Here is a 288,358-nt window from a genome sequence, read left to right as displayed (position 1 = left end):
CTCCCCCCCTAAAGTCAAACATTTTCACAAGAAAATGTTTGTCTTTTTTTTTTTTTTTTCAACATCTTGACAGAGCATCTGCATATTACACTAGGGGTGTGACACCGACACCCTGACTTTCAGGGTGATATGCACTAGACGTGCGGTGTGTGACTTTGAGCTCCGCTATGACCTGAGCGAAAACTTTCGACATGAAGTTAGAACCTTGATCACTCTGAATATGTTTAGGCAGGCCAAATGTGGAGAAAAATTTTACTAGTGCCTTGACTATGGCACGAGCTTTTAAGGATCGAAGTGGCACTGCCTCGGGGTATCGAGTGGCAGCACACATTATCGTGAGGATGTATTGATTTCCGGATTTAGTTTTTGGCAACGGACCAACACAGTCAATAATGACGTGTTCAAATGGTTCCCCAATTACAGGAATTGGTTTCAATGGGGCAACAGGAATTAACTGGTTGGGCTTACCGGAGACTTGACACGTATGACAGGAACGACAGAATTTTACTACATCGGACTTAAGTCCTGGCCAGAAGAAGTAACGAAGAATACGATTGTATGTCTTTCGTATTCCCAAATGTCCTGCCATACTGTGATCATGTGCTAGGGTCAAAATTTGGAAACGAAGGTGTTGGGGTATTACTACCTGGCAAACAGAGTCATGTACATTACCAGAGCTCGGAGTCCAACGTCGCATCAACACACCATCATTCACAAGGTACGACACACCTCGATTACATTGTTGACTTTGTAACAATGACATACAGGAAGACAAAGTATCATCATTTTGTTGTGCCTTAATTAGCTGTTCTCTGTCCACCGACAGAGACAGGGTTTTGTCATCAGGTCGTAGTTCAACACACACAGATTTTTCTTCCTCACATTTTGTAGGTAGACTTGGCGGATCAGAAGTGCTCATAAAAGAATCACTGAGATCCACCAAGTTTCCAAACTTTCGTGCTTGAGCACGGGTTACAGCACACATTGGAAATACTACAGGTGAGTTTAACACAGAGTCATCAGAAACAGTTACGGAAGCGGTCGGACATTCGATCACTTCCGGTGACGGAAATACCTGTCCGCCGGCTAAATCATTCCCCATGATAAGGTCTATCCCTTCTATTGGCAACTTAGCTCTAATGGCAACTTTACATTTGCCTGACAGAAATTGGGATGACAACTGAACAAAGTGTAATGGGGCACGTACAACATTCATCTCAACTCCCCACATCAAAATGTCGGACCCGCAGTAAGACTGGGCCGAAAAATGTAGTACGTCATTACGTAACAACGACTGCTTGGCACCAGTATCTCTCAGAATAGTAATGGGAATTTTGGTGGACTCATTTTCCAATGACACAAACCCTCGCGTAACAAACGGCCTAAATGCCTGGTCCACTTTGTTATCTCCCACCATGCCCACAGGTGGCAGGGTAGGTGGCGGGGTTTGTACAAGAGCCACTGGAGATGATGACTTAGCAGATTTAAGATTTTTATTCTGCTCTTTCTTTTTCAGAACGGGACACACAGCAATGAGGTGACCCTGCTCATGGCAGTAAAAACACTCGCGTCTTTCAGCGGTAACCGGGAATGTACGTCGGAAAACTTTTTGAGAGGGATTTTTCCTCTCAACGAAACTCAAGTCATGCCTGACGGGTGGAACGAAGACGGTTTTATGCGTTAGCGCAAACTCGTCAGCCATAACAGCAGCATTGTCCAGAGATGTAACTTTTTGCTCATTCAAATAAAACACTATTTTCTCTGGCAACCGATTTTTGAATTCTTCCATTAGAATTAACTCACGCAAATTGTCTAAGGTTGTAATCTTACTAGCCTGACACCATTTGTCAAATAGAACACCCTTTTCTCGTGCAAACTCTACATAAGTCTGTGTAGCAGTTTTTTCACAGTTTCTAAATTTTTGTCTATAAGCCTCTGGCACTAACTCATAAGCACGGAGGACTGTGGTTTTAACTGTATCATAATCTAAACTGTCTTCAATAGACAGTGACGCACACACCTCTTGGGCTTTCCCAACAAATTTGCACTGAAGCAAAAGAGACCATACGTTCCGTGGCCAATTTAAGGTGGCAGCTATACGCTCAAATGCACTGAAGTAAGAGTCTACTTCAGACTCTCTAAATGGTGGTACTAAAGCTATGTGCCTACTAACATCAAAGCCTTCGTGGGGTCGTGAAATAGGTGACTGAAAGGAGGGACTGGCAGCGATAGCAGCTCCCTGCTCCAACTCCAGAACCCTTACCTTTAGGTGCATGGCTTCCACCTCCAACCTTTTGTTCTCCAGTTCGACCTCCCGAATCCTCAGAGTGAGTTCTAGCTCCTCTGTTGTACGTCCAGCTTGGACTGGGAGGTCTTTAGGTGGGGTAGGAATACCAGCCAGATCACCCGGCCCGACTCCATTTGTAGGAGTTGGCCCACCAACTGACCCTCTTTCCGTCAGCTTTGATATGAGGAGTTGCTTAATCTCCTCCTTCTTTGCATTTAATGGCACATGCACGTCAAAAAAATTGGCGATTAACACCAAATCAGCCTTGCGGCACCTATCCAACTTATCTAAAGTTGGACTCAAAGTGAAGTCCTCCAATTTGAACTCCTTACTCATGCTGCCACCACCACAAAAAGAAAAAACTGCGAAACAGACAAAAGAGTTTACACTTACCGAACACGCTAGGAAAAGCACTACACAAAAGGGACGAGCCCCCAAATCTATGTTAAGATTTGAGGACAGCACGCAAAAACTCGACGGACGAGCCCCCAAATCTATGTTACGCCCCAGCCTAGGGGTTGCCGGAGCGTAACACGATTGTGGAGTTTTCCTCCAAACCTCTTCCACTCTCAACAAACACGAACTAGACGAACTACAATTACCAAGAATATTTATTCTGTCTAAATACAGAATACAATACAGAATGTACAAAACAAACAAAACGCTCCGTGAGCCCTACGATAGTACGAATAATGGAAAACAAACACAAACGCTAAATATAGCCCTACGATCTCAAACAAACAAAAGATCAAATAACAAAAACGCTAAACAGCCCTATAATATCAAACAAACGAAAAGTCAATAACAGAAACGCTACAATAGCCCTACGATCTCAATCAAAAGAAACAACACAAAATCACAGGTCGCTAGCCTGGAAACTCCTAAAACAAACAGGAGAACACAAAACACAAACGTAGCCTAAATCTCTAAGTATTTCCTAATCTAAATAACGAAAATCCTATCAATACTAAATCCTTTAATCGAAACAAAAATCTAATCACTAACTAATTCACTCGAAGTCGAAATCTCTAACAAATAGCTGGGAATGGCAAAGGTGGGAGAATAGCTCTCCTGAACAGCAGTTCGTGGGCCTCTTATCGTTCTTCCGGGAAGTGTTGGGCCAATCCCGGAAGTCCAATCTACGTCCTCGAGTCCACGCCCACTTCAGCATCCGTCACACACACACATGAAATGGGGAGGGGAGAGCCAACAACACACAACCACACACACAATGACCCCTAGGGTCATAACATATATGTATTACCCCAGACCTCAACACAGTAACTGAGGTATGGTAATATAAGTGTGCAGTATACGGTACATAGTGTTTTACAGTCTAATATATGCCTTATTTTAGCCATTATTGCAATGCTCTTTGCAATTTTTGATTTGATACTGGTTATTTGTGATCTCCAGCTTAGTTTATGGTCGACTACAACTTCCACAAAATTAATGTTATTTAATAATGTTAATTTAGTGTTTATCCATCCATCCATCATCTATACCTGCTTATTCCTATTTAGGATCCCAGGGATCAGCTGGAGCCTATTCCAGCTCTCTTTGGGTGGAAGGCAGGGGTACACCCTGGACAGGTCACCAGTCCATCACATTAATATCATCAAAAGATTCAGAGAATATGGCAAAATCAAAATCTGGCAAAATCGCAAGGGACAAGGCCGGAACACAATATTAGATGCTCGTGATCTTCACACCCTTTGGGTCTGTGAGCAGTGGGATGTGTTGCTGCCATCAATTTCAAAATGACCTCATTTATTTTCTTAAAATGGTACATTTTCTCAGTTTAAACATTTGACGTGATTTCTATGTTGTGTTGTGAATAAAATATCGGTTTATGAGATTTGCAAATCATTTTATTTTCATGTAGATTTGACATAAGCATCCCAACGTTTTTGGAATTGGGGTTGTAAATATGTTGTCCACATGTCATTTCAAAGGGCGTCTGCACAGATTGCAAGGAGAATAAGTAGAGTATGTAACAAAATCACAAAAGCACAGTTTTGCAATAGAATATGCCTGACACTTTGATGTGGAGCTTTTGTTGCCTTTTCCCACCGTCTCTGACTCAACTAGTGGATCATTGTATATACCCCACAGCGCTTTTATTTTCTCTGACAAATGAGTAAACTGGTCCATTCATCTTCACAGTCATTAAAACTTAGGTCCCAATGGCCTACAGTAGCTTCTTCGGTATTGGTAAGGGGATTACATTTACTGTATCATGTTACACACCTTGTGCTGCTGTTCTTCACCATAAGGCACAGAACTACACACACACATACAGACAAGCAGCTTTCACATGAACTGAATTTAACTGACAGTTTTAAAATATTAATTTCTGTTTAACATGATATGACATCAACCTGTCCAGGGTGGACCCCTGCCTTTCACCCAAAGAGAGCTGGGATAGGCTCCAGCAGATCCCTGGGACCCTGGTTAAGGAATAAGTGGGTATAGATAATGGATTGATTTTGTTTTTTGTAAAGTGTAGTGATTATATTGTGATTTGGTGGTACACAAAATTTAATTGAATAAATAATTTTTATTATGGATAATCATATCAGATAATTGCTGCAGAGGACTGATGTCAACTCTTGCCGAACATATGAAATGTGACTAGCATATCATACAAAAACTGAAAGAGAACTGATTTGTTCTCTTCAAAATTGTATTCCACTGACCAAAATGCAGTAGCAGTGCTCATTAAGCTACATCAACAGGGAATTCAGCATCTGTAAGCAGCTCAGGAGCATGTGCCAATCTTGTATCTTCCATGCACCATGTACCATGTGCCTCTGATCTACATAAATCAGTCACACACATGGCTACTTGAATAAAAGTTGTCTATTCAAATTGCAGCATCATGTTTAAATATAGACTGGTGACCTGTCCAGGGTGTACCCCTGCCTTTCACCCAAAGAGAGCTGGGATAGGCTCCAGCAGATCCCTGTGACCCTGGTTAGGAATAAGCGGGTATAGAAAATGGATGGATGGTGTTTAAATATAAACTGCACCCCTGCTGTTCATTAAATCTGGATTGGTGTTAGTGTAACAGACTGCATGATAATCTGAGGTACCATGGCCACATATTACTGATGATGATCATTCTGATTACACAAGTAAATAAAAAAGTAAAAGCAATTATGTCAGTACATTTAATTATACCATAAGTTACTGTAGTTTCTGCATGCAGGTTCTTGCCACAGCAGAAGCGTTTCAGTGTTTCCTTGTCATGAGGTGGCAATATCACCCTCCTGCCACAAGGGGCAATGCCGCCTCTCCCTCTTTCTTCCCTCGTGTGTCTATTTCGATCTCCTTCCGTGTTTGTGTGTCTTGTTAATCGATTACAGGTGCAGTAGGAGGGAGAGAGTGAGAATCCCAGTATTCACCTCACCAATAAAAGCTCAGGTTTCTTTCAGCCACATCGCCAGTTCATCTAGTCTGCCTCCCCAGTAGTACTTAACCGCTAGCTCTCTAATCCTATGAGAAAGACAAACACTTACCTTCTTCATAATCTGCAGGTGGCATCCACTCTGGCCTCCTCACGGCATCTCTCCTACATCTCCTGCTAACCTGTTATCGGCGTCCAATGTTCTCCAGTAATCATCGGACTGCCATCAATCATCCTTCACGTTAACGGCGATCATTCTCGGTTCCAAATGGGTCATCACCGGCACGGAATCTCCACTTCGGAGCAAGCCTCATCTCATTTATTGCTTAGAAGCATTGTGAATAAAGCCTTGTCAAATCTGATCTGCATTTGGGCTACTCCAGCCTCTGCTCGTACCCTCCAGGCCCTGGTCGCACATCGCTCTGGACTTTGTCACAGGACTTCCTCCATCCAATGGGAAGTCAGTCATAGTCGATCGCTTCGCCAAGGCAGTCCACTTTGTAACTCTGGCATAGCTGCCCATGGCTGCGGAGACGGCTCGACTCCTCACAGAACACGTCTTCCACCTCCATGGGATTCCGCAGGACGTGGTGTCCGACCGAGGGTCCCAATTTACATCGCAGGTCTGGAGAGCGTTCTGCAAGGGTCTAGGGTCTAGCAACAGTAAGTCTGTCCTCCGGCTTCCACCCGCAGTCCAATGGTCAATGTGAGCGGGAAAACCAAGACCTGGAAGCTTTGCTAAAGTGCCTCACCGCCTCAAATCCGACCTCGTGGAGTACACAGCTTCCCTGGGCCGAATATGCACATAACTCACAAATGTTGACACTTTTTGAGGTCTCTCTGGGGTATCTGCTGCCTCTGTTCCCAGCCCAAGAACAGGAGGTGGCAGTACCTTCCATTAACCATCATCTGCGCCGTTGCGACGAATCTGGGTGCAGACCAGAGTGGCTTTCAACCGCACCGCGGCCCAGAACAAGCACTTGGCAGATTGTCACCGGACTGCGGCCCCAACTTACCAGGTGGGTCAAACGGTGTGGCTTTCCACAAGGAACATTCCCCTTCGGACTGAGACCAGGAAGTTGTCACCCCGCTTCATTGGTCCATTCAAGATCTCCCAATTAATCAATCCCGTAGCAGTTCGGCTCACCTTACCTACCACAATGAAGATCCATCCGGTCGTCAATGTGTCTCAGGTCAAGCCTGTGGTCTTGTCTCCTTTACCAAATACAGAACACAAAGAGTTTAATTTTCCACCTGGATCTTCCAGGGCTCAGGCACAAACACAATAACTCCTGTCTGGGAACAAAACACCGCTTCAGCGGGGACAGGCAGGCAAACATATAACTCACCACTGGATGAATAATCACCTACATTAGTAAAAGCTCCAACAAAAAACAAAGAAAGACAGGTGGTTTATATAGACAGAATCAAAGACTAATTAAACACAGGTGAAAACTATGAACTAACAAGAAATAAAGCCACCAATAACACATAAGCCTGACACAGGAAACCAGAAACCAAAATAAAAGTCTAACCGGATACTCAGGAACATCCACATCATGACACTTTATTAATAATTCTGTAAAAATTGTGTATAGGAAAATCTGACCAATAAATATAGATACGAGAATCCCTGTACAGCAGCTTTTTTTTAGTGACCACCGACACACTTAGATGCCTAAAGTGAACAAGGCTCAAATAGCTCAAATATTAAATTTCAAAGACACTATACAAAGTAAGTAACTTACAAAGAGTATGGCTCAGATTACAAAGGACTTTGAAGATTAGCACCAGAATACCTGTATGTAAAGCGATGTTTTATGTTTTATGTTTTATGTCAGAACAGCACTTTAATCTTAACAGAAAAATACAGTTTATTAAATCTTGGGTTATATTCTTATAGCTCTGATTATTGGTTCTATTGGTTACTGTACACAACAAAGTAATAGCTGAGATTTCAAAACACAGCAACAATACTACCAACATTACAGATTTACTTACATTTTATCCATTTTTTCTCGCATGTTTCACACTGTGGAGGTAAGCTGGAAATAGGTGAAAGAGAGGGACTTATAAGTAACAAAAAGAGGACATTGTGGTTATACACTATGCTGTACACCTTAAACTATCAGAGCACCCACAGTTTTGCTCCTGATGATACTATATTTACAGTTTACAAGCATTAACATTATGATACAAATGAAGAAAAATTACAGTTTATGTTTGGCACAGAGCTGCTCATGTGAGGGTTAAACAGTGCAGATGGGCGACAAATGACAGGAAAAGCCTAAACACTTGAGTCCTACTGTGGAAGGTGTTTTGTAGGAATGGTTTGTGGCTACTTGTCACCTCAGAGTGAAGGGTCAGTGCAAATCAAAGTTGTTTGTAATGACCACCATTACTACGTGATGAATCATTTCGACCCTGATGGGAAGGCTCTCTTCCAGGATGACAGTGTCCCCATCAACAGGACACGAACAGTCAGTGAATGGTTTGATGAGTATGAAAAGCATGTGACTCATACAATCACCACATCTCATTCCAGCTGAACACCTATGTGATGTTTTGGACCACTATCATATCTTTGAGAAGAATGGTGTTCATCTTTCCATGTCATGATTCCCGTTTGTGACCTTCTGCCGGGGACCTTTACTGTGTAAAGACTTTCTTTTTCCCCTGGTAGCTTTGTGTTAATTACCTCAAGTGTTTTCACCTGTGTTCTATTACCCTTTGTTTCTTCCCCTATTTATGTGCCCTGCTTCCCATTGTGTGCTGCGGAAGCATTGCAGATGTTTGAGCTTTGTGTTATGCTAGAAGTACTACAGTTACATTCGGATATAATTTGTTTTTCTTTTCCTGAACCCAGGTGTGCCCAGGAGGAAATAAAGCATTGTTTTTGTCCTGCATTTCGGTCCTACGCCTCTCCTTCTCTCCAACCGACCACTAACACGTAACAGAATGCTTCCGCCAGATAAGGACCCAGCGGACTCAACCAAGGAGGACCAACTGATCTCCGGGTTGCTGAAAACCCTGGCGGACGTTATCCAGAACGCCGGTGGGTACCTGGAGATATTTGACTTTTGCTCAGTGCTGACAAGGAGCTTCATGTACCCGCCCAGCTACGTGACAAGGGAGAAGGCTGACCAAATGCTAGTCCTCGTGGCCACCATTCGATCTGTGATGGAGGAGGGCCTGTACCAGCGTGTTCCCATTGACGTAGCCTGGGAGCTGTGCCGCCCTCTCGCCATTTTCCAGGCTTCCCCGCCGGCTTTCCCAGCCTGGCCACCAGCTCCCCAGGCTCCTACTCCAGCTCCTCAATCACTGACGTCGGCAGAAGCACGCAGAAGCACGTGCCATCTGACAGGAGCTGAAATGGGACCTCGCTCCTGTCCCCGCTAACGGCACACCCACTACGTGTCGTTGTTTTTTTTCTCCCTCAGCCTGAGTTTTCATTTCCTCAGTTTGAGTATATTCCCTCTCAGCCTGAGCTCACTCTTTCTCAGTCGGGGGCCTCACTCTCTCAGCCTGGGTTTCCTTCCCCCCAGCCTGAGTGTACTCTGTCTCTGAGTATTCATTCCCTCAGTCTGAGTACTCTCCTCCTCAGTATGAGGTTTCTTCCCCTCAGTCTGAGGTCTCTCTCCCTCAGCCTGGGTTTTCATTTTTTCAGCCTGAGGCTCTCTCCTTCAGCCTGGGTTTTCATTTTTTCAGCCTGAGGCTCAGTCCGAGGCTCTCTCAACTCAAGCTCACTTCCACTCAGCCTGAGTTCTCCTCCAGAATTACAGCATCGCCACCGCCGGCAGTGTCACCGGAGAAGAAGAGCTGCCTGAGCCTCCTGTCCAGCCACCTCGACGACAATGACGCTGTCCGAAGAAGCAGGTTCATCTTCAGCATCTCAATCCCCAGTGGACCAAAGCAGACGTAGTGGACGAGCCCCTGCCTCCCGAGCTACAACCGGACGAGCCTCTGCCTCCTGAGCCACAGCCAGATGAGCACCTGCCAGAGTCTCCAGTGCTGCCCACTCGGCCAGAGTCTCCAGTACTGCTGCCTCAGCTGAAGCCGCAGCAGCCAGGATCCCCAGCGCCTCCTACTCGGCTAGGGTCCTCAGCACTGCTACACCCAGGAATTCAGAGTTTCAGTGAGCCGATGACAGCAGCCCCGCTGAGATTCCCTTTCAGTTTCCGGCAGGCCTTTCACCCAAATGTCCAGCCAGCTTTTTGCCTCAGTCTCCAGCCCGCCTTTTGTCTCCTGTTTATGGCTAGCTCCTCACCTCAGTCTCCGGCCAGCTCTTCATCTCAGTTTCCGGCAGGCCCCTTACCTGATCTCCCAGCTAGTCCTTCGACTCAGATCCTGGCAAGCCTGTCCTCTGAGCTCCAGGCAAGCTCCACCTCTCAATTCCCGGCCTGCCTGTCTTCTCAGCCTCCGGCCAGCCACTCACCTGAACTCCCAGCTAACCCTTCAACTCAGCCTCTGGCCAGCCCTTTGCCTGAGTTTCTGGCCGGTCTCTGTACTGAGTCTACGGTCAGCCTCTCACCCGAGTTTATTGGTTAGGGCTTTGTAACCTATGAACAAAAGAAAATCAAACACAAGCTTCCAGCCACCACAACCAGCAATTCCGTGCTCTCAGTGTGAAGGTTAGAGGTTGTGGGGTGCAACAGAAACATCAAGCTCTCTCACTCCCCTAATGGACATATTAAATTTGCTGAAAGAAATATTGCAGAATGAAACCACAATAAATGATTTTTTTATATTGCCTTTCAAATGAGATGAAATTGCACTGAAAAAAGAGCAATGCCATTTGTTGGTCAGCAATAAACTCATGGCATTTGTTGTTCATTACCAAACACTCATTGCTGTACAGAAAAGAGAAATGAGTGGTGACAGATGCTCACAGTGGAATATCATTTCAGAAGCTTATTAAAAATGAATGAGGAGAACTAGATTGGGTCAAATATTTTTATCTCTAGCCAACTGGTAATTCAAATTGATTGAGTATGTTCAAAGAATGGGAGGTTCAAAGGGAAATTATTGGCATTTTGTGTGTTTTGTGACAGACACCTCACTGCTGGCTTTACTGACAATATAAAATCATTGATTCATTCAGTAAAAATAAAATTTCTAAGCTCTCAGTTGCATTTTCTTGAAATGAAAACCCAAAAGGTCAGAATGACCTATTTGAAGACAATAATTTAAAGAACATATTCTATTTCTCAACACCCCAGAAGCTAAGCGATCAGGCATAAAGACATGATAGTGATTAGTAAAAAATGTGCACTGCATTTTTTTCTTTGTCCATATCTGTCAACCTCTACCAGATTCTTCAACTCCTCATAAATTTCTAACTGCTTTCATCCTCCCCATTAAATATGACGAATTTAATTTGAAGCTATATGCTAGAAATCAACATGCTATATACACCTCTCAAATATGCAGCACTCTGATAGAAATGTTGTTATGCGGGGGTTGATCCATTAATTAACATTGCAAAGAAAGAAAGTGAATATAGTCTAAATATAGAAAGATCGATTTTTTTTTTCTAGATTTAGGTTACTGGGACACAGAAAACTATCTTGTCTTTAGTTCTAGTCCTTTGGGGTTTGTATTCTCAACATCAAGAAGAAGAAGAAGAAGATTCTCAACATCAAAGCCCTGCTAGTAAGAGCTTTAGAGATTAGCACAATTTTTTAAAATTCACACTTTTTGCCCTTAATGTCAACCTACTAGGTTGCCAGGCAAAGAAAATGTGGATATTTCCATGTATCTAGTAGCCACTGCTATTGTTATATTTCAAAAGATATGTTAATGGTTTGGATTTTTAAATATTCATGTGTAACATGTAAATCAAAAGGGTTGCTTCTTTCCTGTAATCACTCCCCTTGTCCCTTTTCTTTACTGGCCCATACAAATGCAACAATTAGTGTAAAAGGTGGAGGACATATTCACAGCCATGCAAGAGTCTACAGCCATGCCAGTGGTTCAGAGGCTATAATTCCCCAACAATCCACCCATTTATTATCTCCTAAGGTACCTTATCCTAGTACCTCCAGGGCCAGAGTGGGGGCTGGGGCCAATCCCAGCTTATATTGGGCAAGAGGTGGGGTACACCCCGGACAGATCACCAGTCTATCACAGGGCTGACACATAGAGACAAGCACTCACACATACATTTTGGGGCGACAGTGTTTTGAGTAGAGCAGTTCATCCATGACAGTTCATGGTTTAATTGTGGCTTCTCTAGTCCACATGTTGAAGTGTCCTTGGACAAGACACTGAACTCCAAGTTGTTGTGGCTATAAGTGTGTGCCTGAATGGACAAACGATTTCAATGTGATTTGAGTGCACTTGAGTGTAGAAAACTGCTGTATAAGTTCAATTCAATTCAATTTATTCCTATAGTGCCAAATCACAATACAATCATCTCAAGGCACTCAGCGACAGTGGAGAGGAAAAACTCCCTTTAACAGAAGAAACCTCCAGCATGTGAAAAATATCTTAATGTACCAAAGCAGATTTATAGTGCAGCTTCCAGTGTATTAGGTGCAACTTAAGTGGTTTCATTTCAGTAAATTTAACATTTAAAAAGTATACTTAGTATATTTTTAGAAAACATACAAATATATATATTTCTTTCACTTGAGGGAGTGACCAACCTAACCCCAATCTGCATGGTTTGGAATGTGGGAAAACGCCGGAGTAGCCAGGGAGAACATGCAAACTAAACACAGAATATATATATATATGTATATATATATATATATATATATATATACTTAGAGGCCTGTTGATGTTGTACAGTATATATATATATATATATATATACTTAGAGGCCTGTTGATGTTGTACAGTGTGACACTGAGTTATATGCTTTTTTGTAGTCAATCCAGGTGGTGCACACCTTGGTCTTTCTGCTTAGCTCCTGTGGTGTTCCTACCAAATCCTTTTTGAGCCCTGCTCATCTATTGACCCATGTGCCTACTCTTCCGCTACAATGCCTGAACAGCAGAAAGTTTCAATACAGTGTCTACTAGAAAACAAGCATGAATGATTTTGAAATATGAGCTGTGGTTGGCGGTTAGACATAGCTACCATATGTGATTCAGACTACTCAGTCATCACATATGAGTCATGCTGCTAAGAGCTGCTGAGGTGAGTGTAACATGCAACTTTGACCAAGCAGATGGAAAATGGGAGCACTGTGCCTTACCTGTTAAAAGACCGAAAGAGGAAATGAAGCTCAAATGCATTTATCATTTTAAAAGTTTGAGCTAATTTCTGTAGGTTTTTTTATTTGGACTTGAAAAGGGATAGGTCTGTGATAGATTTTATTTTGGAAGAGAGGCTATTCCACAGTCTGGGTTGGCCATGGAAACAGTGAGGTCATCATAAATATTTGGATTTCGTTCAAGGAATCTCAAAGTGGGGTGTTAGTGGATCTGAGATATCTGCTAAACGAATGACCGGTTAAAATATCACTTGGGTACACGGGGGAATGCCCATTTGCTGATCAGTTCATTCCAACATAAGATATATTCTACATATGAGTTTATCTACTGAACAATATGTTACAATGAGAACAGGAAGAAGGTTCTGGGTATGAATCCTGTTCAAACTCTAAGTTAAAAGATGCTACACCAGTGTTAGTGTTTCTGCTTATCAAGCTGATGCAAGTGTTACACAAAGGTAGTATCAAGTTAGTAATAATTGTTCTTTTCTGTTGCTGTTCTTTTCCCTCTCTTCTATCCACTCACCCCAACCGGTCGAGGCAGGTGGCCGCCCAAACTGAGCCTGGAGAGTTTTTCCTTCTCCACTGTCACCAAGTGCTGCTCATAAGGGATTTGTTGAGTTTCTATCTAAAGTGCTTTGAGATGATTTTATTGTATTTGGCGCTATACAAATAAACTGAATTGAATGGAGCAACCATTAGCTACCTCCTCTGCATGGATGACATCAAGCTGTATGTCAGGAGTGAATCAGACATCACCTCACTGATCCATACCACTAGGATCTATAGGAACGACATTAGAATATCATTCAGACTGGATAAGTGTGGTCTGATGATGTTAAGAAGAGGTAAGGTAGTCCGAACCGAGGGGATTGTACTATCAGAAGGCAAATAGCAGATGTTGATGGCAGTACCTATGCATATGTTTGTGTCTATGTCTGTGTGATATGGTTACGATTGTCAATTTCTCTTGGACATTAATTTAAAGGACTTTCAGTCAGAGAACAATAACTGGCTATGTGTGCTGAATGAGCTGAGATTATATCGATGTGTAGACTTAACGCCAGCACCCAAGCTCAAGGAAGCCCAGGCTAGGAAACAACCATGTAAGCGGTGCGAGAGGACGCAGAAGAGAGGGGGAGTCCATGCTAGGCCTACTGCTAACTCAGACAAGCGAGCGGTTCCCACAATCATGCTAGCGAATGTATGTTCCCTCGACAGTAAAAGGGATTACATCAGAGCTTCCCAGCGGTGATAGAATTTGCCCGGTTGAGAGTTGTTCTACCACTGAAACGATTTTAGAGACTGGATAGGCTCCAGAAAAACTACATAGTGTTTGCTTTAACATCTTAGCTGACTACGTTGACGGTTTAGTTATGACATTTAGATTCTACACATTGTTTGTAGGCAGCATGGTGGATTGGTAGTTAGCACTGTTGCCTCAGAGCAAGAAGGTTTCTGGTTCAAAATCCAGCAGGGGCCTTTCTGTGGGATAGGCTCCAGCAGATCCCTGTGACCCTAAATAGGAATAAGCAGGTATAGATAATGGATGGATGGATGAATTTCTGTTTTGATGAGGAAAGACATATCATGATCATTTGTATCTTAACAATGACACTTGAAATAGAAGTGCTTCAGTAACTCAGCGCACAGATAAGAGTGTGCTGAGTTTATTTTCAGTGACAGGTTAGAGTGAGCCCAGATTGACTTGTAGCTGACGAGATCTCGGAAATAACCACTCTTGTCCAAAAAACTATTCTGCTGATGTTGCATTAACTAATTAGCATCAGCTGTTTCATTCCTGCTTCATAATAACTGGCTCACTCTTCACCTGCTTAGCTACCAACTACCTAGGAACGTATCTCACATTGTTATTAATCAAAGTGCCAGGGTCCAGTTAAAAAAACTAGACACTATGGAATATTGGCTGTCAGCAGATAAAACCTCTCCTGGCTGTAGAAAAGTTAGTTCTGGCTGCTCTGGAAATCTGCAAACATTTACAAGGTGAACTGTGATTGGCTTTCAGATCTGTTGTATCTTTTTTTTTTTTTTTTTGAGATTTCAGCAAAGCAAACAGACCTCTCTTTTCAGAAGAATGTGTCAACAGCCTTTTAATAATCTATACACACAGCAGCCAAAGATCTATAGATAACCATATAGGGTTTTAACTGCCATTTCAACTATGTACAATTAATACAGTGCATAGTTACAGTGCACTTTGAATTGCATAGTGTATGAAAGGTGCTATACAAATAAATTTGCCTTTGCCTTTAGTTAAATGAGTCAGCACTTCTCAGGGATCATGGTGTCAGTACAGTGAGGTCAGAAATGTATGGAGTATAAAAGTATAAAGCATTAAAGTATAAAGAAAAGAAACATTTTGAGTGGGGGGGTCTTTATTAAACCTAAAGCATGCTACCCAAAATTCCTAATCCTCTAAATCTCTTGATCATGGAAAAATCAACCTCACTCATTTGCACATTAAAGGCTTAAAACAAGACCACTTAATAATAACCTACTAAACATGTGGAACCCAACAACATACACATCAAACATTGTTTACAGGCCAAACTGTTATTGCTGTGAACCAATGTCTTACTCTAACTTAAGCATTGACAAAATAACCAGCACTTATGTTTTAATTGGTGAAGTCACATTGGTAAGTCACTTTAGGTCATTTATATAGTACCAGAGATCCAGTGACATGATCTGCCCGTGTTTAATGTCTGTCTTTGTACCAGATGGCTTTCTCATTCACTGCACCCATCTGCTAGAGAGCACAAAGACATGCCGCACAGGACTTCACCCATCACACCAGACCGGAAAACCTAAGGAAGAAGTACTGAGGCTTCAGGGAGGCCATCCTCCTCAGGTTACCAGGCTGAACATAACTCTCAGTTTGGATACAGCAAGGCTGATTGGAACCAGAGCAAGAGGAAGCCACAGAAGGTCAAAGAGTAAGCTGGAGGCTGGGGAACTGACAGGAAAAGAAAAAGACTCAGGTGAACATAAGGAAAACTTTCAAACAATAAAAGTAGTAGCAATGACTGAAATGTGTATCATTCTCAGTCACATGCTACTGAAACCAACAGCCAAGCCAATGCAAGATGCTTCCTCCACTTATATTCTGTAAAATAGCACAGAAAACAAAATCCATTTTAAATAGTTACCAGAAATGATCATGCTGTAAAGTAAATGTTAGACAGATTGAATGCTGTACAATGCTTTGTCTCCATCCATCCATTATCTCTACCTGCTTATTCCTATTTAGGGTCCCAGGGATCTGCTGGAGCCTATCCCAGCTCTCTTTGGGTGAAAGGCAGGGGTCCACCCTGGACAGGTCACCAGTCCATCACAGGGCCACATAGAGACAAACAACCTCACACACTCACACTCACTCCTATGGGCAATTTAGAGTCACCAATCAACCTGACATACATGTTTTTGGACTGTGGGAGGAAACCAGAGTACCTGGAGAAAACCCACACAAGCTCAGGGAGAACATACAAACTCCACACAGAAAGACCCCTGATGGGTTTTGAACTGTTTTGTCTCATATACTTTGAAAAAGTATATATAGAATACTCCATTAGGCATTATTTTCTAGGATACAGCTTTTCTAACTTGTCAGACTAACAGAGTAATTGCATGGCTGACAAAGATTAAAAAAAAAAAAAAAACAGCTCTGCTGGTACATCACTATGGCTAATGTTTAAAGTGGCCAACTTATACCAGTGAACATGGAATAAGCAGGAGAATCTACTCCTCTCTATATGAAAATATTTGATAATGAAATACGGTATCCACTCGTACTGATGACAGCATTCTCCATTTTTTATGCTTATGTTCACTCACAGGGCTTGGAGAAAAAAGGTTCACAGTGACATGAGACACAATGGGTTTGTTAATATTTAACCTAACTCTAACCATGCATGTTATGCAGACTATTTTATATAAATGATACACCTGTAAAGCAGTGTCTTCATTTGAGAAATGGACAGAGAGCCAGGGCCATAGAATGGAAACTGGTCCAGACTTCGTCATTTCTTCCTTCTCTGTCTCACCACTCCTTACGAGCAGATGACTGCATGTTTTCCTGCAGAGTGTCTGAGAAGATATAAAAAGCATCTCCATTCTGTCTGTAATCCTGGGCTTCTGTCCTTGGAGACTAGACATGTTATGACTTATGTCTCACCCCCCATCACTACTCAGCTAACGTGTGACTGTAACTAATTCATAGCCTCAGCCATTCCAAATTGAGAAAGGATGTAGGGGGCTTACTTGTACCTCACACAACTTAGTGTTGGTCTATTGTTTGATAAATGACAGAGGAGTTGTGTTTAACATCTGGCACAAGTACAAGAAACCACGTCAAACAGTAGCTGCAAATCATTGTGTTTGTTTTAATCTGCATTCACCACCAGATGGTTGGGCTTTGCTTCAGCTCTGTCAGTGGTAGGTAAGTTTTCCATATGAAGTGTAGAGATTTTCTTGTTATTAAATACATTTTTTGCAGTTACAGTATGTTACAAATGGGTTAAAACCCTACAGTATGACGTGGCTGAATAAAACATCAGTCAAATTGCTATAATAGATTGGGTGGACACTGTTTTCCAGAGGTGTGATTTTGGAATCTGATGAACTATTATCTGATGAAAGTGGAAGCCATAACCGAGGGGGCATTCTTATGGGCATTAGATACTGGCTCCACAGAAACTCTTAAGGTCTTCTCAAACACCAAGCATTTGCTGCTACTGTCTCCATTGTTTTTAGCATTAACACATGATCACATGTGCCACATGAGTAACATGTGTAACACAACTTCAAGCTACTTACTACTCTAGTAAACACTAGAATTGTAGTTGATTATTACTGGGAGTGGCAGAGATGGAGAGAAAGGTGCTGTCAGCTGGGTGTAAATGGTGTGATGTCCTTTGCTTGTCCAAGGTAAAGGTAACAGTTCTTTTAAATGGGCAGCACAGCACACCACCTGTGTGTGTCACATCACACACACATGAATATATGCTAAGCAAAATGGGTGGAGAAAGACACCTGTCAGTAAAACCCAGAACTCAATAATAGTGAAAACATTAAACTTTTGCCTTAAAATGCATATCTAATTTTAATTAGAAGGTAAAGTAATTGTTTGAGATTTTGGGAAATATGCTCATTCACTTAAAAATATTAAATTGAATATGAGTATTTTTTTAGGGACAACTGAACTTACGCTTCCTTGTAAACCAAAACAAGCCTACAAAAAATCATTAACTCTGCCTTTTACTCCGTGCTTCTGAAGGAGGCAAGGCACTGATGTAGACAGGTAAATTGAACAGAACTGAAACATATGGCTGAAAAATAATGCCAACTACAGGAATGTGTGGTGAACACAGGAAGGAAGGTGATGACAATGGCAACTATCTGACAGAGCTGTGATGGGTAAGTGTATGTTTAGTCAGTACGTGAAGGGTGCATGTTCAAATAGGTTAAGTTGTTTCACCTTTCCCTACTGAAACGTATGAGTAACATCATAAATTATGTGTATTTTGCAGCACAGTGGCTTAGTGGATAGCACTGTTGCCTCACAGCAAGAAGGTTCCTGGTTTGAAACCCATCAGGGGCCTTTCTGTGTGGAGTTTGCATGTTCTCCCTGTGCTTGTGTGGGTTTTCTCTAGGTTCTCTGGTTTCCTCCCACAGTCCAAAAACATGTATGTCAGGTTGATTGGTGACTCTAAATTGCCCATAGGAGTGAGTGTGAGTGTGTGAGGTTGTTTGTCTCTATGTGGCCCTGTGATGGACTGGGGACCTGTCCAGGGTGGACCCCTGTCTTTCACCCAGAGAGAGCTGGGATAGGCTCCAGCTGATCCTGTGACCCTTGTTTGGAATAAGCAGGTGGATGGATGGATGATGTATATCTCCTACTGTCGCTGTCTGAAAAATATTATTTTTCTTGAAATAAGTAGAAAAATAGATAATAATAGCCATATGAGATAATTGATAATAGAGATAATGTCACATGTCTGCATTGTATATATACTCAATTAGAAATTTTACAGAAACCAGTTCAACAATTTTTGCCAAGGTACTGATCTCTGTATTATCTCTCATATTTTTCACCTCCTGTTTCACAATTTAGAAGTACACTCAGAAAATAAACATACACTGTCAGAAATTAAAGCTCCATCCACTTGAAAAACTAACTACCACAAATCATTATCTATACAGTGGTAAAAAATGAAAACTTTTCACTCGATGCCAAAATAAGTATTTGACAGTCGGTTGAAAATAAACCAAATCTCAAATGTCATTTCATGCATATTTTTGTGTCTCCAAGGTTTCACTAGCTGATAACACTGGGGAATTAAGTATGATACTGTAAGTGAGTTCAACACAGACTGCCTATTCTGAAAAGCTTTATTGTAGAAACATAAGAGCACACTGGATGCCTCTTGGGAGAGCAATTTGAGTTTTCATTCTGTAGAGAAAGATGGCAAACTTCAACCTAAATGTCTCTACAGAGAGAGTATTTCAGACCACTAGATAGTGCTGCTAGTCATTAGAGGAGTACATACTGTACTGTACAACAAATTCAGCAAAAGACAAAGGCTTTTTCTTTTCTTAATATTAGGTTTTTCCATCCATTTTGTACAGTTTTCTTTGAGAGTGTGAGCCTAAGATGATATCTACATTTGCAAATATTATATGCTTGCTCTCAAAATACCTGATTCCTGAAAGTCATCTAATCCTTTAGATTGGTGAATTTCAACGCTGTGTCATTCAACTAAGCTTTCATTTAGCATTCTGATACACTGGTGAAGGGATGGATTAGTGTAACCCGATTACCAGCTGCATCTGTGAGAAAGCTTTTTTAATGCATACAAGACAAAGTTTCTTGCATTCCCTAGAGGTTATTCTGATGTTAGTATTGTCAAAGTAAAGTTTAAAGTGCACATTTGTGATTGTACTCTTACCAAAACATACTTAAAAGTAAATGATGATGATCACAATATATGATGATTTGAAAGCTATTTAGGTTGCTATTAGGCTGGCTAGTCCTGTTCGCTGCCATACCCATGAAAAAAAACAAATCCAAAGCTGAACACAAAAACTATGATGCAATGTCTCACAACTTCATCAACAAATAAAAACTAAAAACTAATTGTTTTTAAAATGTAAAATTGTTCCAGTTGCCAAAAGGAAAGAGGTATGAACTAAATTCATTGTAAATACAATGAGTTATTACTAGCAATACTTACATTTATCCTATTATATCAAAATGACAACTGTGAAAAATGTGTATAACAAATAAAAAAGAATCAGATGACTAATACTAATAATCTGATACAAATTCACATCTAAATAGGGTGCCAAAATGAACCCCAGTAAGCCTTTGCACTTTAGTGTGGTAAGCAACAATACAGTGCAGTCTATAAGACAAGATCATACCTGCACAGTTTGCTTGCCATGCTGACATTATGACGAGGTTACTATGAATAACCTATTATGGCACAAGCTCAGGATTTAAAGCTAGGGCCAGGCACAGAATAGTTATGATGAACACAGGTTGGAGAAAAAATCTACAAAGATCTACAACTTCCATCCTCATATCCTTCAAACCCACAGTTAAAAATAAAAACACATCACAGACATACTGAAACACATAAGCCATGTGGTGAGTAAAAGGAAGTCCATTTATCAAGAAAGCATGTCTGAAGGAATCTAAAAGTACTTCCATTGCTCATTAAGCTGCTCTGTTTATCTTCTTGGAAGAAAAAAAATGGGTAATACACTTTGGCTGTGAAAGCTTAGGAAGCAAACACAGTCAACTTCCTGGAATGACTGAAAGAAAGAGATTGTTGCTATGGTAACAAGCATGTGTTGCTATGGTATTTGAAACGAGCCGAAGTGGTAAAAAAGGGTTAAAGTACAAACAACTTGTAATTTCCTTTGAGATCTGATAGGCAGGTGAACATCCACCCAAAAAAAAGTGCTGAGTAAAATATGACCCACTCAGCAGGGACCCTCAAGAGAATTTCTTTAGAGGATTGAGCCTTGTGGTTTCACAGCAGTGGTATTGGAAAAACGAGGCCATCCACTTTTTGGCATTTCCTTCTAATCATCTATTGAACTTGCCCCGGGTAATGACCTAATTCTCATTGAGCTTCCCAGTGTGCCATTGAGCCTCCATGTCTAGCTGCTGCCTCCTGCTTCCCTTCACTCATCACTGCATTCACCGACTTCCAGACCTCCAAAAGATGTAAGCATGTATGCAAGCAGGAGGAAGCATTAGCTTGATAATAGTATCTAAGAGAGAAGGGTCTGTTTAGTCTGTCACGCCTGGCTTCATCACCATAGGTCTGCCCAGCTGTAAGGGATGTATTGTGAAAATCCAGTTCAGTGAGGCAGGACGTATGACCTTCATCTACTGTATATTAGAGGACACCATGTAATTGAGTGGGCTTCATTTCTGTGAGTGAGTCTTCACACACTCACACACTTTAATTATATCTATAACACTGGCCTGTCATAAGCAGTACTACTTACTGAAGAAAAGTAGTATATATAAGTGAAGTGTGTAAACTCCTTTCTTTATTTACAAGCCTCATCATTGACCACATGGCAATGTTCATGATGAAGCATTCTGTTATTCCTGTACTGAAGACTGGATGGTAATAAAGAAATAAACGGTCCACACTGCAGGCGACCCCCTGCTTGTCCAATTTTCGTCATTTGGACTAATCCCTTGTCATCATTGATAAAGTGTAATGGACAGCAATCCTCTGAAGCCTTCTACAAAGTAATATTCTCAGCAATGAGCTGAGTTGATCTTCAAAGAGAAGAATAACTGTGACACCTCAAATCCCTTTACTTTTCTCACCATTAATCATATCATGGTTCTTATACTGTAGTTGAGACTTTTTTTCCCTCAGGGGGCTCAGGGAGGCACATTATCAAATGCTGTGTCAAACTGATAAAGACTATATACTGTATGAAATGACAGTACCGTTGTAATGAAGCTAGGTCATCATAATCCTCTGATAGCTGGAAACCTATTAGTTACAGGTCTGTAACTTACAATAAAGAAAGGTGAGATTATTGTTGTGATTCAGCCTCATAAACTGTTGACACCACTGTGCTGTAGATCTTGCTGCCCTCTGCTACATTACCTGCACAAGCATGCAATCTGAAACAGATAGCTAAAAACAGGTCGCCAACAGCTATTTACTAAGAGTAGCACATCTTTTAGATATCACAGACTCATGCACTTGTAATAGTCAACAGATTATGTCAGTACATGCAGAGACAGTAGCATTTTGGCTTCATGCTTTCTATGTACATACAAAAACAGGAAAGCAAAGGCACATCATGTTGTTTTTGTGGGCTATAAAAAATAACCATTCAAATAAACAAATCTGTACACAAAAAATAAAAAAGTGGTTGTCTGAATGAATTAAATGACAAACCCAACCAGTCTCTATAGCTGCAGAGTGGGTATATGTTCAGTTGCAATTACTGTCAGTGGCTCAACTTTAACTAGTATATCATGTTGCTTTTTCTACAGGCAAATCTTTTTAGACTATTGCCATTTGACAATATTCTAATAAAATTAAAGATACATTTATAATCTAAATTGCTGCAAATAGTGCTATAGGCCTGACTTCAATAAGTTGCTAGTATGCTGACAAAATACTAATATACAACTAAAGCAGTTTTGTCATTAATTTTGAATCATGAAACCACTGTGTAGTTAATACAAAAAAATAATGCAGCACTTCTTTCTCGTAATGCTGCATTTTACCTTGTTGTATTTCTTTTTCCCAACATGTAACAATAGTCCCTCTGGAAATTGGGAACATCACCATAAACTGACACAAAGCCATAAATTGCTGCAGATTATTGAAAGATGGCAGGCATATTAATGCTTTATTTAAATTCTTATTCTAAAATTTTAACATCACTACATAAATTAATTAAAATCTGTCATCATAACATTTTCACATGAATATGAAGAAGGCATGTTTGTAAGACTGCACAGGTGGAATATTTCTTTTCTGTGATTACATTTCTAACTGCACACATTTTGCCATCAGTGCAGCGTATTGACAATTCTGTATCTGCACGTATAAAGCAAATATATAAAAATATTAAACAGATAGATGCCTGTCTCATGTGGATTTGCAGTGACATTACAGTCAATATGCTTAGAATTGGTCTTACATAACAGTGGCAACTCCCTTGACAGCTGTCCTATCCTCCACGTTTGCCTCTTCCACAGTCCAGACCTGCACAGAGGACTGTATATATGGTAGCAGGAATTGACGTCTGGAGGCAAGGCAGGAAAAATGATTTACAGCGCTCTCTTAACTCCAGAATAATATGCCAAATGCCAGAATAATAACTGGACCAGAATTCTGGCAGGACACAAGCCAGCGACGTCCCACTAGACCAGGGCCAGAGCCAGAGGGCTAGAAGCCAAGGAGTACTGATAGACAGTTCATAGATCAACAACAAGGACAGTTGGTTCACACAAATAAATCAGCTTATCAGATTGGGAGCAGTAACATTTTAAAATGTAAAAATCTAAAATGGACAGTAAATCAAATGTCAAATTAAGTCTCAAAATCGCATGAGGTTATACAGTAAATTTCTTGCAAAAATGAGCAGTGGCACCCTGCTGACTTCTCTGTGCATTATGTGCCCAGGCACCTTCAGCCCCAGCACACTGCACACATCAGCAGCTTCATCATATTTGTCTTGTAGCCCCATACAGAACTATACCAGGATTTACTTTCCCTTTTTTCATAAGTGGGTTCTGCTGTTAGTTACTTCACTTACTTCACTATACAGATTGTTGTGTGTACAGTTTGATATTGGGAAGCTGATTACACATTCATAGGCTGGAGAAAGTTTCCCTCAATTTTAAGACATGTCCACACATGGAAATCTAGAAGTGGGCACCAGGCAGAACAGAAGTGACCAGTCAGCTGCTTTCATTTCCACAGTCATTTTATAAGCAGTTCAACAGGAAACTGAGAGTGGGGCCAGCAGCTCTGAGACAGACCAGACTCAATAATCCTTCTAGCCATTGGGAGTTGAGAGAAGGTTTGGGTATAGTGGCAGGGAGACAATAGTGGCACTGTTAGGCAGACATCTGGGTTTCCACCCCCTCTATCATCCCCCACAAGCCCCCTCTGACATGGTTTTGTTCCACTAGCTTAAAGAGTGGTATAACCAGGGCTTCCCCAAAAACACTGACATCACAGCCCAGCTGATAGAAAGCAGAATGGATCCTGCAAAAAAGGATGTTTTCTATTTACAATCCATGAATGAACACTGTGATTTCACTGGCTCATTCATCTGTACAGGTCCTTCAAACCACTGTATTGCAAAACATACAGAAAGTGTGTGTGTGTGTGCGTGTGTGTGTGTGTGTGTGTGTGTGTGTGTGGCGAGGGGGGTGGGGGGTGGTAAAAAAAAGCTTTCCTGATCTCTGAAGGGAAACTGTAATATTAAAAACACCTGCAGCATGAAGGGACATTCTTTCCACAAGACATGCAGTACTCACATGTGCATTAGTGTTGAGTCCAAAGACTGCTTAAATGACTTTTCGTTGAGAGCCACAGTAAGTCAGTGTGGAATACTGCTACTCCAACATCTACTCATGGATTGTCAACAAATATTGTGCAGACATTAATGGTTCCCTCATAATTAATTTTAATGGGATCCCTAACACATGATGCAGTTATAATATTTACTGTTTAGACAATTCTGATCACTTTGAATTCAATTCAATTCAATTCAATTTTATTTGTATAGCACCAAATCACAATACAAATCATCTCAAGGCACTTTACAAAAAATCCCAACAAATCCTTTATGAGCAAGCACTTGGTGACAGTGGAGAGGAAAAACTCCCTTTAACGGAAGAAAAAATCTCCAGCAGAACCAGGCTCAGTTTGGGCGGCCATCTGCCTCGACCGGTTGGGGTGAGTGGATAGAGCAGAGAGAAAAGAACAGCAACAAACTTTGCCATGTACTTTGTTACTGCAAACATATTAATGTTCCCCTCAGGAAGAACTGGAATAATTTTAGTGCTCTCGACTAACATCAGGTCTAAATTTTGATCTAAACACATAAAAACATGCATATTTGTAGGTATATAGCTCAATCAAAGATGAAGTGCTGCCTTCACTGACTTGACTAAAATAGGTATGTGTCTGTTTCCTCAGACCTGTATGAGATGGGCAACTGAAAAATGTGGTTAAAATGCCTTTTTCGTACATCAGAAACTCAGCCTCAGTGGACCATGAGCATGAACTTTCATTTCAGTGATGTTTGCATCCATCTCAAATGGGTACAGAAAAACTTTTTTAATCAATCCAACTGTCTATATAGGCTATGTAATGGTTTGAATTTCACCGCGTGGTTTATGCTCATAAACCTGGCCTAATGTCTATTTCTTTGTTTCATGCACATAAATACAGTGATTATATATCAGGCTGCCAAAATGTAGGTGACCTACACTCCGCACCGTGCCAGAAAACATCCTTTGCCGACGCACATGGAGCACTGCGAGTCCCCATGAACAGTAATAAACAGCAATTGTAGTCCAGTGGCCAAAACGGATTACTAGAACGTCCACATTCTTCATGTGATGCACAGTGGCCCAAAAATTTATTTCCTTACACAATTACTAGAAAAGGAAAAGCTGGAAAAAGTGTCACACACCTCCCTGATATGACTTTTTATTGTCAGCTGTTCAGTCCAGTAACACCTGAAAATCTAGACAAAATACAAATAAAAATAATTTATAGATTAATGAAAACTGATGTCCATATTTATGTTCTATTAAAAATGCTGGATTTCCAGATATTTACTAATATTTTCTTAAAAATGTGATTAAAATATTTAGAAAGATCTTTTAGCTGAACAGTAACAGACCTTAAATAGGGACATATTGTTTTAAACTTTGGTGGAAATAATTTTTATTTATGTCCCTACACACATTTGCAGACTGGTTACTCCTCTGCTCCTTGGAAAAAGGCAAATATGGTTCACAGCATTTTGTGAGAGTTTGAATGAGGCTCGATAATATATTTTTGTGAAGTAAGACTTGGTAGTTTTGTGGCGAGGACAGATTACATATATCAAACTGAGCCAGCTGTAGGGCTCCAGATTTGAGATATTCATTCCTTTCCAAAATACAGTATCAGAGGGTTTTAAGTACAAGGCTGGTTGAGGAGCAAAACATGCATATCTTCAGGATATTGCATCACCATGAGGAGAGAAATGAGCAGAGTAATCAATAAACCTTATACCTTAACGCTGGGAAGAGAGAAGCACAATGAGCAGATACTCTAATGATCTATCCTGGGATTACCAAGTACCACACTCTCAGTGAGCAGTCATCCAGATTCATTTTGATATTGACAGATAAGATATCCTAATAAGCCTAATGAATGTATTTGATGAAGTCTGGTGGTCACACATGATTGCTGTTTAATTCAAGGGCTGTCCTTTGAAAGACTGACATATTGACATTCATAAGTGACAGGCACTGCAAAGAATAATTATGAATGTGAGAACATGTGGCAACAATTGCACTTTAATTTGATCAATGCCAAGGCAAGCTGGAGACTGTTTAATTATTATCAAGAATAGTTATAGTGATTATAATTTTGTAAGGCAGTAATGGAAATGAGATCTCGGATATATGGTGAACCAGGTGAAACTCAAACCTGATGTCTGATGTTTAAGAAGTCAGAAAAACTTTTTTTTTTTTCAAACTTATTTGTCAGGATAAATGTTTGAAGCCTGTATTTCTGACTAAATGCTGTGTACTGTGTAATAATTTCATTGTGAAAAGACAAAGGTCTTATGCCACTGTTCATGCAGGATGTTTAGTGTTGAACTCCAAATGTCAAGCGCCAACCTGTAGCAAACCATTTGCAAACTCAGCTGTTTCTGTCAGAGGATGCGATAATTACAGCAACTATATTAGCCAGATGTTTAAAGTAAGTCTCGATACATGGATACTTACCTTGCATTCATCAATAACAGCTTTTAGTTTTTCTTTTCTGTGCACCAGACAAGCTGTTTTCACTTGAGAAGTGGATCAGCACGGGCTAGATGACAGTAAAACTGTTTTCAACCACCCTGTCAAGGAAAACTAGAAATATAACAATAGCAAGCTTTTGTTCCTCACAACTAGTAGGCTACTATATACAATTTCAATTTTTGACAAATTATTCAAGCAGATTATTTAAAAGGTAGCGGGCCATTTTGGACCCTCCCTTGACCCAGGGCCCAGGACAACTGGCCCTCACTGGTGTTGTTCATTCATTAATTTTTGAATTTGAATTGCATTGGTTTGTTTTGTTCATGTCATTTCATTATTATAAACATAATATTGTACTTCTCTTTTCATTTTACCCACAAAATAAAAAAACACCATACAATCCAGCTTTCAATGGTCTTGAACGAAAAGAGAACAGGAAGAACAGACAGACTGGTCTTAGTGTTTGAGTTCAGTGTGTCCGAACTCTAAACATATGCATCACATAGAGCAATTCAAACACATATTTTTCATGGCGGGCTGTTTATACTGATGGGCCTTATAACCTCTGTGGTACTTTCACTTCATTAATGCACCTTTAACCTATTAGTATTAGCTGCCTGAACTTACCCAAGCCTTAGTCATTGACATGACAGATCTGAATAGTGAGTGAGAAAGGCCTGTTCAGCCTGGTTTGTTAGATATGACGATTTGTTGGAAACCAGATGGAATAGGTTATATCAGATGTCACTATTCTGCTTCATAGGAGCATAAACCTGCCTCTAACACACAGCCAGACAATAAACAACATATTTTCAACTGCTTCCAGTCTGTCACATCATTATCATTTTTCAAAAATCGATGTGTTCCTAGCTCACAAACAGCAAACCATCAATTTGGCTCAATTTCACAATATTCAATCACAGATGTGGGGTGCCAGAGGACTGGATTGCAGACCCTAGACAAGACAACCAACAGGCAGTCCCACTTTGCTTTATCTCAGTAACACACAAAATAACACACAAAATACATGACTTCATCCTTTAGATCCGCATTCAGCCACTCATATGATCATTATTAACCTCTGGTAAACCCAGTACAAACAATTATGGCAAAGTAAAAAATAACTGAGGCCTTGAGACTGTTACACAGTTGTAAGTGACCACCATCACCTTCTGGTTTCATTGAGTGGGTTGGAGGGTGTGGGGCAGTGGGGTTTGATTTAATTTTGATTAATGGTGGCAATTAAACAGATGAAAAGAAGTAGATACACAATCAATCTATCAGCATTTAGTCTAGAGTGCACAGGGAGGCTTTTAAACTGGTCCCAGTCCTGACATTCCTAGCTTGATAGCATAAATCACTGCACAGATTTCAGTCATGCTTTAGTCCTGTTAAAACCCTGTACAACACCGAATGCCACCAGACATACCCAGTAAGTACCGGGAGATACTAATTGGTCATATGTTGACTTAACTGAACCTGATGCAAAATTCATTTCTTTGCACAGAAGAATATGTTTAATAGCTGACAGCATAAGTGATATCATCTATGATATCATCTCTGTTTAACACAGTATTAGTATTAGTAGAAGCTTTATTCAAAGCTTGGCAACAGTATCCAAAGGGTAAGGCAGAGCATAGTCAATAAACAGACAAGAAGATCAAAACCAGGATTCAGTCCATACAAACAAAGGTATTCAATTCAGTAGGTATAGACAAAGCAATGGTCATACACACAAGACTTGACTTGATTTGACTAAAGGCTGGTAAGCTGACTGCATGCGAAGTAACAGGACAGATAAACTGGATAAAATGATTTTATAATTAATAACACTAATTCACAGTTTCTCTTGGTTGTAGTGTAAAGAACTGTGGGATCATTCATCAGCTATTTGTCAGTCACACACCATCCCAGGCTCTTGTATACATATACCACAGATACCAATCAGCCTCAGCAAGAAAATGCCAATCTTTAGATGTTTATAAATTTGGTTGCACTGTAAAGATCTGGCCTCAGATCTTCCTCACTTTTGTAGCTGAATTTTTTCATGTAGATGTGCAGGTTTATTCCTTTGAAAGGGGCTGAAGCCTACCTGATACTGAAGTGATGCTCCCTCTCATTACTTTATTTATTTATATTTATTGTGACAAATGTCAGCATACAGTAGCTTACTAGTTTTTTTCATATTGTATCACTTAATAGAACAAGAGTAGCCTAGAACACTGAGAAGTGAGAATCCAACGTGTGGACATTGTATTTCAGGAATTAGCTACGATACTGAAGTTTGAGTCAAGTATAATAATAACAGGGATGATACTGATATTGAGAATTATGATTTTTAACAGACTATTACAGATCAAATGTATATTTTTATATATAGTTATATAGTTCAAGCTACTGTTAGATGTGCATGGTTTAAATAGTGTCTTATCAAAAAGCCATTTGAATTATAAAAAAAGCAATAATGTTCCTGGCTGTGACTCAGTTAGACTCTCAGCTGGTTACTCTGCCAAATGTCAGCCCATTATACAGTGTCCTCCAGCTCTTTGTTCTCACGTTCAATAAAGCCACATCCACCATATCATCATTCTCATTCACATACTTTTGTCAGACAACTGAAAAAGTATGAGTTAGCTTTTAAATCACAGTCTAGAAACAATACTTAGACCACTGAAAATCTACATTTCTGATTGGTTTAAAGGTACAGATTAACTTTTAGGAATCAGACAAACATCTATATGTTTGTTAATGAATCTGATGTGGAAAGGCCGGGAAAGGAAACACGACCAAAAGCACAGACATAATAAAGAAGAAATGTGAAGAAGTAAGTGAAGGTGAGAAGAGAAGGCGTGACAGACAGGCAATATGTCTGTGTCTGTGACAGACGAAAAAAAGCAAGCCTGTGTGTGTGTGTGTGTGTGTGTGTGTGTGTGTGTGTGTGTGTGTGTGTGTGTGTGTGTGTGTGTGTGTGTGTGTGTGTGTGTGCGTGCGTGTGCGTGTGTGTGTGCATGTGTGTGTGAGTGTAAAAGAGAGAGCACTGTGTATTATTTAATAATGTTGAGCAGCAGAATGATTCTCTATTCTCTGCCTTGAAGATTGACAGTAATCATTGACATTTCTTTTTCCCAGACTTAAACCTTGTCAGTATATAACACTTTGTGAATAGCAATGCTGAGGTTCAGGAACTACATTTCATGATGCCTAAAACGGAAAAGCAATATTAAGATATGCTATATATGTAAATTAACAATTGATCTTTTCAGTTCATGAAAATGTGGCCTTTTGTTGTCAGATGGCCAGAGGGATATTACTCTCCAATAAAACTGTAGACACATCCACCTCTGTTTCTCTGTGTCTGTCAAATATACATTGACAGCTTTGGTAGGTTTTCAAAAAGTTTTATAAGTATAACATCTTGGTTTTACATTACAGTCAAAAAAAGAGAGAAAATGTTCTCCCAGTAGGTTGGGGGAGTCTGATGACTCGCCCATGCAAAACCTGTAGTCTGCCTGTTTATGCCTCCTCGACAAACTGGCATGCGTCCCCTTGGGCGACCTCCTATACATCATTTGTAACAATCACCTTTGAGTGTTGCCCTCTAGATATCAATAGGGCCATTGTATCAGGAAGCATCTCTGAGGGAAGGCTGCTCTGTGATATGTTGGTTAAAAGCTGGAGTAGCAAACATGACATCTAGAAAATGCTCTAACTGCTACCTAGGCATCTGGGAGTCAGAGACTTGGGCCTGTCAAGGACTTTCCTTGTTGACAGGATAGAAGATCTCAGAGAAAATTAGGTCATGCCACATCATTTGGTTTTGCAGTGTGCCACAGAAATGAAAGAAACCAATATTACTGGACTAATGCTGCAAACATTAAACATTTTCTGCAGTAATCGTCTGCATTCAGTAAACATTGTTTTCACCCAATTATATTTTTGTAGAGTGGAAAAGAGGCTGGAACAGCATTGAGGGATGCACATAACAATAAAAAAGTTAATTAAATTTTATGTGGACTGGGACCTCCTTTGGGCAGACTAAACCACCTAACTGCAGGGAAAGAGAGCATTTATAGAAACTGTGAGCACTGTTGTTATAATCAATATTTTTATATTAGCAATGGATTAAAGCACTGTGTGTATTATGAAAGCTATCACTCCCTAGTGATGAATCCAATATCCATTATTTTGGTTTTTAGCCTGAAAGTGTTTTGGTTCATTCTCACCACTGCCATCAGTCTAATTGCAAAAATCAACTTAAAGAGAATAGTTTACTAACTTTTTTTGAACGATAACATTTTATCTAATGGCATTTATTAGCACAAACTCAAGTAAATAATTACCCTTCCAATTTTCACATACAGTCTGGTCTCTAGTTTTTAATTATTACCCATCACTCACTTTTTAATTGTGCTCACTTTTAATAAGTTCCCCAGAAAATACTTCAAGAATATGCATCATGTGAGAAATCCAAAATGAATAAAGGTCTTAAATGAACACTTTTTAACACAAGGCCCAGAGAAATAATGCAGGTATTGCTCTAGTGCATTACCCCGCCCCTTTTTCGGCACACGGCCGAACAACACATCAACCCAAATTAAATTAGCTGTTTTTTTTCTTTACATTTTAATTGTTGTATTGACGACCTTGGTGTCGTTTAAAGGAAAAGATTTCCAGTTTATTATTGCGCGCTGTAAAATATGAAATATGACTCCCCGCCCTCTCTAGGTTCGAGCGTTGCTTGCCCACAGTTGTCAAGGCAACTTACTTTAAATCCCCCTTATGCGTCATCAGCCATACAGCGTAATACACCGTTGGAAAGGCCTCATCATTGGCTACAAGATACGTCAGTCATCATTGCCAAACAGTGCGACTGGCTGATTCTACTGTCATTAGAAGTTGGTCTATCCCCCTGACTAGGATTTGCTCAAATGGCAGGATTTGGGGGGTCTCACCCCTATAACTAGATTTCACTGATGAGGTCAAAGTCAAACATTCTTCAATTATTTAAAAAAAAAATTATCTGTAAAATTATGGCATCTTACCTGACTGACATACGTTTCTCTGCACTGGTTACTGTTGGGACAAGAACTTCACCTGTGTCCCCCCCGAGTTGGTTTATTTGAAGAGATCAGTCAGTAGCCTATTGAAGTTTCTATACTTTTATTGTTTCCACAGCAAAACAGATTACATGAGCAAATACAGTCAGATATATCTGGAGTTCTGTGACACTATTTCTAATGCAGGTAGCCACAGAACTGAGAACAAGGAAACACACAGTGGTTATATAGTCTGATTACGCCCTTCTCAACTGAAACTCTTGCTGCTCAGCTCGTTCGCATATATGGCCTTTACATCAGTGTATGCTCAATAATATTTCACCTCCCATATATGGTCTTTACACCAGTGATTACAATAATTCAATCTTCTATTTTTTGACCCCTCACATTACACTGGCAGCTTAAAGCAATTCAATTCAATTCAATTCAATTCAGTTTATTTGTATAGCGCCAAATCACAATTCAATCTCGACGCTTCTCTGCTCCATCAGGATGTTGTGAAGGGGATGGTCAGTGTATTCCAGGATGGCCTCTACCTTTTTCTGTCTGCATCTCTACACCACAGCCTCCAGTGAGTCCAGCCTCGTTCCAGTCACTGAACCAGCTTTGTCCAGCTGCCTTGCATCCTTCTGCTTCATGCTGCCTCCCCAGCAAACTGCAGCATAAAACAACCTGCTAGTTTGGAAAAACGTGCCGCATCTTCCTGCAGACGTCTAAGAACCTAAGCCGCCTTAGGAGGAAAAGTCGTCTCTGCCCTTCTGTGTTCAGTGACCAGTCCAACTTATTGTCCAGGTGCACATTTAAATATTTGTAGGATGGCACCACTTCAGTGTCCACACCACAGATGTAGACTGGATAAGGAGGAGATTCAGACCTTCAAAAATCCACTACCATCTCCTTGGTTTTAGACGTGTTCAGTAGGAGGCCGGTTTTGTGACTGCAGTCACTGAAGGATTTTATCAGGCCTCTGTTTTCCTCTTCCTGTCCATTCCTGATGCATGCAACAGTCACAGTATCATCAAAATACTTCTGAATGTGGCAACACTCAGGATTGTATGTGAAGTCTGCTGTGTACAGTGTGTACAGGAATGGAGTTTAGTCAGGTAACTAAACAGCCACAGCCACTGAAGTCCTAAATTCATTTTCTGATAGGATTTAGAAATAATTCATAAAACATGCAAAGGGTAAATACAATTCTGTAAACGGTAGTAGGTTTAAAGGCAACAGAGTCTGATACTGGTAACATCTACAGTGTGGTGTATTGCTGAATTTTCTGTGATAACTAAAATGCAAAGCAAATTAACAGCTTGGTTTTCATCACAAAATCCTCTTCACTATTTCTGTTTTTTGTAACTTAATGGCCATGTTCAGATGACCCCATTCCATGTTAACACAAACCTTTCAAACAGCAGTAAATGAAAATGATTACTATTATTATCATTTCTTCCACATAGTTACACCTTGCAAACCACTGGGAAGATCCAGGTGCTTAGGTGCACACTAGTGTTTGAACATGAATGATCAAAGCCTCTGGTGAGGGCTTGAAACACAGAAACACTGTCCTTGATAATGTAAGCAGCACCAGAACAGGCTGAACATTTGTTTCTCTACATTATTAAAGGCAGTAGCTGTGACATTTAAAGGTAACGTTTTAAAGTTTCTGAGTAGGGATGGCATGTCTAATGAATGGCTACTTAACACTAGCTATAAGGACACAGATTATCAAGGCGCCTTTACTGCAGGTGTTACTGTCGAGGCATTGATTTAGAGGCAGTGTTGAAAGTGAAGAGCCTTTTAAATTTTTATTGATTTCAACTCTATAGTTCACTTTCTCACTATGACACCCAGAATGCTAACTGTCTGCAAATTTATGCCTGGAGAACCCACCTATGTCAAGAATTCTTCTATGAAGTTCGACAATGTCCTTCTAAAGGACATCAAGAAAGTTATTAGCCTCAGGGTTGGGGGGGTGGGGTTCAGAGAAGGGTAAAGGTCATCCACTAATGACAGTGTTGGTGATGTGATCTTTAGCTCCTCCTGTCCATATGTCAGAGGCTTTGGGCAAGACACTGCAGGGCTCCAAACTGCGACTAAAATGTAATAATAAAATGTATTTATTTACTCGCTTTGATTGTAAAATTTGCATCCTACGTGCATGTTTTATAACCAGTAGCCTGTCGCTTCATTTGTTTTGTTAACGTCACGAAATGAGATGCTTTGTGTGAAAGTTTCACTGAGTGAAAGCGCCAAGATATGAAGGGGTAAAGCGAATGTCACCTTTCCGCGCCAGAAAAAATGTGAAAGTGAAAAATATCTGACTTCTTTAAGCAATCCTCATCTCTGTCGAGCACCAGCACGGATGACACACCTGCTAACAAAAAAGCAGGCTCACGAGCAAGCATAAAAATGCACGTGATCACAGACTGCACCGTTAGCACATGCAGTTTCTCGTGCATGCGAGCTGCGGGACGAAAAAGAATGGAAGGAGTTAAAGATGAAATTTAACACAGCCTGTATGATCGCACGGGAAGAGCTGCGTTCAACAACGTTTAGTTCACATAATCTAAAAAAAATATTTGGCGCCTGTTTTTTTCCCCTATAGGAGCCAATGGCTCCTTAATTGATTTTTTTTGTTTGGAGCCCTGCACTGAACCCCATAACTATTCTAATGGATAGGCCAGCACTTTGCCTGGGAGCTTACTGCTAACACTGTTGATGCACTAGCACTATTTAATCTTGATACTTTATTTGCTGTGGTTGTCACCTAGTTTGTAATAGACTTTTATTTAGAGTAGTGTCTGCATAGAGCCCCAGCATCTGGATTGTGGTGGTTGGACAATAAAATAACAATGTTGTAGAATTTTTAGTTTAAAAAAAAAATCTGGATGAAGCATTAAGTGAGTGTTAAAAATAAGGGTCCCACTGTGATTCCCAACTACACAGAGACAGGGATGAATGAATTTGGAGCCCATTTCCTGCTTCGGAGAAGAAATGCAGTTTAATTGTTAAAGTAGGTCACATACATCTGCAGGATATTAAACACACAGCCACTGGAGGGCTGCAGTTCAAAGGTCAAGTCTAAATTAGATGACTTAAGTCACCAAACATGATTTACATCCCTCTACATGCAACAGGCATTTATTTCATAAAAGAGCAACATCTGTGCAGCAGTCCCTCCCGAGCTGAGCTGGGTTCACAAATTGAAGGTTCAACGCAGAAGATGTGATAATTAGAAACATGCAGGGATTTTCTCCTTCAGTGAGGGATTTTTTTGTTTTGCTCCACAAATGTCAGTCAGTGGGGGAATCTCTTCCCCTTCTGCTATTGCAGCTCAATCAGTGAGAGTGTGAGGCCTCAAAGAAAACAGTAGACATTGACAAGGAAAACATGACCTTGGTAAGAGGTCCCAGTGCTTCAGAGCATACTGCTTCCAGCAAATGAAAACAAAGCTTCTTGTATCTGAAAGGGATGAATGTTCTGACAGTTATAAAACTATCCAAAGAATTAAGCCTTTATAAGAACATCACAGCCAGCGCACCACCAGCACTCACAGTATGCACATTGTGTGTTTATGATCACATCTGTGAATGGTACAGTGGTTCAGAATGAAGCGCCCTTGTGTTTAAAGCACACAGCAAACCTGGGCTGCATCAGTACGAATTATTGACGGTTATGTCTCTTATTTCATTTTCATCTATCAGAGCACAAGGCTTAGCTTAGACAGATTACATTAAAGCTGCACTAATCAATGTTTTACATTAACTATAAATTGAAACAGATATGTGGAATATGAGCTGTTGATTGTAGTGTAGTAATGAAAGGTCTGTTAGGCAGATTATGCAACCAGCATAGCAACTACTGTAGTAGATGAACACAGGAAAGGATCGAGCGATCCAAAGAACTATTAATTCACAGAAGCTGGTGACTAAACCATAGAAGTGGTAAATACAACACCTGTGTTTCTTGGCCGTACCCACCACGGAGGACACTGAGGTCCTGAACTTGGTATTTCTTCCAAGGCGCATATAACAGAAGTCATGACACAATTGTCCATCATAACTTTATTTGGGTGCCATAAATACATTGCGTTGAGATAACCGACTTTATTAACTGACTGCTGGTACATCTCTTGACATGAAGAGAATAATCTCAGCAGCCTCTGGATTTGTTGCTTTACGAACTAATGCTAATAAAATTCTCCTGACAGGGGAGGAAGGGGGTGCTAAGCTGCAAAATTGAACCTGTCTAAAAGCAAAACCTAAAGAAGAAGAGGGTTAAACTAATGACAGTGGGCTGGCCCTTCAAGTTCTTAGGCTGTTAGACTAACAATGAAAAGACTTTTCCACATGAGGCTAAACTTTTGGAATTGTGAAGAGGATACTGCGAGAAAAAGAAAGAGGTGATGGAGGTAGGCTAACATGGATAGTGTAAAATAATTACAGCGACCCTCCTATAGGTAAATATATAAATAAAAAAAATATATCCCAAATATAAATATGTACACTCAAACAGATGTTTAACAGTCAAACAATCAAAATATATCAAACACATTTTTTTCTTACCCATATTTGCTGTCTTCATGTAGCCTCTGTACTTCAAATCTCAAAACATGCTAACTTAAAAACAAAGATATTTACATTATTCAAAGCTTACTGCTGCTCAGGAGCTAGCTGCTCTTTGATAAGGTCAAAATCCCTGTAGACTTGCTTAATGTTGTTAAAATGGGTGTGTCGAACATAATAATCTCTTCAGGTTTTTCATAATACGCTCTATTATATAATAGTAATGTATACAATATGTTATATATTTTTAAGTGTGTTAGAGCAATTCAAATGTTTACCCTCCTGTGACCTGATCCACCTTACTTTAGTATAACTGAAACACTTCTGAATAGGGCCTATTGTGTATTGTGGAAATATAATTGTTGCTCTCAGTGAGAACAGTTTGCTCTAACCTTGACTATTTGATAAGGGCCCAGATGTCTTTCTGTGACAGATCACTTCCCTTTTGTGTTACCATGAAAACTGATGTGTTGGGCTGCAAGCAGCCAGTGACCCTAAGGTGCTGTGTGACTGTTACTCCTTGCAAGTAAAACTTCTATATAATCTTACCGAAGTTCGTCCTCTGAATCTATTTGTTAAAAGAATTAACCTAACAAAGTGTTAATTTATTAATAAGTTTCCAGTAATTTCACCAGAAACCAACATTTAAGTGGTTATTTTTCAAAAGTTTCTTCCGGAGGAGCATGTCCCCTACCTCTGTTGACCTCGGTATTTCTCAATCCCTGCGTACGGCCCTGCTGTGTTTGCTGGATGTGTAAATAAATAACAGTTGTTAACATGTTAGCTATATCAGCTTTACAACACTGTAAAAAAATAAAATCATTAAAAAATAGTCAAATTACAGGCAGCTATAGTTGTGTATGATAATAATAAAGTGTAAAATAAAAGTACAATAGCCTATTTCAGACAAAGTGCAGATTATTTATAAAAATCTCTTTTAAATATTTGTCAGAGAACCACAATTACAAAAAAAGTATGGTTCTACTTTTTACATGTCCAAACACAATTATAAAGAAGGTAATTATATTTCAATTTCAACAGTATATGGTTAATTTTGAAGTAAAATGTGTGTTTTCATGTAACATCACACTAAAATGGATAGCTACTTATAAAAGCAATTAATCTGGTCTCTAAACACGTCAGAAAACACAACAATTTGTGTATTATTATTAACAACCATGTCTATGTTTAACGTTTTAGAGACAATCAGTACTGTACATTTCCAACATAAATGGAAAAAAGAGTATGCTCTGAAGAGATCTAACTCTCAGTGCACAACAATGTTATCTCTAAAATACCTTTCATGAAAAAGTTCTGCTTTATTTGATGTAGGATATTTTCTTTTTCAGTTTTTGTTTGACTGTCTGTTGATAGTTTTTATGGTTTATAAGGTTTTTATTGTGTTTTTATGTATATTAAAAAATAATTTTACAGATTTTTTTATACCTCTTTAAAAAGTTAATGAAAAATTGTAGGTATTTACCATAAAATTAGGATTTTTACTATACAGTATGTCAAACACAGGTATCTATCTAGGATCAAATGGGGCACATTTCCCCCAACAATAATTTGAACTTTATAAAGTAATGTGATGCAGCTTGTTAGCCCAGAGTGTGCTTTAAGACAAGCATGTACATTTAGAAACATTTTTTAAGCAAGCTATTGTCAACATTTTGAACCTGTATTTTCTTTGATCAAAATTAATTTCAATTCAATTTTATTTGTATATCACCAAATCACAATACAAATCATCTCAAGGCACTTTACAGAAACAAAAAACCCAACAAATCCCTTATGAGCAGCACTTGGTGACAGTGGAGAGGAAAAACTCCCTTTAACGGAAGAAAAAACCTCCAGCAGAACCGGGCTCAGTTTGGGCGGCCATCTGCCTCGACCGGTTGGGGTGAGTGGATAGAGCAGAGAGAGAAGAACAGCAACAATAAACAACAAATAGACATTGCAGGTTGGTGGGACCAGTAACTGCACATCAGCGATATACAGCTCCAGGACCAGGGACACCTGCAGAAGGTACAGAGAGAGAGAGAGAGAGAGGGAGGGAGAGAGCACAAACTAGGGGAGAGAGAGAGTACAATTCAATTCAATTCAATTCAATTTTATTTGTATAGCGCCAAATCACAATACAAATCATCTCAAGGCACTTTACAAAAACTAAAACTAAAAACCCAACAATTCCCTTATGAGCAAGCACTTGGCGACAGTGGAGAGGAAAAAACTCCCTTTAACGGAAGAAAAAAAACCTCCAGCAGAACCGGGCTCAGTTTGGGCGGCCATCTGCCTCGACCGGTTGGGGTGAGTGGATAGAGCAGAGAGAAAAGAACAGCAAAAATAAACAACAAATAGACACTGCAAGTTGGTGGGGCCAGTAACTGCACATCAGCGATAAACAGCTCCAGGACCAGGGACACCTGCAGAAGGTACAGAGAGAGAGAGAGAGGGAGAGAGCACAAACTAGGGGAGAGAGAGAGCACAAGGTTAGTAACATTCAATGGTGGAATATACATGAGGTGGGAGAGAAGGGGGGGGGGGGGGGGTAGGGTAGGGGAGCTCAGTGCACCGATGGTCCTCGGGCAGTCTAGGCCTATAGCAGCATAACTAACTAAGGGATGGTTCAGGGTTGCCTGAAGCCAGCCCTAACTATATGCTTTGTCAAAGAGGAAGGTTTTAAGTCTAGCCTTAAAAGTACAGAGAGTGTCTGCCTCCTGAACCCAGGCTGAGAGCTGGTTCCACAGGAGAGGAGCTTGATAGCTAAAGGCTCTGCCTCCCATTCTGCTTTTGAGAACTCTGGGAACCACAAGTAGGCCTGCACTCTGAGAGCGAAGTGGTCTATTGGGATAATATGGTACTATGAGGTCTTTAAGGTATGAAGGAGCTTGATTATGAAGGGATTTGTATGTGAGAAGAAGGATTTTAAATTCTATTCTATATTTTACAGGGAGCCAATGAAGAGAAGCCAATATAGGAGAAATATGATCTCTCTTGCTAGTTCCTGTCAGGACTCTGGCTGCGGCATTCTGGATTAATTGGAGGCTTTTTATTAAGATATTAGGACATCCAGATAGTAATGAGTTACAGTAATCTAGCCTTGAGGAAACAAACGCATGGACTAGTTTTTCTGCATCATTTTGAGACAGGATGTTCCTAATTTTGGAAATGTTGCGCAGGTGAAAGAATGCAGTTCTAGAAATTTGTTTTATGTGTGAGTTAAAGGACATGTCCTGGTCAAAAATAACTCCAAGGTTTTTTACAGTAGTGCTGGAGGCCAGGGCTATGCCATCTAGAGTAGCTATAATTTTAGAAAAGTTATTTCTGAGATTTTTAGGCCCAAATATAATGACTTCTGTTTTCTCCGAGTTTAAAAGTAAAAAGTTACTGGTCATCCAAGCCTTTATGTCAGTTAGACAGGCTTGAAGTCTGGTTAACTGGTTTGTGTTAACAGGTTTAATAGATAGATATAACTGAGTGTCATCCGCATAGCAGTGGTAATTAATAGAGTGCTTCCTAATGATATATCCTAAAGGAAGCATGTACAGGGTGAACAGAATCGGTCCTAGCACAGAACCTTGTGGAACTCCATAACTAACTTTTGTTCGTGTGGAAGGTTCATCATGGACATGAACAAACTGGAATCTGTCCGATAAATAGGATTGGAACCACTTTAACGCTGTTCCTCTGATACCAATCACATGCTCCAGTCTCTGTAATAAGATGTTGTGGTCAATGGTGTCGAATGCTGCACTAAGGTCTAGGAGGACAAGTATCGAAACAAGTCCATTATCTGAGGCTAAGAGAAGATCGTTGGTAACTTTCAACAGTGCTGTTTCTGTACTATGATGTGCTCTAAATCCTGATTGGAAATCTTCAAATAGTTCATTCCTGTGTAAGTGGTCTGATAGCTGCTTAGCAACAGCTTTTTCTAGGATTTTAGAAATAAATGGCAGGTTGGATATTGGTCTATAATTAGCCAAGACACCTGGATCAAGACTAGGCTTTTTGAGTAAAGGTTTGATTACTGCAGTCTTAAAGGCCTGTGGTACGTAGCCTGATACTAGAGATAAATTTACCAAGTCCAATAAAGATGAGTTCATTAATGGCAGGGTGCCTTTAAGCAGTCTAGTCGGGATGGGGTCCAAGAGACACGTTGATGATTTCGATGAAGCAACTACTGATGTAAATTCAGAGAGATCTATAGGAGAGAAGCAGTCTAAACATAACTGAGGTCCTACAGATGATTCAAGAGCTACTGTAGTAAAAGATTCATTTATTGCAGGTATAGGAAGCATCTGCTGAATTTTATCTCTAATAGTTGTGATTTTATTTGTAAAGAAACTCATAAATTCATCACTGCTGAGAGCTAAGGGAACACTGGGCTCAACGGAGCTGTGGCTTTTTGTCAGCCTGGCTACAGTGCTGAAAAGAAACCTGGGATTGTTCTTATTTTCCTCTATTAGTGATGAATAGTATGCAGTTCTGGCTTTACGGAGAGCTTTTTTATATGTTAGTAGACTGTTTTTCCAGGCTAGAAAAATTTCCTCTAAGTTTGTGGAACGCCACTTCCTTTCCAGCCTTCGTGATGCCTGCTTTAAGGTACGAACATGTAAATTATACCATGGGGCTAGTCTTCTCTGAATCACTAACTTCTTTTTCAGAGGGGCTACAGAATCAAGCGTTTCACGCAGTGAGGTTACAGCGCTGTCAACAACATGATCAATTTGGTAGGGAGTAGGATTAAGGCAGCTGCCCTCCACTATGTTTATACTTGGCATAGATGCAAATAAAGATGGAATCATTTTCTTAAATTTATTAACAGCGTTGTCGGATAAACATCTGCTGTAGTGGAATTTTCTTCCAGACGCTGCATGATCCATCATTTTAAATTCGAAAGTTATTAAAGAATGATCTGACAAAACAGGATTTGGGGGGAAAATTATTAGATGTTCAATTTCGATGCCATAGGTCAGAACAAGATCAAGGGTGTGATTGAAACAGTGGGTGGGTTTATTAACGTTTTGAATGAAACCAATTGAATCTAATATAGAATTAAATGCAATGCTGAGGCTGTTATTTTCAACATCTACATGAATGTTAAAATCTCCCACTATAATGACTTTATCTGATCTAAGCACTAAATCAGACAGGAAGTCAGGGAATTCAGTTAAAAACTCTGAGTAAGGAACAGGTGGACGGTACAAAATGACAAGTAGAACTGGTTTTTGTGTTTTCCAGTTTGTATGTGAGAGACTAAGAGTGAGGCTCTCAAATGAGTTATAACTGTTCTGAGGATGAAAGTTTAATAATAAGTTTGACTGGAAGATTGCAGCTACTCCTCCACCTCGACCTGTGCTTCGAGGAACATGATAATTTTTATGACTGAGGGGGGTTGATTCATTCAGACTGACATATTCATCCTGCTGTAACCAGGTTTCAGTAAGATAAAGTAGGTCAATTTGGTGATCAGTTATCAAATCATTTACTAACAGAGATTTAGAAGAAAGGGACCTAATATTTAATAATCCACATTTGACAGTTCTGTTTTTCTGTTCAATAAGAGGAGTGGTCTTAATTTTTATTAAGTTTTTATGAATAACTCCTCTTCTGTTAACTTCTGATTTGTTTGATTTATATGTTCGAGGGGCAGACACAGTCTCTATGTGGTTTGAAGGGGGCGGCGGCTCTAAGGAAACTGCAGAGAAGCGTTTTAGACTGAGTCTCTGCATCCCGGTCCCCACCCTGGATTGTCAGGCTTTAGGTCGGCTAAGAAACTCGGCCAAATTCCTAGAGATGAGAGCTGCACCATTCAAAGTGGGATGGATGCCATCTCTCGCTATCAGACCGGGTTTTCCCCAGAAAGTGGCCCAATTGTCTATGAAGCCCACATCGTTTGCTGGACACCACCTAGACAGCCAGCGACGGAACGACGACATGCGGCTAAACATGTCATCGCTGGTCAGATTGGGGAGGGGTCCAGAGAAAACTACGGAGTCCGACATTAATTTAGCAAAGTTACACACCGACTCAACATTAATTTTAGTGACCTCCGATTGGCGTAATCGGGTGTCATTGCTGCCGACGTGAATAACAATTTTCCCATATTTACGATTAGTACAAGGTTAGTGACATTCAATGGTGGAATATACATGAGGTGGGAGGAGAGGAAGAGAGGGGAGGGGAAGGGAAGGGTAGGGAGGGTTAGGGTAGGGGAGCTCAGTGCACCGATGGTCCTCAGACAGTCTAGGCCTATAGCAGCATAACTAAAGGATGGTTCAGGGTTACCTGAAGCCAGCCCTAACTATATGCTTTGTCAAAGAGTATTGGGTGTCAGAATTCACTTCACATATCTGTTTGATGATGGTGGATGGAAATTTCCTTTGTCATAACCACTATCCAGATTTCTCTCGAACCAGTGCCATATTTGAAGTGAAATGAAATATGGTACAACAACAGCTCTGATGCCTTTCAGAGGAAAGTAGCTTTATGAATGCTCTATTATACTTTTATCATTGTAAAACATGCAGCTTTTGTAGCCTTTGTCAATTAAGCCTTCAGTGTATGGACATTAGCAAAATCATATCTGAACATATATGAATTATAAGTGGGTTGTTTGTTTTGTTTGTTTGTCAAAAGGAAAAGGAATAGTAGTATTTCAAAATTTACAGTTTTTCTTTTCCCTTTACTGAACATACAATTTCTGCGTTTAGCTATTTTGCACAAAGCATACATTTTCCATACTCTACTCATACATATTGCCAGATTTCACTTAAGCCCATTTGTAAGATGTTTTAATATAGCTGCCCAGATTCTGTAACTTGTTATAACTTGTTACCATTGTTGTTTGTCTAAAATTCACATTTTTCAAATGTTATTTTCTAGTTTGTCCTCTCATTTTATTTCAAGTTCATTTTTTACTAATTACTGTTTCCTGTTTTGATTTTTGCATATGTACTTTTACCTTGTCTTTTTCTTCTGTAAAGCACTTTGAATTACTCTGTGTATGAAATGTGCTTTATAAATAAACTTTCCTTGCCTTATAAATGCAGAGAATGTGTAAAATGAATACTGCATGGAGATAAAAATGAATACTTTATTTGCTATGGTTGTCACTGTTTGTCCCTTTACATGGGGGCTATTTATATGCAGATAATAACATACATATGTACTTTGATTTGACAAAGGAACATCTGCTTATTTCATCATAGCCCAATTATTTGAAAGAACTAAGTAATTTTTTTCCTTTTGATTCATTACTTTTCAAGCTGTACGCAGCAGTGTATGCCACTGAAAAATCCACTTTTACCAGTCATAATGTGTTCATGATCACAAAACCCTTTAAGATTAGACAGTCAAAGATTCATATTTGACTCATGTTTTTGCATTTCCATGTACACATTATCAGTACAAGCACGTTACTTGTTATAAATGAAAAACTGCTTCCAGCTGCTTTTTCAGTCCAACTCCCCAGAGATTCACTGCCTCTATTCAACTTATCAACTTCCATCTCTGAAACTCATCTTTTCACCATCATCTGTTGCCCACAGCAACCTGGTCTACAGAAACAATGACTGGTGGAAAGCTGCAATATCACCTGTTTTTTTTTTGCATCTGTGCAGCAATATGTTGTGGGGTGCCAAATTATAGGGCTCTCTGTGGAGTCACCAGCCCCTGGCAAAGATTTTTCATGGCTCCTCCCAATTTATGGACATGAACACTAGCATGGCCATGGCCTGTCTCCACCATCAGGTTCAACAGGCCATGTTTCCATCTTAAGGCAAACATATGCTGACACAGACCTTTTATTGAATGTGGTATTTTGGGTCTGGGTGGCCCAATCAGAATATTCTAGCAGTTGGTAGAAATATGCTGTACCACACTGAGGCACACAAGATGACATGAATGTCCACAGCCAAGAGGGAAAGATTTAAAATGCCTCAATGTCACAGAGATATGATGAAAACCTAAATAAATACAGCACGTTTATATCTGGCAGCCTGTATCCAGATGTTTCAGTAACATCTGTCTCCACAGTGTTTATGGAAAAAGTCAATCACTAAGGAAACAAGAAAGCTGTCTTGACATTGCTGATGGGGTTGCCATGGCACCAGGAAAAGACAGCAGATTTTTGCAGGGTGGAAGGAGTCTCGCTTCCCATCATCTCTAGTTTGTTCCATTCCCACCAACCACTGTCTGACTGCATGCATCTGTTTCAAAGTGTGGCTTTGTATGTATTCACAAGGACCAATAAAAGGCATGAGAAAGTGTGTGTTCACCACATCAGCAGGGGAAATGAGATGATGCCTGGAAGTGCGCTCAGGCTACTAGAATGTGAGTTACACTTTTAAAACACCACATGAAAGAGCCTCCTCAGCTTTTGTGGGAATCCATATTCGCCCTACAACTACTGGAGTTTTCCAACCAAGGGCCTCATGTTAATCATGGGTTCAGGAATGTTGCTGGGTGATACATGAATGTGGCAAATCAGCTACTGCTTGTTTCACTGTAAGCTGACATACATCTGTTGACCATACAGTTTCCATTTCGCAACATTGTCTGTGCCCCATTTCATCTGTCAGCTCGGATGAGTTTTGGCATATTAACTCGGAACTAAAATGTAAATTTCCTTAATGAGTCAGACCTGAAAATATCAAATTATATCAAGGTTGTGGTGGATACAAATGAGGACATGTTCAGATGCAGACCTGCCAGCAGAAAACTATTATAATAATAGGAAAAACAACAGGTAGCGACTCTGAGAGGCCAACAGTATCTCCTGAATGCCATTCACTATTTCTGTTGAGTAGTAAAACGGCTGGTGGCCCAAAGACAAATTGACCAGTGAATACAAAGTATGACGTGTCTTCTTGAGGGCCCACAAAAGCAATAGCAGTAAGTGATTATCTGACGCAGAGCGATGTAAGACAAACATAAGAAGTGAGCGTAGTCCAGTAAATCTCTGCCAAGACAAATACCAGAGGGAATGGGATTGTAAAATCCAATATATACTGTATAGACACTAAAAAAGAAGTCTGCTCCAAAAAAACTTCATAATACAACTTTTCAAAGAGGCAATAACAAACTCACTGAAGATAAAATTTATTGAAACATACTCCATGGTAGGTTTATTTATCATTATTTTTGGTCTCAGGATAAAGCTTTTCTTGGGTGGCAATGGCACAACTTTTTTCCTTGTGGAAGTCAGCCCATTGATTTTCTTCTTGGGTAGGGAAGAAAGAGTAACAAAATATCACACAGAGAACCCACTAATCTGATTTTGTGTCGCACGATAACATTCTCATTAAAATGGCTCACTTACAGAAGTATTGAAACCAATAGAACAAAGTCAGAGACATGCTTTAAATCAATCCACACATTCTTCTTTCTTGCCAAAGCCTGAGGTTTACATTATTCACAATGTAACTCATCAGCCAAAAGTTTGAGACCTCAGTTAGTACCTCATAGTACCTCATTGTTTCCGTATATTTGATCACTCACATTGTGCATGGTAATTCAGAGTAAATAGCTACTAGCTAACAGACTAACAAAGCTACAGAAACAATATTAATATTATTTAATGTGTCTGTGCCAAAAACAGCTGTCATATTTATATTTAAGCATGTCACAGATAGTTTACCTAACATGTAATTACTACCTAAGATTCATGTACCATGAGATTTATAGGCAGCCTTCAGTGTATTTAGTCAAATGAATGGCATACTAAACAGTCAAATAAATACTTCATTTAATCCCTTAAAAACATCTGAACCATAGCAGGGCAAAAGTATCCCACAGGCAGGATGGTGAATTTTAAAGGACTAAAACACAGTTAAACAAACATTACCTTGAGGTAAGGTACAAAATAACATCCTGCAGTGTAAATTAACAGAGCACAGAAATTCCTCTGTGGCTGCTCACTGTTTACTTGTGCATCTAACAGAAGAAACTCTCCCTGTAGACTGTTTAACTGTGAAAGGGGATTTGCAAGATGTGGACCCACAGGACAAGAGGAAGTGGTTAAAATGATCATTCAGGGAAAGAAAGATCAAGGCAGCTATTCTCAACGCCTGTTCATGCAGGGGCATGGTGTCTATGCTGAAGAGATGCTGGCATGCTGGGTGAGGGAGGAGGATGGATAGATGTCAGACAACATTAACCATTCTGCTGACCTCTCATCACTCTGCTATTTTATCTTTCCCCTTTTACAGCTCCAGTAATGCACATAGGAGTATGGTGTCACATCCTGGGTGTTTCAACCAATAAAAACACTACACTAGAAGAACAACAGTCCTGCTAAATATACATGAGGCAGGATGAGGTTTACTGGATTAAAAAAAAAAAAACAGCAACGAGAAAATAAGCTGTTTGCTATATTCATATCACTCACATTCTTATTGACGGGTCAGTGAAAATTAACACAAGCCTGCCCTCTACTGAGCCACAAATCACAGCACAGGCACATCAATTAAGATCAAGTGTTTGTTAAACTTTATAAGTAGTGAGTAAAAATGTTTATCTATTCATTGATGATTGTGTTCATTGTCTTGTCTTTAATTTTTTAAGAATCAGCGTTTCTCAGCCACTTTAAATGAACCTGTTACCACAAGAACAGTGCAGTATACTCCACGTAATGGTATAATGCCAGGTGATAATAAATAATAAATACATACCAACTAAACCTATTCACATCTATTACAAATAATTTTTCTGTCCAGTAGAATGAATTACAGAGCAACTGGAGTACACTTAAAAAAATACCCTGTTGGGTGAACTTAACAAAATTATGGAAAGAATTTCCACCTAAATCAAATGCTTTAATATAGTTATCATATTGTAACTACAACATAACCGCAATATATTGCAGTTTCGATATATTGCTGTGTGACTTGTGATGGACTGGTGACTGAATGCAGAGTTAGTGAGTTTTTTTTCCATGCCAAGTGGCGGGGGTAGTTATTTTTGCACGCTGAGTGGCGGGGTTGCCTTGATGGCAGATTTAGTGTTTGTGAATCTGAGAGTCTTCTCCATTGTGCCTGAGCCAGGTATATCCGGGGAATAAAAAGACTGTGTCCAGCATTTGGGTCCTGCTCCGATCCTTCCACCCTAACACCATCATAACACTCTGGTTCATTTCTGCAGTGAAGTCACTTGTCATGAAACAGTTTCTTCCATATTTTGTAGCAAAATATATGATGTTACCCAAAAGACTCACCACTAAAATTCCATAACCTACTCTGGTGCCAACAGTAAGGCTATGAGGCAACACTGTAAAATGCCATATTTGGGACTATTCCCATTTCAAAAAACAATAGGCAAGGCAAGCTGCACAATTTGCACATCATAGCACAATTCATACACAGAGTAATTCAAAGTCCTTTACACAAATATAAGACAAGTTAAAAGTACATAGGCAAAAATTAAAATGAAAACAAAACAACATATAGAAAATTAACTTGAAATGAAATTAAAGGAGAATCAGTGCAGACACTTTCACTTTCAGTTGTCATATGCTAAAAAGAAAAGTTCTTAGCTTGGACTTAAACGGTGCCAGAGATGAGGCCTTTTCTAACATCATCAGGAAGATTATTAAAGATTTTAGCTGCATCAAACTGAAACGCTGCTTCTCCCTGTTTAGTCCTGACTCTCAGCAGAAGGCTTGTCCCTGATGTTCTCAGAGTTCAAGATAGTTCATGAGCCACCAACATGTCAGAGATGTACTGTGGTGCTGAGCCATGAAGAGACTTATACACAAGCAGTGCTGTTTTAAAGTCTATTCTCTGAGGGACAGGAAGTCAGTGCATATCTGATGCATCTGAATATCTGATGTTATGAGCACATCTTGTCCTTGAATGGAAGACAACCTCCACTTCTTAATCACAATCTTCAGAGTATTGTCTTACTGTATATTCTGGTACACAATATTTTCTGCATCATCAACTACCTGTCAGAAAAACTGTGTACATACACAAGGTAGTTCATTTTATTCAGCCCCACCTATGCCATCCTACTGGTGGAAATACTCACTCAATTATGTGTACTGATGTGCTGAAATAGTAAAAAAGAGCCCCTAAAAAATATACTGTTTCCTTCTGGCTAAAATCTAGTGTCCAGCTCTGCTGGCTGTTATTTAGCCCTTTTAAATCAAACTGGTTTGCCTGCCTATTAAATGGATTTTTTTTTCTCTTCCAGTAAAAGAATATGGAGGGCTGAATTAGATATCACTGCCCAATTCAATTCAATTCAATTCAATTTTATTTGTATAGCGCCAAATCACAATACAAATCATCTCAAGGCACTTTACAAAAACTAAAACTAAAAACCCAACATTTCCCTTATGAGCAGCACTTGGTGACAGTGGAGAGGAAAAAACTCCCTTTAACGGAAGAAAAAAAACCTCCAGCAGAACCGGGCTCAGTTTGGGCGGCCATCTGCCTCGACCGGTTAGGGTGAGTGGATAGAGCAGAGAGAAAAGAACAGCAACAATAAACAACAAATAGACACTGCAAGTTGGTGGGACCAGTAACTGCACATCAGCGATAAACAGCTCCAGGACCAGGGACACCTGCAGAAGGTACAGAGAGAGAGAGAGAGAGAGAGAGAGCACAAACTAGGGGAGAGAGAGAGAGCACAAGGTTAGTGACATTCAGACTCTTGGTCTTAACTACAAAGCATGGACAGTATCAACGGGGGAAATTAACTAAGTACATTTACTCTAGTACTATACTGAAAGACGATTTTGAGGTATCTGTACTTTCAAGTCAATGTATAAGTATATACTATATGAAATAAATATAATCCAATAAAATAAAATGCATTGTGAGATTGGCCAGTCAGTGCTTTACTTTACTTTTAGTACTTCTAGTACATTTAGTTGCTAATACTTTTGTACTTTTACTAAAGCAACCTTTTGAATGCAGGCTTTAATAGTATTTTCACACAGTGTTTTACTTAATAAGCAATGTCACTGTGAGAAGCTATGTAAACTTTTGAATGCAGGCTTTCACCTGTCTATTTTTACACTGTAGCATTTATAAATGTATTTATATAAAGGATCTCACCTGCATTATTGTTAAAATAATAATATTTAAGATTATTCAGCACCTGCATTGTTTTAAAGTACAGACTGGCTTTTCTAACCTTTGTTTTTCTGTGACAATAAACACATGTCCTTGACAGCAATATGCTACCTGTGTCATACAGGACATGAGTTTTCCTTTTAACAAAGGTTGGCCCCAGAAGTGTTTTTATTTTGTAGGAAATGGCTGGCACAGTTGACATTCACTGACGTTCTGCTGCACAAACTTAAGGTTCTATCACACATTACAACCTTCCCCTCAAGAAGTATTATTCACTGATGTTATTCAGCAAAAATGTGTGACTTGTGATGGACTGGTGACCTGTCCAGGGTGTACCCCTGCCTTTCACCCAAAGAGAGCTGGGATAGGCTCCAGCAGATCCCTGGGACCCTAATTAGGAATAAGCGGGTATAGATGATGGCTGGCTGGATGTGTGACTTTAAAGTTTCAAATCAAACTAATTCTGTGCAGCACTGAGTCCCAGATAAATTTCTAGATGGGACAATGAAGTATGTATATTGTATTGTAATTTGTATAGAACACAATTATATAACTACAGTCAGTGAAAACCAAACTCTTCAACCCATGGAGGGCCATGTTTAACATCACACTGAAAGTCAAAGTAAAATTTTTTAATTTTACTTTGACTTTAAAAATTTAAATTACAGTCTCATCTACATTGTGTCAGTTTCATCACTGTAACTCGTAATGTGACTCAGAAGACTGTACACCCCCAGGCCTGGATCTGGGCATCAATGAGGATAGTCTATGATGGTCTGTGTTATGTAATAACCACTGGCTATGACAATGAGGCCCGTGTAACTTTCTAAGGATATGCATCCCCAGACCGTCACTGACACACCACCAAACTGGTCTTGCTTGATGACGTTACAGGCAGCATGCTGAGAAACTGCACCTGTCCTTGGGAAAGTAGTTTTGTTTGAAAGGTGTGAAAGATAGCTCCTGTTGCTCAACTACTGAATTAACCCACTATTATTTAAGATCAAACTAAAGCAGCTAAATAGAGTTCAGTCTTTTTCCAGCTGTGTACATCCTGTTGTGACAATAAAAAATGTCTTTCATAAAGTGCTGTGTTCCATTAAACCAGACAATGCAGCTGCTGTGTAGCATTTGTGTTGTGCACCCCCAGGTGGCAAAACCAAGTATAAAAGAAAATGCAGAAAATGTGTAAGTACACAACATTGCACTTCAGTAGAGAGCCTTTAATAAACAAGACTAAATACCAATACATTTTTGTAGCAGGCCACAGAGCTCACTGGTGACTTACATTACAACAACATAGCAAAGAACAAGTAAAATAGTTTACTGTCACTGCTATAAAAAATCAAAGCAATAAATCATTCATCAAATTGACCTGTTGCAGCTTGGCAGGTCTGGTGCAGTGAGAGTGACAATTAGTATCTGCCAACCCTGGTGGCACCTGTACCCAATGAAATCAGTCAGGCCAATCTGTGTTGCTATACCTCATGTGCAGTGGCCTAAATGTCTGTCTTCTCTAAGTGGCAACCTGACCTTAAGCCCTTTGGACATGTAATTGTCCCAGTCACTAAAAACAATAATGAACAATAATAATTATTTTAGGAGTGCTGAGATGAAATGTAAGTATAGAACACCCCATAAAAAGAGCGTACATTCGCCATTCAAATGTACCAGCAGATTTAAGGCGATAATGTGAATAATCCTTCATGCACACTGTCACTGTGCTGTAACTGTTAGTTACATGGATGAGGTCTTAAGCCAAGTAATTAACCATTACTGCCATGTTCCTTTGCAGGTTTGTCATCCCAACCAGTTTGGAGAACTGAGTTTAGGTAATACCACAAAACGCACTTCACTGAAAACACTCTGTGAAGACACTGCAGTGGACATATTTTTGATATAACTCTCAGTTGGGAGGTACATTATGGCCATTATTATAATATTTTCATATTCAATACCTATTTTAATATTTGGACATGGCATATGCATGTTACTCAAATACACTGAATACACTCAGTAAAAAGGTCAAACAGTGCAAATATGCAGACAAACACTGAAAAAAGTGTCATATCAAAACATATTTATTGAATTTATTAGAACTCGTAGGCAAATATATGTTTTTTTCTAATAAAATGTTTTTTTTCCAGTTGAACAAATCAGTTGGAACACCATCAACATCAAGTTTCCTGGACAACAGTCCAGACACCCTGTTAGCTACAGCGCATCTTTCACAGATCCAACATGAACGCAAGACCGCAACAAACTGCAAATATATGAAACCGTACATACACACGTACGTATACACACACACACACACACACGCACGCACACGGACGCACACACACACACACGGACACACACGCGTGGGACAACATTCACAACTGAAATACTGCACTCAGAATTCATGGAATTCAAGCAATGTCCACCACAAATGATTACCAATAAACACAGGACATAAGATTTGGAGGCACACTCTGCCACATGTTAAAAAAAAAAAAAGAAAAGAAAAATCATAAACAGGTTTAACAGTCCCAAGGACACAACAAACTGTGTGCAAAGCTAAGCAATACTCTGAAGGCTACATGGGCATCAAACCAGAACTCTGTATTTGTAAATGATAATAATAAAATGATTAGTTAAGCAGATGCCAGGCAGTATTAGCCAACAGTGAGCACAAGCGCCTAAATCGCTGTGCTTGTAGGCCCTTAAATCTACATAGCTACTGTGTCATGGGTCTAAGGCTCAGGTCTATCAGTTTTCAATAAAAAAAAAAAAAAAAAAAAAAAAAAGATCTAGATATTTACTGATGTTTGAACTTTCAAACTTTAAAAAGGCAAAAATACAAAAACTCAGGTGAATAACAAAATTACAATTTGCATCACAAGCAGTTCATAGTTTGGCAGAGTGTTTTTTAAGCTGCACTACTGATATTCTTACATTAACAGGCCAAATAACTACATGTAATGTAAAAGGAGTCACTTAAAGTGACATACCTCAAGAGAATTATGACGAGATTCTGCAGTTCCCCCTCATCCCTACTGAGCCTTAAATGTTACTGTTTTGGCCCCGTCTCACCACTCTCACCCAGCATGTTCCTACCAGACGCAGGCAGTCCTTTTCAATGAAAAAGCTGAGAGCCACTGTATATACTACCTCCATAGCACAAAACAGGAGACAAAGTTAGAGACTAGTTGGCTAACTGGTAAAAGAAATCAGCATCATTAGAGAAACTATCATCATTTTATAGGTAATTTATAGGTATAACATTCTACCTTGTAATATTCCTGTCAGTTCAAATGTGAGTCAAGAGAACCTTTCTGCAGATATGATGGAAGACGGCCAACCTGGGTAGGATGTAGTCGAGATTAGCTGAAAGTTGTTCACCTTGGCAGGTTTAGAGTTAAGTGTAAGGTTAGGCGATTGGGCTAAAGCCCACCCTATCCCAACTTCCATAAAAAGTAAATTTCCAGCCTGGGTTGACAATCTTGTTCACAACCTGTCATCTTTGTCAGCAACCAAGCCGCTCTCGTGTTAAGTGTCTTCTGCAGGGCCAGAAATGAACACCTGTCACTAGGCAAAAAACTGGCATATATAGTATATACGACATTGTGTTCATTCCTCCAGCCACTTTTGTAAGTAATCAGTGTTTTGGTCAAATGAAGTTTCATAAAACAGTTACAATGGCTTTGGGAGTTTTCAAAATCATTAGCCACTAACTAAAAAGAAGTTTCCTGCTCTGGTTTACTGTAACGCTGCAAAGAATCTAGACCCAAACAACTAGACAGACCCCCAAAGAGAAATGCCAGTTATTGGTGATACAAAAGGCAGGGTTTGATTCATGCCTTTATCTTTTGCCTAGAGCCCAGTGAGGTCCACAATGGCCTTTATGAAGATGGTGTCATCTCGGATGTAGGAGTTTTTAGAGTCCAGCTTAGAGAGTGAACAGAAGAGCGGGCAGCCACTGGCGATGTTCATATCGCTGACGGGCCTCTGGAAGGATGAGGAGGAAATGTCGGGCCGGAAGGCATCAATTATATGCTCTTTGTTATTCTGGTCAAGCAGCATTAGAGTAACCTGGATAGAGATAGTATGATTTGAACTTTACATCTGTTCTGATGGAAAAAAAACTGCAGCCCCAACTGACCCACTACTGCCATCATAGGATTAGCATGATAGCTCTTTAATATAATTCAAAATAAACAAATGATTGCACAAGGGGTAAATCAAATCATTAAAAATACTGATTCAACAACCCACTAAAAACGTAAAGCAATATACCACATCGAAATAAACCAACATGGTGCCCTTAGATTTCAAAGTGATGTATAACAAAACTAGGCAAAAAAAAAAAAATTCTAAATGTCCAATGTCCATAAGTTAGTATATGTGTTTTACATTTACTTGCTTCCTTCTTGAGACTTAGATGAGAACTATGACATTTCCATGGGTTTAAGCTTAAGCCTAATTAAGGTGCATAAAGGCTATTACCAGGGAAAATAGCTTGCCACTTGGTCTAACTTTCAAACCAAAACTGAGGTTTTGCAGTGGTACAGCAACATTATTTTTAACTAATCCTAATGGGTGTTACCTTCTGATTAAACGGCCACTTGAGGAGTGCATCGCAGTGTCCTCTCATCACCACAAAGAACAGGGATAAGTGGGTGCCACGGCCTGTCCCATCACCGTTCAGGTAGATACGCAAGCACATCTTGTAGCCATATTTACTTGTATAAAAGGCTGAAAAATACAATACACCAAAGATTGCAATGACGTTATTCACTACTAATTGGGCAGACAATGTATCATTCTCTGGATTGTAATTCAGAAATTAGTCATCTGACCAGGTGAGAACATTGCAGGGGCACGGCCGGCAACGGCATCCTGCCTCTTCTTAGTGAAATCTGAAATCTTCCAGACAAAGATTCCATCATATGTGGCTGCAGACATCTCCCTCATTTTACCCTCCATCTCCACGATGGAAAGGTCCCTCAGGCTCACAGTCCTCTCCAGCTGACGAACCTGCAGTATGATAATGCATGAACATGATTTACCTAAGGCACTTTGAGTCTACAAACCAAAACAAATGCTCATTGATAAGAAGCGTAATGTACTAGATAAACTAACACCTGATAAAGCTAACAATGATTCTCTTGAGCTAAATAGGAAGAGAAAATTCATATTTGCCTTCTTGAAACTTCAGAATCAAAAGCAGGGTATTGGAAATAGGAAAAAAGGTTCCCCAGCCTCATTTGTGATTTCTTAGAAGGGACACACTTGTCTTGATTTGGCTGAGGGGGGCCCACAGTGACAGACTTTGTAGTCCAGCCATGGTTTTCACCAGATCAGGGGTTTATAGAGGTCATTTTGTCACCTTGTTGTTGAGGATCTCAATCTTGTCCTGGTCCAGTCTATGTTGGCGGTTGTAGGCCTCCATGGTGGCACAGGAACGCTCCATCTCTCGGTTGAGGACGCAGACGATGTTCTCAAATGTGCTCACTTTGAGCTCCAGCTCCTGGCAGCGCCGGCTTAGCTCTGCCACCTTGGCCTTTTCACTCTGAAGCTGAAGTTCCAGAGCAGCACCCACTGTGCTGGGCAGTGGGGTAAAAGAGGTCGACAAGGTTGGTGCACACGCACCCTGCACAGGCACTGCACCAACCCCACTCAGCTGGCTCATCTTCATCTCCAAGTCCCTGAGGGACTGGTGCAGTTCCTGCAGCTTATGGCTGGCCACCTCCAGGCTCTGGGGCTGCAAGCTCTCCAGGCTCACCTTAATGCCCATGATGAAATGCAGGAGCAGGTTGAGGTGTTCATAGGAGCACTGCCGCTCGTGGTCATGAATCTTCTCTTTCTCCACCTTGGAGTTTGAAAAAAATAAAAAATAAAAAAAAATAAAAAATTTACAAGCAGAAAACATATTAAACACAAACAACATCTATCCTTAATTTCCCTCTAGGGATGAATAAAATTTATCTCATCTTACTGACAGACATATTTCAATAAAACTCATGAATTTGTGCCACAGCAGGTAAAAGCAGTAAAAAAAAAGTAAAAAAAAAAAAAAAAAAGAAAGTACAATATAAAACCTCTCTCTTACATATATAAAACACCCTGTATGACTTCTGACAAGTAGTATATAAGTTGAAAGGAAACCAGCTCCATGTTGTGCTCAAGTTGTGAAACTGATCTGGATTTTTTTTTTTTTTACTTTGAAGATCTGTCTGGAGAGCAATAGCCTCCCCAGCAGACATCCTCACAGCATGATGCTGTTAGCACCATGACGTGAGGATGCTTCTGTGCAACATGCCCTGGAGGACCCACAATTGAATCAGTTCATCTTTAAATCCAAGTACACTTCCAAACTTCCTGATATGTCATGTTCACAAGAATGGGATGTACAGACAGACCTACAGAGGGATGTACGTATGGACAGATAACCCTAAAAACATAATGCATCTTGCTACGGGGATACCCAAAGTTGCACAAGGAGGACATCAGAACAGTTTTAATGTCCTGTAGTGGCTCAGTCATAATGCAGACCTCCATCCAAACCAGAATTTATGACTGGACTTGAAAACATCCATCACCACATGATCTTACCAAATCTTATGTACAGTTGAATAACACATTAAATAAACAGTAAATTCATTACAGGTTTGACTGAAGGTCAGCTTACAAGCTTAATTTAATCATTTTATCTCAAAAGAACATTAATACATTACATTTTTTGAAAGTCTGCATACTGGTGTTGGTAAGTAGTTCTGTATGTTAAAAAAAAAAAAAGCTGTATACAAACGTTTGACAAGTCTGGTAATTTGCTGCAAGTGACATAACTTGAACCAGTTGGGGCTGAAGACAAGCTTGACAACTAAAAAAACACCTCTGCAGCCCACTTCTCATCTTAACGATAGTGGCTACATTAGCCACAAAGTGCCAGCTGTCAAGCAACATTGTGGATAATGTATGCACCAGGTTTTGACAGGGACGAATAAGTGGAATACATTATGATGACATCTCTGGTTTATGCTGCATCTATTTTGCTACTTTTTATAAACTCTGCGTTCAAGAGAGTCCAACAGTGTTGGAGGAGAGCAATGTTAAATCACTACTCTTAAGATTGTTATTACTGATGGAGGTGCTTCTACTAAATACTGACATGGAAATTTCATGAACACAAATTCCATTTGCAGACATGTGCAACCACTTCTGCTCAAAACTGATGAATAATGTAATACCTTGGCACCGACTGTCCAGATGTTTCAAAAAGTGAAATGAAATACTGTTTTAGAAAAGAATGTAATTGTATTTTCTCATAATATCCATCTATTATAACTCTTATCCTTCCAGGGTCACAGATGGACTGGAGCCAATCTCAGCTGACACTGGGCAAGAGGTTGGGGCACACCCTGGAAAGATCACCAGTCTATCACAGGGCTGACATATAAAGACAGCCAAACATTCACACCTCAAGACAATTTTAAAATCACTAATTAACCCAACACCAAACTGTCTTTGGACTGCTGGAGGGCATGAGAGTACCCAAAGAAAGGCACAGAGAGAACAGGTAAACTCCAGACAGAATAGAAAGGGCGCAGGGCTGAACCAGATGTGAAAACAGAACCTTCTTGCCGTGAAGAAAACTACTGCTTCACCATGTTTTATGTTTCACCATATTTGAACATTTTACATTTTGCTCTGTTTTACTTGTCTAAACACTGTATCTACCTGCCAAGGAAGATTTTGTTGAATTTTGCCAAGTTATTACATGATCCAATAGTTATTACATTAGTTAAACATATAGCAAATTATGACAGAAATGTCTACTTACAGATGTATCGCAGCCAACAACATGAAATCTGCATGGTGCTTTAAATTTACTGCAGAATTTAATATGGTCCACATACTGCAAAACAAAACAAAAATAAATAAAAGAAGCCAATGATCTATGAATATGTTGTAGCCTTTGAACCGTAATTAAATGGTTAATAATATCAGTCTAACAGAAATATAAAAATTATTGAAATAAATCTCTGAATACCTTTTCTCTAGGAATCTTTTTCTTTGCACAACCTTCACAAATCATCGGGTACTTTGGACAGATCTCATCATGCGCCTATAAAAACAAGTAAGTTAGTTCATTGTAACAAATATAGGGGCTTCAGAAAGTATTCAAACAAAGCCATTTCCAGTCTTGCTTTTTTTGCACACTTTGTGCTGTGAATTTCATAGTAAATGGACAGAACTCAGTCTGTCCAGATGCCACTGTCCTCCAGGGAACACTCAAAGCTTTAGATGTGGTTTAAATCTTTACTCCAATCTGTGCCTCACCAAAGTTTTATCACAGAGGTCTACAGAGAGTTCCTTAGACCTCATGTCTTGATTTTTGCCCTTGCATGCACTGTGGGACCTCATATGCGTATGTCTTTCCTAGTTATGTATAATCAATTCACTTTACCACACCTGTGTCAAGGGGAATCAAAGCAAATAGAATGCACCTGAACACAGTTTAGAAGCACAGCAGAGAGTCTAAAGTTTTCATTTTGACTTTTACTATAGTCACAGAAATGTCTAAAACAAAGATGCTTTTACTTTATGGGTTAGTGTAGAATGACTAATTGTTTTTTACCTGTGATAAACTGTTCTGAAATCAGGGTTAATTTATTAGATGGCCTCACCTTGATGTTCTTTAACAAGAAGGGTTCTTTGCAGTATTTGCAGTTGAGTGTCCTTTCTGGACACTCTCTCTCATTGTGGCGTTCCTGTTCATTGGCTCTCATCAGCTCTTTACAAGAAGGACACAGGATGATCATGAAGTCACAGCTGCCCTCATGGCTGGCCTACATGTGACAACAAAAGAAAAAGTTTTCATTTGTTTCTAATGGTCACCTGAACATGAGAACATGGTTCCACCTTTGGTTTAATGACCACCAGGTGGTGTATGTGCAGAGGAAAGATGTATCTGACACTTGGTTTAGTGTGATGGGAAGGTCACTAATACAGGACATTAAAGTCATTCTAATGACGTGATGATGAAATGAAACAGAAACTTCACATATAAAAGGAAAGTTTAAATTAATTAATTTGAAAGAATAAGTTCAAAATATAAAAACAAGAAGAAGCTGACAAGGTGAAAAGGGATTCTAAAACAGCGGTTCAAGGACCCCTGCCCTGCTTGCTTTCCAGCTATACCTGCTGTACCCACAGCTGATTACCTGGAGCAGGTGAGTTTAGCCAATCAGAAGCAGGAAGTGCAGGGGTAGTTGGAAAACAAGCAGGGCAGGGGTCCTTGAGGACCAGGGTTGAGAACCACTGCTCTAAATGTTATATTTTAATAACTTTCAATGCATGGTGCAAAATTAGTGCAATGTTCTGATGATAACAGTGAGAGCAGTCAGGCTATTGACAATATAGTCTAAATGAGTTGCTTGAATTTTATACAGTTTTGTTTTTATTTTGGACAGAGATGTGCACATATACTCTAGATTTAGCATGTTCATCTGCTTTACAAAGATCTGTTTATCTTTGACACCCATTACATGGTAAAATGTCAACTATTACTAGATGTTCTGTTCAGTCAAAGGTTTGGACACAGATAACTCAGACATTATTCATGATGGCAAATGAAATGGCTGTACAGAAGTGTGGAAGGGCAGAGGAACACATCACCCAACAGTCTCAGTAAGCAAAAATACCACAAATACACCAGCTCCATTCAGTAATAAGAGGACTGGCATAAGAAGGGATGTTTCAAAGCCCGATTCGCATTAGGGTTCACCTCAAATTCTTTAATAGTTCCTGTCCATGTGCATCCCTCATTGGGACAGACTGCTGCCAAGGCTTCCACTTCCCTCCGAGCTGCATTGTCTGGGAAAGCCTGAATGGAAAAGCAGAGGTTGCTGTCAGTAGTGTCTGCTTTGTGTCTTCAGTTACAGCCTGACAGGCAGGGTTACATACACTCTGCATCAGTTTACTGAGGGTCACTTTTCTCTCCGGGCTCTAATTTATCCAACACATTTGGTCTCATTTCTAGGCACACATGACTACAATTGCTCTAGCGTATACTGCCAATAATTACAGACAAGTCAAATCGTTCTAAGGCGGAGGTGGCTCACTGGATCTGTGACATTACAATACTAATGCTTATTATGAGAGACTTCATCTCCAAAATAAACTTTGGTCCTCATCAGCTACAACCAAAAAATGCCAGACCTGACTGAACTCCACTGCTATTGACACTTCATACCATAGCTGTATTTATGTTACTATGAGAATCACTCAAAAAGATGCAGTGTAAGGTCAAATGTACTTACACCACCTTGCTTGAGAATAGAGGTGGGTTCCTCAAACAAGTCTTCTTTGATGCAAGCACTGCAGTTCTGTGGCCCAGAGCTTGAAAAGATGAAAAACAAACTTTACACTAATATAGATACAATCTTAAAATACCAACCATGTGTCAGACACTAAATTCTCAACACGAGACCCAGAAACCAATGTATTATTGAATTGTTGGACTCTTGAATCAAAATTTACTGCTCACATATGCACAATGTAAGCATAACATTAGCTAACATAATTACATCTATATATCACTAGAGGGATCCTAATGAAGGAACGACTTTAGTATTGATATTTGATTTATATTCCAACTATGTAGGCTACAGACAAAGGTTTCTGTAATTGGAGTACCGATTAGAGTCTACAAAACTGAATTTAGGAGAAATAGAAATCCATTAGTCTCTGATTTTAGGCCATGAAAAATTCAGCTTATTCAGTTTATTTATTTATTGCAGTCACATATGGCACTATATTAAAAACGGAGTCACTGAATCTGATGGCTCACAGATATTAGCGTAACACCTGTTTTCATACAGGACGTGTGCTTAAAGCTTTAACACAGGTTAGGTTTTCAGTTATTCTGCAAAATTATTAAGGAAAATACAAATAAAACTGAACATTTAAAAAAAAAAAAAAAGACCACCCAGAAAAATAATGCATGGTCACAGATCCATCACACACATGCGCAGTGTAAGGAGGAAAACCCATGAATATCACTACAGCTTTACCGTCTTACTGCGCCGCTAGTGCAAAAAAGAAAAATAACTTGTCATTTAAAAATAATTTCCAAAATCTTTTATTTCTGCATCCCGACAAAAAATGAAAGAACTGCAGTCATATTCTGTAGCGGTCACCCCAGTATAGATAGAAACTACTACTTGTAGCACCACAAGTAACTCAGTACATGGACTGGATGGACGCTTACCAGGTCACCTTATCTAGTTTAACAGGTGCAGGACCTTCTAGTCAGTCCGGCACACACCGACCTGGTATTTCATACAACAGTGTCAAGCTGAATTGCTGGAAATGTGCCCTGCTTTCTCTGGCAAACCTCAAGAGGTCAGCCGGGCTGGCTATGAGGACACCTGGCCAGCCCCGCACACAGGTTGGGATTTTCCTGGGATAAAGTGATGACTGGTGAATTACTCGTACGCCGCAATTTGCAGTGGGTCATCTCAGTCTCTCTGTAACTTGTATTTTCAGCTATATGTGGCGTTATGCGGCACAACAGGAAAGCAACATTAAACTGAGCGATATTTGAAGGAGGTTTGGTGCAGCTGTGATCGCTCATAGCGGCTACACCCCCAACGTTAGCTAGCCTGCTAGCAGCCGTGACACTACTCACCTCACAATTTTGTGAAAACAGAAGGAACAAAAGCGATGTCCGCACTGGGCTTGTAAAGGCCTTCTCAGGATTTTCTGGCACGAATTGCACAAATGTTTTTCTTCGAGGTTGTTGGCCAAAATTTTCTTCGGGAAGCCCGGCTTGTTGCCTTCCAGGGAAGATGGTGGAGACGGTTCCTGTGCAGCCATTATTCCCCTTGAACAGTGTCGGGGTGTGTTCAAGGCAGCTCAACGTTAGGACCCATCGCACTAGCTACATACTGGTGGCTTTATTAGGGTGTCCCTGCTTATGCTAAGAACCCATGAGGACATTTGGGCTTCACATGCACAGACAAATAGGGCCAGGTGTTTTCTGTGGTAGAAGTGACAGCTGAGGATGCTGGGTTCAGTTGTAAGGGACTACGTCTGCCGCTAGGCGGCGCAAGACCGAAAGAAGAGCATCTGTGGGCTTTAATTTAAATGAGGTTAGATCCTTAGTTATGCATTCGTATTGCAGCCTGTATAATCAATATCTTAATCTTATTCACAGACCGCATTCATTTTGGCAGTAAATGTTAGCAAGTGTGCAGGACTTGAGCAGACCAAGATGTTGCAGGAGAGCAGTAGGCCCCAGTGCCCATGGACACTATTCCCACAGCATTATGAGGAAAAATAAAGGATCATCACAAAATACATACTCAACCACAAGTTGTGTCTATATGTGCCATGTGTTTCTATATCATCCTGATTTTCTTAAATGGAGTCATTAAGAATATGTCCACAGACTGATTGTTATCCTGATATTCAAAAATTATTTTCTTGGATAATAGTATATGTTGCTGTTAACCTTTTTTATGTAGAGAACATAATCCCACCACAATGTTGTTCATATCATGTGATATTCAGCAGCTGAAGGTTTAGCGTTTTGTAATAAAGAGATCTGGAGAGACCTTGTACAAAGTGTATTTTCTCAAAATACATTATACATATTTTTTTCAACTATATACCAAGGGGAGTTATACCACAGTGGTGGATTTACAACAGATTTGTTCATTTCCATGTTGTAAAGCTTTTTGTACAACTTTTATTTCGAAGGTTTAGCGGAAGTAGAGCACGTGACCGGTGACGGCGGCTGTAGCTGCTTTCTTTGCAAAGGAATGTCGCTGCTACATCTGTGTCGGGATGGAGGGCTGACAGATGTCTCAGGAACAACATGCTGGGACTGCAGTTTATTGTCTTGCTAAATAACCGTGAGTACTGCTAGGCCGCTCCGCCCGGAGGAAAAGACTGCTGCCAATTAATGCCATTGTGCGAAGAGGAGCAAAGCTAAGCTAATATTGGCTTGGTAGCTAGCTAGCTCCAACAGAGCAAAGGGATAACGTTACCTCTGAGCTAGGCTAGAAAACAAACCCGACTGCTTCATCACTGTCTGAAGCCGGTGTTGCCCTTGACATACTCTGTATTGTTGGCATTATTTATAGCCATTATGTTTCATAATTCTGTGACGCTACAAGAGCTTAGTAGCCTGGACAGCTAAATGTTAGCTGGGTAAAGGATTGACTCCAAAAAGACTAAATTCACCTGCCACCGCCAATTATGCACAGCTGCTCTTTGACTTTGAACTAGTTTCTCCTTAAGTGAGCAGAGGCGCTCTCTGTGTTGGCCATGCTGATCTTCATGGTGAATAATGTAGTACCTTCTGGGGCCCGGTGACAGCTCCATTAGCATTTTATAGGTCCATGGTGACAAGCTCTGATGACCACATATAAGTCCTTCTGTAGTCATCCACTAATTACTTAATGTCAAGGATTTATTTTTACCGGTTTCTGTCCTGGTAGCTTGACATATTAAAAGACAATAGTTTGGTTTATATAATGAACAATGCAAGGTTGTCCATCACTGTTTCCCAGAGTCAAATGAGGCACCACTAAATACCTTGTTTTGTCAGACCAATTGTTCAAAATCCAAAGATAGTCAATTTATTATTATTTATCAAGTCTTTCAAGTATGTGGAAATACATTTACCATTCCAACAATGGAATAAAAACAACCTTCCACTTTTTTCATCAGTCTTTGGATAATTATTCTACACAAATATGCTTAGCTCTATGAAACGAATGAAAAGATAAAACACATGAGGTGCAATCTGGCCTGCATTAAGTCTAGATAGTGTGATTTTCATCTTACACACTCCGTGTGTGTGTTTATTCATATTTATCAGCTGAAATATTTTATGTATTGGTGTATGTTTTTCTGTAATTACCAGATCTGCCTAACCATTCCTATGACGATGTGGAATGAAAGCATGATGTTGTATAGGGTTATATTTTTACATTCCTGCATATTTATTATACCTACATTTTCAAAAGAAAAGACAGTTCATTCAAAATCATAACTTATCTTTGTATCTCTGTGTTTTTTCCCATAGATGATGCTCAAAACAACATGGTAGTTACCTGCAACACTAACTGGCAAGCGAGAACATTTTGTCAGCTTTAAGAGAAGAGTCGATCAATCCAGAGTCTGTATTTTGTAATTTGGCATCATATTTGTTTCTAAGCATGGACCTTTAGCTTCCACAGCCATTAGGGTACACTGTTAGATTACCATCAGTTTTTGTGTGGTAAATTGTTAGTAGAAGGGGAGCTCAACTCTGCCACCACTGGTTTCTGTACAAACTGTGAAGCCTCATCAAGATGTTTTCAGCGCTGAAGAAGCTGGTTGGATCTGAGCCAGGGCAGCTCAGGGAGAAGAACATTCCAGCTGGCCTGCAGTCGATGAACCAAAGTTTGCAGAGACGCTTCGCCAAAGGGGTTCAATATAATAGTAAGTAATTCAACCAGCTGGGTGAAGTGACGATTATGTTTGTCCACTTATCAGTTTCTAATGTTGGTTTTTATTTAAGTCGATGGACTATTTTTTGACTAACATAATGTAATGTTTCTTCCCAACTCAAGTGAAAATAGTAATTCGGGGAGACAGAAACACAGGAAAAAGTACTTTATGGCATCGACTGCAGGGAAAGAAATTTGTGGAGGAGTACATACCCACTCAGGAGATTCAAGTAACAAGTATCCATTGGAATTACAAAAGTAAGTCTAAGTAATAGCAGCTTGTTTTTTTTTATTTTGTCAGTACTGCTTTGGCTATGTTTCTATTCTCATGTGTCATTGACACCTGGTGTTTGTACCTTGGTGATTTATTTCAGTGGCTCCTTATCAAGGTAAAAATTTGTGCTTTCAGATTGAGTATCAGCTAACCAATTAGAGTAGGTGTCCTGTGTTAGTTAGTACTTCCATACCAAGCAATACCGTTTAGCACCACCATGTCTTGTAGTGTTTTAGTTACTGGGTCCATATTAGCCACTTAAGTGTCTGCAGTCAATTCTTTTACTCTGTGGCCCAAGAACATGAATATTGAAAACATCCTTCCTGTTTTTCTCAGCTACTGATGATGTGGTCAAGGTAGAGGTGTGGGACGTGGTAGACAAAGGTGAGTGTTGACACACGGCAGTCAGACTTTGTGCTGAGGCTGACCTTGTGTTGACAAATGACACCTTTTACCTGTCAATCTGTTTCAAGTGTTTCATGACATCAGACAGAACCATGGTTGCTTGTTTGTTTTTCTGTCCTCAGTGTTGTCTTTTTTTGCACCTTTCTCGAATTCATCTTAGGCCAAAAATATCCTCTTCTTGAAGGTGTAGGTGAGCACCACTATAGTGTGTAGAAATTAAAGTCAACTGTGTGCCGTGAGTTTGCTCCGCCTCATTCCACTCTTATCTGAATGTCAATATTCTCAAAGTTTGGCTCTCCCCAGGTTTGCTGTGTGGCTGATTTTCTGCTATGTATAGACAGAGCCTGAGCATCTGCACCGTGTGAGCCATAACTTAGTGCCCGCAGCCAATATTTAAAGGATAATGTGTTGAAATTAGGCAACAAGATGCGTTTATTATGGAAACACATCTTGCTGCGATGCTGCTCTGCTTGCTTTACTTAACACTAAGCTGTAGATTGATTTTTATCATCAGCTCGTCTGAACATAACACTTTTGATTTCTTCCAGGCAAAGGCAAAAGGCGTGGAGACAATTTGAAACTGGAGAATGAGCCCCAAGAGGTGATTATCACATGACTGTCAGTTGTTCAGTAGTAAAAGACTCACTTGTAGTATGTGGGTCATGATGGAATTAGCCAAAGAGGTTGTGTGTAAATGTTAAAAAAAAATTGTTAATGACACTATTGTTTTACATTGTGTGATTAATCCTATTGTTAAATGTATGTGTTGTAGTCAGATGAGGTGGCGCTGGATGCAGAGTTCCTGGATGTGTATAAGAACTGCAATGGAGTTATTATGATGTTTGACATTACCAAGCAGTGGTAAGAGTTGTGACCTGTTGTCCTAATATTTGCTCATCATTGAACTGTAATACTACAATATGTATGAATATATTAAGTTTCAGGCAGTTTGCATGTGGCTGTGACGCAAAGGGTTTTCAGTGACGGATGTTGCTCAGTTTTAATGATCCACACTGCTCACTTTTGACATTTTCATTCATTACACTTATTGTATCCCTTTTTTTTTGGACTCATTCCTATCTGCAGTCCTGCTGCTGTAAATGCTTGTCAGAGCACCAAATGTGCATTAATCTGCAGCTGAAGATAGTCCTCAACAAATACGCTACTTTGGTTGTTTTCGGTATTTTCTTTGGATTCATGCCCTGTGCCCTTTATGCTGTAAACTATCTATGTTCTGCTGTCACAGACACTGATGTGAAACTTGGTACAGATATATACCGTCCATTATGACTCATTAAGTCATTTTAAATGAACCTTTAAATAAGCTGTATGCGACAAAAAAATCAAGCAAACTGATATGATGAATGGATGAAATAAATTCCTCCATTTTAGCCTTCACTGACCTAATTAAATTTTTTAATAGAAGCTTCTGTGTTTTATTAACCCACCAGCGGATCAATGTGATTTTCTCAATTGCAGGACATTTAATTACATCCTGAGGGAACTACCCAAAGTACCCACCCATGTACCAGTTTGTGTGTTGGGAAACCACAGGGACATGGGCGAACATCGTGTCATCCTCCCTGATGATATAAGGGACCTGATTGCTGGACTAAACAGGTAGAGATCTGCACTCAGTGTCAGGGATGGGAACAGAAACCATCACTGTGATGGTTAATGTGGAGGATCATACATGAGACCAGGTATACTAGTAGAACCTGATTTAAGGGTGAATTTGACAGTGACCGTGTTTCTGTCTTTTATTTGTACAAATATATTTAATCTTTCTTCGTGAATTAACCAGTAATTCTTTTGCTGTACAGACCAATGGGATCATCTTACATCCATTATGCTGAATCCTCAATGAAGAATGGATTTGGATTGAAATATCTGCACAGGTTTTTCAACATCCCCTTCCTGCAGCTACAGGTTTTAGTTTTTACTTCTTGTCAGTTGTATTATAATTATTTTTAATCTACTGTTTCCATGCTTCCCTGATTTGTGATGATAATTGATACAATTTTGTAATTGTGAATACAAAATTATTTAAATGGATGAAAATTATATAAAAGTAGCTGGCTCTATTGTTGACCTGCTTTGTATACATTGTGAATATGATGACTGTGACCAGTTATTCATGTCAGGTCTGTGTGTGTCTCTGTGCGTATACAGAGAGAGACCCTCCTGAGGCAGCTGGAGACCAATCAGCTGGACATGGATGCCACCCTGGAGGAGCTCTCTGTCCAGCAGGAGACTGAAGATCAGAACTATGAGATGTATTCTATCTTATTTTTTTAAACTGCTGTTCAGAGCCGCTAGATAGATATGAGCAAAAGCCTTTTCACAGCGTCTGTTCATTTAGGAGCTTCTTATTGCTGAGGCTGTGAACATGTTATAGGCTGACTTTTACACTTTTTTTTTTTTCTCTGCAGTTTCTTGGAAAACTTGGAATCTCGCAGTAAGGGCTTTGGCTCTCCAGGTGCAGCCAATGGTCAGAGTCCTTCCTCAGGCTCCCAGTCCCCCATTGTCCCTCCCAGTGGGACCTCCACAGGCAGCTCCAGCCCCAGCACCCCGCAGCCCCCAATCCCCTCCCAGGTGCTTCCACAGTCACCACCTGTGTCTGCATCCCACCCTCCACCTCCCATGGTGACAGTTGGTGGGGCAGCTTCACCTATTGTTGAGTCAAAGCCAACAGCCCAGTCTCCCGAACACCTTCAGTCCTCAGGCCCAGCTGGAGTGTCAGCCCCCCAGAAACGCAGCTTCATCTCCCGCTGGTTTGGCTCATCTATTGCTGCTGACTCTGCAGTCCCTACACCAGGTGAGTCTCCATTGTATACAGTGGGTACGGAAAGTATTCAGACCCCTTTACATTTTTCACTCTTTGTGTCATTGCAGCCATTTGCCAAAATCAAAAAAGTTCTTTTTATTTCTCATTAATGTACACTCAGCACCCCATCTTGACAGAAAAAAACAGAAATGTAGAAATTTTTGCAAATTTATTAAAAAAGAAAAACTGAAATATCACATGGTCATAAGTATTCAGACCCTTTGCAGTGACACTCATATTTAACTCACATGCTGTCCATTTCTTCTGATCCTCCTTGAGATGGTTCTGCTCCTTCATTGGAGTCCAGCTGTGTTTAATTAAACTGATTGGACTTGATTAGGAAAGGCACACACCTGTCTATATAAGACCTTACAGCTCACAGTGCATGTCAGAGCAAATGAGAATCATGAGGTCGAAGGAACTGCCCAAGGAGCTCAGAGACAGAATTGTGGCAAGGCACAGATCTGGCCAAGGTTACAAAAGAATTTCTGCAGCACTCAAGGTTCCTAAGAGCACAGTGGCCTCCATAATCCTCAAATGGAAAAAGTTTGGGACGACCAGAACTCTTCCTAGACCTGGCCGTCCAGCCAAACTGAGCAATCGTGGGAGAAGAGCCTTGGTGAGAGAGGTAAAGAAGAACCCAAAGATCACTGTGGCTGAGCTCCAGAGATGCTGTAGGGAGATGGGAGAAAGTTCCACAAAGTCAACTATCACTGCAGCCCTCCACCAGTCGGGGCTTTATGGCAGAGTGGCCGGACGGAAGCCTCTCCTCAGTGCAAGACACATGAAAGCCCACATAGAGTTTGCCAAAAAACACATGAAGGACTCCCAGACTATGAGAAATAAGATTCTTTGGTCTGATGAGACCAAGATTGAACTTTTTGGCGTTAATTCTAAGCGGTATGTGTGGAGAAAACCAGGCACTGCTCATCACCTGCCCAATACAATCCCTACAGTGAAACATGGTGGTGGGAGCATCATGTTGTGGGGGTGTTTTTCAGCTGCAGGGACAGGACGACTGGTTGCAATTGAAGGAAAGATGAATGCGGCCAAGTACAGAGATATCCTGGAAGAAAACCTCTTCCAGAGTGCTCAGGACCTCAGACTGGGCCGAAGGTTCACCTTTCAACAGGACAATGACCCTAAGCACACAGCTAAAATAACAAAGGAGTGGCTTCGGAACAACTCTGTGACCGTTCTTGACTGGCCCAGCCAGAGCCCTGACCTAAACCCAATTGAGCATCTCTGGAGAGACCTGAAAATGGCTGTCCACCAACGTTCACCATCCAACCTGACAGAACTGGAGAGGATCTGCAAGGAAGAATGGCAGAGGATCCCCAAATCCAGGTGTGAAAAACTTGTTGCATCATTCCCAAGAAGACTCATGGCTGTACTAGCTCAAAAGGGTGCTTCTACTCAATACTGAGCACAGGGTCTGAATACTTATGACCATGTGATATTTCAGTTTTTCTTTTTTAATACATTTGCAGAAATGTCTACATTTCTGTCAAGATGGGGTGCTGAGTGTACATTAATGAGAAATAAAATGAACTTTCTTGATTTTGGCAAATGGCTGCAATGACACAAAGAGTGAATGACTGACAAACGTTTAGCTCTTTTTAGTGCAAAGAAGAGTAAGATGATGTCTCCACAACATGTTTCGATTAGTATTGATTGATATTATAGATTAGTATACTCCTATATGAATTCTTAACTCCCATTATCCCATAACCATGTTATCAGAAGCTGGAGAAACTGCCATACCAGTCTTGCAAATTTACTTTCACATCTAAAATACTATTTTGGTCGAACAAAATTGAGCAGATTAATTTGGAATGAGGTAAGTGGTATTTTGGAAATGCTCTCTTTCTGATAGTAGCACCTTGACAATCTCATTTCTGAAATTTGAATTGACAACCCTTAATGCAGGTAAATCTCCTGACACTATTGACTTGTGCCACCAGAGTGTTTTAAGAGAAAAGAACCACTGTGTCCCTTATTCAAAACCTGTTTTAATCAGACTATGAAGAATGGATTCTCTTCCTGTCTTGTAGACAGGCCATTGTATACCGGGTACCGAGGGAGGTTAGATGTAATATGGACTGTGATGCATATAGGCCAATACGTATACTGAGTACACTCTTTACCATTACAGTGTATACTCGGATCAAGTTACTTGATGACTGCTCTCATACATTTCTGTGTTTTTCCTCAGAGGACCCTCCTGCACCAGTTTGTCCTGCTAAGGTTCAGAGTGTGGATGACTTTGTGCCAGATGAGAGACTAGATAAGAGCTTTTTGGAGGACAGCCTGCCTTTAAAGACCAAGATCCCTCAACCTGCGCCAGCTCCAGCTGCAGACAGCGACAGGTGGGATGTACCTTATGTCATGTACATCTTGAAATTTAGTGTAGATAGGGGGGAAAAAAAACATTAATTCCAACTAGATTTATTTACAACTTAATGTTGACGTGCTATAAAATGTTGTACATGTGTTTTTTTTTTTTTGTTTTTTTTTTTGCATTTATACATTTGATGTCACAGAACTTTTTGTTTCAGTTTATTTCACAGTAGCCCACAACAGCAGACTTTCTCTGTAAGTCAAAGTAAAAAGGACATTTTTGTGTTGTCTCCATTCTAGTGATGGTGATGACAGAGGAAACCCCATGGTATCTGGTTTCCAGGATGAGCTTGATCCTGATGACACTGTGCCCAGCATTCCCCAACCTAAGACCCTGCCCCATATTAAAGATATCACTCTGACCAGTGATGAGGAGGAGGGAGTCCCACCAGCCCCCACTGTCACACAGGACCAAGACTTGGACAGTGATCCTGAACTTAAAGCGTAAGTCTTTCGTTGGAAGAACATGGATTTCCACCCCCAGAATTTAGCAGTTCAAACAACATAATTTAATTTGTTGTGGTTGGATGAAAGAGTTAGAGGAATGGTACATGACTAAGTGCTGGTTTGCAACAGGGAGTCACCCTGGGGATTACCAGCAGCTGGCAACAGCTTGTGTCAACAGCCACAGGGAAACAGATTTTGCCCCTTTCCTTGCAGTTCATACTAATAATAATTTGTGCCCCTGTCTGTTCAGACCACAATCCCCCCCATACAAGCCAAACTCAAGACCAAGTTCAAAAAGTAAGAAGTGGGATAAAGAGTGAGAATGAAAGTGTGCCTCAGTAACCCATTCTCACATATTCTCACCTAAATTTTTTTTCTACTACCACAATCCTATTTTGGTTTTGGGTATATTTTATAATGTTAACTTAAACTTATTAAGTCATGCTTTTTTCCAAGTAGTCCATAGTAGGCCCCATTACTCATTTGGTTTATTGGTTTGATGGATAGATTAGGGCTGTTCAATTATGGAAAAAATCATAATCATGTGTAATTTACACAATTACTCATTGACTTTGGAAATATGTTGCATTTATTGAACAAAAGAAATTCTCCCTTAAAACAAATAATATAAAATATATTTAAATGTATAAATAGCGGTGCCGACACCACCGCGACTTCTGTGGCTGCTCTCTTTCCACCATCTTCACTCACGCTGATTTTTAAACACCACCAGATACCGCATGTGCGTCATTAAGAGCGTAGGCCAAAATAACTTGAAAAACAGAATAAATATATATATATATGCCATTCATATATAAATATATGAATGGCATTCAAATTATTCCCTCGCTCACCTTGCACGAGTTCCAGCTGAGCTGTTTCTTTGTCTGTCTTTTTTTGTTTTGACCAGACTGTACACAAATTATGAGGACATTCAGTCACAATTTACTGTAACTTGAGTTTCAGGTACAATTTATGCCCTGAGCTTGGAGTCATTCAGGTCTTTTACATAAAATGCACAGTATAACCCAATGTAACCATGGCATATACTGTATGCTGAATAAAATACTAGTATACTAGTAAATTGTCATTTTATTTTAGGCCTGTGATCCAAATTACAAAACCAAAGGTGGCATCTAAAGCTCCAGATCTCAGCAGCCAGACCACAGCACCCATCTCTCTAAGTTTAACTCCAGCAGCAGAGCAGCCAGCCAGACACCAGGGAAGGAAGAAGGGAAACACACCCAAAGCCGAGGACTCTGATTCTGACCCCGAGGCCCCAGTAGCTCAGCAGATGCTCTCTTTTGTCATGGACGACCCCGACTTTGAGTCTGAAGCATCAGACACACCAAAAATATCAAAGGTAAAGTAGATCTAGAGGTGTAGTGGGTTTATTTTGAGGATGACTCAGTTCACAGTTCTTTTTACTGCTGAAGCCTGAGTTTTTAAAATATGCTGGATTTGAGTCAGGGATTATTTAAGTCGTCAGCCAAATTTCCAGCATGGCATAAGACAAAATACATACTGGAGTTTATTTATAAAGAGATTTTAATTGCACATCTGTCATGCTGCTTCTGTGTTCTTGTCTTTTTTGGAAAATGGCAACTTTTCCTCTTGTTAATAGCTTCTTTTTGGCTGGCCTGCTCTTCCTAGGATACATTTCCAATCAGGGACGAGCTTCTGTCTGACCTCTCTGATGATGACATGCAGTTAGCCAAGGTGCCAGAACCTCTGAAGCCCACTGTGATTTCCTTCAAACATAAGGACGATACTGATCTGTTTGGCCTCGGCATCAAAGAAGAATCTGTTATAACCAAGGACAGCAGCGAGGACCAGGAAGGCAAGTGTCTACTTCTATCATTTTAAGTTTACACATAATTCACATTGTGATCAGGATTCACACTAGTATACATGAATAGGCTCTTGCTGTCACTATAATGTAACTATATTCAGTATCTGCTTTTTGAATTAGTAAACAGATGTTGGTAAAGTTCATTGTCTGACCAAACAGAAAGAAAAAGCAGAGTGTCAGAATAAACTTCTTTTTATTTGAAAATCTAATAAGTCCCTGCCTTGCCTCAGAATACTTACATGAATGTGTAATTTGCTAACAGTCACCACTGGCTGAGTGACTTGTGTAGAGGTTGTTGGTCTACATGTTGTGGTCTGGCACTCCCCTGTGTTGTTAACAGCATTGTGTCTGCAGCAGTGGGGAATAGCTTCTGTTGATGCACTAGTACCAGGGGAAACCATTATCTACCACACTGTATTGCTGCAGGTTTTTTGAAATAAAGTAGGCTATAGACTGAGTTATTTTCTTTACTGGTTCAAGTTTGGCTGGAAATCTTGTAGTGGCTGTCCACCTCAGCTGCTGGTGCTGGAGTTCAGTTCTCCATTTCACTGACATTAGTCTGTGGGTGACGATGAAAATTACTGACACAATGCTAAACCCATGTCTGGCAAGCCTTATTATTACATCCAAAATGCACACAAACACTTACTCACTTTGAAGATAAACTCTGGGTACACTCAGCTACAAGGTGAAAATGTCCCAGTGCATTATTGTGCCCTTAGATTCTGCCTTTTTCATTATGTCAACAAAATATCATGAACAATGCACAAATATCTACTCCGGAAATCGGTAAGCTAATTCACAATTATAGAATGTTTATCAGTATACATATAATGCATTCAGAAAGTATTCAGACCCCCTTCATGTTTTTCAACTTTATGTTGCTGCCTCATACTACAGTTAATATAAAGTAATATCAATTAATTTTTTGTCATTAATCTACACACATAATGACGAAGTGAAAACAGAATTTTAGAAACGTTTGTAAATTTATTAAAAAGGAAAAACAAAAACATGACATTACATAAGTATTCAGACCCTTTACTCAGTACTTATTTGAAGCATATTTGGCAGCAAAAGCCTTGGTCAGGTTGGATGGGGACTGTCGGTGGACAACCATTTTCAGGTCTTTCCAGAGATGTTCCACAGGGTTCAAGTCAGGGCTCTGGCTGGACCACTCAAGGACATTCACAAAGTTGTCCCCAAGCCACTCCTGTGTTGTCTTGGCTGTGTGTTTAAGGTCGTTGTCATGTTGAAGGTGAAGCTTTGGCCCAGTCTGAGGTCCTGATCGCTGGGGAATAGGTTTTCATTGAAGATGTCTTTCTGAATTTCTGAATCCACTGTATTTAAAAGTGCCAAATTTCTTATCGATTATTAGTATTATCTAGTCATACATTAACTTAGATCTGCTCATCTTTCAGAAAAAGAAAGCAAACACTCCTCCAAAGAAAAGAAGAAAAAGAAGAAGAAAAGCAAAGAGGTAATCTTTGTTACATTCTGTAAGTAGCATCGTATGAATGCCAGTCAATAAATTGTGTCATTCTGCTTTCAGGAGGACGACAAGAGCAAAAAAAAACACAAACACAAGAAAAAGGAAAAAGAGGAAGCTGCTTCCGATGACAAAAAGAAAAAGAAATCTCGGACCAAGAAGACAGAAGTGGACGAGCTGGAGGACTTTCTGGGTGGAGGAGCAGGATTGATCAAAAGAGATGACGGTGATTATGAAGAACTATAGAAGCTGTTAGTTTTATTAGAAAATGCAGCCACTGAACAGCACCATGGTGCATGGTCCTCCGGGTTCCTTGACTTGTATGTGCATAAAGCAGCATCTCCAAGCCATACACAATACGCAAGGCTACGGACAACACCCAGGTAAAATAACCAAGGACTCCTGTATGTTCCTTTTGATTGATTTTCCCCATCTGCACTATTGCTGTCACTTCCATTCCAATCAGTAAGAAATCACCAGAGAGCCAAGTGTACTGTATTGAACCATGCCACATAATTTGATCACCGGTATAGCCACAGATTGGCTCTTTGTACTTTCACATGATTGAATATGTTGGCTTACTATTTTTGTTGATTTGATACACTCTGCAAGTGATCCAGTCCCAATCATCAGCTGTAAATAAGGGTAACATTGTGTCTGAATGTTTGTGTGTTTGGTGTAATAATTGAGAGCATGCTCAAAGTGATGACTGATTCTTTAAACTCCATAGTTTTCATGTTTTTTTTTTTTTTTTTTTTTTCTCCTTCTTGGTGGCTTGAAGCAGAATGGCAGATCTTTGTCAGGTCTGAAAACTAAGATGGTGTGTTGATTACAGAATTTTACCCATCAACACTAAGGAAGGAAAGGAAGGAAATAACCTCTGCCTGATTTGCTCTTAGGGTATGTCCACTATAATCCAGAATTTTTTTTAATTAATCTATTTCTCTCTTGTTTGACCTTGTGTCCAAATTAAAGTCATACATTGTTTTTATTCAAAACTTGAGCTTTTTTGAAAACTCCATTGGATGCATGTTAAAAACAAGTCAGGTTGTCCCATTCATGGCCTTGCTTCACCTGATCTGGAACACTCCCTGTTTTTGACAGTCTGCCACCAACATCTATCTAAGTCATACTGAAATCCAGTGACAGAAACAAGAGTACGAGATAACTTATTACTGCAAAGTGTCAATCCAAAGGCCCATAGATCCAGATATGAGTGTACATACAGGTCACATGTTAGCCAGGTACAAATGTGGTCAAAGACAGAACAGATGTTCATGTCTGCTCAGATCAGACTGTGATATTAGCCCAGACATAGCCTAACCACACGCACATGCATCCTGTCTTATAGTGGAGGACAATGATGCAGCATCAGCGACTTCTTGCACCTTCCCGATAAAATGAGTGAAATGACAGAATGTTCTGCCTTTTCTCGCCTAGTTTGATGACTTCTGCAGAGTATTCAGTGATAATGGCCAGTGTGGTCACATGGCATTTAACTGTAAACATGGAGATGACAAAAAGGAGTAATCAGGGTCTCTGTGTTGTATTGGAAACCTGGGATCTTTTTAGTTTTCCAGTCCAGGAAAACATACACAATGAAAGTCATAAAACACATTTTAGGTTTTGTTTTATTTGAGTTCATCTATAATCGCACTCGGCCTCTTCCTGGAGCTTGGGAATGTGAGATAGCGCCCAACTTCACCACCCACAATCATTCCAGATTCATTCCCTTCCTAAATCTGTTTACACACATAAACATTTATTGTTGGTGCTGTTAAATGGAACAGTGAATTTATAAATAACTCTACATCATATTCTGTCACAGCAGAAGTTTATTACTCATTACCTGATCTGACAGTAACCAACTTCAAAGGCAAATACTCTGTTTTTCTGGTGTTTCACTGCAGATGGATCTTCTGCTGTGAATGTATGTCATTTTCACAGCATGTTATAAGTGACCTCGCTTAGTGTGGATGTAGTCTTCATGTCTAACTACAGCCCCTTAACTTGTTCTGGCAGTAAACACTAAATTTATGATTTCATCTACCTGTCAAAATACCTGGCCTTTTAACCTCATTTGCACAACTTAATTCGATTTCTCCCTGCCCCACCTGTCTCTGCTACACCATACAGGCTATATACAACTCTCCATGTTTTTTGCAATTGCCTTAATAGAGGTTACTTCAAGGGGAATGATGTGCCGTTATCCTCAAGAACCATTTTTAAGTGTTCTTAATGTAACTGTTACCTGTAAACTCTGGAGGGTTAAGAATGTTGTCCTAGCCTTTTACTGGTGAAACAGAATCTATATCATCCCCAAAGCCTGTTGTAAGGTTGCAGTGAATCAGTACATTTGTCTTTGGTTTCTGTTTTGTAATGCTGTGTTATGGAATTATGTTATTACTTCTCTGTAAGTGCAACATTAGCAACCTTTTCTCATTGTTTCATCTTTATTTATTCCTTGGGTTTTGTTTTCTTTCGAAACCTTTCATTTGTGTGATCTGTGCTTGAAATTGTCTATGGTGAAATGCATCACATGCAGCTTATTATGGGTTGTTGTTGTTTATATTTGTAACCCATCCTCCAGTGGTTTACTTCCGCTGCTTTTAAGGAAATGCACATGGTGATAAGAACGGCTACTCAGTTCCTGTGTTATTTCTTTTGTCTAATGGTTCAAATTGCCTGCTTCTGGAAATGATCTGCAGTATCTTTGGTAAATTGCATCACCAAAATGTTGCAAACAAGTGAAGCTCTCTTGATAATGAGACAGAAGATAATGCTATGTATTTTTAGACTTGTTTTTGACCAGCAACATTTCATACAATTTCCATCTCTCATACATGCAGTTACACTATTGGTTTACAAAGACATCTTGTTAGATTTTTCCAAAGTTGAAACTATGCAGCATTGATCCTGATTACTGTATGCTATTTTTTGTCGTTTGTCATGTGATTTAGGATAAATGCTGAGGTTTCAAGTAAATGTACAGTAAGAAAAGAATGTATAAAATATATTAATAAATATATACATTTGAGAAACTTTGTTCCAAAAGTAAATATTCCATGTGGAAACAATGTCATTCAAATCGTATGAAATTATGTTGACAGGAAACATCCAATAGGGAAATGAATGAAAACCTGCTATCAAAATTACTATTTCTGATCATGGATATGCACTTTGGAAATAATGTATTTAAGATATTTTTCCACATGGTTGCATGACATTTTGGAATGAAAACCTTCGTTTATTTTTCACCCCACATGTTCCATCCTTACACTATGTGTGTGTTTGCCTGTGTTTGGTTTGTTCAATAAAGGCAAACATTTCTTCATAAAGTGCATTTCTTATTTTATTTTTTGAATTTCACCATCAAAAGATGTTTTCGCAAAGCATTCCAGCATTATGTTCCTGCCAGCTGTTGTTTTTCAGCCAGGGGTAAGTTATATTTGGACCTCTTTGATGTTACTGTTCTGTCAGTCTTTCAGTGGTGCTTGAATTAATCCAGAAGAAGATGAAATGTGACCATTTCCCACATCATTCTAGCTCGCAAGAGGCTACATTTTCATACTGTGGATCCATCTGAGTTCTGTTTACAACAATATCGTGTGGCCCCTTTGTTTTCTGATGAATGAAAAAGATCTTAAAATTAATACAATTTAAAGTAAATGTCAATGTTTCTGTGGCATGGGAAAAATGGCGATTTTACCTCACTGAAGTCTTTTGACGCTGTGAATGAAATAGAGAACTTTGTTAATGTGTGCTCAATGTGAATTAGTCAGATTTACTGTAATATACAGTAGCTACATTGTCAGTTTAACACTTAAAAGCCAGTTTTCTGTTTTTCTAGTCTTTCTAAACAGAAAAACATGCCGCTTATTTTGTATGTATAGTATTTATATGTTTGCTTTCGATCACTAAACTGAAAATGCAATGCTGTCTTTGTGGAGAAGCATGACTTACTTCTGCAGTTAATAACGATGGTCACCATAGGCACCAAAGGCAGCACAATCCAACGAGCAAAACTCCAGATATAAGCACCAGAGGCTATACGATAATGGCAAAGAAACACAAATGTGATTTGGGTTTTACATCCATCTTTACTTTGGATTACAATATTTACTTTGTCATTCATAGTGATGAATCCACATTGAACTTGGCAGTTCCCCTCAGCTCTGCTGCTGTTTTGGCTTTGTTCAGCTAATTGTTCTGGTTTTCAAGCTTGCAAGTAGGTTTTCATCAATATATTTTTTTCTAACCACAGCAGGTTAAGTACAAAAGCTCTGATAAACCCAATTAATGCAACTTTAATTTGGAATAAAACATTTTAAAATTAATTTCATAATAGTAGCTACCACAATATGTTACAGTTTAAGGTGTCACACTTCAGGAGGCTTGGTAACATGTAAGTAGTAATAATGTGCATGTATGAATTATTTGACTAAAATGAATTAATTGAATAAACACTTAAGGAAGAAATGATGCAATGTTCAATATTTTTTTGCCAAAATGCAACACAATAATGACATTAAGGCAGGGTTTCAAGATTTTTTGGCAGATTAAAAAAAAATGCTACAAAAACCTCATCTAAAGTATGTCTGATAAAGAATGTATCAAATTAACTGCCTGTACTTCCACATCCGTCAGACAGAGCAACAGCAGCATTTATTTGGAGTTCTCTTTCTGGTCACTTGATACATTTAAGTCTAACATTCACTCTCTTTTGGCTCTGTTTTGGTCTCCACCAATTCCCTAAAAAAGCTCTGACTACGTACTCCACTATGTTCACTAGTTAGTTGAAAATAACCATCTGGAATGTGCATTTATCATATAATCATTCTAACAGAGCATCTGGATCCATAGGACTGGCTAAAAAAACAAAAAACCATTATAGACTACAAGACTCCACAGATCTGAGAGGAACGGCAGAGTGTGTGATATTTCTCTGTGGGTTCATTGCAACAAATGGTACCTTTCACCTTAGATGCAGTCATCAATTGTTAATGAGAAAATTGACAAGTGGACAGCTTTAAAGATACCTTACTAACCCTTAGTTGGTGTAATGAGGTACAATTTGGGTCTATCCTTAGTGAGCATTTGGAGATCTGAATTACCAGAAATATGGGTGTACTGGCCTGACAAAGCTTTTTACTTACATCTGTGAAAGTAGCCTTCAGCCAGCTTGATGATGGAGTTATTTCTGTTCAGCACACCACACCAGTACACTCCCTCACCATGGCTTAGCTCTGCCACTGCTATAGTGAAGGAGTCTGAGTCCTGAGTCACCCTCAGTTTGCCTCCCTCCACTAAGTGGGCATTCTGGCTGAAGGTGAGTCCAGTGCAGCACTTGGTGGAGCTCTGCCTACACCAGACCCTCGGCAGACTCTCATGCTTTCGCTCAGTTGGACACGTCAGCTTCTGCCAGTACATTGCCTCACAGGCACCTGCACACAATCACCACGGTAAATTGTATAACCTCTTACAACTGCAATACACAGGTGACCTACTGCACAAAACTCAGGTCAACACAATACAGCATAAAGTCCTTTATGATGCTTTATGCTTTTCAACATTTAAGTGAAATTCAAAGTGGAAATGTATTCCTTTAGTGTATACTTGGCATATCAGGAAATAGTTTACCTTCCCCCAGACGTAACCCTGTAAGGTTTGACTAAATAGAGCAGCTCAACAATCATCCTTTTAAACCCTACAGGAAGTATCTGAATATTTTACACTACATATTTGTAAAGTTCTACACTTACCTATGGCCAAAAGCAATACTGAAATGAGAAGATGCATAATCCAAGCACTGAAACTGGTTTAAGTCTTTTTATAGTCATTAGGAAGAGGTGCTGCTTTTTATTTAGTTTCAGGAAACACCGCCCTCTACCCACACAGATGCTGTTATCTATATTTTTAGTTTAGCAATTCATTTACCATATCATTGTATCAACTGGTTTAATAACTAGCCCTGAAAGCATTTTCAGGAGTCATCTAAGTCATCAGATGTCATATTAATTATTACTATTTTTATAAAAAAGGATTTTCAGTCACATATTGAACTCAGTATTGCTCAACATTCTCAACTAATTGAATTTCTTCCAGCCAAATCGTTGAATCTCTGGCTTTTAATTTGAAAGGCATGTCAGTGAGTATGGAGCGCTCTCATTGGCTCCTCTGTCCGCGAATGAGCGACGCTCTTGTTCGCGTCTTCCTTTCGCCATGTGAGTAGTACTCCCTGCTAGCAGAAACAGTCATGGTAAGTTAAGAATTGATAATTGATGATTAATAGAATGATTGAGGGTTATGTCTCTTCAGTAACTTGGTGTGAGATCTACAGGGCGTAAGGCAAAGTTGTATTAGCAACGGAACACTAACGCTAATTCATATTAGCCTGATAGCCTCGTTAACAGTAAACACCACCGCTTGGTAATTGTCCCTGTAGTTAGATAAATCTATTGTGTATTATCTATAAATATTATATCATTGTGTATTATCTACTAACATTATACATTTAGCGAGCCGTATTTCTCTCTGTACAATAGTAGTAATAGTAGAAGTGGTAATAGTGTTGTAATTGGCACAAAGAAAGTTATGTCATATTAGGAGCTTAGAATTTTTTTATGAGGCATTTAGAACATTTAACCTGGGTTAAGAAGTCAATGCAACCAAAAGTTATGTCCTAAAAATGTAAAATGAACAAAAAATAGATAGTTTTTGATGGTCCTTGCATAATTTTCAACCATGTACACATTTTCCCATCAAACTTATATTAGTATATTTGGAGCCTGCATCTGAGATGAGGTAAGAGAATTCAGGTAAAGTATCTGTTTGGTTGAGACAACTTAATGCAGTGGTGTTGATGTGATGTTCTCAGCTCCGTCGAGAAGTGAGACTACGGAGGGAGTACCTGTACAGGAAGGCGCAAGAGGACAGGCTCCGAACAATAGAGGAGAAAAAACAGAAGCTGAAGGGAGCACTTGATGGTACGATGACATGTTCATTAGGTCCCAGTTGTTGACTTTTGCAGGACAGGTGCTTGTCACAAAATGATCATACTCACATCTTGCTTTAACATAAGCATTTCTTCTTCTCTGCAGAAAACTGTCTTCTTCCAACCGAAGTGCGCAAAGAAGCTCTGCAGCTACAGAAACTGCTGGAGTATGATGATGAAGGGGCAGAAGGCAAGTGTTGTCATGTCTTCAGCAGTATTATATCTGATACCTCCAGGTTCACTTTTTTTTTTCTTTAATCATCAGTTTTTTTATTTTGTCTGTGCAGGTGTCAGCTCTCACATGGATGATGAGTATAAATGGGCTGGAGTGGAAGATCCCAAAGTCATGGTGACTACATCCAGAGACCCCAGCTCCAGACTGAAAATGTTTGCTAAGGTCAGGCCATTGTCTCTGTGCTGAAGTGCTCACTGTGGTTGCTAGTGTGATGATGCATAAGCCAGGGAGAATGATGCCAGATAATGTTCCCTAATAACGGTCATGATGGTACAATAATGCATAATGGTCCATGTATTACTTACAGCTCATTGTTTTAATTTGTAACTGTCTCTGTGAATTTTCCAAGTTATAGACAATAGAAAGATATTTAAAAAGTACAAAGAAGTTATACGTACACATAAAAACAAATTTGTTTATGTAATTCCTTCACAGGACCTTAAATACCTGCATATACCACTCCAGTTTCTAGTACCTGACATGAGAATTTGTTGAGGTTTTCTTTTTTCTAATTAAATATGATATAATGGCAGTTTAACAAGTAACAGCATGTTCGTAGACAGACATCATTCTCTGGTTGTAGAGAGAAATTTGCAGTTAAAAGTCAACATTTTTGATATTCAGGCACTGGTGATGTGTCATACTACACACCTATTTTTACATTCAGAAAATTATTTCAGTTTATCAGTGTTTTTTTGCAAGCGTTCATTTGAAAGGGTAATCTCCAGGAAAAGGGTTGGGCATGATGTGTAGATGTAACAAGTTGATAGCTGTCAAATTTTGGATTTTAATGTGCAAATGTATTTCTAAAGTACCTTTTAAAGGCAGTGAGAGGCATGTCTTGGCAGTCATTTTTTGACTGTCTCTCAGATCTAAGAAGTGAAAGTAAAAACAAAACTGAGTGTGTGCTGTTTGGTAATCAATGGATCTCAACTTCAACTGACAATGGTTTTGACCGTTTGACTTCTCACCTGAAGACAACCATAAGAGGGTGATGTTCAATAGCAACTTGAAATTTGCTAAGCAAATTAACTCAGTTGTGAAATCGAGCTTCTTCTAGCTGAGGTTATTAAGAAAAGTCAAGCCATTTCTCTCTCGTAAAGATTTTGAAATAGTGCTTCATGCATTTACAATCTAGAATCAATCTAGAATTCATTATGTGTTATACTTGTCCCTTTCTCGTCTCCAGATAGTTCAGAAAGCAGCTGCTCAACTTGTAACATATACAAGTAAATTTGAGCATATATCGTTGGTACTGGCTTCTTTTCACTGGCTTCCTGTTCATTTTAGGATTGTTTTTTGTTTTTAAGGCCTTAAATGGTTTGACTACCCTGAATGCCTCATTGATATTGTGCAGTGGCACGAACTGACTAGAGTACTTAGATTATCAGGTCAGTACCTTCTAGGCAACTAGGAGCGGATATAAATGCTGGGGCAACTGTGCTTTTGCCATTGCAGCCCCTAAACTTTGGAACAGTCTACCTCTTAATGTTAGAGCAGCTACAGATTTTGCTTAAAATGCTTTATTTTCCTTGGCTTCTTACATGTAGTAGAGTCTGATACTTTCTTTATAATCTAACAGCTGTATGTTATTTATACTACAATGTTGTTTTATTTCTTGTTTTGGTTATATTTAAATTTTTTTTATATTTATTGATCTCATTCTGTCTATTTAAAGTATGGATGTTGTTTTTAAAGTGCTATATAAATAATTTTGATTTGTTTTGATAAGTAACCCTATCTATAACAATTCTAAAGTGATTTAGAGGTAATCTGAGCTGTGTAGATATGGTTCTGGTGTGCCATGCTTGTGGAAAAGCATGCAACAACAGTGCAGCTTGAAAAAAAAACAAAAACTAGTGGAAACACTGTACAGTACAGTATGGTGTCGTACCTGTTACAGGAGGTGAAGTTGATGTTCCCTGGAGCCCAGCGCATGAATAGAGGAAACCACGAAATTGCTGCACTGGTGCGAGCCTGCAAAGCCAACAGTGTTACAGACCTTGTCATTGTTCATGAAACAAGAGGGCAGCCAGGTATGCTTGTTTTATATATTTATGACATTGTTCTCTGTGACTTTGACCAAAAAGCCATCATGGTGTGTTTATACAGTGGCTTCAGGAAGTCTTCACATACTTTCTTTTTTTTTCACACTTTGTGTTATACTTTTAATTTTAAATGGCTAAAATTTCAGTGTTTTCCCATAAATCAATATCAGTATCTCATAATGTCTAAATAAAACATATTAAAAGACATTTTTAGACAAAAGCATTTAAACCCTTTACCATGGCTCCAGACTGTGTTTAGGTGCATCCTGTTTGCTTTAATTGTCTTTGAGATGTGTCTAGAATCACATGTTAATTGATTAGCAAAATGGTCATTATATTCATTTAAAAGTGCAGTGTGAAAGATTGAGCAGCATCTAGTGCAGAGAATACAATATATAACCTTCTGGGCACTGCCCTCTGGTTATAAGGTGCGAAGGAGGGTATAGTGACCATCGCCTTTACAACAAAACAGGGTTCCTTGTCCATTCTGGGCTAATTTAGAAAGATGGCTGCCTCTGTGAAAGGAGACCTGCTCCCTATGTATATTGAAAAGGCTCATTTTAAGATTAGGAAAATGCAGAGGTTGGTGTTTTCTGGTGATTGCGCACTAACTACAACATTTTTATGAATACTGTATTCCATTTCTGCTAATAGATCACTGTACTTTCTTCACATTGAACCTTTAAAATTAAATCTACAACACAATAAAGTGTAAAAAATGAAGACAGTAAATGTACTAAAGGAGCCCCGTGAATCAGCAGCAACACTAAAAGTCAGACCAGACTGTCTATTATAAGCAGATTTTGTTTTGTTTTTTGTAAAGTTCCCATGTAAACACTCCTAATGAACTTCAAGATATTAGCATTGTTTCAGTCTTCACTCAAACTACCACTGTGGTTCCTACAGCCTTATAGGGCCACTAGCATCACTGTACAATTATTTTAACAAGAAGTGGAAAGGCACTTGTCTGATTTTTTTTTTTTTTTTTTTTTTTTTTTTTTTTTCTCCCTTTTTCCACTACAGATGGCCTTGTGGTGTGCCACTTACCATTTGGACCAACAGCTTATTTCACACTTTACAATGTGGTAATGAGGCACGATGTTCCAGACATAGGCACCATGTCTGAGGCCTACCCTCACCTCATCTTTCACAACTTCACCTCACAGCTTGGCAAGAGGGTGAGTGACTCTGGACCATACACATGCCACTGATATTCATTTACACTACTTGTTTTTCTGTTCAACTAATTAATTCTGCTTGCACAGGTATCGAATATCCTCAAGTATCTTTTTCCAGTGCCAAAGGAGGACAGTAGGCGTGTAATTACCTTTGCCAACCAAGAGGACTTTATTTCTTTCAGGTCAGTAAGACTGCACTCATCAACTTAAATGCCATATAAATCTCATGCTATTTCAACAGCAATAATAATAGTATTTTTTTCTTTATTACAGACATCACACCTACAAGAAAACAGACCACAAGAACATTGAGCTGACAGAAGTAGGACCCAGGTTTGAAATGAAATGTATGTATGAATGGATAAATATATAAATAAAATTATATAAATAATTACACCTAAACTTCACCAAGAATTGAAAATACATTAAGCAAATTAATAGTTTTGGGTATACAGAAGAAAATGGAATGATGGTTTGTGTTTGTCAGGTATTTTCCTATTTTAGTTTAATCCCCCTTTTTCTGTTACACTTTTCTTTTGGGATGTGTAAAATGTTTAACATTTACTGTTTTGTTTTTTTTATAGTGTACATGATCAAACTGGGCACCCTGGAGAATGAGAGCACTGCGGATGTCGAGTGGCGTCACCATGCATACACACACACGGCTAAGAAAAGGAGGTTTCTCAGTGTGCAATAGGACACAAAAGAACTGATAAAGCATCACAAAATAGTTGTCTAAACTGTGCTTTTCAGTCATGAAATGTGGAGTTTATGAAATGACAAGTCACCAACCAAATATGGGTACAGTCACTTTAAGGATTTATTATAGTTGGCAGATCTGGTCACATTTATAGTAAATGAGTAGTTGCTCAAATTTGGTCAATATCATCGTGACACTAAAGCAAACCTCGACAAAACCACTGGTAAAGCCTAATGTAACATTTTTGTAATAAAAGTTGTTTTCAATGACTTGCATCGGTTCATCTTGACTTCATATATGCAAACATAAAGCTATTATTTTTTTTAAGTGTATGAATAACACATGATGGTGTGTCCTTGCTGCAGACTAGTGTGGCTCATTCACAGGAGCAGCTCCCACCCCTTACATGTTCAGCTGGTGCTGTCAAATCAAAGCACGCAGCTGCATGAGGCGGCCAATGAAGACGGAGCTTTTCGGAGGTTTTCCGCTTTCCCTGAACTTCTTAGCAGATCCGACTTAGATTGAGAGAAGTCAAGATGGCTGCTACAGGTAAGAGTGTAATTTGTGTCCTAGCTCTGTTGAAACACTGAGACGGAAGGAGGTTTGCGATTATACTGACAAATGAGTAACGTTAGCGACGACTGTCCTTGTTCATGCAGTTTCACGCATGTCTGTCAAACGTGTCATGTCTGTATTTTGGGAGGACCGCAGGAGTTAGCCATGAAGCTGACGCGTTGGTAACCCCCCACTTAGCTCGGGTTAGCTCGGTTAGCTAACCTGCACAGTAAAGCCCCATAGACTGATAATCTCTGACTTCAGGCACAGCTGAGCACGCCAGTAGTTTCAGGTCGAGCCGACAGGACTTTTCTAAACCTTTGATAATTTGATAGCTGGCTAATATCGCAACTATGACACTTCTCGACTAGTTGAGGTACTTTGAGAAGTAGCTGCCTTGTTGAGGTTAGCTGAGTGTGAACAGAAACATGGCCTCCTCCCGCTCCTAATGCCACAGCAGGCTAATCCCGTGCTAAGCTAACCCACTTCAGCTAGCATTAGCGCCATGCGAGAAGTCAGCAGGTTTGATGTTTTGCAGCTTTGACTGTCACGGACTGGTCTCCACATTAAGGGAACCCTAAGGTCATTGAAGGTGGGCTAGTGTCTGTTCTGTCTGTTCAGCCTCACCTGTCCACTTCGCTCTTACCTGTGCCACTGAACAAGGTGCACATCAACTACCACCGGTACGTATCGCGAGACATCACCCAATGGGCAATAAGTAGATTTTGTCTTTAGTGACAAAGATGTTTCTCTGTGTGAGAGAGGCCGTGAGAAGACAGGACCCCGTCAGGACTCCTTAGATTGTTATATTGTGTGTTTTGTGTAATGTGTCCACCAAGCAACCGTAATATTTTAGTTGTAATATCAGGAAGTGAATGATTGGCTTGGTGTCCAGCAGACTTTATTTCGGACCGCGTTTGCTGACTTGTATGCATTTTCAGTAGTGTTTGCCATACATGCCTTTTTATTTAACAACCAATTAAAACCTGGCAGTAACCAGTGTCCCTGCCTTTATCATCATACCTTGTGTTTATGTTTAGCTTGGCACTTGTGTATTACTGATGTACCCTAGCTGGGCTAATGACCTTTTCTGAATTGCACATGCTGTTATCTTTTCCAATTATGTACAGCAGTGATGGGGAGATTAACTTTCATGGATATGCCATAAAAAGATTCAAAGCGGTTGGGGGGTTCAAACAAAGAAAGTAGTGACATCTGGTGGCTTGTGCATTGATAATACAAATAGCAGCCATTACAACAACTTGCGGATTTTAGTCTCATCTGTGTAATAAAAGTTCAAGAATCCTGCCTACTATTAAATCTCTAATATCTTCCTCTACCAGAAGTGCTTCTTAAAATGTTAATGTCATAATAAAATAAAAATTGTGTTATACAAAAAGCCTAGATATAAAACATTTTGGTGCCACTAAATATTAATGTGCTTTATCAGTGTAGTTAAGGCTCACCTGGCCTAAAAAGGATTCTAAGTTTCAGCATCATCTGTCCATCTCTAATGCACAGTGTCAAGAGGGTTTAACAGGCTGCAACAAGAGTTGTATTGTGTCCAAACTGAAATATATAAATGTTCTTACAGCTTTAATTTAAGGAGCAGAGTCCTCTGGATCGCACTCTGCGTGAAGCTCTGCTGAGGTTGTGGTGTCTAAGTGCTACATCCCCTAGCTCCTCCTGCTTCTCATCATGTCCTCCACCTCTTCCTCCTACTCCTCCTCGGGGGAGACTAGCCCAGAGGATGCACCCCGAGGTGGGGGAACCATCCGAGTCTACCTCCCAAACAAACAGAGGACAGTGGTGAGATTACTGGCTCTGTTCTTCTTACGGTTGATGATAATACAGGCATGCATTACATCTAGCAATGTAGTTATCAAAGATTATGACAGCTCTGTTGGTTTGCAGTGTAATTACTCACATCTTTCAGTACCCGTTACATATTTCACAACACATTAATGAGTAAGCTGGTGCACAGTTGGTCTCAAGTTTCACAGATGGCTGTTGCCACTTCTTCTGTCTATTTGATGTGTAATTCCTGTCAGCCATGCATCTTCAGAAAATATTCACTTCTTGTACACTTTTTTTCTATTTAATTTAAATGTTTCAATCTATACTAAATAATTTGTACTGACAAAAACACGTTTTTAGAAATTGTTGCAAATGTTTTAACAATCAACATCTGAAATCTCTCCTTTACCAAAGTATTCGGACCCTTAGTTCAGTACTATGTAGAAGCCCTGTTGGCAGTAGTTAGAGCTGCCAGTCTTGGGTCAGTGTCTACAAGCTGTGTACACCTGGACTTTTGCACTTTATCCCTTTTTTTTTTTTTTTCCTGCAGATCCTTGAAAGCTCCATCAGATTTAATGTGAAATGTCTTTGGAACCTCCATTTGCAGCTGATTTTCTTCAAGGCCCTTTTTGTATTCTCAGTTTTGACCAGTCTTCCTGTCCCAGCTGTTGCATGATAATGCTTCACTGTAGGGATGGTATAAGCAGGTGATGAGCAGTGTCTGGGGGGTCACCAGAGTTCTGCCCAGAAAGTTCTGTTTTTGTCTCACAAGACCAGAGGATGTTTTTCCTCTTGCTTTCAGACTCTTGTAAATACTGTTTGACAAACTCCAAGCAGCTGCAAAATGTCTTTTACTCAAAGTGGCTTCTGTCCAGCTACTCTACAATAAAGGCCAGATAGATCGAGATTGTCGTTCTTTCAACAGGGCTTGTGTGACTGCAGAGAACCTGGGAATGTTGGATTCCTGGTTGGTTTTTGATTGGTTGGTTGGTTTGAAAAAAACAAATAGTTTAGTATTGTCGTGAATTACAGGATCACGTACTGTAGAGAGGTTTGGTCTTTCTAAATTGTTTGGCTCAGGTGAACTCCCAGTCAAGTTGTAAACCCACTCAAATTATAGTAAGCAGGATGAACCTGGCCATGATTCAGAGTGCCACTTAAGAGATTTGAATTCTTTATTTTTAATCAAATTTATTAGCAAAAAAGTCTAAAAACTTGTTTTCACTTTCACAATGGACAAATATGGAAGTTGCATCACTTTGAAATCAACAACACAAAGTGCTCAAAAAGTGAAGAGAACAAGCATAAATCTCACACATTACTATTAGGGCTGCAGCTATCGATTATTTTTGGAGTCGAGTATTCCACTGAATATTTCAGCGATTACTCAAGTAATCAGACAAAATAGACGTTTGCAATTTTAAGCAATAATACTTTTATGTAATTCATGACAGAAATGACAGGTGGTTACCTTGAAATAACCGTGTTGTCATCTTTTCTGAGTTTGAAATTATCCCAATCTTTGGACATTTTCTGCCTTTTACAGACGGTTTCGCCCTCTGCCATAGTGCCAACTTTTGATACTGAAATGCATTGTGCAACAGTGATCCATAGGCAGAGCAGGTCCAATAACACAAGTGATAGTAATCAAACGAATTTGATTTTTTGTAATTGAATTCCTCGATTTGCTTGAGGATTCGTTGCAGCTCTAATTACCATAGGAGATGGGTACTTATGGTAAATTAAATCTCTGACTTAAACTTGAGTCACACTTAAGTTGCGCACAGAGTAACTTGAGACTTGACTTGGACTTCATGCTTTGGACTAGTGAACAATGTTTATATATTTATTCATTATAATTTAGCGCATTAATGTAAATCTTTGACAGAGCAGTGTGTTTACCATTTTCCTCTGCAGCTGTGACATCTCACAGTGTCATGTATGAGATATTTGCGCTCGGAGCAGGTTGGACATGTCATTATTTAGCTGAAAAGGATCTGTACAGTGGACTGGAGGGTTTGTACCAATATGGATAATCAGTAGTGTCAACAATACCTCAGTGCCACTGTCATGTTTGCTAATAAATACTCTCTGTATGCCTCCATATTTCTGAATGTCTTTTTCTTTTTTCCAAAGTCCTATTTGTTTAAGTCTGGTTTCTTGTCTTTAGGTAAATGTTCGCCAAGGACAAACTGTCCATGAGAGTTTAGACAAAGCGCTCAAAGTGCGAGGCCTAAGCCAAGACTGCTGTGCTGTGTTTCGTCTTCTGGAAGGGTAAGCTTGCATTAGTGTTTGCGGCATGTGTTCCTGCATTGTATAGAAATAATGGGCTGCATCCCTCATTGCCTTTATTTAATTAGTTTAAAAAAAACCTCCTCATTCCCCTATAAATTACACTTTAGCCTGTGAGACATACACAGTGAGTAGAAAATTTAGGTGAATTATTCTTGAATTAATTAGTGTTTTTTATATATACTGAAGTCAAACACAATGTGCTTAAGTTATACAAACAATCACGATAATTTGCACCTTATAGAAGACAACCATTAAGCTTTCACTGTGCAGGTAGAAAAATTCAGTTCAACACATGGATTTAATAACTGGTAGAACCTCCTTTAGCAGCAATAAGCTGTACCTGTCGATTGGACCTGTACAAAGTGCAGGAGGAATTTTAGCCCATTCTTCAAAGAAGTGCATATGTGAAAACATCTTAGGATGTCAGATCTATGCCTGTGTCCGAATGTCCACCCTAGTCCCTAACCCTTCAATCACTCTAGTGCAGCACCATATGGTGCACTCAATTAGCTAACGGTTTTGTACACTGACCCACAATTTTTATTTATTTTTTTTTCTGTCGTTGATGTCAAAGTGACTTTTGGGTGGCTCCGCCTTTTTTCCATCCACACAGTGCATTATTTTTTTGTTTATTCTGACCATCTAATGGCCATCGCTGCTCAGTACTTTTTCCAATGCATTGTGGGAAATTTTGAGGGAGCTACTTTTTAGTTACAAGCGATTCAGACACCATTACAAAATGGTGTACTCACAATATAGGGCCCTATATGTTGATTAAAGAGAACAATCGGACACAGCCCAGGTCAATCTGCAGCATTTCTGGGCTCTGTGTAGGATCACTGTCCTGCTGCATCACTCATCTTCTACTGAGATGTGTTCTCTAGCCTGAGAGTCAGGCATAATGACATCTTCCAGCAGCTGGTACTAAGTGGAAGTGTCAGTACGAGAGGAGCAGTAGTAGAATAAATATCCGCTTCAGTTCCACTGATGTATGGGTTTTAAAACAGATATACATAGCTTGTTTTGACATTTTTCCTCTTTCATGTCTTTGCTTCTCTAGTCGTAAGAGACTGACAGATTGGGACACAGACATCACTCCTCTGGTTGGAGAGGAACTTTTAGTCGAGGTCCTGGATGATATTCCTCTCACAATGCACAACTTTGTAAGTAACTGGCGAACATGCACACCCTGTTTTTATTTTCCCTGTGATACATATATTAAAAAAAAAAAATATGCCAACCCATCACCTTATATTGTGGCTTATTATTGTTTATTGCCTGGAGGTTTTTTAAATATTGCTGCAGTAGAAGTGAATATGGTGACCTCTTTATCTCTGCAGGTACGGAAAACCTTCTTCAAGTTAGCTTACTGTGATTTTTGCCACAAGTTTCTTTTTAATGGCTTCCGATGTCAGACATGTGGCTACAAATTTCACCAGCACTGCAGCAGCAAGGTCCCTACTGTGTGTGTGGACATGGATACTGTGAGCAAACGGTGAGTTGCAGTAGTAGTATTCAGTATCATGAAATGATTCTGAGTTTATTAGTTGCTCTGCTTGAGGAGCAAAAGTTATTACCCATTGTTTGTCAGAACTTTATTCCCCACTTGGCATAGGTGGGATGGAACGGCAAAGCTGTATGTCCATTTCAGGTATATTTGATCATATATATGTTCAAACATACTTATCACAGTTTTTGGAAAAGAAATCAACATTAACCAGTGTGCTTCTCAGATCATGACTTCTGCTTTGGTTACAGGGTCTGTTTTATCTTTGCAAGGGCATACATTTTATATAACCAGAGCCTCACCAACTTCAAGTACTTACATGATTGTTTATTTGTCCGACCCTTTGTGTCATTATGTTTCCTTAGTCTTGTCCCATCCCTTTTCCCATATGTTTTATCCAGGTGTGATCCCAATCCTTGCACAGATGAGTACCCACAGATACTATTGCCAGAAAATTCCCCATCAAAGAGCAACCTAGCCTTAACCCCGGAGCCTGCTGGGTAAGCTGCCACACTAAACAAATGATATTCAGATTAAGTGGACAACATTGTCTGATATTGTAGCACTGATACTCAGTTACAAATTGAAACCCTGTTTCTTGATCACACAGGATGGACCTCTTGTCCCCGACTTCTGCCTTCCCCTTCCCCATGCCTGGTGGAGATGGCCAGTCTTTACAGAGGCATCGCTCCACCTCCACTCCCAATGTTCATATGGTCAGCACAGTGGGTCCTGCTGGAACCTCCATCATAGAGGTCAGTGTTGGCTGCTTGGCATGTACATAGTAATTGGTTTACAACATACCAATAAAAGAAGATTGAAGCCTAGAAAACTAGCTGCTGTTCACCCACAGTGTTCATCCATGACCAGTTCCTCATTGATACAATAGTCAATGTCACACCACTGTTACTATAATTCCCTGGCCTATTATGTTGTTCTCGAAATGAACCCGGAATAGCTTCCTTCTGTGTGGGTTAGAAAACAGAAATTGGGTGTTGTAACTGACAATGTTATTCCATAGTTTTGGGCCATGTATATATTTAAGCCACATCAACCACCATGAAATGGTTTGTAAACATAAACAAGATGCTGGTCTGGCCTCTGTTGCCATGTACCAAGCAACCAAAACTACTGGGAAAATTGTGCATGAAATGTCTTTATGAAGGCATGAAAAAAACATTAGACATTAAAAAATTGATATTAACCTGTATTGATGTTGTCAAATGTGAATTAAATATGTTTTGTTTCTCCTTTTAGGAAGCTATAAAATCCAACAGTATGATGGGTGAGGTTTTTATTTTTATTTTTTTCTATTACCTTCAAAATCAGAAATTCTCTTCATTTTGTAATCCTACATCTTTTATTATACTGCTTTTGACTCGTCTCTCATTGTCCTTTCTCAATGCTGTAGGTCCTGAACCTTCACCAAAGCCCTCCACCAGTCCACCATCGTCCCTTGGCTCTCCAGGGAGGAAACCACCTAAGTCCCCTTCAGAGCACAAGGAGCGCAAACCCTCCTCATCTGATGACAAAAAGAAAGTGGTAGGTAGTCTGTAACCTTATTTACCAGCTCATTGGTTGGCTTCAGACAGGTGTATAGTCAGTATTTGCAGTAGTTACAATCGGTCCACAATCGGTTCTTTTTGCAAAAGAAAAGAGATTTATTTATGGTGTGATTTAGTAGTTCAGAACATTCAATTTATGTGTTGTTCCAGCACCGAGGCGGCTACAGAGACTCAAGTTATTACTGGGAGGTCCACTCCCGAGAAGTCACTATTCAGAAGAGAATAGGTGCTGGATCCTTTGGAACGGTCTTTAAGGGCAAGTGGCATGGAGACGTGGCAATCAAGATCCTTAAAGTCACAGAGCCAACACCTGAGCAATTACAGGCCTTCAAAAATGAAATGCAGGTCTTACGGTGAGCAATGCTATCTAAGATTTACATAACTTTTGGAAGTTCTTATTTGAAAAAAGGTACTAACAATTGCAGATTTTTCTTAAACCTAAACGTCTTCACAATCTTCATATGTTTCACAGATATTTCATTTACTAAATGACCCTAATGAAAAGGCTTTTAAAGTTTAGTGAGATATTATAATTACGTGGTCACCTCTTTGACTCATAGCTGACATCAGTTCATATGGTTATAACACTTAGGTCATTTTTTTCCTATAATTCAATAAGTATACCGTCATCTCAATCTAACCGGATTGAGCCAGTGGAATTTCTAACACTATTGCTGTTTCTGTTCTCTGCAGGAAGACCCGCCACGTCAACATCCTGCTGTTCATGGGCTACATGACTAAGCCCAACTTTGCCATCATCACTCAGTGGTGTGAAGGCAGCAGCTTGTACCGCCATCTGCATGTCACAGAAACAAAGTTTGACACTATGCGACGCATTGATGTGGCCAGACAGACAGCACAGGGCATGGAGTAAGACCTGCTGCATGCTCACTACTGACATTTTTTTTTTCTTTAGGACTAGCTAATTCTATGTGCTCTGATAGAATAATTTATGTCTCAAACCTATAATCACATTTACACTTCATAAACTTAAAATCTGTTTAAACCTCATCTAACTTGTTTCACCAGTTCTTTACGCAGAAAAGTCAGTGACTTAGATTTTCTCTTTCTCAGTTATCTTCATGCGAAAAACATAATTCATCGAGATCTGAAATCAAACAGTATCCTTTTACGAAGTGGTAGGTTTTAACTGCCAGTAAAGGGGTGGGTGTGTGCGTGTGCGTGCGTGCGTTCATGTGTGTACATTTAGGCTATATAGGTTAGGGTTGGGCATTTAGTTATGGTGGTTAAGTTGACGGTAAGGGTCGAGGGAATGTATTGTGTCCTCACAAAGATACAAGTTCAAGTGTTTGAGTGTGAGAAAGAGCGCTACAGACCTGTTTGACTTTAGACCACTGTAGACTCAAACAGTAGCCACAATACCATTTTTAAACACCACGTTCTGTAGCAAACATGAACATACGTCATAAGCTTTTAACAGATTATGAATAGAACAATTGCTATATTAGGTCAGTATGATAGAATAAAATAAATATTAGGGTGAAATATTAAATTGTGTTTAGTCCATAGTGCTAACAGTATATCCCTGTTTTTATGTAGTAGAAATTTTAAAGCCTTGAGCAAGAAGGACCCTTTTTTTTTTTTTTTGCCTAATTAAATTTTTCTCAATATGAAATAAACATGTTAAGCTGTTTTTTGAACTTTTGTTTTTTGAAAGCTGTACTTTACATTCATAGATATGGTGAACGGGTATACCAGTTGTCTTTTGCAATACGTCCTGAGCTCTGCTGTTAGATATTTTTCTCCACGAGGGCTGGACTGTGAAGATCGGTGACTTTGGCTTGGCCACAGTGAAGTCTCGGTGGAGCGGCTCTCAGCAGGTAGAACAGCCCAGTGGATCCATTCTCTGGATGGTAAGCTTTTCATTCACTGTATATGATCAGCCGGCCAGTTAGGTACCTACATTCTGATATATATTTGATTTTAGCAAGGTGCTTTTGTATTATTCCCAGATGCTGGTATGCTGCTGTTCTCTTTGGTCCACACTGAATTTGAGCTGTTTTAATCTGTTTTAAATATAGTTGTCCAGCAGTGGTTGGGCATTTGTTACTATTAGTCCTGACAAATGGCCCTGACTTTTAAGAAAATCTTTTTCAATGACAACCTTAACATCAAACAAAATATTTTAGTGTTAGCTGTGTTTCACCAACTGTAAATGATTACATCAAAAGAGCCTGAAAATAATAACTAGTTTATACCACAAGAATTGCTTTGGACTATTTACTTTTTTCTCTCCACATGCATATTTAGGCCATTACTGATTAGTACAATTTAACTCTCATATATTTAGCAATTTATTTTCCAAAAACCACTCTTGGGATCACACTGATTGATTTACTTGCAAATAACTTAAGTGATTAAAATATGTATTAGCTGATAATGTATGTAGTTTGTTACAGTACCTGTTTGACATCTAGTTCCACATGTTGTAGGGACCACACAAAATATAAAGTGATCGCACGTCCTTACCTACGGAGCCCCGGAAGGGACATGGGAGAAAAAAAATAAAATCGTAATCCCGAGAAACTTTTGCTAGATCCTGAGAAACTTTCTCGAGATCCCGAGAAACTTTTGGGAGATCCCGAGAAACTTTCTCGAGATCCCGAGAAACTTTCTCATTGTAAATCTACTTCCGGGTCAAACTGTCTCCATGGAAACAACAACAATGGAAAGAATACAAGTGTGGGAGCCGTTCATAGAGTTTCATTTTGAGCTAGGGCTAAAATACAGTGACATTAAACCAGTGCTTGGCAGTAAACATGGTTTTTACCTAAGTGAGAGACATCTGAAGAGAATACTTAACAAAAAAGGGGTTATTTTCATCGTAAAACGTACTCCGAACTGGCGGACATGGTTGATTTCGTTAGCAACAAACTGCAGTACTCCGGGCAACTTCAGGGGTACCATTGGATGTACGCAAAATGTCGAGAACACGCCGTCGTTCTCTTCAGTTGTCTCTCACTCATGTGAAAACCACGCTTACTGTCGAGCACGGATTTAACGTCTTTATATTTGAGGGCAATCTCAAAATAAAAACCTATGGACATGACATGTGCGCTGTGGTTTCCATGGAGATCGTCTGACCCGGAAGTAGATTTACAATGAGAAAGTTTCTCGGGTCCCGAGAAAGTTTCTCGGGATCTCGCGAATGTTTCTCGGGATTATGATTTTATTTTTTTTCTCCCATGTCCCTTCCGGGGCTCCGTAGAAATCAGGATAAGCAGCTACAAAAAAAACATTAAACATGCTTCAAACATAACAAACACAAAAATGATGACCTGTAAATGCAACAACACTGGTGCTAAGAATATTTCATAGACTAAAAGTTGTTGCAGCAACATTTGTGCATCACTGATTTATCTGTCCCAGTTGAGCTGGTGTTTCCTGCAGCTTAGCTACAGTGAACAACAGTCAAGTAACTCCTATCATATAGAAGCAGTATCCGCATGAGCTCACATAAAAGCAGTGGAGAAAATGAAGTAACCTGGTTTATACTTATTTGAAAATACAGCAAATTGGTGCCTGAAGGCCACAGCAGTTTTGTTGAAGGACGATGGCTCACACTTTGTTCTAATTGTTAGACATGTCTGACACATTTAGTCTGATCTGTTGTATGTTCTTCAATTAATTATTGAAGTTGTGGAGCATTGTTTGCCATGTTTAATACACATTTTAGGATAATGTATCATGTTAGTGGTTCAAATGTAGTTTTTTAGTACAAAAACACCACTATACTTCAGAGATTAATAATTAACCAATGATTTAATGTTAACATGGCTGACCAATGACTAGAAAAATTGTTTAAAATTAGTGTCCCGACACATTAGTGCAGGTAGTTAAATATGGAAAACAGTGTTTGTAATATTGTATAACTCTTCAATTATTTAGGATACCTTTTGTATGCATACATGCAAGTGAAGCTAAGAACTGTGTGTTGGCATAGATTTATTTTTTACTCTCAAGACGTAAGTGATAAATGGCAGGTTACAGATGAAGTGCCTAATAATTTGTCTTGTTTTTTTGTTTTTTTTTAGGCTCCTGAGGTGATTCGAATGCAGGACAGCAACCCATATACGTTCCAGTCTGATGTTTATGGCTATGGAGTAGTGCTGTTTGAGCTGATGTCAGGGACCTTGCCTTACTCCAATATCAATAACAGAGATCAGGTTAGAGAAAACTCTACTTTGCTTTAGATTGAGTCAGTGCTGTGTTAAGTAAGTATCTGATTATCCAATTTCTGAAACATTCAGGCCAACAATAAAGTTATCCTGCTCAGTTCCGTAGAAACCATGAATGTCTGTACCAAATGTCATGGCAATCCACTGAAAGGTTGTGCAAGTAATTCACTTAGCCTGGACCAGACTTTGACTAACCAACAGTTGCGCCGTCGTCGATCAATGATCTCAGTGATTTGCCAGCTGTATCAAATTAAGACTCTTGATCAAGTGGCAAACATTAGATTTTGTTATTTGTGGAGTTTAGGTTGTTGGCACTGGCACTCTTCTCTACAGGAGCTGTGAGATTTCTGTAACTGTCTCATCTATGTTTTCTTTCTCAGATAATCTTTATGGTCGGACGTGGTTACTTGTCTCCAGATCTCAGTAAACTGTATAGTACCTCGCCCAAGTCAATGAAAAGGCTTATTGCTGACTGCCTGAAATTCACAAGTGAAGAGAGGCCCCTGTTTCCACAGGTGAGTAGTGTATATAGTTAACTATCTCACAAAGTTAGCAAATCTTCATATGCCAGAAACTTTTATCATAATCCAGCACAGATTGAGGAAGCCCTGGAACTGATTTCTTTGTGTTTTTAATGTCAATGATAAAACAGTGGCTGTGCTGTCAGCCTTCTTTACATTTGGTTTTCCTTCATCAGATCCTGGTAGCCATAGAGCATGTGCAAGATCTGCTGCCAAAAATTGAGCGGAGTCGGTCAGAGCCATCACTCCATCGGGCCGTCCATGCCGAGGATCTGAACCCCATCCTGCTGCACACCACCAGGCTGATGCCCCTCTGAGCTCCCTGCAGCGCAGGCCGGAGAGACTGTCACCCTGTCCAAAACCACAGCATTCTCATGCCTCGGAGACCCCACATCTGGCTGTCCGACAGACTGCATCTCTGCCCATGCACCCCTTGGAGCTGCAAAACTCTTAACAGACTGCAAAAGTAACATTTACATTTTGTCTGATAGTCTGTTCTTTTCCTTTGTACGGAGGACATTGTATAAATACTACTCATTAGGTGAAAGAAAGATTTATTATGTGTGATGTACTGGAAGCACATGAAGTACTTCTCATCAGGCCAACTGAAAAAATCAGGTTGAATATTAGATACTCTGACCTGCTGGGAAGTATGTTGGGTTGTTGTGAGAAAAATGGAAAAACAAAACATTTAGCATGTACTCTGCAAAATTTAGCTGCCCATTTTCAGTCTTATTTAGATGTTTGAGGAGCACAGTCACCAAACATTTAAATCCGCCATGATGCTGGGGCTGCTAGTTTAGTTCACCTGATCAACTTTCACACCTCAGATGCTCAGAGGTCATGTTCCATTTTCTGTATAATGCAGTCTAAATGAGACTGGAGCTGTTGGTACAAAGTCAGTGATTTGAAAGCAAGTTTTTGTAAAAGATAGGGCAGTGGAAATGTCCAGTATTTAATAGATAAAATATATTGGTGCATGAGCAATGTAATTAACCATAAAAACAATCCAACAAGAGGAGGCCGAGAAAGATAATACTCAAACTTTTAGAAGCCCAGAAAAGGTTGGCAGCTTCACACTCTAAATTCTGCTTTAGGTTTAATGAACAATAGAAAGAAAACCCTACACATGCAGCAATAGCAGTGAAAAAACAGGGAGCTGTAGATCTAGACAAATGAAAATGATCTTAATGAAGCTAAAGAATAGCTTACACTACAGTCATAGTTGAACTTTTTGATGTGTAGTGTATATGGTTAGATGTCAAGAGTAGGCACTTAGTTGTGTTTGAAGTGATCATGTTCATCTTGAACCCATGTTTCAGTGGACTAATAAAAGAAAAACAACAAAAAAAAAACAAACAAAAAGAGCATTTGACTTGTGGAGGTTGAACAGATAACCCAGCAGGACCTTTTGAAAGCTGGCTGTAGATCCAAAGCAAAACATTAGCACATTACTGTCTAATTAAGAACAATATCCCAGAATTAACTGGTGTCACCAACTAAAAACAGAAAAGCAAAATGCATTATCAGCTCCTGAAACAAACTGATTTAACATAACTTGCACTGTTCTTCACCTGGCTCCACTGGATTTTCACTTTCAGACTGAACACAGGATTATATTATTGGGACCAGTATTTTTTTGCAGTGCATACAGAAGGATCATTCCAATATTCAACATCACTAAGCCAGAAATATTGCAGATTTTCCCAAACCTTTGATTTTCCACAGTGCAGGAAAACCTCCACATCCCAATAGAAAATCAAGAAACTGAGGGAGAAAAACAGGAACACTTGAGGGCTGTTGATACACAGCAGCCTTGGAGAGGTGGTTTACAGTTTGTACAACTCAGGCGGGTTGAAATGTAATCTTGTATAAAATCAGTTTGTTGGTCTACCCCAACTTTACGTAACAACCACATACTGACACACACACCTATGAGCTCTCAACAGAGCTGGGCATCAAAAAGAAAGAATATGCAGCTCTTTATTCCACAAATTATTTTTCAGTTTTAAAACCAGAATGTCATAAGGATTGCAGATGGCCTTTGCCACCTATCACTCATTCCATTGGTTTCCCCAATGTCATTTTAGCCCAATAAGGATTTGGCAGGTCTTAGTAAGAGGCAGTCTTAATGTAAACTGTGGTATTGCTGCTATATTTAGTGAGTTTTCTGTTCTGTTTATTCCTGCAACCAGCAGATGAGACGTACGTGGGCAGGAGTTCCTGCCATGGCACACAGCTTCAAGTCTTTTGCAGTCCAGTCTTAGTGTTTAACATTTCTCCAAGGATCCTCCACTCACTATATTTCACACATTTTGTCCAGACACATACATAAACTAGTCCTTGTTGTTGTTGGGGATCCTTTAGCACTGTGAGTAGTTTGGGTTATTGGTTCCTTTGGTTTGGATGCACTGTGAGACATATAAATTAGGATCTACAAATACTAAAGAGCTCAGTGGGCTTCAAGTGAGCTAGGCAGTACAGCAGGTCATTAAAGACGAGAAGAGAAGTTCTGATCCTGCTTGCTTTCACCTAGACAATCGGAGGTTTAAGTGTGTGTGATTGTCTGATTTGTTTGAGAAGATTTTTAAAAATGGTGTGAGCCACCCATCACTGTTGAAATGGGAGTTCTAGATGTTGTGGAGAATGGGACAAGCACTTGCTGGTCATACTTCATGTAGTTTACTTGGCAGGTTGATAACTTTTAATACAGCGGTGTTCAGCCTCAACTCCATTGTCTCTCTGCATTTCCCAATTGCTGGTTTTGAGATGTTTGGGCCTGTCATCATATTTCAAACACCTGTACATGATTGGAAACCTGAGGTGGCAAAATTAGTGTTTAGTGTTCTAGGGAAACAAGAAAGCAGGAAATCTAGTTTAGTGTCTTAGTTAACATAGTTAAAACAAGGTGCCTTACATAACTAACGGTTAAAAATCAGGGTTACAGCTGTGTAAATACTTTCCTGATTAATGATGGTGGATGTGCAGTGGTGTGCTGCGGTCTGTGTCTTTAATAAAACACTGCTCCCATCAGGAGCTCAATGCATCACAGGCTTCAAGTCATCACAGAGACTCAGCCAGTAGCTGTTTGGCACAGATTGAGCCCTTTTATGGATTATAGAGATAATCCCAGGAAAAAGCACTAAATGCACATTTGGAACGATCGCACGTGTACATGGTGGAGGAAGTTCGTGCTGAACACATTTGCCAGGAGCTGCTTTTTTGTTCTGTCACACTGGTGGGAAGTGTATTTGTTGAAAGCTTTTCTCTCATCAGTGCCTCTGCTGCCACTGTTAATGATTCCAGCTGGATTTCAGAAGATATCACATGGAATCTGCCTTTTGTTCTCACACATGTTGTCTGTAGATGGTGACAGGCCTGAAGAATTGTAGAAACAAATATAAGTAGTTTTTGGGTAGTGTTTAGTCTTAAACAAATCTTAGCTTCTGGTGATGGTGTCCGTAGTAACTCCAGTAAGTGCAGTGCCTCTTTCAGACACACAGACATTTTTCTCCCTGTTTTATTTCCACCACACTCTCCTGGGTCTGACCATTCCTTTTCTCAGATTTAACCCTGCGGCGATCATTCGGTTTTAACAGAAGTTGCCAGTTTTCTGCATGAATGCCAGCTGCTGAGTCCTTAGCTCTCTGGTGTAATAGGTTAACTTTGGAAGTATTAGCTTTATGATACTGATGAGTCATGCTTTTTAGTGTCACACCTGAATGTAAGTACTAGCAGCAGCTGAGCGGGTGATGTTTCTGGAGGTGTGATGTGACTGTGCTTCTCTTTATATTGTATATGATGTGACTGACCATTAAGCAGAACAGATCTTAATGTCTGTGCTGGTGTATAATGAACTGAGATCATACAGATTAGATCAAACGTTTAAAGTGTGATCTTTTGATGTTGTGAAAGTAGGGGCTGGGTACCCTTGCTATTCTTAGTCATTCCAGTTAAAAAGGTGGATGGTGTGTGGGGGTTAGGATGGGGGATTTGTGAACCAGGGTTGGGAAAGACTGTGGTCTTTCTCTTATTTATTGGTGTCTTTTGCAGATGTTCTTGTGCGATCATGGCTCGTTGAGGTGGATTACATGTGTTAGAGAGAGATTTTTCCATCCAGAGCATTCTTCTTGGCACGGTACCGTCTGTTCCTTCAAACAACTTTCATTCTGATATCATTTACTGCAGGGGCATTTCTAATGGCTTTCTCTTTTAAACATCTTGAGTACAAACTAGTTGTCAAACTTCTTAGCAACATTTTGTTCATAGGGTTTCACTACGATAGCATTTATTAATGGCAACACTTCAGAATACTGTAAAAGTAATTTGTATTGGTGGGTGGTGTGTTAAACTTGAGTGTGTCCTGTTATATTTAAGTATAGCTTTTACGTATTTGAATTGCCTAAGGCTGCTGAATGGAACAAACCCAACTTTCCTAAATGAGCTGCTTTTTATAACATTTGAGCAATAGCAAGGACGGATTGTCTTCTTAGAATTACCATAATATAAAATTAGCAGTGCTTTACAATAACGTTAGACCTGGTCTCCTGTGAACCAATGACAAATGTGTATCACCACTCAGAGGGACTCGCTATAGTGGAGGACTCTTCATTTCCCAGTTCAGAAATATAGAATCGTTTTGGCTCAGTTATATTGTGGAAAGCTGTGAAAGAACTGTTTTTTGTCTGGTATCTAAAGGAAGAGGGAATAAGTGCCTCAGGTACTGGAAATCCCTGTTAAACAGCTTCAGGACAAATAAAAGTCACTGTACTGCCTCTGGAGACTTGTGTGGTGTGCCAGAGGGGGGCACCAGACTTAACACAGCTGTATGTTTGTATGTTCAAAAGAGGGTGAGCGAGCTGTATCTTTTTTTTTTTTTTTTTTTTTTTCATATCTGTAAAGTCATTTGCAATACTTATGTTTATAGTTTCTGAGGTGTCAAGGGTGTTCAGTTTGCAATAAATGGTGTATTCTGCTGTGTACAGTTACATTTTTTTTTTAAATTACAAAAAATTGTACTTGTTTCTATTTTTTGTGTGATGGTTTCAAAACGAACAAGATTATTTTAAAGTGTAAAGGAAATCTTAGTATTTTTTTAGTTTTGTCTTAAAATATTGATGCAGGATTTATTCTTTAAATAAATACATTCATCTGTGTTACTTGGTTGTTTTCAGATTTGTGTACAGCCTTGTGTTCCTTTGAGACAAAACATGTTTACAATTGGTGTCACCTACTCCATGCAACGTATTTTCAAAGTTCACAATGAGAAGTTTTAGGGAGGAGGCACTTAACTGCCTCTTGAATAATGATGTTGAGAGAAGTGATAGAGAGGAACCAAGTGAAGGGTGTGCAGGGTCAGAAGAGGAAGCGGTTGCACTTCTGGCTTCACCACAGATCAGTAAATTGCAGGCTAAAGGCAGGAAATGCTGATATTCTGAGAATACGAACAAGTCAAAGTATGAGATGGTGTATGACATTTTATTATAAGCTTTTCAAAAGGTTGAAGAATGTTAAGTATTGTCGATAGGCAGTATTGCTTTTCACAATTTTTTTGGAAAATATATAAACTTCTGAGACTGAAATAACATTTACATCTGACTATTAAAGACCATAAAGGTACGTCTTACCAAATGTTTACCAGGATATGAAAAGGTTTAAGTTGAAAAAGGCATGCAGTGTGATCATGACACAGCAAGCTGTCAGTCTTCTTTGGCCTTCTGAATTTTTTAAAAGACAGAACTGTACAATATTAACGTTTGAAATAATGGAGGTCAAAGATACATAGTTTGAGTTCATATGGTCTATAACTTGTAGCCCAGTCCAGATCTACTAATGTGGCAGTAGAGTGTCATGGCGAAACACATTCCCAAAACCTGTCAACAAACAAGAAAAAAGTCAAATAAGACATTTGATTCAACATGGAAATATTCTAATAGATCTTGTTCCTTATAGATCATATTTTAAATTTTAAAACATTCCAAAAGTGCCAGGTTTTTCAGACATTAACGGTTGTTTCAAGAGCAACACAACAGTTTCTTGAGGAAAAGATTTTGATTATAGAAATATGCTGAAATATTATTTACTGAAAGTGAGCAAAGCTGGAAAAGCTGTGTTAAATTGTTCTTTGTTTTTGTGGATACTTGGCAACATCACAGGAAGCTTATGCACATTTGGGTCACTTGGGTCAAAATTCCCCACAGTGGAACAAAATTCCACACTCCCACAATGCCAAGTTAAAACTACGCGGTGCCACATCTGGCCCATGTATTTGAAACACAAGAACATTGTGCAGTTGCAGTACAGTTTAATTTTGTACTGCAACTCTACTGTGTATTGAATGTACCAGGTCATAGTTATACAATTCCAGACCACTTTTGTTTTTATGAAAGTACAAGGCAACAAAACTTCTATATGTACTGTTTGCTAGTCATGTAACACTCACCCCCTTGGTAGTTTATAAAAGTATACGTTAAGTGTACTTTTTTAACTTATAAGACTAGTAAACTGTGAGTAAACAACTAATTTACCTTTAATTTGTATTTTATACTGTAACTATGTTGTAGTACAATTCTGCAGTTTTAAGAACTGTCTCTTAATTAAAAGGACCATAAATGACACGAGTCATTTGTGTAGTTACACTAGTTACACAGGATGAATTAAGAAACGCGTACACTGTTACAAAAGCACACAAGAGGAACGTAACTGCTCAGTGTGAACTCAATAGTAGAGGTCAAACATCAGTCATAAACAAATCCAGTGTTTCCTTATGCTGCTAAAGGTTCAGTTCCACCAATGTACCGTTTTCTCCAAGCTATTCCACTTGACACTACAAAACAAATACTTATATTTGTGAAGAATACTAATTATACTTACCGTAAGTATATGTCAATCTCAGAATGACAGATATTTACAACTAATACAAGTATAGGACAAGTACATTAAGATGTTTCTGTATACTTGTCTGTAACCTGAAAGTATACTATTCTATTTTATTTTAAAGTACTATTGCCACACTTGAATAAACGTCTTTGTGTAAGGGCTAGTGAGTAGTGAATTGGTGAATGAGGGATTTTGGACACCTGAATAGCAAAAATGTGCATGTTCACACATGCAGCAGACTCAGAGCAGCATTAGCATTCATTTGGAATGGAGAAATGCTTTATTAGCAGCCTGGTTGTTTACCTCGATAATGCAGAGGACAATGACGGAAATCCCAGTGATAAGGAAATGTTCCTCAAATTTGTTCTTCATCACCGATAAACAGCCCTGCAATTAAAGAACACACATTTCAGATGAACTGCTACCAACAGTCCAATGCAATAGTAAGACCATGCTCCTGACTTCTACAGTACATCAAAATAAGGTGTGCATTGAGATGTTCCGAGGGTTACACTGTGTCCACCTGTTTTCTGTACACAGGGTTGGTGGTACAGTTGTTCTTGCAACAAGATTCCGGCACTTTTTCTCCCCAGTCTGTCACATTCTCGACTCCGCAGCAATCAAGCTGAAGGAAAAATAGAACAGAAAATGGACTGAGATCACGCCCAGTATTTTGCCAAGCCACATCCACAGTCATCCAGGAACTGGACCTCTTACCTGCTGCTGAACCAGATCCCACATCACAGCTGATGAATTTCCAGGCTTTTGCTTGACTTGATCCAATCCCTTTTTCAGATCTGTCTGCACCAGCTCAGAAATCTATATTGTAAGGTGAGATCACATACTGGGTTTAGTGTCTCAGCAGAAAACACGGTGTGAATGGTGACTGATGTGATCCTACCTTTGCCTCATACATGAGCAGCAAACATGCTGCAGTCAGCTCCACCAGCATCAGTAGGAACAGCAGCAGGAAGAACTGTACACAGAGACTTCACATGAGTGGAGATTCTTTGATTATGCTAAGGAATCCAATAACTGTAGTCATGTCACTCAAAACCACAGGAATATCAACCTCATGGTGGGACCAGAGGAAAATTCAGTGGTCATTAGGAGCACAGTTCACGACTCATTACACATCTTATCATATCCAACTACATTTTCCTGCTGTTCCACTTAAGACATATATTTTCTTCCTCACTTCAACAAATTGAATTTGATCAGCCACAACATTACAACCACTACGCCCCCTGTATATCACTAAAACAGCTCTGAAGGTTCCTCTGCTATCTGACACCAAGATGCCAGCAGCAGATCTTGTTTCTCCAGCACATCCTCTACATGACGTAAACTCAAACGTGACCTAAACGCTACACAGTCATGATTTCGCCTTTGCTGTTGTCCTTTGTGAAATGTTGTTGTGTTTTGTGAAATGGTGTGTTTTTGCACTATAGAGCTCCTGGATCTATAGGGCAGCAGCATGCTGCGAAGCATGTGTGAAATGTTTCTTTCACTATTACTTCATGGTGACACAGGTCTTGACAAAGTTTTTTTTAAAACACTGTGACAAATGCAGGTTTTCGTAAAAGAAGGTTTTTTTTTAGCAGTATCTAGCCCTACACGTATTATTTGAGTATTTGGTTCTATTGGTCCCAGTTTTCAGACACATGTTTTCTAGTTCAAATAATAGGAACAGATCTTCATTTGTGGTGACCACAGTGAAAGATTACATAAGAAAATCTGCTTGACTATTCATTCAATCACCTCTCAATAATCCACAGAACCTACTGTCAGCTGTTGTAAACAGGGCAACTTTCCATAGATCAAGGTCAGTGGTGGCCTGACTCATATACAATCTGCATATGGAAGTCTGTATAAGTCACACAGCAGTTTTTCCCCACCACAGTTTATAGTACATTGTATTCTGGAGCTATGTCAACTCAAAAAATCTTGTAAACTGTTGCCTCACAGCAGGAAGGTTCCTGGTTTGAAACCCATCAGGGGTCTTTCTGTGTGGAGTTTGCATGTTCTCCCTGTGCTTGTGTGGGTTTTCTCCAGGTACTCTGGTTTCCTCCCACAGTCCAAAAACATGTATGTCAGGTTGATTGGTGACTCTAAATTGCCCATAGGAGTGAGTGTGAGTGTGTGAGGTTGTTTGTCTCTATGTGGCCCTGTGATGGACTGGTGACCTGTTCAGGGTGTACCCCTGCCTTTCACCCAAAGAGAGCTGGGATAGGCTCCAGCAGATCCCTGTTACCTGAAATAGATGCAGCCTTGGACAGCTTAACTTAAGAAAATTTGTGTATGTGTGTCCTACCGTCAAAAGGAGACAGCGGTTTTCCTTCAGAGCCCCCACGAATCCCAGGAAGGACACGCAGGTGATGATGATGCCGCTGATCAGCAGTGCGTTGGCCACTTTGAAGGTGGCCAATGTAGGGGTGAGTGCTGCCATTTCAAAGTTCACCATTATGTATACGCCAAAGCCCAGCACTGCCACACCACACAGCTGACAGGAACAAATGCACAGCACAGCCAGGTTCATGTTACACACTCCCTACACCTCAGTTACCTGAGTACAGCTTCACAGATATATCGTATCAACAGTTACACTGAGCACCAACAGATTTCTGCCTGAAATATTTTACTTTTTACATCTGTAGATACTTAACAAAACATATTTACATTAAATTCCAATGAATGCCTCATAAAAACAATTCAATAAAATAACATATATACAATAATATGATGACCACTGAAATGATTGATTTTCTTCATGAGTACTTCTATTTTTGACAAAGCACAGCCAATAATATTGTTACAGACCACTGACTTCTTCCTGGTAGCTTCAATCACAATTAAATTTTTTAACACAACCATTTAAAATCTGGGCTTTTAATCTGTTATATTCAGCTATTTTAGCTCATTTAGGTTTTTCTGAGACTGCCCTAACTAGTTTCCAAACACTCAACAAATGCAAAAAGTGTTCAGGTATTGAAATGTATGGATATTCTCAGAAATTAGCTGAGCTCAAATAGTTCATCATAGCACTGGACAAGTGGAAAACCTGTTTGACTAAAATAGGTGCTACCATGTGCCATCTGACTGTGATACTGGATGATGGAAACATACGTACAAAACAAAGGAAGTTGGCAACACACATGGTGTACTTTAAACACTTGAGGCAGCCTTGAGCCATTTTTTAACACCCCTGATTGGACCTGCAACACCAAACAAACACAAGTTTGTAATTACACATTTCATCTAATATGAACAGAAGAAGCCAAAGTGAATCTAAACCATGTTCACAATACATAGGCAGATAAAACACCACAATCACACTAGTGACGTAGCTCACTTTGTGTGGTTCCCCCCAGTTTACAAACAGAAAGTGCATTTCAGATGTTTATTAAGCACAAATTTAACAGATTGCAGTTGCTGATGGCATCACAGGGACCTAGTCAGCTGTGAAACTTCCCCAATTTAAAAAAAAAGATACTTAAATAGAAAGAAAGACAAGAAAAACTCCCCTATGTTAATCACCAAAGCATGTATATAGTTTCACATCTCTGATTTATATATATATATATATATATATATATACACACACACACACAAACATATCAAAATGTCGATTATTTGTGACTGATCTTTGTTCTATAAATAAAGATAGATGTCTGAACTATCTGTAATTCTGCTAATATGTGCTGATTGTGTTGTTGAAATTACAAAACCACAGGTACCATGTTTTGGATGAATTCATTTCCAGTTAAGTCAGTATTTTTACATGGTAACAGGTAGTTGACAAACTATGTTGGATTATTTTTACTTTTTTTGTTTTGTTTTTCAGCATCTTTATTGGGTCACCCGAACATTTAATATCAACATATTTCTATACAATAAAAAAGGTCTCCTGTACTGGATTTTTACAACACTCTGAAAGTTCTTATTTAAATATCAATAAGAAACAAATAAATATGGAATCAGATTTGAGGTCTTACCGTGAGGAAGAATAATCTGTTAGTCTCTGTCTTCAGACTTGTGTTTTGTGAACTTTGCAGCTGCATACACTTCCCCTTCTCATAATGCTGTGGACTGTGCTGTTCTTTACGGGACTTTCAGCCTCCTCTCTCACTTCCTCATTGTCAATGCGGAAAATCTATGACTAAGAAAGTGTAGTGGGGAACAAAGCAAAGTAACTGCAGCAAAGATGCAAATGTCACACCCCGCCTTCTTTAGACTAGCTGTTTATTCAGACTGGGTTGTTGCTGTTTGGTTGAAAGACATCACACTTTAGTCATAAACTAATTGTTTTTATGTTAATCCAATGATGTTCAATTAAAGAAGTCATGTTCCCCCTCCTCACTTTGTGGCTCTGCTGATCTGAGACTGAGTTGACAGGCAGGACAGGTTTTCAGTACAGTAGTTCTGTTGTCTCCGATTTAAATAATACAAAGCTTAATGTCTCAAGAGCAGCTGAATGATACAGCAGTATGGATGTTGAATGTTAAATGAAATGCAGAGTCTGGTGACCAGTCTGAAATCACTCCTCCCTACCCCACTGGCCTGTGTGTCCTCTGGTTCAGACATGAGTTTAAGACCTATTTTAGGAACAGTGAGACAATCTTAATAAGCAAGATCTTTACCTACAATATAAAACAGCCACAGAAACTCATTACATGTTGATATGTATTCCTAGACACTTTTAGGGGAGAATGGCATGGGTTGAGTTAGTGGGTTAGATGAGTCACCCCTCTGGTGTCTAACCATAAATAAAAATAACCACGTGAATAGATTAAAGGTGATTAATGGTACAATGTGTAAAATGTGAATGATTTAGCAGCATCTAGTGGTAATATTGCAGAATGCAACTTTTATGATCGCCCTTCACTATTTTTCCTATTTCCAGGCACAAGGGAGAGTACAGTGACCATTGAAATAAAACAAAATTTCCCTGTCTAGAGCCAGTGTTTGGTTTGTCTGTTCTGGGCTACTGTAGAAACATGGCTGCACAACCTGGCTGCCTCTGTGAAAGGAGACCTGCTCGCTATGTATTCAATTCAATTCAATTCAATTCAATTCAATTCAATTCAATTTGTATAGCGCCAAATCACAATACAATCATCTCAAGGCACTTTACAAAAACAAAAAAACCCAACAAATCCCTTATGAGCAGCACTTGGTGACAGTGGAGAGGAAAAACTCCCTTTAACGGAAGAAAAAACCTCCAGTAGAACCAGGCTCAGTTTGGGCGGCCATCTGCCTCGACCGGTTGGGGTGAGTGGATAGAGCAGAGAGAAAAGAACAGCAACAATAAACAACAAATAGACACTGCAAGTTGGTGGGGCCAGTAACTGCACATCAGCGATATACAGCTCCAGGACCAGGGACACCTGCAGAAGGTACAGAGAGAGAGAGAGAGAGAGAGAGGGAGAGAGCACAAACTAGGGGAGAGAGAGAGCACAAGGTTAGTAACATTCAATGGTGGAATATACATGAGGTGGGAGAGAAGGGGGGGGGGGGGGTAGGGTAGGGGAGCTCAGTGCACCGATGGTCCTCGGGCAGTCTAGGCCTATAGCAGCATAACTAACTAAGGGATGGTTCAGGGTTACCTGAAGCCAGCCCTAACTATATGCTTTGTCAAAGAGGAAGGTTTTAAGTCTAGCCTTAAAAGTACAGAGAGTGTCTGCCTCCTGAACCCAGGCTGGGAGCTGGTTCCACAGGAGAGGAGCTTGATAGCTAAAGGCTCTGCCTCCAAGTCTGCTTTTGGAAACTCTGAGATCCACAAGTAGACCTGCACTCTGAGAGCGAAGTGGTCTATTGGGATAATATGGTACTATGAGGTCTTTAAGGTATGAAGGAGCTTGATCATGAAGGGATTTGTATGTGAGAAGAAGGATTTTAAATTCTATTCTATATTTTACAGGGAGCCAATGAAGAGAAGCCAATATAGGAGAAATATGATCTCTCTTGCTAGTTCCTGTCAGGACTCTGGCTGCGGCATTCTGGATTAATTGGAGGCTTTTTATTAAGATATTAGGACATCCAGATAGTAATGAGTTACAGTAATCTAGCCTTGAGGTAACAAATGCATGGACTAGTTTTTCTGCATCATTTTGAGACAGGATGTTCCTAATTTTGGAAATGTTGCACAGGTGAAAGAATGCAGTTCTAGAGATTTGTTTTATGTGTGAGTTACAGGACATGAGCCGCACTATCCAAAGTGGGATGGATACCATTCCTCACTACCAGACCAAGTTTTCCCCAAATCTCAGGATTTTAGATAAATGTGCAAGACGTTCAAGTGGCCACAAACACAATCTGAAAGAGAATGAAATAATCTTCAGAAATTTAGAAATCTGTGTTATCCCTCAATGGTGGTCTTCATTTTCAAAAACTAAAGCAGATACCCACCGCCACCTAATATGACTGAACTCTCTGGGAACATAAGTTAAAAGTTCAATGTCCTGACAACACATCCTTTCCTTGACAGGAATATGACAGTACTGTGTACTGTATGCAAATATTTCAGATAAAAGTAGATGAATATATTTATTGTATATGAAAAATATTTTTAAGAAGGAGCCAAAATCAAATATGTACAGCAAATTTATTTCAAAGATATATTTTAACATAACTTTTATATACATTTTAAGTATAAGCATAAAATGGAAGCCATTCACACACATACAGTCAAACCTACCACACAGTAACAACATCTTATTCTGATGATGCCACTAGAAGCTTAAAGGTGAGGAAGGCGCGGACATATCTGTTCTCCACTAACTATGGTCTTATTTGAGATGGGAGGGAGGCGGCAAACCTTAGTTTGGGCTGCAGACTGACAGTAGGACTTGGTGGAGATGGGCGCTAAACATGTGTGCCCTGACATGTGACAAGATTCATTCTGTTCCTTTGATTTGAGCTCTGAGTGGGACTTATTGGGAATAGGGGGCAACAGAGTGCACCTTGATTTGCATCTACACTGTAATTTATGTTTCTTCAACTCATCTTTAAGCTTCTTGTTCTCCTCTTGCAAATGCACGTAATTTTCCTTGTATGCCACAAGGAGCCCTTGTGATGCCATGGACTTTTTGTTGAGGCTTCTGTTATGCCATTGACATCGCTGGAGCTTCTCTAGTGTCTCATTGTATTTTTGCATTTGCTTCAGGTCCTTGGCCTCCCTGTCTTTCATATCCTGAAGCTTTTTTCTCCCATACAACTGGTATTGATGGAGCTGGTTGTGTATCATCTCGAGATGAGGGTGAAGATTTTTTTTTTTTTTTGTTTTATCCCTAGTTGTCTGTCGGCGTGACTTGTGCCTCACTAATGCCATGTGCCTGATATTGATCTCATAGTTAAGGTTCTTGATGTGCTGCTGGAGAGAAATAACTTCCTCCTCCTTGTTTTTCAGAGTCTTCTCTTGCATTCCTTCCTGGATGTTGAGCTTCTGTTGCAGATGTGCTACCACGTGATTATAGTGCCCAACCTCTTTGTCCAGTTTCCTATTGTCTTCTTCAAGTTTGGACAGCTTCCTCTCTACCAGGACCTGCTGTTTGTCAGCAGAGGCTAAATGCTCCTCCAGTGCTTCCTTTGTTTCTTTCAGCTTGGTCGTTGCTGCTTGTAGCTGCCTCTTTACAGAATCATATTTCTTCGTAATCTTCACCAACTCTGTGTCCTTTGCATTGAAGTCACAATGCTCGCTGTGGAGTTTAGCGTTCAGTTGTTCAATTGTTTCAGCCATCTCAGTGATTTTTGCCTGAGCCTTGAACAAATATCGAGCACAGAGTTTTCTCTCAGTAATGGCCGCTTCCTTCTGGATTTCTTGCAGTCTGTAGTTCTGTTGTGATTTACAAAGTGAATTTGTCATCTGGACTAGCTCCTGTTTTCTGATCTTTCTTTCCCTTTCCTCTAAGTCCTGACTATGTTTTACTGAACATTTTAGTGCATTGTAGTTGTTAATTTGTCTTTCCATGGCTAGCAGGAGGTCACGCTGCTTCTCAGCCTCTTTTTTTCTGGTTTTCTAATTCCTTTATTAAAGAATTAGTATATTCTTGTGTTTTGGCCAGTTTACATTCTGCTGTTGTCTGTGAAATTACTAAGTCCTCATTTTTCTTTCTTAAGGTTGCTGTCTCCTGGGTCAACTTACATATTTTGATCTTATCAGCATTCATTTGTTTTTTGCAGTTATCGTTTTCATTTGCCTGTCTCTCAGCTATTTTTTCCATGGATTTTAATTTCTGTTTACAAATGTTCAGCTGAGCCACCTCGTTTTGTAAACATTTTGCCTCTCGTTTCATTTGAATAAACTCCTGATTTTTCTGCTCATGTTGAGTATTGTTCCTTTTCAGCTGATCTTTCAGTTCCTCTATTTGTTTTAGGTAAACCTTTTTTAACCTTGCCAGTTCTTGCACGTTATGATCCAATTGCTGCACCAGCAGGGTCAGATTTTTGTTTTCCTCTTTAATTAGATTGGATGTCTTTAACACTTTCTCCTTATTCTCCCTCAGCATCTTCTCCAAGGAGTATTTTTGCTGGAGCTCCTGGCATTGCCTCTCAAGATCCAGAACTCTCTGCTCTGAAACTGACACTGAACGAGCTCTCTTTTCCTCTTCAATCCTAAGGGCAGTTCTGGCCGTATCTAGTTCTTTTTTTTAGTTTGGCAATGTGCAAATCATATTCCTTGGCTTGGTTCTTTAGTTTATGAACCTCACTCTGTTCTTTTCTTAAAGCGATTTCAGCTCCAGAAAGGTCTGAAAGCTGTCGTTGCTTCTTCCTGTTTTGGTCCATGAGCCCATTGCTCATTTTTCTTTGTCCTGCTTAGTTCACGCTTAAGTTAAAAAATATCCATTTTGTCAAATCTAGTGTCCTTTGTTGGTTCCATTGTCATTATCAGTCTGACATAAAATTTGTCAGTGTCTTTAGCTGGTGTTTCTCTGTATAGAAACTGTGTATTTGAACAGAAGTGTCAACTTACAACTAGAACTGTTTATATCTACACACTGAAGCTGTAACTTGAGTTAAGTTTACCGTACCTGTGTGTGAGTGTCTCGTATCTGCCCTTGCCTGCTTGCCCATCGTGCGGCGGAGAATTTTGGTTTCACTGCCTGAGCCTTGGAATAAAAGCTTGCCCTGTTGTCTGCACTTGGGTCCTCATCTTGTTCTCTGGTCTGCACTACACACCGACGCGTGACAGTGTCCGCTGTTACCTACTCAAAGAGTTTATTATTTTATTTAAATTCAATTTTTAGAAGACATCTTTAATGAATAATCTGAAATCTGAGTTTCCCTATCTAGGACTGTGTGTTCAGAGTTTGTTCAATAGAATCATATTAATAATAATTCTTTTCTCAGTGAGCTTCAACAGGCTTTGTCAAGGACCAGCTTACACCTCAGGACTGGCTATAAAGAACCATTTGCCTTCATGGCAGGAAAATGTGACATATGAGAAAATGTGATGGAATGAATCAATGTTTTGAAAAAGAGATCTGGTTTTAGTACCCAGGGGGGAGACAGCAATAATAGTTGTCTTATTTATTGGATAATTCAGTTGGCCTGGGGCCTTGCTCAATGGAGTTTGTACAGTGGGTACGGAAAGTATTCAGACCCCTTTACATTTTTCACTCTTTGTGTCATTGCAGCCATTTGCCAAAATCAAAAAAGTTCATTTTATTTCTCATTAATGTACACTCAGCACCCCATCTTGACAGAAAAAAACAGAAATGTAGAAATTTTTGCAAATTTATTAAAAAAGAAAAACTGAAATATCACATGGTCATAAGTATTCAGACCCTTTGCAGTGACACTCATATTTAACTCACATGCTGTCCATTTCTTCTGATCCTCCTTGAGATGGTTCTGCTCCTTCACTGGAGTCCAGCTGTGTTTAATTAAACTGATTGGACTTGATTAGGAAAGGCACACACCTGTCTATATAAGACCTTACAGCTCACAGTGCATGTCAGAGCAAATGAGAATCATGAGGTCAAAGGAACTGCCCAAGGAGCTCAGAGACAGAATTGTGGCAAGGCACAGATCTGGCCAAGGTTACAAAAGAATTTCTGCAGCACTCAAGGTTCCTAAGAGCACAGTGGCCTCCATAATCCTCAAATGGAAAAAGTTTGGGACGACCAGATCTCTTCCTAGACCTGGCCGTCCAGCCAAACTGAGCAATCGTGGGGGAAGAGCCTTGGTGAGAGAGGTAAAGAAGAACCCAAAGATCACTGTGACTGAGCTCCAGAGATGCAGTAGGGAGATGGGAGAAAGTTCCACAAAGTCAACTATCACTGCAGCCCTGAGACCAAGATTGAACTTTTTGGCGTTAATTCTAAGCGGTATGTGTGGAGAAAACCAGGCACTGCTCATCACCTGCCCAATACAATCCCTACAGTGAAACATGGTGGTGGGAGCATCATGTTGTGGGGGTGTTTTTCAGCTGCAGGGACAGGACGACTGGTTGCAATTGAAGGAAAGATGAATGCGGCCAAGTACAGAGATATCCTGGAAGAAAACCTCTTCCAGAGTGCTCAGGACCTCAGACTGGGCCGAAGGTTCACCTTTCAACAAGACAATGACCCTAAGCACACAGCTAAAATAACAAAGCAGTGGCTTCGGAACAACTCTGTGACAGTTCTTGACTGGTCCAGCCAGAGCCCAGACCTAAACCCAATTGAGCATCTCTGGAGAGACCTGAAAATGGCTGTCCACCAACGTTCACCATCCAACCTGACAGAACTGGAGAGGATCTGCAAGGAAGAATGGCAGAGGATCCCCAAATCCAGGTGTGAAAAACTTGTTGCATCATTCTCAAGAAGACTCATGGCTGTACTAGCTCAAAAGGGTGCTTCTACTCAATACTGAGCACAGGGTCTGAATACTTATGACCATGTGATATTTCAGTTTTTCTTTTTTAATAAATTTGCAAAAATTTCTACATTTCTGTTTTTTTCTGTCAAGATGGGGTGCTGAGTGTACATTAATGAGAAATAAAATGAACTTTTTTGATTTTGGCAAATGACTGCAATGACACAAAGAGTGAAAAATTTAAAGGGGTCTGAATACTTTCCGTACCCACTGTATATCCTCCCTATGTCTGTGTGGGTTTTCCTCCCACACATGCAGATTGGACTTGGGTTAATTGGTGACTCTAAATTGCCCATTGGTGTGAAAGCAAGTGTGAGTGTTTGTCTGTGTCTATGTGCCAACCCTGTGACAGACTACACACTGCCTCTTACACAATGTGAGCTGAGATTGACTCCAGTCCCCCTGCAGAAATAATGGCTAGGAATAATGGATGGATGGAATATTCAGATACCATAGAGACAAATCATTTTTTGCCCTGAGTGTTACAAGGAATAAAGAGATTTTTCTTGGGAGTTTTAACCAAACCAAAGCAAAAACGGAGCCAATATTGATCATTTTTCAGTGGGACATAAATACCACCCTTTGGATGCTGAACTTGTGTGCGACTGATAAAATTATTTACTTTGACTCATCTTCCTTCAGCATATCCCTGATGCAACTTATACTGTACATGAGCACCTGAAGCAGGAACCTAGTGTCCTTCAAAAGCATTTAAAATAACTACTGGTCACATTTTTCATTTGTTTTGTAGTTTTTTCTGTGAGCAAAATATGAATTTTCACTGCATAAATCAATAATTTTCTTCATTTCCTTTAAGCAGTGCCATAGGTGACCGATTGAATCCTGTTTTATCCTAAGCCTTTGCCCTGCTGAGTTCTGTGCTTGTGCTGTTGACAGTTCAATAGTGCAGGGCAGTCAGTGCAAAAGCGGTCAAAGTTCAAACATTTTTGAATATTCAGCACAACTCTGTGTCACCGACAGATGTACGTAAAATCTGTAAAATAGATTGTGGTGTGATTTCATGTTGTGTAAAGATATTCATATGCAGATTTAAAAGGGTCATTCTTGTCAACTTGTCAATAGACCACTGATGGAATTTCACTGTGTGTAAAGCAGCATTTGTTTTTTGCACCCCCAGGTCAAGTTTATCAACTTTCACCAGCGACAGAAACACCTCGGACCAATCAAAATGCAGCTTGTTGGAACATCAACTTTGTTTCACTTAATACAGTTCTTTATGATAAAAAGGACAAAAATTACAAACACAGTGAGTATGAGGCCAATGTATTGAGAAAGATAATTGAAGAGCTTTGTTATGACAGTGCTGTGTTTATGTCCTACTTAGTAGTTTATGAACAGTGACTGTGAATTCCTTTGCCAGTTATCTTATGGCATAACCTTTACAACATTTTATATCATCATCATTAGTATACCATGCTGAGCATTGTAAAACATAATGTTAAAGTTTCTTACTATTTATCTGAGAATCTGTTCTGTTATTATCCTGCTAAAATAGAGATACTTGGCATTATACACTGCCTGATGAGTGTGATTGGTTGCAACATAGTGACTGTTCTGGTGCATTGTATTGGGTGCACCTCACATTTTCTTATTTGATCAACACAAGGTCATCGTCGATTGATGAGGAATCCATTTTTTTGTAGCACGACTTTTTGGAACCCGTAGTCACATAATCGTATTGCATTTGTGGTGCATTTAATTTGCCTCCGAAATTTCCACGTTTTTGTGATGTTCACTCGTGTTGTTCCTGAAGTGTAAGGACTTTAGGTAGAATAGTTTCACTGGATCCATGCTAGAGAGCAACACAGGTAAAACCAGGTCTGAAAATATGGATTCTATTGTGCCAAATGAATTTATCATGGTTAAGATGTCATCAGATTTGTATCCAAAAGGAAAAAGATAAGTCTGGGACACTATTACAACCATACGTTATCTGTACCTGATTATTCCTAACCAGGGTCATAGGGATCTGCTGGAGCCTATCCCAGCTATCTTTGGGTGAAAGTCAGGGGTCCACCCTGGACAGGTCACCAGTCCATCACAGGGCCACATAGAGACAAACAACCTCACACACTCACACTCACTCCTATGGGCAATTTAGAGTCACCAATCAACCTGACATACATGTTTTTGGACTGTGGGAGGAAACCAGAGTACCTGGAGAAAACCCACACAAGCACAGGGAGAACATGCAGACTCCACACAGAAAGACCATTTTAGAGGAGAACGAGGTAAGCCGAGCAAGTTGGTAAAATGAGCCACTACTTGTACCCAGGCAACTTTTAATAAAATTAACCATTTAAATAAAGATGATAAAAGGTGCAATATGTCAAATGTGATAGAGCTGCAGAATATAACGTTCTTGATTTGATTCTCTGTAGCTATTTAGAGTTCTTGTATCTATTTCTGTTCGTTCTGCACCTTTTTGTTGTAGACCACTTGAAAACTGGATGAATATACAAACTAATATACAAACTGCTTGAACCACTGACAACTGAAAGAATCTATTTTATTTGAAACATGGCAATAAACAATTTCACATTCAACTGAACACTTGTTTCTCCACATTTTCAGCAAACAAAGTATAAATTAAAGAAAACTTACAGTTATCACCAATTTGCTCACTATTAATATTCCAAATCATTATAGGGTCTTGTTTAACTATTTAACAGGTAAGTCATAACAGCTGAAAATGAGGAATTCATTTTTACAAAGGTAAAGTTTATACTACTGTAACACGGCTGTAACGTCTTCCATATAATTCAAAAATGGTTAGCATCAGCATTTTCTGTATTTAAAAAGTCACTATACTCTTTGCCTTCCAATCATAAAATAAATAATGAACAATGAATCACAAAGAAGTCATTTAACCATTATGACTGAAAAGGACAAAAAGCAGCTCTGTAAAGCAGGATGTTGCCTTAACTGGCAGATAATTTAATTCTGGCAAGCAGAATGAGGAAGATACCCCCCCAAATCTTTTTCTATTAAGAACTCCTGATACTATCCTGCCTTTCCACTTCCATCTACTACAGCACTGCCTTTTCCCCACGTCACAATAAATCCTTTTTATTCTAGTCTTTCTCGAACGCTTACACACTATAACCAGGTCTGTTAATTAAAGATCCCAAACTATAATGCCATCTACCAAAAGACAGACTAATTTCCTACAACTTAAAACACACAGTTCCCATTTTCACATGAGATTTGTTGAACATTGTGTGAACAACTACACACAAAAGTGTTTCACATGTCAGTGTCTGCATTTAAAAAGCACTGGCATTGGTATGATTAATTCAAGTCATCACACTCAATTAATCATTAACACACAATTCCCCGTTGGAAACGCCATGAGATAGACAAAGGCCAGTGGGTCAGTTCACTTGTCGTGAAACAGTAAGCCCATAAGGAGGACACACATGGTAGAGGAAAGGCAATGAAAACAAATACTTTCTGAATAATTCATGCAACTCTAGTTGACCTTGTCCTTGCCCATTAGGGAAGTTGGGCAAAGTGTGCAGCCAAATGTGAGCTGCTTCAAAGTAACATCTATACTATATACGTCTATAATCTGGACCTTCAGAGATGAAAATAGGTAGATAGTTAACATACTGTGCACTACTGTAACTTTGAAGTGCTGTACTCTGCAATGTTACAGCACTTATGTGTCCCTATACATGCTTCCTCTCTCATACTGTACACTACATACTACTGTATGCTCTTATTTTGTGAAATGGATGGTTTACAGTAATCTCATGGCTATTTTGCCGAACAGAGCAAAGACCAGCTAATGGAGGCTGAAGACATGTCAATCAATATTCTGAGGCACTGATGCAGTCAGCATTTCAACAATTGACCACATCTTTCAGTGGAAAAGGTTGGTGATGAAACAGGTTTATTAGAAGGAATTCCGACATAGTCTGGACCAGACCAGAGATGAGAGCTTTATGTACAAACTGGGTAAATACATATTTTTGTCTTTATCTATGTCTATCTTTGTTTATGTTCTTTTCAGCTGCAGTATATGTATTTCACTCAATTTTATTTTAACTAGGAGGAATAAAAAACTGTCTTGTGTTTTTATATTGGGGTCATGTAAAGATGTTGGTCTGGGGGAAAAGTGCCATAACTTGATACAGTAAGGTTTTTGTAGTAGTGTTTTGAATCAGTCTCAGCAAGGTGCCTTGGCTGTTCTATAGTGTCTGTGTATTTAAAGGCCTTTGTGTGATGTCTGAAGCCAAAGTCTGGTTTAGATGAAGCATTACATGGTTTTAACTGGACATAGAAGTTTGAATTTAGGGTTTTGAGAAATGGAGTATTATTTTAAGAAAACATGTCTTAGGAAATATTTTGCTTCACCTGTACATTACTAGTGATCACGTTGCCTCATATATCCCAGTTATGACTCATGCTTCCATACTGTAATGCTACTAGCTCTCAGATTCCTGCTCCATCCTCAACGCCTGTGCAGCTCTCTAGGTCAGCTCACATTGAAAGACTGTCCTTCCTTTACTTTAAAAGAGATGACCCCTCGGAGTTTGCAAAGCTTAACATGGCCCTGGAAAACCTGCTACCACCAAATGAAACTGAGCAAAATAATCGCACTCTGTTGGACCATTTGAAACTGTCATTTGGCCTTAGCATATGCTCATCATCCTCAGCCTTACGCTATTAGGTCTTGTGAAGGCTCTCCAGAAGAAATGTGGCCACGCCCGATCTGTGGATATTAAGAAGAACTGCTTCCATCTAGAGCGTTCCAACTATAGTTACAGGGTACTCTTGGGGGTTCAGCCAGTTTGCTGTATTGATCAGAGCTCTGGTTGGTATGCATTAGTCTTGGGGTCATAATGAATGAGCCAAGGAGTGTGCATGTGCATTACATGTCCATCAACTGCTCAGTAAACTTTTAGGTGGACATGTGGACAACTTTTCCAGACATGCCAGAACTGCGACCCTTATAATCTCATTAATTTTGCAAATTGGCTGGAGGAAGAGATGGCGTGTCAAAGTATGGCTCTTAAAGTAAACAAATAGTCAAGCAAGAAATTCCAGGTCACAGGCCAGGAAGGTCTACAAAGTCAACTTTAACAACTACTTTATTCCAGTTTATAAAGCAAGAGGAGAACTCCAGACTTCAGAAAACTCCTATTGTCAAAAGTCAGATGAGCCTAGAACCTCTTGTGTCTTCTGTAATAATCAAGCTCAGCACCTCATCACATAGTCATTACTCTCTGACTGACAGACACAAAATTAGTCTTCCTGATTGAACTGTGGCTACAGGTCATTATTTAAATCTTAATTAAACCTATGCTGCATCCCGATTCCATACTACATATTAACTGTATATGATGTAACCATATCCATTTATAAAGTGTTTAGTATAGTATGAAAGCTAGTGTAACATTGAAACAGCTAAAATAGCTGCCATAAAGAATATTCCTGGTTCCTCCTCCTGCCCTGGTTAGCATGTTTGACAAGCTCAGTGAGAAAAGGCACAGGTTAAGGTGAAAAGAAAATACCAAAAAAACTGTACTGCAGTATTTATGTTATTATTGAAATACTTGCCTAACTAGTCAGCCTTCATGTAAGCAATACACTCAAGATATATCTCTAATGTGCATGATTTGCATGTAAGAAAAAGCTTATTAGAGTAACTGTTCACATTATCATGTTCACACATGTAGTGTTCAGATACCCCTGCTCTGAACCCAAAGAAATTCTTTCATTGTCATTCAGAATTAACTGCATGTTGGTAAGTACAGTGGGCAACGCTGTACTTGAAGTGCATTGCATGCACAAAACATATATATGCTGTTTTTCTTTTATGTAAACATTATGAAACACACAATAGTGTTTTCTGAATCTATATCAGGAAGCAACTACGAATAAAACTGTCAAACATTTCAAAGCACATTTTCCATATGAAGTGGAAAAAAAAAAACCAAAAAACACATACTCTTTAGTAGGTTTGAGTCAGTTACTGCATCTGTACCAGTTTGGTGCTCTGTTCATGTGTCCTGGATTGAGACACTGAACATGCTACCTGACTGTTCCTTAGATAAGAGTATCAGCTACATGGTTAGATAATGCAAACTCAGTGCATTGTTCAAAGGGTACATAAATACTGCAATCGTGTGTGTGTGTGTATATATATATATATATATACATATATATGTGTGTGTGTGTGTGTGTGTGTGTTGTGTTGTGGACCATGGTCAGAAGCCCTGATAAGCAGTCATGATCTTGCATTATGTGGCGCGTTCTTTGTTCGGTGCTGAATATGTACTGGAATTTCTTCATCCTGTGCAAAAGACAAAAGGTTAAAATTAGCATCTCTGTGGCTGTCAGGTTATGGGTTATGATGGTTATGATATAGCTTTACTTCCACACAGACTTCATTACATTAACTTAAAACACGTAATAACATACTGTTTCATTGTCTGCTGTCTCCTCTCCCTCAGTTTGCTCGCTGCCAGCATTGACTGCCTCAAAGTCAGACAGCGCACTTTCCACTGCCTCCTCATCATAGTCTGTCTGGTATTCATCAGACGGTTCCTCTGAAGACAGTCAAGGGACATTATCATTTTGTCCCATTTTAAATCATAATCTATTATTATTATTTATGTAACTTGTCAAAGGAGAGCATTTGAGTATTTTTGGACAAAAAGACACTTGCCAATATCATCAGGACCATCAGGTTCTTATCTTTATTAGAGATTTGATATAATTACATACAAGTCTGGGCTAGAACGGTAAATCAAAAGCATGCTTGAATATTAGCTAATAATGATAAGCGCATGCTAATTATTAGCTTATGATTTCAATGTTACTAACCATTGATTAAAGTGCTCTTCACAGGTTCGATTCTTGACACAATTTCAGCCAAGTCGGTAAAGGAGGCATTTGGACAGGTGACCACCTGAGAGATGCAACACATCATATCAGAGAAGGCCTTAATTCAGCTTCTTTGTAGTTGATTCACAGTCGACGTGATTCTAATTATACACAGTACAGTATATGCGAACAATTTCTTAGTGCAAGCTATAGCATTTTGTGTATCACATGTAACAAGATTTTTAACCATTAGATATGTCTGATGGAGATCTGAAGTGTAACAGCAATATAATTAAAGGTGCCCCGTAGGTCCCAGGTGCAGCAGACAGTATAGAGGTAAAACATCTTAGTATTGCACCAACTCGGCAATCTGACAAAACCCTGCAATGCACTCCAAGGTCCAGAGCATCTGGCTACCACAGCCAGCTGATTAGGCGCACATGTGACACCCATCTCTGATGCATGAAATTCATGCACGTAATTCGACTGTATGTCTAATTACTGACAGCCATCGTGTTTGTAACAGAGCGAGAGAGAGAGAGAGAGAGATGGCCAATATAGCCAGTAAATAAAGACATGAAAGATCATGACAGGTGTTTTATCAGCTTCTACATATTGATTTTGTTGATATTTCTGGCTTTGGTGAAGATTAGATCATATTTCATGACCATTTTATGCAGAATCCCAAGAAACTGCAGTGTCATTACTTTTCCTGACAACTGTGTAAGCATACTGTCAGAGAAAGCGTGTCGTGTTGTGTGTGTTGTATAGTTCGTCTACAGACTAGCAACAGACTAGCTATAGTTTAACACACCTAAAAACTAACTAAACTCTAAACAATTCATTAACTGCTACATTCCGGTACTAGTCAAGTACCTTTCTATTTTGACAGGTATTTATTGCTATTTCCTGACTTAGCGTTCGTTAGCCTACTGGTCAGCTTAGCTAGCTAGTTAGCTTAGCTAACATGGCCTCTCCCTCTCTCTCTCTTTCTTGCTCGGTGTGCCACATGTTTAGTTATTCCTCTGCCTCCTTTAGCGATAATGATACCTGTAATAAGTGATTGGTATCAGAGGAACAGTGTTAAAGTGGTTCCAATCCTATTTATCGGACAGATTCCAGTTTGTTCATGTCCATGATGAACCTTCCACACGAACAAAAGTTAGTTATGGAGTTCCACAAGGCTCTGTGCTAGGACCGATTCTGTTCACCCTGTACATGCTTCCTTTAGGATATGTCATTAGGAAGCACTCTATTAATTACCACTGCTATGCAGATGACACTCAGTTATATCTATCTATTAAACCTGTTAACACAAACCAGTTAACCAGACTTCAAGCCTGTCTAACTGACATAAAGGCTTGGATGACCAGTAACTTTTTACTTTTAAACTCAGAGAAAACAGAAGTCATTATATTTGGGCCAAAAAATCTCAGAAATAACTTTTCTAAAATTATAGCTACTCTAGATGGCATAGCCCTGGCCTCTAGCACTACTGTAAAAAACCTTGGAGTTATTTTTGACCAGGACATGTTCTTTAACTCACACATAAAACAAATCTCTAGAACTGCATTCTTTCACCTGCGCAACATTTCCAAAATTAGGAACATCCTGTCTCAAAATGATGCAGAAAAACTAGTCCATGCATTTGTTACCTCAAGGCTAGATTACTGTAACTCATTACTATCTGGATATCCCAATATCTCCATAAAAAGCCTCCAATTAATCCTGAATGCCGCAGCCAGAGTCCTGACAGGAACTAGCAAGAGAGATCATATTTCTCCTATATTGGCTTCTCTTCATTGGCTCCCTGTAAAATATAGAATAGAATTTAAAATCCTTCTTCTCATATACAAATCCCTTCATAATCAAGCTCCTTCATACCTTAAAGACCTCATAGTACCATGTTATCCCAATAGACCACTTCACTCTCAGAGTGCAGGTCTACTTGTGGTTCCCAGAGTTTCCAAAAGCAGACTTGGAGGCAGAGCCTTTAGTTATCAAACTCCTCTCCTGTGGAACCAGCTCCCAGCCTGGGTTCAGGAGGCAGACACTCTCTGTACTTTTAAGGCTAGACTTAAAACCTTCCTCTTTGACAAAGCATATAGTTAGGGCTGGCTTCAGGTAACCCTGAACCATCCCTTAGTTATGCTGCTATAGGCCTAGACTGCCCGAGGACCATCGGTGCACCGAGCTCCCCTACCATAACCCTCCCCCTTCCCTTCCCTTCCCCCCCCCTCCTCCCACCTCATGTATATTCCACCATTGAGTGTCACTAACCTTGTGCTCTCTCTCTCTCTCCCCTAGTTTGTGCTCTCTCCCTCTCTCTCTGTTCTCTCTGTACCTTCTGCAGGTGTCCCTGGTCCTGGATCTGTATATCACTGATGTGCAGTTACTGGTCCCACCAACCTGCAGTGTCTATCTGTTGTTTATTGTTGCTGTTCTTTTCTCTCTCCTCTATCCACTCACCCCAACCGGTCGAGGCAGATGGCCGCCCAGACTGAGCCCGGTTCTGCTGGAGGCTTTTTCTTCCGTTAAAGGGAGTTTTTCCTCTCCACTGTCACCAAGTGCTGCTCATAAGGGAATTGTTGGGTTTTTTTGTTTTTTGTAAAGTGCCTTGAGATGATTGTATTGTGATTTGGCGCTATACAAATTAAATTGAATTGAATTAAAATAAGGCTTATTGGCAGCAGCTGAGAACAGCTCAAACCTGGCATTAAGAAAGTGTTGGTAGATAAAATTTGAGGTTCTTCCTCCATTTGCTGTTGGAGGTGATCCAGTCATCTGTCTGAGATCTCTGGTCATAACATACAATATTAAAAAATAAACAATTTCACAGCCCTAGTCTGGAGTAAAATTAAACAGATTAGGGCTTTAAATTCCACCCCAAGGTCAGTAGTGTGTGATGTCACTCACATGGTTGACTTTGGTCTTGTGGAGCTCCTCCTGATGCCTGTCCTTCAGCATGCTGTCCACCACCCCACTGCGATGCCACACATCAAACAGTGTCTTCCCGTGCTGGTACCCTACATCCTACAGCCACAGTGAGCAGAGGTAGGATGACTTTCAATGCCAGCATATATATATATATAAAAGACACAGAAATACCAGGAATGACATCGAGAAACACTGAAGAAACTCACAGCGATCTCGTCGAACTTGCCAAACTCTAGCGTGCCGTATCGGTCAATGGGTGGTCTTATGTACTCACAGTATTCACTGTTTTTGACCAGTTCCAGCTGCCGCACACAGCAGACGTAAGCCAGCCGGGTTTGTATCTCTGCCATGTTCAGGACCTACAAAGAAAATGAACAGTGTTTTGATCTTCTAAGAAAATGAATGAAGAGCAACTGCAGTAGATGTTTGATGTTTCTAGTAAAGGTCAGTATAACCTTGACTTTCTCAGCCAGTGGGTTGAATCGCGTCCATAGCAGCCACCAGCCATTCAGGGTGTCACCGTAATTGGTCAGGTTGGTTTCATCCTGGCTTCCAACATCAATTGCAATCACAACTTTGGCCCCCATGGAGCGAGCCACGTCAGCTAGACACCAAAACAGCACAAATCCATTTCAATAACGTTCTAGGTCTTAAGTATGTTTTATATATATGTTACGGCCCTGAGGTGCCATTTGACACTCCCTAGGTGATCCCTAGATGTTGGCTGATGACGTATGGTGTGCGCCAGCTGAGACGCGTCAGCCAATCACTTCGTCCGGTTTATAAGGACCGGAAAAGCCTTACTCAGGCGTGAACTGGGATTTTACGTGAACGGTTCACCATTTCACCATTTCGTAAAACCTTTTGATCACTTGTCTTGTTACAAACTCAGTAGTGAGGTTCAGATCTGTTAGTCAGAGCGTACTTGTGTGTGTGAATATTGTTTGCACGTTAGTTTGTTTAGGTAATGTCTCATGTTTTGTCGTGTTAGTCTTGGTGTTCGACTGTTTGTACGTTTGCAAATGGTCTCGTTGTAATTTCATTGTCAGTGTTAAAATAAATGTCAAACATAGTCAATTCATTACGTGAGCTGTTTTATTCGCCTTCTCCCATCCACTTCCCCTTTCCTTTTATATTATGTTGGGTCCCACTCGGGCGGGGACGTAACAATATATAATAAAAAAATAAACCCAATCACATTTGCAGTAAATATGCAGTAAAAGACTGTTGGAGGCGTTTCATGGTGTGTTCACCAGTCTGTATTTATAATTTTGTATTAATTTGCTGGGGTGGCTCCTGTATCCATACCAGGATCTGACTCATCATTGCTATCAGATGTAACTTTCAACACTGAAATACCATTAACAGCACAGACAAACATAAAATAAATAAACTGCTCCTTTTGAAAGATCCCCCAAATCTGGGGGCTCTAGGTATTAAATGAAAGGTCTAAGACCCTCCCTGTGGTTCACACACTGAGTATTTAGTCTTGCTCACATGAAATGGCAAAAATAAATACACCTTTCTCTTAGCATTCCTCACCAGGCAGGTTATTGATGTAGCCTCCGTCCATTAGTAAGTGTCCATCTTTAGGATCACAGAGGGGTGGCAGATAACCAGACAGACACATACTGGCCCTCACATACCGCCACAAGGAACCTGAAGAGGAGAACGGATGTGTGGTGACAAAAATGGATCTCTTTATCTAGTAACAGACCATGGCACTGCCCAGGCTGTACATCTATTATGGATCACACAGATGTACGAGATACAAGATATGAAATACAGGTGAGCAGAACATGAATGAATCTATGACAGACCGTCAGTGTGAACTCTCATGGAGGAAGCAGTGATATCAGTTGTAATGTTGAAGTATGGTAGCCACAGGTCCTGGCAGAAGAAAGGAAGCATCATTTATCATCCGATTTGTAAACATTCATTCATGAAAGACACATGGGTCCAGTGCATTATAGAGTAGCTCTTCAGACTGTATAGAATTACATTTCAGAAGAGTTATTCTTGTATAGCCCAGGGAAATGTGTTACCATTGCACAGTGCTCCTTTCTGTGAAATGAAGATGTGCAGTAAGGCCCTGAGCAATGAACTTAGGAATTTTAGTCCTGTATTGTACAATCTCCAAATCAGACGTAATAGCTTATTTAGTACAGCTGGGAGTTAAAATAGTTGGTCTTAATGAAACCCCTCACATTACCTCTATCTGTTTGCCCCTGAAGACAGAACTAATGCTGGAGTTAAAGGCTGCTCCAGAAAACATGGAGGTGACAGGGTAGGTCAGATCCAAGAGCTTCTTAAAGTAAGAGGTCATATCCTGAGAAAGGGAGGAAGTTACAAAGGGGTATAAAGCAAAGTGCATACAGAAAGGTGAAGGTGAAACCTGTAAGATCTTTGTTGTTGTTGTCAATCACTGTGGGATTAGGAATATTTGTGTGCCAAACCAAGGTCACGTTCAAAAGACTTTCTTGTCATAAAAACAAACAAACAAAAAATGTTGCTATAAAACCATTTTATGATACATTTCTAATAGTGGCAGCAAAGATTTAACTAGAGATGTCCATCATTGTGAGAATGAGTGAGAAAACTTTTTCTCATATCTTCTATATAATGTCAACACACCATGGCCCATTCACGAGCCCGGACCCTCATTCGACTGATATTCTTCTCCTCTGCATACAGCGCTCCCATCAAGGAGCCGATGGAGGTGCCTCCCACTATGTCGATAGGTATTCCTGCCTCATTCAGTGCCCGTAGGATGCCAACTTGAGAACAACCCCTGAAAAAATTCATCACATAACACTACATAATATCCCATATTAAATTTTAATCAAATATTACTCAAATAAAAAATGTTAAATTAAACAAGCTCCAGTTGCATAGATAGGTTGTGCTAATCACACAACCAACCATAACCACACATGCAATTAATAGAGACTAGGATTAAGGGCTAAAGTTCATACAAATAGGTGCTAGCCCTGTGTGCACCAGATGTCTCAGGTCATAACTGAGAAGATTACAGTCCGTACCTTATCACAACTCCAGGCCAAGCCAGAGCAGAGAGAAACAGAAACAATTAATCAGAACAGAGAATCTGAGTACACCTGCTTACTGGAAGAAACTGTACAGGTTCTGTACTGTTTATCTGATTTGACTCAGCCAATGAAGAGTCCTAATTCACATTTCACTGAATTTCACATATATGAAACAACTCAAACTTTACACTTATTGCTTGATCCAGATTGTGATTTCAGGGTATATGATCTATCCACCATATAATCTATCTATCTGTCTTGAAAAAGTACACTTAAAAGTGCACTACTACTGCATTATATTAGCATACCTACTACAAAAAGTATACTGGGGAAATACAGTGGGTACAGAAAGTATTCAGACACCTTTAAATTTTTCACTCTTTGTGTCATTGCAGCCATTTGCCAAAATCAAAAAAGTTCATTTTATTTCTCATTAATGTACACTCAGCACCCCATCTTGACAGAAAAAAACAAAAATGTAGAGATTTTTGCAAATGTATTAAAAAAGAAAAACTGAAATATCACATGGTCATAAGTATTCAGACCCTGTCCTCAGTATTGAGTAGAAACACCCTTTTGAGCTAGTACAGCCATGAGTCTTCTTGGGAATGATGCAACAAGTTTTTCACACCTGGATTTGGGGATCCTCTGCCATTCTTCCTTGCAGATCCTCTCTAGTTCTGTCAGGTTGGATGGTGAATGTTTGTGGACAGCCATTTTCAGGTCTCTCCAGAGATGCTCAATTGGGTTTAGGTCAGGGCTCTGGCTGGACCAGTCAAGAACGGTCACAGAGTTGTTCCGAAGCCACTCCTTTGTTATTTTAGCTGTGTGCTTAGGGTCATTGTCCTGTTGAAAGGTGAACCTTCGGCCCAGTCTGAGGTCCTGAGCACTCTGGAAGAGGTTTTCTTCCAGGATATCTCTGTACTTGGTCGCATTCATCTTTCCTTCAATTGCAACCAGTCGTCCTGTCCCTGCAGCTGAAAAACACCCCCACAACATGATGCTCCCACCACCATGTTTCACTGTAGGGATTGTATTGGGCAGGTGATGAGCAGTGCCTGGTTTTCTCCACACATACCGCTTAGAATTAACGCCAAAAAGTTCAATCTTGGTCTTATCAGACCAGAGAATCTTATTTCTCATAGTCTGGGAGTCCTTCATGTGTTTTTTGGCAAACTCTATGCAGGCTTTCATGTGTCTTGCACTGAGGAGAGGCTTCCGTCGGGCCACTCTGCCATAAAGCCCCGACTGGTGGAGGGCTGCAGTGATAGTTGACTTTGTGGAACTTTCTCCCATCTCCCTACTGCATCTCTGGAGCTCAGCCACAGTGATCTTTGGGTTCTTCTTTACCTCTCTCACCAAGGCTCTTCTCCCACGATTGCTCAGTTTGGCTGGACGGCCAGGTCTAGGAAGAGTTCTGGTCGTCCCAAACTTTTTCCATTTGAGGATTATGGAGGCCACTGGGCTCTTAGGAACCTTGAGTGCTGCAGAAATTCTTTTGTAACCTTGGCCAGATCTGTGCCTTGCCACAATTCTGTCTCTGAGCTCCTTGGGCAGTTCCTTCAACCTCATGATTGTCATTTGCTCTGACATGCACTGTGAGCTGTAAGGTCTTATATAGACAGGTGTGTGCCTTTCCTAATCAAGTCCAATCAGTTTAATTAAACACAGCTGGACTCCAATGAAGGAGCAGAACCATCTCAAGGAGGATCAGAAGAAATGGACAGCATGTGAGTTAAATATGAGTGTCACTGCAAAGGGTCTGAATACTTATGACCATGTGAAATATCACATGGTCATCAGTTTTTCTTTTTTAATAAATTTGCAAAAATTTCTACATTTCTGTTTTTTTCTGTCAAGATGGGGTGCTGAGTGTACATTAATGAGAAATAAAATGAACTTTTTTGATTTTGGCAAATAGCTGCAATGACACAAAGAGTGAAAAATTTAAAGGGGTCTGAATACTTTCCGTACCCACTGTATACTAAAACTTTATTTAAGTTTACTAAACCTGAAGCATACTTCTTTTGCTAAGGGTTTGTACATAAAGCTGCAGTACCTGGCACCCCCTCCACCAAGTACAAGTGCGATGCTGTTTCCTGTCAGGATCCTGGCCAGGCGGGAGAAGTCAGAGTGACGATCTGAACATTTTTCAAACACACGCTGATACAACTCTCTCTGAAAATCATGCACACAGAAAGAAATTAAGCATTTGCTAAATTGCCCAGAATTGTCCATTAAAGACTAGGTTGGTGGTCAGTACCAGCTTCGGTAAACTCCTCCTGGAGAACACCCTGCGGGGGCAGGACAGGTGGTGGTGGCTGGAGATCCAGCTCCGCATGTTTAGCCACTCAGCCGTTCCTTTAGGTGGTGGCCCATCCTCCCTGTGCAGCAACACCAGCTGCTTCTGAGCCCGAACTGCGCTGCCCTCCAACATCCGCTCCAGCTACAGGTGGAGAAGGGGGAGAAGAAACAGAAAGCCTCCACTCAACTTATCCATGTGATCCAAAGCAGAGCTGTTTGGAAGGAACCTGGTTTTCCTGGTAGGAAAACCAGGTGAGTGAAACCGAGAAATAAAAACTGATGGCTTGGCTATAGTTTTCAATAAGGGCATTACAATTCAAAATAAAGTTGCAACTCCGAAGGAATGAGCTGAGTGAGCTTGTTAACTACTGTAGCTTAGCAATGCTATTCAAAGTGAAAATCAAGAAAAACAACATCATGTCTTCCTAGAAAAAAAAAAAACATCTTCTGTGCTTACTATTAAACACAAACTCTATAGATGTGTCTCTACACTGACCTCACCCACAGTGGGCTCCTGCTCACCCAGCCCCACAATGATGATGCAGTCAGCCTGGCGGATGCAGCGCTGGGTCCAAGGCGTGAGGCCAGAGTCAGACTGGTAGAGGACAATGCGATGAATGTCTTCCTGCTGCCCAAGCCAACTGGAGAGGCGGTACTCATGGACGCTAGAGAACAGGTACAATTTTCAGCCACTGTTACTTTTTCATGTCAACTGTGTGAAATCCATGTCTGTTTTTCATGAAGTCCAAAACATTGACATCTCTGTCAATGTCTCATAGGACTTAAAAAAAATAGAATTTTTATTCACTCACTTCACATTAACTGTCTAATTACAATATATTTATAGCCAATAATATGTCTACCTGTCCAGAGCAGCAGAGCCTAATCGCTGTTTGATGATGTCACTGGTCAGAAGTAGAGTGGGGCCTTCAGAAAACAGAAATAAATCAAGCATGCTTTTTAAGTTGGACCTATAAAACTGCTGTAAATGAGGTATATAGTATGACGATGCCAAACTGAAACTAGATGCTCCTAAGCCCCTTAACAACACAGGTCTTGACTCTGCAGTGACTGTGTCACTTGCTTGGTGATGCTCCTGTGATTGTACAGACTTTGCCTCAATGTATTTTGAGTGGAGGCTCTGGTGTATAGAACCAGCTATTACAAGAACAAAGTATTTGCAGCAATCTATAGATAGATCATCATTTCTTGAACTCCATATTATTACCGATGTCTAGAGTTTGAGTCATGGCAACTGGACTTCTAGTTTTTAGGTCGAAATGTTTCACTACTCATTCAATTCAATTTTATTTGTATAGCACCAAATCACAATACAGTCATCTCAAGGCACTTTACAAAAACAAAAAAAACCCCAACAAATCTCTTATGAGCAAGCACTTGGCAACAGTGGAGAGGAAAAACTCCCTTTAACGGAAGAAACGTCCAGCTGAACCCGACTCATCCAATTAGCTTCCTCAGTCTAAGAGAAAGCTGGTATAGAACCTCCAATTTATCTTTCAGGTTGGTTTCACTCCACCCCTAGACCCATAGGCTCATTAGGTGAGCTATGTAAATCAGGTGAGAGTCATTAGACACACACTCCTGAGTTGGTTTCACTTCACACCCTGCCTGAATAGGCTCGTAAGGTAAACGATAGAAGTGAGCTCAGGTGAGGGTCATTAGGATCTAATGGTGGACTCGTGATCCTTCTGATTCACCAAGAATGTGTCCCCCTGTAAGGCATTTGATTTCTTCCTTAATTTGCTGGGAACAGATGAAAGGGCAGCCTGGTATATTGAGGATAGATTATGTCTTAGTCCTCCACCCCTGTTGAGAGAGGGTTTCTCCACTTGGACATATATAGCTTCTCTGGCTCCTCTTTCAAACCATCTATCTTCCCTGTCCAAAATGTGTACCTCACTGTCTTCAAAAGAGTGTCCTGTTTCCTCTAAATGGAGGTGCACAGCTGACTGTGGGCCTGAGGAGCTGCTCCTTCTGTGCTGGGCCAGCCTCCTGTTAAATGGTTGTTTGGTTTCTCCAATGTAGAGTTCTGAGCACAATGGACAGCATACACTACATTGCTCTTCTTTTGTTTTGGTGTCTGGTCTTTAGGGTGAACCAGGCTCTGTCTCAGTGTGTTGGTGGGTTTGAAGTGGACTGGTATCTGATGTTTCCCAAAAATCTTTTCTATGTAGCCTCTCTGAAACATCTGCTACATAGGGAATGCCCAGGTTTTTCCTCTGTGGGTCTTGAGGCTCAGCAGTGTCTCTTGTCTTTCTGCCTGATGTGGATGTTGCCTTGTTGAAGGCCCACTTAGGGTAGCCACAGGTTTTGAGGGCTGTCTTCAAGAATGTGACCACCTTTCTCTTGGCTTCCATAGAGGTAGGGATGTTGTTTGCTCTGTGGCACTAAGTCCTGATGACTCCTAGTTTGTGTTGCAGTGGGTGATGGGAGTCAAAAAGAAGGAATTGGCCTGTGTGTGTGGGTTTCCTGTAGACTTCTATTTCTAGGTTCCCATCAGACCTGATGATGAACTTACAGTCCAAAAAGGCTACCCTGTTCTCATTGGTGAATTGTGACTGGTGAATTTGATGTTTATGTCTACTGTATTGATATGATCTGTGAATGCTTGAACGTCCTGGGTCTTGATTTTCACCCAGGTGTCATCCACATATCTGAATCAATGGGTCAGTGCCATCCCTGTGAAGGAGCTGAGAGCTTTCTTTTCCACTTCTTCCATGTACTGACTGGCAACAATGGGTGACACAGGGGAGCCCATGGGACATCCATGTTTTCACCTCTGTATGAGTACTCTGTATGAGTATGAGTATGAGTATGAGTATGAGTAAGATTCTGTGGAAAAACCCTCCCTTAACAGGGGTGGAGGGCTCAGACATAACTTGTCTTCAGTCTACCAGGCTGCCCCTTTCATCCTTTCCCAGGAAGTTAAGGAACAAATCAAATGCCTTCAAGGGAGAACACACTCTGCAGTCAGTCGGTGAATCAGAGGGGTCACATGAGTCCACCATTAAATCCTAATGACCCTCACCTGAGCTCCATACCAGCTTTCTCTTAGATGAAGCTACTTGGATGAGTAGTGAAACGTTTAAACATAAACACCAGAGAGACACTGACAAAGGCTAAATTGCTACCCCAGTCAGCTTTTAAAGGTGAGCCCTGGTATACATACTGTGCTTGAATGGCATCTTTCAGTCTCGCCTTTTTGTTATATTGCACCTGTTTTGATGACAGACTGTGAAGTCTATGGTTTGGGTGAGAGAAGTTACATCATTTAGTTTGACAACCTCAAGGACTTCTAGCAAAGCTCCTTCATTTCAACAAGCGCAGATATAATCAGACAGAATGAGTGGAAACAACTGTGTTTTCTATGTGACTCAGGACTTTAATTAAACCACTATATGTGTGTGTGTGTTTGTGTGTATACCAATGCCAATCAGTGCATGCTGCAGTTCCAGAGTGAAAGAGGTGAGCGGAACCTCCTCAGATACAGGCAGGATGGTCACAGTAGACAGGTTGGAAGCTGGATTCCCAGCATCCCACTTACTGGTGGAGGTATGGAGACCTAGACCATGAGCTGCAGGGCAGAGGAGTGCTTCTCTTATAGGATATCAGTGAAAGACAAATGCAACATAATCTCGTATACACTGTTGATTGTCTAATGATAAGCAATTTAGTACTGAGTTTCAAAACCTAACTTGATCACCACATGAAAACTGGTAATGTTTCTGTTGTTCTTGAGTATATTACATGTACTAACAAAGAGAACCAGCCAGAGGTCCATTGACTTGCTGGATGTTGCCCAGGATCTTCTGTCCCAGCAGATGAATCAGCCTGGTGACGACCTGAGGATACCTCCTCTTGATAGAGTTCAGAGCTCCTTCAGGCAGCTTGGCCAGTTCAGAGTCTCTGACAGCATGGACTGTGGTTGCTCGATTCATGTGCGTCAGGGTCTCAACCTATTCAATCCACAAAACAGGTGTATTGTGATTTGTAGCACATAAAATGTGGCTCCCAGAGTTGCTGTCTTTCCTATTGCTTTTCTTAATGGTCAATTTTAACAACTGAGCCTAATTGGGATAGGGGAGGAATGAACCCACACAAGACTTCACTTGTGAGTTTCTGACCACTCACCACACCAATTAAATCCCCACGACCATACTCCCCAGCTAATTCCTTCTTTCCATCATCCCTTGCAATGACAGAGCGCAGTCGGCCACTGAGGACAATGAAGGTGCTATCTGATTTGTCTCCTTGTCTAAAAATAAAAAACAGCCATAAGCAGAAACACTACATGACATGATTTTAATTGCTTTATGTTTTAAAATTTTTCAAATCTCTTGCATGTGGCTTTTTTTCTACACCCAAAGCATATCTACCTGTAGACAGCACGGCCAGCCTCCACAGCCATCCAATCCAGGGCAAAGTCAATTTGTCTGACAAATGGTGACACCCGCTTCACCACAGTGTGAGCTACATTCAACACCACTCTGGGCTCCTCACGCATCATCCTGCACAGATGAAAATGCAGATGTGTTTCCATACTAGTAGTGTGGTGGGAATAATCTATTTTGAGAGCCCAAAGAAATGTTTTTGGATGTTTTGTGAATGAGCTCACGCCTACTCATAGAAGTGAGCCTTGGATATGGAAAGGAAGGTGCAGTCTCTGTGAGCTCGGACAGTGAAGATGAGGGGCTCCCCAGTGAGAACAGCCAGGTGCCCCACCATCTCGCCTGGGTGGGTGACAAAGAGCAGGCTCTCCTCTTCACTGTCAATCATACGCTGGTAAACATGGAGCAAGCCTGAGATGACAAAGGCCACGCTCACATCCTGTGAGTGAAAAAATGCAGTTGTGGATGAGAAAAATTGAATGAGGAATGACAGTACACAGAATGACAGAGTTTTATTAGTGTATGAAGTTGATACATGCAAAATAAAATTATGTGCAAAAAGTAAAATCAGCATTTTCTGCAAGATGTAGCTAGTTTCTGTCTCATTGGATTTGAAAGTTCAGTTCAACTATGATGAAGAGACAAGACTGAGGTCTGTTTTGTACAGTGAACACCTGTAACCTAATAATTTGCTTTTGTGTTATACTGGGACTTTAACATACTATGTGGAAAAGATGGCCACTGTTTTCTCAAAGACAGACATTAATCTGTCTGCCCCACAAAGCACAGCACATTGAGACGGGACATTATTTCAGATCTACCTGGTCTCCCTGGTGGGCCACAACAGAGCCAGCTTTGACCTGTCGAAGAGTCACCCTCCCATCCAGCAGGCTGGGGTCCTAATGACATCCAATAAGAGATAAAGACACAAAGAGATTACTTTTAACTCTTTCCAAAGTATTCTGTTGTATCTGCCTTATCAAACTTGGTTTCATAGGTACAAGACTGGACTGTTACCTTGTAAATTACCTAAACAAACTTCATCTATTATTTGTCTTACTTGTAATAATATATGGTTTTAAACTTCACTGCTGCTGTGACACTATAAGTTCACTGTCTGAGATTAATAATATATACTAGCAAAATTAGAGGAAAAATCTTTAGTTTAACTTAACACAGCATTTGTAGATACAGGCATCAAGGTTGGGTACAATGGAAACCGAATGGCAGACCTAGGTGGAGGACCTGACATGCTAAATGTTGGTGTTATAGACAGAAATGGTGCGAGAAGTGGAGAAGTACCAACGAGATATAGTTGGGCTCACCTGAGAGAGGTTTCTAGCATTTCCCTGCTTGTCATAGATTGGCCATAATGACACCATGTTAAAACATAGGGTGGTCACAAAGAGTCTTTGGCACAGGAACAAGTTAACTTGGGGAACAATGATCAACTTGAGATCTGTGGCTACATGTCTTTGAGTTAGGTGAAGAGTGGAACAGACCTGAATACCAATCAGTGTGATCAACACACACAAACATATTATGATCATATGTGATTGTGTATTGAATCAGATGGACTCTGAATGGACTAAGTTCAGAGCCTCCATTGTTAGGTGGCTTCTTGGAGTTTGCTCATTGGTGCCTGTAGTAGTTTAACCAGGTAAGCATTTTGATTTAGTAGTTAATGTATGTTGCAACCCTCACCTATGGGTCACAAGCTTTGGGTAGTGACTAAAAGAAGCTTGATTCAGTCTTAAACATAAGACCGGAGATAAAATATCTGGATGGAGTTCAAAGTACAGTAGATGCTCTTTCAAGCTGAAAGGGACCAGTTGTGGACCTTCTGACATTTAATTAGGCAGCCAACTGGTAGGAATCCCCAGAGTAACTCAATAACATGCAGGAGAGATTATATATCTCGTTTGACCTGGGAAGGCCTCAGGGGTTCACCAAGAGGAGCTGAAAAACATTAGGGAAAGGGATGTCTGGACACCCCTACTCAGCCTAAAGCCACTGTAACCCAACTCTAGAAAAGTGTCAGAAAATGAATGGATGAATAGTATGTTAACTCTGATTGATTTGGTAGATATAGTCTGTAATGTAAGCTACCTGTATTTGAACAACCTGCAGCAGATCCTTTTTGGCTGCTTGGAAAATGGCATTGACTTTATTTTGGTAAACATTTCCTCCTCCAGCATCGCTATAGTGGTAAACAGCAGAAGGAGTGTGCTGCATTGTGATGCTCTTCTTCAAAATAGACTGAGGAAAGACAGAGAGAGACAGAAAAATGTAATCCCCATGAAGAAAACACTAAACCACAAGCTGACCACTTGCACCTTCATTTGAAGTAATCAAATGAAGTAATGCTTATGCAGCACAGTAAAACAACCTACCAAATGAATTGTGTAACATCATTTTGTAAGTAGCCATTGCTTCAATCCACCTAATTCATCCTATAAGCCAAAAACCATAGATTTTTTATATTTCTTCAGTAACACTGTACTCAAGATGAAATAGCATATTCATTTGCTTATTTTTATGAATACATTATGCCAGCACACAAAATTAATCACCCCCCAGTTACAGATGCTGCTTCACTTTACTTTAACACTTTACTGTCTGGTGTAGCTACTGATTAGGGAGAAAGGCAGGGGTTGTAAGAACTCACATGTTCCCTGTACAGTATTGTTCAAAATAATAGCAGTACAATGTGACTAACCAGAATAATCCAGGTTTTTAGTATATTTCTTTATTGCTACATGGCAAACAAGTTACCAGTAGGTGCAGTAGATTCTCAGAAAACAAACAAGACCTAGCATTCATGATATGCATGCTCTTAAGGCTGTGCAATTGGGCAATTAGTTGAAAGGGGTGTGTTCAAAAAAATAGCACTGTGGCATTCAATCAGTGAGGTCATCAATTTTGTGAAAAAACAGGTGTGAATCAGGTGGCCCCTATTTAAGGATGAAGCCAGAACTTGTTGAACATGCATTTGAAAGCCTGAGGAAAATGGGTCGTTCAAGACATTGTTCAGAAGAACAGTGTACTATGATTAAAAAGTTGATTGGAGAGGGGAAAACCTATGAAGAGGTGCAAAATATTATAGGCTGTTCAGCTAAAATGATCTCCAATGCCTTAAAATGGAGGGCAAAACCAGAGAGACGTGGAAAAAAAACGGAAGACAACCATCAAAATGGATCGAAGAATAACCAGAATGGCAAAGGCTCAGCCAATGATCAGCTCCAGGATGATCAAAGACAGTCTGGAGTTACCTGTAAGTACTGTGACAGTTAGAAGACATCTGTGTGAAGCTAATCTATTTTCAAGAATCCCCCGCAAAGTCCCTCTGTTAAAAAAAAGACAATTTGCCAAAGAACACATCAACTGGCCTAAAGAGAAATGGAGGAACATTTTGTGGACTGATGAGAGTAAAATTGTTCTTTTTGGGTCCAAGGGCCATAGACAGTTTGTGAGACGACCCCCAAACTCTGAATTCAAGCCACAGTACACAGTGAAGACATTGAAGCATGGTGGTGCAATCATCATGATATGGGCATGTTTCTCCTACTATGGTGTTGGGCCTATTTATTGCATACCAGGGATCATGGATCAGTTTGCATATGTCAAAATACTTGAAGAGGTCATATTGCCTTATGCTGAAGAGGACACTAGAAGAAGGACCTTGAAATGGTTGTTTCAGCAAGACAATGACCCCAAACACACTACTAAACGAGCAAAGTCTTGGTTCCAAACCAACAAAATTAATGTTATGGAGTGGCCAGCCCAATCCCCGGACCTTAATCCAATCAAGAACTTGTGGGCTGATATCAAAAATGCTGTTTCTGAAGCAAAACCAAGAAATGTAAATGAATTGTGGAATGTTGTTAAAGAATCATGGAGTGGAAAAACAGCTGAAAGGTGCCACAAGTTGGTTGACTCCATGCCACACAGATGTGAAGCAGTTATAAAAAACTGTGGTCATACAACTAAATATTAGTTTAGTGATTCACAGATTGCTAAATCCTAGAAACAAAAACGTTTGTACAAAATAGTTTTGAGTTTGTACAGTCAACAGCAGACACTGCTATTTTTTTGAACACACCCCTTTCAACTAATTGCCCAATTGCACAGCCTTAAGAACATATCATGAATGCTGGGTCTTGTTTTCTGAGAATCTACTGCACTTAGCATAGCTCTAAAAGTATAAGAACAAAAACTGTTATCCAGAGACCTTCAGAGGACTGTGAGGCACTGTCTCCTCTTTGGCAGTTTTAGCCCGCTCATAAACTCTGTTGAGGTCAATGGATATTTCACCTGCATAACACAAAAAGAGTCACAGACATCATGTTGATCAATAAAGTTTACTGTTTACTGGTTAAAACTGACTAACTAATCTTTTGAGCATAAAACTTGCATACTAGGTCTTGTGTATGAGAACATTAGCAGTAATATTAGGTGTAAAATACAAAATACCTCAAATTAGTTTACAGAAAAAGCTGCACAAGATTAGATTTTACTTTATTGACACTAACTTCAACATGGAAAACACTGAAAAGTTCCTGAAGGTTTGTCCTAAAATGTAATGCCCGCTTTTATGTATGTTTATTCATTTTTCTATGGGTGTGTGAGATGTTTAACTTGTGTAATGTTGCTATTCCAAACATTACACATTGTTAATTAATCTATTAATTTAAGGTAATAGCTAATGCAGAGTTGACACAGCGTATTAAATTGCATACCGCCGTATCATGTCTGGAAAAGCAGCATGTATGTATAAAAATTATGTGTGTATGTGTGTGTGTGTATACCTGTAACTGCCATGGTATTGGACAGGGATTGAAATTTCTTGTATTTTGAAGACGTGTCAGACACATTGGACTTTTCTGTGGAATTTGTGTGTCAACAAAACAGATAACTTTAAACAAACATTGACACACAACGCTGCAACCTGTCAATGAAAATGTGAATAGAATGCTGTTGTTTCTGACCTGTATCAGCTTTTTCAGAGCCCATATTATCAGAGTGAGAGGCCTGCCTGAAGAGTCCTTTGTGTGAATAAGCCTCACCCAGGACATGGGCCACAGAAACCAAGGAAATGGCTTGGCTCTCCTGTAACACAGACATAAATGTTATATATTCATGTTCCATAGTTAATGTACACTAACATTTAGATAAAACTCCACATAGCAGCATAAATACTTCTTGCCACTTTAGGCTCTGAAACATGGGATGGGTGCTTTTTTAAATTTGCCTTTACTATTTAATTTATTTTAATATTTTATAGACTAAAGAATTCATTAAGAACATAATTGGCAGATTAACTTAACTAAATAATTGGTAGTGGCAACCTTATTCCAAAACACACAGAGGCCAAACACAAAAAGTCTGGACTATCAGTGGGTATGCATTACACAGAGGATTTTAGGGCAGCTTTTAATTGTAATGATAAATAACATTACTGTTTTACGCCCTCTATAGTTATTATGTTTTGGTCTGGTACAAATGTAATGTCTCTGCTCCTCTCTCTTCACTTCTTGCTTGTGACAACCTGAGAGTTTGTAAGTCTGCTGGGTGAGGTATGTTGTATACATGTGATATATGCTATAGTCAGCTATCAGACTACTGCTGCTACTATCCCCATTATCCGTATATGTCAGATCAAAGTCTAGAGCAGAGGAGAGTAAAAGAGAGACTGTACCGGGTTAAAGAGCTCAGTAGTCAGGCCAAGGTAGTTGTGTAAGGCAAGGAAGGTCACTCTCTGAAGACGCACCATGATTATCTACAGAGGACAAGATGGCAAGAAGACAATACAAATAATGTAATGTTAATTTTCAGTAAGGGGACACATACTTAAAAAATCGTCTGTGATCTGTCTAACATGGCACTTGCTGTAGCTCACTTCTCTTTGTCAGTGGACATGTTACCTGAATGACTCGGACCAGAGTTTCTGGATATTTCTCAAAGACTGACAGGAAGGCTGTAGCTGGAAGACGCAGGACAGTGGACGGAAGTGCAGCTCTTGCAGACACTGTCTTGTAAGGTGCTGGATAGCCCTGAGATAAACAAAGTGTGAGAAAAAGGGATGCTATTAACAATGAAAACCCTGACAATACAGTTATGTTGTACTGCACATCAACATGAATACAAAGTGATAAGAGAGATGTACTAAATAACTGAAAATATGATCATTATGAAACAGAATCCTTTCCAAGTCACAATGACCAATATACTGACCACAGTTAAAGCCTATCTACACACTGGGTATGTGTAACTAGACATCTTAAAGGAATACTAAATTACTAGTGTATTATATATGAGAGATGATCCACACTGTGTACATTTAATTAGCCTGCACATAGATAAGAAACAGAAGGGGAAAAGGGTGAAGAGTATGAAACATACAGTAATGATGTCCAGGATACTGAGTAAACTGTGAACGCTGTCTCCTGGTAAAACGTCCTTCACCACAGCATCTGTGCCATCCTGCAGAAACAAAACATAACCATTTATGGGAGCTGAACAGCAATCTGAGCACAGGTGAATTGATGATTTCCATACTGACCACCAATTTGCACAAAAACTGAGTTCTGTTTTTACACTCTCATGGATGCACAGCTCCAGGCGGCCATCTTGAACCACATAAATACTGTCATCAGTGTCACCCGGTCGGAAGAGTCCCTCTCCCTGGTGCAGCGGGATCAGCACCATGTGACGACACAGCTCCAGGAACACAGGCTTCTCAAAATGTCCGAGCACCCTGGATACAGCACATCAGCACGACAGTCATATTGCTACTAACAACAACATTTCCATTAACAATCACAAAATATTTGGGCTTGCATGTCATGTGATGTGCTTGGATAGATTGTCTCGTCTTCCCAGTACGTGCATGGATATGTGGGTTTGCAGTTTGATTTGCAGGAAGCCCAGGCTCCAGCAGTAAGAATAAAAACAACAAAAAGAGACATCTTATCTTGTTCTATAATATTTATATTAAAAACTTTCCTTTTAAGTAGACTGATTACTGTTTATTCATGTTTTTATTGGAAATTCTGAATAACTGTTCACTTTAATGTTAAAGATTTGAATTTTGTACTTTACTGAAAAAGAAAGCTCAAGGCAGCCAACACATATCCTGCTTTGTGTTATTGTCTAACGCTCACAATCAAGTTTTGCCTTTTGCATTAAGTCAGATTTGTGCATCAATCAACTTTTGTCTTCCCAGTTTGTATGTGCAAGCATAGCGTTTTGTGAATTCAACATGAGTGAGTATGCACTTTAAATCACATAGAAGCCAAATGCATTACACTAAATGGCGTGTAGCTGAAAAAATGATCATGAATATGCCCAATTATATGGTTTCACATGATAATAATCTTAATAACTTTGATCCTCTTAACAGTAAGCATCTACTCACTTTTATAGCTGACTATAGAGTTGAAATTATATTATTTGACTACTCTTCTAGTTCTGTAGATCCCACTGTAACATACGGACTAGTCATTAGGGCTGTAATCTACTGTAGGACTGCGCAGAGACACTGTTCTTGCATGAGTACCAGGTGGTTTAACCTGCCTGACATTTTTCAACATGTACAGCACTTCAGAAGGCAGGTGGGAGTTCTGCACATCTATCTCTGTCAGGTCAGCCTCCAGAAGACTTGGAGGAGGCTCCTTGGGCTGAAGGGTAGGGGGCTCCCTCCTGATACGCAAAATCCTAACAAAAACACATAAAAAATGCATTATTTATTAAACAGCTGTTCCCAAGATGAAGAATTAACTTGTTAATGCTTAATGTTTTACTTTAGTCTATACCAAACGCTTAAAAAAGGCCTCACTTGTGAGCTATAGACAGAACTTTGGTTCTCTTCCTCACTCTCTGCCGGGAGGCTGAGTTTGAGTTAGAGGCAGGGGCTGATGATAAGGTCTGAACCTGCAACAGAAAAGGAAAACTTTAAAATGTTCAGCATCTTTATCTTCTGTCCCCAGGGTCACACATACATGCGTAGAAGCTGCACCACAAATTGAAAAGAAACTAGCGTTACTTCAAAATACTGCTAAGTTTCAGTTGTCAGTACACACATAAAGGTGCTAAAACTTCGATGAGCATTCCAGTAGAGCCCAGTATTTATTACATTTTTCTTTCTTTCTTCTTTCCTTCCTTCCTTCCTTCCTGTCACAATATATACTGTATGCATGTGCACTATGATAAATATCTGATTCTTGTGGGCACATAAAATTTTGAAATTGATTCAACATGTATTGGTTTTATTAATGTATTTTATGAATGCTTTAAGGCTTGCACACTGCATTACAAAGATGGTGTTGAACCTACTGCCCAAAACATGACTGTAAAATTTTTAAGGATTCTAGAAACAGCTGTAGAACAACAGGAAGTCTTGTTAAATGGCCTTATGGGTCCTTAAAGATTGCCAGATATCTATCTTTCAAAAAAGCTGAAAAAAGCTGGGAGACTCAAAAGTAAGGCCAGTGGACCCCAGTAACCCCACAAACTTTATGGGGTCATGAGAGCTCACGTAAGAGCTAAAGAAGACACTATCAGCAGACATTCAGCTTCTTCAAAGTTTAAGAGGGAAAGACTAGGATTTAATTAACTTATTATTACCAACACATATACAGACACATGGCTATAGTGATAGATAATATAATTTATAAGAATTAATCCACAGTCCAACAGCAGTGGACCTTATGTTCTTTTCCTTTCAGCTGCTCCCTTCAGGGGTCACCACAGCGAATCATCTGCCTCCATTTAACCCTATCCTCTGTATCCTCCTCACCCACACCAACTATCCTCATGTCCTCCTTCACTACATCCAAGAACCTCCTCTTTGGTCTTCCTCTAGGCCTACTTCCTGGCAGCTCTAACCTCAGCATCCTTTTACCAATGTATTCACTGTCCCTCCTCTGAACATGTCCAAACCATCTCAATCTGGCTTCCCTGGCTTTTTCTCCAAACCATCTAACATGAGCTGTCCCTCTGATGTCCTCATTCCTGATCCTATCCATCCTCGTCACTCCCAGAGAGAACCTCAACATCTTCAGCTCTGCTACCTCCAGCTCTGCCTCCTGTCTTTTTCTCAGTGCCACTGTCTCTAAACCAGACAACATTGCTGGTCTCACCACTGTCTTGTCCACCTTTCCTTTCATTCTTGCTGACACTCTTTTGTCACACATCACACCTGACACTTTCCTCCACCTGTTCCAACCTGCTTGCACACGTCTCTTCACTTCTTTTCCACACTCTCCGTTGCTCTGGACTGTTGACCCTGGGTAATTAAAATCCTCCACCTTCTTCACCTCTACTCCCTGTAACCTCAACGTTCTACTTGAGTCCCTCTCATTTACACACATGTACTCTGTTTTACTGCAGCTAACCTTGATTCCTCTCCTTTCCAGAGCAAACCTCCACCTCTCTAGATTTTCCTCCACCTGCTCCTGCTCTCACTACAGATGACAATGTCATCTGCAAACATCATGGTCCACGGAGATTCCTGTCTAACCTCATCTGTCAGCCTGTCCATCACCACAGCAAACAAGAAGGAGCTCAAAGCCGATCCTTGGTGCAGTCCCACCTCCACCTTGAACTCCTCTGTCACGTCTCCCTTGTTCTTAAAGATGGGTACCAGTACACTTCTCCTCCATTCCTCAGGCATCCTCTCACTCTCCAAGATCTTGTTAAGTAGCCCAGTCAAAAACTCTACTGCCACCTCTCCTAAACACGTCCATACTTCCACAGGTATGTCGTCAGGACCAACAGCCTTTCCACTCTTCATCCTCTTCAATGCCTTCCTCACTTCATCCTTACTGATCTTTGCTACTTCCTGCTCCAGAACAGCCACCTCTTGTACTCTGTGCTCTCTAACATTTTCCTCCTTCATCAGCTCTTCAAAGTATTCCTTCCATCTTTCCATCACACTTGTGGCACCTGTCAACACATTTCCATTCCTGTCCTTGATCACCCTAACCTGCTGGACATCCTTCCCATCTCTGTCTCTCTGCCTCACCAACCTGTACAAATCCACCTCTCCCTCCTTAGTGTCCAACCTATCATACAAATCCTCATATGCCCTTTGTTTGGCCTTTGCCACCACTACCTTCACCTTACGCTGCATCTCCCTGTACTCTTGTCTGTCATCTTCTGTCCGCTGTGTCCCACTTCTTCTTAGCTAACCTTTTCCTCTTAACACACTCCTGAACTTCCTCATTCCACCACCAAGTCTCCTTATCTGTGTTTCCTCTTTCCAGATGACACACCAAGTACCCTCCTACCTGCCTCCCTGATCACTTTAGCTGTAGCTGTCCAGTCATCTGGAAGAACCTCCTGACCTCCCAGAGCCTGTTTCAGTCCTGCATACCGAACTTACCCATCACTTCCTCATCACCTCTGTTTCCCTCACCAACATGTCTGCTGAAGTCTGCCCCAATCACCACTCTCTCACCACTAGGGATACCCTGAATCACCTCATCCATCTCCCTCCAGAATTTCTCCTTTTCTTCTAACTCACATCCTACCTGTGGGGCATAACCACTGACAACATTCAACATCACACCTTCAACTTCCAGCTTCAGACTCATCACCCTATCTGACACTCTGTTCACCTACAGAACATTCCTAGCAAAATCCTCCTTCAGGATAACTCCTACTCCGTTCCTCTTTCCATCCACACCATGATAAAACAGCTTGAACCCTGCTCCTAATCTAAAGGCCTTGCTACCTTTCCACCTGGTCTCCTGAACACACAAGATATCCACCTTTCTTCTCTCCATCATATCAGCCAACTCTCTATTTTTCCCTGACAAAGTCCCTACTCTAAGTCCTACACTCTGTGTAGGGGGTCGCCACTGCTTCCTGCTACACTCCTTATGTAAAATGTGTAAAACGATTAAGAAAAAGGGTAACTCTAACTGGGATGTTTTAAAAGGACACTGACCTTTCTCATTATCTTTCGGCCATAGAACATCACCTTGTCTCTTTTCCTGAAGCGATAGTGAGGAACACTGGCCTCCTCCTCTGAAACACACAAGATATTCACAGTAAAACCGCTGTGTAGTGTACAAATCATTCTGTGCTCTTCAAACTTTAAAGATTCAATGTGTAATAATTAGAGTGATCTTTTAGCAGAGGTAGAATACAGTATTCATAAATATCTTGTCATTAGTGTGTAATCACTGGAAAATACCATTTGCTGCATTTTCTTAATCTTAGAATGAGCCTTTTAAACCTACATAAGGAGCAGGTCTCCTTTTAAGGAGGCAGCCATGTTGTGCTGCCATATTTCTACAGTAGCCCAGAACGGACAAACCAAACACTGGTCCTAGACAGGAACCACACTTAGTTGTAAAAATGACCTGCACCTGGATATGAAGGGTTGGGGTGTGGAGAGTGCTCAGAAGGTTGCATTCTGCAATCTCACCACTAGCTGCAGCTGAATCTTTCACATTTTATACACTGCACCTTTAAAATATTATCAACTAAAAGAACTATTTCAAAATAATTATTGGCAATGGCATTAAAAAAAACAACAACCACTTTGAACTTAACTAATAAAACAGAAACCTGTTAACTACTAAACACAGACAAAAGCAATGAAAACAACCGGCATGGTAATGATCATTTCTTAAATGCGCTAACACCTGGCAATGCAGAAACAGCCGGTGTATGTCTTTATACACTGAACATTTTTCTATTTGAATGCACTGTGGAAGCACTGACTTGACAGTTTGAATCTTTTGTAAAGAAGAAACACAATGACTCCAACAACAGACACAGCTGCCACAGCTCCGATCAGCACAGCCGTCCACTGCAAGAAAAAGAGACAAAACAGTCTATACACCTGCATTAGCTGTAATCAGAACAGTTCATTCATTGAAAAAAACGACACTATCTAATATCACAATCCACTCTTCCACTGTTTACTCAGTTCTTTCTTTACTCTGGTACTTTGCCTAAAACACTACTACAAGAAATACAACAGATTTTGTGACAGACCTAAATGATAACAATATAACAGTATGAATTAACATATTAAACACATTCTATATAACAGTGCAAAAAATGCTTCAGTCACACCATTAGAGTCAAGCTGACTGACAGGGGTTACCATATTGACTTGCGTCCTTTCCTCCAGAAACTGCTGTATCGTGGTCTTGATCTTACTACTGAGTGGAACCAGGGTCTGTGGATTTAATGGCTCATAGTCAGTTTTAGAGACTGTATCACTCTGAAGCAGAGAAATAGCACATAGGGAATCAAATCAACATGGGAAAGCTATGTTAAAGAGTGTAAGAGCAATCAGACAATGGGGGAACAAGGACTGGGACATGTAGAACTGACAAGGAGCTGAGGAATGACATACCGGGTATATACTGCAACTCTCTTCTTCATTGTTTTCCTCCATGTCTTTAAAACAGAGAACCACTCAAAAAGGCAATCTTTTGGGGAGAAATGAAAACATAACCAACATTTATTTCAAAATTATAAATATAACCTTTAAACAGTCCGATAACAACAATTTCACATGAGAAAATGTGTATTTAAAACCCAAAAGATCATTAGTTGCTAACATGGCAGGGTATTTTAACAAAGCTTTTGTGGTCTATGGGTTTTCCTGACACTCTTACTGCACCCAAAAAACTAACAAGTCACAGAGGCAAATGTTTCTGAAATCTGGGTTAGAGGTCACATGAACCGCTCAGGAAAAATATCACAAGCCCATTGCTTGAAACCAAACACTGTACAGTACTTACTGTACTGCAGTCAGACAGTCAGACAGACAACTCTGAAAATGGTACAATCAATGATAGCTACATGTAATGCTGGTCAGATATATTAAAAGGGCAGAGTGCGGTTATTCCCTGTCGTAATAAAGCATAACTATATAATAATGTACACTTTTATAGTTGATTTATCTATACCTGACAACTGCGACCCCCTTCTTGGCATAGAAAGTAAGCAATGTACGTCAAAATCAGCAAACACGTTTACTGTAGTTAATTCCCACAGGCTGAGTCCACTACAGTTTAACAGGTGTGTAACAGCACAAACACTTTCCCCACGTCGCTCCGCCGTGTTTAAGTTTTTGTGTACAATTGTCAGAACGATATAAAGTCTGAAAGGTGAAAACGATCTGAACTTCCTGTCATATTTCAAAATAAAATTCTCAATGACGAAGACGGACACCCAAGTGTGAAGCCCGCGAATTGTATTCAAAGATGATGTTGGAAGAACACCAAAAGCTAAATATTTTGTTTTTTTAACTGATGCAAGGTATGTCCACGGTTTGTCTTAATATTAACTTGGATATATCTGTGGATATATCTCGGCCCATTTAAACGGAAATTGTAAGTTATTGTTATGTACTTGACCGACCCAGTCGCTGACAATCGTCAGAGTATCTGGGATTTTAATTGGTGGATGATGTTGTCTTTCGGCCAATCACTGAACATCTCATTGGACAGTCAGGCACACTACTACACGCTCAAGGTGAGAGGAGTCAGAAGGTCTGTTAACTATAAAGATGAAATGGTATTTACTGTGTTAGCAGTAAACATATATAACCTGCCAACACACGGTTACTTGTCTCGTCATTGTTACTTAGCTAGTTGACGAGTAGCTGTAGCTGTACAGGAGGAAGCACAACACTTGTATAGCGCTAACCTAAGCTGGAAATGTAAGTTGTTCCTTACACTGTATTCGTAACTTAGTCGTCTGTTCTTCTCGGTAGGTGCTCACTGTCCTGGAAGGAAGAAAGGCTTCAGCATAATGGGTGTGCTGTCCAGGCTGCTCAGGGGTCTGGTAAGAGGCGCCGACAGGATGTCTGAGTTCACCAGCAAGCGTGGGTCCAGGACTCACAATAAAGGCAGGGGTGCACGGCCTGCTGGGCACAGGCTCTCTAGCAGAAAGTTTGTGGCCGTAGGATCCATGATTCCTGAGTTTGTAGTGCCTAACTTGGAGGGATTCAAGCTCAAACCCTACGTTTCTTACCGCTCCCCCAGAGGAACAGAGCCTCCGCTCACGGCACATAGTCTGTTTACGGAGGTCGTGACCCCTCAGATCAAAAAAGACTTTGACGAGGGCACTTTCAGCAAAGAACAGCTGGAGAAATATGGATTTGAATCCACACAAGAGGGGAAGCTCTTCAAACTGTATCCAAAGAACTATGTACGTTAAAGATGCATTCATTGTGTCAGGTATTTGCAAGAGAAGGTAAAGGCTGCTGGCTAAATGGAGACTGAAAGTTGCAGAGCAACTGATGTGACACTTTAGGGTCTGAATTTCAGGTTTAAAAAAAATCATTTTCCTCTCTGTGGTTGAGTTTTCTGTTGTCTAATGATCAAACCAAATAAATCTGAAGGGACCTGCTCCCTGCAACACAATTGTCTATACAGTAGTGTAAATATAAGTTGAACTGATTGTGCTAAATGACAATATGAAAACATTTACTATAAAATCGAGGATTCTCTAATGTTTGTCCGCTATCTTACATGTTAGCTTGCAATAAGTTATAAACTAGAGCATCCACATACTTGACTTTGGAATTATTAGTTCCATTCACTCAGGATTGAGTTAATTACCTATATCCTTTATTTTGCTCAAAATAGCCCAGAAAAAGTGTTCATTTGTCTAACATGCACAGTGAACATAGAAGTTTATTGGTCATAAAGTTTAATAAGTACAACCAGCTATAAAAGTGGCACATTTTAATATACTGCTCTGATATTTCCAAAATCATCATGTGACTAGGATCCGCACCTTAGATTTTGGGAGAGCTACGTAAAGGCTGTCATAACACTTTTATAAATGCAAAATGGAGTTCATTACAAGAGGATTATTGCAACAGAGCCTTAATACCTGCCTTTAGCAGAGTCTTGATTAACAAGGTCACCGACCATAAACCTTGACAAAGTGTCACAGTCATTTAAGTGGACTAGACAAGAAGAGCAGACGGGGCAAATTGAGACCCACTAAAATAAGGTCATAAGTCTGATACACCTTCTGCATGCGTACCTAATTTTGTGTGTAAAACCTGGTGTTGGTCTTCAAACAATGTTTTTCTGTGTTCCTTTACTTGATCACAAAAGGCTTTAAAAAAAAAAAAAAAAGATAAAAAGGAAAGGGCTGTGGGTGAATGGTACTACTGATCTTGTTGCAACAGGATAGACGATATAAAGATAATGCACAGTTTTTGTTTAAATACAACTTTATAAAAAAGTCAGGGTCCATATGAAAATATAGATTGCAATTGCATATTCTGTAATAAGGTATTCTGAAGTGAATGGATATGATAAAAGTGAATAGCACAAATATATCAAGCCCAGGTCATAGGTGGGCTGTACATTCAGTTTTACTTCATTTTATGATTTGATAGATGTGTCTCTAGTGTATCGTCAGCATTGCTGTAACTCCTGTTGAGTCTCATCTCGAGTCCAGTCCCAGCGCCACACATGGAGCATGTGGTCATAGAATGAGCAGCTTGCCAGCAGACAAGACAATGAGGGGACATCGCCATCAGGGTTGAGGACAGGGCCTACAGTAGGGCTAGTAGACGCCACTGCAATACCCTCCGGGATGTATCGTCCAGCATCATCCTCCAGGGAAGTGTCAAAGCTGGCGGTGGGGGATTCATACTGAATCCTCAAGTGTCCTCCGCTCTCAGCAAGGCTTTCCTTTGGTTCTGCAACAATGGGGGAGCAGGGAGCATGTTTCTCCAGGGACAGTCGGGACCAGTCTGCTCCATACGCAAGGGAGTTGTGGAGGATGTAGGAGGCTATAACAGGACAAGCTCCTCCACTGCCCTCTGAAAAAGAACAGGAAAACAAAATTGTTACAGAGAAGCTTGATGATAACTGTTTGGGAAGAAGCATATTCTGAATGCCCACATCTGAGGTATCACATTTCAGATTCATTTTTTATTAAATTCTTGTCTTGATCAAGCATTTGACTATAATCTTATGACTACAGTGGTACAAATTTATGGAGTGAAATTTGTCTCCATCATGGGTTGCATGGTAAATACACTACTCACAAAAAGTTAGGGATATTTCACTTTTTCAGAATGTACCTAAAATGCACTATAACCTTTACAGCTGAACTTAATTTGACCTCTAAACTTTTGAATGTCCAACTGTTCAATGTTTCAGTACTTATTGCATAACATGTTCTCTAACAAGGTGATTAACCACAAAAATCACAACAAGTGTCTGATCCATGACCATCGACCACTAAATGTTCTGGTTCAATGACAGTTCGTATTTAAACAGTCCTCTTCATCATGCTGTTCACATTTTGACATCATGAGACCAAGACGACACCTAACAATTGACAAGTTATTGAGACATTGAATTTTTTTGTTGTGGTATACCCACCACTGTTGTTAGCTTTTGTTTCAATACATTTTTTGAGATGAAGAAATTACCATTGCATACTTCTACTTAAATGCCCTACTTTCATGATATAATATCACTGTAGTATGAACTTTTTACATTTTCCATAAATTTCACCTGAAAGTCGAATATCCCTAACTTTTTGTGAGTAGTGTATATGCCCATAAACCTGGTCTCACCTGCCATTATTTTTCATCTCTTCAGGGAATTATTCATTAATTCACTAAATCTGTTTCCATTGCACATCGCTGTTATTCAGACACATACTTTCCCACCTCAGGCAAGTAGAAAAACTTTTTTGCGATAGCTCAAGATTCTTAAATACTTTTTAGCAATTCCTCTCTGTTTATTAATGTACCAACTGAAAATGTGGATGAAAACAACTGGATGGCAACCCACCTTATGTTACACAAAAAGGTGCTTTCTCTCACACCTGTGAATTACTGGAATTGTTTTTAATGGTTTGTGACTAAAAGTTACACCACAAAGACCACACTAACTGTGGTTGAACCAGTCAAAGACTGACTGTTTCTGTTCTAGTCCAATTCTCCTACTTACTGACCTAAGGCTTGCTGGCAGTGAAGGATGTGGAAGTCATTGTGCATGCAAGCTGCCAGTAGCAGATGCTGATGGGTTGGATGCCATTTCAGTCTCCACACTCCACCACCCATGGCAGTCTCACTGAGAGGCTGTCGCATATTCCTGCCATCCCATAGCAAAACCTGCTCATCATAGCTGCAGCAAGCCAAATCAAAAGCACAGGACATGCCATCACATGACTGAAAAAGTACACCAGCTTACAGTTTAGGACAGGAAGGCGAAAATAGCAGAAGCAACAGTAGTAAACAGTCATAGCAGTCACCATACATATTTGATGGCACATTTACCTGCCTGTTGCCAGGATGTGTTCCTGATGTGGGCTGCTGTGAATACTGCACACACCCATGGAGTGCCTTTAAGAGAACAGACCAGAAACTGTTGCTATACTTTGACTGTATCATCTAGGCTAGATGAACAGTCCAGATGAATGCTAATGGCACTAAGTACTAACCTTTTACTGGTGAAAGTGGGACAAGAAGGACCAATCCTAAGATCCCAGCCTTTAAGTTTGCAGTCATCACCACCTAGTGAGGAAGAACAGTCTATTGATGCAGCCTTGCAGAAAGCGTTGACTACTAGTTACAACGTAGTGGTGGAAGTTGAAGAACTTGGTTTTATGTCATGCTAACAGAGCATAATGCAGGCTACAATGAGCTCTGATTGTGAACATTGTGTAGAGGTCAGTACATAAAACCACTGCTCTGACAGGAAGCTGACAGACTGGTAAGTACTGTAAAGTCAAAGTTAGTGTAGTTAGAGCAGCACACAATGAGATAAACACATTGACATACAGTAGGTCAGCCTAGATAGGCCTAACAGACAGAAAGAAAGAGATAGATCCATCTGAAAATGACACACTAATTATATTTATGGGGACTTACCAGAGTAAACCAGTTGCGTGTCCCAGTATGAGAAGGCTGATATCCAGGCCTCAAAGTCATGGGCCTTCCACTGTGTCAGAGCTGTCAGGGTGCCTTCAGCCAAAGAGAGCACACTGACACAGCCTGTAGAGTCACTGCACACCACACGCACATCACTGCTGCTGACACAAACAGGGCACAAATTTCACTCCAACTTAAATGGAAAAATACTGAAGTTGTAGGCTCTGGACCATGCTGAGTATCTTACCTGTCCATTCTTCCTGTGGACCAGTCTAATGACAGAGCCAGTCGCTCTGCTCCCACTTCCAAACTGCTCAGAGTCTGCAGACTGCGGCTGCCTTCCTACTGGATACACGCATTCATGAATGCGGACTACCACAACTGTCAAGCCAAGTCTAACTGACACACAACCCATACTTTAAGATCCACAAGGAAGACTTCAGACTTTTAAATTAGCAGGAAAGTAGCCATATATTTAACACTTCTTTGAAAACCATGATTTTATATTCATGCAGAATTTCATTTTATGTGATGTGTCACTTATGCACATTTATTTACCTCTGCAAACATACATTCATGTTCTATCTGATAAATGCAATTTTAGGTGACTCAGTATAACAGCACAGCGGAGCAGTGGTTAGCATTGTCACTCTGCTTTTTATTAGTCTGACAATGTTTTGCTTAATTGCAAATAGTACATATGGTTGTGATTTTCTGGTAAGTCTGGTAAATACATGATACAGTACATTCTCTTCAGTACAAAACTGTTACCCCCAAAAGTCACAAATTATGTAATAAAAAAAAAAAAAAAAAAGGAAATGGCTATAATGATGTATGGTGTACAGAATCAAACATCTTCATATTGAGTATAGCCATTGCTCACAGACAATGAGCAGTCAACTGAAGTCCCACTGTATCAAGTTTTTTTTTCAAATAATATTCTCTAGTTGCAAGAAAATAGCATGATGAGAAAATGTTTTTAAGCAAATGATAGTTTTGATTTTACAGACTGAGGCATATAATCACTGACTTTGTGTCTTATCAATAACTGTACATGCTGACTATGTAAGCAATCATCAGCTAAATGCCTAAAAATAAGACATCACTCACCTGACTATCTGACATTGTGTATAGCTGCAGCTCCCCTGTGGCAGCTGCCATTCCCAGCACTGCCTTCCCTGACAGCAGCACGTGGCACCTGACAACATGCAAAAAAATAAAAAGAGTAAGAGAAATGCAAACAGTGACAGCAACACTCATACTTGTTAAACCTGATTTCTTACCATTTCAAATCTAAAATGGCTGGTGTGTCCATGCGCTGCAGTTCGGTGAGGGGAGGACTCATGTAGCCCTGCTGCTGAAATTCAAAAAGATACAAACGTCCAGTTCGACTTGGGGTGGTATCCTCTTCCTTTGCCTACAGGAACAATGTAAAAGTGAGATAGAGCAGTCAATAGCACCATATGGGTTGTGATTACTTACATAATGTAATCCCATCATGTGACTGTTACTGCTGCATAAAGCCTCACAAACTTAGGCTGCACAATTAATCAAAACATAATCACCTCCCAAGGCAAATTGAATACAAAATCAGATTACAATATTGTTTCATAATACAGTTGGTGGTATACAATGAACATTACAATTCAGTATAATTTAAACATCTGAAAATATCCAACGATAATTCCCACATTAGCCTACCTAATTTAACTGAACCATATTAACAACCCCAGCAAGACTGTGCACTAAACAGAACCAAAACCATCGGCACTGCTCTGTAAAGTTTAGATTAACTGGACCACTGGCACTGCTCGCATGTAACGTTAATCTCACCCCTTTCTGTAGCTGGTATGTTCCGCAGGCCAGGATGCTGTGGTTCGATGAAACAGGACACCACTCCACCGAGTCAGCACTTAGCTCCGTGTCAAACACCTGTAGACTGCGGGTCCTCGACTTCCAAGCCATGACCACCTGCTCCGCATAACGATCCTTAGCTGGGAGAGCAGCTAAAAAAACAGTGTTATCCCGTTACGCCTCAATTGTAACACCAACAGAAAATCAAGACAGACTTTTGAGTAGTGCATTTACGGTAACCCATAGCTGAGTTGCCATTAACGCTAATTAATCTTTAAACAGTAACTAACGTTAACTACTTCTAACCTTAGCTAACTTCCAATCGGCTAAGTAGGCTAAAGCAACATAAAATCTGTTGTTTGCTAGCTAGCATGCTATAAAGAATTCACTACAGTCTAACGCAACGCAAGCTATCGAAGCGTGAATCCAAAATCCAAAGTCTTTAGTTCAATGCCAAATAGCCACAAATTTAAGAACTAGGCTAGCAACAAAACTCACATGTGTGCCAACCACACGGCCCGACTCCTCGCGGTTCTACGTCGTTACGTAACTGCCTGGCGAGACGGCGAAGCCATATGACTTTGTGACGCTGCAGCAGACGGGCCCGAAGCAAACAGCCTGGGTTAATTTAATGCATCCATGCAACACCATTTCTTCTGTTGCTAAAGAGCTGGGCCCGCGTCGTTGTCAGACTGAGAAATAAACGTTAAACGTCAATTACAAAAACAAGTCAAACACGCATAGAATATATGTTTGCCTTCAAATAAAACCTGAAAAATCTGTAACACTAAGCTGCGTCTCTGCGATAGACTGTCAGCCAGGGGAGATTTTAGACCCTTTTTAGGGGTGCTCAAGCACACCTAAATTTCATCTCAGCACCCCAAAACTTATAATAATAAGTAATAATTAGGCCTATTATTAACTAATGTCAGATTTCACAAACACATTGTTCCACCACACACAAGCAATGTAGGAGAAAAAGCGGTTGATTTTATGGGGGAGATTAAATTCGCAAGTTGAAAAGCAACTATTAGCTGCTACTTGTTCTGACTGTGAACATTGTCGTTATTACTGTGACTTAGAAAGTGTGTGGTTACAACTCCCTAGTGTGAATATTATCAAACAACTTTAGCTGACTTACCTGCACACTTTTCAGATAATGAGCTACTGTGACCGATGCACTTTATTATTTTAGTGTAAGTAGAGATAAAATACCAAACCTGTGCAGTATTATAATACGTTGTAATTATTATTCTGAAATTAAAAGAAAATTCTGTTTTATGTTTACATTGAGGTCAAATGACACCTGACTACATTGCTCATATCAACCCAGTATCTAATTAGAGTACAGTAATATAAATCTGTATGGTTCAATTTATGCCTTTTAGAAGACTATTAGATTGGATGGTTGACAGCAGAGAAGGACAGAGGAGGAAGGGGACAAGAGAAGAGAGCAGGGTTTAGTCACCAGATAGATCACTGAGCATAAGTGCCCTGTATAAATGCACATTCTCCTTAGGGACTGAGCACCCCTGAAAGTCTGATCCTAGAATTGGCCCTGCTGTAAGCTGCATGGCTCCAGCTCACCCCTCCCGGTGGTAGCTGTACCAGAATGAGAGGTAGATGATAATGGATGTTCTGTGCTTTTGCATGGATCAATAAACACGTATTTAATTAAATAAATGAAGTAGAATTTCCACTTACATTTCATCTAAATCCATGTTACCATGTGAAATTATCTAATGTTTATGTATTTTATGCATTAATATTTTATAAGTAAAATTACAATCCAATTACCTCATAAATACATTTTAATATTTGTTTTGAAGGTAATAATATGATAATTTACCTTAATTTCTATATATCGCTTACAATCGAAAATTTTATTCCACATTCCTAAGAACTGAGATCGCACCAAACTAATGGGTTGGGTCACCTTAGCTAAAAAGGTGCCTGATGGAGAGCACTTTCAGCTCGACACAAGGTACTCTTCTTGAATGAATTAAAAAAGAAATACATTGCAAATGGAAGCTTCGACAGTGTCACATTGTTTTTTCTTTGGTTGTATGTTTTCTGAAACACTTGATAAGAACCAAAATTACGACAGGCTAAGTTTTACAGTTGAATTCATGGAAACAATAAAAATTAAATGCAATACCTTGCAATGCTGCTTGTAAGACGCGTTGTTCTGCTACAGCTGCAGACCATTTTAAGGTGAGCCTAAACCCTTGGCTTTTCAATATTAAAATATTTTGTCTGAATGTTTGGCGTTAGAGTCCTGGTCACGTGATGTTTGCGTGCGCCCTAACAGCTAGCAGCTGGTGTCTGCTTCGAGACCGCCGTCACTAACGTCAGCTAACACATACAAACACGATGGATTTCAACGTGAAGAAATTAGCCTCCGGGGCCGGACTCTTCTTCACGCGAGCTGTCCAGGTGAGCCAAATATCGTTTAGCTGACATTACGTTTCATTTCCACAGCCGACGAACGTTAACGTTGCTAACTTTACGGTGTATTGAATTGCAGAGCTAGCGTAACACGATACCTGTGGAATCGTAGTCAAATGCATGATATTTTCTGATAACTTAGTCGTGATAATAGTTCAGAACTGCTTTCTAATTAAACAGCGCTGCCCAAATGCTATTATGGACGGTGCTTTTAACTGCTAACGACACTTTTAATAATGTGGCTAGCTAATGTTGTCTTCTGTGGCAAGCTAGCTAACCAGCCTCGACCATAAAGTACCGTGAAGCCAGGTGTAATGTATGTAATGCATGTAATGTATGTAATGCATGTAATGCCGCTGTGATTTTTTCAGGGTGGGAGCTGGGGCACGAGCAGGTCGTTAAACATACCCTTCGTGATGTCACGACGACGCGTTGACTCCATAGCTTTTTGTATGAACTGATGCAAACGGGACAGGAGCTGTTGTGTTTCATTAGCTAAACTGCGGACTCAGGGTGATGTGTTTGCTCTGCCTCAGTTCACAGAGGAGAAGTTGGGCCAGGCAGAGAAGACTGAGTTGGACGCTCATTTTGAGAAGCTGATGAGCCGCGCAGACTGCACCAAAAACTGGACTGAGAAAATGTACAGACAGACTGAGGTGCTGCTGCAGCCCAACCCAAGTATGACATCAATACAGCAAGCCTATAGTTAGGGTTGGAAAGAAAATTGTAGAGTACATGTCTCTGCCATTCAGATTGCCCCCTAATTATGAGTTAAATTACAGTTGTAAAAAAAGCAACATGAAGGGTTATGGCGTTTTCAATTTATTGTAATCCATGTTATTCCAACAAGAATGACACACCACAGCTTGGCATGACAGTTGCTTTTTGACCTAAAGTCTTTATGTTACTGCAATATTACAGCCACTGTCATGGCCCCATTTTGAGAATGAGAAGTGGCTTTTGTAGGATCGGGGCAATCTATAGCCCCCACTAGTAGGCCATGTAGGTAATGGTCAAGGAAGGTATTTAACGGCCTACAGAATAAAAAAAATGGTTAAAATGTTGTATATGATTATATACAATATAAATAAATTGCATGCAGGTACAATTTTGATTTTCATCGGAAGGTCGGTTAATAAACATTGACATCTAAAATTGACTTTTTGTTATCATGTTGCAGGCTTACCATTCCACCTGCAATTCACATTTTATAATAACTAAATAAATAAATAAAAGTGCCTACTCCACCTAAATGGAACTCTCTGTAAACACTGTTACACTTCAGTTAAATTTTTACTATGTAAAGTGAGGGTAAATATGTCATCATGTCCTATTTGATCTAATGCACAGTTCTTAAAGGTATGCATTTTTTATTTACAAAAAAACTTAGCTGCTGTAAACAGCCATTATCAGAGCTGCAATCTCATTTGTCTTCATGATATTTGAGGTTTTGTCCAAAGTGTATAGTGTTATTTTTAGATAAACTTAGGAAGTGAATTTTTGTAACATTTGCCAAAATCAGTAGCATTGCAGGATAACTTTAAAAGTGTCATGTGGAGTTTTAAAAGATCAAAGAAAATTTGTTTCTTACTAAACTGCAGTGTGTATCTTTGACAACTAAAAATGTGTTGTATTCCTGCTCTACCTTATACAGGTGCAAGAAACTGAAATGGCACTGTTTGCAATTTGGTCAAAAATTGGTCATGGAATGTGATCTGATCTTCACCTTAAGTCACAAGTATCAACAAACAATATTTCTAAGCTGATACACTACAGTCATGACCATTCATGTCTTTATTTAGGAACATACAAAGTGTTGGTGGGAAAAGTAATGGCAATAGTGTTTTTGTGACTGTTTAAGCCAGAATTGGCATCAGTAACCAAGCAAGCACTTCTTGTAGCTATGGATCAGACCTGCACAATGTTCAGGAGGAATTTTGGACCATTCTTCTTTACAAAAATGTTTCAGCTCAACCATATCCTTAGGAGGTCTGGGGTGAACAACTCTATTGTGGTTTTTCTGCAGCATTTGTGTTGGGTTGACTTCTGGACTTCTGGACCCAGCTTGTTATTGTCATGCTGCATCACCCAGCTTGTACAGAGCCTCAACCTACCGACAGCTACCTGGACATTATCCTACAGGATATCTTGATAAACTTGGGAATTCACTGTTTCCTCCATGGTGGCAAGTGGTCTAGTTCCAGAGGGAGTAAAGCAGCCTCAAATCATGATGCTCCCTTCGTCATTCATTGTTGATGTCTCCATGTTAGTACATGGTTCTCTTTTTACATTATACATAGTGCAGTGTGTTCTTGCCACACAATTCTACCTTCATTTCATCTGACCACACAAAATTCTTCCAGGAGTGATGTGGAGTTTCACAATGGTCTTTGGCAAACTTCGTGTGCTACAGTGTTTTTTGGGAGAGCAACGGGTTCCATGGCAGGACACCACATGCCTGTTCAGTGTTTTGCATATGGGTGATTAATGAACAGAGATGCTCACCATGATATTTTGGTTGTTGAGACTTGTGACTTTGGTGAAGAACATATGACATTTATGCAGAAATCCAGGAAATTGCAAATAGTGCCATTAATTTGTTTTGCAACAAAACATTTGAAAAAGACTTTTTTTTGAGTATATAATATTAGCCATTGCTTATGTCCATATTTTCTATCTGCCAGTCTTTTTCTTCACTGCCTCTTTTGGCACATTCCCACCAACTGGTGATCAGCACAATACCATATAAAACTGGCAGTAGGATTGTGCATGCGTGAGTTCTAATGCATAATATAAACAAATATATTACTAGCCAAAAAATCCTTGTACCTACCTTAAGTACCTTAAGAATGAGTTCAGCTTGCAAATACAACTTTGCCAAGAAATATTGGTAACATCAAAAACAAAAAGTTTCTCATTCATTAAACCTAGTCACATAACCTCATACCAAATCTTAGTCATTGACAGCTGTGAAACACTGCAGTAAGGTAATGGTAGTCTTTTTTTTTCGATGGCCCTTCCCTTCAAAGAGGCCATATAGTTGGTACATAATGTAGCTTATTAGAATTGGTAATAGGTTTAGATTGATATGAAATGCCATATTGTAGAGTAGGGAGCTCTAACATGTGACTTTTTGATTCTCCATGCTACAGTTGATCACACTGGTGAGTACTCTGCCTCCCACCTTAAGTGCTCTGCTGTGGAAACCTTTCATACCTTCAAATTAGAAGTAGCTGATGAACATTAAAAGCACGTGATTCTTTGGTACTAAGATCGTAATGGGTTGTAATATGTAAAATACAGTTTGAATGCTGAGAGACTCAAAGCAATATGACTTCAGGGGTTTGCCACTACCAGCGGGACATAGCGTTAACCTTGTTCTGGCACACAGTTGACTGTAAGTCAGCACATGCTATACACAGTTTATTAGTACTTAAAGCTGAATGGGTAAAATGGAGCCAAACTTGTGCCCCCTTTTTAATGTAATCTGTTTGACTGGCCTTGGTCAGAGTCGGTATTTTGCCTGTTAAGAGAGTTTTTTTCTTTCTTTCTTCACCTTGTTATGAGGCAAGCTACCTTGCTGAGGCAAAGTATTTCAGTATTTGTCCGAATTCAAACATAGAAGAATGTATGGCATTGGTTTGGTTTGTCAGATGTAAGTTCCTGTTGGCGTTTGTTGCTGGTATATCTAGGCTAAGAGTAGCCTGAAAATTACATGTAGTGTAGAAATTCTTTACTCTCCTCTCAAGATGACCGACTTAGATCAAATTTGAAGTTCAGAGTTTTTTAGTCAAGTCATTCTTAGAATGATCAGTGCAGACCTGGGTTGCTCTTTCAGACTAGTTTAGAGGAGCTGGGATGAGAATTGAAGCCTGTCTAGAACTAGTCAAAAACTCAAAACTAACAATCAACATAATACACGGGTCTTGGCTACAAATGTGCCACCAAAGTCTCATGTATGTTATTGTAGTTAAATGCTAATGTTATTTTTTTGTTCATGTTATAAGTTGTTCATATTTTAGCATATGGACAGAAATCCTCACTTACCTTTTCAGATAAAATGTGAAAGGACTGCAGACATTTACTGCACTATAAAAGCTAAAAGAATAGAAACCAATCCATACACAGGACAACTTAAGGACTTTGATTGCCCACATTTCTACCATTTACAACTCCCACTCTATCTGATCATGTTTCCCTCACATCATCTACTCTACCCTTATTTCATATAGAAATCTATGATAGTTGTTTGGTCATGCCTCTGTTTGTGAAGTATGATTGTTTCTTGTGGATTATTCTGAACATAGGGTTCAGACTGCAAAGTATTGTCGTGGTAGTTTTCCACAAGTACAGTATCGTTTGTTTGATTTTTAAATAATTTCTTGGTACCATTTAAAGTCGTAGTTTGGCCAAAGCAAGTCATGACCCTTATATTAGTACGTAATTACCTGTAGAGATTATTTTGAGATAAGATCTAAGATACAGTCTGCCATATTGTATGAGACGATTGTCATCACTGACAAACTTGTGCGCAATAACTAATTAAGTACAGAAAAAAAAATTTAACTTAATAGTGTACCTGTACCTGTGGAAAACATGTTTACTGAAGGTATAGCTATTCCATGGTATTCATTTCTCCTACATAACAGACATTAGACTTGGGTGGTAGCTTAATAATTCGGTATATACTGATATTCTAAGAGTACAACCAACTTTTAAAATTTTAAATTAGGATTGCTTGAACTCAAAGCAGTATTATTTTACATCTGTCCACTAGGTGGCAGGAAAATGTGTTGTAGGTAGTCCTTGGTGATGGCGCTGATGAACGTCCTTCTAGTTCAATTTTGGTTTAGAAGAAGATGTAGATAATTAACTCCCAGATTTTATTATTGACTTAAGGAATCTCCCTGTTAGTCCTATGTTATGGATAAGAAAATGAGTATGTAAAATGTTTACTTCTTTTGCATCGTGTTGTATGTGGTTATGGGTAATTTGTATGAAAACGAGCATACCACCCAAGCCTAATAGACATCACAATCATGACGTGTGTGTATCCTATGTGACATATAGAGGTTGGACGTCAAAAGAGCAACTGCACTCTTAGTAGTGCAATGTATCTCTGTGATATTTATAATGCTCAGGGGGTTTTGGTTGAAATTTGAGGCATTGGTGTCATAGCATGTAGTGTGTAGCATTAATTTACTGAATGCATTACAGGCAGTGGGCAAATGAACAGAAACTCTACATCTCTATTAAGTATTGACTTGTGGAAATTTGAGTATGTTGGCTTGTTTTTAAGCAACCTGTTATGTGTCATCTATTCATTTTGTGAAAGTTCTTGTGACCATTGTCACAGACAGTAGTTAATACATCCATATGTATTATGTTTGTCCTCCAATGTTTTTCCAAGTTACTTTATATTCACAGATGCTGCAGTTGGACAAAGTTGGTCTCATGCCCCTGATTAAATTAATACTATACCCAAAAAATGATTTCATTCTCTTATCATATCATTATCTCCAATACCTTAAATTTCCATTTTGCCTTTATACATAATGCATATTTGAAGCAAAATTAAAGCAAAAATACACAAAGTTAATATACTATGCTTATAGCTAGATACATCTTGTATTACTTTGTACACATAATACTTTAGTCCAATACAGTTCAAGCTTTTGCCTTCATTGACTTCTCAGTAACATAGGTGCTCATTTTTACTATTCACTAGCGTGTTTATCCATGTTATCTGTGGTTTGTTTCAGCTATACAGGTGTAAAAACAAAAACAATGAGTGACAAGTTTTATAGCGCAGAACTATACTAATGCAAAATTCTACTAGGGTTAACAAATAATACATTTGTTTTCATTACCAGTGAAATGTTAGTGTTTAACCCTTGTGCACTGTTCAAAAACACTACCCTTTCGTTACATTCGGGATGAAAATGTCCACTAAAATAAACTGCTGTAAAAATATATCAAATAAAATTTTTTTCTGCTTTTTTTGCATAAATCTACTAAATAGTCCATATAAACCTCCATATAAAAGCCAGAAACTAATCTTTCTATGCACAGGCCTGTGTAAAGGGTTAATGGGGCCACTTGGTTGTCAACAGTAAAAATCACAAATTTTACCTCTTCCCAACAGGGGAAACCACCAACCATCAAGAATGCATGATTATATAGCGAAGGGTAGTGTTTTTGTCATGGCTGTGCAGTCAAAAAATGTCATTATAATAGCAGCCAATGGGGCAAAAACATCCACAAACAGTAAATTAGTCAGAAAACATTAAAATCTGATGCTGCGCAAAAACTATCAATGCATCAAAATCAGTGTTGTTGCTAATCTTTGACATAAGACTTAACACAACGAAAGGATAGTGAATTTTATGGAGCCAAATTGATGTTTTTAAGTTTTGGCATTGTAAATAAAGTTTGGCATTGAAAAAAGAAGCATTGGCATTGAAACACCTTTTTTTTTGCAAATGGGTATTGAAAATATATGATTTTATTTTTGTATCTTTTTGCATTATGGGGTGTTTTTCAGTGATAATCTAGTGATAATCGTTTTTTTTTTTTTTTTTTTTCAATGACAATTCTTTTTTTCCGATGATGTTCTTTCTTGTATGCTCCTTTTTTTTTTTCTTTTTCTTTTTTTTACAATGCCAATGAATTTTTCTGTTCCAACTTTCTCACACCCTTTTGGCGTGGAAGGGGGGGTTCAAGGAGAGGGGCTATGACACTATTATTTACATATCATTTGCATACTACAGAAACACGGTCCGCCAAGTAAGCAAAGGAGAAATAAAAAAGAGAGAGAGAACTAATTGTTGCAGTACCGTAGACATAGGTTATTATTTTTAGGGTATAGTTTTGATTTAATCAGCAAGAGGAGTAAAAGAACAAAGTTTAAAATGCTTGTTGTTGTAAATTGTTTACCAGCAATGCCAGAACTGAGACTCTTCTTGACTTTGCCTGCAGGTGCTCGAATTGAGGAGTTTCTCTATGAAAAGCTGGACAGGAAGGCACCATCCAGAATTACCAATGCAGAGCTTCTAGGTCAATATATGCAAGATGCAGCAAAGGAATTTGGTCCTGGAACTCCATATGGTGTGTATGCAAGCACAAGATCAAAAATTATGTGATATTGTGACTCTCTTTACATCCTATATTAACCTGCGAAAGTGTTTATTAAGAGCTGTTGTATCAGACTGTAATAGTTTTAGCTGCGCACATGGACAAAAATTGTTGGTACCTTCCCATTAAAGAAAGAAAAACCTTAAACTTGAAAACTGACTAAAGTAATAATAAATACAAAATTACTGAAAATGAACTAATGAAAATCAGACTTTGCTTTTGAATTGTGGTTCAACAGAAGTATTTAAAAAAACAAACTAATGAAACTGGCCTAGACAAAAATGATTGTACCCCTAGAAAAGATTGAAAAGAATTTGACCATATGGACATGTTAAACTAAAGTGTAATTAGCATCACAGGTGTCTTCAGACACCTAATCAGTCAGTTTGCATATTTAAAGGGTGAAAAGTAGTCACTGTGCTGTTTGGTATCATGACAAAACATTGGACTATTCTGAGTGGCCTTCTATGAGCCCTGATCTAAATCCCATTAAACATCTGTGGAATAAGATGAAACATGCAGTCTGAAGAAGGCACCTTTCAAACCTGAGACAGCTGCAGCTGTTTGCTTAGGAGGACTGGGCCAAAATACCTGTCAACAGGTGCAGAAGTCTCATTGAGAGTTACAGAAATTGCTTGATTGCAGTGATTGCCTCAATAAATTGTGCAACAAAATATTAAGTTAAGGGTACCATCACTTTTGTCCAGACTGGTTTCATTATTTTTATTTTTTATTTATTTATTTTTTTTAAAATTCTGTTGAACCACAATTTAAACGCAATGTCTGATTTTAATTAGTTAATTTTCAGCAATTTTTTATTTATTATTACTTTTGTCAGTTTCAAGTTATTTCAGTGGCCATTGTCCACATGTGTAGGTGTGCCAACTAAAGACAAAAAGTGTGTATATGAAATAGGAAAACCCAAGACTTGATCTTATTTGGGTCAAACATTTCAACAAATTAAATATTTTAGAGGGCTACCACTAACAACTATTTTGATAATCTTTGTATTACTGAAAAGAATGATCAACTTAAAGAGAAATAAGTTTCAGCTTCTAAAATGTGATTTTTTTTTTTTTTTTTTGGCATTCATTCGTGGTAAACTGAATCTTCTTGGGTTAAAAATATGAACAGGTGTATGTGGTAAATTGAGTGTTTGCACTGATTCATTCATTTTAGATTTTTATAATATATGTGACATTTTGTAGACTAAGTGATTATTAATGAAATAATTGGCAGGGTTTTTTGGAGCACCATATACAAACAAAGATGACTACACATTTTGGCTTAATTTAAAGCATTTCAACTTCTTTGCAGTTCATGCAGGAAAAGGAGGAAACCATACAAGTGTTGTGTCATTGGGGATTGTCTCATAGCAAGGCATGAACATATATGAGAGCATCTTCAATGAATACCAAACCTTCAGCAGAAATTTTAAAGCTTGGGAAGAATATGGAATGTGAAATGAAGACCATGGGGAATGGATCTAATGTTTCTTGTAGGTAGCACGTTGGTAAAGGTGGGGGAATGTGAGAGAAGATTAGGTGCAGCAGAAAGAGAGTTCCTCCAGACATCAGCCATCAGCTTTCTCACCCCCCTCCGGAACTTTCTGGAAGGAGACTGGAGGACCATTTCAGTGAGTTTCATCCACACACACATCCACTTCTCTGTTGCTGGCAGAATGGACATTCGCTGTAGTACTGGTTCAGTTAAAGTTTAAGGAGATGTTAAAAATTTAAGATATGAGTATGAATTCTAGATGCCAAATTAATGGGAAGATGACATGAATGATGATGAATTTGAATGTGAAGTTAGATTCATATTTCTACATTATGGCAAGATTAGTTACCTGGCTATAACTCATGTTAAATTAGTACATCATAGACAGCCTTCATATTGAGTGAATGAAGGATATAAACACTGTTATTGTGGGTAGTATAAATGTGTCTTTAGATGTTGTTAGGAAACCAATAGTATGTGTCAAATTTCACAGTTAACATTTAGTAATAAGTATCCTTTTCCCTGTAATATATGTACTTAACCACCAGAGGACACTCTGTACTCTTTTGTGACACTACAGTATGCTCTACTGTTTCCTGTCTATGAACTTGGTAGAGCCTGGTTCAAATATGCCATGCTTAGCCATACCAGTCGCAACTGGCTGCTAAGCTCTATTGCGTTCTGGTTATGTTACTGTATGTATGCACATTAGAAAGAACGGCGTCTTCTGGAGAATCTTCGCCTGGACCTAGATGCCTGTAAAACTCGCTTAAAGAAGGCCAAGGTGGCTGAGGCTAAAGCTGCGGTGAGTCCTTTAGTGCCTTGCATCCCACAGCCCCATTCCCACACACATTCCTATAGCCATTCAAATGTAACACTAAGTTTGATTGTGCTGATATTAACCATGACTATCTGTATATTCACAACATTTGCAGTGCGAGGGTGAAGTGAGTATTAAAGACATTTTTAAAGCACACGTTAAGTTATATGTATATATATATAAATATATATATATATATATATATATATATATATTTTTTTTTTTTTTTTTTTTTTTTTTTGCTCACCTGCTTTGAATTTTTTTTCTGACTTTCACTTATTTTTGCCAAGACAATATAAAGCAAAACTTTTTTAAATTATTAATAAACTGAACATGAAAAATATCTTTTACCTGAAGTTGACTCTTTAAAGAGAAAGACTGAAACTTGCAGTATAGTAAATGGTATGGTGAAAAAATTACCACCAGTCATTGAATACCTTCAGAATATTATATGGCTGTGACTGGTGATTTTGGTTATTCTACCAGCCACTTCTTTAAGTAACCAGTTGTGAAAACAATTTGCTAGGAATCTAGTGGTTTATTAAATTCTACCATTACAACTAGGTTAATGTACTAGTAAAAAGCAAAAACAATAGAAGTATTAAAAATTCTATGTGCAACAGTCTGCCTCAGGGGAGCTGTGCAATAATATTTGGTAGTTGTGTTCAGATCATTCTCTGTGAAAGACTGACTTTGCTTTCTCTGAATGGGGATTGATGTACAATATCAGTATAAATTAGTCAATATAACTGACATAACTGGACATGACGACAAATTGCTAAATCTTTGTTCATACAAATTAACAGAAAAAAAATCTAAATATTCAATAATTTTCCATGCATTAGGAGTTAATATATTTATATATAATGTAATATCAATGGGTGCTCTCAATATTTTTAAGGCACTGTGAGTTTTAATCAGTGACCTTTCCCCTTTTTCTTCTCTTAAAAACTGGTAACAAATCCATTAGGACCTTTGAGTCAAGGCAAAATCCACCCTACAAGTAGATGACTGGCAGCCCTGAGTAGGCCCAAGGAGTTTGTACTTAACTGTGACTTGCTTTCACATTATTATTTCTGTACAAAAATCTGTTTTAACTGCAGACTTTATTTGTACTACACAATCCAGGCCACACATCTGACACAGAAGGTCCTAATTGATAATGTTTCTTCTTCATTATATTGAAATGAATGTTCTTTTTTGTTTCACTGTTTGACAGAACAAAAAAGTCTGGCTTTTATCAGAAACTCTCATATGATTGTGACAAAGCCATACATTTTGTCAGAATTGTGCAACCTGTATGCATGTGCATGGTCACCAACTGCTGATTAACCTTTAAGTGACTGTCCCATTTCGAGTGGTTTAGTCAGGTCACTGATTTAGACCAATTAGTAATTAGTTTCTGTGGTGCTAGAGAGGATGTTGTGTTGTATTCAATTCAATTCAATTTTATTTGTATAGCGCCAAATCACAATACAAATCATCTCAAGGCACTTTACAAAAACTAAAACTAAAAACCCAACTATCACTTCTCTATCCCAATTTATGAGATTGAGTCACACCTGCAGTAAAATTGTGCAACTTGTAATGTTTTTAAATGAAAGAGGTGAAGAAAATTCAAATAAAGGGCAACTTTTTCAGACTCACTCCGGGAACCTCTACATTAGAAGTGGACTATATGACTGATAAACTGTATATTTGATTCCAATAGAAGACACAATGTATTATATAAAATGCAATATTGATGTATAATTTAATGTATTAATATATAGGAACAACTGGATTATTTTACCACTAGTAACATCTGTGCTGTGTCTTGGTCATCCTGGTTTCATTTCCACTGTGCATTCTGATTGCTTTGTCTGCATTTCTTGCACAGTGTTTGCTGAAGTATGATTGCCATGTATATCTGAGTACATATTAATTCAGACATTAAATAATCTTGCTATTTCCATAGATGGCTCCAGATTTTCAGGAAACAAGACCCCGTAACTATGTGCTCTCTGCCAGTGCCTCTGCGGTAAGGACAGTTTTTCAGTAAGGTACATTTTTAGACTAAAGTCAGTGAACACTCTGTTTTATTGTTATGCATCTTTACAGTTATCTTGACAGTTATCTATTAGGACAGTAATACCTTGAGTTTGATACCAGACCTTTGTGTCGTGTTTCGTATTAGGTAGTATATTGAATGCTGGCATAGTGCACCACTTGCAGCAAGTGTCTTAACATTCCACAGGGGTGTTACTCAATAAATCATCCTGGTTTCTTTGTACTTTTCATTGCTTTAGCAGACTAAAGCTTGCATTTCTGCATCGTTTTGAAGTTTTTTGCCACCTTTGTTAAATGATTTTATTTTTTAAGATTGATATTTTTGGTTAAGCATACAGGGACCATGACATTAAAATGCTGGAAACAAAACAACATGCAGTACATTTACCATGAAGGAGACATGAGTATAGTATCAGGGAGTATCAATACAGTGTGAGTGTGAGTGTGTGAACATCTTCCGCTCCCTTGCAGAGTGATAGATAAATTCAGACTCATGGCAATAAAACACATCATTATGTCTATAGGGAGTTGTCACACCACACCTGCAACATAGTCCATAGTTCGTAGCTGTAAGAGATTTTTGGAGGTAATAGTGCATGTAATAGTGTTTTAGCTTTGCTGTGGAATCTGTGGATTTGTTCCAAAATCCATGTAGCCTGTGTTTGTGCTCAATTAAATTTAATTTGTCTTTGATCGCTTGTGTTTATTGGATGCTTTAAACTATAGTAAATTTCCTGTAAAATTCTTTTTCAGTTTCTAATTATCAGTAAAGACTGTGGCTGTTTTGACAAAGGACTAAATACTGTCCAGTGTCAACCAATGTTAGCAACCTTCTCCAGACAGGTTGTTTTGTGACCTGTGTGAAAATATGCTTGAAGGCCAATTTATGTTTCCACGTGAACATGTGTCTGATCGCCTCATGTCAGTTCTGGAGATTGAGATTTTTTTTTCTCAAAGTGAAGTAATGGAGAAAATTGTCATAGTTTGTCTAATTTGCTAATAGCTTGTCAATAATCTAAACTGAAGTGTTAATTGTTATCTACTGTTGTAGAAATGCCACACTTTTTTTGTGCTGATGTGTGCCTTGTGTGTTTACAGGCTCTATTTGCCCATTGCACATGTTTAACTACATATGAATAACATGTTAAACACCCAAACAACCTGTTTTGTTCATTTAAGATCTGACAGTTATCGAATTAGCTGAAAATGTTCCTTGTGCGTTGGATCCTCTGCAGTTACTGCCACTGTCTATTTAAGACACATTTTTATTTATGGTCTCAAATGCAACACTGTGTGTGTGCGCGCGTGTGCGTGTGTGCGTGCGCGCACGTGAGTGTGTGTGCGTGCGTGCGTGAGTGTGTAATAGTAATAATAATGATAATAGAAGTAATGACTATAATAATAATAAAAGTAATAATAAATTATTCATAACCTCATCTCAAGCTATGATATGTAAGCACTGCAGGTCCTGGAAGTAGCATATTGGGAATGGAGACTCATCACAAGTTGAATTCGGAGACTCCAGCTTTTCACATAGTCAAATTTTTAAAAAAAAACTGTATTAGTCAGCATACATTTTTTTCTCAAGCCCAAAACTAGAGAGCTCAAGACAACATAGATGTCAACAAGTAACAAAGTGAACCGAAGATGAATGAGTCTGATAAGAACTAAACTAAATATTTTTTAATGGAAAAATGGAAGTTGTGATTAGAGGAATGATGGGTTTTTAAAAAATGGCATTTCAGTGTGAATATGAGGAAAGAGATGGCCTTGATCCAAAACCAATGTTTTACAACTGTATGTTTACTCTGATCTTAGTCGTACATTCATCAAATTTAATACACCCACTAGTACTGACATAATGTTCCAGAAATTATACAGTGGCTTTTATAATTTATAATTGATCTTCACTTAAATCACACAAACACCTTCTGGGAAATACGTGTAATAACTTTTCTCATTTCCTTTCTTTTGTCTTTTCTGATTTCGCCTGTCAGTTGTGGAGTGAGGAAGTGGAAAAAGTGAGTAGGGCGATCTTGTGGCTATGAACTGTTTCCTAATGTTTATCTCAGGAATTAGTGTGATTAACATAAACTAGATTATAGCATGTTTTTTCAGTAAACATCAGATAGCAGATCTTTTTATACCAGCTTCAATTTGGCACGCTCAAATTTCTAACAATGAACTGTATGTGTGGAGAACAGACAACATTTACACTGTTGGTAGGTGTTCCAGAAATTGTTAGACAGTGGACTCCTAGCCTGTTCTATTGGAAATTAGTCACTTCCTTTGTTCTTGTTTCAGGCTGAACATGAACTCCGAGTGGCCCAAACAGAGTTTGATCGACAAGCAGAGGTTACACGACTGCTCTTGGAAGGCATCAGTAGTACACATGTATGTTATTTATGATTCAAACATATGATTATTTTGGATATCTTGTAAATATCTGAGGTGTTCATAATAATAGAAACATCTGGCAGCACCAAACTGGAGCTCCTAAAAGGATCAGAGTGACACAACACACTTTTCTAGTAAATTAACATTTTGTAAAATGTAGTAAATTGTAGTAAATTAACATTCAGCATAAAAATCTGTCTCTTAATAGTGACTGTCATGATGATCTTTAGGTAAATCACCTGCGCTGCTTGCATGAATTTGTGGAGGCCCAAGCAGCTTACTATAAGCAGTGTCATCTGCATATGCAAGAATTACAACAAGAGCTGGGAAGGTAAGAACTAGATGGAAAGAAATATTGAGGGATAAATTGATTCGCATGAACTTCAATGGGCTTTACAGGGTTAGGGTTCAGCTAAAGGAAAGAATTGGCAACTTACCATCGAGGTTGACAGTCCAGTATCTTAGTTGCATTCTACCATCTTGGTCACGTTCCTAATCATCTAGTCATGATGGAGACACAGCTTAAATCTTTTCCCATTCATATGATACCCTAAATATCATCTTCCAAATATTTTTAACAAACATTTATAGTTACTAAAAGAATGAACATTTTGAGTTTTATGAGTACTATATGTGTAATTACATGTAATTTTAGCCCTCCAGAAAAGCTTTGATAAGGCACAGCATTACTACTGCATGATTTCTAAACCTTTTTTTTATATATTTTTTTCAATTTTGTTATATAATAGGTATGCCAAGAGCAACACTTTAAAATTAAATCTTTCGTGTAATGATAATTGATTTACTCATTATGATAATTTTTCACTATGCTAATGATCAGTAAATTCTTGATTATCAACAAAACTGGCTTCACTTCATGATAGTGTTGATTTAAATCCTATTATTGCATCTGGTGTGTAAATATATTGATAATACTGTCCCAAAAAATACAAATGCATCAGTTATTGTATAGCTTTGCACGTCATATTTTTCTTATAATTAGAGCATTTAACATGTTTTTAGTTATGACGAGCCATTTTCACTGTGCCTTGCCTTCAGTTGTAATGAGGATGTGTGAGTATGGCCCAATAATATATTTGTTTTCTTGTCTGCTGCTACACTTTTTCTTGCTATTTGTGCACTGGTGCATGGGTGTGAGATGTATGATTTTTTTTTTTTTTTTTTTTTTGTGTGTACTTTACACTTTGTGGTGCTGCACATCCATGAACCATAATAGCAGGTGGGCTTGGTCAGTGTACCTATTTGTCAACATGCTTGTGTAATTACAGTCCTATATATGTTAGACTGTAAAGGTAATGCTGTGTTGTGAAGTTTAAAGTCCTGGGAGGGACACATGATGAGCTAATGTGCTCCATTTCATGTTGTGTGTGTTCTGTGTTTCTTTTGTGTGGTTGTATTCTGTATGTTCTGACTATCACACCTGCCTGCTTTCCTTTAGGCTTCCCAATGCTTTTGCATTGAACTCTACTCATTCCATGGCTACTGCTGCCTTTGAAGCAAAAGGAATTGGCAGCCCTGTGGAAACAGAAACACTGAAGATTGAGGAGGTTCAAGCACCAGCTACAGGAACTCGCAAGGCCAAAGTTCTTTATGATTATGATGCTGCTGATTCCAGTGAGCTCTCCCTTCTTGCTGATGAAGTAAGGTTTTGTCATCAACCTGCAACCTAGACTAATGGCTCTGAGCTGTGTAGCATTTACTGATTCAGGAAACATATCTGGCTTTTTCCCTTAAGGTTATTGTCTTATTTCCAATATCCATCCACCCATCCATCATCTATATCCACCTATTCCTACTTAGGGTCACAGGGATCTGCTGGAGCCTATCCCAGCTCTCTTTGGGTGAAAGGCAGGGGTACACCCTGGACAGGTCACCAGTCCATCACAGGGCCACATAGAGACAAACAACCTCACAAACTCACTTCCAATATACATTGTATGCATTTTTTTTCTGGTGATGATAGTCTGGCCAGTCTTTACTTAAGGTGGCCTGTCTCAAGTAAAGACTGTAAAACATTATGAACACCATGAATAAGTCAGTACTGTTGTAGTTATTGGGAACTTCAAGGACTCACAAAATTGTATATCCATAGGTTACCATAACCAGTTCTGTTTTTGATCTGGTATATGATCAGTGAAATACCTAGATTGATTAAGGTCCAACATTAACAAATATCAAATCATTTCTGTATCTGCACACTGTATTTATTAGGAAAGACAAAGATATTGGTAGTGAGCTTCTCATTTTTAACAAATTTTCTCACTGGTGCAAATGATCAACATCAATGGCACATTAGATCGATTCTAGCTAACTAATGTTAATTCAGAGGTAAGTTAATTGATTGGTGAAGGTTAAAATTGAGGAGTTTTACTTCTCTGGTTAATGTGCTCTCTGCACCTAGTGTGTGCAAATTCCCCAGCCAGGGCTGAGTGAAGCTGTCAAACTCGCCGGACACTTTTTCTCTTTTCCTTATCTCCCACTCTTTCCAGTCGACAAAGTCTGAGCCACAAAGATTTATTATGCACTTGCAACAGTTACAGATAAACCTGAGTGATTCCTGTGCATCACTAACTAATAATTCTTTGTTCTTTGTTCTGAGTCTTATATACCATATTGAAACCCTTTGAAAAAGGGGCCTCTTATGGTAAAATTATTTGGCTACTTCATTTAGTAAGTGAGAAATTAAGGTTAAAGTGAGGTTTTGGCATCAATCTGAAAGCTGGCTGTGCTGACTTTGCACCAACTGCAAAGCCTTGCCCAGCCCATTGGGAGCAACTGTGGGTCTTTGTCAGCTTTTTTCCATTCATGTCTATTGGGTGAAATTAAAACAAACCAAAATAACATAACATACATTGAAAATATATATATGAGAGTAACTATATAAAATTAAAAAGAAGGCTTTAAAAATGCCTGAGGGTACTTATTAAATTCATATATTTCAGACTTGCATTTTGACCAATACTCCACATGTCTACTTGAATATTTTTTGAGGAGAAAGATGGTCTCTAACACCATTTTATCAGCACTGGACTGTGTTTTTGTATTCCAACATGGACCAATGGAGTGGTTATTCTCCTCTAGAGATTCATTCTCTGTCATTTAAATAATCTCCCAGTTAAACCTTGATTCATATCGTATCAACCTACTGAAGGCCCTGGTTTATAATAATTTAACTGAACCTTTAGTATTTGGATTGAGAAGCTAGAGCTGGTCAGTGAGTGTCAGATGAATTTAGAAGACATTTTAATAAGGCTGGAAAATGTGTCAAGCTACAAAAAAAGTTGCTAGCATGTTGTTGCTAACCTTGAAATGTATAAGTGAGTACACTAGTGCATATGTTCGGAGCTAAGATTGGTTTCCTTTCTTATGCTCTTTGAGTGCATCACCTCAAAATCTTAATACCCCCTTGTGGACTGAGCTTGATGATCGCCACTGGTTCTCTAGAAGGTTCTCTCTTTTATTTTTACTCCGCGGGATATCTCAGGAAGTGAAAGTGCTGGATGAAGTGTAAGAGTGGCACAGGTGAAAAGGTCAGACACTTCAGTGGAAAGCTGCTTCATGTTGCACAATTAGCAACAACATAATGTTGTCTTTCAATTTCAATTTCAATTCAATTCAATTAATTTGTATAGCGCCAAATCACAATACAAATCATCTCAAGGCACTTTACAAAAACTAAAACTAAAAACCCAACAAATCCCTTATGAGCAGCACTTGGCGACAGTGGAGAGGAAAAACTCCCTTTAACGGAAGAAAAAACCTCCAGCAGAACCGGGCAATTCAATTCTTTAAACTGTTCTATTTACCATTTCTCAACAAAACACAGTGTGCACCTTTGAAGCAACAGTTTAAGTGCATTTCCTTTGTTGTAAGACATTTGCAAAGCTAATCTTAAAGGCAGGTGTTTCTTTTGTTGATATAAATGGGTACTGTAAAACTAAAGTTTTTAGCTTGGTTGTGTACAAATAAAAAAAGAACAGGCATTCTGTTTCCAGTTTACGTACATATGTATATGTAAGAGACGGAAACATTTTTTCAGTACATCAACGTGTAGTAATAGGAACTGCTCTGCAAAAAATTACATATGATTTACTCAGAAGTAATTCAGTAGTGTTGCCATATTTGTTTTATTAGTGATTAAGTATGTGACCTGTTCATTTGCTGCTTCTGAATCATCACTGTGCCTAATTGCTGACAAGTCTGTCTTTAAATTCAGTCACAGGTCAACACCCACTCAAAGGAAGTGGAACCAGAGATTTACGTAGGAGTAGTTATGATCTCCATCCCTGCGGGCAGCAGGAATGTCTTAACTGCTCACTGGCTGAGCCAAAACAAGAAACTCTTTTTGAGTTTAGTGAATCATGCTGTTCAACAGCTTTGGCAGGATATGTGTTAGCTTTAGCAGTAATCCAGTAGGTGGGTGGGCAGTGAACAGTGAGGCTACCAGTGAGGTAAAATTACATATGCTGCATAATTTCCTGTTAGCCCATCATGTGTAAGCTAGTGTTTTGAATCCAGCACTCATTAACAAGGGAAACTATTATAAAGATTAGTAGCTATTGACAGTGAATGTACTTGAAGAGTATGAAAACGGGTGACTGATTTTAGGGATTATAACTTTATAGCTACACCTTTTCCATCTCATTACCACCTACCTTGTTCATTTTGTCACTGAACATTTTGTGGCTGAAACAAAGATTATTGTTTTATGTCAGAATCTTAAATTCTTTTGTTTTGCTTTTGAGGCTCTTCTATTTTGTTAACCTTTGCTGTAGTTGTACATTTTACAAATTCAGCTTGAAAGTGTCCCTGTCCTCTCTGTTGCAGGTCATTACAGTTTACACGCTGCCAGGTATGGACTCTGACTGGCTCATTGGAGAGAGAGGAAACCAGAAGGGAAAAGTGCCTGTTACATACTTGGAGCTTCTCAGCTAAAGAACACACACACACACGCACACACACATTTAGGTATGTGTGAGTGGATACTACTAAAGCCATGATGTTTTTTTTTATTCACTTAATTTCAAGCTCCTGCCCTAACATGTAAGTTTGAAAAGCACTGTTCCACAATAACCATTAGCAAAAGGTGAACACGCTGCTTCTCAGAACCCACAGAAGTGATAATGGAGACGTAATGAGTGCAGGGAGATGAGTTAACATTCCTTTTAGAGTTTTTTGGTAACTTATGATTGTGTTTGCTTCCTATTTATTTCCTATTTATTGTTGTGCATCCCAAAGATTGCATCTACATGGTTAGATAAGATTGAATTACACTGGTGATTTGTTTAAACGGCGTGTTACTGGGTTTTTTCATGAATTCATTGCTAAACTCTGATGGGAACACAATACTTGTTGCCTCTAATATATGAATTTTGCATCAAGATTAGAAGTGTAAGGTTGTTCTTTCTCCACATGAAGAAATGTTAGAAGAGTGTCTCCTCAGAAGGCAGCAGTACCGATGAAACAAACATGCAATAACGACACTTCCTTGATGACAGCTTTTATTCTTCACTTAAGTCAGTTAGGTACAGTTCAGCTCTGTACAACAGAAGTTCCTCATTGAAGGAGTGGAACCAAATGTGGGCAAGCCGGTGGCAGATCATTGTGAACGCTTATGGACAGACTGGCTATTATTGTTGTTCTGTTTCCTGCAATTGTAATTTCCTGCAATTACCACAGATGGATGAGGAAAACCAGCTCTTGGCACTTTATGGTTTACTTTTTAGACTATAAGGAACAGAAATACGAGCTCCTTCTTCCAATATGCCTTTAACAGAATTGCATTTCTCATATGTTGTATTTTTAATAGTTTACTACAACTACTGTCAAATAGTTTGCTAATTAAGTCTTAGGAGGCAGATTTGCCTTAAAGCTGAGTGAGATTAATGTATGTATTTGTACTGTAAGTGACAATATCTGATGGACGGGTGGAAGGAATGTTACTAGCAACAGCTTTGCTTGCCATAGTATCAACATTCATTTTGTTCAGACCTTCCTCTTTTTTTTTTTTTTTTTGGTTGCTTCCCACACCTTTCAATATCAACATCACTTTGAACAGTGTGAACACCTATGAAGCAAATAATCCTGAAAACTCCTCATCCTACTGAACTGCTAAGGCTATCTGCTGCAAACCGAGAATGTGCTCTTCACAACAAAATGCCCAGAGATTTTATGTCTACCACATGGCATGCTCCTCCTTATTGTGTGTCTTTGTGTGACATTGATTTGGCCTTTAGTGTTTTCTGGATCTACAATGTTTGCGTTTGTTGCACTTTTGTCTGTTAATACTTCAAAGTGTCTTCAGTCTTAATGCTGCATGTGCTACAGCTGGTAGCCTGAACTGTATGTGTGTATATGAAGATGTGAACTAGTTTAATCTGTTTGTGTGAGATCTGGAGCATCAGAATGTTTGCCTAAATCTCATAGTATGTGTACATGGTTTTTTTTGTTTTTTGTTTTTTTTTTTTATCCTGTCCACAGAGCCTTTTGTGAAATGAGCACAGTGTTTGAAAATGATAAAATCTGTCACGAAAGACAAACCTGAATCTCATACCTGCAGTCAGTGGACCAAACAGATAAGAACTGGCAGAGGAATACAACCCACATTATGACTCCTGCTGTCTACTCTTGTGCTCATTTCACTAATGCCTTTTTTCCTTTTCCAAAATGATTATTACTTCTGATGTGTTACTGCTGTACCTCATCCCTTATTTATTTGTCAAAATATGTATTGCCTGTTCCTTAAACTTTCTGATTGAGTGAAGTGTGTGGAGTTTAATAAAAGTTTCATTCAATTGTGTTTAGTGCCTTTTTCATAGCTACTGCATATATTTGTGATTGGAAATCATATGAAGATTACCGTGGCTGCAGGCTAAAGCCAATACACATGTACATTAGGGTATGGTTACTCTGCATGACTGTAAGATGCAACTACAGAACTCTGCAGTTCATGTTTTGAAATGCATTACAAAGCAAACATTGCTCAATCATGTTATGATATGATGTAATCATTATGACTGAAATGGTGTCAGAACAATGTGGTCATACAAGCAACTTCATTATGATTGAATCAGCTGGCTGAGTAGCTATCAATCACAATCCTCTGAGCTGGATCCTCCTCCCTCCAGCCTGTTGTCACTTTGCACTGTTGCACACGCAAGACCTAAACCAAAAAGCAAGTGCACTTGGAGGTAATTGGACAGTAATTTGTTGGGCTGACATGGAAGACTCAAACATTAAGTTTCTATCAAGTTCAAGTGAATCCTGTGACAATGAGACAGCCCTCACAGACAAACTCTGGAACATGTAAACATACATTAAAGCTTAATCCTGTGAGACAATAAGGGCAGAAAAGAGAACCCCCTATCTGCAGCTGCTTTGTGAGGGTCCCCCTGTGCTCCCAGCTCATCTGTATGGGAGAAAGATCAGGAGAGTTTTTTGCCACGCTCAGTATTGTGAAACCATGCTGCATAACTTGTACCTTTATGAGTCATTTAGGGATTTTCCCTCATTGTGGCACGTGACTGTGATCTTTCTTAGTTGGCACTACTTACAATGAGAATCAACCTGTAATTCAAGTACATAGGTTCAGATGTCTTCACCTGTAGTCGCATAACAATCTTTCCCATCACAGTCCTTTCCCAAGCTAGTTTCAGCCCAACCTGAAGGTATTTAGCAGTCAACAGTTTAGACTTGCTGTGCTGGGCAGCTTCCAAGTGTGAACCTATCCTGTAGAGGGTATGCTGGACTGCTGCCAAGACACTCGGTGATAGGCGGAGTACAACCTAGACAAGATGTCATTCTAGATTAATGGGATCTTTTTTAAAAATTTGTTTTTAGATAATTTTATGTTTTCATTAAACAGCTGCACTTGTGGAGAAACAACAGGAAATAAAGATAGAACCAACAGAATCAGTGACGCTGTGCAAAAAACACAGGGACAACCCAAATAGTATTTTGGTCTGCAGATGTTGTTGGTCTCCTTCATCAGCGTTGAAAAAGTGCAGGTCAGGTTAAAAATTCAGCAAAGCCATTACAGAAACCTCAGACACTAGAGGCCATTAAATTAACTGAGCATATTTCAAAGATAAAGCTGTCAATTTGACTTCAAACCGTAAATAATGTATTGTGTGTGAATCCGAGCATGATATACTTTATTCTTCTGTTGTCCAGTAACTATTTAAAACACACTATTGCACTGGGTGACCTTGTCCCACATGCACTATCCTGCTGAAGCGACATGAAAGGAATTCAAAACAACTCATGAAAGTGACTGATGCTGCACACACCCACATTTACCAACAACATGTGCATACCTAACACTGTGTTAACCATGCAGTGTAGGTGGCATAGAAAGTAACAATCAACATGAGTGTAAATCCTCATTATTACATCAGCACTTCCACAGAACACCAAGTTTCTTTTTGGGTGTTGGTGTCTGTTTGGGTTTTGATGAGACCAACTGGCTGTTGATCCTGTATTTTATGTGGGGAATACAATGAAGACAATTGCAGCTTTACCTTTGATATATATATATATGACCGTTACCACCCAGCTTAGCTTGCTACTAAAAGTGTAGGTGGCAGGTGAAACCTAGTGATCAGGATCAGTGACTGGATTTCCATGTTAAGCTATAATGATGTAATACCAAGACTCATGTACTGGTATCAATGCACTGGTATAAGTCTTGACAGATGTGAAAAATGGAATGCCCTATTAAAGCTTTTAAGGCTAGCCAAACCTGTGATAATAAAGTCAGTGTGTTAGGACAGCAACCAGCAACACATTTTTTCTTTAACATGCCTGGAAAAAATGCTCCAGTTGTAACAGATTGCAGTTGAAACACAAACTGCAATCACAATTTATCAATGTTTATCTTTAAAAATGTGTTTGCTTGAGTCTGTATACTACTACTACTAATAATAATAATAATAACAAAAACAATAATAATGAAATCATAATTAAGAATAAAGCTCAGATTTCTGATCTGTGCAGTACTGTCAAGGCACCAGGACTCTAAGTGAGAATTAATTTCTTTGTGCTGAACTTTAGCACCAAAGCCATTAATACCATGCTTTTCCAGGCTAAGATGCAGGAAGATGTGACAAAGTCATGTGGAAATGGAAAGATTATCTCTGGCTATGCTAATTATCATGATATACATTGACTTCAAAGTTGGTGAGTCAAGAGTTGCATCACACATAATGAATGATGCAGAGGAGGCGTAGGTTGACCAGAGTTTCACAATCCAATGAAAGAATGGACAATAAGTCCAAAACTACCACGTGCCCACGTCCCGCAGCTACTCGAGGAAAAGATGTAGACATGCATGCAGACAAAGGAAATGTTTTATCTACACTGCTACACTTCTGCTTGCTTTTTTAACACATTCCCCGAAACTGTCCCTGTCTGTTTATGAAAGAACAGGAACTGGACAAAAGCTGAAAGTGAGATAGTCAACAAAGTCCTAGCTGGTCAGCCACTTCATAGAGCCAGAGTAGCAGGTTGATACCAGTCTCTAAGAAGTTTGAATTAAGGTGGATGAAAGTCGAATGTCAATTTTTTTCCTCAGTTGCTTATACTAACAATTGTCAAAACATTAAAGCAACTAACAGTGAGTGAGTATGGCTTGAGTATTTTACAGTGCAGATTGGAAGACAAGCTGCAGTGTCAAGACGTTTAAGACTGAGGCTGTTACTACTGCGAGTACATCATACCAGCACTGTGCCATACTACGTCCCATTACTTTTCTTATCAGACATCAAGACAAGTTTCAGCAAAAGCAGAAAAGTAGGCGGTAACAGAAGAATAGGTGTGAAGGTAGAAATATGTGCAGTTATTACTGTGTTTGTTTCAAAGTGAATATTTTAAAGAAAAGAGGATACTTCTAAAGACATACCTTTAGGCTTAGTTATCAAAAAATCAGATTGCCTTTCCATTTGGCCCAAATGATTCTTAGACACTTAACAGTATCAGTGCGGGGGAGTTCAGAGCAGAACTGAGGCATAGAGGTTTCCTATGTGCATCCAGCTGGAAGGAGACCATGAGGTAGACCCTGAAAGACTACATATCTCATAGCATTCCACATTGTTGGAGAGCGAGGCCTCTGGATTACCTTGCTGAACCTGCTGCCAGGTGTTGCAGTGGAAAATGGAATGCAAGATTTTTTTTTTTCCTTTTTGATTTGAATGTTATTCTGTTTCTTTGCCTATGTACATTTTGAGTTGCCTCTGTGTTTGAAATGTGCTATATAAAAAATCTTCACCTTGCTGTGCCTGAAAATATCAACAGAAAAATGGCTTGTGTGCATGTTATTCAATTACACCTTTGGATTGTTATCACCGATGCATCAATGTGTAAGTAGCCTTTTACTGTTGCAGAGCTCAACTTCACCAGTTTATTGTTGCAGTAGCATGAAATGACTTTTATTGCTATGTCCTACACTGTGGTGTGTTACAAGACAGTAAGGGTCTAATGCAGGGGTGGGCATGGTCCTTGAGGGCCACTGCTATCTTAGATGAGAGTAAAGTGGGGGAAGACAGAGTGAATAGTATCTTCCAGGTTCTAGTTGACAGGACACACCTGAGCCAGGTAATCAGCAGCAGGTAGGGCAGGTACAGTTGGAATACAAGCAGGACAGTGGCCCTCGGGCACTGGAATTGCTCACCCCTGTCTAATTCAACAGTAATCTGCTCCGGGTGTGTGTTCACGCTGTGTGTGTGCAGTTTGGGTGGTAATGGAATTTCCCCATTGTCGGACTAATAAGGGTAACTTAATAAAATGCATTCTGGGAAATGTAGTATTTTGGAGCTTGTCCCATATTTGATCTAAATTCAGGATGTGGGCTTAGCCTTGTTTTGTCTCTATAATGTAACTTTTATGATTTATGTAACTGTAATATAAACTAAATTACACTAAACTATTGGAGTTACTTTAATGTCGTCCAAGCAGAAAACACGCATTTGCAGCAACTATTTCTTCTTCCTGTACAGAAACAGCTACATGACATGACATTCAGATTCAACATTTTTTAAACCTATTTTCCAGACAGCATCTCCATAAAGTACCATTACTCATTATCCCATCAATTTATCCTTTCTATCTTATTCATTGCATCACACTGATGTTCAGGTACAAATTCTAACAACAAATGTTATAAACATGAATACTTATATAATTCTCTCAAACCAATTCTTTATTTAACCTTTCATAAACTTTAGCTTTATTAAAACAATAAAATGGCAGCAACGGTACATATTAGTCACTCCACTTCCTGAATAGGCCTTTGGGAAGAATAAACATCCTGAGGACCCTGAGAACAATTCTGTGAATGTCAGTACAGCCAGGACATGTGGAGCATAAAGATACAATATCCTGAATGTGATTCATGTTGCTAACTGAGTCAGTTGACCACAACTGATGTGAAGGAGGAAAACATTATACCACAATATTGACTGTAACAAAGTTATCTGCGTCTAATAATTACCACAATGATTATCTTGGAGGATGTGTTAGAATAAATCTACATTCCGTAATTCATAAATGGAGGGGAGATAACAAACGTTAAAATACAGATCACCTTTACTGTAACCATGCCCTGTTCCTCTGAAGGACTTTCTTCCAATTCAACTGTGGAACAGTCTAGCTTCTGGAACCAAAACCAAAAAAACAGCATTTCCTTAATGACAGGAGGAATTAAGTGAGTGTTTTGATATTGAAGCCCTTTTTATTCACTTTATAACAACAACACAAACATATGCTGTATAAAAAAAAATCAGACATTTTATGATCATTTTTTTAAAGAAGAAAAAATTCTGTTTGCATAGCAGCAACTCAGAGTACAAAGTGCCCAGCAAGCAATGAATAAAAATGAATCATTAAATAACAAACACATTTAGCGTTGGTCAATAGGTCTATATAGAAAAAAAAACGTTTCTTTTCACATATTTTCAAAAACCCAATGGTAAAATTCATTCTCAAACAACTTTGTAGTGTATAATGATTTTTTTTCTAATCCATCATGATATTTACAGAAGAGTACAGACCTCAGAGTACAGATCTTAGTACAGACTTTAAGTCATCATCCCTCAGGCAAAGCTGATGATTCAGTGCTGTATTTTCAGCACATTCTGGTTTAATAGGGTTATTTCACATCAGCTGTAATACTATGCCTGTAAGTGTACAAGTCATTCTGTTTGAAACATGCATCTATTTAACTGACACCCTGAAGGGGAAACTGCACACTGCATATACACTGTCTTAAACATTTCATTACATGACATGAAGTGACACATTATATTGAATAGATGATGAATTACAACACTTTCCAACATTTCTTCAAAGCATATCTTTGGTGGCACCAGAAAGGCCAAGCCAAATTCCAATAACTAAACTTAAATAATACAAAACAATGTTTGTTAATGGTGATTGGCCGTGGTAAATATGGTTGTGCATTTTCAGGAAACAATGTTATCATATGTGCAGTCCCGTGCACTGTGTGGGTGTGGGCTGGGTTTATAGTTGATGGTCTGCCAGTAACTGCATTTACTATTCTTCAAAGCTTCCTTATCAGACTCACTATGTTGCCTGTAGCAATGGATTTTAAGGCATGCACAAATAATAACACCAGGCCATTAAATAGTTTATAGTATTGCCATCCAAGGAGACTTAAACACACTTGATCTGAACTGTTTAGTGTAAGGATGTGTGCTAAAATGACAAATGCATTTTAACTCATGTTTATAAAAAATGCAGTGTCCAAATGTTTTTCTCTGTTGCTAACTGCTTTGAATGAACAGGTCCCTGTTGAAGTGACAGAAACTGATATTGTCCATAGGGACAATAGGGACAATATCTGTCCCAAACAGGTTTGGCCAGTCACAAACAGCTACAATTTCAGTAACAGTTAAAAAAATACGACATCCTTTCAAAACATGAAACTTTTGTAGCAACAAAACATCCAAAATTTAACAATAAATTAATCAAGTAATTGTTTCTGCGCTGAAGAAGAAATGACAAAATTCTAAATAAGTTATATATTTTTATATAATGAAGCAACTAACTAATGTTAGGAATGTTCTCCGAAAAACATACTGTCTTACATACATGTCTGTTTGGACAGTGTATCACAGTTAAATCATAGTTCAATTATTGTTTAGGCAGCAATGTGTCTTTGAGTTTTTATTGTGTTGAACACAACACAGCTTAAAATGTCAACATGATAAAGCCAACCTGCTGTCAGATACTTATAACCTCTTGCTTTTGCAAATTCAGTAAAGTACTTTACTTTTCAGTAAAGTAAAGTAAATCAGTAAAGTGATTTAGATTTTTTGTAAGCTCTAACAGTAAAAGGAAATCATATAACTGTCTGACCAAATTACTGATGCAGAAATTCAGCACCAAAGAACACCAAGTATTCATTGGTGACAATTAAGTCAGGGTATGATGACTGCACACATAGTGTGCTGTTAGCATACAGTTTAAACAGGGCGTTTGTATAGAGGGATTTACTCCATTTTCCCATATTGCAGCTTACTGTGTCGACTGATGACAGGAGAGGCATATTGGCATTGTATTGATTTGATTTTTCAAACACCTTGATAGTGAGTGCCAGATGATCATCATCACAGTGAAAGTCATCCTTTCCCTCAAAGGTGATTTGCAGGAAGACTCTGTACATGCCCTCTGTTGGCACCACTAGGTACCCATTTGTGTAGTTGAAACCTCCATGACAGTAGGCCTTTCCCTTCTCACTCTCCCATTCCAGGTATTTCCCATTTGTCTTTCTGCCATATGGAGCTTAGAATAAGAGCAGAAAAGTCACTAGTAATTAATGTCTTTGTAACCTGTGATGATCAAACAATCGTCATTCCTGCTGAATGTCTCCTGTGACAATGTTACAAATGCTACTGAGAGGACAGCTGCTGCTTCCTGCTGTCTGACATGTGGCATTACTGATAATCACTGAACCACTGTAAGATGATTCACAACATGTACATGTTGTTGCAGGGTCTTGTTGCTTTGTCTTGGGGCAAGTCTTTTTTGTGATGACAGAAAGAATGCAAGCTGTCTGTATATATGTTGAAACAGGTTGCATTTGTTTTTTCTTAAAGCGTTTTTGTGAAAGCAGTCAAAATTAGCATGTCTATTTATAGCTCGTGCACTCCCAGTGGGAAGCAGATATCAATGCCTTTCTAAGTACAATACAAGCCTAGTGCACTGTGTTTTACCTGTTAGCAGGGCGTGTGGAACACCTAAAGGAGAGATGAACAAAATGTTGTTTTACACATGGATTTCTCTTTCTTAGCCAAAACTGAACACAACCTGTAATTTCTGTAAACCTGTAATTTCTGTAAACTTTGGCATTAGTTACTTATTTACCTGATGAAGAGTTGTTAGGCTGCGTCATGGGCTGTAAGGAAACAAACACAATCTTAGCAACATTTGTTACAGCTTAAAGCAATGAGCCAAAAAATTAAAATCCCACCAATTTTGCCCACACATATAAATATTTATAGTTAAAGGTAATTGATTATTTATGCAGTAAATGTAGAACAGAGGTAAAACTCCTCCTCCATAAACACAAGCTGTGACTTGAGCATCACCACAGTTTGGTTACCACAGTTTGGTTACAACACTTTGACAACCACAGTTTGGTTATCACAGTCTGACAACCACAGTTTGGTTATCACAGTCTGACAACCACAGTTTGGTTATCACAGTCTGATAACCACAGTTTGAAAACCACAGTTTGACAACCACAGTTTGACAACCACAGTTTGGTTATAACGGTTTGGTTACCACAGTTTGACAACCACAGTTTGGTTATAACGGTTTGGTTACCACAGTTTGACAATCACAGTTTGACAACCACAGTTTGGTTATCACAGTCTGACAACCACAGTTTGACAACCACAGTTTGGTTATCACAGTCTGACAACCACAGTTTGGTTACAACACTTTGACAACCACAGTTTGGTTATCACAGTTTGACAACCACAATTTGACAAACGCAATTTGACAAACGCAGTTTGACAACCACAGTCTGACAACCACAGTTTGGTTGTCACAGTCTGACAACCACAGTTTGGTTATCACAGTTTGACAACCACAGTTTGGTTATCACAGTTTGATAACCACAGTTTGACAACCACAGTTTGACAATCACAGTTTGGTTATCACAGTTTGACAACCACAGTTTGACAATCACAGTTTGACAACCACAGTTTGGTTATCACAGTTCGACAACGACAATTTGGTTATCACAGTCTGACAACCACAGTTTGGTTATCACAGTCTGACAACCACAGTTTGGTTATCAGTTTGACAACCACAGTTTGACAACCACAGTTTGACAACCACAGTTTGACAACCACAATTTGACAACCACAGTTTGACAACCACAGTTTGGTTATCACAGTCTGACAACCACAGTTTGGTTGTCACAGTCTGACAACCACAGTTTGGTTACAACACTTTGACAACCACAGTTTGGTTATCACAGTTTGACAACCACAGTTTGACAACCACAATTTGACAACCACAGTTTGACAACCACAGTTTGGTTATCACAGTCTGACAACCACAGTTTGGTTATCACAGTCTGACAACCACAGTTTGGTTATCACAGTTTGACAACCACAGTTTGGTTATCACAGTTTGACAACCACAGTTTGACAACCATAGTTTGGTTATCACAGTTTGGTTATCACAGTCTGACAACCACAGTTTGGTTATCACAGTTTGACAACCACAATTTGGTTATCACAGTTTGACAAACACAGTTTGGTTATCACAGTTTGACAACCACAGTTTGACAACCACGGTTTGGTTATCACAGTTTGACAACCACAGTTTGACAATCACAGTTTAACAACCACAGTTTGGTTATCACAGTTTGACAACCGCAGTTTGACAACCACAATTTGACAACCACAGTTTGACAACCACAGTTTGGTTATCACAGTTTGACAACCACAGTTTGACAATCAGAGTTTAACAACCACAGTTTGGTTATCACAGTTTGACAACCACAGTTTGGTTATCACAGTTTGACAACCACAGTTTGACAACCACAGTTTGGTTATCACAGTTTGACAACCACAGTTTGACAACCACAGTTTGGTTATCACAGTTTGACAACCACAGTTTGACAACCACAGTTTGGTTATCAGTTTGACAACCACAGTTTGGTTATCACAGTTTGACAACCACAGTTTGGTTATCACAGTTTGACAACCACAGTTTGGTTATCACAGTTTGACAAACACAGTTTGGTTATCACAGTTTGACAACCACAGTTTGACAACCATGGTTTGGTTATCACAGTTTGACAACCACAGTTTGACAACCACAGTTTGACAACCACAGTTTGACAATCACAGTTTGACAATCACAGTTTGACAACCACAGTTTGGTTATGACAGTTTGACAACCACAGTTTGACAATCACAGTTTGACAACCACAGTTTGGTTATCACAGTTTGACAACAACAGTTTGACAATCAGAGTTTAACAACCACAGTTTGGTTATCACAGTTTGACAACCACAATTTGACAACCGCAGTTTGACAACCACAATTTGACAACCACAGTTTGACAACCACAGTTTGGTTATCACAGTTTGACAACCACAGTTTGACAATCAGAGTTTAACAACCACAGTTTGGTTATCACAGTTTGACAACCGCAGTTTGACAACCACAATTTGACAACCACAGTTTGACAACCACAGTTTGGTTATCACAGTTTGACAACCACAGTTTGACAATCAGAGTTTAACAACCACAGTTTGGTTATCACAGTTTGACAACCACAGTTTGGTTATCACAGTTTGACAACCACAGTTTGACAACCACAATTTGACAACCACAGTTTGACAACCACAGTTTGGTTATCACAGTTTGACAACCACAGTTTGACAATCACAGTTTAACAACCACAGTTTGGTTATCACAGTTTGACAACCGCAGTTTGACAACCACAATTTGACAACCACAGTTTGACAACCACAGTTTGGTTATCACAGTTTGACAACCACAGTTTGACAATCAGAGTTTAACAACCACAGTTTGGTTATCACAGTTTGACAACCACAGTTTGGTTATCACAGTTTGACAACCACAGTTTGGTTATCACAGTTTGACAACCACAGTTTGACAACCACAGTTTGGTTATCACAGTTTGACAACCACAGTTTGACAACCACAGTTTGGTTATCACAGTTTGACAACCACAGTTTGACAACCACAGTTTGGTTATCAGTTTGACAACCACAGTTTGGTTATCACAGTTTGACAACCACAGTTTGGTTATCACAGTTTGACAAGCACAGTTTGGTTATCACAGTTTGACAACCACAGTTTGGTTATCACAGTTTGACAACCACAGTTTGACAACCACAGTTTGACAACCACAGTTTGGTTATCACAGTTTGACAACCACAGTTTGGTTATCACAGTTTGACAACCACAGTTTGGTTATCACAGTCTGACAACCACAGTTTGGTTAACACAGTTTAACAACCACAGTTTGGATACCACAGTTTGACAACCACAGTTTGGTTATCACAGTTTGACAACCACAGTTTGGTTATCACAGTCTGACAACCACAGTTTGGTTAACACAGTTTGACAACCACAGTCTGACAACCACAGTTTGGTTATCACAGTTTGATAACCACAGTTTGACAACCACAGTTTGGTTATCACAGTTTGACAACCACAGCTTGACAACCACAGTTTGGTTATCACAGTTTGACAACCACAGTTTGGTTATCACAGTTTGACAACCACAGTTTGACAACCACAGTTTGGTTATCACAGTTTGACAACCACAGTTTGACAACCACAGTTTGGTTATCACAGTTTGACAACCACAATTTGACAACCACAGTTTGACAACCACAGTTTGGTTATCACAGTTTGACAACCACAGTTTGGTTATCACAGTTTGACAACCACAGCTTGACAACCACAGTTTGGTTATCACAGTTTGACAACCACAGTTTGACAACCACAGTTTGACAACCACAGTTTGGTTATCACAGTTTGACAACCACAGTTTGGTTATCACAGTTTGACAACCACAATTTGACAACCACAGTTTGACAACCACAGTTTGGTTATCACAGTTTGACAACCACAGTTTGACAACCACAGTTTGGTTATCACAGTTTGACAACCACAGTTTGGTTATCACAGTTTGACAACCACAGTTTGACAACCACAGTTTGGTTATCACAGTTTGACAACCACAGTTTGGTTATCACAGTTTGACAAGCACAGTTTGGTTATCACAGTTTGACAACCACAGTTTGGTTATCACAGTTTGACAACCACAGTTTGACAACCACAGTTTGGTTATCACAGTTTGACAACCACAGTTTGGTTATCACAGTCTGACAACCACAGTTTGGTTAACACAGTTTAACAACCACAGTTTGGATACCACAGTTTGACAACCACAGTTTGACAACCACAGTTTGGTTATCACAGTTTGACAACCACAGTTTGGTTATCACAGTCTGACAACCACAGTTTGGTTAACACAGTTTGACAACCACAGTCTGACAACCACAGTTTGGTTATCACAGTTTGATAACCACAGTTTGACAACCACAGTTTGGTTATCACAGTTTGACAACCACAGCTTGACAACCACAGTTTGGTTATCACAGTTTGACAACCACAGTTTGGTTATCACAGTTTGACAACCACAGTTTGGTTATCACAGTTTGACAACCACAGTTTGACAACCACAGTTTGGTTATCACAGTTTGACAACCACAGTTTGACAACCACAGTTTGGTTATCACAGTTTGACAACCACAGTTTGACAACCACAGTTTGACAACCACAGTTTGGTTATTACAGTTTGACAACCACAGTTTGACAACCACAGTTTGGTTATCACAGTTTGACAACCACAGTTTGACAACCACAGTTTGGTTATCACAGTTTGACAACCACAGTTTGACAATCACAGTTTAACAACCACAGTTTGGTTATCACAGTTTGACAACCGCAGTTTGACAACCACAATTTGACAACCACAGTTTGACAACCACAGTTTGGTTATCACAGTTTGACAACCACAGTTTGACAATCAGAGTTTAACAACCACAGTTTGGTTATCACAGTTTGACAACCACAGTTTGGTTATCACAGTTTGACAACCACAGTTTGGTTATCACAGCTTGACAACCACAGTTTGACAACCACAGTTTGGTTATCACAGTTTGACAACCACAGTTTGACAACCACAGTTTGGTTATCACAGTTTGACAACCACAGTTTGACAACCACAGTTTGGTTATCAGTTTGACAACCACAGTTTGGTTATCACAGTTTGACAACCACAGTTTGGTTATCACAGTTTGACAAGCACAGTTTGGTTATCACAGTTTGACAACCACAGTTTGGTTATCACAGTTTGACAACCACAGTTTGACAACCACAGTTTGACAACCACAGTTTGGTTATCACAGTTTGACAACCACAGTTTGGTTATCACAGTTTGACAACCACAGTTTGGTTATCACAGTCTGACAACCACAGTTTGGTTAACACAGTTTAACAACCACAGTTTGGATACCACAGTTTGACAACCACAGTTTGGTTATCACAGTTTGACAACCACAGTTTGGTTATCACAGTCTGACAACCACAGTTTGGTTAACACAGTTTGACAACCACAGTCTGACAACCACAGTTTGGTTATCACAGTTTGATAACCACAGTTTGACAACCACAGTTTGGTTATCACAGTTTGACAACCACAGCTTGACAACCACAGTTTGGTTATCACAGTTTGACAACCACAGTTTGGTTATCACAGTTTGACAACCACAGTTTGACAACCACAGTTTGGTTATCACAGTTTGACAACCACAGTTTGACAACCACAGTTTGGTTATCACAGTTTGACAACCACAATTTGACAACCACAGTTTGACAACCACAGTTTGGTTATCACAGTTTGACAACCACAGTTTGGTTATCACAGTTTGACAACCACAGCTTGACAACCACAGTTTGGTTATCACAGTTTGACAACCACAGTTTGACAACCACAGCTTGACAACCACAGTTTGGTTATCACAGTTTGACAACCACAGTTTGGTTATCACAGTTTGACAACCACAATTTGACAACCACAGTTTGACAACCACAGTTTGGTTATCACAGTTTGACAACCACAGTTTGACAACCACAGTTTGGTTATCACAGTTTGACAACCACAGTTTGGTTATCACAGTTTGACAACCACAGTTTGACAACCACAGTTTGGTTATCACAGTTTGACAACCACAGTTTGGTTATCACAGTTTGACAAGCACAGTTTGGTTATCACAGTTTGACAACCACAGTTTGGTTATCACAGTTTGACAACCACAGTTTGACAACCACAGTTTGGTTATCACAGTTTGACAACCACAGTTTGGTTATCACAGTCTGACAACCACAGTTTGGTTAACACAGTTTAACAACCACAGTTTGGATACCACAGTTTGACAACCACAGTTTGACAACCACAGTTTGGTTATCACAGTTTGACAACCACAGTTTGGTTATCACAGTCTGACAACCACAGTTTGGTTAACACAGTTTGACAACCACAGTCTGACAACCACAGTTTGGTTATCACAGTTTGATAACCACAGTTTGACAACCACAGTTTGGTTATCACAGTTTGACAACCACAGTTTGGTTATCACAGTTTGACAACCACAGTTTGACAACCACAGTTTGGTTATCACAGTTTGACAACCACAGTTTGACAACCACAGTTTGGTTATCACAGTTTGACAACCACAATTTGACAACCACAGTTTGACAACCACAGTTTGGTTATCACAGTTTGACAACCACAGTTTGGTTATCACAGTTTGACAACCACAGCTTGACAACCACAGTTTGGTTATCACAGTTTGACAACCACAGTTTGACAACCACAGTTTGGTTATCACAGTTTGACAACCACAGTTTGGTTATCACAGTTTGACAACCACAATTTGACAACCACAGTTTGACAACCACAGTTTGGTTATCACAGTTTGACAACCACAGTTTGACAACCACAGTTTGGTTATCACAGTTTGACAACCACAGTTTGGTTATCACAGTTTGACAACCACAGTTTGGTTATCACAGTTTGACAACCACAGTTTGACAACCACAGTTTGGTTATCACAGTTTGACAACCACAGTTTGGTTATCACAGTTTGACAACCACAGTTTGGTTATCACAGTTTGACAACCACAGTTTGGTTATCACAGTTTGACAACCACAGTTTGACAACCACAGTTTGACAACCACAGTTTGACAACCACAGTTTGGTTATCACAGTTTGACAACCACAGTTTGGTTATCACAGTCTGACAACCACAGTTTGGTTAACACAGTTTAACAACCACAGTTTGGATACCACAGTTTGACAACCACAGTTTGACAACCACAGTTTGGTTATCACAGTTTGACAACCACAGTTTGGTTATCACAGTCTGACAACCACAGTTTGGTTAACACAGTTTGACAACCACAGTCTGACAACCACAGTTTGGTTATCACAGTTTGATAACCACAGTTTGACAACCACAGTTTGGTTATCACAGTTTGACAACCACAGCTTGACAACCACAGTTTGGTTATCACAGTTTGACAACCACAGTTTGGTTATCACAGTTTGACAACCACAATTTGACAACCACAGTTTGACAACCACAGTTTGGTTATCACAGTTTGACAACCACAGTTTGACAACCACAGTTTGGTTATCACAGTTTGACAACCACAGTTTGGTTATCACAGTTTGACAACCACAGTTTGACAACCACAGTTTGGTTATCACAGTTTGACAACCACAATTTGACAACCACAGTTTGGTTATCACAGTTTGACAACCACAGTTTGACAACCACAGTTTGACAACCTAAATTTGACAACCACAGTTTGGTTATCACAGTTTGACAACCACAATTTGACAACCACAGTTTGACAACCACAGTTTGACAACCACAGTTTGGTTATCACAGTTTGACAACCACAGTTTGGTTATCACAGTTTGACAACCACAGTTTGGTTATCACAGTTTGACAACCACAGTTTGGTTATCACAGTTTGACAACCACAATTTGACAACCACAGTTTGACAACCACAGTTTGGTTATTACAGTTTGACAACCACAGTTTGACAACCACAGTTTGGTTATCACAGTTTGACAACCACAGTTTGACAACCACAGTTTGGTTATCACAGTTTGACAACCACAGTTTGACAACCACAGTTTGACAACCACAGTTTGACAACCACAGTTTGACAACCACAGTTTGACAACCACAGTTTGGTTATCGCAGTTTGACAACCACAATTTGACAACCACAGTTTGACAACCACAGTTTGACAACCACAGTTTGGTTATCACAGTTTGACAATCACAGTTTGACAACCACAGTTTGACAACCACAGTTTGGTTATCACAGTTTGACAACCACAGTTTGACAACCACAGTTTGGTTATCACAGTTTGACAACCACAGTTTGACAACCACAGTTTGGTTATCACAGTTTGACAACCACAGTTTGACAACCACAGTTTGACAACCACAGTTTGGTTATCACAGTTTGACAACCACAGTTTGGTTATCACAGTTTGACAACCACAGTTTGACAACCACAGTTTGGTTATCACAGTCTGACAACCACAGTTTGACAACCACAGTTTGGTTATCACAGTTTGACAACCACAGTTTGGTTATCACAGTTTGACAACCACAGTTTGGTTATCACAGTTTGACAACCACAGTTTGACAACCACAGTTTGGTTATCAGTTTGACAACCACAGTTTGGTTATCAGTTTGACAACCAGAGTTTGGTTATCACAGTTTGACAACCACAGTTTGACAACCACAGTTTGGTTATCACAGTCTGACAACCACAGTTTGACAACCACAGTTTGGTTATCACAGTTTGACAACCACAGTTTGGTTATCACAGTTTGACAACCACAGTTTGACAACCACAGTTTGGTTATCACAGTTTGACAACCACAGTTTGACAACCACAGTTTGACAACCACAGTTTGGTTATCACAGTTTGACAACCACAGTTTGGTTATCACAGTTTGACAACCACAGTTTGACAACCACAGTTTGGTTATCACAGTTTGACAACCACAGTTTGACAACCACAGTTTGGTTATCACAGTTTGACAACCACAGTTTGGTTATCACAGTTTGACAACCACAGTTTGGTTATCACAGTTTGACAACCACAGTTTGACAACCACAGTTTGGTTATCACAGTTTGACAACCACAGTTTGACAACCACAGTTTGACAACCACAGTTTGGTTATCACAGTTTGACAACCACAGTTTGGTTATCACAGTTTGACAACCACAGTTTGACAACCACAGTTTGGTTATCACAGTCTGACAACCACAGTTTGACAACCACAGTTTGGTTATCACAGTTTGACAACCACAGTTTGACAACCAGAGTTTGGTTATCACAGTTTGACAACCACAGTTTGACAACCACAGTTTGGTTATCACAGTCTGACAACCACAGTTTGACAACCACAGTTTGGTTATCACAGTTTGACAACCACAGTTTGGTTATCACAGTTTGACAACCACAGTTTGACAACCACAGTTTGGTTATCACAGTCTGACAACCACAGTTTGACAACCACAGTTTGGTTATCACAGTTTGACAACCACAGTTTGGTTATCACAGTTTGACAACCACAGTTTGACAACCACAGTTTGACAACCACAGTTTGGTTATCACAGTTTGACAACCACAGTTTGGTTACCTGTGTTGTAGGAAAGAAAAGCTACACCCGTCAAAGTTCTTACTCTAATTGAAGCATAGCTTCCTAAGTTTCCAAAACCTTCAACAAACTCTCTGAGCTTTAGTGTAACCAGTTTACCTGTTCTAACTTTCACTTTTCCAGTCATGGTGTTACTTTGTTTAATCTCTTACTTATGGCTGCTTTTTTATCTGTGACACTGGTCAACAGCAGCCGACACGCGATCATTTGATATGAATGCATTCCTTAAAATACTTGCATGAACAGAAACATGTTGTCGACCTGACGTAGGGACATAGTTCAGCTGCTGAGGGGCAATGCCCCCGCTGCTTCCCCGCAAACTCCGCCTATGACAGTATATTCAGGGAGTCATATTACAGAAAACCATGCGTATTTTAAAAACATTCAGTCAAAACCGCTGCACTTCAGCTATGTCAAAACTAATATGTGTGGCCAAGCATCAGCAAAAGCAGTGCGGACAGTGCGGACAGTGCGGACAGGAGGCTATAGAAACGTTACCTGGCTGTCCGGTGGCCGGTGACTTCGCGCTCCGAGTGCCACCGTGATCACTAAAGCCAGAGCTGCTAAAAGCAGCAGAAGAGAGGCCACGGCCAGAAGCTGAGCTGTTCGCTGTAGTCGTGCCGCTTTCTGGCGGAGAAGTTGAATCCCAGCGTTTCCTTCGTCCCCTCCGCAAAGGCGGCAGTTGTGTTCCTCCATGTCTCTGCCTTCCCATTCACAGATCAGTCCCCGGTGCCTCCCCAGCATCTCAATTTATCAGCGGCGCGTCGCCCACGTTAAAATGCAGCTCTACAAAGGAGTCTCGGTTTAATTTGAGTTTCACTGAGTTTCGGGACTCAACCACGAACTTCCTCTTTCTGAGAACAATGTTGAATGGGCTACAACCGTTTCATCTTCAGCATGAGACAGTGTGGCACGCAGTACTCCCACTCCAAATGGTTTCCATCAGTTTGAGCAGTAGCAGCAGATGCACGCCCAAAGTCTGCAGCAGATCCCCTTATAAACGTCCCTTACCACTGTTGTTACGGACCATCCCATCAATAGCATACACCAGGAACCCTCAGCTGCTCAGTGATGGAAGGGCACAACTAGACCTGGTAACACCACCAAAGATACACAGGGTGTATCCCTACGTCAGGGTTTTGTGATTAATGAAGTTTGTAGTCAGTCAAAATCACATCAAACTGGCTGCAAATCAACTTCCCAATAATGAAGACTGAAGACTGCCTGTTGCTGAAGGAAGTCCGTAGAAACTTTACTTTCTGTTCAACTTTAGCACAGCATAAAACCATGGTCACAGCTCCATGGACCAGTCATCTTAATAGATGCACAGTAACAGCATATTATAGCTTTAAGCAGCATGACACATTTTCAAATGACAGATATTTCCAAAGAATATTATGCAATATTATGGTCAAATAGTGTCAATAAGCAAATGTAAAAGCATCAAATTATACAGTGTAGCAACAGTCTAAAAGTCGTCAAGCATCTTGTGTAACAAAATGTCATGGACATCATCAAAAACTGGGAAAAACAATCATCCTGTGTCAGATCTTTCAAAACTCCATCAAGATGACTAACCATGACAGTGGGCATCACACGGGATAAATGTAAACTCCATCCAAAGCCATTCCAGACAGCAGACATATATTCATCTGTTTATTAAGACTGGAAGTTAAAAGGCATCTTTTCTATGCCTTCATGCTTGATAAAGCTAAACACGTCACCTCTGAGATTATTAGTTTAAGATAGTTTTCATATTCTCATTTCTATATAATCCCTTTGCATTATGCAAATAAGCGTCCACTTCTATAAACCCATCCTCCGTCGTCTTAAAGGCAACATGTGGGTCTCCCATCCCTAAAAGCAAAACTAAAAAATGTATGGTAAGAAAATATTCCTCCTCTATTAGAAGCAAAGTGGCTGGATAATTTTGACAACTTATGAAACAAATACTGTTTTGATGTTAATAAGAAAAACATGCAAGAGCCCACCTTCCATGGCAACATTAACAGTAGGTAACAACAACAAGAAGAACTGCTTATGTGATCTAGGCAGGCATCCAACACTGAATGAATCATTGTTTAGTTTGGGACAGGATGTAAGCAGGAAGAGGGGTATCTTTTGAAAAAAGTGACGAGCCTGTGGCTGCGGCTTAAAATGGAGGATTATGGAGAATGATGCTCAGGAGCAATGGCCAGGCTGTGGTAGAACATTTAAGCATTCAACTTGCAGCAGCAACCCTTATTTTGAGGAGGGAACTGAAATGTGGCAGTGGCTTAAATTGAAGAAATTTGAGAAAAGCACACTAAACAGTTAAACCCATTTTATTCAAGAGTTGAGTTCTGACTTTGGGGTATTATTTACAGCATTTTATTCTTTGTTCCAAGTTCTGGATGGTGCTTTTTAGTCCTGCAGCTGCATAATATGGCAAAGTCCACAGATACTAGGAAATAAAATTAAAAATACAAAAAGTTGTGGGCTAACTGCAACATCACACCCTGCAGGGTGAAATGTGGGAGCTTGTCAAGTGACCATGTACACACAGTATTCTACCTGTACAATAATAGTGCTACTATTCACATTCATCTGTACAATAATCATATTTACAGTGATCACATTAGGGAAAGAGCCAGTACCTGAGGAGTTGGTTCCATAATTAGCTTTACTCATTCACTGTTGTAAAAAGAAGCTCACCCAACCAATAGTAGCCTAAACAACACAGAAAGCATGGGATCCACATCCACTATCAGCTGTCAAGCTTTGAAGTGCATTAGTTTTACTGTAACCTACTGTTTTTACTTTACTATTACACTTATCAGTTGGTTTCACTCATTAACAGTATCAATACTAGAATATTGTTCATGTTTTAGACATCAGAGGGCCATGTTATGTGAGACTGAGTCATAGAACCCAACCTCTACATGTCAAACATTTTTCAGATAGTTGCAAAGAGCAGATTATATTACAAATAGATTATAGTGGATTACGCAAGCCTAGTGTGAGTCAGTGCCGTGCAATAGTCAGACAGTGAGCTTTATTGATGGTATTGGTAGTGTCTTTAAAAGAAACACTCCTCTTAGATACTTTAGGCAAGCTGGCACACTTTAATAAAAGACAGGAAGCTATAAACAAAAGGTGAGGTCATTAAGAAAAACCTGTGCCAGCACCTTTCACCTTACCCTATGACTCTCTCCAAACCACATAACTATACATGAAAATATAATGGCCAATTCAAATTACCATCCACCAACACATTAGATAAAACACCATGATTAAACACATCATACATGTGCAGCATTTCTCCCAAGAATGAAACTTCAACAAATAAATAACTGAATAAAAATTCATTAAATAACAATCATTGTCTCACTGTTCAAGTGATTCAGTTATAACTTAGTCAAAAGTCCATTTTAAAAATATCTGAATGTTAGTCTCCTGTAAGTCCTCTAACCAAAATCAGTGTTTCAGGAAACTTTGCATCTGTCTCACATCATGCCAATTACCTAGTCTGAACAGCAGTGCCCTCTGCAGGCACAACTGAAACAAGACACTTTTTTCTTTGGACCCCTTTCACTGATCGCCATAATCGCCATAATCCACCATAATCATAACATAACAGGCAAAGGTTTCCATTGGAAACTCTGTATCTCTTTTCCATATCTTTGATCGCATATGCTTGATGTCACTGTCAGCTTGCCAAGTGTTGTGAAGTGTCACACACAAGCAGAGTAACAACAAGCAGTCATACATGTAGGACCTTTGGATTTGGTGCTTTCCAGCAGCTTTGTGTCATCTGTAAATCTAGCTGTCCAGTTTGGGAATGGATGTAGTGCTAAGCTTTGTAGCAGTTGCCCTGGGTGGTGAGTGCCAGCTGGCCATTGGGTGCCACTTCGTTGGCCTCATCCTCCAGCAGGCCTGACACGTCAGCATTGGGGATGCTGTCATGGTAGCTGCTAAAGCTGATGTTGTCCTCTTTCAGTTCGATGGTCCAGAAAGGTGCGTTGAGCTTGCGGTTCTGGTACTCCCGATAGGTGTACACACCTCCGACAAAGCCCAGCAGCAGCAGCACCACCAGAATGATGACGGCCAGGATGATGATGTTGAACTGCGTCCAGGAGACTTCTGTCAGGGCTGCTGTGGTGTTGTCAGTAGGGCTGTTCAGGCTGGTCAGCAGAGCCTGGGTGGTGGCAGTGGTGATCAGCGTTGTCCTTGTGTTGTTATCGGATGTGGAGGCTGGTGCATGTCTTGCTGAGTTCAAAGTGGTGCTGATGGCAAATATGAAAGGGGTTAATGTATTCAACATGGGGGCCTCTGTTGCAGTTGTAGCTGCTGGTGTGGGAATAAGCCGCAGTTCTGAGGAGAGAATAGCCCCGAAAATATTAGTGAATGATTAAAGATTTTATCTCACAGCTTTACTAAATTCACAGTCTCTTTTTTGACTTAACTTGTGATTCGTTGTGGCAAAAAAGAAGTTCCTACTTCTTACACTACAGTAAGAGGTAGGAACCTCTAATCACAACTTAGTTGTAGACTGGCCTGTTTTTACAAACATGTATTTAGTGTTTTGTTCCAAAAGTAAACAAATGTCCCATAATCAAATGACTAAATCTAAAATCATTTGAAAAGAATTAACATTATAAATGTAATATTTGTATATTTCCTAGAGCTAATAATAAATGCATTTGAGCTGCTCTAAGAGATTACAAGCTATTACAAGGTAGGATTCAGCTAACTATACTACTCAACAACTGTTAAAATCTGTACATGGTATGCAGCTGGGACACGTCTGTCCATGACGTCCATGGTTTATTCTTACTTGGACGAGTGCAGTTATGTGTTCGGCCATCCCCTGTGAACCCAGGAGCACAGAGCTGACACTGGGGCCCGGTGGTGTTGTTAATGCAGCGTAAGCAGTGGCCGGTGTCTGGATGGCATATCTGGGCAGGGCCCTGAGGGTCGGCATTCCCACTGCAGTCACATGGAACACAAGCTCCAGATGTTTTGTAGAAGCCAGCAGTGCACTTGTCACACTGTGGGCCACTGTATGGGTGAAGGCACTGGTCACATACTGGGGAGCCACTGGCATCTGCACAAGGATAGACAAAGACACACATCAGTTGCCAGGCTAGGAAAATAGTGTAGGTTTCTAGGTCTTGAAATTGTATTTTAGGCACACCACACCATACCATACCAAGGTATCACAATACAGTTTAAAAAAAAAAATCTATTTTGTTCAATAGATTTTAAATGTTTAATTATAGCATTTTGTTTCTGTTCTAAGGAAAACCATCCAAAGATGCATGCTCTTCTCTTGAGGCAATCCCAAGTGAAACAGCAAACGCTGTGCCACTAGGTGGCCCATGATGACAGTATGCAGATCCATGTGCTATGAGTCACAACTCAGGGTAGTGTTCTTCCCTGTGGAAAGTCATCGCTGTTATGTTTGTTATACCCTGACCTAAGATTGTGCATGTTGGCTTAATGACATATTTCAGTGGACACCTTGGATGTATTGCAATGAAAATCTGTATCTGTACAGACATTCCAGGTCCCCACTTGTCCAAAACTAATGTTTTTGATACAATAACCTTATGTCTTTTGCCAAAGCCACATTCCTTAGGCCTTCCTGGGGAATCTCAAGGTAGTCCCAGGCCATATAGGATTTACAATCCCTCCATCACGTTCTAGGTCTGATTGGGGTTTCCTCCCAGTTGGGTGGACCCCAATGTATGGGATGCCTGAAACACCTCAGCTGGGTTAGACTGAGAGCTGGATACAGGCTCTTTTCATATCTTAAGGCAATTTCCTAGAGATAGATAAATAGTTCTGACATCTATATGTCTATCCACTCACCCCAACTGGCTGAGGCAGATGGCCGCCCAAACTGAGCCTGGTTCTGCTGGAGATTTCTTCTGTAAAAGGTAGCGTTTCCTCTCCACTGTCACCAAGTGCATGTTCATAAGGGATTTGTTGGTTTTTTGTGAAGTACCTTGAGATGACTGTATTGTAATTTGGCACTATACAAATAAACTGTATTGAGTTGAATTATATAGTGATGTAATATGACAATAAAACAAATGTATCTTAACTAGCCTCCTCTGCAGCTCTATGGACCAACTGATGGCCTGCTTTTAGACTCCAGTCCTCCACACAGCAGAACCCATTAGTGCTGAATGATTTAGACACAGACAACTGCCTTCCAATGGCCTAGATGTTGATCTCGATCTAGTGTGTTCATGTGACTGTGTTGTATTCCAGCATGTAGCAGACTGCTCCTGATAAGCTTGATTTAACCTCTGCTGGGGGTTCAAAGACAGCTGACCTGCTGGGTTATGTAACCAGGAGAAAATATGCACTGCTCTGCACAGGGGAAGAGGACTTGTTTTGTTTACCCATCACCCTCCATGTTGCTATGACTCACTTACAGAGGCCTGGTAACTGCTAGCCAGGTACATGCTGCCTGACACACACATACACACAGACTTGAGAAATGTAAAAATGAATAAAAATATTTGATTAACCTCAGGATAAGACAGCCCAGCTGTCCCATACCACAGAATAAAGATGCCATCATACATGGATGATTTAATATGTATGACCCACATTCTGAACTAAATGGTGCAATGCACCGTTTCACCTCTGTGTCTGTCAAGATGGAAGGATGTTCATTCACTGCATCAGGCCTCATCAGCACATTTAGAAAGCAACTATCAGTGTAGTGCGTTCGTTTGGCATTGTGGCTTCTTCTCTTTTTTTTTTTATTGTTGCCAGGGCAACATCTACTTAGAGGCTGCTTTTCATTAGTCAGCTCCAGCATGCTGTATCTAAAACATGCTCCACAGCCATACACACTTTTACACACTTTTACCATAAGAGCGCTATTGCACACTATCCTGAGCAATTTCTCTCTAACACAGCTCTTCCTATGGTGTTGCTGTCTTAACAGAGAATGTGATCCCCCATCCCCCCAGTCTGTTGCTGTCAGACTAGCGCTGGAATGACCGAGCTGTGCTCATGCTGTCCCAGCTCAGCTCAGTCTGCTTCATGTCCCTTCCATGTTGCATGACCTCAGCTGCTCCCTGTGGCAGGGGCAAAGATAAACCGACAGGGTAAGTGCATCTATACATGGCTCTTGCCATGTATGCCACTGTCCATTGGGTGGGCACCAAGACATAATGTTTGGTCCAGGGACGGAAAGGATGAGGTGAGAGAACATAATGAAGAACTGGTCCATGCTGAATGACAACCTCAGTTGATATTTTGCAGGAAGGGTTCATGTGCACTCTGATGTGCATAAGCTCTGGTCTGTGTCACTATATCATAGTATGTTTGAGCCAGCTGGTCTAAAACCACAAAGGTCCTTTGGTAGCCATAATGACTTACACAACACAGCCAATATCTCTTTTTGTTTGAGCACTCCATTAAACCAGACAACACATTATTCATTTTCAACTATAGTGTCCTGTCTGCTAGCAAAACAGTACGAAAAGCTTTGCTCTAGAACTGAAGCAACTGGTCAATTAATCAATCAGAATTATATTTGGAAATGGTTTTGATATTCAATTAATTGCTTAAGTCAATTTTCAAGCAAAAGTGCAAAGTGAAGATCCCAGCATCTCAAATGAGAGAATTTGCTTGGTGCTTTGAAACATTTAAAATTGTAAATTGAAAATCTTAGAAAAATGTCAGAAATATGACAGTGCCTGTAGTTCAACTCTAATCTCAACCCAGCTGAGACCTTTAGCTATATTATGTTAAATAGGGCAGCAGCAGCCTGGAGGTGATAGAAGTGGGATCATACAGGAAGGTCACTGCTAATCCCAGTGTCTGGCAAACGAGATTGAAAGCTTGTTTACACTGCTGGAAATATGGAAGATTATTTCTTACCACAATTAAACATTATTTTAGAAATTAACAGAAAAGCTTAAGTGACTATCGGAGCCACCAGAGAGACAAAACCTTAATGTGAATGGTAACTGACAGTGTATTATTGGAACTGCGTCTAAATGGTAGTTTCTTTAGCTTGTTAAGTTGGCTATGACTTAATACCAAGCTCTCAGCCAAACACCAGTCTGGCTACATTTTGATTGAATTGGTAGTAGTTAGCATGATTATTATCACCATTGTTTAATAGGAAATTGCTAACACTGTTTGGGCCAGGTAATTTGAGAATAATATGTAGTTGTGAGATTTTATTAAACCAATATTGTCAAATACTGTCACACACACACACACGCAAAGTGCTGCTGTTGTGTTTTAAAGTTACGCACTTCTTTGGTCTTGAGTGCCTGCCCACATGTAGCGTACACCTGTATGGTGTTGTCTTGTAAACATGGTGCATTGTGTTGGCCTCTCTCCTATCCATCTTGACATTTCTCTCATAACCCTGCATGTCATGTTGTGCTCCCTCCAGCACAGCTATGGTGCAGTCTGACAGTGGAAAATAGCACATATTTCTTTCTTTCTTTAACAGACAAATAAACATGCATATTATTGCAATACTGTAATAGTGACTGAATAGTGTGTCTTAGTGAGGTCAGACCTGTTCAATCACTGCAACAAACCAAGGCTGAAAATTTAAACTAAAAGCCTGATTAAATGTGGCTGTGAGCAGCAGGGACTGACCAGTGTGACAGGGGCCGGTGGAGGTGGTGGTGGAGCAGGGACACGGTGCACAGTCTTCGGTCAGGGCAGCTCCAGGGCCATGGTAGAATCCAGGCTTACACTCTTCACAATTGGATCCCTGGGTGTTGCCCTCACAGTTCAAACATACTCCTGGTAGATAGAGCAAAGGTTGTGTGATTAGATAGAGTTTGCTCTGATCTGCTTACTTCACTATGTTGGTTATATAACCCCTCAGGTCCATTGCCCTCAGGTGAATCATTCCACCAGTCGGGGGTTTTTGAAGTTTTTGGACTTGTGTAAGTATTCAGTTTCTATAAACTGAATTTACCATGTCATAGTAAAAATCGTCTCTGGCGTGTGGCACTGACCTTGACTTTGTTTTTGTGTCGGTCTATGTTGCTGTGTTTCATCACTTACATGTCATCTCAGGATATATATATATATATATATATATATATATATACTTTTTTTTTTTTTTTGAGGACAGTATTGGAAGGAAACATGCCATTAGTTAAAACTAATCATATCCATAAATTTTCACTTTACTCCCAGACTTTTTATAACCCTCTAAATTTTGCTTTTTTATATTGCATGTATAACCTAACCCAATTAAAAAATTCATAGCATATCATATTTAGTTTCTTAGAGCTGATAATCTTGTTTAGATTATGTAGTGTTTGCATCTACAACAACAAAAAGCACTGTCCATTCTCTATATAAATGCTTCATTGCTTCGTCCACAAATCACTCACTGTAAGAGACAGACAGACAGACAGGCAGACAGACAGACAGACAGACAGACAGACAGACAGACAGACAGACAGGACAGACAGGACAGACAGGACAGACAGGACAGGACAGACAGGACAGACAGGACAGACAAGCATCCAGTAGGAACACACAAATAGACAAGATTATCATAACACAATACTAGTAATACTATAAGCAATACATATTGTACTCATTTTCCCACCACCTTACTGATGTGGTTAAGGACACACAGCAATCACGTTTTAAATTTTAGGAATAGACTGAATTCCGCATTCGTATAACATGCAGTCACCACAGTTTTTACAGTTATACTGACATTTAGGATAAATGTTTTATTATAATCTTTTTAATATTACATGGTTTTTAGGTATATTGAAGTTATGAGTTGTCTTTTATTTCATTGCTTACATATAAAGAAAAACTTCTAATAAGTGAAATCAGCATTGCAGTGAGAGTTACTACAGATGTTCCTGACCTGTGTACACTACAGGTCAAACTAGTGGTTGAAGAGACAGTTTACCTTAAAGAGAAGTGCGTACTCACATCACAAAGCATGTGTTATAAATGACAGGTTGTCTGCACGGGTAAACAAAAAAATCTATTGTGAATGTTAAAACAACTTGTGAAAAACACTTGCCAAAACCTTATTTGAAACAATTGGTGAGTGTAGGGAGAATCCGCCTGTGTCTTGTTCAAAATGTCAAGTCCCTGTCATGTTTGTCTGTGGTCTGCAGTGTTTGGGACACTGCATAATTTGCAGTTGCACAGTGTGCTCCTGTGTAAGTAGCCCTGGGGAGAGGCCAGGGTCAGTCTTTAAAGGGAGCTGTCAAACCGGAGCTAGGTTAATCCTCAGCACTGAACATTGAGCTCAGGCAAGGCTACAGCACTCCATCTGCTCCTGCATTATAATGGAAAGACATATGGCTTCTAAAACTGCCCCTCCCCACCTCTATCCTGTCCCCCTCCACCTTTACTCCTTCCCAAGCCTGTCACTAGCTGAACATTTTTTAGTCTTTAAGCCTGACTGGGAGTTGAGCAGCAATCCTCCTTTACATGGGATCAAGGACACAGAGGAGGATAATTCTACCCTAAATAGCACAGAAATCAAATAGGGAATTGGATTTGTGATATTCAACAATTTTAACACTTTATGCTTAGTTTGCTTCTGATTAAGCAGCTTTTTTCTTACTTTCGTAACAACTGAATATTACATCTCAGTAGTGATTCCACAATAAATATTTGCCAAAGTCTTTAACTAAATACACTGATAATTGTCAGTGTATAGTACCAAGGTGTTAACCCGCACACAACCCAAGAGTTAAATTTATAGAGGACTTAATGAGCATTTCACTGGCATACGCAGAACCGTTAAGCTTCAGCTTTTTTATTCAGTGTCCATCTGGGTACTGAAATGACCAGATACAGCTGCTCTTTTCATTCCAAGCACCAGTAAATCAGTGTTGTCATTACTGGGGTGTTCAAGGGAAAATACAGGCTACCATGAAACTCCCATGAGGTGCTGGTGTTTGAATGATATAGATTTAGTTAGATAATTGTCACAACAAAAGATCTTAACGGTCTAAAAATTACAGACATACATAGATACAGACATGTGGCAGACACTTTTGTCAAAAACAACTTGTTATTTTGTTCATACACATATCAGGAGTAATTTGATGTTTAGTGTCTGGTTTAACAACACTTTTAGATACAGACATGATCAAACTAAAAACCCTATGAACAGCTAGAGAGATCCACCACCAAAACTACTGCTGCCCCCATAGCTTGTCAGGGGCTTTATGCATTTAGTTGTCAAGGTTTTTCAGTGGTGGAAGAAGTATTAGATCTTACTATAGATGTTTCAATTATTTCAAGTATGCAGCATGACCTGTTTTAGAGTTATACTCCATAATATACCATATACCTTATTGTAAAAATGGCACTGTGCATTACTGTTATAGAGTAGCAACAACACAGAGACCGGCTCCAGCCACCATACCCTCCCTATTTCAAGCAACCCTCTACGGGATAAGCAATACAGATAAGGGATAGATGGAAATTGTGCATTAATGTGAGCCCAGCATTTCCTTTGTCCTATGCAGACTCACCGGATTGTGGATGGCAGTTTTTGGTGTGGTTGTGACACTGGCAGGGCCGGCAGCCAGTGCTACTGAAGTGGAAGAAACCTGGATGGCACTCATCACACTTAGGTCCATACACCCCCGTCTTGCACGCACAGGTCCCTGTGCTGAGAGTGGCAGAACAGAACACAAAATCAATTACAGCAGTGCACATAACTCAGCCCCAGAAAGCATTTCATTTAATGCAACACAACACCAATACCAAGCTGGAGACATGAAGGGAGCTCTGTGTGCATTTGCTTGTTGGACTGCAGTCTTGACAGCTGATGTCCAGACTGTTGTGGTGATTCCACACTTGACTTCCTGCAGGTTCTGCCATCGACCCATCTGCTTTCTATAACTCAGATCTAGGTATGAAGCATGTGGGAAGCACCTTCAGGCAGTTGAGGTTCAGAATTGCCTAGACCACTCATACAGCCAGTTAGCAATGTGCTGGGCAGAGAATGACACTCCATCACACTAGAAGTAGTATTTTTTCATTACATATGTCAATTTGTCTTTACCAATGTATTTAAAGTTCACCAGTTCACCCCAGTCACAAATAAACATTAGTTCATGCACTATACCACTAGTGTTAACCAGGCTCATGTATACTAGAACACAACCACATGCTTCTTAGGCTGACTGGATAATTGTTCAGTGTTAATGCAACACAGAAGCACTGGAGCCAGGCTATAGGCCTATAGTGGAAAAGGTATAAATATACCCATCTCTCAAAGAAATGCTTTACTCAACTTTGCTATATATATGCTTTACTCAGCTGCAACTAGGTCAGTAAATGATCCATGATCCAGGTCTTTCTCCTGCATAACAAGTAATGTTACATTGAAACTTCCCTTTAATTAGCTGTTGTTTCTCTTGTGTTATTAATGGCACAGAAAGAAAGTGACTCATTTTTAAAAACATAACAATTGTATATACTGTATATGGAGTCCTGGTTGGCCATGGGATGATGTCTACATATGAGGCACCTGAGTTCCCTTGAAGACAAGCAAAACTTTTGTCTTGCTTTTGGTTTATTCATGCAATTCATCCATGTGTGCATGACTACTGAGTCTAGCCAAATGTAAATTAAAGTATGTAAATCACATATGGATTCTATCAGTGTATAAGACACCTCAAAACTGTAAGTGTAAATGGGCTCATAGTTCATTATAATACAATATAAAGTTAATGGCACAGTTTAAATGCCTTGAATATGTTTTGTTGCATTATGTTTCTGAGTGTGACTGTTGAGACTGATGAGAATATCTCAGTGGGTAATGTCTCCAACAATGCTTTATTTAAACTCGGCAATAACGCACACAGACATATATGAATGCATGTATGAATTACTTTGTGCTGGACCAGTATTCTTTCTATCCTGTTGCACTATGTTAAATAAAGTTGGTGCACAGTAAGTGACAGTGGGAGGCTTTATTAATTCCCAAAGAAAACTCTTTTACAGCTCTGTGAGCCTACCCACACTCAAGGTAATGTCCTTGGCAATGTACAATGCTAAGTCAAGCCTGATCAGCCCTCAAGCCCAGACAATGGGCTCAGGAACATAATCTGGGGACAATAACTTCTAAACAGTTGAAGTAAATCAAGAGTGACTGGGAGCACTTTCCAGGGGTGTGTGCGTGGGTCTTAATACAAATAGGTCTTTGTTAAAACAAGTGCACTTAATGCAAATGATGAGGCCCATGGCAATGCTTAGTGGAGCATGGGCTCAGCTGAGGATAAGACTGGGAGATCAACAGTCCTCACTCCTCAGGCTAAACACACACACAGCCAACAACAACAAGAATTATCTATATGCAGCATCCAGTCCATAAAGCTGTGAAGTCAGAAGACTACAGTGTCCAGCTGTCAGACAGAACGTAAGCATTAGGGCAAAAATCTAAATTATGTAAAACTGTTGTTATTGGTATAACAAATCCTTTGTTAGTCTACAAACTATACTTCACTGGTCTCAAAGAAATAGACTGCAGAAATTGGCGCATTTGTTTGTGTTAACATTATTGTTTCTACAATGCTCCCTTGACATTAATGCTAGAATAAAAAACATATGTCCTTATAAGTGTTGTAATGATGCCTAAACATATTTTCTTCATATTTTTTGGCAAAAAGAATTTACCGATCAGCAATTAAGAGTAAATAAGCCTGTAGCAGGAAGGAAACTTTGATTTATATATTTCATCCAAGTCCGACTGTCACTCACAGAGACTTTGACATATAACATTTTAATCTTACTGTGAACTCTTACTGAGCACAGAATTGAGGTTGATCATCAGGCAAGCAAGCATGTAGGCAGGCAGACAGGTTGAAAATTATCACCACCAACAACAAGGAAAATCAATATCTACCACGTATGTAATGCCCCAGTGTATGGTGCACGGACGCACGCACACACACACACACACACACACACACACACACACACACACACACCCTCACACACACACACACACACACAAACACACACAGCAGTATCTTCTAGGCAGCCAAACCATTACTAAAAGGCAAGAATATCCTTTACCAACTTGTGAGAGCTCTCTTCCATCGACCCCATCTAATCATGGCTTTGGCCCATTTATTGATCAGACTCCAGCTTCATTTTCCACCACCCAAACAGTCCAGCACAATTCCATCAGGGCTTTGTTTTTTGTTTATTTGTTTGCCCTGTTTTCAGTATTAATGTAAGTCACAGCAAGCGAAATATCTTTGGGCTTTCAATTTTCTAAGACATTGACAGACTTATAGGAAATTAAGAGTGCTTGAGTATTATGAATACTTCTTGACAAACAATTTAATAAATTAACTGAGAAAATAACTGGCCAAGCAATTTATATTGGAAAATAATTTGACTTGCAGCCATAGTTATTATTGTAGTAGTGCTTAAGCCTACCCACCACCACTGCTCTTCTTCTGCTGATATAGTATTAGTAAAATCTGCTTTCCACATAGTTTTGCCCTGGATGTTCTACAAGATGCAATATGCCAGTAAGATCAGACAGTCCACCCTGTTGAATTATTTAGTGTTTCTTTATAGCAAATAAAAGATAATTTACAAAACACAAGTACCCAGATTTCACAGCAGCCCTTTGTATGCCCACAATAAGAGAAGGAGAAAAAGAAATGTATGATTGATATTGAGTAAACTGTATTAACAATTACAGTATATCTCATAAGGAAATGAAAACCATTTAATATGGTAAATAGAACAATGCAGGAAATGAGCAAAAACCACATAAATCATGCTGGAGGAGCACTTTGTCTCCACTATCTGGTTGGCAGACAGTGACCAGTGGCAATGCAGCTATCTGTTATCTTTCTAAGAAGCCTTCATGTTACACCATGATTAGCTCAAAAGACTGCTACTAAATTGAGGTTTGTCATCTTATATGCAGCCTCCAAATCCATCAGGTCCACTGTTAGAACAGTAAAGGGGGAACTTGGGAGAATGGAGTAAAGGCTTATGAGATAGTGAAAACCTTCTACCTCAGTAATTCGGGTGTAATTTGTGCCATCTCACCCAAGAGGAGGGGTTTGTTATTGTTTGGCTGTGATTTCTCTATACTGTGCTGGCCCAACCACTCTGAGTCAGATCTGTATGTTAAGTAGGTCAGTGTTACAACAAAGCTTCACCCCATTCTGTGGCTGTTACATGCACTGGACCTGATCAGACAGTCGCAAACATCTCTGCAATATTGAAATAATGACCAGTTTAATTACCAAGCAGTTGGCATAAATAACAGGGAACTAACTACTTTGTTGCATTGCTGAGTGTGCTGCCAAAACCTGACAGGCTATGGTAAGCAACAGAACAGCAAAGCTTCTAATTTCTTCTCCTTCATTCTGGATTATACCAGGCTCTGATAGCCGACTGAAAAAAAGCCCTGATTTAAAAAGCGCAGGGAGGTGCACTGGTGCAGGAATGTTGTTTTAGTCCAGTTGGAAAAACATATTTATGTGTTTAAAGCCTATTTGACACCAAAACAGTGCATTGTGGTTTGTAATAGTTACAGTCAGGAATTTATGATGAGAATTGTTTTATCTTTGATCTAGATCTATAAGCAAACCATAACATGTGGCCAACCTGTAGTATAATACACAGAGCAACACAAGTGCCCTTCTTAGCAGGCAGTTTCCTATTTGGAATCAGCGAGGCAGATCAAAATAATAACAATATAATAGGCTGTTTGGAGTGTGCAATAATCTCAGATGACTGAATCCACTTTGTAATACACCCCTCAGGTGTGTTTGAACCGGATATCCTGATCCTCAATTAGAAAATCCAGCATTACTCATTTGATAATGGATCTGTAAAGCCCCATATGAAGAACAGGGCTCAGGTATGAGTGTGGCCACGAGTTACAGAACAGGTGTGTGGCTCTAACCCTGCAGTTCAGCAGTCCACTGCTGCTTTCTGATTACAGTAAGATGTTGAAAATCAGCTCTCTGCTTCCACTTGATTAGGAAGTAACATACTTTCAGCTAAGAGCTACAATCTATACCATCACTGTGAACTTCCATGAATACAATACTGTACTGTCTCTAGCACCCACACTGCTTCAAAAAAAATGTCAAAATACCAAATATCAAACAGTCACTGCAACTGATCCAGGGACAAAGACACATTGATGCCAATGACACATCCACTACAGACTGACATATGGTGCAAAGGCAAAAACAACCAAAATCATTATTTCAGTACAGACTATGGTGCTTTCCATACACTACAGTAAAAAAAAAAAAGCCTTACAAACAACACCCAGTAGAGCTGACCCAAATACAATACTGATAAAGTGTGATGACAGTTATGCAGCTCTTTTGACAAATATTGACATGTCATTGCCCAGTGCACTGGGTAACATTTTACGTCTCATTATTTGTGTCCAACTGCAGGCACAAAGCCACATTCTGACCAAACAAGATGAAGAAAACTCATTAAGTCTGCTAAGAACATTGAATATGCAATTACAGATCTCATCTGACTTTAAAAGCTGTTAACCCTGAACTAGCTTTGTTAGTATGAATTTCAGTAAAGCTTAGTGCCCTAGAATAGGGTCAGTTCATCAACTATAAACAGTACTAACCCGTCGTACTAACCCATCTGGTTAGTACGACGGGTTAGTACTGTTTATTCACCCATATCTAACTGCTACTGATGAACATTTTATCCTTTCACTCAGACATCAGAACTAGATTGAGGAAACAGTGTTAGGGTATCAAAGTGAAGTATGTGAATTATACAGTGTCAAACAAATATATGCATTTAATATATTTAGCAACACACAGTGAGTTGCTCACTGAGATAAGACTGTATGCCAGTGTCTTTTTGTAGCAGCAAGTCTTTCTTTGCCAGGTGTACATTACCTCTGTATGGCAGAACACCGCTCTAGTTTTCACCACACACACACACACACACTCTGCACGCCCTGTTAGTAAAGGAGAACTTCCACCACTGAGCCTGTGAAGAGACATCATGTCAGCAATTCTTGTGAAATGTGAGTTCATCAACAACCTGAGACCCAAAAAACAGAGCTCAGTGGTTGTTTTTTCTAATGGATGGCTGTTTTGATATGCCCACTGCAAACCACCCTGTTATACATAGCAGAGTGGGTCATTTAGTAGCATTAACTTTAAATTCCATATCTAAACATCACATGGTGGGAGTAAGTAGAGCGAACAGCATTTAACTGCAAAAAAAAAAAAAAATTTAGTGTCTACAAATGAAGTGCCACTGCACAGCAATTTGATCAAACTGAACTGATTCTTCTTGACATTAGGATACATTCTGCACTATGAGTGACAGTGCAAATAAAGATTACTACTACTATTAAGTAGTATTAACTAGATAACTGAATTTCTGAATTCCTAAATTTCCCTTTGGTGTTGAATAAAGTTTATTTCATCTCATAACAACTATTAAAACACCACAGGTTTTGTGTTTGATTGAATTAACTCTGATCCAGAGTTTGGGTATACTCAGTGAAAGTACACATATTTTGTGGCTTCTGTGCAAGGTTAGAAAACAACACAATGATCCATGGGGTATGGGAGTCCTCAATGACTATGCAAATATTTACTCTAGAAAGAAATTCTTGAGCTAAATAGAGAGAAAATTATTCTAAGGAAATTATGAGGTCTTCTGACATTGACATTGATATTTTGGATAGCTTAAAATAGACCTCTTTCAAGTCCCATGAGCTTGTGATGTGATGTCATCTGTATTTGGCCCGCTATCAGACAAATGCACCACCAAACAAAAACAGTGACTCACGGGACATTATTGATAGTGGTTTTGGTCATTTTCCATTCCAACTGAGTACCACCTCAGTGTGAGTGGGGTCGTCATAGCACGGTCGTGTGAAATTGCCGTGATGCCACCAAGCACAGAAACGTCAGCACCTCCTTGTAGGACCCTGGTGTTGTTTTGTGAGTAGCATTAGCCATTTGCCTCGCTAAAGACTGTAGACACAAATGGTTGCTGGTTTTTTAAAACAGATTTAATTGTTGGTTCGGACAAGGTCAGAGGTCGTACTCGTGAGTCCTCCCTGGCCAATCAGCGGCCCGCATTCTGTTGATGTCACATTTTAGTATCAGCTTGGCTCCCTTGGAAACTCGGCCGAGGAGGTACTAAAATGATCCTGCAACAAGGTATTATACCTTAATGGAAAACCGAAAAAACTGAGTCAAGTCAAGCCAAGTAGTGCCAGTGGAAAGGCCCCGAAAGTGGTCCTGTCAGCTTTTAGGCTGAGGCTAGCTGTAATGTATGGAAACCTTTATACTACTTTATAATACTACTCTTTGTGTCAACAGTTTGTGTTTAGCCCTTTCCTGTCTCCCCCTAACATTGTCACTATGAGCATAACCTTAGCATTAGTATAGTTGATGTTTCTGCAGCCTTTTGTTTGTATGAGTATTTTCTGAACATATATGTAAACATGATGCATGAACTAATCCATTCAAACCCATATATAAGGTTTTTGTCTGTTTTCAGTGTCATTGGAGTGTTTCCACAGCAGCAGACATGTCTAAAGCTCCATCCCTCTTCATTACTTAATGGGTAAAATACCTAAAGCAGCCTGGGAGGGGGATCAGAAAGCTAATCTGTGTAATTTACAGTGATAAGCTCCTGAGGCAGACCAGGCTAGGTTAACAGGGTTAGCAGTGGTGAAGACCAAACTATCTAAGGAGGACTGTATAATTTACCCATATGTTACTGTGTGAAGTAGGTAGGAAGAGTTTTTTTGGCCTCTTTATTCAATTTGGAATTCATTTTGCAATTCACAATTCAATGTGCAGTTTGACCATGCAATTTGGAGATGCATTCTGCAGTGCACTGTAGTAACTTCATCATAGTAACCTTAGCTTGTTAGCAAGGTAGCTAGCTATCTGGTTATCTGCAAACGTTACCTGAAAGCCAACAGGTTCTGCTCTGTAAATTAACAGGATTGCTGCCTGAATGTTCACTTACATCCCATAAAGTGCTAGATGCCGAATCTTGGGCTTTATAAACATGAAAAAAAAAAACAAAACAATCTTGATGTCCATGGCAGGAGATGTAGATTAAGATTTAGTTTAAGGATAAGCACTACAACATATATTTTTAGAGCATGACAACATTAATCCTCCATACAGGGACAACACTGACTCAAGATTTTAAAAAGTAGCAGCATCCTTTTTCATGGTTAGAGTCAGAAAGTACAACTGCTATTTATACCACATTCCTAACCCACACATGCAGCTTTGTATGCAGGTCACTTTTTGTGACTTGCGAGGAAGCTGGGTGTAATGTCTGTCGTGTGTTTTTTGGTTTGACGAGTAAACACTGTCTGAACATTTCGCTGTCTTCAGGGAGGCCTGTGGGATGATGGCCTTGCTCAATGGACAGAATGATTCTGCGCGGCTATGGTGTTACGTTGAACACCAAAGATGAGCCCCAAATCATCACATCCCACTCGTTAGGAGATAATAAACACTAATTCACAGCAGTCTGTTTTAGCTTGGCAGCCCACAGCACTTCTGCTGCTAAACATAGTACTCTTTTAGAAAGCTGTGTCTGGCTTTGTTATGAAAACAATGTGCACAACCCGGGTATATATAAGAAATGCCCAAAAATATACACTAGCAGTCAAAATACATTGGCTCCGACTGGCTTGGCGAACAGTCAGTGCTTGTGTCTTTGGTCATGGACTTGCATGCAAATAATTCCAATCATATGCTTTTTATGCAAATCAAGTCCACACACTGTGTCACACTGTGTCTTGGGCCAGCAGCAAATAATATCATCACCCAATTTCATTGAAACCATGTCTAAATTTATACCTAAACATGACTACTTTTAGCTTTGTAACTAAACCCATCATGAAATAATATTCAAACAAAATATCTGTTTCTTGGCTGCCAAATGGGTTTGTCTATTCATCTCATTACATAGTTACTGAGCAAATGTCTATGGAACCCATATGGTCACTCGATGCTCTACAAATATCCTTATTTGTCCTCTTACACTTAAGTTCTGTCAAAGGCCAGGTAATAGGTCAGAGACTAAGTTTCAGCTTGTTGAGTCATTCAATTTACTTAAATTAATTGCCAGCCTTGACTGGTTGATGCAGAACCAAGAAAGTATGTGTTAAACTCCTGCACATCTACACATTCAGCAGGCAAGAAGGAACATTAGCATTCATTTAGTCATAAATTAACATCCAAAACAATATTAAGTCATTAGCAGCTAAATACTCTACTATGGTCATGTAATAGTTGGATTGGACTGCCTGATGTTTGGTTGGTTTATCAAAGCAAAAGATTACATCTGTGAACTGTACAACAAAAACAGTGAGCTAAAAGGCACTGAAATGTTCCACAGATCTTCTAATCCAATGGTAATGATCTGTGCAGCTTTAACATTTGCACACACTATGATAGCTGATAGATAATGTAACATTATCTTAATAGAAATGCAATCTGATTTATTAATAATGAGATGAGCAATTAACCATTCTTCAGTTATGCTGATAAAGCACAAATACACCTCCAGCATGTTATTTCATCTGGAAGTCTTCAAGAGTAAGCAAGAAAAGCAGGCAAACCTGTCACAGAGGTGGTTCACTGCACCAAAGGAGTCACAGGCGCAGGCAAGGCAGCCGCTGGTGCCATTGGTGAAGTATCCCTCTTTGCAGTCCTCACACTGCAGACCAGTGTAGCCTGGCTCACACAAACACTGACCTGTATTCTGGTCGCACTCGTCTGGATACGAAACCCCCTCACCACCACTGCTGCAGTTACAAAGGCCCTCTGAGTGGATGGACAGATGACAGAGGTATCCAGAGAAAAGAGAAAGATAAGAGAGAAAATAACGTATGACATATACTGGAAGTGATATATATATATATATATATATATATATATATATATACACATATATATTTACAAGTCTGAACAATACATAAATTTTATTTTATATGTTTTGGGCATTTTACTGCTTGTTTATGTTGTTGGACAAAACATTATTAGTCTAGTATGGACCATGCTCTACACAGCAAATGGATGGACCAAATGATAATTCCTGGGAAATGATAGGAATGTAGCAAACCCTATTCCTGTAACCCTCCACATATATCAAATGAATAAATAACTAAGCATCAAAAACCAAATGAGATAATAGCTTCTTTTTAAAACTATCTAAGGATGATGACCTTAAAGCAATATGCATTTTTACATTCCATATCAGTCCACCACAATATGTCTGGCAATGACTAGTTTTAGAAAAAGGAAGATGAAGATGGTTATACCTGTTTAGTGTTATAAAAATGAATCTGAAAATTAGATTTCAAAAACCTCTAAAACAAAATTGAAAATAATGTGGTAAGAACATATACTTGTAAATAAACATATCTGGAAAATGTTTATGTTATATATTGAAAAAATACGGAGATGTCTGAAAGGTGGAGCAGAAAACTCTTTAGAGTTTAGAAAGTAGCCAATCTTATAAATCGTTTTTGGAGTACATGAAGCTTCCTGAGATTAGAAGGATATGTGTTAGCCCACTCAATGTTACCATAAATTGAATATGGATAAAACCTGGAAGAGAGTTCAAAAACCTAATGCATTAATCTAGCTTATAAAACAATGTAGGCTGTTGATGCTTCCCAATCATTTAACAGTTTTGTTGTAACCAAAATCAATATATTTTTTCCACTTTGGATTTTCATCCACCAAGACTCCCAGAAGACGGGGGTCAGAAACCTGAGCGATCTCTGCTCCATTTAACAGCATCTAAACATCTTTCCTGTTATACTTCACAAATTCAACTTGTAAGTATCTTATGAAAGCTTATGGAGTTGAAACCATCTCACAACTCTCTTCATTTTGACATTAGTATTTTCTGTTAGAGTATATACATCTGTATGACACAATATCATATTAGTATCATCAGCAAACAAGACGGGAAGAGAAAATTTACACACATGAAAAATCATTAATATAAATAAGAAATAGATGTCCTAAAATAGACCCTTGTGGTACACAACTGTGTTGGAGGCCTGACTATTTACTACAACATACTGTTCTCTCTCATTCATGTGGTCAATCACTTCAGTGTACAGTGCTGGGAAAAGCTATTTGCCCCCTTCCTGATTTTTTTGCATATTTGCCAACTAAAATGATTCAGATCATCAAACAAATTTTAATGTTACACAAAGATAACCCGAGTAAATACAAAATGCAGTTTTTAAATGATGACGATGGACTCTCTGTGGATGACATTTTTCTAGAGTCTGTTTCCTATTGTTGAACCATGAACACTGACCTTAACTGAGACAAGTAAGGCCTGCAGTTCTTTAAATGTTGTTCTGGGTTCTTTTATGAGCTCCTGGATGAGTCGTTGTTGTGCTCTTGGAGTAATTTTGGTGGGACGGCCACTCGGGGAAGGTCCACCACTGTTTAAAGTTTTCTCCATTTGTGGCCAATTGCTCTCACTGTGGTTCACTGGAGTCCTAAACCCTTTGAAATTTTTTTCCCTTAATCATCACTTAAAAACTGCATTTTGTATTTACACGGGTTATCTTTGTGTAATATTAAAATTTATTTGATGATCTGAAATGTTTTAGTGTGACAAATATGTAAAAAAAAAAAAATCAGGATGGAGGCAAATATGTTTTCACAATACTATGTAGCCATGAAAACTGTATTGTAATTTACTGAGCCCTGTATTTTGTCAAAAGTTGTAAAAGTGCCACATCAATGAAATATCCTTTTCCAAATCCATATTGATGCTCATATAAGATATTATTTTAATTTAGATGTTTAAATATTCTTGTATAAAATAACTTCTCCCGTATTTTGAAAAATTTACTTTACAAAAACTATGAAAAACACGGTCAAATGGTTATAGGATGATAGTTTCTAAATTTACTATGATCACCAGATTGGAATAAGGGTTTTTTTGGGGGGACAATACCAGATTCTATGAGTGAGAGGTTCTGAAATATATTCTGACACTTCCCACTTCTTGAACTACTGATTTCATCATGACTAGCTGAACTGTTCAACTTCACTTCTTCACCTAATAGATTCCTTAATTCTTAAGAAATCCAAAAGTATTATCTGATTTCATTTCCATTCAAATAAATAAATACATCAAGATTCAACCAACAGAAGTACAAAATGCTGAAGGAGAATTGCAAATTCACCTTCTACATCCACAAATCTCTCACCACGTCAGTAATTCATAAATGCAGCCTTTTCAGTCATAAGTCTCCTAATTTCTCTGTTGTGCTTTAATAATATTCCTTGTAATTTTAAGAAAGCAGAATTCATGCTTTTGAAAACATCATGTTATAAATGGTGAATTCACAAAGATTTCTACCACCGACATGAAAGACTTTGCATTCAGAACGGTGCACTTCAGGAAACCAGAGGATATAATTACATACATGTGGATGACCCTGCAGAGTACAGAGTGGCAATATATTATTTATCTTATCTCAGGTTAGGTGCGGCAAGTGACGACTGAAGGCTTGGAAATATATGTCCACTCTGATCTTAGCAAGCAGACAGAAAAAACAGGCAGGTATGTGATCTAGAAGCAAAACACTGTATTCAGACAGACTGAACACAATATTCAGCAAAGGACAGCTGAAAATTAATGTATTCCTGTCCTGGCGTCCAACTCAGATTATGCTGTTCTTCCACTATTGCTTCAGTCTTTTTGTAACTTAGAAAGGCCTGTGGTTATGCAAGCCTGTGTAGTATACTGTCAGACCCTTTGCTACAGTGACAGCCACTAAAGAATTGTCCATCCTGATCATGCCTGAAAATGTCTAAGATCTAGCCAGATAATGCATATCACCTTCCACACACTCTGCAATCCACACACATGTCCTCTAGGTATGGGACAGGGGCCCTGTGAGGTGATCTGCACAGCCACACAACAGGTTTGATGAAGATTGGATTGGACCTGTGTGTAGCAGAGAGATTACTGGCGAAAAGAAGGAAAGTTCACCTCTCTTCTATCTGGTGGACTGCTGTAACGTGGTGTGACACCATGGCTGGTATTCAGACACGGGCAGTGGCAGGCTGTTCAGAACAAGCCATGTCTCAAAACCCCTTTCTTGCCCAATTCAATGCTTGTCTGAAAACAAGTGCAGTGGGAAACACCCCTGTACAGAAACAATTACACTACTTTAAAATTTGGTTTGCGCATCACATCACATTATCAGTTTTCAGATCTGAGAAATGACACAACAACTTATACCGTATCTGTCTGCAGGACCCTTCCCTGTCAGAGTATTTGGGTAGCTGGGCGTTAACCCAGGTGACACCTTTGTTGACATGATATTATCAAGTGGCCTTTACAGTAGAACAACAAAGCGTGCTGAGGTGCCTGGATAGGCTTTGAGTTCTGAAAGGTAAAACTTTCATGCATGATCTCACACACGTGCAGATTTTATTTTTAATCTGAGGCTCCAAAATCAAACACATAAACACTGACTGATTTACTAAGGGAAATGTGAAACATGCCACAATCCCTCCATTCACACTTATTCCTATTTAGGGTCACAGGGATCTGCTGGACCCTATCCCAGCTCTCTTTGGGTGAAAGGCAGGGGTACACCCTGGACAGGTCACCAAAACATGCCACCATTTTAGCTAAATTCATCTACAATACTGACACAACACATACAAAAAAAAATCTATCTATCTATATATATATATATATATATATATATATATATATATATATATATATATATATGTATGTATGTGTGTGTATTTTTTTTTCTTTTAAAAATGCCAAGTGTAACAATCAACAAAGGATCATCGACAGATAAAATCTATTCACCAGCATTACAATATTCAATATTCAACTGAACATCTGGGGTAGGGTCAGACCTTTCATGGGCCTTTCAGTTCACTTTATTGGCTAATGGGTCTACCATCAGATCAATCAGAACCCTGCCTGGTCCTGCTTCTTCCTTCCAAAGCCATTTGTATGAAATGAGGAGACATGCCAACATTAGAACCAGCCGTTTGTGACCGCAGCACAGTAAAAACAGACATTTTTATGAGGTTCTCTATTCCACCTTCTATCATTGACATAAAAGTAAGATAGGAAACAGTGTGGAGAACAAAGTGTGAGTGTAAAAGCTTGACTGGACTGACCCCCTGATGTGAGGGGCTAATATCAGACAGAATATGAAATAAAGCAGCCTAGATTTTGATTTTGGTTCTGGCTTGGGGGCTTTGTTAAAGCAACAACTAGAATGCGATGTGGTCTGGGAAAAAATTAGGAGGTTTTGGCTGAAAATAAGGAAATGATTTTGCAAATGACGTGAAGCCATTTTCTACTTATATTCTTCATATTCTTTAATGGAACAGCAAATTAAATGTGGAACATTAATAAGCTCTATCACCTAATACACACCTCTGTATGTCCTCTAACGGACACACACTTTTGGCTTCATCAGATTTTCACAACCATTAACGAACAGTCTTAGACATGGTCCCTCAGCCTGTGCTGCTGTGCTGGCTGAAGAATAACACATCCACATGGATGCTGCTATGTGTGAGCTGTGAGAGAGGAGGGGCTCTACTGTCACTGCTCATTCATAGCTTAGCCTGCCTGGCCATTTTGGTTGGATGGCCTTGTTCTGGATATACCAAGCAAAAAAACAAACAAAAAAACAACAACAAACAAACAAAAAAACCAATAGAGGAGTAAGAAGTACCCACTTGAGCATCTTCCTGCTGTCTCCTCTCAGGATCATGCGTGTTCTGACACAAAAGGATCATGGGTCTCTATGGATGCAAAATTGACTGAACAACAACAGGATCAACCTTGCACCCCCCCTCACAGACCCTATCCCACGGTAAAATGTAGCACACACATCCTGTAATAAAAAGCCTGTGAAATATCGCAAAGACCATACAGCAACATCACGCTGTGTATGAATTGTGTTTCAATGAAATGTGCTGATTTCTCGATTATCTTAAGGGGTACAGCGCACAGGCTGAGGGGTCTGCCCATTGTTGCGGTCTGGTTTATTCGGTCGCTCTCTGCTTTTGACGCAGAGAGCGACCATCCAGCAGCCTATGGGTGTCTTTCACTCACTCGTTTTCTGAATGTGGACGCACTAAAGATACTGCGGCCCAAGGTGGTTCTTCCAATAATCATTTACATGAAACATGTGAATGATTATGTTTTCACTGTTCGCACTCACCTTGACTATTCTCTATTGAGGAAATAGACGTGTCAATGTTATCTGCAGCCCAGGCATCGTTCTCTGTGCGCTGGGACACCATCGACACCATGGTCTGCAGCATTTTCTCCGGAGAAAAAAGTGATGTTTGTGCATCGGTGGATCTTTTGCGTGCGCCAGTTAATCTGGAGATCGGCGCTGGGATTTGTTTTTTTGTGTCTGAAAGGACTCCGTTACCGGGCGCGGTAGTGGTGGCGGTAATGGTGGTGGCCGTCTGGACCGCTGGAGGAGGATGAACGGTGGCTGCAATTTTTGAGACAGGGCTAGCAGGGGTGGTCGTTTCGGTAGGAACAATGGCAGGCGGCGGTGTGAGTCCGGTTAGAGGCCCGAGAGCGAACCGTCTCTCCGGTAATGTACGAGGCATGTCGGTGTGGAAGGTCTCCCGGGTGTCGGAGGCTGAGCTTCCTGGCTTCCTGGAGATAGGCGACGCATCATACTGACCGATGCGAGGTGCAGCTTCAGAAAATCCAGTATATACATACAAAACAACTAGTAGAACCGAAGATATGTACATCATTAAGGTCGTTAACCTCATATTGAATTTCAGCTCTCCATGTAAGCCCCAGTAATGGTCTCTCTCAGACCGGTCCCTGAATGGATGCGTACTCCACCATTGATGTCCCTGGCGGCGTGCGCTGCTTGTTGCCCTATGAGCCCCAGTCAACACTTCACCTGTTCGCCAACCTACCATGAGCCGCCCCTGATTGACGTGTGGTTGAACCAGTGGGAGCCCAGGAAGAGTGACCACAGCGCTCGTTCATTGGCTGGTTGGGCGGTCGGTTTAATGTCCACGGAGACACAATATAATAAATTATCAAAGGTTCTCTGTGAAAACATCACCTATGCCATTCATAAACTCTAGGAGAAAATGAACCTATGCATTTAGTAAATAACATGTGCCGATACGGTAGATTTACATAATATGGTGCTGTCATTTGCAGACAAAGTAACGTTATGTCATGGAAAGACAGCAGCTCGCTGTTGTTGGATGTCAGTGCTGTTATTGAAGTTAGCGGTTTGGTTTTGAGTGTTTATTTCCCTCTAGTGGTCACAGAGAGTAATGACGTCTGTCTCCTATTAAAGTTTTATTGTGAAAGACATCACAATACATACATCCATCCATCATCTATACCCACTTATTCCTAACCAGGGTCACAGGGATCAGCTGGAGCCTATCCCAGCTCTCTTTGGGTGAAAGGCAGGGGTACACCCTGAGGGGCAGTCGTGGCCTTATGGATAGTCGGACATGCAACCCGAAAGTTTCGGGTTCGAGTCTCAGAACCGGCAGGAATTGTCGGTGAGGAGGAGTGAATAGCCAGCGCTCTGTCCACCTTCAATGCCACGACTGAGGAGAGACCCTTGAGCACGTGCTCACCGGGAGCCGCAGCAATGGGGTGGAAGGATTAACGGAAGAGTACCATACTTGGCCGCAAAAGTCACTTTCACTTTCACCATGGACAGGGCCACAAACAACCTCACACACTCACACTCACTCCTATGGGCAATTTAGAGTCACCAATCAACCTGACATACATGTTTTTGGACTGTGGACTTTGGAAACCAGAGTACCTGGAGAAAACCCACACAAGCACAGGGAGAATATGTGAAGGTTTCACACAGAAAGACCCCTGATGGGTTTCAAACCAGGAACCTTCTTGCTGTGAGGCAATAGTGCTAACCACTAATAGACTGTACACACATCACAATATAATAATATTTTATTTTATTTAACAATGCTTGAAATATAAATAGAATAGAAATATAAATATTCTCTTTATAAGGGCCATGGCTGCCAGTTTTGCCAATGTAGACAATGAAGTGCAGTTGCAGTAGTGAAACGCTGCTAACATGTGTTGGACGGTAGGTGGCAGTAGAGGGCGAAGACCTGTGTGCAGCTGTAACCCATCCATTGAAACACAGCTCAAGTGTTGCAGGAAGTTGTACATGACGACTAGCTAAGTACAATGGCGCCTCTAGATTTGGATAAATATGCGGAGATTGCTAAACAGTGTAAATATCTCCCAGAGAATGACCTGAAGGTACATGTGACTTTACACTAATGCTGTTGACTGAGCTACGCGGTTAGCTTATGCTGATGATGTCAGTTCACTGCAGGTATATGTGGAAACAGCGTAATAAGCTAAGGTTAGCTCCAGCTAGCTGGCAGCGTTAGCATGTTGATTTCATGACTTGGCCAGGAAGTGAGAAGCGTTACGGCTAAATAAATAATTTAACTCAGCGGAAGCAGCTAGTCCTATCAAATGTTACCGTGACAGGAATGAGGGGTTAAAATAACCATGTAGTTCCCTGGTGATGCTGCCTGTCGTGATGACAGCTCACTGAAATGTCTCAGGTGCATTTAGCTTAGAGGCTCTCAGGCGATAGTGAATTAGTTTTATGTTTCAGAAATTATGAACAGCGTTGGTGCCTGTGCTAAACGTGTGTCTTGGTTTGTCTGTGCAGCGGTTATGTGACTATGTGTGTGATCTCCTGCTGGAGGAGTCCAACGTTCAGCCTGTCTCTACTCCTGTGACAGTCTGTGGGGACATTCATGGACAGGTAAACACCCTGGCTCAAAGCATGAAGTGCAAGTGCATTACAGGAAACACCTCGTTTCCCCAATACTGCTGAACAGCATTTTTGATGTGGCAGTTCTCACAGCATGTAAGACATGAATTCTTTGTGTTCTAGTTTTATGATCTCTGTGAACTCTTCAGAACTGGCGGCCAGGTTCCGGACACAAATTACATATTCATGGTTTGTATAAATCATTTACAATGTGAGAAGCATCTGTCTCAATGGATCTAACTGTACAATGCAGTTTTGGAAATACACATCTGTCATCTACAGGGTGACTTTGTGGACCGGGGCTACTACAGTTTGGAGACATTCACCTACCTGCTCGTGCTGAAAGCCAAATGGCCCGACCGCATCACACTATTGCGTGGAAACCATGAAAGCAGACAGATCACACAAGTTTATGGCTTTTATGGTGAGGTGCAACTTATGGAAGCTGCTGTTCAGATAATGGCCAGCTGCAAACTTCCTTATTACTATGACCCATTCTCACTTAAAATAAATGAGGGCTTTATTGTCTTGCAGATGAGTGCCAGACCAAGTATGGGAATGCGAATGCGTGGCGTTACTGCACCAAAGTGTTTGATATGTTAACAGTTGCAGCTGTAAGTACTTGATGTTGCAGTGCTGTGGTTATTTACTTCAATTAGGTCAAAACATTGATGCTGTAATCACTGAAAAATTTCCCACTCATTGGTGTTGATGCTAATTAATGAGTAACCCAGATCTTAAACAGTTTGATTAATAGTTTATCTCTTACCTCATTATTAGTCATGTCACTGTATTACAGCAGACAGCTGTGTGTTCAAAACCCACAGTATGTTGCATTGTATTGTTGCTAAACTGGCTGGTGCTATCTGAATAATCTGCCGCTGAGAAGCAGCCAGTTTATTCTTGCAGAGCCTCGTGTCAGTTACTGAGGTTATCTAAATTATTTTCTGCATTATGCTGTTATCCTTGAGAGGATGTTGTCATTCTGAAATGCAGAAGGTCACACTTCTCATCAGACAATGTAAATGTGATGTCTTAACGCTGATATTTTGTGTTGTTATCTGTCAGCTGATGGATGAACAGGTCCTGTGTGTCCACGGAGGCCTCTCCCCAGACATTAAAACCCTAGATCAAATTCGAACCATTGAACGGAACCAGGAGATCCCCCATAAAGGAGCATTTTGTGATCTGGTGTGGTCAGACCCTGAAGATGTGGACACCTGGGCCATCAGCCCCAGAGGAGCCGGCTGGCTCTTTGGGGCAAAGGTCACAAATGAGGTAAGCTGCTTTTGATTTTATTAGGTTCAGTTCAGCACTATTATTCTATGACTTGCAGCTAGTAGACATGTACATCAAGGTTAAACTCTACACGATCATCATTATTGTTCACAAAAGTGGGAAGAAGTATATTACACAAGAATGTACATCTGGTGATGTTTCATGAGGGGAAATGTTAATATAAAAAACACTAGCACTGGAACAATACTGCTAGCACCTGTCCATTTCCCACCATGTCAAGTCCAAATGTTTATGTGAAGAAGGTCTAAAGGTTCCAACAGCATAACTAATCTTAACAGTTTTGTGCAGTGAACACTAGCAATGTTGTTTAAGGATCTAAACCTCCTGTGATACAGATTAGGACACCTTAGAAAAGAACGGTTGGAGCAGAAACCACTTTGAGACACACCTAAAGTTAGCCATTGCTGTAGTGGGTCACTGCCCAGATAGAAAACTCAAAGTATGCACAAGTACAAGCTCCAAAATAGTAAAGACAAATCCTTTGATTATATTTAGTGTAATGCAAGAATGTTTCCTTTACTACATGTAGAACAAAAGCATCTACATTTAGCAATTCAGTAAATGAGGATTTCTGCCACCTGGTGGCAAACGTGGCTACACATTAGCTGCTGTTAGCAATTCAGTAGTAATACAAATAAAAATGATTAATTTTTGCTACAGCAAAATCAGTAATAAAGGCCGCATGTTGTTTATTTAAAATGCCTGAATAAAATTCCACACATGGAACTCCTCCTAGGTCTTTGATATCGCTTTAAGGAAGGGTATCTCTACGTATTAAGGTTCAAAATAAACCAGTAAAAACAGAATGAAACTAAGAGTTTATGGCTCTGTTTTTGTTTTTGAACATTTTCTTTTTATCTCTCCTTGTTTCCCTCTATGTTTCCAAATCAAAAAAAACTGCAGTTTGTTCACATCAACAACCTGAAGCTGATCTGCCGGGCACATCAACTTGTCCATGAAGGCTACAAGTTCATGTTTGACGAGAAGCTGGTCACTGTGTGGTCAGCTCCCAACTACTGCTATCGCTGCGGCAACATTGCCTCCATCATGGTCTTCAAAGACGCTAACACAAGAGAGCCAAAGCTCTTCAGAGCAGTGCCTGACTCTGAAAGAGTCATTCCACCCCGAACAACAACACCATATTTCCTGTAAGCACATTGAAACTACAAGAATGCAGCCATTTGGTCAGTGCACAGATACTGACCAGGACAATGGCATCAGCACATGTACACATATAAATTTTGTATAGCGCATTTAGAGTATTTACAGTGCGTTTCTTGGTGCCAGTTGTCAGTTGTTATTCCCACTGTGTGCATTTAATGCCAATTATTCTGCAGCTTAAATCATATTACAGTGAAGTAAGTCGGCACACTAACATTGCTGGGCTGTTGAAATGTTGGTGAGAAGCAATTCAAATTACACAAAAGTCGACTGACACTTGGAAAAGGTTTATATTCATAAATCTCCATTTTTGCTTTTCAATAAAAATGTAATGTGCTAGGAAAAATTGCAGATGCAGTGTTACATACAATCTTTTATTTTACTATGTTATCGTAATGTATTAAAGCTGGGTGTAAGATACTAAAGAACTGCACAAAACAAGTGTAAATTTAATTGGAGTTAAATATGTTATGTGATCTTACAAACAAACGTGTAAACCTGAGAGCTGACATAAGTATGTGCTACCTTAAAACATTTCATTTCCAGGTTTCGCATCAGCTCTTGTAATTATTATTTTTGTGTCTTACTGTAGTGTTTTTAAATAAAGAAATGCAAAACTGGGAAATATCAGACATCAGTACTTGAGTGAAGGGGAAAAAAAAAAAAAAAAAAAAAAAAAAATCACCAAATGAAAATAGTTTTTTGGAGTAAACATCAATAACATCCATTCATGACTGAAATGCAATGGGCCAACATGAAAATGAATGCAACAACGCAGCATGACTTAATTTGCTTAATTTTCCAGATTTCACAGGTTAAGACCTACTCGAGGAACGTACTAATCACACCTAAGTTATCAACTGTAATTTAGCATTAGTGAATACTGTGGACCAAAATAGAGCAGAAATATAAACAAAATTAGGATAACTGTTAGTGAAACTATCCAAAATGAATTCCCCTCCCAGGTCGCTAAAAAGAATTGTTCAGGAAACTGAGGATAGGAGTCCGTCACGTTCACATGCGAAATCACGAAGAACCTGAGCGCCCCACTGCTCAGTTTTTGTTGTCCCATCAGGATTCAAGATACAGTGGGTACGGAAAGTATTCAGACCCCTTTAAATTTTTCACTCTTTGTGTCATTGCAGCCATTTGCCAAAATCAAAAAAGTTCATTTTATTTCTTATTCTTATTAATGTACACTCAGCACCCCATCTTGACAGAAAAAAACAGAAATGTAGAAATTTTTGCAAATTTATTAAAAAAGAAAAACTGAAATATCACATGGTCATAAGTATTCAGACCCTGTGCTCAGTATTGAGTAGAAGCACCCTTTTGAGCTAGTACAGCCATGAGTCTTCTTGGGAATGATGCAACAAGTTTTTCACACCTGGATTTGGGGATCCTCTGCCATTCTTCCTTGCAGATCCTCTCCAGTTCTGTCAGGTTGGATGGTGAACGTTGGTGGACAGCCATTTTCAGGTCTCTCCAGAGAAGCTCACTTGGGTTTAGGTCAGGGCTCTGGCTGGGCCAGTCAAGAACGGTCACAGAGTTGTTCCGAAGCCACTCCTTTGTTATTTTAGCTGTGTGCTTAGGGTCATTGTCCTGTTGAAAGGTGAACCTTCGGCCCAGTCTGAGGTCCTGAGCACTCTGGAAGAGGTTTTCTTCCAGGATATCTCTGTACTTGGCCGCATTCATCTTTCCTTCAATTGCAACCAGTCGTCCTGTCCCTGCAGCTGAAAAACACCCCCCAACATGATGCTCCCACCACCATGTTTCACTGTAGGGATTGTATTGGGCAGGTGATGAGCAGTGCCTGGTTTTCTCTACACATACCGCTTAGAATTAACGCCAAAAAGTTCAATCTTGGTCTCATCAGACCAGAGAATCTTATTTCTCATAGTCTGGGAGTCCTTCATGTGTTTTTTGGCAAACTCTATGCAGGCTTTCATGTGTCTTGCACTGAGGAGAGGCTTCCGTCGGGCCACTCTGCCATAAAGCCCCAACTGGTGGAGGGCTGCAGTGATAGTTGACTTTATGGAACTTTCTCCCATCTCCCTGCTGCATCTCTGGAGCTTAGTCACAGTGATCTTTGGGTTCTTCTTTACTTCTCTCACCAAGGCTCTTCTCCCACGATTGCTCAGTTTGGCTGGACGGCCAGGTCTAGGAAGAGTTCTGGTCGTCCCAAACTTTTTCCATTTGAGGATTATGGAGGCCACTGTGCTCTTAGGAACCTTGAGTGCTGCAGAAATTCTTTTGTAACCTTGGCCAGATCTGTGCCTTGCCACAGTTCTGTCTCTGAGCTCCTTGGGCAGTTCCTTTGACCTCATGATTCTCATTTGCTCTGACATGCACTGTGAGCTGTAAGGTCTTATATAGACAGGTGTGTGCCTTTCCTAATCAAGTCCAATCAGTTTAATTAAACACAGCTGGACTCCAGTGAAGGAGCAGAACCATCTCAAGGAGGATCAGAAGAAATGGACAGCATGTGAGTTAAATATGAGTGTCACTGCAAAGGGTCTGAATACTTATGACCATGTGATATTTCAGTTTTTCTTTTTTAATAAATTTGCAAAAATTTCTACATTTCTGTTTTTTTCTGTCAAGATGGGGTGCTGAGTGTACATTAATGAGAAATAAAATGAACTTTTTTGATTTTGGCAAATGGCTGCAATGACACAAAGAGTGAAAAATTTAAAGGGGTCTGAATACTTTCCGTACCCACTGTAAAACGCGCTAATTTACGAGGCAGACACGAAAGTTTTTAAGTATCCGAAAGCTTTTAAATGTATTGCACAAAGGATGGATGCACATAAGGTGTAAAATACAAGATCCTTGCATGCTCTCCCAAACAGTCAAACTACACCGACATCAGCAAATATAATAATCCCTAAACAAATAAATATTGCGCAGTTCTCCGGCGGCTGAAAATGATGCCTTCTATCTATGCTTACAGTTCTGAAAAGGTAAACGTTAGGTCCCAAAACACAGGAGTAGATAGAGACCGGCTGGTTATGGTGAAGGTTAGGTGCCCAAAAGTATAAGAGGTAACTTATCCACCGGGAAATAGACTCTCCTCCCCATTTCCTTTCCAGGTTTGGGATATAACGCTTATGGCAGGCCGTTTTATCATCAGATTTCACTTGACATTTCAGATAGCTAAAATTACAATGTGGATAGTCACAGTTTAAATTCAAGATATCTACCATTACACTATGACTGGTCACAATTTCATTTTGGATATCCGAAATCCTGCTCGACATATCTGAATGAACGCTGCTGCTGTTGCTTTTGCGGCCTCTAGGCGGCGCCTGTTGCTCGCTGCATCCCCGCCCCTCGCAGATCTCCTGCCCAATGAAAAGAGGCTCTGCCGTGACGTTATCAGTCATCTGTGTTGGTGTGATTACGTGTTGCTCACCAAGTAGCATTAGCTAGCTGGTCGGACGAGACGGCATTAGGGAGTTTCTGGCGTCTGTCACAACGATAGCTGTTCATTGAGTTCCTAAAGAAAAATCAAACATACAGTGACCGAACTCGTGGAAACGCCACGGACCGATATTTTTACATATCGAAGTTAATATGGTAAGATAAAGAAGTCTTCAGTGAACGAGCCAGCCATCGAAAGCTAACATCACCCGGTGCTGCTAACGTTAACTCTCATTGTTATGGCTGGAGTTAGACATTTGCTGATGGGCTTCGACACTGCTAAGACCCAGCACAGCTTTTACTTTGCAGCAATTTTGACCCAGTTTATTCGCACATTGCTTAAAAGTCTGAGTTAATAGTGTGCACTAACTGTAACAGGCAGCCCAGGCAGCACATTTAATTATAAACTCATTTCAGAATCTGTCTGCTTTTATTTACAGTTAAGTCTTTGTGATTAATTGCATCATTACCCAACTCTCTGATTTTCTGAGCTATATTTAACACTTGGAGGAACTCAAATTGGTATAATTTGAGTTATAACAAGTATAACATTTTGATCCGCTAAACGACGATATCAGCAACATATTTGACAGCTGTAAGAAATAAAGCTAAATGACATACTTTACTAGCTAAATATATTTCATCCACAAGTCAGATGTCCAAATAACCGCTGGATTCTTTGCTAGAATTCGCCAACACAGTAGACAGACAAAACAAACCCAACCAACATTTGTCTGTCATTGATATGTCAAAATATCCTGCCTGTTATGCTGTGTGTTAATAACTAAAGGCCAAAAAAAGAGTGGGATTTGATCTTGGGCTCATCACAACAATGTCACACGTGACTATTACAGACAAGTACCCTCTGGTGTCAATATTGATATTTTAATAACTGTCACCTTTCTATTTTTAGATGTAGCAGAATGGGTTTACCAATACAGACTCCTTTTGAGGGGATAACGGGCCTCTGTTTGAGCCCTCAGAAAACAGAGCCTTAAACTCCATGCATCACGTGAAGACACTTGCACTCCAGAAAATACTAACTGTGCTCAAATAGAGTTTCATACTGAAACTGAAAGGACAGACATGTTTGCAAAGTTAAAGAAGAAGATTGCAGAGGAGGCGGCCACAGCACCACGGAGTGGGGTCCGTATACCACGCACCATCAGCAAGGAATCCATTACTTCAGTGGGGGCTGACTCAGGGGATGACTTTGTAAGTCTCTGTGAAATCCTCATCAATCTCAAGTTTAATGCTTTACAAGCACCTTCCTTTATAGGTTTCTACATCTTTGGCATGCAACCTACCCTTTTCATATTTTTAATTGCATTCATTTTTGATTTTCTTTATTTCACAATGTAAAACAGTCACCTCTTCTGTTCTCAGTCATATGCTTGTTTTTAATTGCAGAACATTTTTCAAGATCCTCATAGACTCTTTACACAGAAGAACTAATCCCAAATAATATAAAACAATAAAAGCAGAAACTATAACTAAGAGTGAGATTAAGTTGCCATTAAATCATATTATAATAAGCAGTAAAGCACATCAATAAAAATCTAGTCAGATTATTTAATCATGAATCCAAAATTTGTAATGGTTAATGTCAGTGCTTCCGCAAAGTTGGGAGGCTCAAGAGACTCAGTGTGAAAATTATAGTAAGTGTCCAGTCATAGAAGTGTCCACTTCCTATTATGAAAGTGAAAGTGACTTATATGGCCAAGTATGGTGACCCGTACTCAGAATTTGTGCTCTGCATTTAACCCACCCAAGTGCACACACACACACCGTGAACACACACCCGGAGCAGTGAGCAGCCAGTGCTGCGGCGGTCGGGGAGCAGTTAGGGGTCCGGTGCCTTGTTCAAGTCCGACTCCCTTTCCATTAGGCCACGACTGCCCCTATTATAGTTCAAGCCTTAAAAAAGCTGCATTGTGCTTTTTCATATGAGGCAACCTGATGGCATTTTTCATTTGACAGTCTTGGCAAGTAAAAAACATAATGTTTAAATTAGTGATGTTGGGTTTATTGGCTCACAGTTTAAGCAGCTTCTTTAGAGCGGCAGAAATAAAGTATACACTATTCCTCTCACAGGTTGGGTAGTACTGTGAAACTGAACTTCATATATAAAATTACTCATCTTCACAGCTTGTATAACATTGTTTTTATTATCATGCTTCCAAGTGTAATAATTCTTCGTCTTTGATTTGTGTTATCTTTAGGTCCAAAGTTTTCTAAGGTGGAACAAACATTTCCATACGACTTGCTAATACAACTCCAAAGATGTTCAACCACTTTTGAATTGATTAATGGCCATTTAAAACAAAAAGCTAATTATTAGATGCTTTCATCAGGTTGTTTTTGGACACTCAAAGTCTGAAGTATCTTTGGACTGTTGATATACAAAATAGGAATTCATTTGGACTGTTTTCTGGCATTTTTACAGCAAACAAAACAAGTAATTAAGAAAATAGTTGTCGATTAAGTGATAACCCCACTTATTAGCACCACAAAACAGAGAGGGAACTATTTTATTTTGACCAGATTCCCACTAGTAGAAAGTGTTTGATACCACCTCTGAACATGCACACTGTGAATGTAAAGTACTTTGAGTGTGATATAGGTGCTTTATTTGCTCTCTGAGGCAGCACTGAGAGTCCAATGTGAGAAATTCTCTGGCAGCTCCTGTTGATGCTTGGTCCTTAGTCCAGCTGCATTAGGAATCCTCTTAGCATCTGGATAAGAGATTTATACTGCCTCTCTCCAATGTAGTTGAACGCCCGGGAACATCCCAGTGTGCAACCTCACTGCCAAACAAACAGATGGTCAGAAGAATAAATATGGGATAAATAATTTGCTCTTAGATATGAAGGTTAAAAACTATTAAACAACAAAACACCAGCAATTTAAAAACCAGCATCCAGCTCCTTGTAGACCCAAATACCCAACAGCAATATTATAAAGTAATCAAGGATGGATCTCCTTGTCATGTGATTTGTCACTCTATATTGGTTTTGGTACGTCAGATAGAAATCAGTGCTATGATAGGATATTTGGTGGCCCATAGAAATAGTCACCAGTCAGCTCCAGGTGCCAGGGTTGGGTGTGACTGACATTACTATAGAGGAGTGATGATGCATTGCGTTGGTCTCTTTTGTACTGACTGCATCCAGGCAGGATGTTGTATTACTCAGTCCTAAGACCAACTAGTATAGCCTGAAGTTCAGACACTTGCACAACTTGACATATCTCCTAGTTAGTTTAGAGTACACTCAGTGATGACTTTTTGTATTTATATGTTATTTTCCTTTTGTTTCTGGCTACATATTTACCTGTTTATGTCAACTCTTCAGTGCACTCTGATATTTCAGGTTTTTTTCTTGCTTTTTCCACATTGTTTTTAACAGAACTTTGTGATCCTGGCTCATAAAGGAAATCCATATGTGTGGAAAATCTATGCTCATCATCACTGATAGGATAGATTAATCTCTGGCGGAGAAAGCCAGATATCTGAGGCTGTAGGGCTGTCTCGGTTGCACCTGGCTAAATTATTTAGTGAAGGTGCTGAGGATCAGTATTGCCAGTCAATATCTGACGTTGTGTTTGTGACAGTAGTATGGGTTAAGCAGTTTACCCAGTTTGTTTTGCACAAATTCTTTTCTTTATGTATCCATTTCATGTAATTTTCATATACTTTTTTTTCTTCGGCCGACTTACTAAATGACATGATATCATATAGAGGATATTTGCATTTTTGAAGTGTTTCTGACTAGTCACCAGATTGGAATATTAACCAGTAGGGTGTATATTTTCCTGTGCTAAAAATAACTGCTGTAATACATTGACTGCCATGACTTGATAGTTTTAGACTGTGAAAGAGTGGCATCATCATGAACCTGTTGAATAAGTGCTACTTCATACTGCTTGTGTCTTCAGGCATCTGATGGCAGCAGCTCCAGGGATGACCTGCCCTCCCAGCTCCTCAGACGGAATGATCAGATCCGGAAGCTAGAGGCCAAGCTGTCAGGTAGGACATGTCAGTCTGAGGTCAAGCTGCTGGGACATCTCAGCCTGTAGCTTTCAGGGCACATACACTGCATCAGAGATATTTCAGTTCAAGTGTAGCTTGTACCAGTAATGCACAGGGCTGTAAGTGATAGATCCTATCCTAACTGTTCAATAATGTAATAACATCAGAATCATCAAATGACCAGCTCATGATTGTCATGTCATGTCAGCCTACTGCTAGTGTAAGGTGTAAAATTGTGTCCCATTTAAATTTTACTTTGTTTGCCTCAGTTTTTCTTTGCAAGCCGCAGTCACACCCATTATGAGTAAAAGCACTTTAGTTTACAAGTGCAGACTTTCATAAAATGATGTAGATAGATCTACCTGACAGCACAGGACCACAGCAAATCTGCAATACCCAGACAACCAAAGAACCATCCTCTCAAACCTGACAGGTACAGCATAGAATTAATCACTAGTCTTGGTAGTGATACTTCTAGTCCATGAGCCTGGCAGCAGCACTACCCCAATGGCATACAACTAAATTGTATAAGGAAAGCAGTGTTTAATTTGTTCTCATCTTTCTGATACCGTTTAAAAATACTGAATGGGCCTGACTTTTGCATTGCTTTCAGTTCAGTTTAAGAAACATGTTGTAAATTTGCCAGGGAGTCAGTTTTATGATAAAAGGACAGCTTAAAACAAATGACACACTTGTGTTATATCAATGTATCAATGTCAAGTTGTATGTAAAGCTGACCCCGTTCTACTCATTATGCTGTATGATGAAGTACAGAGCTTAACCATGGTAGAAATTTTCTTTCTTCTTAATGCTGATTACATTAATGTTTCAGAATAAATATGATTATCTATTGCTGGTTGCTGGATGTATATTCAATGGGAAAAATTACATTTCTAGTTTTAAAGTTTTCTCATCCTCTACTTTATACAATAGCTCCTCTTTTCTTTGAGCGGTTTATGTGATTTCACACAGGTTAAAGGTGGCACATTCTCATGCAGCCTTTTAACCAGTATGGTTTTCTCAGATAAGAAAATCAGTAGTTTTACCTTCCATTATTTCTCAATCATGTTTTCCCTTTTGTTTCCTCTCTCTCCTTCTGTTCATATTCTCTCCTGCCTCTCTTTATCATCACCTACCTGTTGCTCCTTTCTGTGTTTTGTGTGTGCGGTTGTGTGTTGGTGTGCATGTGTGTGTGTTTGTGCTGTTGATACCCCCATCCCATCACCCTACTTCCCAACACTAGACTATGCTGAGCAGCTACGAATTATGCAGAAGACCAAGGAGAAGCTTGAAATTGCATTAGAAAAGCATCAGGATTGTACGTACCTCTACTCTCCTCCCAATTAGCTTCCTTTCTCTCATCTGTCTGTCAGCTGTTTTAACCATCACCTAGCCATGAAGATAGTTTATTATTCCAGATGCTCGTATCATAGGCTTTAAAGCTTTCTTTTGGAGCTCTGGATGCTTTTTCTTTATATTGTAAAAATTCACCCTCAGGGCTTTCGCACTGTTTACTTAGCACATTGTTTTTGAGGTTGTGTGCATCATCTTGTATGTTGTTGGTGTACCCACTTTTTCTCTACTGTCCCACACTCCTCAAGTTAGCAGCTTTCTATGTTTCCTACAGTGTGTTGTAATCACTCCTGAAGATGTGACCTTCACCCATTGCTTTCAGTTGGATGTATGTGCACAAGAAATTTTGTTATAAAAATAGCTCACCAGCTACTCTAGCTAAGGTTATGAACATCAGACAGTGGATGACATTATTTCATGTCAACATATAGCTGCAATGTATCTGCTCTGTTGAGCTTAGAACTATTGGAGAAATAGGTGTTTCTGCCTCTGAGGAGGGACTTTTCCTGATCCATTTGACTGTGTAACATCTGTCTGCCTGACATTGAGCTTTACCCCCGATTCTCAATTTATGTTACTCAGGACAAATGTTTTAGTGGCTTCCTCACCTTAACTCTAGGAAATTTAGTTCACAAAAAATATCACATTTAAACGCCTCAGTGTCCATTGTATGCAGCTGCTTTGTGTTCTGGCTCTGTCGCGACTGCTTCACTTGACCCATCTCAGCCAATGTGCTAATATCCACTGGATATTCTCTGGACAGCCCTGTTTCACTGCCTTGGTTGGGATTTGAGAGTGTGTGAATTTTAATAGAATCTAATGCTTTCACTGAGAGTTATTATTTGATTATGTTTAGCACCTAGATATTTATATATTATATGTTATGTTTCTTCTCTGATGAAATCAGTGAAGCTAGAGCAGTAATGAACATTTCCAGTAATGCTTTAATAAAGAAATAGTGGTGGCTGATGAATTGGTTGAAGGCGCTCTGTCTGTTTTTTTTGTGTTTTGTTTTTTCTTCCAGTGGATGAAACTGTGTTAATGTGATAGAATGGATAAATGGAGAGTGACAGAAAGCAGCTGTGTCCAGTGAACATGAGGGCTTATCAGCAGATTTTCATGAAATTTACAAAGCACATGCATGTTTCCTATTTGATGAACACTTTCCATTTTAGGCACTCCATAAATGTCAAACAACAGAGCAAGATGTAAATTTTCTTTCAGGATGTCTCATACTCTGATGTATGACTTCTAATTTTAATGATCCCATAGCTTTCCCCCAAGCAACCCTATCAGGTACAACTACCATTTTTGTTCATGGTAAAGATCTACAGAGGACTGAGATTTATGCTCAAGTATTAATGGTCTAGTTTGTTATTGGTTGTCGTATCTTAATATCAAGAGCTGTAATTAACAGTGCAGCCTCTAGGGATTTGTTTAATTAATCAGGGTGGATTATTATTCCTTCTTCACTATTCACTGCAGTGTTAACTTCCCAAACTGCATTTTAGTTTGTGTCAGTTGCCATGCTTTGTTTGTCTTTTCCTGTTTTTGCTTCTAGGATAAGCACACTCCTTAATCAGACTCTAACTTTTCACAGCCACTAACAGTGCTACTTTCTGTGCTATTTAATATTTCTGTTCTCTTTGGTTGCATACAAACCTCTCTATATGGTTTCCACCTTTCCCTTTCTGTTTTTCTCTCACACTGTCACTACTCAGCATCCATAAAGAAACTTCAGGACCAGAATGAGTCTTACCAGGCCAACAGAGCGAAAATGGCAGAGGGGATGGCTTTAGCACTGGAAAAGAAGGATCAGGTAAATGCAACTCCATGCACCTTTTAGCAGTGCGCTGATTTGTGGCTTGTGCACTGACATCTTCCTGTCCTTTACACGAAAGGAATGGATGGAGAAGATGGCCAATGTGGAAAAGGTATGTCTTGAAATCTATCTTCAAGGACTTCTTATAATATGCTACATTTTTATAATACTGAGGATTTGAAATGTGACTGATCATGGAAGGATTGAGCAGTACAATACTTAGATTGGGTGCTTTCATCCCTAACCCATTTTCCTCAGATCAGCTAAATTCTGGTGAATTTGTTTGTTAGGTTGGTTTGCTTAGGCTAATGTGAATGAGGTCTATGCATTGTTTGCACTGTGAAAGCAAAGCAGACTATCCACATGATTGTGGTGGCATTTATATGCATTTTAAGTTACAGTGCTGTTAAGTACAACTGCAGGTAGTGAACTGCTTAGAAAGCAGTCTCTTGTTTGAGGCCATAAGCATCTTGAACACATAAGCGCTGGATTTTTACCGGTTTGGGACCAAACTATTTGAAGTACATGCAGAGAGTGTAGTGTAGCAACCACACAGTACACATGCCTGTATGATTACAGTATAAGTGGGTCTTTTTTCCCCATTTTTCATAGTACACACTTTAAACAGCAGGGTAAAGGAAAAAGACTTTTTTCCGTTAATCAGGACCAAACAAGTGAATGAACCTTAAGCGCATCTAACAGATCATGCCAATGATTTTGCATTTTTAAGTCAAATAAATGCTAGTCATTAGCCTAGATGTGTATCAATACTGTATTTTAGCTTTTGTACGATTCTGCAGAATTACCTACTTTACAAATGTTCAGGTGACATGCCCACCTTAAAACTCAGTGCTTTGCATTACAAAAGAATTGTCCATATTTATAATACATGGTAATAATTGGTTGCTCATCAAACCATCTTTAACGGTTGACTAATTTCCACAGTGGAGTTTTAAATTTCATCTGTGTGGTTCATGATGGATTAATAGCAATACGGATGACCCACCTACAAGTACTTCTTATTGGACACACTCGACACACCACATTACTGAGGAAAAAAATCTAGTTTCTAGTTTATAGACTTGCATACTTTACACAGTTGAACAAGGTCTTATTCATTGTGGTTCAGCAATCATTGCACCCAAAGCAGTGCAGACGCAAGTGATGTGTTTTACAATTTAAAACATGTCCAACTCAACAAGATTAATTTGAGCACTGACATTAAGATGGCTCGTCACACATGTCGGGTTGTCCACAGCATCACTGTCATTCCAACTCCTCCAGCAGTGGTTACAAAATGTCTTGCTTATGGCAGCAAAAACTTTCTAGTTTCATGTATAGTTTGCCATGTGTTACAACAGCACTAGCAGCTGTCATCTACAGTATTTGCTTCAGTCCACCAATCTGTGTCCCATGTTCTTGCCTTCTTCAGCATCATGTCTTCCTCAGTGTACACTGGCTCAAACAGTTGTTCCAGAAAAAGTGTAATTGTCATCTGAAATCCTAATCATCACATTTACTTTGACATTTTCTTTTGAGAATTCATTTCAATTTCAATTCAATTTATTTGTATAGTACCAAATCACAATACACTAATCTCAAGGCACTCTAGGAATCACAAGTAGACCTGCACTCAGCAGCAGAGCAAAGTGGTCTATTGGGATAATATGGTACTATGAGGTCTTTAAGGTATGAAGGAGCTTGATTATGAAGGGATTTGTATGTGAGGAGAAGGATTTTAAATTCTATTCTGGATTTTACACAGAGCCAATGAAGAGAAGCCAATATAGGAGAAACATGATCTCTCTTGCTAGTTACTGTCAGGACTCTGGCTGCAGCATTCTGGATTAACTGGAGGCTTTTTGTCGATAGTAATGAGTTACAGTAATCCAGGCTTGCAGTAACAGGTGCATGGACTAGTTTTTATGCATCATTTTGAGGCAGGATATTCCTAATTTTGGCAATGTTATGCAAATGAAAGAAGGCAGTTCTAGATGTGTGTTTTATGTGCAAAGGTGCACATCTTGGTGAAAAATAACTCCAAGGTTTTTCACCCAAAGTAGTTCTGGAGGTCAGAGCTATGCCATGAGCTATTGATTCATTCAGACTGACATATTCATCCTGCTGTAGACAGGTTTCAGTGAGACAGAGTAGGTCAATTTGGTGATCAGTTATCAAGTCATTTACTAACAGAGATTGAAAGAGACCTAATATTTAATAATCCACGTCTGACTGTTCTGTCTTTCTGTTCAATAAGAGGAGTGGTCTTATTTTTTATTAGGTTTTTATGAATAACTCCTCTTGTGTTAACTTTGATTGTTAACTATTTGATTTATATGTTCGAGGGGCAGACACAGTCTCTATGTGGTTTGAGGGGGGCGGCGGCTCTAAGGAAACTGCAGAGAGGCGTTTTAGACTGAGTCTCTGCATCCCGGTCCCCACCCTGGATTGTCAGGCTTTAGGTCGGCTAATAAACTCGGCCAAATTTCTAGAGATGAGAGCTGCACCATTCAAAGTGGGATGGATGCCGTCTCTCGCTACCAGACCGGGTTTTCCCCAGAAAGTGGCCCAATTGTCTATGAAGCCCACATCGTTTGCTGGACACCACCTAGACAGCCAGCGACGGAACGACGGCATGCGGCTAAACATGTCATCGCTGGTCAGATTGGGGAGGGGTCCAGAGAAAACTACGGAGTCCGACATTAATTTAGCAAAGTTACACACCGACTCAACATTAATTTTAGTGACCTCCGATTGGCGTAATTATATGTCATTGCCACCAACGTGAATAACACTCTTACCATATTTACGATTAGCGAGTTGATGAGAAGGTGAATCCTGTAACCTGTGTGCTTGCACGTGCAGCCTTGTACACATGGATTAGATAAAGAAAACATTAACACTCCAAAGCAGGACACTATAGTGACCCTCTAAATTTGGCTTCTTGAAACCCTGCATGTGTCGTGCAAAAGGGCAATGCATGTTTACTGTGCTTGCATATTATAACTGTTGTGTTTGTTTAGGAGAAGGCTGCCTTGTCAGCCCAACTTCAGGAGATAATGGAGCAAAGCGTAGCTCTCTTCCAGAAAAGGGATGATCTGGATGAACTGGAGGGCTATCAACAACAGGAGTTAGCTAAAGTTAAACACATGGTGCGTACATGTGGAGTTGTTTCATTGAATGTACAGCATTTCTTAAAAATAGTGATGTAGTTTGCCACTTTTGTTTTTGCCACTTTGCGGTCAAATTGAAGTTTGGAAATGAGTGGGAAAAGAGTCATTTAATGATCTAGGGTTCGGAGCAAGTACAATCGGTGACATCACTGCAGGCAAGGAGCATATCTTTGGCACTGCAGGTGTTTAAAAGCACTTGGCATGGTGAGGTGTGGTTGTATTTCACCTGGCTTTATATTGTGCTTTCTTTAGTACATGGCGTGTTCTATGATTATGATTGTTTCCTGTTTATCAGTTGCTGAGGAAGGAGGAACAGCTGAGCCAGCAGGAGGTCCAACTGCAGCAGAAAGAGGCTGAAGTTCAGTCAGCAAAGCGAGGGCTGACTGAGGCTCGAGGGAAACTCCAGGCCCTGGAGCAGCATTATGAGGAGAGCAGCAGACTCACCTCTGAGCTTGAAATAGAGCGGTAAGCAGCACTCAGCAGCATGCATAAGTTTGAGTTTGTCAGGAAAGCGGCATTTAAGTAGGACTGTACATGTATGGCTTTATTGAAGCCATTTGACAACATTTCTTTGGACAAGGCTTTTGAGGCAAGATCGATAGTTATTAGATAGCTAAACTTTTCAAAGTAATTGAATATTCATTTTAAGTCATAATGTCATATCCTTAAGGCATAATGTTAGGGATATATGCCTGTTGTCATCTGTTAGATTTTTGACTCTGATTTTTGTTTAAAAAAAGAGACCAAATGCATCTGATTGGATTTGTGCAGAGAGGAACTGCTGCTGCTTCGGGAGGAGGCAGACAAGAGGATCAGGGAGCTGGAGGGGCGATGCCAGGAGTTGCAGTCGGTCATCCATCAGGTTTCTGAAGACTTCCAGAAGGTCTGTTTTTGCAGCACAAGCTGCATTAAAATATCCACCTTCTTTACAAAAATATGACTGTTCAAATGAGTTTGTGAAATTTTGTTTTTCAGTCACAGAATATGGTGTCAAAATTAGAGGAGTCCCTCCATGATTTACAGGCTGAACATGATGCCCTGAAGTTGCAACAACAAAAGGTCGAGACATAATGATCAGTAGAAGTCATCAGTAATACCATTGTCCTTCGTTGTATGGCTAAGATTACTGGCACTGAGCAGTCAGCAAATATTCAGAAAGAAAATGTTTTCTAGGCAGCACGTTAGTGAATTTGGTATATTGGTTATTGTTCATGTGTCAGGAACAGAACAATAGATTTTTTTTGCAGCTATTTTCAGCTGATCAGCCTTTTAGAAAAACAAGGTGATCAGTCCTGATATTAAAAATATGTGATATTTGGTTTTTATTTTAATGGTGAATGGATTATATGCCTGTTTTTGACATATTTTTTCTTAATATCATCAGGCTGCTGTGACAGAGGAGGACAAGGGGCGCTTGTTGGTGGACCTTCAGAAGAAAGTGACCTCACTGGAGAGACGGCTGCAGGGGAACCTGAGCCAGGATGAGCATCTGCAGGAGCTTCTCCAGGAGGTGAAATACATCTAGACCAGGCTGAATTAAAAAAGAGTTTTCAAAGAGTTTCTAATAGTAGAGTCAGGTAGTTTTGTTTTTTTTTTTTTTTTTACTGTATTTTCAGGACTACAAGTCACACCTGAATATTAGTTGCTTTTAATCAAACCGGCCTTGTTGAAAATTAAAAAACATATATAAGTCGCTTTGGTGTATAAGTCACATTTGTAATTATAGTCTAAATTAGCAAATGAAAAACCTAGACTGGGCATAACAACAAGCAGAAGTGCATTACAACATTCATTTATCTGTGTCAAATAACCTTAAACTTCACCAACATGAAGGTGAGGCAGCGTCTCCTCCTCTCTTAGGTTGTCAGAATGCAGACACTCACTCTGAGCTTTTTTTCAGCTGCAGACCTGAAATCTGCAGTATAGCTCTGTCTTAGGCGGTGTTTTAACTTGTGTTATACTAGGAGTCAGAGTTTAGCCTGAACATAAACATTTTTACATTTTTAGCGGCGCAGTATTATATTCAGTTATGCCAAGAGTGCAAGCTAATGCTAGTGACTACTTCACAGAATGACAGTAAATTAACACATATACGTCGTTGTGCTGTATGAGTTGCATGACAAGCCAGTGTAAAAAAAGAAAAAAGTTCAAATTACAGTCCAGAAAATACGGTATATATTTTAATTAACAAACTATTGCAGTACCACAGGTTAGCTGGTAGATTACAGAAGACATAAGAATAACACATTCTCTTTAGGAGTGAATTTCAGTGATGTGGTGTTTTTACCAGATCACAGATAATGCTTGTAAAACTACCGTTGCAGGAATTTTACAATGACAATGCGCTTTATTTATTTTTATGACTTTATACTCACACATTGCATTGACTGATGTTGTTACTTTTTCAGAAGTCCAGCCTAGAGCAAAATCTGGAAGAGACCAGAGCAGAGCTGTTGGCTGTTCGGACAAACCATGCTGGTACTGTCAGCTCTCTGGAGGCCCAGGTAAACCAGTGAAATTAGAAACAGCCTGAACTCTGCTCTATAGTAAAGTCCCTGCATCTGTTATCATACTAGGTGATACCATTCTGAATACAGAGGGAATAATATATGAATAGATATAATTACTGATGATCAAGTAGCTACACATTGCTAAGTCCACTTAAAAATTTCAGGTGAACACATTATTTATTTACAGTTCCAACCTATTTGAACCTGATCACCTGAGCGTCCAATGCAGTTTCAGTTCCAAATATTGATTATGATGGTAAAAAAATGAAAAAATATGTTAGAATAAGTGATAAATTGGCACCACAATGCTCTTGTTTGACCTCAGGTCTCCAGAATGAGCTGCAGTATTACTGAGCTGCAGACCCTTCTCCGACACAAAGAAGACTCCTCGAGGGCCTACAGAGAAAGAACAGATACACAAGTAAGCAATCAGACATACGCCTGCAATAAATAGTAAAAAATAAAATAAAGTGCTGGTTTATGTGCTGATTCAAAACTGAAAATACAAATTCATGTTAGCTCGATATGGTGTAATTCAGTCAGAGCTTTAAACTGTGTAAAGCAGCATGAATCTACTTTTGGCCAGCTGAAGTCACAACCACATCACAGACCTATTCAATTTTAGTGGTGAACATGTTTGACTCTTATAGTGCAAACTTAATATTAACATCAACCCCAGTAGTAGATACTAGCATTCTCATAGCAACATGTTTGTGATGTTTATTAATGTAGATAATTTTCAGCTGTAGGACTTTAAATCACACTTTAATTTAATTGTTTTTTGTTTAGTGCATTGTTAATTAAACACTGTTACGAAGGATGCATAGAACTGACAGCAGTGAACAGTTTAGCAGCAACATGGGCCATCCTGTTTTGACCATCTTTGCTGTGATTTGTTGTTTAGGAAATTGGAAAAATATAGATTTGAGTTGACTCACTGATTCTCATGGTATGGATGTCTAGTCACAATCAATTATTGTACTGTTTTGTGTTTCAGATAGCTAACCTGGAACAGCAAGTCCTAGAGAGCAGTGAGAAACTAAAGTGTGCAGAGCAGCAGTTCACAGAGAAACAACAGCACATGGAGAAACTGGTGAGTAGTAGTTAGGACACAAAACGAGTTTTTAAGTTGTAAATTTACCAGCTATGTTCAGTAAGTGGACACATTCTCTAAGCAGTTATCAGTAACACACATTTAGCATTTTCCCCATCGTTTGGTATTTTAATGTTCAGTAATGTTCCACAAATGACTTAACAAAATCAAATAACTGAAATGATTAATGCTTTTAGAAATCTTTACTTCGTTGTCATCTAGTGGTAATATTAGGAATGACACTGTGGCAGCCAACATGGCACACTATATGATGTTGATGTGTATATGAAGTTGATTTTAGCACACTTATGATTGTGTACTCCAATCCTCTTAGAGGGAAAATATTAATGTTCAGTCTGTTAAAGCTCTGTCTGTATGCGTATATTTCATTATGCTTCCATATGTGTGTTTTATTCAGGAAGGAGAGCGGAGTGCTGAGAAAGCCTTTCTGGAGCATCAGGTGTCTTTGTTACAACAACAGAATCAGGAGAAGATCAGTCGGCTAGAAGAAAGCATCTCCTCTTTACAGACAGAAAAACAGATGTTGCAGGACAGAATGGTATGTTCTACTTTTCTTTTAATTAGTCTATAAGATATGCAGTAGTCATGCTGTTAAGCCATGTTAGTACATCCTAAGAGGATAGTGGCTTTTGTTTTAATCACCAGTTGAATAACTGTTCATGCACACTTTTGCAGTGAGAGAGCATGGCCTTTCAGCTTGTAATTGTAGACACAATTTGTCCTATGTAAACCTGTATTTCTTTTCTTGTGTGGTAGGCTGATCTGGACAAGGAGAGGAATGACATGAAGTCTACCCTGAGGCAGCAGAAAGAAGAGCTGGAGCAATATAGGGTAAGAACAACTGCAATGTTTTATTTTACATATATTGCACATACTGCAGTTTGATTCCTGACAGCTCTGCTTATATTCAGTGTTTTTAAATAGTGACATGAAATGTAAAAATCTATTCCAACTATTTAAAGTACCATCAAAGTACTTAAAAGTATGGAGATGTAATGCCTCTTTCATAGCCCTGCTACTTAACAACCGTCTACCTACTTCATGCTGAACATATACTAAGGTTCCCAGAGCTGCTAAAAATGTAAAATATTAACTAATATAACATGGCGTAAAGCAGAATGTATTCGTAGTCTTCACTCACCAATATGTGTGTTCCCTCAGGCAGAGCTGACCAGCCGACAGACAGTGAGCACGGAAATTGCCAAAGCTCTGGAAGAAACCAGACGACAGAAGGAGGAACTGCAAATACAGGTATGTTGTTAAAGGCCCATCATGCTGTATTGACATCAGAGAGTTTGACTGTTTAGTTATTACAGATGATTTTAATGTACCCATGGATAAGGCCTGTGACAGATATGCCTTTCTGCTGTCCTTGAAACCTACAGTCTTAGTCAGCATGTTAGTGAGCCCACCCATACCAGAGGTCACACTCTGGACCTTGTCATTACTAAGGGTGTTAACATTTCAAATGTCACTGTGATTGGTGTTTTATCTGATTGTTTTTGTGTCTTTTTTGATTTGTCCATAATTCTCCAAAGATACAGCTTTATTAAAAAAAAGACATAAATGACAACACCGGGACATGGAGATGATTAGGTTTGAAGACGCCTCTCTTTCTCATGTTGAAGATTTGTTACTTCAAGTGTTCTAAATGTTATAGATGTGATTGCTCCTGTTAAAGATAAAGTGATCAGGAACAGGCAAAAGGCGCCGTGGACTAATGATGACTCGGTCTAGGCAAACTCCAAGTTCATAATGGCATTTATAAACAAATGTGTGTGTTCAATGAAACTCTGTGTAGAAAAAGAAAAATGTATTTTTCTGAAATCAAAAACCGCAGTAACAACTCCTGTGTCCTGTTTGCTACAGTGAATAGATTAACGAACCGTCCGTCTCCATTGCCATCAGAACTAATTTCAACATCTAAATACAATGAGTTTTCAGAGGTGCTGAGGACTTATTAATGCTTTTCCTTTACTCTCTGGGCCAACTCACCCAAAACCATCTCAGTTAGATTTAGATCAGGTGATTGTGGATGCCAGGTCATCTGCTGTGGCACTCCACACTCTCTTGAGGAAATAGCTCATAACCTAGGGAAGTGTTGTTCTTCTGAAGAAATGGTGTCTTTGTCACAATTTGACCATGAAAGCCTGACTCACTCAGTCTGAACAGTGGATTTTAAAATATATCTGCCACTTGAACTCTGGGAAACCTTTAGTGGGCTGTAATCTGAAATGCTGTCAGTCAGCAGTTCCTAGGACAGGTAATTCTAATAAACACGTCCTCTGCAGCACAAGTATCTCTGGGTTCTCCGTTCCTGGGATGAACCTCATGAGTCAGTTTGATCATAGCGTTTGATGGTTTTGGCAACTGCACTTGCATTCAAGTTTCTTGAGATTTTGTGAATTGAGTGACCTTCATTTCTTGATGTCATGATGGACTGTCCTTTCTCTTTAACTGTTTATTGCCTTAATATGGATTTGTACAGTAGTTGTAGTAGCACTAATAGGGCTATTGATTCTGTACCAACACTTCCTCTGCACAAGACCACTGATGGTCTAAAGCACATCTAAAAAAGGCATCAAATGTCACAAATTAACTTGGGCCATGTTTATTATCCTATGTGTGGTTATGTTTTCAATAAAAATGTTTACCTGTGCTTGATGTCAGGTTGGGGATCTGACCACATCTCTTCAGACCTCACAGCAGGAACTGTCCGCTGTTACAGAGAAGCTGGCACTGAGAGAGGAAGACATCAAAACACTCCAGATTGGTATGGTCACATACATTTTGCTACCTTAAAGCTACAAAATGTACCTCTTTCTAATATATTATAGTGGAAAGATACTCCAGAATATACATTAATGTACAGAGGTACTGTTTAAAATTGATCACCTGGCAGCAGTGTTAATTTCGTTGACGAAATATTTTCGTTATAATTTTCGTCAACGACACGTTTTTACTGACGAAAACAAGACGATAACGAAATAAAAATTAAGTGATGATTACGAAAACTATAATTAAAGTATATTGACATTTTCGTTGACTAATAAAAGTGAGACGAAAATGTGAGTGAGATGTTTTTGGAAAAGATCCAATCAGAATTAATCTTGTAAGACGTGTAAGATGCACGTGCACATTTAAAAAGTAACTGATCCACCCGGCGATGCGAGATGCGCGAGTACACATCATCATAGCCTACACTGGGTGTCTGTGTGACTTAAACTATAATGAAATGGCAACAGCTGGAGAAAACAAAGAGAAGATATATGGGTCAGTTTCATGTTTGATGCAATGGTATTACTGCTAAATACAGTTTTTCTCTTAAATATTTTGGAGTTGACCTTTTGCTTTAAAAAATGAAGAATGTCATATGCAGGTTATAAACAATGCATATCTAATTTTTGGTCTTTTATGAAAAGGCCATATTCCATATACAGTGGGTACAGAAAGTATTCAGACCCCTTTAAATTTTTCACTCTTTGTGTCATTGCAGCCATTTGCCAAAATCAAAAAAGTTCATTTTATTTCTCATTAATGTACACTCAGCACCCCATCTTGACAGAAAAAAACTGAAATGTAGAAATTTTTGCAAATTTATTAAAAAAGAAAAACTGAAATATCACATGGTCATAAGTATTCAGACCCTGTCCTCAGTATTGAGTAGAAGCACCCTTTTGAGCTAGTACAGCCATGAGTCTTCTTGGGAATGATGCAACAAGTTTTTCACACCTGGATTTGGGGATCCTCTGCCATTCTTCCTTGCAGAGCCTCTCCAGTTCTGTCAGGTTGGATGGTGAACGTTGGTGGACAGCCATTTTCAGGTCTCTCCAGAGATGCTCAATTGGGTTTAGGTCAGGGCTCTGGCTGGGCCAGTCAAGAACGGTCACAGAGTTGTTCCGAAGCCACTCCTTTGTTATTTTAGCTGTGTGCTTAGGGTCATTGTCCTGTTGAAAGGTGAACCTCCGGCCCAGTCTGAGGTCCTGAGCACTCTGGAAGAGGTTTTCTTCCAGGATATCTCTGTACTTGGCCGCATTCATCTTTCCTTCAATTGCAACCAGTCGTCCTGTCCCTGCTGCTGAAAAACACCCCCACAACATGATGCTCCCACCACCATGTTTCACTGTAGGGATTGTATTGGGCAGGTGATGAGCAGTGCCTGGTTTTCTCCACACATACCGCTTAGAATTAACACCAAAAAGTTCAATCTTGGTCTCATCAGACCAGAGAATCTTATTTCTCATAGTCTGGGAGTCCTTCATGTGTTTTTTGGCAAACTCTATGCGGGCTTTCATGTGTCTTGCACTGAGGAGAGGCTTCCGTCGGGCCACTCTGCCATAAAGCCCCGACTGGTGGAGGGCTGCAGTGATAGTTGACTTTGTGGAACTTTCTCCCATCTCCCTACTGCATCTCTGGAGCTCAGCCACAGTGATCTTTGGGTTCTTCTTTACCTCTCTCACCAAGGCTCTTCTCCCACGATTGCTCAGTTTGGCTGGACGGCCAGGTCTAGGAAGAGTTCTGGTCGTCCCAAACTTTTTCCATTTGAGGATTATGGAGGCCACTGTGCTCTTAGGAACCTTGAGTGCTGCAGAAATTCTTTTGGAACCTTGGCCAGATCTGTGCCTTGCCACAGTTCTGTCTCTGAGCTCCTTGGGCAGTTCCTTCGACCCCATGATTCTCATTTGCTCTGACATGCACTGTGAGCTGTAAGGTCTTATATAGACAGGTGTGTGCCTTTCCTAATCAAGTCCAATCAGTTTAATTAAACACAGCTGGACTCCAGTGAAGGAGCAGAACCATCTCAAGGAGGATCAGAAGAAATGGACAGCATGTGAGTTAAATATGAGTGTCACTGCAAAGGGTCTGAATACTTATGACCATGTGATATTTCAGTTTTTCTTTTTTAATAAATTTGCAAAAATTTCTACATTTCTGTTTTTTTCTGTCAAGATGGGGTGCTGAGTGTACATTAATGAGAAATAAAATGAACTTTTTTGATTTTGGCAAATGGCTGCAAGGACACAAAGAGTGAAAAATTTAAAGGGGTCTGAATACTTTCTGTACCCACTGTATATTTAATGAAACTTGTTTTTATTTAATTTTAAGTTATTTTGTATATTACAATAGTTTAACTAAATTACACTTAAATTAAACCCAATATATTTTAGTCGACTAAATCTACTGTAGATTTAGTCGACTAAAATCTTTTGCTATTTAGTCGACTAAAACAAAGCACGACTAAAATATGACTAAAACTAAAACTGAATTTTAGTCAAAAGACTATGACTAAAACTAAATTAGAATCTGCTGTCAAAATTAACACTGAGCTGGCAGCAATGCAGAGATATTGTCCTCTTAAGTTTCTGAGTGAGCTTCTAACCATTCACAGAAGGCCAATGTCGGGTTGACACTCACAGCTCCCAGTCAATATGTGAATGTGCTTCTAGTTTACTACCTCTCTGATACTAGAAAGTTTTAGTTTATGGCAGAGTATGCCTGAGAGCTGCATGATCTGAAGCGGTGCACACAACAAGGATGTAGATGTGGGGCTGGATGGCTGAATAGAGCATGGAGAGGAGGAGCTGAGGGGCTTTGCTCTCAAGTGTCATGCTACCTTAGACTTTATTTCCAGAACTTGAATATTGCATCAGAGCTTGGGATCTTGGGATTAGGCTAAGTATTGTTGATTAGTGATATTACTTGCCTTTGTATGTGTGTTGCAGAGGTGCAGAGTCGGCAGGCGTCAATAGTCCAGCTGCAGATGGAGGCTGAGCAGCTGCAAGCCCAGCTTCAGCAGATGGAGCTGGATAAAGACTCCCAGCTGATCAGCCTCAGGGAGGAGCTACTCAGCCAGACACAGCACCTAGATAGCTGCCAGACACGGGTCAGCACAAAAATCTGAACATACATGCTCTCATACACGGAATATATCGCTCCAAAATAAGATATTGACTTAAACATATAAATGAAGTCTTACAGACACTATAACTATACTACAACATTATCTAAATGTAATTTATAAAATGTCTATTTAATGCATTTTTAATTTTGAGCCAATGCCCAAGAAAAGTGAAGCATGAAACATTTTTGACACAATCAACTGTAATGAAAGATCCATATTAACAGCAGCAGCAAAAGTCAGTACACCTTTTACCTGACAGCTCAACATCCACTCCTAGTCTAGACTTTTTGCTTTTGATGGTTTGTTAGCAGTGTTTTCCATATCTCCAGTGCAATTACTGATTTTGTAAATGTATTATTTCTTGTACATATTGAATGTGTTGCTCTAACCTGCTATACCTTCTTCAAAGAGGTAACTGAGTCATTGTGGTTTGGTGTGTGCTGTCCAGATCTCGTACCTGGAGGTGGAGGTTGAAACCTTGACAGAGCAGCTTCACAGCCCTGAGTTGTGTGAGGAGGATCAGAATGGCAGTGTAACTGTGGACGATTTGGATCACATTCAGAAAGTCAACAGAGAACTGGAGCAGCAGCTCAGTGACAAGAACAGGGTTAGCCACCTTTATAGTCTTACATAAGCACCAAAGTGTTAGCTACATACAGATAGACTGTACCAGTGCAGTGCAGACATACAGGGAAGTTAGTCATTGTATGTCTGTGTATTTATGTAAACAGAACTAACTACTTCACAAGCTTAGGTGCACTGTAGTAACTTGATTACCCTAGGAGAAAAGGTTACCTTAGTTACAGAAGCCATGATTGTTGTTTACGTAACTTTTAATAAATGAGAAGGCCAACTGTGAGTTGATTCCTTAAGTGATGGGTGCTGTCTTGCAGACCATCAAGCAGTTGCAGCAGAGACTAGCCGAACTTAAGAGGACGTTGCAGAAAGAACTGGTAAGACAGTTATTTTTGTTAATGTAGGAATGCATGACTATAAATGCATTAATACTTTTTATGTCATACACCCAAAGGTGCCTAGCCCACATGGTCTTACAAGACACTCCTTATATTTACCTTTGGAGGCATGGAAAAGAAAAAAAATTCCAAATTACTCTGTAAACATTACACATAAATATAATCTGAAATATATCATCAGAATTAAGCATATGATGCTCCCATATGTTGATGGTAAGCATATAACAAAAACTGAGCTATGTCAAATTTCATATATGTAAACAAAAACTGTAGTTTACATTCACCTTTCCTATCAAACATTATGATTCCCTTCAGCCATTTTTCAAAAAGCTTTAACTAGAAGGTCATGACAGAGGACAGTAAAACACAATCCAAATCGCATAAAAATACACTTTCTGTCCTGCTGTGAATTTGAATGAGAGCACCCAGTTTCCACAGCCAAGGGCCCAATACTGATCTATGCTGAGCACACATAGATGTCTGGGCTCTGGGCAGGTTAACACTTCTACTTAATAACACAAAATGTTCTTGGCTTTCTCTGGTTTGGTATTTCTTCTCACAATTCTTCTTGCTAGTACAGTTGCAAAAATTCTTGATTCAATTAATTAATTTCGTTTCTTTTAACTGAGCAAAAACAAAATAAAGCCATAAATTAAATCACAAATCTCAAAGTAAACTGTCACTTCAATTGAATTTCAAATCCAACTGATTTGCTTTAACTTATAATACTTGTTCTTTATTCTTGGCAGATTGTTTTGTAGCACATTGTATTATTCTGCTTACGCAATGTAACAATGTGCATGAATTTTAAATGCGCTTTTTGTGTTCTGTAGAAGCTAAAACCAGAGCCAGATGCTGAAGGGAAGGAAAAGTTGCCAGAAAACAGAACAGAAAAACAAGAGAGGGTTTGCCCAGACCCACCACCAGCATCTACCCCGAGCCCCCCAGTCTCCAACACCACCGTGACCAACACCTCAGACCTCAATGACTCACGGGAAATAAACTTTGAGTACCTCAAACATGTCGTCCTCAAGTTTATGTCATCAAGAGAGGCTGAAGTAAGTCCTTAGTGCTCATTTTAGGCACTTTCAGACTGGAGTTCTTAGAACCTTTGGAGGAAGTTCCTTTTTTATGTGCCTGCACTGCAGAAACTATTATGAGAATTATGAGAATGCTGTTTGGGGGGACTTTTTTAGCTTCTACTCTAGAGAGGTATTTTTTCAGTGCAATGGGAACTATGAATGATGTACGTTTACATTGATTCATCAAACACAAATTTAAGACAAAGCAGAACCGGCAACTACCATTTTTTTTAAAAGTTAATTTTAGTAGTGTAAACAACAGATTCTGGTTTTAAAAAAGAAAACAAAACAAAAAAAACACACAAATTGACCAACGCCAAAGTCCAGGCTGCCTACGTGACAGACAAAATTCAGAGAGATTTAGACAGATATGAATGAAACCTGAAAATTTTCTCTAGCCTTGTTGAATGTCATGCAGAAGTGACGTCGTTATAGCAACCATCAGCCAGCTTACATTACTTCAGCATTCCTACTGGTGGTCTGAATGCCAACAGGAAAAAAGCCCAAATGGTCTGTAGTTTTCGGGTCTGTTCCTCAGTGCGGTGGTTCAGAGAACTGAACCCCTACGGTTGTTAGGTTCGACAGCACCTTTTGGAAATGTATTCTATTCAACAGTTAGCAAAGCTTTTGTGTGTAGGACTACAGGTCTGTCTGTAGTGACTAAATGACCAAGCTTGGCTCCTTTACAAACCCTACCTGAGTCTGAAGTGTGTGTCGTTCTGTCAGGCATATCAGCTAATACGAGCTGTATCAGTGTTGCTGAACTTCACTCGTGAGGAAGAGGACATGCTGAAGCAAACTCTGGAGTACAAGGTTGGTGTTTGGGTCCTTGTGTTTCATCTTCTCAAACATTTATATTAACCTCATATACTGACTGAAACCAGGGAGTGGGGCTGCAAACACAGATCACACAATTATTTTCATAATTGCCTAAGGATGGTCAAGATCAAGATATTTTCAACTTAGGCAACAACCAAACCAAACACCAAGGTATGAAAACTAAAATGAGCCTAAAAACAATTAGTAAAGGAATACCAGTGCTTATTATTTTATTTTGGGGTAGGTGAATTGAACTAGCAACACTTACATGAACAAACCGCAAATAAAAACTAATTTAAGCTAGTTTTGCTAATGTAAGGTGTGTTTTGTGTCCTAGATGTCCTGGTTTGGATCCAAGCCTTCTCCAAAGGGTACTATCCGGCCTTCTATCTCAGGCACCTCTACTCACTGGAGCTGATAAGCAGCAGAAAAAGCTAAAGTGATGGAGAGAGATGAATCTGAAGACCTCTAGGAGGAAAATGTCCTGTGGAGTCCCTCCACTGAGCAGGACTCCAGCTTTAAACTTTTAAGCAGCTTCCAGCAATTTTTTTCTGGATCAGTATGGGAAGGACTGTTGTTTTCTTCTGTGTGGGGGTAGACACTGGAGTTTATATGGTTTTAGGGATAAAAGCCTATCCATAATCAGTTGTTGATTTTAAATAACATTATTTTCTTGTTAGTGGTGGAGTCAGAATCTTGACCAAATTATCTTGAGAGTAAACTGAGAGATACGTCATTCACACTTGAGTTTAAAGTCTTGCGAGTCTCCTTTTTCCTCTTCAGTTGACATGGATATATTTCATAAAAACAGCAAAAATTGAGTTAGCATGTAGCAGATCTGAAATTAGTGCTACTTGCCAAACAGACATATGTCATATTGGTCAGGACCCAAACTGTGTATATGTTCTACAAAAAGCCTCTCAATTTAATCCAGTAAATTTTGGATTTCAAATTACAGAGTTCCAGGACCAATAAGGCAAATGTAGACTGGGATCATTGTCCAGTAGCACCACCAAAACCCAGACTGTTATGGAGAAATGATAATGTTAACATTACATTGAGATGTAATTGCTCTAAAGTTGGATTCCATTTTGTTGGATAAACTATAAACCCTCTCAAATTACCTTAGATGTGTTTGACATTCATGTACTGCAGTTTCTTGTTACCTGTCAGCCAACATATGTGGCATTATGCACCGGCTACAGAAGACCACTTCACTTCAGTGTTTCTTTAATTTTAAATGGGAAAATGCCCCTTTTGCCCATCAGTCTACACTGAATGACACACCCAGAGTGAAAGTAAAAACATTTTGTAGACATTTTAGAAAATGTATTAAAATTCACAAACTGAGATCTTTACAGAAATACCATTTGTGGCAAACCAAAATTGTCTGGGCATTGGTGGGCACTGAAGCTTCATGATTCATGGCTCAAATTGAAGTATTACCTCGGTGAGTATTACACCGAGTTGAGCCTAAGAGGAAAACCCTGCTCTCAGGGCTTTCCTGTGCCGCATGCATTAGCAGACCATAATCTAACCATGGCCCTGACTTTTACCACCAATAAGCTAAAAGACTGAGTCGAAGTGCTTGATGTGGAGTCAAATATACTGTGCTTTGAAAGTACCGACTGCAAGACTAAGTTCAGGGGGAAACGTCTCTTTTGTACTTTCTTCCACAGCCGATACAATCTGTTAGTGCAGACTTTGGGACCAGTATGAGTTACATGGACTATATTTAACCATTTGGGTGATAATCACAATGTGATTAAAAAAATAGGTGAATGCTATGTACATGATGACTGGAAGACCTGCTCTACTTTTACCTAACCTGCCTTTGCTAATGAAATGAATGAAGTTACATTCCACATGTCTATTTATATATAGAAATATGTACATATTGTATGCTTTGAGACCTTTATAAATCAATGGATGTAAATTAATTGATGTGACTAGGGTGCAGTATTTATCATCATCAAATACCAGAACCCATATGCTGCTTGTCAATCACGTAGCCCCTCCATCGCCGTCCTCCCACCCCCAGTATGATGTTAGTCACAACACGATGAGGAGGAGGTTTTTTTTTTGTTTTTTTTTTAAACTGTGGGAAGCCCAGGAACCCTGCATGCCTGTGTTCAGACTGAATAGTTGAATCCTTAAAGCAGTCCAGTCAGTCTTCTACAGTTCTCTTTATTTCAAAGGTTAGAATACTTTGGAATTGTATTAATTCCAGTAATATGCATATCATGTAAAGCAGAAACACATCAAGGAGCACTGTATTACTGATATTTCAAATGCCAGAGAAGCAAAAATCTTTTGAAATCATAGAAACAGTCTTGATGCAGAACTGCCATTATACTGTGTTACTAATGAGAAGTAGCTGGCTGATGTACTTCCTCCATGAAAACCAAGGAACAATGAATGCACTTTTTACCCTCATTGATTCTGTTAAACCCAGAAACACAAATGTACAATCACTACAGCATTTCTGTCTTTTGCTTTTCATGGTTTAACAACTGCAACCACTGAGAGTTTCCTTTCCCCACGTTTATTAATAATAAATCTGTAAATCTGAAATGATGAAATCACCTTCTGGCTCCCACTTCTGCATATTTGGTTAGACAATCAATTCTCCCTTAATTTTTATTTGCCCTAGTCAGGTCTCATTTTATACACGTTTCATTTCCAATGAGGGCTACTCAAAACCACACTAGTTTTCCACTCTGACTCTTACTACATTACATTACTCTTACTAACTACATTTATACACCATTGAAACATTTTCTATTTTAAAAGGTGTGGGAAAGTTTCCTTTGTTAATTTAGGCTCATTTTTGTTACTGGGAAAATACCATTTAGTGTACAGAATTGATTTAGTGGGTACATTTTCCATTGTCTGCTCGTTTTAGGTTTCCAAGGTCGACTTAATTTCCTCCATCTTATATTCTCTTACTTTCAATGTGCGACCGGTGTCGTGGCTCAGTTGCGTCTCCACCGCTCCGCCTCTCAGTGGCGCTGTTTGCAAAGTGACATTAAAACTGACGAAGAAGAAGTTCACCGGAAGCTCATTTTTCCGAGCACGCGGTGCGTCCGGCCTTTCCAACGGGGCAGCGAGAACGAACATGGTGAGAAGCTACTACTCCGGCAGTAAATGCCAAGATTTTCCTGTGTATCGCAGCTAAATCCTATTAAATGTACATTATTCCTACTCATAGACGTCTTAGCTCGTCGTTCATACATATGTTGATAGGTACAACGCTCCCTGCATGGAGTAAAATGTGTCATTATGGACTGCTGCTAGCTTCCGACGCAGCGGTGCTGAGTAGCTAATAGTAAGCCAATGAGGCATGGCGGGTTGTGGGCCACTGGCTAAGACAGCTCTGTATTGTCCACAGAAAACACGGCACAGTGGCTTCGTAGTCCCGGTCTATTACCAGTGAGCCTGGTCGTGTGGATTTAAAGAGCCGTGTAAAACCATAGTCCATGTACTAATAGCGGACCGGCTCGTGTCGGTGACAGCACACCGAGCTGAGCTTTGTGTGAGTGTTGGAGACTAATGTGATAAACTGCGTTTTATTGTTATGACCCAGGCCAAAATCAAGGCGAGAGATCTGCGGGGCAAGAAGAAGGAAGAGCTGCTGAAGCAGCTGGACGACCTGAAGAATGAGCTGTCCCAGCTCCGTGTGGCCAAGGTTACCGGGGGTGCTGCGTCCAAGCTCTCCAAGATGTATGTAACAGTTACTGTGACACACTCGTCTTTTACCTCATGGCACAGCCAGGTGCTGTCTGGGGGTTAGGACCGGAGCAGCATCCATGTTTTAAAGTTAACTCCTGAATTGTCGCATTTTATTCTCCACACTGATGTAACTTGAAGTGTGTGCAGTGGTATTTGCTGAAGCTAATCTAAAGCGAGATCTGAAGTGTAAAAACTGTGACTGTGCTTCACAGCCGTGTTGTCCGCAAGTCGATCGCCAGAGTCCTGACGGTTATCAACCAGACGCAGAAGGAGAACCTGAGGAAGTTCTACAAGGTGAGTGCAACCAGTCAGCTCCTCAACCAGGACACCCCTGCACAGGACTGATCATGTGATCAGGTCCTCTTAAGTTCTCTGGTCTAAGATGATATTTGTTGAGCTGATGTTTTGCTGATGCATTCACAACTGCTTACCAAAAGACTGAGACTTGAATGTTCCTAATAACCAATAATTGTTTACATTGACTGCAGTGATTCCAGTATACCAGGGCACCATTTTGATTTGGCTGTTAAACAGTTAGCTTCTATCAGACTGTTAATAAAGGGCACAGCAATGAGGTTGAACATTAGCTTCCCTGCAGCATTAAGCACCCCTGCAGCATTAAGCACCCCTTACAAGCAGTTTTTAAAGGTCAAATATATTCTCCTGATGAATGAGGAGACATATTGACACACTGTGATGTCTAAAGATGGCTGTCCAAGAAGACATGATACTAATTGGCCACAAAGGACATTTGTGTGATTGCTATGGGTTATGGCACTGATCTTCTTAAATATCTTTGTCACACCTGCCATGACCCCAGTCAGATAGTGTTCTTCAGAGGAATGTCTTGGACTGGAAATTGCAGTGAAGTGTGGTGTTCTCACCTGGGCAGGGTTCTGAAATGGCATGTCCTAACACACCAATTATTTTCCCAGCATCAAGTGTAGTGCTGGTAAATTATTGAAATCTAAGACATGGAGCCTGGCTTTGTGCTTACTGCTTGGGAAAACAGAGTACATGGAAATATTCATCCTCATTGTTTTAAAATGCCTGAAGTATAGCATGAGATTTTAAGCAATTTTCAAATTTTTTCTAGAATTATTAAACAGCTGCAGATTAAGGTTCACCAGTCCCTCACTCTAGTTTTCATTCTGACAAAATTGTTCATTCAGGTGAATTGAAAGTCTGTTTGATTTCTTTCAGGGTAAGAAGTACAAGCCCCTGGATCTGAGACCCAAGAAGACCAGAGCTCTGCGCCGCCGACTCAACAAACATGAAGAGAGTCTACGAACCAAGAAACAGCAGAGGAAAGACCTCCTCTATTCCATCCGCAAATTTGCAGTCAAAGCTTAGAGGCTTTTTCTATTGATAAAATAAAAGTGGTGTAAAAGATAAGAATTGCCTGAGTATTTCCTTTACAAACATGATCACGCTTTCACTTGGGTCATTTATTTCCACTGAAACCATGTGCAACTTCCATGAAGGGTTTTCATGTATAATGCACTTGATTTCTCTGGATGGATTGATACCTCTGGCTTTGTGACTTTTTTTTATTTATTTATTTATTTTTCTTCAGGAAATGTTTAGTTGTGATTTCTCACACCTGTTATGGCTTTGGGTTTGCTATGTCTGCCCAGCAGCACAGAGACATTTTAGACCACAGTTTTAATGAAGCTTGTTTTTCTAAATAACAGACCAGGAGGAGTAACCTCGTAGCTCCTGTGGTGTTAGGATTTTGTCAGCTTGCAAGGAATAAAATCATTTTTGATTTTCTCTGGTGGCTCTGGAGGAGCTTTTTCAAGTGTGGCAGAATACCCCTGTTACCCTAGCTTTTGGTATCTGTGCCAGCTGGACATTCTCTTGTTTTTTCAGCCTTTAGATACCACCTGCTGAACCAGCTTAGTGTTTAGACGTAACCACAAAAGAAGAGATACATGACAAGGGAAGTAGAATAAATCAGTGCACATAAATGCAGTTTACTCACTTTGTCCCCTATTGTGTTGTCAATGGAGGGGTTTCATTTGTTCAAATTGACAGATGTGGCTGAGATTTCTGGCTGTATTTGAATATCAGGGAGATGGTTAAAGTTTTGAGAAAGTGCTAAAAATTTCTAATTGCATCATGTACCTCCACTATGTTTAACAGAAAACAAATAATATGCATGTTTGATGAAGGCATTGTGTAATGCACGCCACTGGGTAATCCAGTCACGCCTGTATATTGCTGCATTTGGAAAGACACTGAGCTGAGCACAGTTGGGTCCTGAGAATGCCTGGAATGGCAATCACCTTTATTCTAATTACTTTCCGAGTCTCACCATGCTGTCAGCTGCTCTTAAGATACGTAACAAACAGACAACCCTCTGCCCTGGTACACATAGCCACCATGAGCTTTAAAACAGCCTTCCTTCTACTATTGCTTTGTTGTAGCATGTTTTCATCGTCTCTCTCACTTCATCTGAACTCTGAAAAGAAGTCAGGCTGCTTCAAAGTTAACAGCTGCAAATGCATGATGAAGGATGGGAGCGGAGTCATAGACCTGAAAGCTGTGGGAGATGCTAAAGGTTTCCTGGGGCGCCTGAAGCCTGTGTCAGCAGAGAACATGTCAGTCAGTGCTGAGATCCTGTTATCCTTCAGTCCCTGTCAGCCCTTCTCACAGCCAGAGGACCTGCTAGGAACGGAGTGTACCAACGTTGCTGCATGCCTCCTTGTCAGGTACATTAGCCCTGTGCTTCCTACTGCAGAGGGTAGTAGTGTAGTGTAGTTTAATAGTAAGAAATATTAGTAAAACAGGAATCATAGCACACACTGGCAGGTGGTCACTATCTGTAAATGCTTCATTTTGATAGAATATTTGAATAGATACATTGCCTGCTCTGTCTATGGATACACAGTTGTAGTCAAGAATCTTTGGGTTTGTGGCAAAGGGTTTCTGTTCTTTGGTGTAAGAATCCTAAATCCAGGTGATGGCAAAAGAACATCCCATGTTTTTTTTTCTAATTGTCCCTTCATAACTGTAATTACCTATTGCTGCAGTGGAGGTTCCCAGTAAGTTCAGTGTTTGAGTTGTGAAGGGGGAGTTGACCATCTTTACCTCTGATTTTGAAGGTGGTAGAATTAGTAATATTACCAATACCAGTGTAAAAATGCTCCATGACAAGTACAAGTTATGTTTTCCTCAAATGCACCTTTTTCTAATCGAAACAATGTACAGTCCATCTTTAAACCTCTTTAACACTGCTGCACAATCATTATAGTTCAGCTTTGATGACATGCCACATTTCTGTCAGTAATGTGGACAGTCTGAACAGAATTACTGGAGAATTTATTCACTGTAATGTCAATGTACTCCGGCTACTGACAACAGACCAGGTGAGAAATGAGCTCAGGAAGATCAAAGTGAGGAAACCTGCAGGCCCAGATGGCATCAGCTCCAGGCTCCTCAAGTCCTGCACAGACCAGCTATGTGGGATAGTTGTATGCTTGTTCAACTTAATCCTGAGAAGGGGAAAGGTACCACAACTGTGGAAAACATCTTGTGTGGTACCGGTATGTAAGACACAGCACCCAAAGGACCTGAACAGCTACAGGCCGGTGGCACTGACATCACACCTGATGAAGACCCTGGAGAGGCTGGTCTTTGTCCATCTCCGCCCTCTGGTGAGCTCATCTATGGACACACTTCAGTTTGCTCACACCATCATCCACTTCCTACACAAAGCTCTCTCTCACCTGGAGAAGACTGGGGGCACTGTGAGGATCATGTTCTTTGATTTCCCCAGTGTCTTCAACACCAGAGGCTTCTGAAGGACAGGCTTGAGCACATGGGGGTGGACTTCTATCTATTAGACTGGATTCTGGATTACCTCACCATTCATCCAGAGTATTTGAGGGCACAGGACTGTGTCTGACATAGTAGCCTGCAGCACAGGGGCTCCACAGGGAACAGTCTTGGCACTGTTCCTCTTCACCCTGTATACTGTAGACTTCATCTACAGCTCACTAAACTGTTTCCTGCAAAAGTTCTCTGATGACTCTACAATCGTCTGCCTCATTTCAAACAAGGATGACAGGGAGTAGAGGACTGATCCAGGACTTTGTGGACTGGTGCCTGCAGAACTATCTCCAGATCAACGCAGGGAAGACCAAGGAGCTGCTGGCGGACTTATGCAGGCGCAGACACCCCTCACCAACACCAGTGAACATCCAGGGAATGGACATGGAGAGAGTGGCCTCTTATAACTACCTGGGTGTTCACCTCAACAATAAACTAGACTTGTCAAATAACACCGATACTCTTTATAAGAAGCTACCTGCTGAGGAGACTGAGGTCTTTTGGAGTACAGGGGACACTCCTAAAGACCTTTTTTGATACAGTGGTGGCATCAGACATTTTTTATGGAGTGGTCTGCTGGGGCAGCAGCATTTCAACAGTGGACAGAAAGAGACTGAACTAATCAAGACACCCAGCTCTGATCTGGGAAGTCTCCAAGACCAAGTGCAGGTGGTGGGAGGCAGGAGGATGTTGGCCAGGTTTCACAGCAGTTTAGGGCCACCAGGGGGCACCCAAAACACACAAACTGAAGATGAATTTCTGTACTGTTCCTGTATATTGTAGCTGTGTGCAATATCTACACTTCCCATGATAAACAAACTGCAGTTCTGTTTTTAAGATTTAACAGGAGGATTTATTGTCTTCAGTAACTGTATTTGTATTGTGCTGCACCTCATACATAATGCAGGATTGATTTTTAAACACATTACAAAGTATTTGGAACAGATGGGATGCAAATTCTCCATAGGCCCTCACCCAAAAAGTTGTTTAGGACTTTACCAGTTGGTAGGATTTGAAATAAATTCAGTGTAGGCCCTACAATAAACATGCATTTAACAACACAAGCAGTATTTGAGCTTGTTTATTTATACAGATACTGTAGTATCTTCTGAAAGATTGCCCATTCTGTCTGTTTACTCACTCAAAAATTCAAAGAATCCTTTGTCCTTATTATGTGATATTTTGTTTATGTTAATAGGTATCAAAAGCTCAACAGTCATGTTAACCGCTGTATCAGCTATGGAAGACATGAAGGAAATGAATTCCACTACAATGAGACCCTAAAGATGTTGTCTGTCTCGTACTTCGGTGAGCTAAAACACACACTACAAGTAATTCATGTTGCTGATCATTGCTCAGGCTTCCTCTTTTCCTGTCCCAGCTCAAAAGGAGCAGCTGCTGACAGTGGTGTATTACCACTGTACTCCAAATCAGTCCACTTCTCTCATCAGGGACCAGAAGCTCAGCTCTGAGGGGTCCCTGCAGATATGGGTGGATAGCCCCTGTGCCTGTCCAAATGCCTGCAGCATGGGAGAACTGGATTTAGGCACCATCTTCCTCATCATCCTGTCCCTCAGTGCTGCTGCATACTTCATCCTTGGTAATGCTTTGCAGTAGATTTAATCTACATACTGCCAAGGCAGCACATGTCATGATAAAGGAAATGAGACATAAAATGTTGCACTCTATGTGTGCTAAGTGATGCATAGGCTACAAACTTATTTTAGAGCCTTGACAGTTTGTGGCTAAAACAAGTTCTCTACTGCAGAACACATCATGGCATCCTCATATTAAAAAGGTTTTTTGCTCTGAAAATGTGCTCAGCAAATGTCACAGCAATCAGCCAGGTATATACGTCCAGGGGTTTTAGACACAACTTGTAGTCTATGACAAACACTACCTTTAAACTAACAGTCTCCTGACTGTAGCTTCATGTTTATCATACAGACAGGACAGTGGTGTCAATCTCTTCAGCTACCCATCAGCAAATCCATATATAAGTGATCCCATAATGCTCGAAAGGGTCATTTATTTAATTTTCATACTTTACATCATTGTCTCTGCTAGGATAGAAATCATGTTGGTGTATTTTGGCATGTGCTACTTAGTATATAGCTGAAAAACAGATTTATAATCAGCCCTAAATGCCTCAAAACTTGGTAATTAAGGCCTGTTCATGGTTACATAACCTCAGCCATTCCTGCACCAGGCTCCTGTGCACTGAGGCCTTTTCGGAGCAGCAGCGGAGTCCAGATTTCTCCGGAGAACAGTATGTGGTGTGTGATCTGCTACCTCTGTACTGAGAGAAGGCCAACAAGAGGACACTACAATGACCTGACATGCTGTGAGTGATAAGCAGCTGCACACCTCTGGAACACTGCGAGACATCTTAACATGTCAAACTTTTAACCTGAAGGTGTCGTGTCCCACAGACAGAGGGCCTAGAGCCTAGAGGCAGCATGGCTTTGTTTTATGTGCTGAATTAGCTGCAAATGTACACTGCACTGTATGAAACCAGTCAGTAAATCATTTGTTGTTTTGCATAAAAACAGTGTTTTGTGTTCATATAGTTAATACATTTTTAAATATGTTTGTTAGATATTGTGCAAAAACGGCCTTTGAAAGAAGAAATCATCACTAAAAATGAGAACATTCTGCAATGTGACCTTTTGATTACATTTTCTTTCAGCCACTGCAACATGGCAATACAAAAACATATACAGTGGGTTCCTAGTACATGAGAGTGATTGATTGTAAGCACAACAAATAAGTCCCATTGTCAGCTGGGTGAAAACACTGGTTCCCTTGTCTCAAATGAACATCCAGGGCAGTAGCCAGGATTGTGAATGCCACACTAGTGGGCCCTGCAAACATCATTTGTGGGTAACATGGTTTTGCTTGGTTTAGTTAAGAAAGAGACCAGAGAACAGTTATGCTATTTCACACAAACTTATTGTGCTTAGTGTATGTCCTCTTTCTGCGGACAGCTGCAGAGCGTATGAGTACAGGCCACTCTTTTCTGTCCTGTCTATGTGGAGGCTCTGGGCTCTGCTGTCCTCACATCTTAGCTGTTTTGCTCTGGAGTGACATCATCTGAAGGTGCCTGTGGTGTGCTGTTGAGGGCTTCATTTGACTGGTCTCTGCTGGGGTTTGGAAATGCTGGAGAGCCTGCTTCTTTTGGTTTGACATCAGGCTTTTCTGCTGGAGGCCTGGAAAGACCAGAGAAAATAACATGTATTCATGTAGTACTAGTCAAGACACTATACTGGACACACACTGATGACACACTGACACTTCACTCCAAAACAGTGGATGCTGAACTGTCTATCAATAGATGCTGCATGTTACTGTGTCCAGCCAACAGGTGTGTGGCATTGGACATATTTCAACCTCTAGTTATTAAACTCTCTTTGTGTCTGTACACTGATGTTTCCAAGACATTTTTTTACACAACTTTTTTTTTTGTTGCACAGATTGATTCAGTGCATAGGCCCCTGGGCAGGCCTTTACATTCACTGCAGTTGTTATAATTGCTTGGGAAAACATTTTTTGTCTCCCCACCCTTCGACTGACATCACTTCTGAGACCTGATTTGGAGCCATGCTCCAGTTTCTGGAAAAGAGGGTGAAAACCAGATGTGACGTTAAAGATATTATCACTTCATGTCAGTGATGCAGATGGCTGTGCTCCAAATACCACCACTAAAAACTCATACCTCATGTGGTCTGCCTCAGCGTCCTGCTCCTCATCCTCATAGAGTGATGAAGGCAGATACAGATGGAGTGCTGAAGCCTTTTTGGCGCTGGACTGCATGTGATGAGCCCGCCTCTCATGGCTGCAGGGGGCTGTGGGAGTTTCTGGGAGGACAGGAGTAGGTCACGGTCAGAGATGCAACTTTGATTTCAGTCACATCCATGCTGCAGATGTCATTTACAGCTTGCCAACAATCCAAACACAATGGTTGGGGATTGGGTGATAGATGGAGCATATCACATCTGAACAACTGTGTGTGCTTATCACCAGAGGATATCCAAAAGGCAATTACCCAATCTGCAGCGAAAACATACCCTGCCCTCAATCCAAATAATACAGAAAGAATGCAAAACAGAGAAACTTTCATGTCATTAGGCAATAAAATTGGATTATTTATTTGAGTCACCACAAATAAGCACAGCTGTTCCTGCATAAAGGAGAATTCATACATGCATGCTGTCTGGATATGATTATGGGGATCTGCAGGCAGATGAAAACTGTTGTGTTTGTGTGTGTGTGTGTCTGTTGATAAAAAAGCCTTTAAAGTGGTTAGCAATATGAGTAAACTGCCGCTTCAATTCCCGCTATGAAATGTAAGAGTGTATATTATTACCAGACCATAGAGATGATATTGTCCTTTTGTCCAAAATCCAATCTGGGTTTGATCTGAGTAATAAAAACCATAACTTTCATCGTAACTAAGCTTGTGTGTGACAATAATAATACAAACCAATTTGAATCAGATATTTTATTAGATTCTGCAAGAATATATTTTGTTTGTTTTCTATGGTTTCACTAAGGAGGTTATAGATATTTTTACATCCTAATAAAAGCAGACTTCTGTGGACACACTGCACAAAATCAAAGCAACATACAAACAATATTTTACTTTGGTTAAAAAATGTTTGGCTTGATTCCGTTACTACTAAAAACGATTAGATCCTCCTGCACTGCTTACTCAAATATTTTCATTAAAAGCATTGGATTGTCAGATGCTTCACTCTCACTTCCAACACTAACTTTGTGTGCAGCATACTGACACATGATGAAAATGGCTGTCCAGGATGTTGCTGGTATGATCCCTGTCATATTTCTATGATTGCTTGTACTTGGACGTTTATAGAGGTGCAACAGTAAGTGACTGGCCAGAGTGAATGAGTGTGTGTTTTCCCAGGAGCTGCTGATCTAAGTGCAGGTGCTCAAAGACCAGCTCCTCCCTTCCCCTCAGAGTGTCCTCTTTACACCCACCACACCGCCTGCTGTTGCTGGTTGTTTGTGTGTGCCGAGAAGAGAGGAGTCTCATGTTCATGTTGCGCCTGGCTTACCCCTAAACTTTTCAGTGAAAACAAAGATGCAGCAGTTCATCATTTCATGCTGGGTGGGTGTTGGAGTCACTCTGACAATCTCCAGAGGATCTTTAGAAGATTGTGAATACACATCAGCATCAGAGCTCAACTCAGTGACACTATATCCAAACTAAGCAGGCTTTTTTTTTTTTTGGTCTACACTACTTTTCAGGTCATTTTCATAAAAATCCATCAACAATGAAGTACCCTAACAATGGGGAAATGTTTAGATATGTCAAAAATGTAAAAATGTGATATTGGTTTCTGTGCTAAATGTCAGCTGGTTAAATCACCCTTTGACCTCTCTGGTTTTCTACCATCACTCAGAGTTTGTTGAGGTTGTTGTTTTGCTCTGTTTAAACCAGCCACATAGGCTTACCAAAAACTTTACCAAATCTATCTGGTTAATGTTCCTTCCATTTCTCCAGGCCAAGCTAATTTGTAACATACTAAAATAAAGACATGGGATGCTGACATTTTCAAAAAGAACAGTTTTAGTTGGGTGGAAGGTCAAACTAGAGAGCAAAATATATTTCAGATTTAGCTGGCTTAGTGTGGAGAGGCCTGATTACCAGAATTGTTTTATGGTGATACTATGGGAAAGCTCAGTAACCTTATTTAAAGTCAGAAATAAGTGCTTTGACAGGAGGTGCAGTTTCCATGTTGATGAATATGCCTGGTCCAGTATATGATGAAAAGACTATTACAAAAGAAATGGATATTTTTTGGTTTTATTTTACATCTCTGTAAAAATCACTTAAATTAAAATTCGATCATTTATCTGAATTTGTTAAAAGAACCAAGTCTTTATACTTGGATAAATGGACCCATAATAAATGCATGCATTAGCAAGTGTCAAACAATCTTCAGTATAACAAAGTGGTGCCGGTACCATACAAGAACTGTTCAGGATAAAGGATACATTGAAATTACTGTGAACATGTGTGACTGATTTACCTGCTGTTTCATCATCTGGATCTCTGTGGACACACACAGCAGCTCCATGTTCTGGGGTCAGCTCAGCTTTGCTACCAGTCCTGGCCCTTGATGCTACTTTTGCTCTGGTCTCCAGCCTTCCCCTCAGGCTGCTTAGCAGGGTCAGCCTCCCATGTCCTCCCTCTCTGCTCTGTGGTATCACCCTGTGTGTCACCCTCCCACTGTCAGGCCTTTGCTGGAGGGGGCAGCAAAACCCCTGCACTATGATAGGAATAATAATGACAATACTGTTAATTATATAAATGACTATATAATTTGTTCTCTATATAATAAAATGTATTTACTACTACATCATAGAACAGCATTTTACAGTATAGGACGGGAGGCCGCCACACAAAGGAACAGCATGATACAACTCAATTTAAATTTTATTACACAACAACTAATGAAGTGACAAGACATGCAACAGTTCATTAAATGAGATGACCAGATGCAACTGGAGAAGAAATTATGTAATGAGAGTCAAAAGAAACCACACAAACTAAAACGAGTCGACACCACTGCAAACAACACAACAGGAAATGAAATGCAATCGCACGATACATGCTTTGAGGGCAACAGCAACAGTGTGTTAGCACCTTGCAGGCCCAGATGTTCAGAGCCTCTGGAGGAAAGCCTTGTGTCTCCATACGACCGTGGTCTCGGTGGAAGCAGAGTGAGCGCAGTGCTCACATGAAAGGTTTTGGATTGAGAGCTTCTCCTCTGCTCACTGTGGACGTGCATGCTTTCATCTGCACCACAATCAGCTCGATGTTTCCTCCAGTTGTTCATCTCGGCCCTGAGGTGTGAAACACAGCTTCAGTCTGTATTATTGAGTTGAACGGCAATACATGAATCATTTTACAGGCCCTATTAGGGATTTCAAAGCTACAGATGATTCATTCTATAAATGGGAGTTCACTGTTTATGGAGCTTGAAATATGGAATGAATTTATTACATAAAGAAAAACTACATCTGTATCATATTGTTAGTTATAGAGATGAAACATTTATAAAGACCTGGCTATTTTGTTTACACCCACTAGATGAAATCAGTAATTACACTGCATGCAATTTGTCCATGCAATGTGCCAACCAAATGGTTCTCAATCTCTCCGGCTGTGTCTCTATAATTAGAAATACATTGAAGTGTGCAAAAAAGCCCCTAAACCCTCTGTCTGCTTTCTGTATCCAAAATGATCCATTTACAAAACATGATTGTTTCTTGGTAATGACTAATGACTAATTACTCCATCATTTACCATAAAAGTTCATCTCTGTACATACATACCAACGGCTTGTCAGGTACTTCTTGTGTGAAATGAATCGACTTCACCCTACTTCATAACGTCATCATATATATTGCCCTCTGTGCTGTTTTATTCAATAGTTAGTTCAAACAACCAGAAGACGGTCAGAGACAGATTTAGTTACATTACCAGTACAGTATTGGATTGATTTATTGACAGACTGAGTCAGAACTTTGTGCATAATGATGGCAGATCTCTAACCTGCACTAACTACACAACACTTTTTGCAAGCCTACTTTAACAGCCTGACTCATTGTAAAGAATAACAAGGGGCACACACCTCTGGAACTGATCTGGCCCTTTAGTTTCTGTGGATAAACATGGTTATCAACAGCATTTTAACAAAAAACATGTGTTTGTGGTTAGAGTTAGGGTTACTGTTGATTATGCTGCCTTTCAGTGACTGTTCCACAATAAAATCCTGCAGATGCTCTTACCTGCCCTCATTCAGACGTTCAAGTCTTTCAGCAGTGCTCCCCGAGGAATCATGTAGTGCAGAGCTGAATGAAATCCCATTTTTGTAAAGTGCCTCTGAATATGGATCCACACCCAACAGCTGATTCTACCAGCAGAGCTGTTGCTGTAGACCCACTCAGCTGTTGCTAAGGGACCATGAGCTCACTCTCTGGGTTTGTTTGTGGTTGGTAGGGGTGTTCGGGTAGTAAGGTGTCGTACTTCTCTACTGCCATAGTTACAAGGCTTGTGTGACACAATGGCATATTTTAACAAGACCTCTGAGATGTGACCTGTTCTCCAGTTACCATGTCGAGGAGCCACAGTTCCAGCTTGACAGAGGGCTAAAAACAGCTGATGGAGTTAGTCAGTGTGTGTTCACACCCAGAATGACTGGCTTATTTGACCTCTGCTGTGTTTTCTCCTCTTCTTTCAATCATTTGTTGGTGGGAACAGTGCTGCTGGAACATGGCAAAGGAAAATAAACACATTACAATGCAACAGTCAGTTCTCTGCCAAGAGAGTTGTGGTACAGGTTGTTAAAGAGTGAATAATGATTTCCAACCCAACTGCAGTAAACTCCCCTCAAATCAAGGTTTTATGGGTAATAAGGACAGAAATTCAGTTGCTCAAGTTAGCCAGGAGCTGCAAGACACTCTGCATTACTAGCTAGTTTCTTTTTCTTCATGTGTTCTTATCTGAGAGGAACACCAGAAACATTATTACAGAGCTGGAATCAGATCTGTTCCAAATTTACAAGAAGTCTTTGTTTAAGGAGCCCTTATTTCATTTTGATTAGAAAAAAAACCAATCTGAATATAAAATAACGATCATGTATACACTATAAACATGAAGAAAACAAAGTGAAAGGTGTAGAAAATAGACATGAGACATGGCTCAGTCTGGTGCTGCTGTTGAAGGGACCTGTTCATTTTTACCACAGAAACAACCAAATAAGATAACCCTCTGCTCAGGTTACCATCCTTTGTTCAGCTTATAGAGCTTGTGGTTTCTGCACTTTGCACCATAACATTAGGGATTTGTAAGAGAAGGGCTAAAACCGAAGTAGGCCAGTTGGTGAACAACTAGATATCCTAACTTTTAGACTCCAGTGTGGGTCAAGTTCCAAAAACACTGCACGCATTTTCACTGTTGGACTGTATTAAGCCACTGTATTATTTGTGAGAACCAAACCTCCAGTGGACCGCCAGGCTCCTCACTGGCTCCAACCGTTGTAAGGACACGTGTGATCCAAGTGTAAACCCCGTACAGAGAGTGGAGTTCATACCCCCACAGAGCCACGTGTACTATTCTACAGCTGACAGTATGCAGAAGCTGTGCCACACATCCAGGTCTTTATCAGTCTTGGGTAATGCAAAAGGTGAGTGACTAAAATGGAAGGTCATGCATGAGGAGTCCTAACTCACTCAGTGGATATGGGCCTCCTGTGTGACACCTTTATGACCAATAAGCCCCACATAAAAAGAAGACAGGTGCAGAAGGAATTCATACAGTCTGCACTGTGTCTTTACATTCACCTTTGAATGAAGCCAAGACAAGCAGCGGGGGGTTTGTGTCTCTTACTTGACTAATTTAAAAAAGCAGCATGGGGATGGCTGTTTTATGGAATCTGCATGAGATCTTATGCTGAACACAGAAGCTGATCTGACGGTACATTAACTGATTTTATTTCTTGACCACTAGTTTCCTTTGTCTAGTTCTATTTTCTATTTTCATGCTTTACAGTTCTACTTTACACTACATCCCAGAGCAAATACTGCACTGCATTCAGGTAAAAACACGATCAGCTTATACCAGCAGATGAATTTTTATTGTATAAAGGCAGCTCTAATTTAATTAACATTAAAATTCTACTTACATTTTAGTAATACTGCATCATGAGATCTTTTACTTTTGATAGTTTACACTTACACTTAATATTGTATTTTACAAATGATTGAAAGTAGGCCTTTACTTGCAACAGAGTATTTTTATATTGCCTTATTAGTGTCTGAAGTATAACCATAACTTTGCAGCTCTATGACTGCTTAGGCTCTATGAACAGTTGACTGTTGGGTGCAATAAACAATGCAGCCTCTTGGTGGTGTTACCAGGTCTTCAGGTCTTTAATCTTATTTAACAAAAAACAGAGGGCATGCAGCTTTGGAACCAGTTCAATAAGGATGTTTTTGTTTAGCACATTAGAAAGTCAGCCTCATCTGCAAGATTATAATAGAAAGCATGTGTGTGTGTGTGGTTTCCACAGGTCTTTAGGGGACAGTGTTTCACATGACCCTTCACCGTAGCTGCCACAAGCAGAAAGCTCTGCAGTGGTTCGTACCTGCTATTAACGAGCTCAGGCAGCTGGCTGTAGAACAGCTCGACTGGAGCAACAGCTGAAATAATTGCCCTGAGTCAGAAAGCTCAATAACATTTACTGAGGGGTGAGATGGTATCACAAACCAAGCTTTTCAAGCCATCAATCTTCTGCTTTTTTCTGTAACCACAACGTTTATCTATTACTGGAAGGGCAAACTTTAATTATCTCTGTGGTAAAATTGGAGTGCTGCAGGAATAAACAGAAATAAATAGTTTTCCCTAAATCCTCCCTCCCTCTCTCACCCCTCCAGCCTCCCTCACCCATTTAATCCCCCACATCCACCCTTATTTTCATGTTTTTTTTGTTATATTAACATGCTGAAGCTCCTCTCATCCACTCAGTGTATCAGCCCTGTGGAAACCCCCTTTTATCCACACTCTTTCTCTCTGCTGAAAATCCATCAATATAACTTCAACTGTTCTACTGTCACAAACCCAACCTTAGCCCCATCTCTGCACCATGTTTTCCCTCACTCCACCCTGCTCTGTCAATACTCACCTGTCTCTCATTTGTGCAGCCATCACCATCAGATAAGTCAGCAGCCAGTTTCTCCCCTGTGATTATCTCTGCCCCTTTTTAAACTGTCTGGTTGATGTTTTGGACTCTCAATCATTCCTGCATGGGATGCTTTAGACAGAGGCTTAGAATTTCATAGCAAAATATAATTCAATTCAATTCTTCATTGTACATATCTGTTATACATGTCTGTACATGTTTATGGCAAATAGTTGAGATACTTCAGGCCTGACCAGATTGGTGTACCGTAATTAGTAGGCACACCATTCTTTAGATAAGACTTACATTACATTAAGTGTGTTAGTTGATGGTGAAGAGCTTGATTCATTTCTCAGAGGTCTTTCTCTGTTGACAGTTGATGGAGAAGGAAGTGAAGGATTTGTGGGATAACGAAAAAGTTTCAGTATCCAAGTCAAACCACCAAATTATGATACGTTATAAAGATGCCAGACACAGCATGAGGGAAAGAGATATAAGCCTGGTTACCGCAAATTTCTAGAGCACATGTTATCTGTGGTAACACTATGCGTTAATTGTTGATATGGATAGATATGTAGTGAGCGAAAAGGAAAAATCTCTTTCCAATATCAGCAGAAAGAAGTGAAGTTTCCATTTGTACTGGAGTAAATGTTCCTACCAGTATAATACACTGTACTTCCGCCCATTGTCAGACTGACTGGGACTGAGCTGAGCAAAGAAAAGATGACTCATTTAAAAGATGACTTGCCATTGGCATGTTTCTGTGATAACCCTGGATCTCTGGTTACAGCTTGCTTGAAATATAACTGATAAGAAAATATTAATACACTGTGGGCATGTGAGAGCTATGATAATCCAGTTATATCAGAGTACATATAAAAATACAATCTGGGGTTTTCCATGTGGGAACTGTATACATAAAAAGTATGTTTTGTTTTTCAGTACAACTCCCTAGTGTGGCCTGCAGCAGGATAAGCTAGTTAAACAGAGCAATAATACAGCACAAGGACTAAAGGTTACTGACTGACTGCTTAGACATGGAGGGATACAGAAAGCAATCCTAACAAGATCATGTCAGCTTTACTTATTTACACTAAACCACCCCAACATTAGGTGTGTGACATTCGATGGTAATGATGTTCAGCATGATGATTAACACACACATCACAAAGACAACGCATACAGGCATTGCTTTCAAAATAATAGCTGAAGTGTTGATGTGCTTTTGCTGGTCTTTCACTTGGGCTCAAGCAAAATGTTGTGCATTGTGTAGATGTTTATGGTTATCAACATGAATGTGGATTCAATTTAACATTTAGCCACCTTTTCTTTTTACATGCAGCAATTTTACTGCCTCCACTGCTGCCATAATGACAGGCAATGTAATGTTATATGGAATGCACAGAAAGTACTCAACCACAGAAAGACAAGAGTTACAGTCCTTACAGTATCTTCACGCTTGATTGCTCTTTGCTCGCCTTTCCATTTCTTTCAGTCAAATGTTTTGGGGAACATTCTGTGGCTCAGTGTTTTTTTTTTTTCTTCAACTGCTTACTACGCTGTCAGACTGAATTCCTGCTTTCCTGGTGTCCTGCTGGTGTCACATATGTTGTGTTTCAGTGTGCACCTGCCTTGTTAGTGGCATCTGTTATTTGGTCTTCTCTTGCTATCTTCTATTGATCCCTGGATCTGACAGGACTCTGTTTCCCTGTTCATTGCTTTCTCCAGACTCTGCTGTTCTTTGGACATTGTCTGGACTTCCCTATGGTGTATCTGGTCAGTGTTTCACTGTTCACCAGTCTCTGTATTGTTCTCCCTCTGTGTCGTGTTCTTGCTTTTCCTGTTATGCTCCTTCATCCCAGAATGATTCCCTGCACTGAACTACACTGCCCCTCTGTGCTGACTGCATTTGGGTCCTAAAATGTTATTGGTACATTGTGACACTATCCAAAATAATACTGATGATGTTAGAACTATACTATAATACATGTTGGATTATGTAGTGAGTAAAAAGTGTTTATAAAGCAAAATATGTTTAACATTTTGAAGTAATCACCTTTTGCTCTGATTTGGCACACTCTTGCTATTCTTCTCTTCACGAGGTATTCACCTGGAATCCTGTTCCAACAGTGTTGAAATAGTTCCCACATATGCTGACCACTTGTTGGCTGCTTTTCTGTCTCTCTAGGGTCCATCTCATCACAAACCATCTCATTCAGGTCTAGGTTGGGTGAATGTGCAGACCAGGTCATCTGATACAGCCTTCCATCACTTTTCTTAGTCCAATAGCCCTTACATAACCTGGAGCTGTGCCAGGGTCACCGTCTTGTTCCAAAATTAATGACGGTTCCACTTAGCATAAAGCAGATGGGATGTCATGTCATTGTAGAATATTGTGGTAGCCATGCTGGTCACAGGAAGTTCTGAACAAATCACACACATTATCTGCAGGTGTGTGGATCCATTTATCTCCTCTCTGTTCACAAAGACACCAAGGTTGTACCAAAAATCTTAAATGTGGCAACACATTTCCATTGGTCTAATGTTTTTTCTTCTTTCTTGGCTCAGCAATCCTCTCCTTGATGGTCTACCTCAGTAGTCGCTTCTATGCAGCAGTTTGACTATGAAGGCCTGATTCACATAGTTTCCTCTTGATGTTGAGAGATGTAGGCTCTAATCTGAAGTGCAATCAATTGGTGATTATGGAGGTTCTAATGAACTCCTCAGAATCAGGTTCATTATATCATCTGATGTCGTAATGATGGACTGATTTATCTTTACTTGTTTACTTTACACATTAAGAAACCCAGAAATTGAGTTTTGACAAAACACATCTGTTGACAGAAACTCATTCCAGGTGACCACCTCATGGAGCTGACTGAAGTGCTGGCAGTAGTGTGCAAAGCTGTCATCAAGGCAAACAGCGACTACTGAAGAATATAAAACATGTTTTGCTTTTGCTTTGTTTAATAATTCCATGTATTCCATGCATATGTTATTTCATGGTTTTGGTGCCCTGGTCAGTCATCCTCTAGATGACTAGATGTTTATATTGGCATTTTTAGAAGAAGAAGAAGAAGTACTTTATTAATCCCCAAGGGGAAATTCAATTGTTATAGCAGTTATTCTAATTTAAAGTTATTAAATTTAATCTTATTTAAATCATATAAAATAATAGTAATTAATAAAGTAATTAATAAAGTAATAAAGTAATTAACTTGTATGTAGAAAAGTAATAAAGTATTTATTTTTGGGGGTTTGTGTGCGTGCGTGCGTGTGTGTGTGTGTGTGTGTGTGTGTGTGTGTGTGTGTGCGTGCGTTATTGTTTCTATAGTGGAATTATAGAGTCTTATGGCCATGGACACAGGAGACTTCCTGAATCTCTCAGTCTTGGCTTTAGGAGGAATTTAGTGGCTGAATGAACTTCCTATTCGCCACAGTTCCTCATGAAGTGGGTGGGCAGGATTGTCCAATATGGAGTTTATTTTGTCCACCATCCTCCTCTCTGCCACAGCCTCCAGACTGTCCAGTTCCAGTCCAACAACAGATTTTGCCTTCCTGATCAACTTATTTAGTCTGTTGGCCTCACCAGCCTTGATGCCATCTCCCCAGCACACAACTGCAAAGAACAGTGCACTCGCTACTACAGACTGATAGAACATCTTCAGTAGCTTGTTGCACACGCCAAAGGAACAGAGTCTCCTGAGGAAGAACAGTCTGCTCTGTCCTTTCTTGAAGAGTGCATCTGTATTGTTTGACCAGTCCAGTTTGTTGTTAATGTGGACTCCAAGGTATTTGTAGGAGTCCACAATCTCTACTTTGTCTCCAAGGATGGAGACAGGGACTGGGGTCTTGCTGCTCCTCCTAAAGTCCACCACCAGTTCTCTGGTGTTCTTGATATTGAGCTTTAGACAGTTGTTGTTACACCAATCAACAAAGCTTTTTATCAAGTGTCTGTATTCCTCATCGTTATTATTATTGATGCATCCAATGATTGAGGAGTCATCAGAGAACTTCTGGAGGTGACAGGTTCCTGAGTTGTAGCGGAAGTCTGAGGTGTAGAGTGTAAATACGAATGGTGCCAGTACAGTTCCTTGGGGTGCACCGGTGCTGCTTATCACCACATCAGATATGCAGCCATCTAAGCGAAGAAACTGTGGCCGCCCAGTGAGGTAGCCTTTGATCCCCTCCACCATGTCTGTGGGAACTTCCATATCCTGCATCTTTGCTTGAGCAGGTGGGGCTGAAAAGTGTTGAAATCACTTGAAAAGTCAAAGAACATGACTCTCACAGTGTTGCCCTGCCTCTCCAGATGGGAGTATGCTCTGTGCATTAAGAAGATGATGGCATCTTCCACTCTGTTGTGTTCGTGATATTCAAACTGCAGGAGGTCCAGAAATTTAGACACTTGAAACCTCAGGTGTTGCAGGACCAGTCACTCAAACACTTTCATGGCATGTGATGTTAGCGCTACTGGTCTGAAGTCACTAAGGGTACTGGGATGGCCTCTTTTTGGTAATGGGACAATACAGGCAGTTTTCCATAACTTAGGCACCTTTTTGAGCCTCAGAGAGAGGTTGAAGTGTTGCTGAAAAACCTCTGCAAGCTGTCCAGCACACACCTTAAGTACTCTGGGACTGATCTCATCTGGTCCTTTTGCTTTGTTGGCCTTTAGTTTAGCTAGTTCCTTCCTCACCTGTTCTGTGGCAAAGGCTGGTTCTGTGTATTGTGTTGATGAGGAGTCAGATGATGAGGGCAGGGGAGGAGTTATTGGAGGTGTGGTATACTTCAATGTTGTATGGCTGCTGATAGAGGAGATGGTATCAGTGGGCAATGGGGAGGCAGCATTGGCAGAGATGTTGGCTGGAGGGATGTGAAGAGACCCCAAGGCATCAGCTAAGGTGGTGGAGGGAGGAGAGATGGTGTGTGAGGACAATGGATCAGAGTAAGAAGCAGAGGTGGTGTCAAATATATTAAAGAACAGGTTAAGTTCATTAGCAAACTTTGAGTCTCCTTCCACAGCAGTGTGTGACTTCTTATAACCAGTCATTATTTTCATCCCATTCCACACCTCTTTGATATTATTCTCTCTCAACATGTGCTCTACTCTGTCTCTATAGAGCTGCTTTGTCTCCCTCAGCTTCCTCTTGAGTTCCTTCTGTGCGGCTCGGAGTTCCTCCTTGTCTCTTGCCATGAACGCCCTCTTCTTCTTGTTGAGGGGACCTTTAATGTCCTTATTTATCCATGGCTTATTATTGGGGAAACAACTAACTTTTTTGGATGGAACAACATTGTCCTCACAGAAGTGGATGTAATCTGTGATGCAGTGAGAGATGCCTTCGATGTCCTCACCATGAGCGTTCATGAAAAGGTCCCAGTTTGTAACCCTGAAGCACTCCTGCAGGGCCTCCTCAGCATCCTTTGACCAAACTTTCACATACCTCTTGGTAGCAGACTGTTGTCTTACCACGGGCTTGCATGTTGGTACTAAAATATATTAAGTTGTGGTCTGATCCACCAAGTGGGGGTAGGGCTGAAGAGCTGTATGCCTCCTTCACATTGGCATAAAGGAGATCAAGAATCTTATTTTCTCATGTTGGACAGTCCACATACTGTTTGAAGTTGGTCAGAGTTCCTGAAATACTGACATGGTTAAAATCCCCATTAATTAGTATAAGGGCACTGGGGTGTTTTGTCTGGAGACCAGCGACAACTGTGTGGATGATGTCACATGCACTCTGTGCTGCAGCTGATGGAGGAATGTAAACAGTCACAACAATGGCGTGTGAAAACATGGGGCAGGTAGTATGGCCTCAGTCCAACCACCAACAGCTCATTGTCTGGAGTACAGATACAGTCTTTCACTGTTACATGTCCAGGGTTGCACCATTTGGAGTTAACAAAAACAGCAAGACCACCTCCTCTTTTCTTGCCGCTCTGTTTGCCTCTGTCCGCTCGCACTAGTGAGAACCCAGGCAGTTCAAGCGAGCTGTCCGGTATATTTTCATGCAGCCAGGTCTTGGTGAAGCAAAGCAAGCTGCACTCTCTGTAATCTCGCTGGCTGCTAGCTAAAGCTGTAAGTTCATCCATTTTGCTGCAGAGAAAATCTCCTACGTTTTTCTCGATGCTTCACTCCTGCTCTGCAGCCCCTCCTACGCCTCCTCAGGTCTTGGGGGATTTCAGGTTTTATACCAAGAAGCAGACTTGTTCCCTTGAGAGCTAACAGTTGCTCCCTTGTATAGATGCCGTTGCCACAGAAACGTATATTTTCTGATGCAGTTTCCATAATATTCATATGTCTCTCCACAGGAATTAGAAGATCTCACCTCATCCACTTTTAACATTATCAGAGAGAAAGCATAGATCTTGACTTGACTTCGATTAACAGATGATAATTCAGTAAAAAACTTGCAAAAAACAAAAAACAAACAGAGGAGCTGCTGTAACTGGCTGCCACCTAACAGGCGCCATTCTAAAATTTTTATCACTGGTCCTTATAATTTTACATTTTATATAAAGTAACTGAACAAAAATTAATAAATTGAGACACAAAAAAAATGACCAAGTGCAAAACAGTTTAGCTACAATGTTCTTTTTCAATTTCCCTGCTCTGTTTTTTACAGTCAGTGCTTGTTTGTGTTGTTCAGTGTCAGTTCTGTTATAAAGTTGGGTGTCATAAAGGGTGGGTGTTACAAGGCTGTGTTCCCTAAAAATACTGAAACAAAATTTTAATTCTTTTGCATTTCAAGGTTTTTTTTTTTAGATTTTTTAAATTTAGTTTCAATTTAATAACTTTTGCTCCATTTTTTTATTTTTGTGCTATTCTTTTTTAAACAAATAAAATCCCAAAAAACAAACATTAACCATCCACTTTATGTGCTGGAGCCTATCCCAGCTCTCTTTGGGTGAAAGTCAGGGGTACACCCTGGACAGGTCACCAGTCCATCACAGGGCCACATAGAGACAAACAACCTCACACACTCACACTCACTCCTATGGGCAATTTAGAGTCACCAATCAACCTGACATACATGTTTTTGGACTGTGGGAGGAAACCAGAGTACCTGGAGAAAACCCACACAAGCACAGGGAGAACATACACATTACACAGTGCTCTACACAGAAATGCCAGGTTGCGAACTCACGACCTTCTTGCTGTGAGGCAAAAGTACTAACCACTCTGCCCTCAAACATTAACCTAAATGTCTAAATGTAACCAGCTACTGATTATGTTTCTGTATTTCCACATAAACTAGAAAAAGAGAGATAGTTGGTCCCTCTGACTGACAATTCATTTCAATTCAATTTTATTTCTATAGCGCCAAATCACAATACAAATCATCTCAAGGCACTTTACAAAAGCTAAAAACCCAACAATTCCCTTATGAGCAGCACTTGGTGACAGTGGAGAGGAAAAACTCCCTTTAACGAAAGAAAAAACCTCCAGCAGAACCAGGCTCAGTTTGGGCGGCCATCTGCTTCAACCGGTTGGGGTGAGTGGATAGAGGAGAGAGAAAAGAACAGCAACAATAAACAACAAATAGACACTGCAGGTTGGTGGGGCCAGTAACTGCACATCAGCGATATACAGCTCCAGGACCAGGGACACCTGCAGAAGGTACAGAGAGAACTGAGAGAGAGGGAGAGAGCACAAACTAGGGGAGAGAGAGAGCACAAGGTTAGTGACATTCAATGGTGGAATATACATGTGAGGTAGGAGGAGAGGAAGAGAGGGGAGGGGAAGGGAGTGTTAGGGTTAGGGTAGGGGAGCTCAGTGCACCGATGGTCCTCAGACAGTCTAGGCCTATAGCAGCATAACTAAGGGATGGTTCAGGGTTACCTGAAGCCAGCCCTAACTATATGCTTTGTCAAAGAGGAAGGTTTTAAGTCTAGCCTTAAAAGTACAGAGAGTGTCTGCCTCCTGAACCCAGACTGGGAGCTGGTTCCACAGGAGAGGAGCTTGATAGCTAAAGGCTCTGCCTCCCATTCTGCTTTTGGAAACTCTGGGAACCACAAGTAGACCTGCACTCTGAGAGTGAAGTAGTCTATTGGGATAATATGGTACTATGAGGTCTTTAAGGTATGAAGGAGCTTGATTATGAAGGGATTTGTATGTGAGGAGAAGGATTTTAAATTCTATTCTGGATTTTACAGGGAGCCAATGAAGAGAAGCTAATATAGGAGAAATATGATCTCTCTTGCTAGTTCCTGTCAGGACTCTGGCTGCAGCATTCTGGATTAACTGGAGGCTTTTTATGGAGATAGTGGGACATCCAGATAGTAATGATTTACAGTAATCTAGCCTTGAGGTAACAAATGCATGGACTAGTTTTTCTGCATCATTTTGAGTCAAAATATTCCTAATTTTGGAAATGTTGCGCAGGTGAAAGAATGCAGTTCTGGAGATTTGTTTTATGTGTGAGTTAAAGGACATGTCCTGGCCAAAAATAACTCCAAGGTTTTTCACAGTAGTGTTGGAGGCCAGGGCTATGCCATCTAAAGTAGCTATAATTTTGGAAGTTATTTCTGAGGTTTTTAGGCTTCTGTTTTCTCTGAATTTAAAAGTAGAAAGTTACTGGTCATCCAGGCCTTTCAGTCAGTTAGACAGGCTTGAAGTCTGGTTTAATAGATAGATACAACTGAGTGTCATCTGCATAGCAGTGGTAATTAATAGAGTGCTTCCTAATGACATAGCCTAAAGGAAGCATGTACAGGGTACTAGAATTGGTCCTAGTACAGAGCCTTGTGGAACTCCATAACTAACTTTTGTGCTTGTGGAAGGTTCATCATGGACATGAACAAACTGGAATCTGTCCGATAAATAGGATTGGAACCATTTTAACGCTGTTTCTCTGATACCAGTCATATGCTCCAGTCTCTGTAATGATGTAGCGGTCAATGGTGTCGACTGCAGCACTAAGGTCTAGGAGGACAAGTGTAGAAACAAGTCCATTATCTGAGGCTAAGAGAAGATTGTTGGTAACTTTCAACAGTGCTGTTTCTGTACTATGATGTGCTCTAAATCCTGATTGAAAATCTTCAAATAGTTCATTCCTGTGTAAGTGGTCTGATAGCTGCTTAGCAACAGCTTTTTCTAGGATTTTAGAAATAAATGGTAGGTTGGATATTGGTCTATAATTAGCCAAGACACCTGGATCAAGACTAGGCTTTTTGAGTAAGGGTGTGATTACTGCAGTCTTAAAGGCCTGTGGTACGTAGCCTGATACTAGAGATAAATTTACTAAGTCTAATAAAGATGAGTTAATTAATGGCAGGGTGTCTTTAAGCAGTCTAGTCGGGATGGGGTCTAAGAGACACGTTGATGATTTCGATGAAGCAACTACTGATGTAAATTCAGAGAGATCTTTGGGAGAGAAGCAGTCTAAACATAACTGAGGTCCTACAGATGATTCAAGAGCTACTGTAGTAGAAGATTCATTTATTGCTGGTATAGGAAGCATCTGCTGAATTTTATTTCTAATAGTTGTGATTTTATTTGTAAGGAAACTCATAAATTCATCACTGCTGAGAGCTAAGGGAACACTGGGCTCAACAGAGCTGTGACTTTTTGTCAGCCTGGCTACAGTGCTGAAAAGAAACCTGGGATTGTTCTTATTTTCCTCTATTAGTCATGAATAGTATGCAGTTCTGGCTTTACGGAGAGCTTTTTTATATGTTAGTAGACTGTTTTTCCAGGCTAGAAAAATTTCCTCTATGTTTGTGGAACCCCACCTCCTTTCCAGCCTTCGTGATGCCTGCTTTAAGGTACGAACATGTAAATTATACCATGGGGCTAGTCTTCTCTGATTCACTAACTTCTTTTTCAGAGGGGCTACAGAATCAAGCGTTTCACGCAGTGAGGTTACGGCACTGTCAACAACATGATCAATTTGGTAGGGAGTAGGATTAAGGCAGCTGCCCTCCACTATGTTTATACTTGGCATAGATGTAAATAAAGATTGAATCATTTTCTTAAATTTATTAACAGCGTTGTCGGATAAACATCTGCTGTAGTGGAATTTTCTTCCAAACGCTGCATGATCCATCATCTTAAATTCAAAAGTTATTAAAGAATGATCTGACAAAACAGGATTTGGGGGAAAAACTATTAGATGTTCAATTTTGATGCCATAGGTCAGAACAAGATCAAGGGTGTGATTGAAACAGTGGGTGGGTTTATTAACATTTTGAATGAAACCAATTGAATCTAATATAGAATTAAATGCAATGCTGAGGCTGTTATCTTCAATATCTACATGAATGTTAAAATCTCCCACTATAATAACTTTATCTGAACTAAGCACTAAATCAGACAGGAAATCTGGAAGTTAAAAACTCTGAGTAAGGAACAGGTGGACGGTACACGATGACAAGTAGAACTGGTTTTTGTGTTTTCCAGTTTGGATGCGAGAGACTAAGAGTGAGGCTCACAAATGAGTTATAATTGTTCTGAGAATGAAAGTTTAATAATAAACTTGAGTGGAAGATTGCAGCTACTCCTCCACCTTGTGTCATGTGTCGGGGTTATAATTAAACTCAGACCAATGATTCGCCCACTCTGGTACTCAGGTGAAAACAAAAGACTTTATTTTAAACAAGAACTAGAACAAAGCATGAAAAACCAGAAACAAGAACGCAGGAAACTAATGGAACACAAGGGCGTGGGAATCTGAACGCAGCACATGAACCACAGGGACAGGACATGAACATGAACACAGGGGAGACAGGACAGGAGGGTCTGGGTCACACACGCTCAGGGAGACACACCAGACCTGAACAGGAGATACAGGGAACATGAGGAGACCAGGAGACATAAACAGAACAGGAACAAAGCAGGACTACTTAACTTAACTCAAATCAAGGTATTTCGCTCAGGCAGGGGACTGTGGCTCTTCCTTCCGAATGAAGGCAGAAATGAAAGCAGTTCTGGGCAGTTGTCGACAGACAACCCGACAAAAACTGTGGCTAAGCAGGGAGTACATAAACCAAAGGAACAAAACAAGACACAGGTGAAAACAACTAACTAATTGGGGCAAAGTAAAGACAACAGAATAAAACAAAAACCAGTTCTGGTCATGACAGCCAAAATAAAATACCAACAGGAAGTCACAAGATGAGGATCCTGACACCTCGACCTGTGCTTTGAGGAACATGATAATTTTTATGACTGAGGGGGGTTGATTCATTCAGACTGACATATTCATCCTGCTGTAACCAGGTTTCAGTAAGATAAAGTAGGTCAATTTGGTGATCAGTTATCAAATCATTTACTAACAGAGATTTAGACGAAAGAGATTATTTAATATTATTTTTATTCTTATTATTTAATAATCCATATCTCACTGTTCTGTTTTTTTTATTAGGTTTTTATGAATAACTCCTCTTCTGTTAACATCAGATTTATTTGATTTATATTTTCGAGGTGCAGACACCGCATGATCCTAGGAGCTATGTTGCTATATGCCCCTGGCAGGGTCTCCCAAGGCAAACAGGTCCTAGGTGACGGACCAGACTAAAAGCGGTTCAGTGACCTCTTATGAAGAAGAAACCAAGGACCGTGACGTCGCCCGGCATGGCAAAGCCGAGGCCCCCCATGGGGCCCAGCCGGGCACAGCCCGAAAGAGCGATGTGGGGCCGCCACCCGAAGGAGGATCCATAAGGGGCCGGTGCTTAGTGGATCAGGCAGTGGTCGAGGACGGGGACCTCGGCGACCCGATCCCTGGATGCTGAAACTGGCTCTAGGGACATGGAATGGAGGGGCAGACACAATCTCTATGTGGTTTGAGGGGGGTGACGGCTCTAAGGAAACTGCAGAGAGGCAGACGCTGCCTTTCCTAGAGCCTTGAATCTTGCAATACGTGACCTAGCAAAGTACTTTGGTAAAAACTCCTCAAGCTACAAATAACATATCATATTTGAATTTCTGAGGTGAGAACCAACAGTAGGATTTGACTCCATTAAAAGAGAGAGGGACTAATAGCTCAGGAGGGGGAAATGTACCAAATATCATAATCAAATCAATTCATTGCCTAAGGGGAATCACAGTGCAACAAAAAAGAAATTAATAAAAAATGCAAAGTATGTGCATCATTTATGATTGCGAGAGGTCAGCAGGGAAAGATGATAAATGTCACCTCTCTCTGAGTTTTTGTCTAGACTGGAAATATCACTAAAGATGCTGGGCAATAAAACTCTCCCAAAACAGATGTGTTATGCAATCATCTCTCAGCTGCAATCCTGGAGACAATTCCAGTGAAGCAATTTGGATTGTTTATTTCAGCTATTTTGAAGTTAAATTATATTGGACTAGACACATTTGAAAACTGTCATCTTTTCTAGTGTTGCCACTGCATTTGTGGAACATATTAGGTCGGTAATACCCACGTCAGTTTTCAATTGTCTCTTTTCTGATACAGGCTTTTCTGACAAATTTTTCCCAACCTACTGCAGTTTCCCCAGTGTGAGCCGATGAGCGTGAGTGGGAAATATTTCACCACACTGGTGCCCTTGTTTAAAGGATCTTCATACTATGCTCCTCTCAACATAATTAGAGGGGTTTTCCTGGTCGGAACCATGATATCATTGTGGTTTTCTCAGACTCAGCATGTTGGACAAGTTGTTCTCTGTGGGTGGGGGATAATGAAACTTCATTGGGTCAAAAATCCCACCCATCCCTGTTGGACCTCCACACCACTGATGAGGTGTTTCATTACACCTCATGTGAGCTTGTGTTACTTCAGCTAGGAGGAGTGTTTTATTGTTAATGAAGCAACAGCATTTCTTTACCGTGAAATACGATTTAGCTTGTAGCTTTGTTTTTGTCAAGAGCATGTTTAAAAGTGTGCAAAGTGAAAAGAGTACTGTGCAGATGAAAGACACATGAGCTGCTGAAGGCTCTGAAGACTTTTCACTCTGGGCCAAGCAATGAAGTAAAAAATAATTCAGCAAGTGTTACACATAAAGCACTTTAATATACATATGCAACCCATTATTCATTTTATTTATGCCAGAATGTCGAAAAGACCCAGGGACTGGCTGCTCTTTTATCCAAGCCATAAAGTAATAAACCAGTACAGCTTTTCTTCAAATGTTGTTCATACATCATATCATAAACACAGTATGAATGGATTACAATCAGCGCACTGGGCAAAAGGAAGAGCACTGGGAATTTCCTTTAATATAAGAATTATTACTGGCCAGAGCTGCTGCAGGTTTCTTTGAATGTTTACTGTATGTTTGCTGGTCACCAGTTATTCTGTTTTAAGGATTAAAATCTCCATGCATCCATCCATTATCTTTATCTGTATATTCCTATTTAGGGTCCCAGGGATCAGCTGGAGCCTATCCCAGCCCTCTTTGGGTGAAAGGCAGGGGTACACCCTGGACAGGTCACCCGTCCATCACAGGGCCACATAGAGACAAACAGCCTCACACACTCATGGGGTGCTGAGACTAACATTATGCTACCCTAACTTTGTTTTATAGTAGTTATACACCATAATTTTTTAAAAGGAAACTGACAAATCTGAACATATTTGTAGTTCTCTGAAGGCAGAAAACCCACACAAGCACAGGGAGAACATGCAAACTCCACACAGAAAGGTCCCTGATGGGTTGCAAACCAGGAACCTTCTTGCTGTGAGGCAACAGTGCTAACCACTAAGCCCCTGTGCTGCCTGAGTTAAAATCTCAAAACCATGAAATCCTACTACCAGCAAGTAGGTCACCCATATTGCACAGTTGAAGCTGTATTACTCAACATAGCAGAGATTTCAGACTTACTTTATTAGGCAAAATCATGGGTTGATAATGTTTTTCTGTCTAGAGTTCATTAAGAAGAAGAATACACTTGTGTGTTTATTTGGTTTTTAAAAATAAAAATTGAGGAATACTATCTGTAATGCAATATTACCTTATTGGACAAGTATGGAAATTAAAAAATTAAATTGCATTTTTTAAAAATAAAACAGAACAAGTCCAAAAGTATACAGTCTTGCTAGCAGATCATCCACAGTATAGTTGGTCCTGACTGTTGCAAGGGAAATGGATTGAAGTAAATTGCCTGGATGGTGGCAGCACAGAAAAGATGGATGGACCAACTTAGCGTAGTGATGATGGTGATGTTACCATCACCTGCTGTGAACAGGGCAAAAGTGGTTTATATAGAACACTTTCCACACAGGATCATCATGTGGTGGAAGCTTTAGCATAACTATACAAGTATGTAATATTGTACCATATTATACAATAAAAAGTGTGCTCGTAAAAACTCCCACAAACCATTTGTATATTGTACAGAGTCTTCCTCTTGTACCACTGCAAATACACAGTCCATTCTAACACTTAGTGCACAGTAAATGACACCAGTGAAAACTTTTCACTTGATGTAATTCAGTGATTTCACTCCTTTTTGACCTGTGACCCTATTAAAGGAAAGCCAAGTCGGTTTGCACCCCATCATTAGAGGTTATCTCTGGTAGTTCTGACCAACTCAACTAAAGAAACATTGTCCCTCTCAAATATTTTTCATCTATATTTTTTCCGGAGTGAAAGTTACAGGAATTTGTAAACTAAAAATAACATTAAATGATAAAACAGAAAAAGCAAAGAGAAGATAAAATACTAAACAAATAACAAATAGTAGGCCAGGAACCTAACTTAGTGGGACAGTTTGACACCAAACAACTACAAACTGGGTAAACTCCATACAACACAAACTACAACGTTATCTAAAGCATCATTGACGTTGTGGAATGTGTTGAGATGACGTGTGGAGAAATCTTACTAAATTTAATTAAACTACAGTACATCACACAGGAAGAGTATTACAAGCACATGCTTTCATAACTAGCACTTCCATCAAGACTAGAGTGAGTTTTGGCATTCCTACTTGACAGAGCTCTAAGCACTTGGGAGGGGGAGTGACTACAGAAGCTGTGGGAATGTGAGCTTGTTCAGGCCTCTCTGTGTTACCTGCATTCACTGAAGACAGACTGAAGTTTTTATCAGTGAAGAAAGACATTTATCCTGAGAGGCAGGCAGGGATTTCCACACATTCTTGCAAGTATGAGGAGTATAATGAATGTTATAAAATCCCTGATGTGTTCCCAATTGAAAATATATATATATATATATATATATATATATACATATATTTGTATATTTTCTAAAAGTATATTGAGTATACTTTCTAAATGTTAAATTTCATTATACTGTTGTGGTAAAATGAAACCAGTTAAGTTGCACTTAATACACTGGAAGCTGCACTATTAATCTGCTTTAGTACATTAAAAACATGTTTTTTACATATTATTGGGTACTTTTACTTACCAAAATACTACACTAGTGTTAAAATATACTTAAAACATTTCCTGTATACTTGTTGCAAATGTAAAAAATATATACTGACATTAAACTTATAGTGTACTATTAATGCACTTTGAGCCAAAGTAAATATACTTGAAATATTCTCTAAAATCACTTTAAGTATGTATGAAATACAATCAAATGATGTTTGAAATTTGAAAAAAGTACTTAAAGTATATTTTTACAAGTCTTCTGGTAATTTTTCTGAAAATGAGCACACATTTTTTTGTAAAGTACTCAATATTGTGTACTTTAAATAAAAATACTGAATTATAGATGAAGTTAAATGTAGGCACAATTTAAACTAAAAAAACATTAACTTTATATGCTTTATAGTAAAATTTAAGTTCAAATCATGTATTTATGTGATGCTTTTCAAAGAGAAAGCATTAATTTTGCGCATCATGTGTGCACTCTGCTCTGAGAAAATAACCTTTTGCATAGCACAGTCCTGTAGTCAAAATCCAGTTCCAGAGTACTGATTTATTTCTTATTGTGAGGTCAGCTCTGCAGGGAGAGTACGGGTCATAATTTCCAACAACAAGCCAAGTACTAGTGCTAGTGATCGCCACAGATGTATGTTTGTGTTGTCTGAAACAGCCTTGAAATCCAACACAAACTACTCATGCCCCTTTGAACCACTACTCCTGTGTTTTGCAAAGCATACACACACACACACACACATGCATGCACAATTTCACATTTATGTATGTACTTTTTCATTTTCACATCTGTCAATGGATTCAGTATAGAGAATAAGATAATGATCCCATATACTAATGTATAATCACTGTCCAATCATAGCTGTTCTTGTTAGATGTTGTTACGGCTCCTTACCAACTAGTAAGTAACCAGTAACTAGTAACTCAACAGTCAAAGAATGGATAGACAAAATCTACTGGCAACTTAACATTTAATGAAAATGATACATACCACCCTTTTCGAACAGTTTAACACAAAATACTTAAGCATGAGTGTGGGGATGGGGGATGACCCAAGCTCGTGCCAAATCAAAAAAATAAATAAAACAGACCAAGGCCTAAAGTACTGTCTAACCCTTAAAGAAAAAAAAAAAAACACAGAACAAAAATGGCCTACTCTCACTAGCCTAAAAAAGGGCTTTTACTAAGAAAAACACAGGGGCTCCAACCAACTAAACTAGTGTGTCTAACACAAAGAAAACTATGTGCAGCAATGTAAAGGGTACCTCGTATTACCTGTCCCCCTCACTCCAGACACTGTGTCTGGAATAAGAGGGAGGCAGGATGTCTTGTCTCCAAAACAAGCTTACAGTAGACCACGTCACAACCAACAAACACAAAAAGAAAGAAGGGCCAAGCTCTATGTTGTCTCCCATTTTAAAGGCTGTGGAGCTGGAGCTGATTGGTCTGGGAGCAGGGCAGGTAATCAATTGGAACTGGCTCTTTGAGGCCACAGGTGGCAACAATCTGGCTATCTGCTCCTTATGGGGAGAGGAGGGGGGAGGAAGAAACACACACACACACACACACACACACCCCACTCTGACACACAACAATGTTCAGCCAAGCTGACCCAGCACATGGAGTTGGTCATTTAAGTGTACATTTCTGTGCACTTTAAAAGTACTGTGGTAAATATTTTTATATTGATCAAATGACTGGTGTTATACTGCAGTTTCCATCAGCACTGCGGAGTGTTTTAGCATCTTTCAGCTAACTGTTTTTGGTTTTATGACCTGCAACTACTCACCACTCTCATCGGCATAGTTACCATTTGAGGCAGGAAGTTGTCTTAAGCCATAAAATTCAGAATGACCCATTACATACTACCTACTATTAAGAAACAGTGCAGAAAAAATATCACCTGCGATTGTGATTTGCTGAATTTAATTCTGAAATTGACAACATCACAACACTAACTGGATGTATCATACCTACTACTGCCTTCATTTAATACTTACTTTATGATAAACAGTAACAAATGACAGAGCACCACAATAGAATAGAATAGATCTTTATTGCCGTTGTTTTGAACAACAAAAGACTTTAGCAGCTCGCAAGGTTTTGGCATAATAGTTAAATACAAATAAAAAAATAAATAAAAGACAGGAAGAGATGTATTCCAAAAGGTTTTTACACAATGGTTAGTGCAAGATGTTGTAGTGTACACTGGAACAAATTAAACAAGATTAACAGTGCAGATTACAGTATACATAGTGTTGTTGTATACTCTATAAATATACATCAGGCTATATGAGTAATAAACAAGTGTAACAGTATAAGATTTGTGTAAATACATGAGAGGTGTTAATAGATTAGTGCAAAAATGCAGTGTGGAGAGTGCATGTGTATTATTGCATTATTGCACTACTATTACACTATTGCTCAAAAGGCTGTCTAACTGAAGTTATCCTGGAGATTCCTGGTAACATTTGTTTTACCATGTCTTATAATTCACTAGGAGACTACTACTGTACAATCACTTCTTATTTACCCAATAGCTGTCACAGCTGACCCAACCAGATGAACATGAAGGC

At 39.7% G+C, this 288,358-nt stretch overlaps 15 protein-coding genes across 28 annotated transcripts; 8 read left to right on the top strand and 7 right to left on the bottom strand.

Annotated features, from left to right (window-relative positions):
• Positions 1-52,461: 52,461 nt before the first annotated feature.
• traf2a (Tnf receptor-associated factor 2a) lies at positions 52,462-62,195 on the bottom strand. Of its 2 annotated transcripts, none has more exons than XM_026320949.1 (10): positions 61,350-62,195; positions 59,980-60,058; positions 59,445-59,543; positions 58,345-58,506; positions 57,708-57,782; positions 57,498-57,572; positions 55,044-55,526; positions 54,514-54,691; positions 54,261-54,409; positions 52,462-53,746 (listed from the first exon to the last, which is right to left on the bottom strand). In XM_026320949.1, exons 1-10 carry the CDS (start codon positions 61,535-61,537, stop codon positions 53,528-53,530), a joined length of 1,707 nt encoding a protein of 568 aa, XP_026176734.1. In that variant the 5' UTR covers positions 61,538-62,195; the 3' UTR covers positions 52,462-53,527. The 2 variants fall into 2 exon arrangements, with proteins under 2 accessions (XP_026176734.1, XP_026176735.1); XM_026320950.1 differs by having other exon boundaries at positions 52,462-53,662.
• Positions 62,196-62,442: 247 nt separating this feature from the next.
• rabl6b (RAB, member RAS oncogene family-like 6b) lies at positions 62,443-77,193 on the top strand. Of its 2 annotated transcripts, XM_026320947.1 has the most exons (17): positions 62,443-62,577; positions 63,756-64,153; positions 64,285-64,419; positions 64,772-64,819; positions 65,001-65,030; positions 65,389-65,441; positions 65,613-65,701; positions 66,320-66,460; positions 66,664-66,769; positions 67,013-67,116; positions 67,273-67,658; positions 69,883-70,036; positions 70,308-70,511; positions 71,616-71,877; positions 72,168-72,354; positions 73,788-73,846; positions 73,919-77,193. In XM_026320947.1, exons 2-17 carry the CDS (start codon positions 64,024-64,026, stop codon positions 74,099-74,101), a joined length of 2,271 nt encoding a protein of 756 aa, XP_026176732.1. In that variant the 5' UTR covers positions 62,443-62,577; positions 63,756-64,023; the 3' UTR covers positions 74,102-77,193. The 2 variants fall into 2 exon arrangements, with proteins under 2 accessions (XP_026176732.1, XP_026176733.1); XM_026320948.1 differs by lacking the exon at positions 65,001-65,030.
• Positions 77,194-80,040: 2,847 nt separating this feature from the next.
• Positions 80,041-85,279, top strand: imp4 (IMP U3 small nucleolar ribonucleoprotein 4). Its single transcript, XM_026322224.1, has 9 exons — positions 80,041-80,114; positions 80,733-80,841; positions 80,956-81,039; positions 81,137-81,246; positions 82,988-83,120; positions 84,156-84,310; positions 84,398-84,492; positions 84,584-84,657; positions 84,895-85,279. The coding sequence occupies exons 1-9, from the start codon at positions 80,112-80,114 to the stop codon at positions 85,005-85,007; spliced, it is 876 nt and encodes a 291-aa protein (XP_026178009.1). The 5' UTR covers positions 80,041-80,111; the 3' UTR covers positions 85,008-85,279.
• Positions 85,280-85,418: 139 nt separating this feature from the next.
• araf (A-Raf proto-oncogene, serine/threonine kinase) lies at positions 85,419-98,804 on the top strand. Of its 2 annotated transcripts, none has more exons than XM_026322222.2 (16): positions 85,419-85,559; positions 87,160-87,374; positions 89,533-89,636; positions 90,718-90,820; positions 90,998-91,152; positions 91,566-91,664; positions 91,775-91,919; positions 92,422-92,449; positions 92,576-92,706; positions 92,880-93,082; positions 93,423-93,599; positions 93,804-93,850; positions 94,485-94,603; positions 96,785-96,916; positions 97,309-97,443; positions 97,626-98,804. In XM_026322222.2, the coding sequence occupies exons 2-16, from the start codon at positions 87,264-87,266 to the stop codon at positions 97,764-97,766; spliced, it is 1,830 nt and encodes a 609-aa protein (XP_026178007.1). In that variant the 5' UTR covers positions 85,419-85,559; positions 87,160-87,263; the 3' UTR covers positions 97,767-98,804. The 2 variants fall into 2 exon arrangements, with proteins under 2 accessions (XP_026178007.1, XP_026178006.1); XM_026322221.2 differs by having other exon boundaries at positions 91,530-91,664.
• A 4,116-nt stretch (positions 98,805-102,920) lies between these two features.
• On the bottom strand, positions 102,921-108,481 carry LOC113139189 (leukocyte surface antigen CD53). Its single transcript, XM_026322225.1, has 8 exons — positions 108,324-108,481; positions 107,459-107,543; positions 106,643-106,831; positions 105,230-105,304; positions 105,046-105,147; positions 104,852-104,953; positions 104,632-104,715; positions 102,921-103,322 (listed from the first exon to the last, which is right to left on the bottom strand). The coding sequence occupies exons 2-8, from the start codon at positions 107,519-107,521 to the stop codon at positions 103,251-103,253; spliced, it is 687 nt and encodes a 228-aa protein (XP_026178010.1). The 5' UTR covers positions 107,522-107,543; positions 108,324-108,481; the 3' UTR covers positions 102,921-103,250.
• A 9,078-nt stretch (positions 108,482-117,559) lies between these two features.
• Positions 117,560-147,833, bottom strand: pnpla7b (patatin-like phospholipase domain containing 7b). Of its 3 annotated transcripts, XM_026321841.1 has the most exons (35): positions 147,673-147,833; positions 147,114-147,189; positions 146,859-146,933; positions 146,471-146,558; positions 145,689-145,768; positions 142,575-142,669; positions 142,313-142,453; positions 141,335-141,494; positions 141,140-141,220; positions 140,662-140,790; positions 140,436-140,516; positions 139,726-139,846; positions 139,546-139,620; positions 138,969-139,051; positions 136,847-136,996; positions 135,559-135,636; positions 134,971-135,176; positions 134,726-134,857; positions 134,481-134,604; positions 134,107-134,305; positions 133,774-133,923; positions 131,192-131,255; positions 130,825-130,993; positions 130,288-130,470; positions 130,084-130,202; positions 127,612-127,768; positions 127,190-127,306; positions 126,798-126,867; positions 126,520-126,636; positions 125,433-125,581; positions 125,184-125,336; positions 124,957-125,073; positions 122,041-122,125; positions 121,636-121,763; positions 117,560-121,507 (listed from the first exon to the last, which is right to left on the bottom strand). In XM_026321841.1, the coding sequence occupies exons 2-35, from the start codon at positions 147,153-147,155 to the stop codon at positions 121,442-121,444; spliced, it is 3,984 nt and encodes a 1,327-aa protein (XP_026177626.1). In that variant the 5' UTR covers positions 147,156-147,189; positions 147,673-147,833; the 3' UTR covers positions 117,560-121,441. The 3 variants fall into 3 exon arrangements, 2 of the variants coding, with proteins under 2 accessions (XP_026177626.1, XP_026177627.1); XR_003296505.1 differs by lacking the exons at positions 117,560-121,507; positions 121,636-121,763 and having other exon boundaries at positions 122,101-122,125; positions 125,252-125,336; XM_026321842.1 differs by lacking the exons at positions 117,560-121,507; positions 124,957-125,073; positions 125,184-125,336; positions 125,433-125,581 and having other exon boundaries at positions 121,637-121,763.
• Positions 147,834-148,164: 331 nt separating this feature from the next.
• mrpl41 (mitochondrial ribosomal protein L41) lies at positions 148,165-149,222 on the top strand. 3 transcript variants are annotated; one of them, XM_026320788.1, is made up of 2 exons: positions 148,165-148,240; positions 148,482-149,222. In XM_026320788.1, exon 2 carries the CDS (start codon positions 148,520-148,522, stop codon positions 148,925-148,927), a length of 408 nt encoding a protein of 135 aa, XP_026176573.1. In that variant the 5' UTR covers positions 148,165-148,240; positions 148,482-148,519; the 3' UTR covers positions 148,928-149,222. The 3 variants fall into 3 exon arrangements, with proteins under 3 accessions (XP_026176573.1, XP_026176574.1, XP_026176575.1); XM_026320789.1 differs by having other exon boundaries at positions 148,202-148,257; XM_026320790.1 differs by having other exon boundaries at positions 148,223-148,282.
• A 166-nt stretch (positions 149,223-149,388) lies between these two features.
• Positions 149,389-155,166, bottom strand: dph7 (diphthamide biosynthesis 7). Of its 2 annotated transcripts, none has more exons than XM_026320783.2 (10): positions 154,974-155,166; positions 154,455-154,627; positions 153,905-154,038; positions 153,732-153,819; positions 152,869-152,963; positions 152,622-152,782; positions 152,192-152,264; positions 152,028-152,093; positions 151,703-151,875; positions 149,389-150,554 (listed from the first exon to the last, which is right to left on the bottom strand). In XM_026320783.2, exons 2-10 carry the CDS (start codon positions 154,584-154,586, stop codon positions 150,145-150,147), a joined length of 1,332 nt encoding a protein of 443 aa, XP_026176568.1. In that variant the 5' UTR covers positions 154,587-154,627; positions 154,974-155,166; the 3' UTR covers positions 149,389-150,144. The 2 variants fall into 2 exon arrangements, with proteins under 2 accessions (XP_026176568.1, XP_026176569.1); XM_026320784.2 differs by having other exon boundaries at positions 152,622-152,779; positions 154,974-155,159.
• A 1,601-nt stretch (positions 155,167-156,767) lies between these two features.
• LOC113138401 (endophilin-B2-like) lies at positions 156,768-177,643 on the top strand. Of its 2 annotated transcripts, XM_026320785.1 has the most exons (12): positions 156,768-156,911; positions 157,460-157,601; positions 163,902-164,030; positions 165,560-165,693; positions 166,270-166,362; positions 168,335-168,397; positions 170,424-170,447; positions 170,731-170,820; positions 171,054-171,154; positions 171,883-171,897; positions 172,283-172,484; positions 175,672-177,643. In XM_026320785.1, exons 1-12 carry the CDS (start codon positions 156,849-156,851, stop codon positions 175,777-175,779), a joined length of 1,164 nt encoding a protein of 387 aa, XP_026176570.1. In that variant the 5' UTR covers positions 156,768-156,848; the 3' UTR covers positions 175,780-177,643. The 2 variants fall into 2 exon arrangements, with proteins under 2 accessions (XP_026176570.1, XP_026176572.1); XM_026320787.1 differs by lacking the exon at positions 171,883-171,897.
• Positions 177,644-182,543: 4,900 nt separating this feature from the next.
• LOC113139415 (lymphotoxin-alpha-like) lies at positions 182,544-195,889 on the bottom strand. Its single transcript, XM_033325394.1, has 4 exons — positions 195,178-195,889; positions 185,224-185,254; positions 185,073-185,096; positions 182,544-184,641 (listed from the first exon to the last, which is right to left on the bottom strand). The coding sequence occupies exons 1-4, from the start codon at positions 195,421-195,423 to the stop codon at positions 184,220-184,222; spliced, it is 723 nt and encodes a 240-aa protein (XP_033181285.1). The 5' UTR covers positions 195,424-195,889; the 3' UTR covers positions 182,544-184,219.
• Positions 195,890-197,031: 1,142 nt separating this feature from the next.
• si:ch211-158d24.2 (multiple epidermal growth factor-like domains protein 9) lies at positions 197,032-221,639 on the bottom strand. Its single transcript, XM_026322592.1, has 6 exons — positions 220,928-221,639; positions 215,297-215,501; positions 206,184-206,323; positions 203,305-203,454; positions 199,496-199,765; positions 197,032-199,032 (listed from the first exon to the last, which is right to left on the bottom strand). Exons 1-6 carry the CDS (start codon positions 221,499-221,501, stop codon positions 198,512-198,514), a joined length of 1,860 nt encoding a protein of 619 aa, XP_026178377.1. The 5' UTR covers positions 221,502-221,639; the 3' UTR covers positions 197,032-198,511.
• Positions 221,640-222,856: 1,217 nt separating this feature from the next.
• On the top strand, positions 222,857-226,615 carry LOC113139254 (serine/threonine-protein phosphatase 6 catalytic subunit). The gene is made up of 7 exons (XM_026322328.1): positions 222,857-223,005; positions 223,430-223,525; positions 223,658-223,723; positions 223,817-223,958; positions 224,069-224,148; positions 224,603-224,812; positions 225,737-226,615. Exons 1-7 carry the CDS (start codon positions 222,931-222,933, stop codon positions 225,983-225,985), a joined length of 918 nt encoding a protein of 305 aa, XP_026178113.1. The 5' UTR covers positions 222,857-222,930; the 3' UTR covers positions 225,986-226,615.
• Positions 226,616-229,403: 2,788 nt separating this feature from the next.
• Positions 229,404-254,136, top strand: golga1 (golgin A1). Of its 2 annotated transcripts, XM_026322025.1 has the most exons (24): positions 229,404-229,573; positions 230,331-230,632; positions 233,354-233,444; positions 234,691-234,765; positions 236,522-236,619; positions 236,702-236,734; positions 239,646-239,774; positions 240,091-240,260; positions 240,567-240,678; positions 240,771-240,854; positions 241,180-241,305; positions 242,204-242,299; positions 242,631-242,726; positions 243,303-243,398; positions 243,817-243,957; positions 244,176-244,250; positions 244,581-244,670; positions 246,090-246,192; positions 249,143-249,303; positions 249,770-249,928; positions 250,215-250,274; positions 251,129-251,353; positions 252,104-252,190; positions 252,534-254,136. In XM_026322025.1, the coding sequence occupies exons 2-24, from the start codon at positions 230,504-230,506 to the stop codon at positions 252,612-252,614; spliced, it is 2,517 nt and encodes an 838-aa protein (XP_026177810.1). In that variant the 5' UTR covers positions 229,404-229,573; positions 230,331-230,503; the 3' UTR covers positions 252,615-254,136. The 2 variants fall into 2 exon arrangements, with proteins under 2 accessions (XP_026177810.1, XP_026177811.1); XM_026322026.1 differs by lacking the exon at positions 239,646-239,774.
• A 1,088-nt stretch (positions 254,137-255,224) lies between these two features.
• rpl35 (ribosomal protein L35) lies at positions 255,225-257,323 on the top strand. The gene is made up of 4 exons (XM_026321611.1): positions 255,225-255,317; positions 255,783-255,919; positions 256,141-256,222; positions 257,132-257,323. Exons 1-4 carry the CDS (start codon positions 255,315-255,317, stop codon positions 257,279-257,281), a joined length of 372 nt encoding a protein of 123 aa, XP_026177396.1. The 5' UTR covers positions 255,225-255,314; the 3' UTR covers positions 257,282-257,323.
• Positions 257,324-262,424: 5,101 nt separating this feature from the next.
• LOC113138341 (uncharacterized) lies at positions 262,425-268,281 on the bottom strand. 4 transcript variants are annotated; one of them, XM_026320670.1, is made up of 7 exons: positions 267,584-268,277; positions 267,128-267,210; positions 266,436-266,635; positions 265,819-266,058; positions 263,478-263,619; positions 263,324-263,374; positions 262,425-262,971 (listed from the first exon to the last, which is right to left on the bottom strand). In XM_026320670.1, exons 3-7 carry the CDS (start codon positions 266,626-266,628, stop codon positions 262,827-262,829), a joined length of 771 nt encoding a protein of 256 aa, XP_026176455.1. In that variant the 5' UTR covers positions 266,629-266,635; positions 267,128-267,210; positions 267,584-268,277; the 3' UTR covers positions 262,425-262,826. The 4 variants fall into 4 exon arrangements, with proteins under 4 accessions (XP_026176455.1, XP_026176457.1, XP_026176454.1 ...); XM_026320672.1 differs by lacking the exon at positions 267,128-267,210 and having other exon boundaries at positions 265,819-266,053; positions 267,584-268,281; XM_026320669.1 differs by lacking the exon at positions 267,128-267,210 and having other exon boundaries at positions 267,584-268,276.
• Positions 268,282-288,358: the final 20,077 nt, after the last annotated feature.

Source organism: Mastacembelus armatus, chromosome 9, assembly GCF_900324485.2.
Source record: "Mastacembelus armatus chromosome 9, fMasArm1.2, whole genome shotgun sequence".
NCBI lineage: Eukaryota > Metazoa > Chordata > Actinopteri > Synbranchiformes > Mastacembelidae > Mastacembelus > Mastacembelus armatus.
The sequence above is the reverse complement of the archived record's forward strand: the minus strand, read 5'-3'. Positions and strand labels throughout refer to the sequence as shown.

Bases quoted from the DNA above. Each gene is read 5' to 3' on its own strand.
- traf2a (XM_026320949.1), bottom strand. From the start codon at position 61,537: ATGGCTGCACAGGAACCGTCTCCACCATCTTCCCTGGAAGGCAACAAG. The intron at 59,544-59,979 runs GTAAGTACATTT...TTTTCCATTCAG, and splicing joins CTATTCTCAAGCAAGGTGGT to GCTTTCCCAGACAATGCAGC. The intron at 57,573-57,707 runs GTATTCAGAGAT...TTTGTTTTGCAG, and splicing joins AAAAGATTCCTAGAGAAAAG to TATGTGGACCATATTAAATT.
- rabl6b (XM_026320947.1), top strand. From the start codon at position 64,024: ATGTTTTCAGCGCTGAAGAAGCTGGTTGGATCTGAGCCAGGGCAGCTC. The intron at 64,420-64,771 runs GTAAGTCTAAGT...TGTTTTTCTCAG, and splicing joins TATCCATTGGAATTACAAAA to CTACTGATGATGTGGTCAAG. The intron at 65,031-65,388 runs GTGAGCACCACT...GATTTCTTCCAG, and splicing joins TCCTCTTCTTGAAGGTGTAG to GCAAAGGCAAAAGGCGTGGA.
- imp4 (XM_026322224.1), top strand. The intron at 81,247-82,987 runs GTCAGGCCATTG...TACCTGTTACAG, and splicing joins GACTGAAAATGTTTGCTAAG to GAGGTGAAGTTGATGTTCCC. The intron at 84,658-84,894 runs GTATGTATGAAT...TTTTTTTTATAG, and splicing joins ACCCAGGTTTGAAATGAAAT to TGTACATGATCAAACTGGGC.
- araf (XM_026322221.2), top strand. From the start codon at position 87,264: ATGTCCTCCACCTCTTCCTCCTACTCCTCCTCGGGGGAGACTAGCCCA. The intron at 91,920-92,421 runs GTCAGTGTTGGC...TTCTCCTTTTAG, and splicing joins CTGGAACCTCCATCATAGAG to GAAGCTATAAAATCCAACAG. The intron at 93,851-94,484 runs GTATCCTTTTAC...CTCTGCTGTTAG, and splicing joins TCGAGATCTGAAATCAAACA to ATATTTTTCTCCACGAGGGC.
- LOC113139189 (XM_026322225.1), bottom strand. From the start codon at position 107,521: ATGGCTCAAGGCTGCCTCAAGTGTTTAAAGTACACCATGTGTGTTGCC. The intron at 106,832-107,458 runs GTACGTATGTTT...TGTTCCTGTCAG, and splicing joins TTGCCAACTTCCTTTGTTTT to CTGTGTGGTGTGGCAGTGCT. The intron at 105,305-106,642 runs GTAGGACACACA...CTCTGTGTACAG, and splicing joins ACCGCTGTCTCCTTTTGACG to TTCTTCCTGCTGCTGTTCCT.
- pnpla7b (XM_026321841.1), bottom strand. From the start codon at position 147,155: ATGGAGGAAAACAATGAAGAAGAGAGTTGCAGTATATACCCG. The intron at 145,769-146,470 runs GTCAGTGCTTCC...TGTGTGTTTCAG, and splicing joins CAAAAGATTCAAACTGTCAA to AGGAGGAGGCCAGTGTTCCT. The intron at 142,454-142,574 runs GTGAGGCCTTTT...TGTTTTTGTTAG, and splicing joins GTTCTGTCTATAGCTCACAA to GATTTTGCGTATCAGGAGGG.
- mrpl41 (XM_026320788.1), top strand. From the start codon at position 148,520: ATGGGTGTGCTGTCCAGGCTGCTCAGGGGTCTGGTAAGAGGCGCCGAC.
- dph7 (XM_026320783.2), bottom strand. From the start codon at position 154,586: ATGGCTTGGAAGTCGAGGACCCGCAGTCTACAGGTGTTTGACACGGAG. The intron at 154,039-154,454 runs GTGAGATTAACG...TTGTTCCTGTAG, and splicing joins CATACCAGCTACAGAAAGGG to GCAAAGGAAGAGGATACCAC. The intron at 153,820-153,904 runs GTAAGAAATCAG...GCATGTTGTCAG, and splicing joins GCCATTTTAGATTTGAAATG to GTGCCACGTGCTGCTGTCAG.
- LOC113138401 (XM_026320785.1), top strand. From the start codon at position 156,849: ATGGATTTCAACGTGAAGAAATTAGCCTCCGGGGCCGGACTCTTCTTC. The intron at 170,448-170,730 runs GTGAGTAGGGCG...TTCTTGTTTCAG, and splicing joins GGAGTGAGGAAGTGGAAAAA to GCTGAACATGAACTCCGAGT. The intron at 170,821-171,053 runs GTATGTTATTTA...GATGATCTTTAG, and splicing joins AAGGCATCAGTAGTACACAT to GTAAATCACCTGCGCTGCTT.
- LOC113139415 (XM_033325394.1), bottom strand. From the start codon at position 195,423: ATGCTGGGGAGGCACCGGGGACTGATCTGTGAATGGGAAGGCAGAGAC. The intron at 185,255-195,177 runs GTAACGTTTCTA...GTTTCCTTACAG, and splicing joins ACCGGCCACCGGACAGCCAG to CCCATGACGCAGCCTAACAA. The intron at 184,642-185,072 runs GTAAAACACAGT...TCTTATTCTAAG, and splicing joins TCCACACGCCCTGCTAACAG to CTCCATATGGCAGAAAGACA.
- si:ch211-158d24.2 (XM_026322592.1), bottom strand. From the start codon at position 221,501: ATGAGGTTAACGACCTTAATGATGTACATATCTTCGGTTCTACTAGTT. The intron at 203,455-206,183 runs GTGAGTCTGCAT...TCTATCTACCAG, and splicing joins AAACTGCCATCCACAATCCG to GAGTATGTTTGAACTGTGAG. The intron at 199,766-203,304 runs GTCAGTCCCTGC...ATCCTTGTGCAG, and splicing joins CACCGGCCCCTGTCACACTG to ATGCCAGTGGCTCCCCAGTA.
- LOC113139254 (XM_026322328.1), top strand. From the start codon at position 222,931: ATGGCGCCTCTAGATTTGGATAAATATGCGGAGATTGCTAAACAGTGT. The intron at 223,724-223,816 runs GTTTGTATAAAT...TGTCATCTACAG, and splicing joins ACACAAATTACATATTCATG to GGTGACTTTGTGGACCGGGG. The intron at 223,959-224,068 runs GTGAGGTGCAAC...ATTGTCTTGCAG, and splicing joins ACAAGTTTATGGCTTTTATG to ATGAGTGCCAGACCAAGTAT.
- golga1 (XM_026322025.1), top strand. From the start codon at position 230,504: ATGTTTGCAAAGTTAAAGAAGAAGATTGCAGAGGAGGCGGCCACAGCA. The intron at 230,633-233,353 runs GTAAGTCTCTGT...TTGTGTCTTCAG, and splicing joins CTGACTCAGGGGATGACTTT to GCATCTGATGGCAGCAGCTC. The intron at 242,300-242,630 runs GTAAACCAGTGA...GTTTGACCTCAG, and splicing joins TCAGCTCTCTGGAGGCCCAG to GTCTCCAGAATGAGCTGCAG.
- rpl35 (XM_026321611.1), top strand. The intron at 255,920-256,140 runs GTATGTAACAGT...TGTGCTTCACAG, and splicing joins GCGTCCAAGCTCTCCAAGAT to CCGTGTTGTCCGCAAGTCGA. The intron at 256,223-257,131 runs GTGAGTGCAACC...GATTTCTTTCAG, and splicing joins ACCTGAGGAAGTTCTACAAG to GGTAAGAAGTACAAGCCCCT.
- LOC113138341 (XM_026320670.1), bottom strand. From the start codon at position 266,628: ATGAACAACTGGAGGAAACATCGAGCTGATTGTGGTGCAGATGAAAGC. The intron at 266,059-266,435 runs GTGCTAACACAC...TTCCTATCATAG, and splicing joins TGAACATCTGGGCCTGCAAG to TGCAGGGGTTTTGCTGCCCC. The intron at 262,972-263,323 runs GTGGGGAGACAA...TGGTCTTTCCAG, and splicing joins GAAGTGATGTCAGTCGAAGG to GCCTCCAGCAGAAAAGCCTG.